Source organism: Peromyscus maniculatus, chromosome 5 (assembly GCF_049852395.1).
Source record: "Peromyscus maniculatus bairdii isolate BWxNUB_F1_BW_parent chromosome 5, HU_Pman_BW_mat_3.1, whole genome shotgun sequence".
NCBI lineage: Eukaryota > Metazoa > Chordata > Mammalia > Rodentia > Cricetidae > Peromyscus > Peromyscus maniculatus.
In genome coordinates, this window is record NC_134856.1 from 122,898,655 (window position 1) to 123,182,945 (window position 284,291).

The 284,291-nt window shown below is 42.5% G+C and overlaps 2 protein-coding genes across 7 annotated transcripts; one reads left to right on the forward strand and one right to left on the reverse strand.

Moving 5' to 3' along the window:
* Window positions 1-59,890: 59,890 nt before the first annotated feature.
* Window positions 59,891-98,820, reverse strand: LOC107400298 (uncharacterized). 2 transcript variants are annotated; one of them, XR_013051599.1, is made up of 4 exons: window positions 97,687-98,820; window positions 94,248-94,298; window positions 90,698-91,376; window positions 59,891-60,076 (listed from the first exon to the last, which is right to left on the reverse strand). XR_013051599.1 is itself a non-coding variant. In XM_076573228.1 (4 exons), the coding sequence occupies exons 1-4, from the start codon at window positions 98,555-98,557 to the stop codon at window positions 59,989-59,991; spliced, it is 1,101 nt and encodes a 366-aa protein (XP_076429343.1). In that variant the 5' UTR covers window positions 98,558-98,820; the 3' UTR covers window positions 59,891-59,988. The 2 variants fall into 2 exon arrangements, 1 of the variants encoding a protein (XP_076429343.1); XM_076573228.1 differs by lacking the exon at window positions 90,698-91,376 and adding an exon at window positions 75,607-75,697.
* On the forward strand, window positions 94,966-242,427 carry Hivep1 (HIVEP zinc finger 1). 5 transcript variants are annotated; one of them, XM_006972810.4, is made up of 9 exons: window positions 94,966-95,069; window positions 101,060-101,202; window positions 173,754-173,807; window positions 207,264-213,217; window positions 216,836-216,969; window positions 217,677-217,852; window positions 221,241-221,342; window positions 238,768-239,273; window positions 240,789-242,427. In XM_006972810.4, exons 2-9 carry the CDS (start codon window positions 101,163-101,165, stop codon window positions 241,911-241,913), a joined length of 8,091 nt encoding a protein of 2,696 aa, XP_006972872.1. In that variant the 5' UTR covers window positions 94,966-95,069; window positions 101,060-101,162; the 3' UTR covers window positions 241,914-242,427. The 5 variants fall into 5 exon arrangements, with proteins under 5 accessions (XP_006972872.1, XP_006972870.1, XP_015846486.1 ...); XM_006972808.4 differs by lacking the exon at window positions 94,966-95,069 and adding an exon at window positions 97,597-97,741; XM_015991000.3 differs by lacking the exon at window positions 94,966-95,069 and adding an exon at window positions 98,014-98,153.
* Window positions 242,428-284,291: the final 41,864 nt, after the last annotated feature.

A 284,291-nucleotide genomic window follows, 5' to 3' on the forward strand; every position in this document is an offset into this window, starting at 1 on the left:
CACACTCTTCTGAGGTGAGAATAAAGGTCCTCAGTGGGACCCAGTAGTACAGGCCTGTCATCCCCATTGCTTGACAGACTGAGGCAATAGACTTCAAGTTTAAGGCTACTCTGGGCTACAGTATGAGCTCAGAGTCAACCTGGGCAGCTTAATGAAACACTGTCTCAAAATAAAAAGTTTATGTTAGTAGTCAATAAAATAAGCACAGCAATTTCAAAATAAGCATAATTGATGAATTAGTTACTTTTTAAAAAGTGAAAAGTGGGCTCTGGTACAGCTCAGTGGTAGAGACAGGGAGAAGGCCCTGGTTTCAATCCTTTGAACCCCATTGCCCCCCAAAGAGCAAAGTCTCTCAAATCAGCACAGAAAGGTTACCTACTGCATAGACACAGGTGTGGTGGTATTGTGTATTCTAATAAATTTATCTGGGGTCAGAGAACAGACAGCCACTAGATACAAAGGCTAGAAAATGGTGGCACTCACACCTTTAATCCTAGCATTCCAGAGATAGAAATCCCTCTGGATCTCTGCGAGTTCAAGGCCACATTGGAAATAGCCAAGCATGGTGACACACGCCTTTAATCCCAGAAAGCCAGCCTTTAATCCCAGGGAGTGGTGGTAAATCCCAGAAAGATATATAAGGCGTGAGGACCAGAAACTAGAAGATTTTGGCTGGTTAAGCATTTGGCCTGGTTAAGCTTTCAGGCTATGGAGCAACACAGTTCAGCTGAGATTCATTCTGGATGAGGATTCAGAGGCTTCCAGTCTGAGGAAACAGGACCAGATGAGGATCCGGTGAGGTGAGATAGCTGTGGCTTATTCTGTCTCTCTGATCTACCAGCATGGACCCCAATAACTTGCCTCGGTTTTGATTTTATTAATAAGAACTTTTAAGATTCCTGCTACACACAGGGGCAGCTGTGCATAGAGAAGCTACTGCAGATGCTCCATGCAGCCTCATCCTAAGTCTACAAAAGGAGGGTGGTGGGCACCTCGGGAGTCAGAAAAGGAGAAGGGGGCTTTCTGCTTCCGGTGTTTGAGATTGCATGACCTCCTGCTGGCTTATCTAGATTCAGCCTGTACCGTAGTCTACGGTTTCATATACATTGTCCCTTGTTTCAAATGCAACTTGGAGCCTGCAGGAGTACCCTGACATCTCCCTCGTCTCTATGAGTATGGTATACTCAAAGATATATCTCTGGGGTTTCTCCCTTCAAGGTTACAGCAACGTGTGCACATGATGTTTGCTAGTATCTCAATCTTTTTAACCCGTGGGCCCAAATGGGGCATCAAGAGTTCTGTGGTCCCCATTTTGTGAAATTAAACTCAAATCTGTCTTGATGCATTTGAAGGTGTCAGGGGGGCAGAAATCCATAGATTGTATGTTGGAGTCCCGAGTGGAAAAACAGCCAGAGACTCTCATGGAGACAGCTCCTAGGCAGCTTCTTTGAAGGCAGCAGGTCTGCTGAAAGCTTGTATTTCTGCTTGGGAGGAGAGGAGGGGAGGGCAATGCTCTGACAATGGCAAGCAGATGACCCCAGTGGGCCCAGGTGTGAGAGTGAGAGCAGAAAGCAGGGCCAGACAGCCTGCTGACTCGGCTTCCCTGCTGGCCTGGAGGGGGCACGCACTTAGAGGTTCCAGCAGCAAGAGTGGGGGGCAAGTCTGTTGTCAGCAGCCAAGGATGGCCCAGGTGAAAGGGGAGCCACTGGATTCTCAGCCTGGCTGGGATCCTGGGCCTGGGCAAACTGAGTTCTAGATTCAGCTCTCAGTCAAGTATACGCCTGTCTCTCTGTCCATGATGCAAATTATATTAGTATGCTTAGAGTTTCCTCCCAGCTTTAGAATAACAATTCTCTCGAGTCCCTGAATTTATCAGAGTCTTTCTTGCACAAAGAAACAACTTGGAAGAGCTGGGCTTTCTAGAAACTACAGATTTTACAATTTGTCAGTAGTTATTGGGGAAAGTTACTGATATCTAATTGGAATTTCAGACAATAAACAATGAATAAATTTTAACGTAAGTTCCAAATATTATTCTGGAAATACTTATCTAGACAGTCCTTATTTTGCTATGATTTTACTTAACTTCTTCTTTTTTCTTTAGGATTATTGGAAGGTACTACCTTCAACCTTCAGTTCAGATGGTACTTCAAGTCTTATTTGGATCTTATCTTGGGGGAATGATATGTAGTTTGCCTAAAACTCACATTAAACTGAGTCTTCAAAAATGTATTAGCATATATTCATTGTATAAAGTGATGGGCATAGTGTTGCATGGCTATAATGGCAACATTTTGTAGGCTGAGGCAGGAGGATTGTCATGAATTTAAGACCAGCAAAGCCTACACAGAAAAACCCTGTTTGGAAAATTGATATACACAAAAAGCAAAACAAAAAAACAAAACAAAGCCAGGAACAGGGATGGGTTGCCCTGTGACATTCTAATTCAGACCTATCATGCGCTTCACCCACGTCCACCCCACGAGCCTCATCTACCCCTCTCCCCTCCCACTAGTCTCTTTATTCTTCACAGATAGTACTGATGTCTAGAACATATAAAGAACTCAAGATACTAAACAGACAAACAATCCAGTAAGTAAATGGGCAAATAAAGTGAACAGAAAGTCCCCAAAGGTGACCGCCAACAACAAATGGCCAGAAAATACATGAAAAGCTGTATCCATATCCATATCCTCAGCCATCAGTGGCACACAAATTAAAACGATGTTGAGATACTGTGCGTGCCAAACATTAAGAAAATAACAAAAATGCTGGCCAGGATATTTCAGGGGGAAAAAACTGTGATAATTTTACTTACTGAATCTGGTGACCATGTTTGCATATTGTGAATGAAAGAGGGGAAATGGGGGTACTGAACTCGGTACACATTTGACGTCTCATGTAGTGGCAGACTAGCGTTTACAGAGGCCATCTGAACTCTGCAGCTTCAGAAACCCCAGCACACGATGTGTCTCCAGCCTGTTCCTTGTAGGCATCGCTGCCAATTCTGGTCTGCTGGGATTTTGACGTCATCCGAAGATTTTTCTGCATATTTCCTGGGTTCTGTATGGTCTGGATGGCAGTCTTGCAAATGCCATTACTGGGGATTTGTGTAAGCCCATCTCTTCAGCTCTCATTTTTCAGGCTCTTTTCTTTCTTTGTAGGATTTTAGGTCTCTAATTTCATCTAAAAATAGATGTTTATAAGAATGTATAAACTTCTCAGATCAGACTGTTTTAGAGCCCCCGTGATACTATGTACATTACATAGGTTACTTTGCTTGTTTTCTGCATGTTATGATGTAGTTCTGAAAGGAGAATCAATTAATAATAAATGTTTCTTTCATATAAGAATCCCTTTTAATATTTCTATTTGTTCTTTGAAAAGTTGCAGATGTACACAGTGCATTATAATCATATCCATCCTCATTTTCCTCCTCCAACTCCCTGCTAGATACCCTCAAAACATCCCCCTCCCAACTTCACATACATGCATACTCAGAGCAGCTGTGAGTCCATGAGTGGCCACGACCCCAAAGGAAAATGACTCTTCCTTCCCCAGCCACTACCAAATGGTTAATGTCTCCTCAGCTGGGGGGGGGGTGGGGGGGTGGGTGGCTTTTGACCCTCCCCGACTCTACCCCACCCTCATCCATGCTGGAATTCTAACTGGCTTCATCTTGTGCACATCTTATGCAGGTAACCATAGTTGATGTGAGTTCATGGTTGTATCAGTCACGTCTTGTTCAAAAGATAGCATTTCACACAGCTCCCCATCATGGTTCAGCTCTTAGAATCTTCCTACCATCTCTCCCACAGTGTTCACTGAGCTTTGGTGAGAGGTTGATAAAGATGTCTCTTTAGGGCCGAGCACTCATTCACTTATTTCCAGCGTTGTTTCTAATTCTGAGTCTCTGTAGTACCCTCTGGCCCCTGCAAAAGGAAACCTCTCTGACCAAGATTGAGAGCAGCTCAGATCTAGGGAATAAACAAAAGTGTTTAGAAGGCAATGTGACATGATCATTTGTCAAAATAGCAACAGTATGTCTCCTCCCTCCCAGGGCCTATGATATCCCAAGGCTTCTGATCAGGTTTATGGTACCAGGCCCTTTCTGTGGAGCAGCCTCAAATTAAATCAGAAATTAATTGGTTACCTCATAACATTTATGCCACTACTGCACCAATGGGTACATCTTGACTGGCAGGTTGGTATTGAAGTATCCAGGGTCTAGCATTTAGTAAGACCACTGTTGCCCTTTCTCCCTTGTGGTCTGCATAGAACCTTCTAGAATTAGGAAAGCTAGCCAGCAGTAAGAAGAAGTTTTCTGGTAAGTTTGAGATTGAATATTTTATGTTCTGCAACTAACACGTTTGTAGTGTGTTTGGCAATAGGGTCCCATCATCTAGTTATGGTGTACAACCAAGAGCAACAGTAATAATTTATGCTGTTTTGGAGACCTCTGGGCCTTCCTGACCAGTAACTGGTAGAGAGTTATCCCATGGACAGCACCCATGGGATATCGTGAAAATCCCATGATTTTCATCAATAACTGCTGTCTTCTTGAAGAAGCATCCACACAGGAACCCCTAGGGAGCTATTTAATTTTGACTACAGCCTTAGGGTATACAAAATAATATATATGTACATATATATTTAGTATATTATTGAGTGTTATGTGCAATTACCCTAAAAACACAGCCAATTTCGTTAAACTTGGTGACTAGTAGAAAATCAGAAAAATTAGCCTTGGCATGGTGACACATGCTTATAACAAGGTCAGCCTCAGTTACATGAGCTCCCAACTTACAAGAAAGTATGTGAGAAAGAGTGAGCATAAAATCAGATAAATTAGTCAAAATTATTCTGTCTTAGCCACATATAAAATTTTGTGAATAAAATATGGGCATGATTTAAATATCTCATGAAGGATCTACTGAAAGCATTTGTTATTTCTGATTTGGAATTGAAAGCTGTAGTTTCATTTTCTTTTACTAAGCATTATCACATAGATTTTACATTATTATGGTGTATAGTGTTTTAGGCTTTGTGAATCTCTTCCTAACAGTGCTAGAAATTGACTTAAAATGTACTATGATAGAAAATAAAAATGATTATAAAGGTAATCTAAGATGGATAATGCCAGTAATAGAGGATGAGGAAAAATGTTGAACAGAATAAGCAGAAAGAAACAGAAATAAATGAATGCTATTTAGCAATTTTTGAGACATGAATGGAAATAAGTTATACAATACCTACTCATGTAAGGGATTTTTGTTCAGACTAGTTTTCTTTATTAAATTAATTTTTAAAGTAATATCTTGTCATTACTTTAAATATACACTGATTGATTGATGATTGTAACTGAATAAACTAGTTCACCATTCTGGATATACTGGTTTCTTAATAACATGAAGTATGCAGCCATTTGCTTGACTTTTTCCCTCTAAAATATTTGAGATGTCATATTGCACTATATGTGTGTACAAACAAGTGTTTAGAGGTAGTGTATCTATGTCCTGGAATATATATCTATTCAGGTGTATGTTAAGCAAGAATGGTAATTACTTTGTGTGTGTGTGTTAATAGTGGTGAGGCTGATAGTGAATACTATAACCATATTCATCATAGTTTGTATTATGCAAATTAATAACTATAGTTAAGGAATACAAAGAAAAAACTAGCTTGGTGTATACAGGGGCAAATAACAACAAAAGAGACCCTGTCTTAAACAGGTTGGAGGTGAGGACCAGCACTAGTGTCTGTCCTCTTAAAACACACACACACACACACACACACACACACACACACACACACACACACACACACACACCATACAGACCCTCATGTAAAAGAATATTTTTAAATTCCAAATTTTGAAAATAATACTTCTCTGTTAACATATGAGCTTGTGATTTGGTTTTATCATTGCTTTTCAGACCTTTGTGTGAAGATGCCAGCTGCCTGCTCCTAAGGGTGTTATTTCACCACAAACATAGGCAAATAAATACAAGGAGATGAAGACTCTCACTGCCCTTATCCTTCTCCAACATCTCCTTCTCTGATGCCCCATTCTGCCACATGAACACTCTACAGTGCTCCTATCTAAAATTCCCAGACCCTGGCCCACCCTGACACCTCCCCTGGGTGGCACACTTCAACTTTCTGTTTTTGCCTAGGTACCCTCCACTCCTCCTTCCTCTGCCACCCTCCTCATCCATCATCTGCACCAAATCACCTGTAGTCAAAGACCCCTTGGGTTTCCACACCATGAGACTCTATATCGGCAGTCCAGCAGTCTAGCCTCCTCCCCCCACTCCCACTCAAGGTGCATATTAATTACTTTTTATCATTGCTGCAACAAAATACCTCTCAAATACCAATCAAAGACTGAAGGGTTTATTTTGGCTTACAGCCTGACAGGATACATTCCATCACGATGGAGAAGGCATGACATCAGGGGCTTGATGACTTTCTACCCAATGGCCTGCTAACCCCCTCTAGCACTGTGAAAGCTAGACAGCAAGGAGGAAGCTCGCAGATCAGTTTCTGCTTGATTTCTTGGTGCTCTGCAATAAAAGTGTCTGGTGTGTTCAGTAATAGAGCCTTATCATCTAGCCCTGGTAGACAGCCAAGTACAGTGTGGTAGGTAGCCTACACTGTTTGGGGGACCCCCAAAGCCTTCATGATAACGACTCATAGGGTGCTATCCTGTACCTGCACTGGTATTTTCACTTAATAGCCTATGATTTCTGGGGGCAGCAATATCTACCCATATAAGGTATTTTTGTTCAGGCTCATTTTCTTTATTAAATTGATTTTTAGAATGAGATCTTGTCATTACTTGATTGATTGATGATTGATTGATTGATGAGTTGATTGATTTCTGTGGTGTTGTGTGGGTGTGGGCCATAGCATGAGTGTGGAGGGTGAAGGAGAGCCTGAAGGAGCCTACTTTCTCCTTCCACCATATGGGTCCCAGGGGAAACGAGGGTGATAGGCTTGACAAGTGACCTTATCCATTGAGTCATCTCACCAGCCCTTAAGTTATAATTTTATATTAGCCTACAAGGTAGTAGGCTTCTGTAGCATGTTTCATTCATCCTTAATATTGGCTAATCGTTCCATGCTTTAGTAGGAAACATACTATTTTTGCTAAATGGACACATTGTTGAAGTCTCTCAAATGTTTATATGTATGTCCATAGGTCAGTGCCCTTCTCAGTCTTGGTCAGACAAGTTTATTTTTGCAATAAAGAAGATTAATGCAAAGACCCAACAACTGGTCAAGAGTGCTGAGGATGGGTGACTATAAAGTTCTTAGTCCCAAATGGAACATCTCTGTCACCCCCTCCAGGGCTTGGGGAACATTATAAAGGAGGTGGCAGAAAGAGTGTAAGAGGTGGAAGATGAGGAGAGCTGTGAAGTGCTGCCTTCTTGACATGGCATGGCCACTGTATCCCAAACTCTCAGAACTGGTGTTTACCTACATAAGACCCATTCAATATTGAGCCCATCAAAATTCATTCTATCATAAATGGGAGAGGGACTCACAAGGCCCCACCCCTACCTGAAGAGCAAGTAATGGTTACTTTGGGATAGGGAGTTATATTATCAGTGTTGTAGCCATAGGAAAGTGACTGTTACTTGGATAAATACCCGCCCCTCATGATCATGAAAGCAACTCCAATGAAACATTGTGGGGACACACACATAATTAAGACATGAAAGTTGAGGGGGACTTGTTGGTGGTTATTTTTTTTTTTTTTACTCTTTGGGTTATTTGAGGGGGCCATCACCCAGCTCCCAAATAAATCACACACAGACTTAATTCTTACTTATAAATGCCCGACCTTAGCTTGGCTTGTTTCTAGTCAACTTTTCTTAAATTAGCCCATCTACCTTTTGCCTCTGGGCTTTTACCTCACTCTAATTCTGTATATTCTTTCCATCTTATTCCATGTCTGGCTGTGTGGCTGTGTGGCTGGCCCCTTCTTTTTTGGCTCCTTCCTTTTCTTGTTCCTTGATCTCCCTTCTCCAAGATTTTTCCTTCTATTTATTTTCTCTGCCTGCCAACCCTGCCTATCCTTTCTCCTGCCTAGCTACTGGCCATTCATCTCTTTATTAGACTATCAGGTATTTTAGACAGGCAAAGTGTCCCAGCTTCACAGAGTTAAACAAATGCACTATAAAAGAATGCAATGCATCTTTGCATCATTAAACAAATGTTCCACAGCATAAACAAATGGAACTCATCTTAAAATAATATTCTACAACAGGGAGTTGGAAAGAAGCATTCAGCAGGAATGTAAGAAGGATGAGGGGATATTGGTGAAAATATACTGTCCTATCCTATCCTATACTATATAGATATAGATACACAAACATACACACACACACACACACACACACACACACACACACACACACACACACACACACTGGGTTAACACTGGGTTAATTTAACAAACTAGGGTTAGGCTCTGGCTAGTGGTAAAATCAACAAAGGCATAAGTAGGATCTGTTGAGTGTGTGAGCAGATATTGGACAGTGTGAGGATGAGGGAGCACACAGGTTTTCCAGAACAAACTGGCACAGCCACTGAAGACACACTGTACAGTCCAAGGCCATGACTCATTGTTTTCAATAGAGAAGAACTGGCTGGGTGTGGTCAGGCACTAACCGAGGCTGGTGAGAACCTGATTCTATCTCTTTCAGAAAAGGAGCTTTTATTTAGCTAAGGTAGTCCTTTGAACAATTTTCAAGGTCAGTATTCTTTTTAGAGAGTGTTGGCATTCCATATTTTTATAGAGATGATCATTGTGAAATTTGGAACTGCTGTCAAAATAATGTGTGTGGTGGTTTGAATAAAAATGGCCCCTATAGACTCATAGGGAGTGGCACTCTTAGGAGGTGTCACCTTATTGGAAGAAGTGTGCCATTGGGGGAGGGCTTTGAGGTTTCAGATACTCAAGTCAGGACCAGTGTCATTCTCTCTTCCTGCTGCCTGAGGATCTGTATGTAGAGCTCTAAGCTCCTTCTCCAGCACTATATCTTCCTTCCTGCTGTAATGATAATGAACTGTAAGCCAGCCCCAATTAAATGGTTTCCGTTATAAGAGTTGCTGTGGTCATGGTGTCGCTTCACAACAATAGAAACCCTAACAAAGACAATGTGATAAAAAATAATATTTGAAAAGGTTTTATGTCTAGAAATAAAATTGCTTAGCTCCAAGGAGTTTATTTTCTACCTTAAGCTTTAAAATCAAAATGGAGAAATATGATCATTATCTATAAAGAGATGAATGACCAGAGTTACAAAAGCTAAAGAAAATATCTGCATGTTCACTTGATTACATATACACACTTTTACTGTTTTTCCTCTCAAGAAAATAAATTTATTTTCAATTTTATTATTACTTTTAATTTTATGTGTATAAGTGTTTTGTTTGCATGTATGTCTGTGTACTGTGTGAGTGTCTGGTGCCTGCAAGGCCAGAAAAAAACATTGGATACCCTGAGATTGGAGTTACAGATGATTGTGAGTTGCCATGTGAATGGTGGGAACCAAATCTGGGTCCTCCACAAGAGCAGTCAGTGCTTCTAACTCCTAAGTCACCTTTCCATCCCGATGAATTCATTTTCAGTGTTCACCCAGACACAACAAAAACACCAGCAGCACTACTAGAGCATGGTCATCGATTTGGTGCCTAGTTACTTTCACGTGGGCATTCATGACCAAGGTGCATTTGTTCTCCACCCTCCGTGCTGACCACAGCATGAACAAGCAAAATACCAAGTCCCGAGCCCTCAGAGCCCTTCACAAGAGGACATGCTGGCATGTTTTCATACTGCAAATCCTATTAATCCAGATGACAGAGCATAAGCCAACCTGACGCAAAGAACTGCAAAGATCATTACAATAGAGAGGTGTATACCTGAGAACCAGCCAGCTACCTCTTTAGAGAAAGCAGAATAAATGTTTGCCATGCGCATCTCAGTAATGTTGTGATTTTATAAAATAAGCAATATTTTCTTTAGAGTCAATGTGTTTACAGCATAAAAACATGTGTGTCATAACACACACACACACACACACACACACACACACACGTGTACGGAGAACCATTTATTTTCATACAGTCTTCCCATTACTCACATAATCAGTGACAGAAGTATTAGATCTCAAGCAGATCCCAAACGTGCAGTCCTCCCGATTCAGCTTTCTGGTGTCTGAGGTTTCAGGTGTGGTTGCAGGTTGCAACTGCCACCATTTTATGTATATGACTGTGTGAGTGTGGACTATGTGTATGGTGTAGGCCTGAGCAGGACATCGCGTGTCCTGGACTACCACTCTGTGCCTTAGTCTCTTGAGGCAGGGTCTCTCACTGAACCTGGAACCAGGCTTATGGCCCGAAAGCCTGCAATCCTCATGTCTCTGTTCCTCCCACAGTGCACAGGAGGTTGCCAGTTTTTCTAACATAGGTTCGGGGATTTGTCATCCTTCAGCAGCATACATTCTAACCCACTGAGCCATCTCTCCAGGCCCATCATTTTATTAATTCTTATCAGACCCTATGTAAGGAATATTCATCTTCATCTGACATTTATTTCACAAGAAAGGCCTAGCTGCTCTCCCACAGCCTCCAAACTCCAGCCGTTCATAAGAACTGTGTATTCCAGCAGTGATCGGTGTCCTTCGATAGTGTACCCACCATTTTTCTAATCTATACTAATCCCTAAATTCCTTATTGTTTTCCTAGGCAGTGAGCTAGTTTTTTGGTCTGTTTATTTGACTAAAAGGTTGCCCTTTTAAGAATAACTGAGATCAGATTCAGTTACTGAGCACTATTTAACACATGAATATTTGCAAATGAAGACTATTCTTATGCAGCTTTAACATATGTCTTCTAAAACCCTCAGAAAAATAGTATTGAGAAATTGTTGACCGGGTGGTGGTGGTGCACACCTTTAATCCCAGCACTCTGGAAGCAGAGCCAGGTGGATCTCCGTGAGTTAAGGCCAGCCTGGTTGACAACACGCGATCCAGGACAGGCACCAAAACTACACAGGGAAACCCTGTCTTGAAAAAAGAAAAGAAAGAAAGAAATTTTTGACAAGGTATGTTTATAAGAATAAATATTCCTCTCTATAACTCCCTGTCCTTATGAGACCCATAAATAAATCAATAAATAAAGTGACAGTGTAGGGCCTAGTACTTCCCTAAGCTTGGCATGTTTAGGACTCTATGACCTTTTCATGGTCAAAGCTGTTCAATAATAATGTCAAGATTTTATGTACCTTTGTAAATTGCATTGTTTCATGGTGTCTAATACTATCGTCCAAAGCATATTTGACCAACTGAACTACTGAATATAGAAACAGAAGAGAATCGAGCTCTCTTCTCTCCAGCAAGACACGAAAGGGATTTGTAGAATGTGAAATAATACTTTTCTTCTCCCTCACTGTTTTGGTTTTGGATATTAATTGTCTTTCATGAAAACACATTGCTGATATTAATCCAGTGGTTTATTATCGTTGTAAATGAATTCAATAGCTATTGAAAACATATCTCTGGTTTAATTTCTAGCATAGTAAATATTGATAGATGCAACCTACATTGTCTTTGGGCTGTTCATCTTTTTTAAGACCATAGATTTCCTGGGAGCAAAACCTTGGAAGATTGTTTAATGACACAAATGGCTGGGAATGTTCCTGTCAATCTGGAGATATTTTCAAATTCAGATACTTTTTTCTAAACAGTGTTGCAAAAAGACGTCCTAGATGACTCAGAGGGGGAATATTCCCTGTAGAGGCTTGTAGGTTAGTTATCAGTTTTCTGCACCTGGCCTTGCTTCCCCTGAGGTCATCTTCAGCTCCCCCTCTAGCTACCTTGGAGGCAGGAGAAGCTGCAGATGGGGAGCTCTTGGGGCTCTTGGAAAGGCTTACCTAAGGTCCTAAGCCTCTCAAAGCTTCTTCAGTGTTAGCAAGCCTTCCAAAGAAGTCCCACCATCACCATCTCCCTATCTAAAACTGATCGGATTTGATGAATGGAGTGAAAGCAGTCATTTCAACAGACATATCTGATTTCTATTGCATAAGAATTATCTGGGGTGCATTCTAAATGTAGAGAGATTCCCAGACCCCACCTTTGACCTAAAGAATCCATGACACAGAGATTAAAGCAAACAGGCTCCTCCCGGATTCTTTTTTTTTTTTTAATTTTATTTATTTTATTTTACAATACCATTCAGTTCTACATATCAGCCACGGGTTCCCCTATTCTCCCCCCTCCCACCCTTTCCCCTTACCCCCAGCTCACCCCTGATTCCCACCTCCTCCAGTGCAAATCCTCCCCCGAGGACTGCGATCAACCTGGTAGACTCAGTCCAGGCAGGTCTAGTCCCTTCCTCCCAGACTGAGCCAAGTGTCCCTGCATAAGCTCCAGGTTTCAAACAGCCAACTCATGCTCCACAGTATACAAAGAACTCAAGAAACTAGACATCAAAATACTGAACAGTCCTCCAGGATTCTTGATGAGCAGTGTCTCCAGGAGACCACAGTCAGTACACAGAATTACAGGGAGGGCTGTGGCCAAGACAGCCTCTCATACCTGCTTTGACCCCAGCTCTGGGGGAGAGCTCACCTAAGCAAAATCCAGAACAAAGGGACCTAGTCCAGGAGCTAGAGAGCCTTGGGAGAGTCTTTCACAGGGATAGTGACAGATGGAAGAAAAGAACATGAAACGGAGGTAAAGAAATGAAAGAAATCCCAAGCCAATAGGAAAGTTCCAGAAGTGAGGGGTCTGGAGCGCAAGACTACCAATACTTCTGACCCAAGATTTTACTGAGAGCCATTGCTAAGCTCACTATAGATTGGGTAAATATGCCAAAGTCCAGCATTAGTGAAGATTCCAGGGAATCTTCAGATAACAGAGGGAAAACCTGAAAGCCAGAGGAGAAACTAAATAAACACAACCTACAATGATATGTGAGTAAGCACAGATGGGGCCATGGGAGAACTCGGATCTAAGATCTGCAGTGAAGAACATCCTTACCTCAGACAATGCTCAGAGGCAGAACTCCTGTGTGGGTGTACCCTCCTCTCCTGACCTGGCAGTTTAGGAGGCAGAGAGCTGGAGGGAGACATCTCTGGGTCTGATCCTTCACCAAGTACCACCCATCACTGAGCAACTTACAAATCTAAACAACAACAAAAACCAACTCAGCCAGGAGCAATCTTTATAACTCTCTTCTTTGACAGGCCACAGATTAGTCAGTGGTGTTTGATGGAAAAGACCAAGGCATAGCCAGGGGCTAAGTGCAAAACCTCCCTCCTCTCTGGTTTATCTAACAGTAAGTTGCTTTCAAAGAAGAGTTTGAGGTGGTAGCTCTGTTCCTCGGTTCCCGAGCTCACTGCGAGTTATAGAGCATTCACATACCGGCAGATTTAAAGCTAACACTAATACATTTCAGCAAAGGCCTAATGAATTTGAGCGAGGTGGTAAACAGGGTAAAATTTAATTTACCTAGCTGACTTTTGGTCGCCAAAATATTTTCAACTTTCACTTATTTTTATTGCACAAACAGGATTAGGGTGTTCAAGCGAGTCTTACGCAGGTTTTGCAACACATTTACAAGTACAGATCTGCATGGCAAAGAGCACTTTCAGCACCATGGGTGTTTGATGAAGCAGAGGAAGGAGGGACTCTGCCAAGCCCTTATCGAGTCCCCACCCCAACTCACCCCACCCCCAACGTCGGGTTCTGAAGGTGAGAAGGAAAAGAAAGAAATACACCATGCAGTTTTCAGAAGCTAGACTCTGGTATCAAGCTGCAAGTCCTTTTTCACTGGTCATTAAAAGGGCTGCAGTTCATTTTTGGAAGCTTGTGAGACGCTTTCCACTAGGTCTAACCTGTTTAAGAAATGACCTTCCTGATGCTTTCAACGGTAGCTCTTCTGCAAGAATGACGGCACATCTTCTACACACTTTTTCTCTCTGCAAATCAATACTTACTGAACTTTATGTATTTGTAAAGGCATCTGCTATTTCATAAAATAATGCAGCATCAGCTAACTGGTTGGTTGGAACCATTAGCGTCTTACTTTATCCTTTGTATCTGTTACCTCAAAGGCCCATCATGGGTGGACACTGAGAAGCAGAGGTAGGGATGTGTGCCGGGGCTTTCCTTGAGAGCCTGCTTGAATCTGAAGGTGACTTTTGTGAATGAAGCGCTCTCCAGATCATGTGCTGAAGGTGAGGCCCCATAGTATAGTGGGACCACAGCCCGTGTAAGATGCGTGGGAGAGCACGGGTGCCTGGAACAACCCCCCCCCCCGCCCCGCCCACCCGCCACTGCTCTGCCCTGTGATCTGAGGATGAGGGAGAAATGGATTCTGTGACCTGTCACCAAGAATTAATCCTTGTTTGCTCTGAACTGAATTGCCTTTACTGTGTATTTGCATTTGATATATATTTTTACATAATGCATTTGTAAAGCGGGGAAATATCCCCTCTACCCACCTGTTCCTCTAAGTTCCTGGGTGGAATCTAGGAACCGAGTCACTAGAAGGCTGGTTATCAAGAGAAAGCACACAAGCTTTATTAAATTTGCATGTACATGAATATCTTCTCAGGAGAATGAAAGTTGAAAAGACATAAAGACTTGTCCCTTTTATACTTTGAAACAAAGACTGATAAATTTATGAAGGTTTGACAGGATAAATGGGTCTGTGGGTAGAGTTGTAAATTTTAGGGACTTCACGGAAGCTGGTGGGAGATAGGGGTTACTTCATCTGGCTGACTTATGACTTATGACTTCATGACAGTTCCAAGCTGTAGTCATTGGTAATAAAGGCCACTTTCCCATTTTGATACAGGGGGACATGCCTCCCAAAAGAATCTTGCTTGCTCCATGGAAATGGCCCTTTTAGACATTATAGTTGAAGTGACTTCACTCTAATTTAGTCACTTAAATATCTATGGAATACCGACCCTGCTACGTGATCTGTTAATTTTCTAACATGCACATTTGATTCATAGAGTGGTCTAGACCCATGGTTACAGCTACATCTACGCTGCCTGTGTGCATTTAATTTACTTATTTGCCTATTTGTGGTTTCATAATTGGCTAGAGGGTAAAAACTGTCATGCCAATTAACTTACCTTTGAATTCTTAGACCTCATAGGCAGAAGGAAATCAATATATGTTGAAAGAGTGTTAAATTGTAGCGACTTCCACATGGAATTGGAGCAAATTTTAAGTAAAGCATATATGCCATCAATCTAAAATTTAAAGTATCAGGGAAAACCTTTCAGAAGAAATAGAGAAGTTAAGACACAGCTGGTATAAACTGGTATGTAAATTAATTAGACATTGAATTCCTTGCAAGGCAGGGTAAGGAAAAATCTGCCTGCATATCCTGGGCTAGATCTGGTGATAATGGTTCTAGATTTTAATATATTTGGGTTACTAATAAATAGTTTATGACTGTGTAATTTCACTATATAACTTTTCTATTTATAATTATGTATCTTGGAATAACTAATACTGGTACCACAGACAAAATAATTTTTGTTTTTATATACACCAGGTACGTAAGATAAACATATCAAAGACTCAAGAAAATAAAAGTCTATCTTATTTTAAAGTGAAAATTTCACTTATATACAAAATCGATTGGGTTATTTACTTCCTTGTTTGAGATCTTAAACTTTACATCCCAAATGGACCTGAAGCAAAGCAAAAGCCTACCTCCACCTTCTACCAATGAAATCAACTTACAAACAAAATCACAGTACCTGGTGTGGTTGAGCAGGCTGATACCTTTAGGAAAGCGTGGGTCCTCTGCACAATCTCCCTCGAGCGGTGATGTAGAATAAGACCTGAGTGAATAGAACCCAAACTCAGCATTTCAGTGAACTAAAAGTTCCAGTTGCTGGTTAAGAACTGGTGGGTAGGTTCTGCTGTGGTTTCTTTTGGGGTTTGTTGGTGTTGCTGGGGATTAACCCCAGGGCTCAGGCATGCCAGACAAGGCTATCACTCTATCACTGAGCTACATCTCCTGCTCTGACACTCCACTTTTTAATCATCTGTCCTTGAACCTCTGAAATGTGTCTTGGTGGGCTCCAACCTCATTTAATCCCACAGAAGAACCAACCATATGAAACCTGTTTCTTAACCAGCCAAAAACGAAGACCATTATACCTCTCCCATAAAAATGGATGCAAACAAGTGAGATTCTCTATGTGGGTTATGCAGTAAGAGTACAAAGTTTGAATCCTCATCCTATAGATTTCAGTGTGAACATCACTGAAATCTGGGTTGGAAAGAGACGTTTTCTTATAATCACACCCAAGTGATTAGTTGAATCCATGCAGGTGTGACAAATGACATTAGCTGCTGAGATCCACTTAATTTTTTGTTTTTGCTTTGTAAATGTTTATAATTTTAAAAGTCTACTGAGTTCAGTGGCTGAAATAAATCTGTATTGTAAGACTTATCAATCAACTTGATATCATTTTTTAAAAGCTTTCTTTCAATAAGGAGCACAAACTCATGGGGACTATCTATGGATTCAATATCCAGCTATATGTAATCATCACAGAAGATAGGTCTATGTGTCCTACTTCGTTTTCCAGAATATTCTTTCATTGCCTTTGTTTGCATTTTGTCTGAGTAGGTTAATGGTTTACATGATTATGCCATGCTTTTGAGGTTTTCTGAAAATAAAAATGTAGGTATAGTTATACTTTTAAGCCGTCTGGTGGGACCATTCTCAAAAGCAAACCAAAGCCTTGCTTCCCACTAACTTTTTCGGTGGCTGCACCAGCATGTTTAAAAGCAATCAATCAGCAGCAACCAGGTTTCAGATTAGGCGTGAAGCTAAGACAAGTCAGTGAGGCAACTGGAAGAGAACAGTTGGCTTCAGATGACATGAACAAAAACTTTCTAAGTCAGTGCTTCTCAGCCTTCCTAATGCTGTGACCCTTTAATACAGTTCCTTATACTGTGGTGACCCCCAACCAGAAAATTATTTCATTGCTACTTCATAACTGTAATTGTGCTACTGTTATGAATCATAATGTAAATATCTGATGTGCAGGATATCTGGTATGAGAGCCTGGGGGTCGCGACCCACAGGTTGAGAACTGCTCTTTTAAGTGAAGGCAAACGCTATGAGTCATGCACCCATTCTGTCTATAATTCACACTTAAAGCAGTCCAGTGGCAGCTGGAGGGAGGCTCTAAGAGGAGCAAGCTCTCCACTCCTGGGGTGCCCTGGGGTGCCCTGATGACATGCTCAAAGCAGAGGAGCTGCTGGCGAGATGATGGAGCCATCAATGAGGAAGAAGGCTTCAAGAACTTGAGAGTTTGTAATACCAAGAGGGTGAAGGAATGAAAACTTACCCTGCTGTGATGAAATCTAAATGGACCCGACCTCTGTTGGAAGAGTAAGTCATGAGACCTGTGCACTTTGAGCTATGCATCCTGACCAGGGCTCTTTCCTTCCAGGGCTCCCACTGCCTCTTTCTTACTCATTCCTTCTACAAGACATGGAGAAATGGGCCAATATTCCACTGAGCTGGCAGTTTCTTCCAACTAGGGGGTAGCAACTAGGCTTGCCAAGGTTTCTGTTTTGTTTTGTTTTGTTTTTTTAACATTTGGTATTTTATTTTCCTTCATCTGTTTGCTGATGTCCGACAAAGAACCTACTTTCTTTCATAAAAAAAAAAATAAAATCTTACCCCAAATGTATTTCTTTCTGCATGTTTAAATAAAGTGAGTGCCCTCAGGAGTTGGTTCCCTTCACGTGCGTGTAAAGGAGAGATTAATACCAGTGCTTAAGCATGCTTACAGCCTATTGCCAGGGTGTGTGATGCAGATTTATATTTCTTAATTGGAGTTATTAATCTTGATACTCTGTAAGTCACAAAGGGTATTTCTTTGGCAATAGCAAAGGGAAAAAATCATTTACAGTGTTTACAAGTCTCAGCCTCATTCATAAAGATCACACGCTTATGGATGGCTAATAGTCCTAAAAAGCCATCTCATTACAAGTGGTACTCATCAGTTATCAACATATCAACTATGAGAATGCGTGTATGTGTGTGTGTGTGTGTGTGTGTGTGTGTGTGTGTCCACGTGTGTTTCTAGAAGTCACTGAAGTGCAAATCTTAAAGGATGAATACATTATCAAAGTATTCAATCATTAGTATGGTAGATTCAGAAATATTCAAATCATTCTGCTCTTTTTTCAGCCTCTATAAAAAATCATAAACATGGCTTGTGGCCAATGGATGTGAGAACAAATTAAACATGCCACTTGTCGTCAAAGGCAGAAAAGACTTTGAATGATTCTCTAGACATTCTGGATGTACAAAGATGACCAAAGTGTTCCAGGGTGCTGAGATGGATGCTGCCTCCATGGCAACCACATCGTCAAGCAGTATCTCCAAAGCATATAGTGAACAATACGAGTAAGAAACTAACCTTAACTATATGAAAAGCTTGAAATGTGGGAGATGTTTGTTACCACAGCAAAGCCTAGCCTGTGCTGACTAATACAGCCACAAGTTAACAGTGGCTTTCAAGTGTTGAAAGCTAACCAAAAATCTATAGTTAAACTCTTCCACCATTCCAGTCTTTAAAAGCCCTTAACAGGATATATTTAGGATCAGCAAACTTATTTTATAAAGGTCAGACAATGGCACTTTAGGGTCTGTGGGTCTGATACTTTGCCACAACTTCTCATCTCTGACTTAAGAGATTGCAAAGAGCCTTGGTAATTTGTAATTAGCTAACAGCATCTGATATTCTCATAGTACTATGCTGTGGGATGTTAATGTATGTCCTGTGGGAGCCCTTCTTGGGTTCCTTGTGGTGTTACCCAGCAGGTTTGCATAGAGGATGATTAGGACCATGGGCCTGAGTGCAGGTGTCTGAGATGGTCTGCACTTGGCTGTACTGGGGGATGGTCTGTATGTCAAGTTGCTCTGATTGGTCAATAAATAAAACCTGATTGGTCGTGGCTAGGCAGGAAGTATAGGCGGGACTAACAGAGAGGAGAAATAAAAGAACAGGAAGGCAGGGAGAGACGCTGCAGCCGCCGCCATGACCAGCAGCATGTGAAGACGCCGGTAAGCCACCAGCCACATGGCAAGGTATAGATGTATGGAAATGGATTAATTTAAGCTATAAGAACAGTTAGCAAGAAGTCTGCCACGGCCATACAGTTTGTAAGCAATATAAGTCTCTGTGTTTACTTGGTTGGGTCTGAGTGGCTGTGGGACTGGTGGGTGACAGAGATTTGTCCTGACTGTGGGCAAGGCCGGAAAACTCTAGCTACAGTACTATGTCTGAATAATATTTAAAAATTGTATTTAAATCAGGAAATGGACAGAATTTGTGCATGGATCATGGATCCCTGACCTCTGTCACATAGCACTTACTATTAAATGTAGTAACACAGTGATTTGTTTCTCGGGGCTCTGTTTTCAAAGTACTACTAGATAGTTTGCTATGGCATTTTATTTTTCTAATTCCCTCATCTGGAGGCCAGAAACCCACTTTCAAGTCCTTGGCAGAGGTGATTTCTTCCAAAGGCTCTAGAGGTCAGTCTGATCCATGCCCTGCTAAGCATCTCTTGGCATCCCTTGGCTGGTGGCAGTATCACTCCAATCTCTCCTTCTCACCACGCTGTAGACAGATGCTCTACTGCCAGCCCTCTGATTACCACTTATTTTCAGTCTCCAAAGTTATACAGGCTGGTCTTAAACTTACTCTGTATCCAAGGCAGGCCTTGAATTTGCCTTTCTCCTGCCTTAACTGAGTATGTTGGATTCAGACTTGTACCATGTTGACTGGCTTCCCTCCTCTTCTTAAAGAATCCAGACTACTGGATGAAAAGTCTACCTCACTCACTTCTGGCCTCAACTAACTACATCAGCAATGACACTATTTCCAAATGAGGTCCCATTTTGAGACACTGAAGGCTAGAATTTCTACAAGTCCTTTGGGGCATAAAATTTAATCTGTCGCCATTGACATCTTTCTTTCTTTCATGTTGGGAATGGGAACCATGGATTCATACATGCTAAGCAAGCATACTGAACCTCTAAGCCCACCCCCAACACTTAGCTTCTTAAACAGGAGATTTCATTTAGTAAATCTCTGATAGTATAAGTGATTTTCATATAAGTCCATAGGCCTTGTCTTTTCAAGACAAGGACAATTCATCAGTTTTCTTGATAAGATTAAAACTTCAGTGTCTAAAAGATCAGTTAAATGAAAAAACCATGCTCATAATTAAAATAAATAAACATCACTTTGCAAGGCACATTTACGATTCCATATTATTGTTCAGGATCCTACCTCCTCCAAATCATTGATTGATGCTTTAGATGAGAAAATGAGATTTGATTTACATATGTTATTTCTTGAGACTGTTATTAAAGCACAGCATTGATGAAATGATTATTCTCTAGCGTCTGCATGTAGACATCTATAAGAATTTGTTGAAAGGAAAAACCCACAATTTCCTTGACAGATTTTGCAATCTTAAATTCTGAAAAGGCAGGCAAGTAATAGAACTACCTAGTTTAGCCAAGGCCTATGGGGTGGTCAGAAGACAGGAACACCAAACCTCAGTGAGAAGGGGGAGGCACCTGAGCTGAGTTCACAAAGGGTGGCTGAGGACTGGAGGGAACACAGGGGACAAGTGACATAAGCCGAGGCAGGAAACCATGTAGATACATGAGGGGAAGCTGCAGCTATTTCATTTGAACTAAAACCATCTTCCCACAGGGAGGAGGCAGGCTCCTAAAGCTCAGGAAGCTAGGAGAACGTAAGGCTCGGGAAGCTCCCGTAGTTACATGATTCTCAAGGCTGACCCTCAAGATTAAAGGCAGGTCCTCAAGGTTATAGGATCAGTAAATAATTGCTAGGCAGGAGACTCTTCTGTAGAGCTGCCGACAAGGTGCTCAGGGAGCACCTGGAATGCTTTTATGACTCAGCTGCCTTAGAGCTAAAGAAACCCGTGAGTAACCTCTGCTCCTGTGAGTAATCCCATCACTGGTTTACAAAGCTAGACTTGGGCTTGTTTCTTTCATCTGTTATCAGTGCTTTATCTGAATGAACAGACATGTGTTCCCATCTCCCCAGGAAAAGTCTGGAGTCAGGGGATCAGCATGGCAGCAGGGGATCAGCATGACGCCAGGCATCAGGAAACACATGGGGCTAAACAGGAGCCTAACTGCAGAATGGTTGAAACAGCTAAAAAGGACTTTGAATGTCAGCCTGAGAAGAGTTCAGGGGTCAGTCGTGAGCTTCCTAGCAAACGGCAAAATCCAAATATGTGGCATGATATAGAAGATAAATAAGGCAGTGAACTGGTGAGAGGCATTACAGGAAAGGCGGTGGGAAGTGTGGCCAGGTGGTGGGTTCAAATGAAATAATCACAAAACAATCGAAAGGAAGTCAGGAGGTCCTGGCAATGGCATCCTAAGATACCTCAGTACACTTCTGTTGCTATAACAACACACTTGAGGCTCAGGTTTTGTGCAGAGAAGAGGCTTATGATTCGGAGGCTGTCCACCCAACACCAGGCAGCCCCATCTATGCGGCCTCCAGGGAGGTTTATGCAGCAGGAGCCTGTGTCCAAACTGCAAACAGAAAATGTGGAAGAGGGCAAAGGCATGGTGGCCTAGCTTTCTAAGAGCCCGCTTTCGGGAACCAATCCCCAACTCTAAGAAAGGCATAGGTCACTTGGGGGTGGGGCAGTATTCTCATCACCTAATTACTTCTCTTTTAAGGCCTCCCCGGCTTCAGTTCCCTTACAATAGGGTCAAAGACACCAGAACATGAACCTTTAGAAAACAGAGACAGAGAATCCCGAGGAAGAGAAAGGCAATCCGGGAGCAGACACAAGCACAAGAAAACAATTATGTATCCAGTTCTAGTTCCTTACAGTGACAGGGGATGCTGATTCCTCATTTGTCCCTGGATCAGTTGTGCTAGTGAGATTTCCACTGCTCTCACACACGCCTGAGAAAAATCAACTTACAAAGAGAAAGCACTTATTTTAGCTCTTAGCTTCAGAGGGCTCCACCTACAGTAGTTTGGGCTGTTGCTTTAGAGTCTGTGGTGAGGCAGGAGAGGGTGGCAGAGCAATGACTCTGTTCCCCTGGTGGCTGGGAGGTGAAGAGATAAGTAGGAGGAAGCCACAGTTGCAATACCCCTTTCAGAATGACCTTCGACCTCCCGTTTGTCCCGCTTGTGGGATGCACTAGGGTAAGGGTGGCATAGAGATGGCGAGAGTGGCCAACCAATGACTGGTTCAGCCTGAGACCCATGCCACAACAGTCAGCCCATTCCCGACACTGCCTGAAGCACCAGGACACAGAGGCTGCAAGACCCAGAGACCTAGGATAGAACCAAACACAACAGAAGAAGGAAGAAAAAGTCAATGTAATGATGCCTAATGATATTCTGCTATGCTCAGAGACTAGTGTCTAGCCCAATTGTCATCAGACAGGCTTCATCCAGCAACTGATGGAAGCAGATGCAGAGACTCAGAGCCAAATGTCAGGTGGAATGTAGCATGAATCTTAAAAGTTCTTATTGATAGAATCAAGCCTAAGCCAGGTATTGGGGTGAATGCTGGAAGGTCAGAGAACCAGAACAAGCCACAGCTACCTCACCTCTCCAGATCCTCAGCTGGTCTTGTTTCCTCAGATTGGAGTCCTCTGAGTCCTCATCTAGAATGGGTCTCAGCTGAACTGCTGCTAGAAGCCTGAAAGCTTAACCAGCCAAATGCTTAACCAGTCAAATGTTTCTAGTTTCTGGTTTCCATGCCTTATATATCTTTCCTTTCTACTATCACTCCCTGGGATTAAAGGCTTGCTTTCAGGGAAAAAAGGCGTGTGTCACTATGCCTGGCTGTTTCCAATGTGGCCTTGAACTCACGGAGATCCAGAGGGATTTCTACCTCTGAAATGCTAGGATTAAAGGTGTGAGTGCCACCATTTTCTAGCCTTTGTATCTAGTGGCTGTTCTGTCTCTGACCCCAGATAAGTTTATTAGGGTGCACAATATTTTGGGGAACACAATACCACCACGTTGGAGCTTGGAGAATCCTGTTGAAGAGAGTGAGGAAGGGTTGTAGGAGTCAGAGGAGTCAAGAACATCACAAGAAAATCCACAAAATCAACAAACCTGGGCTCATAGGGGCTCACAGAGACTGAACCGACAACCAGGGAGCCTCCGTGGGACTGACCTAGGCCCTTTGCATATATCTGACAGTTGTGTAGCTTAGTCATTTTGTGGGACTCCTAACAGTGGGAGCAGGGGCTGTCTCTGACTCTTTTACTGGTCTTTGGGACCCTACCCCTCATACTGGGTCTCCTTCCCCAGACTTAATACAAGGGGAGGTGCTTAGTCTCACTGCAACTTGATATGCTGTGATTTGTTGATATCCATGGGAGACCTGCCCCTTTCTGAACAGAAATGGAGATGGGGTGGATGGGAGGTTAGAGGGGAGTTGGGGGAAAGACTGAGAGGAGAGGAAGGAGGGGAAAATTGTGGTCAAGATGTAAAATAAATAAATTAATTAAAAACAAAAGAATAGCCTAACTTCTTGCCACAAGTTCCTACTAAGTACCTCACCACTTTCTGGTAATTCTAAAGACAGGTGGCCCTGCTTTTAAAGCATGTGAGCCATGGAAGGCCATTTAAGAGCCAGACCAAAATATTAATCAGAATCAAAATAAATGCCCATTTGTACATATCTATCAGGCATCCAACACAATGCAAGGATCCATTTCATATTCAGCTTGCATATCTAGTGCCCACCAGAAAAAAGCTCTAGTCCCCAGGTTTGCCCAGGGATCCAGCATAATGGCCATTTCACTGCCTGTGACATCACCATCTCACTGAAGAAGAAGAAGAAGAAGAAGAAGAAGAAGAAGAAGAAGAAGAAGAAGAAGAAGAAGAAGAAGAAGAAGAAGAAGAAGACGAAGAAGAAGAAGAAGAAAGGAAGAAAGAAAGAAAGAAAGAAAGAAAGGAAGGAAGGAAGGAAGGAAGGAAGGAAGGAAGGAAGGAAGAAAGAAAGAAAGAAAGAAAGAAAGAAAGAAAGAAAGAAAGAAAGAAAGAAAGAAAGAAAGAAAGAAAGAATAGAAGGCCTCTCATACATCCCCTCCAGCTTATTTGCCAAGACTAATCACACAGCTCTAAATCTCCCCACACTAGAGAAAAGAAAGGTAAGGTAAGGAAGCCTTCAGAATATTCTCAATTCAACCTGATCACAGGGAGAAAGGGAAGTTACACCCTGGCTGAGTAATCAGACCTCTGCTGGGGAAAGAGGAACATTTTTCCACTGATTGACAACTTGCCATTTTGATCTGGCTGGAATGTCTTCCACCCGAAAGACCCTCAGGCCACTTTTCTGAGTCATGTAAGTATTAGTGAAAGAAATACATAGTATTTGATGATTAAAAGAAGGCAGGTGGCAATATCGGAGACAGCAACGTGGTGTCTTACTTCTTTGGAAAGATCTAGATAGCTTCTCCAGAAGGTGTTTAATCTGATGTTTGACCTGTTAATTTAGCTAAAACAAGCTGGAAATGAGTGGAGCTCATTTTTGGAAACAGAACAATTTAATGCAAACGCATGCAGCAGGACTCACTGTGCACATACAAAAACACGTTTTTAGTTACCTACAATTTCACTATCCAGAGAGAATCATTGACTATATTCTATAGTACACACTCTTTCTTTTATTATTTGCATATTTACAATTTTTTAAACTTACTTCAATTTTGCTTTTTTAAGTTTTTCAGTATTTGACTTTTGAGGTAGGGTCTCATTACATAGCTCAGGCTGGCCTTGAACTCACTGTGTATCTCAAGTTGGCCTTAAATTCAGTGTTTAGCTCAAACCGGCCTTGAACTCACTGTGTAACCCATGCTGACCTTGAACTCCCAATTTCCCTGCCTCTGCTTCTTGAGTGTTGGGATTACAGGCATGTCCCACGCCATGCTGCTGTAGTCTACACTTTTTTCTTGTCTTATTCTGCATCTTATGGGGCCACCGAGGAATTTTAGATAATATAACTTCTAAATAGTGAGAAATATTACTACAAATGTCTCTGCCTATCTTAACTATATGCCTTTAGTGCCGAGAGAGAGAGAGAGAGAGAGAGAGAGAGAGAGAGAGAGAGAGAGAGAGAGAGAGAGAGAGAGAGAGAGAGAAGAAAAGGGATTATGTGGGGGAAGGAGGGGAATAGAGGAAGGGGGGACAAGAGAAGACAGTGAAGGGGAAAAGGAACAATAAATCTCACATCTCACAAATGGACACACACAACACTTGAGCCTATGTGGGGATGATTAGGGTAGAAGAGACCCAGTGGTGGCAGCATGATGGGGACAAATGTGAGCAGAGCACAGTGATGTTTATATACAGAAATGTCACAGAGAAACCGAGCATTTTGTACACTTACTAAAAATTTAATAAGAGCATAAACACCCCATTCATGGAAGAGAAGACATTCAGCTCTTATAAGTCACATCTTGAAGATCAATCAACTATCTCATGCAGCTTGCTTTGCAATATTGTATAAAAAAGAACTCTCTGCCACACATACAGCAAATTCTCAACTTTAGTGTGTGTGTGTGTGTGTGTGTGTGTGTGTGTGTGTGTGTGTGTGTGAAGGGGAGGGGAAGACAATTCAAAGCAAACACTGGAAGTGGTATGTGATGTGGTATGTGTGTGTGTGTGTGTTGTATATATAAGTGGGGGTGGTATTTGTAGGGTGTATGTGTGTTAGGTTGTATACATGTGAGTGGTGTGTGTGTGTGTGTGTGTGTGTGTGTTGTATATATGTAAGTGGGGGTATTTGTAGGGTATATGTATTTGTGGTAGTTGTATACATGTGAATGGTGTGGGTGTGTGGGTGTATGTTGTGTATATGTGAGTGTGTGTGTGTAAGTATGGTGTGTGTACTACATTACTTCATCCATTCATCTGTTGATGTGCATTAAGGTAGTTCTGTTACCTGTGAATAGTACTTCCCTGCACATGGATACCAAATCTGTGTTTCAGTTTTTTGCTTTTTGTTTTTTGTTGTTTTTTTTTTTGGAATCTCCATGCTGATTTTCTTAGTGTGCACCAGTTCTCATTTCTGCCTGGTATGCAGGTTCCTTCTCCCTCTCTGCCTCCAGAATTTTCTCTTTTGTTCTTGATAATAGCCATTCTGACTGAAGCAAGGTGGATTCTCAATGTGATTTTAATTTGCTTTTCCCTGACCAATGATGTTGAGCACCTTTTCATATACTTATTGGCTGCTTGTATCTCTCTCTTTTTCTTAGAACTGTTCAGTTCCTTTGCTCATTCATTAATTTTATGCCTTTTTGATACTTTTTTCTAGTTCTTTCTAAATTCCAGGTATTAATCCTCTGCTAAGTATAAGGCTGGCAATGTTCGTCTCCCATTCTGCAGGTTGTCTCCCCACTCTGGTGACTGTTTCTTTGTTATGCAGTACTTTTTTAATTTCATGCCACCCCTGAATGGCCATTTTCAGTAACTACTCACATTTGATACCTGAGTTTGGTTTTAATTTTTCATCTTTGCATTAACATCCTTGTACATATCTCTGCTTAACTCCTTCAGCTAGTTCCTATAATGGACAGTCGTATATAAAGATCTGAGGTTTTTTTACTTTGAATTATTTGCATTCAGTATTCTGTAAGTAGATTGGGAGAGAGGACTTGACTTTCTCTTTGACAGATAACACTATTTTTAATTCTAATTTGCCTTGCTTTGATTATTTACCATTGTGTCTTTGTGCATATCATTGTATGTCAAAAAGGCAATACTTTTGACAATTTGTTTCCATTCTTGTTGCTGTTCAAAATATTAGGTAAAACTATTTAATAATATATTATTATTATTAATAACTGTAAGGATTCTGTAAATGCGCAGCTTGGCACCTTATTACATCATCAGCTTGCGACTGCGCCCAGCCTAAAAGCGGATGTGTACCCACCATGCTCTCTCTCGGTTTCTCTCTCTCCACACTCTCCCTCCACGCGGTCTCTCTGTCTCTGTCTCCGTCTCTCTCTGTGTCTGTCTCTCTCCTCCTAATAAAGCTCTAAAAGGTATCACTGAGTTCTGTCGTGACTGTGACCTTTCCATGCAGTAACCAGTGCCAGCCACCAGTGCCAGCTACCAGCGTCGCTGTATACCCTTACAATAACTATTAACCACTATTCGATAATATATTTATTTGATTAATATACTGTTATATTTTCTTGTAATTTTATATAATAATAATTACCCACCATTATTATTATTACATTGAGCTCAGGGCCTCTTGTATGCTAGGCAAGTCCATTGGCTGGGCTTCCCCACCAGTCCACTGAAATGATTAAACCTTTATTTGAACTACTTATTCACACAGTACCATTTCATGTTTTCTCTGTGTGTGCTCCTGATCTACTGCTGCCTTCCTTGGCTACCATGCATATGTGAGCCAACTTTTGGAAAGCATAGAGACATTTTATGAGCCTGTCCATATGTAAGTATCCTATCACTTGTCACTATTACTTCTGAGTGCTATTTTATGGTTCACAGACTTCTCGGATGATAACCTCATCCCAACAGATCTGTCGCTCCTGTGTCCTGGTGTGCACAGTATTGATGAGACAGTCTGAGGCTGGCCTTTTTATGCGTGGTGATTAACTTTATGTGTCAACTTGACTGAGCCGCAGGGCACCCACATATTTGGTCAGCTGTTATTCTGAGTGTTGCTGGGAGAGTGTTAGGGGATGAGATTAACATTTTAATTGGTAGGCCAATTAAAGCAAATTCATCTTAACTAATGTAGATTGGCTCCAGTTAATCAGCTCAAAGGAGGAATGGGAACAAACCGTCCTGAGGAGGGAAAACTCCTCCTGCCTGGCAGTGCCTGAACTCGGGTTCGGGCTTTCTCCTCCTCTGGACTTCCTGAATCATCGGCTCTTCCTGGAGCTCACCTTTGCTTGCTTTAGGACTAGGATCCATAGCTTTGGCTAGCCTAGGCCTCTGCCTACCTGACTCTACTTATAATAAAGCAAAAATGCACACATACACACATACACACACACACACACACACACACACACACACACACACACACACACTTCCTATTGGTCCTCATACTCTGGGCCCTAGAGTCTAGAAAAAAAAATGGTCAATACATCACTGATTTTTTTTCTCCTTTTATGCTCATAGAATTTATTTTCTGTCTCTGTGAATTTCACTTTATTCCTCTTATATATTTGGGGTTAAATCCAAATGGAGCCGAGGGTATAAGTCAGTGGTAAAGTACTCACTTTGAACAGGGAAGGCCTGGGCTTCCATTCCCAACACTCACACTAAAAATGAGCAGGGCACTGAAGTACCTGCCACATGAGGGTTACTCCCCTGCAGAGTAAGGGATGGTCATCTATGAGGAGAAAGAAAAGTAGCTGAGATTTTGAATTGTGTGATTCAATGCTGCACCTTCAGAGTTTAAACCCAGGGCCAGCAAGATGGCTCAGCACTTACCACCAAACCTAACAACTTGAGTTCAGTTCCGCAGGCCCCACATGGTAGAAAGAGAAAACCAAAAAATGCCCTCTGATGCCAACACATATGTGTATGGATAACACAACAAATAAATACTCTAACTTACAATAAGTTTTGAGTTCAAGGCCAAACTCTGGGCTTATCTCTTCACTATGGTGGCTGCAGCTTTCTGACTCGCTGCATTTAGCACAGACCATGGCTGCAGTGTGTTGTGGGAATTCGATCCATTTAGCCAATGGTATTGGGGTGACTAGCCCTATGTATCCTCTGGGTACTATGACCAGATAAGAACTGAGGAGGGGGGTCGTGCGCTCTCTTGGGTGGTTGCAATGGCTTTGATTCAGATGCAACCTAGGTCTAAGTCTCTAATATGAACATGCTGCCCCTTGAATTTAGAAACTACATACTGTAGGGAGTGGAGAAAGCCTTGTGTGTGTGAGAAGTCCTGAGTGTGTGTTGCTGACTTGAGCACCGCCACGTGAAGGACCGCAGAGCCTTAGACCCATGGAGGAATGGCACTCCCCACCCGCGCTTCCAAGGGGGTGAGGCTCAAAGAGAAATGGCAAAGCCTTCCTCTGGTCCATGTGTGCGTGTTGATGGTGTTCACAAAGAGTGTCCATCATACCTTTCTCCTCCTCCAACCAAGATTAGCTAAACTTGTCTCCTTGACACAGCTGTATACTGGTGTTTGACCGTATGCAATAACCCTGCCTCCTTGTTCAGCTGTATGCAATAACTCCGCCTCCTTGTTCAGCTGTATGCAATAGCCCTGCCTCCCTGTTCAGCTGTGTGCAATAACTCTGTCTCCTTGCTCAATCCTGCCTCCCCATTCAACTCTATATGATAAACCCACTTTGTTTCCAGGGTGCGGAGGTGTCTTTAGCTGAGAGACTACCAGACCCCAGCTTTCTGTCCGTGTGTCTGACTGCCTGTCTTTTCTTCATTCCCTCACCACCCCAGTCAGGTATGTCTCTAGAGCCATGCTGGACATGACAATGTTCAAATGGCTTCTAAGTTGTGATGGCCTGACTTACACGCATTCACCAGAAACCATAATTTGAATTCTGAATTTGTATCTCTTCTGAGGCTAGTGATAGATTTTGCATTTCTTTCTCATGACATGGTGCAACAACGGATTCCATCCCTCCCAATCAGCCATGACCACAGAGAATGTAACCAGCAATCCACAGTATTATGTGTTGCTAAGTCATGATACTCTTTTTTATTTATTTATTTATTTATTTATTTATTCATTCATTCATTTATTTATTTTGGTTTTTCAAGACATGATTTCTCTCTGTGTACTTTTGGCTGTCCTGAAACTCACTCTGTAAAACAGGCTGGTCTCAAACTCACAGAGACCTGACTGCCTCTGCCTCCCAAGTGCAAGGATTAAAGGCATGTGCCACCACATATGTAAGTGAAGATATTTTAAAATTAGGTGTATTAAATGTGTTTTGAGTTGGAATATTTTCAACCTCTGAATTTATTGATATATAAATCCATTAAAAGGTGACATGTACCTGCATTCAGATCCTTTACATCCAGAAACTTGAGCATAAGAGTTACGTTTAGTGTGTATTTGTGTGTGTGTGTGTGTGTGTGTGTGTGTGTGCCTGTGACTTCCTGAGTATATTTATATGCACATGTATGTACATGCAAGTACCCATGGAGGCCTTAAAGGGCCTCTGGAGCTAGAGTTCCAGGCAGTTATGAGCTGCCCAATGTAAATCTTCTGTAAGAGCAGTGTTCTGGTTTGCTTTTCTGTTGCTGTGATAAAACAAAGACATATTGGAGGGGGACAGATTTATTTGGCTTACACTTTCAGGCCACACTCCATCACTGAGGGATGTCAGGGCAGGATGCCAAATGGGAATGAGAACAGAAACCCTAGAGAAAGCTGCCTACTGGCTTGCTCATTGGCCCATGCTCAGCTAACTTTCTTATACAGCCCAGGCCCACCTGACGATGACACCCACAATTGGCTGAGGCCTGCCAAATCAATCATCAATCAAGACAGTATCTCACAGACCAGCCAGCATAAGCAATAAGTGCTCTTACCTGCTGAGCCAGCTTTCCATCCCAAGATATGTACTTAAAATTTGCACAAAGTAATCGCACATACATGTGGGGTGCACTGAGGCATTTCAATACATTTGTACATTATGTGGTGGATAGATCAGCATATCCGGCATACCACAGGCATGTACCATTTCTCTGTATTATACTGATGCCTTCTGTGTAAGTTAGCTTTCCATTGCTATAACAGCATTCCTCATATAGTCATCTTAAAGTGGGGAAGGGTTTTGGGCTCACATTTTTGGGGGTGTCAAACTTGCCTTTGGACTTGGGGTACAGCACCACATCTTAGGGACACACATTGAAAAGAAAGCTGTTCTCCTCATAGCCAGGATCCCATCTCAGTCTCCACCACTTCCCAATAGCACCAAGAAAGAGGATGAGCTTTTAACACACAGGATTTTAGAACTAAACTAAAGTACCCTTTACTCTCTATTGTGAAATATTCAAATAATTGTGGTCAACTGTAGTTATCCTACTGTGCTAAAGAATAGTTGAAGTTAACCTTCCTATCCCTGCATCCTATAGCCACCCTCTCTCCTTCCTGCTGAAGAAATTCTTATACACTTTCACTTAGTAAGTTTTTTAATGATTTCCTCTGAATGAAGTTCCTAGAAAATATGATGTGGTCTGGTGATTTAACTCAGTGAAGAATGCTTACCTACCATGTACCAGGTACACACACACACACACACACACACACACACACACACAAACGAATATACACTTGTGTATACAAAATATACATATATACATGAGAAGATTACTCAGCCTTTTAGAAAAACATGAGTTTTTTTTAGAATAACATGAGTGAACACAGGGAGTATTATGCTGTGAAGAATTCATGAAGAGAAACACAAAAACTGATTGAGTATACTTATGTGTGGAACCCAAAGCCATCCAGCTCATAAAAGTAGATGATAGAGGAGGTGGAGAGGTGGTTTAGTGGTTAGGAGAAGGTATTGCCTTTGCAGATGACCCAAGTTTGGTTCTCAGCACAGACATTGGGTGGCTCATGACTGCCTGTAACTCCAGTTATGTCTCTGGCCTCCATGACTTCCTGCACTTACAGGCACATATTCATACCCACCCCAACACACACACACACACACACACACACACACACACACATACACATAATTTAAAATAAGAAAACTCAACTAACTAGTTAAAAAGTAGACAGCCAGGTGGTTGTTGGGAGTAGGGACTAGGGAATATGAGGTTCGTCAGTCTTGTAGGATAATCAAGTTCTGGAAATCTAATGTGCAGAATGATGACTGTGATTTTTAACATTTGATATGTAACAATGCACACACATACATAAAGCTGAGAGACTTCTTGTGCTTTCAGTACACAGAATAAAATCATAACAATCAGAAGTGATGAATGGGTTAACTAGCTTGCTCTAGTTAACCGCTTACAGTCTATAGCTCACAATGTATCTTGAAGACATACATAATTTTTATTTATTAAGCATATCTTCACTATGGAGCTGCGGAGATGGCTCAGTGGGTAAGAACACCTGCCGCACAAACAGAATGACCTGAGTTCAAACCACCAGCACCTGTGCAGAAGATGTCCTCTCATCTCCACGCACATATTTAAATGTCCTCTTCCCACCTGTGACTCACGTGTTGTAGGGGAAGAGATGGGGAGGGTTGCTGGATCTTGTGGCTACCTCTCTTGCTCCAAGTTTGGTGAGAGACCCTATTTCAAGGGAATGGGGCCAGAGAATGGTAGAGTTGGACAGCCAGTGTCTTCCTCTGGTCTCCATGCACATGGGCATGTTCACCCAAAGATACATGTGAGCACATAATTCACATGCACACACACACATGCACACATACACCTTCATCAAAACAGAAAAACTTAAAAAATGAACAAATACTCTGCACAGAGATACTTACATGGAATATTTTAACTCTCTTTGAGTTATCATTGACAATAACCAAATTGCTGCTTCAGGCTGACCATCAAGCATTTGTCCTTCCCAGGTAGTGTATGCTGACAAATCTCTGTATGATTTATTATACACAAGAAGGCTGCAAAAATAAAACTCACTGAATAATGTAACTCTTTTCCAAATGACTTAGCTAGGGTTACAAAAGAGCATACATTTGGTTAATTCTAACTAAAATCCCATTATTGAAGGCTTCAGCATGATGACCTATGACTTCACTCAGCAATAAATATTTAATAAGATCCACTTGCATCAGGCACTATGGTGTCCAAAATATATCAATATTCATATCCATATAGCTTTTCTGATTTATGGTATAAACCACACTACCTGCATAATATATACTAAAACCCACACATTTAATCTCCTATCAGTCTCAGTAAAATGCATTATGGAAATATTATGCTTCATATTGGATGTCTGCTGCAGAATAGTATTTGCTAGACATGACAGGGCCACTGTACACACGAACTCATGGTGGCTGGGAATACATGTACAAGATCAAGCCAATCAACATCCCGGCATTGATGGGGAGGGACTCACGAAGTCCCACCCTTGGATGAGAAGCTATTGACAACTGATGGCTGCTAGAAGAGGGAGAACGTCTTCTTCTGAGACGTGGCCCCTGAGACGATGCCCAGGTTCCAGTGGATGGTCCTACACCACACACATACAGGCAGGACTAAGTGTACTCGGTGGGTTTAAGAACAAAGACTACGTGACATTGGGAAGGAAAAGTGGCAGTGGGAGATGGAGAGAAGTTAGAGGGTAGGGAAAGGAAGGGTAGATTTGATGAAAATGCATAATATGCATGATGAAAATCTCAATACAAATATATTATGCTTCTTGATGACTAGCTATTTAACTGGCTAAAATGAATCCTACTCTTGTGTGCTCCCCCCCCCCCCACCGCCACTGAGCACTCAATAGCATCCCATCTTGTTAGGGTTGGCTTAATGTAGACTTAGCTATATAAATACAGTAAAAGAGGACAAAAGAAAGGTACCTCTGTGGGTGATTTTGCACAGTTTTTCTGTAAAACAACCGAAGGCCTTGTACAGTTTTGTGAAGAATTCTGGGCGCTTTGGCTCAGCCACAATGCTCTGGGTGGCAGAGATGCATTTCTCTTTGTTTCCTAAGTGTTCAGCTTAGCTCGGTCCATCTTTTCTCCAATTCACTCCCCGGGGCTCTTAGGCGGCTTCCAGCTCCCACTGGCTTACTTTCATTCTGCCCCTGGTTGTTTGATAAATCAGAAAAGAAATATTTCATATAAACCATGTCCCACAAAAGTGAAACTCGAGAGACTAACAAAGCAAAATCTTCCTGTCGGCATCATAGTTTGCTGCTGTGTGAAGGGGCTGACTTGGGGTCTTGGATGCTATGGACTGAATGCCTGCAACCCCCACAGCTCCTCTATGGAGACCTAACTCCAGCAACCTTAGGGATGTGGTAAAGTCATGAGACCTCTGTCCTCAGGGACAGGATTCATGACCTTCTAAAAGAAGCTTGAGGGTCAAGGCAGGGCAGCTGAGGCAGGAGCTTTGCCAGTTTGATTACATCTGTATCAGACAGCAAGACCCTGCCTCAAAAACTAAAGCAAACAGAAGCTGGGGAGATGGCTCAGTTGGTAAGTGTTTACTACACCATCATGAAGACCTGAGTTCATATCCTCAGCACCCGTGTAAACAACTGGGTATGGCCATGCATGCCAGTAATGTCAGCAGTGGGAAACTGAGACAGGAGGGGCCCTGGAACTCATTGACTAGCTAATCTAGCCAAAATAACAAGCTCCAGGTTTCATGAGAACCTTTGAAAAAATAAGATGGACAGAGTAGAAGATACCCAATAGAGATGACTGCCCCCCCACACCATGTGCATTTGCATGTACATATGCACATATAAATATATACAAATAAAAATACATAAAGAGAAGACAATTTTTATAAAGTGATTTGAGATAGCCCATTTCCTCCTTTAGCCATTTGAGGACATATATAGTGAGCTATTTGTGGAGTGTAGCCTCACTGAACATGGAGTCTGCCAGCACCTTGATTTTAGACTATCTCCTTCCCAAACAGTAGATAGTACATACCCTTCTGTTATTTATAAATGACCCAGGCCAGGCAATTTGTTACAGCCTCTCTCGTGGATTAAGACACTGGATATGCATGGGCTTGAGGCAATGGATGAAGGGTTGCGCAGGGGGTGGGGTGGGGGATGCATATGACATCTATAGTAACAATTCCAGCAAAAATGAGCTCGTAACTGCTGAGTCTTAGGTGGGAGAGGGAGAGGAAGTGTTAAAGGAGGTGTCTGGGCCAGTGCTTGGGAGGAGGGAGGGAAAAATCTGGCAAAGCAGGAAGGCTTCCACAAGGCAAGGCAGTCTCCGAATCCTGGGGCTGGAATGAGAAAATAAACAAACAGACTAAATATTGAGCAACATCTCTAGACTGTCGTCATTCCTGCTAGCAGGCTTATAATAAATCCAGCTGGGCTAGCCCCAGCGAGAGCGAGGGCGGGCAGAGTGACACATGGGAAGAAGCCCATTTCTTCTGACATCCTTCTTCACGTCACTCTACAGTAAACTCATGGAGAAAGCTTGAAGCCTTTCCTGTAAGTAGGAGTCATATGATTTCCCAGATAACAGATGAAAAACATACCAACTTTGTAAAAACAAAACAAAACAAAAAATATACATGCAGACAGTATTGTATTAACCTAATATTTTATTAAGACCAGTCACTCGTTGTAAATTTGAAAAGACCTAAAACAGGCAGAACATCTTGGGACACATTGTGATCCTAGCACTAGGGAGGCTAAGACAGAAGGACTGTGAGTTTGAGGCCAGCCTGGGCTACCTAGGCTACCCAGGAAGACCCTGTCTCAGGGGAGGAGGCAGAGAGCTAAGGCGAGAAGAACTGGAAACTGATGGTAACAGAACCTCCTTAAGTTCATAGAATTGGGACATAACGAAAGTGGAACTTGACATGTATCAGAGAATGTATGTGTTCTATACCATGAACTCCAGATTGCTTATAGGCATAGAAAAGCTGAATCAAAAATATGTTTACATCATCACCAGGGCTGGATGCCAACTGAAGATAATTGCTAAAGAAGGTGTATTGATCTACCTAGTCTGCCACAACCAAGAGCCATAGACTGGGTGCCTTAACAGAGGTCCACAGTGGAGATTCTGGTTGTGTGGTTTTCATAAGGATTTCTTCTTAACTTTCTAACCAAATCTCCCCATGGCCGAGAGAAGAGTTCCTTTCTCCCTTCCTTTTCTTATAAGACTACAGTCCTACCAGATCTGGGCCCCACCCTAAAATCCTCATTTAATCAGAACTGCCTGCTAAAAATCCTATCTCCAAATACAGTCATCTTGGGAATCACTGCTTCAGCATACACGTTGGAGAAAGCCACACCACAGTTCAATCTCTAAACAAGCTAGATAATTGTTCACCATTTTGATAGTTAAAATCCCCCTTAGTTTTTAAAAAGCAGTTTCAACTTTTCAGTAAAAACAACATATAGCTGTTTAAATAGTACCAAGATGTGGTGATATTTTATTTGTGCTCTAACAAATAAACTTATCGGGGGATCAGAGGACAGAGCCAGCCACTAAGTTAGACATAGAGGTCAGGCAGTGGTGGCACATGCCTTTAATCCCAGCACTTGAGATCTCATGTCTTTGCTTAGGAAGGACACATGCCTTTAATCCAGGAAGTAATATGACAGGACACAGAAAGATATCTAAGGCATGAGGAAACAGGAACTCACACTCTGGAGGCTGAGGAGTTGGCGAGGTGAGGTTTGCTGTGGCTTGTTCTGTTTATCTGATCTTTCAGCATTCACCCCAATATCTGCCTCTGAGTTTTTTTATTAATAAGACCATTTAGCAATTTGTCTTACACCAAGAAGTCAAAATAACTGGATGTACCTTAAACTCCCACAGACATAGGTAAATTTTTGGAGTGATGCCCTACTTCAGTAAAAACCTGAAACTAAAAATATATTTGCTATCCTGAGACTAAGATGCAACTTCCTGAGTAGGCTTTCATAAATCAGTTTTTAAAAGCTGTCCTTTGGTGAATATTCCATTGCCACAGTTGATGGAATAAAATAATGCCATGGCTATGGACAGTGCTTGTTCCATACCCTGCACAGCATTGCATATCCACTGAACCTCCTAGGGCCAGGTAATAATTTGGACAGTGCTAGGGGTGTGGTGCAATGATAGAGCATTTGCCTAGCATACAAGAGGCTTTGTTTTAATTCTTATGAGGGAAAAAATAGACAAGAAACCCCTATAATAGGAGACCGCTCCTTCTCCATTAATCTTCCATAAATACTTAGGACAAAATGTAGCTCAGTTTGAGCCGTCTGGTTTCCTAGTCTATTCAGGAACTCTAGGAAGCTGTTCTTAAAACTGAGCCCACACTTGGCACCTCCTGTTCAGAGTTAAACAGTTTCTTTGAGCCAGCGTATCCCATGGGACGTCAGTGCTCCTGAGCTGTCAAGTAGATTCAGATCACCTATGTGTGTGGCTGTCTCTGGAGTACCTCTCTGACTGATGGACTCACATCCTATAACAGAAACCAAGAACCGTTGAAGGTAACTTACTTTGTAGGGAAATGGACTAGGGTCTGTCCACTTAGCAATTGGTAAGTTCACTTGCAGATGACAAATGTGCTGTGGGTGCTGACATCCAGTTTATTATGGGCCAAAAAGGCTGGAAATCGCAATGAAATAAAATTCAGTGGACTCAAGTCATCAGGCCAACCGAAGAATGGATAAATAATAAATATATTAATGAAAATGAACATATGTATGAGCCTTCAAAAAATTCTCATACACTTCATTGTTTGCTGAAATTTTTTTCATTGTCTCATTTATTTAACTATTTATACATATGAGTGCATATATACACCTAACACTTCTATCTCAGCTCTATCACTATAAAAATAAGAACTGAATGTAAATAAAAATACACTGTCAATAAACTGAAAATTAAAACAGACCTGCCACATAGCTTGCTGTATGTTAACATGATTATACAAGGTAATACAGGCTTGCCTTTATTCTTCAATTATGAAAACCTTAATTCTTTCATGATTCAGAATGACATATTCATAAAGCACTCAATTATATTTGATATAATAAAAGTAGATGTTAAGTAACATTTTAGATAAGATTATATGCCTTTAAAATATACTTTGTCATATAAACTAAACTATGTTACAACTACCTTTTATGATTACTGGTTTCTTTAAAAATCATGAAATACAAAAAAAAATATAAATGCCGAAAGATAAATCTCAGGGATGAGTTTAGTATATTTTTCCTGTCTTATTTTTTAAGGGTCTTTCTATGAAGCCTAGGCTGGCCTGGCACTCACTGTGTAGGTCAGGCTGGAACTGAATTCTGAATTCTCCTGTCTCAGCCTCCAAGAGAAAACAGGTGCACACACCACCACATGAGGTTCTCTCTGTCTTTTATTTTGTTGGTTTTTAAAATTAATATTGTTACTTGACAATTTCATAAGGTATATAATGTATTCTGATTACTTCCCCCCTCTTATCCCCCTTTCTATCCTTATAAAGCCCCCTTCCTCTCCCCGGCCCCTCCTTTCCCAGCCTCATTTGGTGTTCTTTTGTTTTGTTTTTAACCAGGTTTCTAGTACTCGGCAGGCATGTATTTCCTCCTACAGAGTGGGTCTCAAACCAATCAGAGAGCAATTGGCCACCCCACAGCAATAGAGCCACGATTGTACAAGTGGGCCTGTAGTGTTTAATAGATTGTGCTCAAAGATTGAAGGATCCACAGAAGGGTACTATTGTTCTTCTTTGCCATCTGTTGCTCTGGTAAACTCTATGAACAAAAGCAAGTTGGGGAAGAATGGGTTCACTTGGCTTACAGTTCCAGGTTGCAACACATCATTGAGAGAAGTCGGGGCAAGAGCTTAAGTCGCAACTGAAGCAGAAGCCATGTAGGAATGCAGCTTACTGGCTTGCTCCCAGGCTCCCAGTCAGCTAGCTACCTTCCTTATACAGCCCAGACCCACCTGCCCAGAGATCAGCACCGCCCACAGTGGGCTGGGCTTTTGTGCATCAATTAGGCATCAAGAAAATGCTGAACAGACATGCCCACAGGCCAGTCTGATTGAGGCTATCCCCCAATTGAGACTCCCTTAGATGTCATGGGGCTGTGTCAGGTTGACAGCTGGCGCTAATTAGGAGACTCCCCTAGCAGCCTGCAGAGCACCTTCTGGGACTCTTTCTTTTCAAATGCACAATTCTGGAGGGATAAAATGAGAGCGGCAGGTTTGAGAGCTTATACTTGATACCCTAAGGTTTTCAATTGTCTAGACTTGCCTGGGGGTATGTGACTTTCAGCATTAAAATGAGGAAAGTTCCAAGCAAGCGAGGGAGTTCACTCACTTGCAGTTTTCTTCTACTCAAACATGTGTACATTTTAGGCAGAAGCTTCTCTTGTGTTCTTCACCCAATTTTTCAACTGTTGGTGAAACTACAATGCATGCCTTCTTATCCTCCGTAATGCTCTGGATGGAGAACTACATCTTACCGGAATACAGTCGTTTCCAGGGCTCTCAAGAGAGAGGTTACAAGGAGGTGCCGTCTGTTCATAGTCTTCAGCCAGAAGCTCCTCAGGGTTTCCCGTGTTAGTACTCCTGTGGACAATGAGGATTCTGTCCCAGTCCTTGCAAGAAGCTTGGATCCCACACACCCTTGATACCTTACATAGCAATTGCTCAGCTTTCATTAGCTTTACCGGTCACACTAGAACTTGTTGGGATCAAAGAGCTCTTGAATCATACAAAAACACTGGACTCAGTATTCAATTATTAAAAATAAGTCATCTAAATGATACCAAATAGTTACATTAGAATATCATTAAAATAAGCACATAAAATTTAATGCTCATTTAAAAAAATCTTCTTGAGTCCTTAAGCATATATATCTGCCAAGTTAAGAGTAATTTCTCATAGGTCGTTTTAGGCCTACATAGTTATTATTTGCAAAGAATTGTTTTAATATATGGGAAAAGTAATGGTCTTGAGTTAGATTTGACTTGAAATATGCTGGAATCTTAGTTGCTCCATTAAAAACAAAAAACATTAATGGTGTAGGAACTAGCCACTTAGGACGATTTTGGAGATCAGCTTTCTAGGAAATGTCCTAAGCAAGATCATATCATAACAAAGAATGATCACCTGCCCTCTCACACCCAGGAAGTCAACACCTGTTTTCATTTTACAACTTGAAATGCCCTCCATGTTCCCCTGAATATTTTCAATTAATTATCCTCCCAGGAGATAGTCAGATGTTCTTGCCATAACATAATTTTTTGTTTCACATATGAAATTTATCTGAAAGAGAGCTGATTGGTAATGCAGGGAAGTTTCCAGGACCCATTTCAGGGTGTTATTAGATGGATACACTGAGACTGCAGGGTTCCCATTCCCTGTGAAGGTAAAGAGAAAATTTCTCATCTTAATTAAAAGGTATGAAAAGAGAAAAACATGAATGACACAAATCTATTTGGAGGATAATTTTTCTCACTCTATTATTATTGCAAATTTTGTGTTTCAATCAGTTCTTTCCAATTCTTCACAGTCTTTTTGGTTGATTTTTCAAAAATAATAGGATCTGGGTTTATTTTTGTCTTAAGTTAGTTCATTTCTTTTATTAAAAACACTTTTACTTTCTTGGATTGAAGCAAAGAAAAACTATTTTTTTTTCTTTGACAAATAGAAAAGATGATTCAGTAACACAGCAACCATGGAGACTTAATACTTTTCCTGGAAAAAATTATTATTAATGTCTTCTGCAATCTGAATACCCGCTTCAAGAGGTGAATATTCAACAGTAAGAACTCATTTCTATATTACTTAAGCAATGACTTTTTCATGCTGTGAGAGATGGCACTGTAATGGGTCTTTTTTTTTTTCTTTCATTTTTTGAGGTAGAGTCTCACTATTTAACTCTGTCCTAGCACTCACTCTGTAGACCAGGCTGGCCTCAAACTCACAGAGATCCACCTGCCTCTGCCTCCCGAGGGCTGGGATTAAAGAATGGGGTGCGCCATACTTGGCATAGGTCTTCTTAATCAAGACACTCATGTATAATTTCAAGTCCCTTAAATCACACAAAGCAGGAACAGAATTCCTCTATCTCTAATTTTAATGCCTATAAATATCTCAAGTCAGGATAAAGATTTGGAACTAACTCATATCCCCAGAGAATAGTCTTGGTTATAATCACCCTTTATATTCATCTCTACTTAAATATTTTATTATAGCTGACAGGAAGTGAAAAATATATAGCAAATACAGATGGAAGTGATGAAAAACAGGATAGCTATGAAATCAGAAACTGAGAAACAGTAGTCTGTGTGAAGAGCAGGCAGATAATCCTTTACACTCGCTCTAGGTGTACAAAGTCTTTGGAACTTCCTGTGGGTGTACAAAGCTCCTGTCTCCTGCAGAAAAATCGGGCTCTATTTGCCAGCTTTGAAGTGCTCCTCAAAATCTAAGGCAATGGCCCAGGTCATCTTTTGCTAGGTCTTTATCCTGCCAGGGTGAAGAATACACAAATTCCAGGGAACATCCAGGTTAAGACTTAGGAATTAAACATATTATTATACATTGTGGGATAACTATCATATGATAGTTATTGAAATTCTGTAGACAAATGAATCCAATGGTTTTTCAGGAACCAATGAGTTCAGTTCCAAGTGATGGCCTGAAAACATTTTCCCACACAATTAGCAATACCTGTGAGATTTAGACTTTAGTTTGCAGCATATATGCATGATGTTAGCAACAGCTATTCATCTCTGAAGGTCACATTTAGTATCATTTTACAGAAAACCAAGGCCCATGTTTCAATTTCCAGAGACTTGTAGCTATCTCCCTCCATAGCCACAGTGACAGTGGGGACAAACAAGTTCCTCCTCTTCATCCCAGCTCTGGTCCTCTGAAAGAAAAGTGTATCCTAAACAGTTATTAGGATAAGACCCCAAACCTCTCCATAGCAAGGGGAGACAAGCCACAGAAGGAGGGGGTGCAAATCAGTGTTCGAGCGTGCTGCACAATTTCACTTTTCAGACTTAAAGATAAATTGCCTCGCAGGAGGCTGACTCTTCTGTCTGCTGTAACTGGAAGGTTCAGGTTCTGTGGCTGCATCAGAGCCACAAAAGACGCCGGTGACATTTATGGGAGAAGGTGGGGATGGAAACCACCTGTGGTGTCTCTAGCCTATAATCCTAGCACTTGGAAGAGTGAGCAGGAGGGCTGCCAAGAGTGGAAACAGCCTGAACCGTGAGTCTGTGGCCGGCTTCAGTTATAGAGCAAGACCGTGCCATGAAGAAGGTTTGGAAGAAGAAAAGGAGGGAAAAGGAGGAGGAGGGAAAAAAAGGAGGAGGGAGAAGAGAGAAGGGAGAAAGAGAGAGGAGGAGGAGATAAAATATTTCCTTTAAATATATTTCTTGTAACAAGTTTATAAATTGTAGAAATGAAGCATGGTAAGGTAACACAGTGTTCTTCCATCTTCCAGAGCTGTCCTGTATCACATCTTTGACTGGCATTGGGTCCTATGGTATACATGAATCATGGTGACTGGATGCTTGACTTTTTTTTAAACACAAATGACTTCATTTATATTGAAATAGGGCAGAACAATGAGTGGGTGCCTCTTCTCAGCAGGGACCTGACCACATTCTCTGTCCCTGCTAATATCACCTGTGAAATGCACAATATTAAAATTTTAATCCTGACAGCTATAGTTTTGTTTTTCCATCTAATAATTTGCTTCTTCCTTTTGGCAACTTAATCACATGGTCCTGGATTTTCTCATTTATAGAATATAAGAATCACAGAAAATAATATCTGAAGGTTTTTCTAACTGCAATAACTCCACAGAATTATTTATCACTCTATGGGGGTTGAAATATGTAAAAACATGTGGTTGGTGAGACTTGAGTTGTTCATCTTTGAGGAAAAGTAAAACACAAATAAGGGGGAAAGAAGACTAGAATGATCTCTGGGGTACTGAGTGGTTGCCAAAGGTAAAGAAATTAATAAGGATTAAGATTATATTATAAGAATATCTCCCTGTTAGTTGATTAAGTATGGAATTGTGGATACTTAGTTTGTTTAGAAAATCCATACAGGGTGATGAACAAAGCCTGCGGCATGTACATGTGCATAAACTAGCATCCAAGCCTCCAGTTCTAGCTATGGAGAAGTTCTAGAAATAATGACAATCCAGTAGCAACTAGCAAGGCAAGAGCAAGGTTGTTGGTTCTAAGTATCAGTTCCCGATAAAAAGACATCCAGGCTGTGGCAGAACACAGAAGGGGAGCCCAGAAATCCTGTGATGCCAAAAAGAGCAAAGATAATGATAGAAAAAGGAAACCCCTTGGAGGTGTGCCCATATTTGAAGTTCCTGAGTGCTGAAACGTGACGACTGTCAGATGACAAGCCATTGACTCAAACAAGTACCCACTAGTCCATGTTTAATCAACCAACAGGGAGTGGGAAATACTCTTCCTCATGATAGAATCTCAGTTAGTAATGTGAAAGAAATGGAAATTAGAAATGTCCTGAAGGCATATAGAAGAAAAATTTAAAGATGCTGATATTAGTGGGCAAAACCATAGGAGGGATAAAGATCTACACTTAACTAATTAAGAAGGAAAATCCCATATTTATAGTGGAAAAACAGTAAACACCAATTTAGCCAAGTCATTGACATTAACATCAACAAGAAGACACCCAACACTTAGCATCCCCTGACTTGATGCCTGAAGAGGACATAGTGTTGCTTCTGCTCTGACTCCAAAAGTGAATAACACCAGCTGATTACTGAGAAAATAGCAGATGGATATACACTGAGGGGCATTATACAAAATGACCAGCCCATGCTTTTAATGAAAAGTCTCAAACTTGGCCTGGGGATATAGATCAGGGGGTAGAATGCTTATAGAATATACATAAGAACTGAGCATCACTTTCCCAGAGCCATACCAAGAAAGTGTCAAGAATTTCAGTTGTCACAGATTGAGTAGAATTAAGACAGGACAGTTTGATGTCAGATGGCTCCATGACCGGGTCTCAAAAGAAAATCAGACAGTTGTGGAGGAAACTGGAAACTAGAGAAATAGGAATGAGGTTTGGTAGTAATTCTTTCTATTGTACCATTATTACTGTGTTCCTTTCAATCATCATACTGTAGATACGTGGGATGTTTATAGAAGAAGAGGTTGGTAAATGTGGACAGGAGTTCTCAGAAGTTTCTTACAATTTTTTTGCTAAGTACAAAATCATTCCAGTTTTAAAATTAGCGAAAATGACATAATTACAAAAATATACAGATTTTGAAATGATGATGACATTCATTTAACAAATAGTTATTGAATGAATTCCTTGTGCTGGTCAGCTTGCTGAAAGATATCTAATGCTTCCACACACATTTATATTTATTTTAAGTAGTCTTTATCACTGATGTTAAGGTAGGAGTTCTAATATTAAAAAAACAAAGAACAGATAGTTTTATTTGTAAGGGTGACATGATCACAATAACAGCATAGTAAAATACTCTTCTCATTGATCTAGTAATACTACATACCACAGAATCATATGGGGCATCATAAGTTAACTCTAAAACTTATATAGATGATTAAAGATCTAAGACTGTACAAAGATTAATAACAGGTATTAATAACGATATACTTTCAATGTATAGTATTTAAAATGGTGTGATAGAGAATAAAAAGAGATAATGGGAAGTGAGAGAGGACCAGACCATACTTCTCTTTCTCTGTGAGACTTTAGCATCACATTCTAAAGGTTAGCTATATAATAATTGGTATTGGGATAATTGAAATATTTTGGGAAATGGTAGGTTCATTTACTAACTAAGCAAATATTTAAATTTCTACATATTTTAAGAACAAGAATTGAATGTATAGCCAATTCCACCTGCATAAAATTGACTTCTAATAAAATAAAGACCTAAAAAAGCTTTAGGTTTATGAGAAGTATTAGGATAATACAAGAGAGAATTGCCTTTACAATTTTGGGTGAGGAAAGACCTTTCTTCCTAGCATAGAGGACCTGTATAAGAATGGCCCCCATAGGCTCAGTGATTTGAATGCTTGGTCACCAGGGAATTGTCACTATTAGGAGGTGTACCTTGTTGGAGGAAGTACCTCACTGAGAGTGGATTTGGTAGTTTCAGAAGCTCAAACCAGGGCTAGTGTGTCTCTCAATCTTCTTGCGGCCTGAAGATCTAGATGTTGAACTCTCAACTTCTCTAGCACCATATCTGCCTGCATGATGCCCCACTCCCCACCATGACTAATGAACTAAATCTCTGAACCTGTAAGCAAGCCCCAGTTAAATACTTTCCTTTATAAGAGTTGCCATGGTCATGGTATCTCTTCACAGCAATAGAACACTGACTAAGACAGGACTTATAATGTATTAGAAGAAAAATAAAGATTTAACAATACAACATTCTGAATTTTTACAGGATAAAAGATACCAAAAATAAATTTAAAATGTGGAGAAACAGCCGTAGATGGGATTTCTATGCCAATCTCCTTCCCCATCCCCCTTTCTCAAGAAACAGGGAGTATCATGGAACAGGGGTCAGAAAAAACACAAGAGCCAGAGCTGTGAAATTCAGTCTTTACACAGGAACTCACAGCAGCAGTGGTCAAATGCACACAATCCACACAGGATCAAGCCAGCCTAAATTCCAGCATGGATGGGGGAGGGTTCCAGAGATTCTGCAGCTAGCTGATGAGTTGTTGGTATCTGTTTTGAGATGGAAAGTCACTTTTTTGGGCATGGTTTGACCAGTAGCAAACTGCCTATCCCCCTGTAGGTTGCCACACACCAACGAGCATGTGGACAGCACTAAAAGGACTTGGTGGGTTATGTAAAAATCTGTGTAAATTGACAATTTATTTTAAAAGAACAATGATAAAATGTATAGTGAATAAATAAATAAAAATTAAATCGACATGAAGGTACTCTCACCAGATTGGCAAAAATAATCTGATTATTAACATCTGATGTTGATGGTTGTTTGTATGTAAAGCCAAGAATTCACATAGGTTGTGTAATACGGTTGATAATACAAATTAATTTCAGTGACTCTATCAAAAATATTCAAATGTATACAAAGAAAGTGTGATTTGAAAGATTATTTGAATTGTTTGCAGTAACAAAATATTAGAAGCAACCTCAATATTCCTTGAAATAGAAATGCTTAAATATTACAGGATATCCAGGTATGATTAAAATACTTACCAATAAATATAGCAATCTAATGGGAGATAGGGGAATAATGGGACAGGAAGGGTTAAATGGGGTGGGGATCAGAGGGCAGAGTAGAAGAGGCAATATGGGGAAGGCAAACTAACTCTAAAGGCTTTTTTTTAAAGTCATACATGGAAAGCTACTAAAGCATCCTAAAATATATGTGTAGGGGTTTTTGTTTGTTTGTTTGTTTGTTTGTTTGTTTGTTTGTTTTTACTCTTTGGGGGCCTGCCACACAGTTTCCAAATAAATTCAAAGAGAATTATTCTTACTTATGAATGCCTGGCCTTAGCTTGACTTGTTTCTAGCCAGTTTTTCTAACTTAAATTATCCTATTTCTTTTTAATTACATTTTGCCTCTGGGCTTTTTAACTTTCTTTATTCTGTATATCTTTCCTTCTTACTCCATGGCTGGCTGGGTGGCTGTGTGGCTGGCCCCTGGAGTCCTCCTCTTCTTTTCTCTCTCTTCCCACTTCTCTTCTCTAGATTTCTCCTCCTATTTATTCTTTCTGCATGCCAGCCCCACCTATTTCTCTCTCCTGCCTAGCTATTGGCCATTCAGCTCTCTTTATTGGACCAATCAGGTGTTTTAGGCAGGCAAAATAACACAGCTTTACAGAGTTAAACAAATGCAACATAAAAAAATGCAACATATCTTTGCATCATTAAACAAACATTCTACAACATAAACAAATGTTAACACATCTTTTTTTTTTTTTTTTTTTTTTTTTTTTTTTTTTTTTTTTTTTTTTTTTTTTTTTTGGTTTTTCGAGACAGGGTTTCTCTGTGTAGCTTTGCGCCTTTCCTGGAACTCACTTGGTAGCCCAGGCTGGCCTCGAACTCACAAAGATCCGCCTGCCTCTGCCTCCCGAGTGCTGGGATTAAAGGCGTGCGCCACCAACGCCCGGCATGTTAACACATCTTAAACTAATATTATACAACATATATACATATATAGAAAGTTTAAATGGGGTTATCTTATAGCAATACAACAAAACCCCTACTAGCTACCACCGACTGGCAAATGAAAAGCCAGTACCAAGAATGGATTACCTCTTTTAGAGTTGCTAGCCAAAGAAGTCCCATAGACCCCTCAATAGTGCATCTTATTACCATAGCTCTTGGTTACCTTCCAGAATTTGATGGTAAAACCCTACTGCTGAAGACACTTCAACTGAGTTATAAAACAGAGAGAAATCAAGCTGGTACTGACCTCAGACTTTCATCCCTGCTGGTTAACTTTCATAGTGCTAGGAGGTACCATGCATGCTACCAGGGAAGACAAGGCATCATCAGTCTTAAAACAGTCTTAAAATGCAGCTATAAAATAGCGAGCCTAGGAAGATATGCCTTCTTGTGCAATAGTGGTACAAATGTTATGAGTAACCAAACACTTTCTGATTGGATTTAGGGTCCATTCCACAAGATGGAACCAGTGACAGCATGCACATGACCTGTTCAATCTCAAGCCAGGCAAAACCTCAACATGGAGGAGGTAGGTGGGTATGAAATCTCCCTATCTCAGCAGCTATTGGAAATCAATAGATGCTGGAAGAAGAGTTCGTTTTCTTTAAGGATGTGAACCCCAGAGGGTCAACCACACACTAGGTGTTGGCCTTACACTCAAGAGTATTTGGGCAACATCAATTAGGCTTGATGAGCAAAAAAAAAAAAAGACAGGAAAATAAAAAGCCAGAACACGTGTGGGTAGAGAGGTGGGGGTAGATCTTAAAGGAGTTGTGGGGTAGATATGATCAAAATACATGGTATGAAATTCTCAAAGAGTTAATAAACATTTTTAAGAGAAAGAATGAAATAGTGTTACAAGTATAAACAGGGAATTTTCATCAAGGTATTCATATGTAAAATAAGTTGCATGCCAATCAACAGAGTATAACTGTATACATGTATATTTTCACTTTATACATACTTGTAGGGGAGGAGGGATGTACATTGTGATTGTATTTGTTAAACAATAATCATATAATCATTGGGTTGAATTTTTATTTTTATTTATTTGTGTGTGAGTAAGTGTGTGTGTGTGTGTGTGTGTGTGTGTGTGTGTATGTGTGTATGCCACATATGTGCAAGGACCCACATAGTCCAGAAGAGAATGTCAGATCATCTGGAGACTAGGATGTTGGAGATACATGTAGTTGTAAGCCACCTGAAATGGATGCTGGGAACTGAATTTGGGTCCTCTGAACCAACAGGAGCACTTTTAACCACTGAGCCATCTCTCCAGCCTCCTTGGTCTGCATGGCTACATTGAGCACACATGTGTGTGTGCCCTATGTAACTGAAAACATAAAGTGAAATAAATCAAAGCTTCCACATGGTCTAGGCAGTTCTATGTCACTGTCACTCTTCTCTCCAACTTTTAAGGTCAAATTTAGAAGGGGAAAAATGAGCTTAAAGTAGAATATGTAACACAAAGTACATATTCATTAGGTTAAATGAAACATTCGTGTCTTTTGTAAAGCTCTGAAATGTGAATGACCTCCTTTGAACACACTCATTAAGTACACATCAGGTGAAAAGCTGAAAGGATTATCTGTACAATAATTATCTGAGAGGATGAAACTGGATGCGAGGAGCCAAAGACCATCCAGCTTCTCCTGAAATCATGGCTGTTCATGTAGCACACATCCAGGATCCATAAACCTGACTCCTGGACTTCAGTAGCTGTCAACAGAATGATTTGAACAATTTCAGTGCATTCCTTGCACATTATAGAAATAAACTGTAGACAAGATCAAGGGGAAACAAGTGGAGGTTCTACCAAACAAGGTATAAAGAAACCCTGAGCAAAACAAAAGTTAAGAGGTAGGACTAGACATGAAAAAAACAGAAGAGTGGTCGAAGAGACGGCCCAGCAGCCAAAAGATATGCTTGTCTTGCAGAGGACCATGTTTCATTATTTTGGATAAGTAACAACTGCTTATAATTCCAGTTCCATGAATCCAACACCTTTCCCTGGCCTTTGCTGGCAGCTGCACTTATGTGCATGTACACACACACACACACACACACACACACACACACACACACACACACACACACACACAAATAGATAAGTAAGTAAGTAAGTAAATAAATAAATAAATAAATGGCAATAAAAGTACCTTTTTAAAAAATCTGGAGGAAATATTTGACAACCAGTGGTCAAATAATGGAGCCACTGGACACACTTTTTAAACATGCATTTGAACTCTTTAAGACCTATGGGGGGAACTGGGCAGTGGTGGCGCACACCTTTAATACCAGCACTCAGGAGGCAGAGGCAGGTGGATATCTGTGAGTTCAAGGCCAGCCTGCTCTATAGAGCACACTCCAGGACAGCCAGGGCAGTTACAGAGAAACCCTGTCTCAAAAAGAAACAACACAAAAGGACCTATGGGGGTGGGGCGTCTAGAAACATGCAGTTTTCCACCCATCTGCCAGTTGCTCAACTTAGAAAGCCACGAGCCATTTTTGCTATTTCTCTTCTTTCCATCACTTTGAGGAAAATTATGTCATCAATTCAACTTTCAAAATCTCTCTCAAGTCTTCTCCCTGCCTTTGACTGTCGGCGCCAATACTGACGTTCTGCAATGCACACATCTCACAGCGAAGTCACAGCAATCTGACTTCTCAGTGTCATCCCTGCTCTGAACACCCCACCACAGGGCAGCTCTGCGGTCTTCAAAGCTGCCCGTCCTGTATTCCGTGTGTGCCTTCTTCCCCATGCTGTGTAAGGAGTACTGCTCTACCATGACCTTCAGGACGGAAGTTCTTGCCAAGAAACACCTTCGCTTCTCCAGCTTCCACACAAGCCTCTTCTGCTTGCGAGGCTAGCTTTTCTTCCTTTCTCTCCATGCATCTGGACTCAATATTCATGTCTCACCCCCAATTTTGTCCTCACTGATTCTTCTCATCAGTCAGACCTGAGCTTAAGGAACAGTTGCCAATCAATGCTTCCTTGACCACTCTGTCAGCATCTTGATCTCAGGTAGCAATTACAGAACTGTGTAATTACCTACTCCTTTGAAGATATGCCTGTTTAATGTAGATTCCCCCTATTATGTAGATTCCAAGAAAGTAGAGAACATGTCTGCCTCATTCACCACTGCACTCCTAGGGCCCAGCCTTGACATAGAGTGGTTATTCAGTAAATGAATTGATGAACATGCTTGTATAATTGGGTCCAGAAATACTTCAAAAGGATGTAAATGCCTACTAAAGTGAATATTAATAGGAATAACTATTGTTTGTAATATTTAAAGACAGAAGCAGTGTTATGTGGTTAGCCCTCTAGGGAGATAGAACGGCTCCCCAAACCATACAGCAGGATTGCAATGCATCTTTCCACCATGTCTGTTTTACTATTCATGGATATTACAATAACTTGTAAATGCAGCCACTCAGAAGAGCAGCTGATCAATACTGAATAAACTCATGACAGATTTATGTGTTCATTATCAAATAAAACAATTAAGTCACTTTGATCTTTTGTTCTTCTTTTTCAGATGTACGTGACTTTGAATCTAGAGCTTCATGAATGTTGGGTAAATTCTCCAAGTTTTATCCATGGTCTCCCTTTGACTTTTTAGTTAAATATAGTCTCCCTAAGTTTCTTAGGATGAACGTATTTTCTAATGCAAGCAGACCTTTAATTTTATGATCTTCCTGCCTCAACCTCTCAAATAGATGAGATCTGTGGTGTAGACAACAGACCCAGCTTAATGTGACCTTTGATTTTTCTTCAGTTCAGTTGCTGCCTATGTGAGAAAGATAGATAACTAAATTCTATGACTAAATGATAAAATGGGCTCACAAAGGTCTCTGGTCACATATTACTTATGCAGCTGAGGTAGCACCATCTTAGACTAAGCAGCGGTAATATGGTGGATCACTCCATCCTCACAGATTTCCCTCATTTCCTCTTCAGCACTCAACACTCTTGGTTTTTCCCTCCAGCCTGTGGACCACATCACCACCACCTCCCTAACTGGCTCCTGTTCTTCTTCAGAACTGTCCCTCTTAGAGTCCCTCCCCTCCATCCATAACTCACTCCCTTGTTGATCTCTTCCCATCTTACAACCTCCCTGTCCATGATGGTGGTTCCTGCCAACCTGTTTTCAGAAACTGATGATAGAAAATGTCTACCTGGCTTCAGTATCTAGATGCTGAAATCATCTTATCCCAAACTAAACCCTTGATGTCACCACAAAGCTAGCTCTCCTCTAGTTTCCTATCTTAGTCGATAATCCCAATTAGGGCCAGGGCCCTCTGTGTGACTGGCTAGAGCGTATGTTTGGTCTCCATGGTATTTCCTGAAGCTGCTGTGCTAAGACACCAAGTGAAGTGAGCCCTGAGAAGTCACAAGTGTAATTAGCAATGTGGAGGCCCCTGTTGACCTCAGTAAGTTTAGGGTTATGAGTAGAAGCCTGATTGGACAGATAGAAGAAAAAGCAGGAGGAGAGGAATGGAAGAAGTGAGTACTCTATGGAACTTGTCCCCTCAAATGATCCATTGTTATGCAGTCAGCCATCTGGTCTGCACATGTCTTTGTCATGACTTTCTGAACAAGAGAAGGGCACACACATTTCTGCTTCAACTTCCCAGACAGATGCCTCAGTGACATTTCAGCACTCCCCTGAACCCTCTCCTATTGTTCTAACCTACTTTGTCCCATCCCCATGAAGCCAAGCTCCTATCCTCTGCCTTCATCTCAAACACTCATCATCCTCTCCACTTGGAACTGGCCCTCAGATTGTTTCCAGGTTGGATGTCCATTGTCCCTACTAACATGCACTAATATGGCCTCCCTTAGCTCCTGGAAGACCTGAGCTCCACAAAGTTCTTCACACTAGCCCTTTGGTATCCAAGTCTGACACTGGCTAGTTTGACTAATGCCATAGCTTGGATTCTCCATGACATCACACACAAAAAAGTTGATGTGCTCAGCTAAGATCTTGTGAGAAACATGAATTCAACACATTAATGAGAATTATCACAAATGATATTTATTCTTCTCAGTTTACAATAGTATCAGGTCTTCTTAAACTCCCCATACACTAAAAGTATTTTAATCTGATAGATATGGAGATAGGAATTAAAGTGACAGATAACAGGGAGGTGGTTAGATGTTCAGTGATGAGCTAGAGCTGGAGAAACAGGTAGTGATGATAGAGATATGGGGATATAGGAAATAGATATAAAGATATAGATATAGTATCCTAGTTAGGGTTACTATTGCTGTGATGAAACACCATGAACAAAGCATCTCGAGGAGGAAAGGGTTTATTTGGCTTACACTTCCACATCACAGTTCACCACCAAAGGAAGTCAAGACAGGAACTCAAGCAGGGCAGGAACCTGGAGGCAGGAACTGATGCAGAGGTCAGGGACAGACACTGCTTACTGGTTTACTCCTAATGGCTTGCTCAACGGAGCCCAAGACGACCAGTCCAGGGATGGCCCCACCCACAATGGGCTGGGCCCTCCCCCATCAATCACTAATTAAGAAAATGCCCTACAGCTGGATCTTATAGAGGGTCCTGAGGTGATGGATACAGCAATGCATGGTGTTGACCTATGGTGATGGTGCAGCAAGGTGCTTGTCAGCCCTGGACTCACTCAGAAACTGAGAAGAGCATGGGCAGGAAACATCAGAGTCCCGACGTGGGAAGTGTATAGATTTTTAAAGCCTTCCAGACCCGACATTCTAAGGGTGAGTAAGAGAAGTCAGAGTTGAATTAAGGCTGAAAAGGGTGAATGAGAGCAGCATGCCAAACCAGGTCCAGAGCTAAGTGCTGGTAAGTTAGGATCTATAATCAAGTCAGCAGAAGAGCTAAGAAGATTGGAGGAGTTGGGGCCGTTGAGAAAAACCACAAGAAATTACAGTGGAGAGCTCATATGTACCGAGTACTTACATTGTACCAAATGTCATTACATGGGTTTTCTTCTCCCAAATTAGGTGCAAATGTCTTCATCTTAAAAAATGAAGTAACCAAGACAGCTGAGAGTGGGCAAACAGCTCTTTCCTTTGCATACCTCATAAAGTGAAAATTAGGGTTAGACATCAAGCAACTTCAGTTCACATACTGCTTGCAGGTGTCTCCCTTCACTTAACTGGACTCCATTAACAATTCTTTTCGAGGAAAATGTCTTGAGGACCTATCCCATACCATATGCTGTTTATGCACAGTGCTAGAGCTCCCAGCCTCTGTCTGCTGTGTAGCCACAATCCAGTGGGAACTCATTATGGAGTGGCAATCTTGGAGCAGGGATTTCTGCAAGCATTAGGAGCATGGCAGGAGCATTCATGAAGTGCCAGGCTTCTGAATGCCTACTGAGCTTCATGCAGCATACTAAATGTTCACAAATGTCATAGATGACAAAACGGGACATTGATTTTATGCATGCTAACTTCTCAGCAGTTGTCAGCCCAGGAAAAAAAAACTGTGAAAACTTCAGGAGTAGCCCTAAGCAGTCTAACAATGCAATGGAGGTGTCCTAAAGCCTTGTTTGCATCTAAAGTGAAAGTAGACCAGTTGGCCCAGATGGGATCAGCAGGAAGAAGCCAAGAGATTTCCAGTAAGTACATGGCTTGAGAGTTTGGATGAAATCCAAGCCCCAAATGCTTACATCAGAGTCATCTAAAGAAAGCAGGGAAAGAATGAGATTGTAACTAAGAAAGGTCAAGCCTAATCAATGTAACCCCATCAGGACAAATATATTAAAAGAAAGAATGGTTTGGATAGAACTTTAAAAGGTCTTTAGCAGAGTAGAGCTCTAGACTTTACCAATGCTAATCCAATTTTGCCTGACAGAGCACCAGAGAGGACTTAGCTCCCTGTTTGTGGGAATCTCTCTTAATATTATATCAGGATATTTGCTTCAAATTCCATGTATATGTGTAGTCTTCCAACTACTAATAAGACTTTGGCATCAGAAATTAGTATCTAGATTCCAGACAAATGATTAAATTGGAAGTCTTAACAAAGGCATCAATCTTGTATAAATATGAATAACATTGATCTCTGAGAAGCTGAACTATCACTGAGGGAAAAATCCTGCAAGATGGTAATATCTAGGCTTAGTCATTTTCTGGGACCTGATACACAGACTTAGAAGGACAGAAAGCCAGGAACTGGGTTATGAGGAAATGGATACCATGCTCTTAGGGGACACTCTGAGGAGACTGTTCTGTGATGTCTTTGTAACTGTGCTAATTGTCAATCTTAAGACAGGAAAGGTGAAAGAGATGAGGGAAGGAAGAGTTAAGGGACAGCAGGACAGGGCACAGGAAGGATGGACAAGGTGAAAAAACGGCACGTCTGTGTGGAGAAATGTCACAGTGAAAGCCGCACATATGTACAATTACTCTGCACCTGTAACTAGTTTAAAATCCATGGGAGACACTGCTTAGAAAGTGGATTAGCAGTCAATAATGAGTCGCGACTGGATTTGTCTCCCTCTTGGCCACTGGAGGAAGATGGGGAGACTCTTTTTACCTCCTGGAATACACAAGTGAGAAACAACTCCTGGGACTTTGCTGCACAGCTCAGCTTTGGTACAAAGCCAACTCTACTGGACTTTGACTTTATATATCATCTTTTCTTAAATTTTTTACAATTTTTGTCTTTATTGCTAAAGAACCATTTTGTTTGTTTGTTTTTGCATCCTTGAATTTGCATTGAGAAAATGAACTCTACCTCCATGGAGTTGGCGGTTGAGGCACCTGTGTGGATCTGGGATGCCTTGAGATGTGCTTTTCTTTTGTTGGAGGCTTGATGCTGAAGATCATCTATGTCAGGTGCAGCTACATTGATTTCTGTGGCAGGGAGTGCCTCTCTCTCTCTCTCTCTCTCTCTCTCTCTCACACACACACACACACACACACACACACACACACACACACACACACACACACTGGTTGGAGGCTTGCCTTTGGTACCCAAAACAAATCATTCAAGTGTCACATAGGCTTCCACAATCCGATGTTTAGTAGATATCCATGAACCTAATGTGTAAATGATGGCCAATGGAACTTTGGAAACAACACAGTTTTCAAGAAAAATTGGACTTTTTTAGTGACTTAGTTTTAATTTCAAGTGAGTTTCTTTGTAGTCAGGCTACCTTCAAATTTACAATCTTCTTTCTTTTTAGTTTTTTTAAAAAATAAATTTATTTATTTATTTATTTATTTATTTATTTATTTATTTATTTATTTATTTTACATCCCGGCTATAGTTTTGCCTCTCTCCTCTCCTCCCAGTTCCTCTCCCTAACTCCTCTATTCCCACCCACCCCCCAATCCACTCCTTCTCCATTTCTGTTTAGGAGAGGGCAGGTCTCCCATGAGTATCAACAAAATGTGACATATCAAGTTGCAGTGAGACTAAGCACCTCCCATGTATTAAGGTTGAGCAAGGTGACCCAGTATGAGGAGTAGGGTCCCAAAAACCAGTAAAAGAGTCAGAGACAACCACTGTTCCCACTGTTAGGAGTCCTACAAGAGGACCAAGATACACAATTGTCACATATATGCACAGGGCCTACATCAGTCCCATGTAGGCTTTCTGGTTGTTGGTTCAGTCTCTGTGAGTCCCTATGAGCCCAGGTTAGTTGATTCTGTGAGTTTTCTTGTGGTGTCCTTGACCCTCTGGCTCCTACAATCCTTCCTTCCTGTCTTCTGCAGGATTCCCTAAACTCCACCTAATGTATGACTGTGGGTCTCTGCAACTGTTCCATCAGTTGATGGATGAAGCCTCTCTGATGACAATTGGGCTAGACACCAATCTGATCACAGGAGATTACCAGTTCAGACTACATATCCACTATAGTTAGGAGTCTTACCTGGGGTCAATCTTCCTGTCTTTACCTCCTGTTAGGAGTGTTGGGATTACAAATATATGTCACCATGTTCCATTTTGGTGTGTGTGTGTGTGTGTGTGTGTGTGTGTGTGTGTGTGTGTGTGTGTGACCACAATTTAAAGCAAAATGTTTTAGTCTAGTGTGATGACACACGTAATGTCATCCAAGTACTTGGGAGGCTGAAGCAAGAGGATTGTGAGTTTGAGACCAGCTTGGGCTACATCAGGAGTCTCTATCTCAAGACAAAAACAGAAATTATTTTCACATAACATAACTTTACTGCTCATTTTATACATTTAGTAGGGTTAAGTATACTCATACTGTTGTACAAGAGATCGCTAATCTATCTCTCCCATCTTGCAAAACAGAATTGTGGACCCATTAACCATAGCTCCCTATCCCCTATCTCCAGGCCCTCAGCAAGCACCCATTTCCCATTTCGTTCCCTTTGACTCCTTATGTACTTCATACAGTATTGGGATCATAGTGTTGGCCTTCTGCTGACTGGCTTACACCGTACTTTTCATGATAACCTCCTTCTCAGCTGTACCTTCCTGTGGGTGAGAAGGAGAAGCAACATCCTGATGGTAGTTAACTTGTGCTTTGATAAGCGAGTCAGCATGCTGAGCCTCCTTCCTGGGATCTCAGTATTCACAATGGCCTTATTCTTAGTGCTTTCCAAGTGAGGACCCAGGACTAGATAGGCCAAGCAACTAGCCCAGTGCCACACCAGGAGTGTTAACGCTTTGTTCACACTTAGGTAGTCAGACCTCTTCACCACTGGAGCACACTGCCTCTCGCCTACATTTGTAACTTGCCCTGTAGTGTAAAGGCATTCTCTCCCAAGGTGGCCAGATATTTCTCAGATGAGAACCCTGGTTTAGTAACTTTCTGTTTCACAATATCTCCCAAGCATTCATCCTCAGAATGTACACAGGCTGACATGCGTTTCTACAAGGAAATTCGATGTGGTTAGCATAGCAGATGCCCTTGGACCCTCCCTCAAACTAAGCCCACCGACATCTTCCAGGGATACTTTCTAGGTGCCTGATGGTTTTTCTCTCATGGGCCCTGAGTCGTCCAGTACACAATTGTGCCAGCATACCTAGCCAGCATGCCAGGCATCTGAGGATCCATGAGGGGGGTGTTATTATGTCTGGGATGGGGGTGGGAGGTAAATATCCCACCCGCCCTGGGCCTTGCTCCTCCTTTGCATTCTTCCACCCTTCCCTGTCCCGGTGTCCCCATCTGTACTTCCCAGGATGACACAATAAGCTCCTTTCTCAAGAAGTTTTTCCTTTGTCTCAAGTCCACCAGGGATCCCAAACTAAGTCAGTCAACAAACACGAAAATGGAATTGCAATGCCCATCACTCCTCACTTTATTATTTGGAGCAGAAGTGTATCCTCAGAACAGATGTGTGTTTGGAACATCCAGGGAGACACCATCTTGACAGGGGGTCTTGGGTAAACACGACTCTGAGTTAAACACCTCATCTGCCATAGCATGGAAACACTCAATTCCAAAGGAACTTTGCCAGCCTTATTCAACAGCCCCCTGGTAAATGCTGCAGACACTGAGTCATTTTAAACAACAAACAGCATAAATTAAATTTGAACTGCAGTGTACATGTCATTGTTGGCTCTTTACAAAATAAATGCAATGCAAGCTGAGCAGACCTAAAAGGCAAGTCATTTCCTCTGTTTCTGAGGAAGCCACCTGTGGGTCGCTGTTTACGGGTCCTAAGCGTCACCCTTGGAGCACCGTCAGGGGGTGCACAATGGGTCTGCATGCCTTTCTCATTTATACCACTATTGAGATAAATGAGGCATTCATGAGAAATAAAACAGTAAATGCATGTTACACATCGGTTTATAAAAGGCACAGAGCTATTCATCCAAAAGAGAAATACCCACATTGAACTCATTAGAAAATGATGAAAACACCATTTTGTCATAGTTCTAAGCAGCTGGTTCTAGTCGAGGTGAATGGAAGTTAATCAATCATAAACAATCAAGCAAATGCCCTGTTGGACATTTCCTCTTAGCAAGCAGCAGTCTACAGTGCACCTACAGAAACATGGCAGACACACCTCATGAACGCCAGAGTGGGAAAGGAGGAGCTTCGGTGGCCTAGGAGTCCTTAAGTACAAAGGATGCCCCCGTGTCCGTAAAGACTCACACAGGAAACTCAAGAGAGAAGCAGAGACAAGCCTAGTCCAGAACAAAGGATTCCACAGCAAATATTTGCACTTTCAGTTCCTTAAGGAAGTGCTTTTCTGGAGGAGCTGCGCACAGCATGAAGGAAGGAAAACAGAATTCGACTAGAGGACGCTTCTAAGTGGTAAGGAAGTTGCTTTTAAGTCAAAATTGCTTGGGAAATTACTATGCTATCATCTGCACTGGTAACAACCCCACAGTGCATCCTTCCACGGCAACTATGGAAGAATAAGTAATAGGGAAAAGGGGACAAACCATAGGATGAGATCACAGTGAATGATCACTTTCCATTTCACAGAAGGAAGGAAGGAAGGAAGGAAGGAAGGAAGGAAGGAAGGAAGGAAGGAAGGAAGGAAGGAAGGAAGGAAGGAAGGAAGGAAGGAAGCTTGAGAGAAGGCAAGTGGAGATTTTTTCTCATTTACTCTGGACTGTTTCCATCTTCAGAATGCCATCCCAACAATCCATTCTGCTTGTCTGCCTTATCTATCACTAGGTGTGTCTGTGGTGCCTATTTTTAGAATGGAAGATTCTGGAGGATGAGAGTATGATTTATTCATGGATAATGCAGTGGTATTTGTGGGACAGAACTAGAAACAAGCGTCTATGGGCTGCTATGAGAAGGGAGGCAGTCTGCCTCGTTGTGCATGGTGCTGTTACCACCATCGCAAGGAGCCTGCTAGAGAATAAGATGCTGAGTAGTCACAGGCAGACACAACACCCTCTGCAAGCATGGATGATATCTTGAGATATTTACCTGTTTGTGCCTGTCAGTGAAGTCCAGCAGAACTTTACAATCTTTGCAGTGAAGCCCAGAGCTATCATTAGAAGACATGAATATAAATAAATATAACAATATATGCCAGGTCTGTCATCTTTCAATACCAACATTTTAAAATTTTGACCTTTTTTTAAAAAATCAATTTGAAAATGGTCAAATATTATGTAGATTATATGGCATATGACTGAACCTTTCAGGATAAAAAGTATTGTTTCAGCTTAGGGCTTTGTGTTCAGGTAGCATATGAAGCTTGGATGAAAAAATACAGCAATCATGTTTTTTTTCAATGAGCTCATACTCTGTAGAAGGATATCAATTACTTTTACAGAAAGTTGTAACTAAACATATAAAACACACCTATGAATCAGCATATCTTTATATACAGGTATGTCTAATACAAAAAAATGTGTGCTCATCTTTACTCTGAAATAGCCCTAAACTTGTCTTTTTCAATAACAGCAGTGTGTGCAGATATGTAAGAGGTACACAACTCCTCTGACTTGTGGACTAATAATATATATGTATACAGTTCAACAGTCAGTTACTTTTCTTGATGCTCTGGCCAAAAACTTGACAAGCTGGCTCTCAGTTTGAGAGCACAGTCCTCACGGCAGCAGGAGCAGGAGCTGCTGGGCATGTTGGTACTGGAGTCAGGAAGCAGGGAGAGGGATGGATGATGGCCTGCACTCCTCTTGCTTTGTTTCTTTTTATTTGTCTGGAACTCCAGGCCATGGAAGGGTGCCCATACTCAGAGTGGGTGTTCCACCGTCCACCAGAGTGAGACCCTCCACTGGAAATGCCCTCACAGACTCACCCAGATGGTTGTCTCCTGGGAAATTCTAAATTCTATCAGGATTAACCATTGCAACCTGTGTCTTTTTATTTCTTACTTCCTGCAAAAATCATCAACACATCTACTCTCTCAGAGTATAAGTTTACTGAGTGAGAAGGAAGGGCCATGTTCTCATTTTGGGAGATCATGCATACGAATATTTGTGTGTATTCAGCTTTTGGTACCTACAATAAATACTTGACATAATCATTTTGTTAAAGAGGAGTTTATTTTTGCTCTTGGTGCTGAAGGTTTCAGCCCATGGCTGGTGAAATCCATTGCTTCTGTGCCTGATGCGAGGCAGTACATCATGATGTGAGCTCTTGGAAGTGAGCTTCTGGTTCAAGTGACTGTATGATTTGCTGAGACACTTGCTGAAGTGAGAATAGAAATGCCCTGCAGAAGTAAGGATTGAAATATGGTAATGAAGCCGGGCGGTGGTGGCGCACGCCTTTAATCCCAGCACTCGGGAGGCAGAGCCAGGCGGATCTCTGTGAGTTCGAGGCCAGCCTGGGCTACCAAGTGAGTTCCAGGACAGGCGCAAAGCTACACAGAGAAACCCTGTCTCGAAAAACCCAAAAAAAAAAAAAAAGAAATATGGTAATGAGCTCATTTTTCACAGATAATAATAAAGATAATGTTGTGTAAGCTGCTCCAAGAGTAGCCCTAAAGCTGGATTAACCCAAGTCAGCACTGTTAGAATATATCTTTGGCTACTGGCTTACTGTTTTAAACACAGAATGAAAGCTCACACCACACACACACACACACACACACACACACACAACACAACACAACACAACACAATCTTGCACTGCTCTTATCTCACAGAACAAGATTCTCTATGGTTCAGTGCAGGTGGCTGTGGCACGGTCAGAGTAGGAAGCAGCTGTGCTAAGCTCTGTGTCTTTGTCAAAGGTTGTAACCTCTTCTGTGGTTAGAACACTACCGTGCTTGTGACCTTAGTCAGCTTGCCGAAGTAATTGCCTATCATTTCAGCTCTCTACAGAGTTCTATTTCCTTGACCTGCTTCTAGAAAGGCAATAAAAGTTGGATCTTTCTTAACATGAGCCTCCACTAAATGTGCCTCCTCTGACAGGCCAAGAGGCTGGTTCCAGCACAGGTTCAGCTCTGCTCAGTAGGTTAAGGGTTCTGAGTCCTGAAGACCCAGTTGCTACTTTCTTGCCTCAAGAGATGGTTGGGCTGTGTGGTTAACGCTCTGGTCCTTTCTAACTTAGCCATTTGCCAAGACTGAAGTGTTCAAAGATGTCAACTTCTGAAAACCATATTTTAATTACATATTGATACTGAGGATGGTGTTTTTAGCAAAGACAAGTACATTCAAATATAAGTTATTTTGCAGCCCTAGTTTCTGCCAAGAAGTTCATAAAAATGATTACTTTCATGCCAAAATAACTCTAGCAAATGGCAAGTGGATAGTACACTGGGTTTATATCACAACGGAACTTGTATGTGGTATTTGGGATGCTGGACAGCATTTGGATAGCACACAAGCCCCAGAAAGACTTTAAACAAAGATCAATGGACATCTTCCCCTTTTCCTTGTTCCCTTCTGCCTGCCAACCCCAAGACAAAAGAAGCCAGTTAAGGCGATCACACTCAAAAAGGAAGCCTGGTGCTCTCTACTTTTTTGAACATGGTCTGAGTGTGCCTGAGGAAGCCAAGAGGTGACTGCTCAAGACAAGAGTAGCATTAGCCCTTTCATCTGGTCCCATCTGCACCATCTCTGACTGAACAGACTGAGGAGCTCCACTACTTTGTGTTTTCTGTCGTGACTAACTGTCACTTGCCCATCACCTCTTCTCGATGGCTATGTAACATCCTGCTCTTTCCACTGAGCTCACCCGTGGCCCTTGCTTTCCCTCAACGTCACTGTCACATAACTGACTGGCCATATCCTGCATAGTTCTCGTCATACACTATTGTAACTATTCCATGTGATTATTTCCCAACCAGCTCTGTGAATCCCAGGAAACTAGCAACAGACCAAACTCATGTTAGATTTTCAATAAACATCCATTGATTGGAACGGAATGAACTGAACTGAAGATATATCAGTTACTTTTCTCATTGCTGTTATCAAATTCATGACAGACACCACCTAAGGGGGGAGGGGTTTATTTCAACTCACGATTTCAAAGGGTTCTAGCCATCTACTGGGAAAGGCCTGGTGAAGCAACTCACATCATAGAAGACAGAATGCAAAGGGAAGTGGAATACATTTGGGACCAGAGCAAGGTACAGCCTGAGGGACCCTGCCCCCCCAGTGACCTGCTTCCTAGAGAGACCCCACCTCCTACATTTCAGCATAGTCAATAATATCATCATATTATGAATGCATCAAGGGTTAATCTATTGATTAGGCCAGAGTCTTCATGATCAGATTGTTTCTGGAAATGCTCCCACAGACACATTCAGAGGCACGCTTCCCAAATCTCCATGGTAATTAGATTCTTGATACGGTCAAATTGCTATCAATATTAACCATTACAGGAAGGTGACTTGAGTGCTACTTCTTTCTTCAGAGCATTTCAACAACTTGTGGGGAGAAGTGACAGTTTCATCTTCAGAAGTGAACACACTTGTGCCTCTTCTGCATAGAGAAACAGGTAAGGCCCAATAATGCAACACCAGGTAGCATGTAGAAGAAAGAAAAAGCAAAACAAAAACGAAACAGAGTTCAGGAGGCTGAGGCAAGAGGATCTCAACTTCAAGAACACCCTGGACTACACAGTGAGTTTGAGGAGAGCCTGGGCTACATAGTAGGACCCTGTCTGAACAAAAAAAAAAAAAGGAAGAAAGAAACAGGAAAGTATTGGGAAAAGCAATCATTTAAATATCAACAACAAAAGGCGAAAGACCATCTACTAACACCAGGTGAAGTCTGAGACCCGCCCCCATTTGCCTTTAGGTTTTGCAGGAGGCTCTTTCTCACAGGGATGATGGGAAAACCCTTGGGGCAGCTGACCCCTCCCTCTCAGGGCAGAAACAACAGCTAAGTCAGTCCAAGCTGGAACAGACCACAGATGAGACAGGCTGTTCATGTCTCCTCTCTCAGCTCCATGTTCACAACAGTCTTTTCCTGCATGTCCCTGAAATACATTTTCTATCACTCATTTTCTGTGATTTGTCAACTTCCTGTTCTTTCCTGCTACACTGTTGTCCATGTGATTGGCTTTACTTCACATCGACCAATTAAAACACACAATATCCTTTTTTTTTTTTTTTTGGTTTTTTGAGACAGGATTTCTCTGTGTAGCTTTGTATCTTTCCTGGATCTCACTCTGTAGACCAGGCTGGCCTCGAACTCACAGAGATTCGCCTACCTCTGCCTCCCAAGTGCTGGGATTAAAGGTGTGTGCCACCACCTGGCAATATCCTCTCTTTTTCAAAGATGTATTATATTATTTGTGCATGTGTATGTGTGTGCATGTGTATGTGTGTGCATGTGTATTGTGTGCATGTCTATGTGTGTGTATGTCTATGTGTGTGCATGTGTGTGTACATATGTATGTGTGTGCATATGTGTATGTACATGGGTATGTGTGTGCATGTGTGTGCAGGTGTATGTGTGTGTGCAGGTGTATGTGTGTGCAGGTGTATGTGTGTGTGCATGTGTGTGTGCATGTGTATGTGTGTGCAGGTGTGTGCAGGTGTATGTGTGTGTGCATGTGTGTGTGCACGTGTATGTGTGTGCATGTGTGTGCAGGTGTATGTGTGTGTGCATGTGTGTGTGCACATGTGTATGTGTGTGCATGTGTGTGTACATGTGTGTGTGCATGTGTGTGCACATGTGTATGTGTGTGCATGTGTGTGTACATGTGTGTGTGCATGTGTGTGTGCACATGTGTATGTGTGTGCATGTGTGTGCAGGTGTATGTGTGTGCATGTGTGTGCAGGTATATGTGTGTGTGCATGTGTGTGTACATGTGTATGTGTGTGCATGTGTGTGCAGGTGTGTGTGTGCATGTGTGTGCAGGTGTATGTGTGTATGCACTTGCAGCATGTTCTCTCCTTTCACATGGGTCTGAGGAGTTGAATTCAGGTCATCAAGCTTCACAGCAGGAGCCTCTACCTGCTGAGCCACCTCCACAGCCCTCAATATTTTCTATACGTCAGTGTGAACAGTGAGTTCAAACATGACAACAGGATTTATCAATCACTTTATATATGCTACTTGAGAAAAATTCAAATTAGTAGTAACTCAAGTAATTTTAGGCTTTAAACGCAACAGCACTTTTTGAAAATGAAAAATTGTAAGTAATTTTAAGCCTTTTTAGTACCAGAGGGCTTTATTCAAATGTTTGACACTGATAGGCGCACACACACGCACACACACACACACACACACACACACACACACACACGCATGCACACACAACATCTATACAATGGCATCAATACTAAAACTAATCAGTCATCTCTCTTGCCATCACACCATAGACAGTACGGTATAACAACTATTTACACAACTCTGCCTTGTATTGAATTGAAGTATCCCACAAATGACTTCAAGTCTAAAGCAGTGGCTCTCAACCTTCCTAATGCTGTGACCCTTTAATACAGTTCCTCATATTGACCCCCAATCATAAAATTATTTTCATTGTTACTTCATAACTGCAATTCTGCTACTGTTATGAATCATAATGTAAATATCTGATGTGCAGGACATCTGATATGTGACCCCTGTGGGGGTCATGACCCACAAGTTGAGAATTGCTGGTCTTGGAGTTTGGTATCGGATGGTGTTCTGAAACCAGTCCCTACAGATACTCGAAAACGATAATCAAACTGAAGAACAAAACCAAAATTACTTTTAAAATCCTGTATGATGTAACTATTTTCTTCATTAACGTTAGCATATTTTATTCAGAATTGATCAAACTCTTAAATAATTTACATTGTTCATTTAAAATATAAAGGAGGCACTTAAATTCTGTTCCTCTTTAAGTGTTTCATTTCAGATATTAAGCTTACTAAAATTGTACTGATTTTGCTATTTGACAATTTCACCCATGTGTATAATGCACTCTGGTTCTCAATACACACACACTCATCACTACAAGTCCCTTTTCTGGGTTCATGGCTTTCAGTCCTTTTTGTGACCCACTTGTAACCAGGGCTATCTGTGTGTCCACTGGACTGGAATCCTCCTTTGGAGTCTGATGAGATCATCAGTGGGCATGTGACTGAAGGCAATGACTCCACCTCCACGAATTTGTCAGTAGCAAGTAGTTGAGCAGCGAGGGCTGGGCCCCCATGAAGCCCTTCTCCACCTGCACATCTGATATGCTTTCTTGTGAGTACTTTACAATACTTCAGTATTTTTTAAAGGTTTTATGTAGTGAGTCTTTCTCTGCCCCACCAGCCAGCTCCCAAATAATGACATGGGGACTTCTTATTAATTATGAAAGCTCAGCCTTTAGCTTAGGCTTGTCCCACTAGCTCTTACAACTTAAATTAACCTGCTTTTATTCATCTACGTTTTACCATGTGACTTTTTACCTTTTTCCCATTCTGTATTTCCAACTCCCTCTATGTCTCCTTGGTGTCTCCTTTGTGCCTCGATTATCTCCTCCTACTTCCTCTCTCTGCCTGGAAGTCCCACCTATACCTCCTGCCTACCTATTGGTCGCTCAGCTCTTTATTAAACCAATCACAGCAATGTATCTTTACACAGTGTACAAATATCCCATAACTGTTTTATTTATTTATTTTACATGTATAGTGTTTTGCTTGCATGTATGTCCTTGCACCACTAGTATGCAGTGCCCACAGAAGCCGGAGAGATCATCAGATTCCCTGGAACTAGGGATATAGATGGTTGTGAGTTATAATGTGGGGCCTGGCAATCCAACCTTAGTCTTCTTACATGACTCCTCCAGAAGAGCAACCAGTGCTCTTAACCAATGAGTCATCTCTCCAGCCCCAGTTATGAACTTTTTGCTATTTAGGTAGCAAACATTTTCTTACATGTCCCATGCCCTTTGAAACCTTGAATGCACACTTGAATTACAGTTGTTGATGACATTCATGCTATTTACCTGGACAATGTTGTTCTTTATCGCCTTGCTTGCACGTCTAAGGAAAGAATTTACTGATGTTCTGAGGCCCAGGGATCCTCACTTACCTGGTCTCTTCTTAGAGTTCTGGAAGGATACTAGTCATGTGCTACCCAGGCCATAACACTTGCTGAAGTTGAATAGTTCAGCCACCCGCAGTCTTCTTTCATTGTACCCCCTTGTCCTCATGCCAGACTTCATGCTCAATGGTGTCAGAGGGCAGCTAAGGTTCTAACTAAAGTTGAGATCTAGATACAATGGGTTTGTTGGATAGATTTCTGTGATTTGCTCTCATTTCTGACTATAGATTAGGCACTGTGTCTCTGTAGGAATGCTTCCCAGGAGTAACCACTCTACTTGAAATACATTGTTTATGAATACACTGTGCTTGAAGTGTGATGAAGCTGACTGCAACATGATAAGTGCAGAGTGCGGGTCTCATCGCTGCCTGGTCATGAGAAAAAGCTCCTGATACTGAGTGTGTTAATCAGCTTTCTAAACTGTAAACAAACAACCGAGATGATAACTTTAAAAAAGGGAAGGTTGCTGGGATACCATTCAGTGGTTAGTATGGTCCAGTGTTTAACATGATCCAGGCCATGGGTTCAACCCCCAGCACTGCACTAGGAGGGGGAGGGGGAGGAGAAAGGAAAGAGAAGAAGAGTTCATGGTAGCAAGAGCGATCAGAGTCCAAGAATGCCAATCATTTCGGAAGGTAATTCTTCAGTGACTTAAATCTCCTACTGGGCCCTACCTCATCAAGGCCTGTACACCCATCTTTAATAGTACCACACTGAGGATCAAACCTCTATCACAGGGCCTGTGGCAACATTCCAGATCTAACCACAGCATTAAAAATAATAATAATAAACTTTGCTAAGTATACCATTACATGCTATTTTAAAACATTCACATCATAAAACCATTTGTTCTAAATTTTTATAGAATATAAAATATTTGGACATTAAGAAGCAAAATCTGGCCTGGCGGTGGTGGCACATGCCTTTAATCCTAGCACTCTGGAGGCAGAGGCAGGTGATCTCCACGAGTTCAATGATAGCCTGGTCTATAGAGTGAATTCCAGAACAGCCAGAGCTACACACAGAGAAACCCTGTCTCAAAAAGCAAACAAAAAACAAAAAAAAAAAAGCAAAATTTAATAAAAAATACTCACCTAATACTGAAACATAATTTATCAAAAGAAAGAGATAAATAAATGGCTGATAAGACACAGGATTGTTGGATTTTTCCAGCTAATAAAAGGAGTGATCATATTACCAATGTGAAAAAAAAATTTAAACTTTTTCTTGCTGCTTTGTCAGGAACTACAAATGTTGGGGCAGATATAGTACGTTCCAGGACCATCCAGGATGATTTATTGAAATAATGCAGCTGATTCAGAGTCTCCTAAGGCTAGGCTACAGAAGGCAGCCTGAAATGCCTGGGTCTTCTAAGTCATGAGGGAAAGAAATGTGAGAAATTTTTGCAGTTCGTGCACAGTACTGAAAAGTCATGAGACACTGTCCACAAGGAGTTGTGAAGTGATGGGGAACTCTTATCATTCACCTCAAAGAACCCACTTTGGGCAAATAGGAAGTCCAAAGCTGCTTTGTCTTTTTATGAAAATAACTTAAAAATTCGTTGTCATATAAGACAGCAGTCTCATGACAAATAATATAGAATAAAGCACCAGAGTGTGTTTGCATAAAAGTTTAATTTGGGGGAATTTCATGAAGTCGATGCTATTTACCAGCTCTGTGTTCTCCTTCCAAATAGGTATCCACTATGTCTCTAATCCTGCATTACTTTGTTAAATGCTAGCTCTAAAATTCATTGTATTTGGTTCCCAGAAAAATCTAAATAGAACCATGTTCTCCTCCCATTTAGGGAGTTTTTCTTCAATATAAAGATAATCGACTTTCATATTTGAAGTATTTTTGTTTGTGTGGTGTGTGCCTGTGTGTATCATATGTGTGTGCACATGCAGAGGCCAGAGGAAGACGTGGGGTGGCCAGATACATTTATGTTGAATGTCTTCCTCGATTGCTCTGCCTTGACACATGGTCTCTCACTGACCCTTCAGCCCACCACTTCTGGGCTAGGCTGGCAGCATCAAGCCCCAGTGGTCCTTGCATCTCTGCCATGACCCACTCCTCACCAGCACTGGCATGACAGGTGTGCTAGGCCTTTAAAGTGGGTGCTGGGATTTGAACTCTGGTCCTGATGCTTGTGCAGCACCTGGTCTTACTCACTGACCCATCTCCCCAGTCTTCTCATACTTGAAATTTTTATGTTTGTATTATAGGGCTGGGAAATTGCTCTTCTTTTGCAAAAAAAAAAAAAAGTATACCAATAATTTCAACATCATTATTAAACAATATAAATATCTCCTGTTGCTAATAAAGTTACTGTAGCATGTATGAAACTCTTGAGAATGGCTGATATCCTTCTAGGGCCTTGCCTCCTCTGCCGTACTTGTTTTAGTCATTGTATTTTGAAAGCTATTTTTAAAAAAATCCCTTTTCACTATTAGTTTTTTTGTGGGTTTTTTTTTCTAGATTATTGGAGTCTATTTTCCTAGGTCAGCTTTGAAATCACCTGTCCTACATAACATAATTAAATATTGTATTATATTAGAGCAGGCTGGAGAGATGGCTCACTGGTTGAGAGACCCAGGTTTGATGCCTAGCACCCTCAGGTCAGCTCACAACCATCTACAACTCTATAACTTCCTCTTCTGGCCTCCTTAGGTACTGCATGCAGGTGGTACACTGTCAGATATGCAGGTAAAACACCGATACACATAAAATTTAAAAAGAAAAATCTAGAAATTTCTACTGTATGTCCGTGAATTTGTAATGAATTAGCAAGAACTGTTACTTTAATAATGCTGGATCTTGTTACCGATGGAATCACTCTGTAGTTGTTAGCCTTGCTTGGAGATGTTCCAAATGTCTTCTCATGAAGCCTGGCATTTATGATTAAGAGGCTATCTATGTCATCTATTTTTGTTTTGAAGAAACTGTTTTAGAAGGAATGTGTCTATGTGTGTTTCATAAATGGCCATTTATTCAACACTCATGCTTAAAGAATTTTCAGATACAAATATCGATACATTCTTTGACTACTTTTTAAATTATTTTTTCATTATATTGACTAATATTTACCAGGCTGTAGTAACTATTTATATTAAGTATTTGGGAATTTGATAGTATTATCACTTAAGAAGGGAGGAAGAGAGGGAAGAAGAGAGAGAAAGGAATGTGGAGAGGAGGAAGGAAGGAGGGAAGCATGGATTTTTGTCTTGGCTATGTATTTATCTGCATATACGTGTATATATTCAATATGAAAGCACTTTCTCAAGCTTCCCTAATACTTAACCAACCCTGGATAATGAATAATGTGTGTTTGGGAGGGCACTTATTGAATGATGATATTTTAAAAATAATATGTATCTATTTCAGTAACAGACTTCTTACTAAACCATCATTGGTTCTGAGAATAAACCTTACTATGGTAGTGACTCGTTGTTCTCTTAATATATCTGGGCTGATGATTTTCTTTAGGGTTTTTCCTCCTCTATAATCACTAGTGAGATTTAGCTGAAGTTTTCTCCCATTGTGATAATTTTATCAGGTTTTGGTATGAGGTTAAAATAAACTGGGAAGGTTTCCATCTTTCTTTCTACTTGCATATTTTAAATTGCAAAAGAAATCTGTAATTTCAGAGTCGAAAATAACATCCATAAAATCATCTGGGTTTGGCAAATTTGGAGGGATAATTATCATCTTTTTCAATTTTATTCAGGGTGGATCATCTACATATTGAGCCAGTTAGGGTTATTTATATATTCCACACAGACCATCCACTTCATCAAGAGTGTCAGAGGGAAAAGGCTCCTATTGTTCGCCCTTGCAGCTCCACCAGCTACAAAATGTTTGAGTAAGAACATCCATTGCTTATTCTAACAGCATGGCTACAAAACTGGCTGGCCTGCACTGTAGCCTGTGATACACGGACTGCTCTTATTTTATTTTAAAAATTACATTCGTGTGTGTGTGTGTGTGTGTGTGTGTGTGTGTGTGTGTGTGTGTGACAGCATGTCTGTGGTAGGCAGAAAAACATCCTGCAGGAGTCGTTTCTCTTTCTCTACCATATGGGTTCTGGGGACCAAAGTCAGTTCATAAAGCTTGGCAGCAAGAGCCTTTACCTCCTGCACCAGCTCACTGGCCCCCAGTCTCATTTATTTGTAGTTTTATTTATTAAAAAAGATAAAAAAAAAAAACTCAATATATTCTGATGATTTGAAAAGACCAACTGGTTGGCATCAAGGAGGGTGAACATTCCTTGACATCTCCCAGCTTAACAATGGTACATGTGTGTGAGACATAGTGTGGTGGTATTCTAACATATGCACAGATTGTGTGAGGATCAGGGTCGTGGGGGCCATTAACACATGTGTCATCTAAAACATCAGTCATTTCTCTGAGGAGAAATACTCAACTCCTCCTTTCTAGTTATTTTGAAATGTACAATGCACTGTTAACTACAGTGGGGTATTATAGCTTTGTAGTCTCAAAGTCATTTCTCATCTTCCAACTTTCATTTACTCTCCTCTGATGGTTAGTGTCAACTGTCAACTTGACTGACTCTAGAATCATCTGATCAAGGTGGGCCCCTGCATGCCTGGAAGAGATTAATTGGATAGCCTTGAGGTGGGAAGACCCATGTACCATTCCCTGGCTTGTATAGATGGAGAGAGAGGGCTGGGCAGCAGCGGGCATACATCTCTCTGTTTTCTGATTGTGGATGGGTTGTGACCGGCTGCTTCACATGCATGCTGCCTTGATTTCCCCACTATGATGGACTGTACCCAGGAACAATGAGCCAAAATCAACCCTTTCTTCCAAGCTGCTCTTGTCAGAATATTTAAAACAGCAACAGGAAAAGAAACTAAGACAGCATACCAAAACCAAGCAACCTTAATTCTGTTCCCTACATCAATGGTATCAGCTTTTTGAGATTCTATTAAGTAAGTTCATGCAGTATTGGTCATTCTGTGCCTACCTCATTTTGTTTAACATGGAGCCTTTCAGGCCCATCTAAGTTGCCTCAAATGACAAGATAGTGTCCTTTCTAATGGCTGAATAATATTCTCTCTCTCTCTCTCTCTCTGTCTCTCTCTCTCTCTCTGTGTGTGTGTGTGTGTGTGTGTTTTTATCATATTCTACTTATATATTCATCTATCAGCATAGGTTGATTCCACATGTTGGCTGTTTTGAATGGTGATACAATGAATACAGGAGGGCAGACACCTCTGATGTGCTGACTTCATTACCTTCTGGTAATTACTTAGTAGCAGAATTGCTGGGGTCATATGGTAGTTAATTTTTGGAGAAATTTCCATACCAGCTACATTATTTTATGTCCCTATCTACCAATAAGGGTCCCCATTTCTTCATCAGGATTTGCAGCTCATCATTTCAATCAAAGCTTCTAGGTGCAGTGGCATATATGGGTAATCCCACACTGGAGGTAGGGGGTAGAAACAGGAAGCTCCCTGAAGCTCCCTGGCCAGTCAGTCTAGCCAAATGCATGAGCTCCAGGTTCAGTGAAGGATCCTAACTCACAAATTAAGGTAGAGAGCAGGTGATAAAGACACTTAACATCAATGTATATGTATATCTCTGCATATGTATACAAGTGCACATGTGTAAGAATACAAATACAGTGCTGCTATGAACATCACTGAGCATGTGCCCTTGTGGTATGACTGAGCATTCCTTGGGTATATGCCCAAGAGTGTTATAGCTGGGTCTTGGGGAGATTGATTCCCAGTTTTCTAAGAAAGCGCCATATTGATTTTCCAAAGTGGCTGTACAAGCTTGCATTCCCACCAACAGTGGAGGAGAGTTCCCCTTGCTCTACACCCTCTCCAGCATAAGCTGTCTTCAGTGTTTTTGATCTTAGCCATTCTGACGGGTGTAAGTTGGTATCTCAGAGTCATTTTGATTTGCATTTCCCTGATGACTAGGGGTGTTTAGCAATTCCTTAAATGTCTTTTAGCCATTTGAGCTTCCTCTGTTGAGAATTCTCTGTTTAGCTCTATAGTCCATTTCTTAATTGGACTGTTGGGCATTTTGATGTCTAATTCCTTGAGTTCTTTATATATTCAGCATTGTTTGTAATAGCCAGAACCTGGAAACAACCTAGATGCCCTTCAACTGAAGAATGGATAAATAAAATGTGGTACATATACACAATGGAGAACTACTCAGCAGAGAAAAACAATGACACCATGAGGTTTGCAGGCAAATGGATGGATCTAGAAAAAAAAATCACCCTGAGTGAGATAACCCAGACTCAGAAAGACAAACATAGTATGTACTCTCTCATAGGTAGATACTAGATGTAAAACAAAGGATGACTAGAATGCTACTCACAACTCCAGGGAGGCTACCTAGAAAACAGGACCCCAAGAAAGACACAGGGATTGCCCAATGACAGAGAAATGGATGAGATCTACATGAATAACCTGGATGTGAGTGGGGGAAATGAAAGGCAAGGGTCGAGGGAAAAAGAGCTTAGGGGAGTGGGAAATCCCAGCTGGATCAAGAACAGAGAGGGAGAACAAGGAAAGAGAGATGATGATAAATGAAGACCCCATGGGAATAGGAAGAAGCAAAGTGCTAGAGAAGTCCCCAAAAATCCACAAAGATACCTCCACAATAGACTACTGGCAATGGTCAAGAGAAAGCCCAAACTGACCTACTCTGGTGATCAGATAGCCAAACACCCTAACTGTCGTGGTAGAACTCTCATTCAATGACTGATGGAAGTGGATGCAGAGATCCACAGCCAAGCCCCAGGTGGAGTTCCAGGAGTCCAATCGGCGAGAAAGAGGAGGGACTGTATGAGTGAGAGATGTTGAGACCATGATTGGAAAAAGCACAGGGACAAATAGCCAAACTAGTGGAAACACATGAATTATGAACCAATAGCTAAGGAGCCCCCAATTGGATCAGGCCCTCTGGATAAGTGAGACGGTCGATTAGCTTGAACTGTTTGGGAGGCCCCCAGGCAGTGGGACTGGGACCTGTCCTTAGTGCATGAGCTGGCTTTTTGGAGCTTGGGGGCCTATGCAGGGACACTTTGCTCAGCCTGGGTAAAGGGAGGAGAGGACTGGACCTGCCTCGACTGAATCTACCAGGCTGAGCTGAATCCCCAGGGGAGTCCTTGCCCTGGAGGAGATGGGAATGGGGGGTGGATTGGGGGGGTTGGGGGGGGAGGGAGGACAGGGGAATTTATGGCTGATATGTAAAATTAAATTGAATTATAAAATTAGAAAAAAAAGTGCTCAAAGTAATACAAATTTCAAGATGCTTCTAAAAAAAACAAGAATACAAATACAAACCAATAAGTTTATAAAGATTGATTGTGTATTCAGTAATATACTAGTGATATTAAAAGTTATCTTTAGGTTTCACCAATGACATCACAATACCATAGTAATTTAATATCAGCCTCCAACTACTCTTGAAACTATGAGTCACTTTTTAAATAGTCAAAAATTATATTTTATCCCATTTTGTTTCTCAGTATCTACCCCCATTCTACTTCAAACAATCTTCCCTAATATTCTTTTTGATATTTACTATTTTTTTTACAAAACTATGGAAATAATTTTTCTATAACAAGATAAGCATATGAACTGAAAGCTATTTTTTTTAATTATCAGTGAACATAAGGCTTTATGTGTCAATTGCCTCTTGGATAGAACTATTATTGCTATTGCTAGTACATAATTAGTCAAAACAACATAACCATGTCACAAAATTTTATAAATAATTACTACACAAAACTCAGTGATTAGAAATGAAGCATGATGACGTGAATGGGGTCACATCACTTGGATGTGTATATAACCAAACACCATTTGAATAAGACAGAACTCATGCCTATTGTGCCCATCTACTCCACATTGATAAATGTAAGCCCTGAGAAGCCTTGTTCTTCTACAGAATGATGGAAGTTCTGCAGCAGCAATGTTGCTGATCTGATTAGACACTTCTAGATCACAAACTGAGGAGGTACCCAGGGAGGAGAGCAGTTTGAGCCTATCTTGATAATGCTAATTCATTTCTCAACTTTGTTAATGGCAAAGTATTGATGTGTTACCTGGCTATTAGAACTAACTTGCTCTGACTTCACTGGTACCTATGAAACGATTACTGTATCAGTCAAGCTTTGCTGTGTAACAACAAAATATCAGTAGCATATGACAAAAGCTCTTTTATCAAAAAGACATAATTTGCAAATATTAAGTATGGATCTTCTTGGTCTTCAGTGTTTGGGACATACTTAGTCTATATTATATTTAGCTAAATGTTATTCATACTCAACTACTTAAAATCACAATTCTGTGAAATGAGACGAGGTTGGGGAATTATCATGAATAGCTTTCATTTTCAATAAAGATTTGAAAGTTCTTTTCTTTTAGAAATGTATTTAAGAGTTTTCTAAACAAATACCCTTTAAATGGAGCTAAATGAGATGTTCTTTAAGCTATATAAAGTGTAAAGTTTTTGTTTTTTTAAGTTACACGCTATGGATAAAGTGCCTGCTGTGCACAACACAAGTCTGTAACATACGTGACAATGGGGGACACCCTGATAGACCCAGTGAGATTTTTTTTTCTCCCTAACAAATGCACAGATAATCTGAGGCATACTTGGTTTAGATGTCAGGACAATCCTGGGGTCTAAGGTAAAGCTGCTGTGGTTCCCTGGTGGCATGGCATCATGAAAAAGATAGCAAGCCATCCATTCCAAACCACACCCATTTATGCCCCCATTTATCTAGCCAAACAAAGTCAGAACACCAAGCCCAGTGTCCACAGGACAGGATGAATGAATATTCATATCACAAATAGGGGTGGCAGGGGTCAGAGTTGGGGTGTCTTTTCAACAGTTGAATGCACTGTACCTGTGGATTATTCTAACAAAAGGTAATTTAACATGAAGATACATATCCCAGCCAGGCTTTGACAAAGCCCTCCCTTCCAGAGTTCCCTTTCTTCCTGCCACGGAGACCAATGACCTTCCACTGAGAAAAACCTGAGTCACAGACTGAGGGCAATGTGATGCCAAGATGCAAACCTCCCTAGCATTCCATGAGAAAAACATCCATATTTCAGAGCCCTGAGGTGTTTTCGGAGCGCCCTGATCAATTCACTGCCTTCTGTTTGGTTCAGCTTTTCTAATGTAGGGTAAGGCTTTGGGATGTTTTTAAAGGTGGAGCCTAAGGTGGATCTCTGAGTTCTAGGCCAGCCTGGTCTACAGAGTGAGTTCCTGAACAGCCAGGAATACACGTAGAAACTCTGTCTTGAAAAATAACAAACAAAAAAGCGTCTAGACATTAGGGAGGAACGGGCAGACAGCCCCCATCATGCAATGGTTTGACTTACAAGTTTGACAATGGTGAGTTCAGTCCACTCTGAGTAGTAATTACACTTCCGTTTTTGATGTGTCCCTATTAGCAATGTGAGCTCTGGCCCTCTGTAATGTCTGTGTGATGCGCTTCCCACTTCCACTCAGCCTTGGTGTACACACAGAGCTGTGCGGCTAACACAGTCCAATTTCATGACAGTTCCACCATTTTTTTTTTTCTAGACAGGGTTTCTCTGTGTAGCTTTGCGCCTTTCTTGGAACTCAGTTTGGAGACCAGGCTGGCCTCGAACTCACAGAGATCCGCCTGCCTCTGCCTCCCGAGTGCTGGGATTAAAGGCGTGCGCCACCACTGCCGCCGCCGCCGCCGCCGCCGCCCCCGCGTCTCCAAGCTCACCTCAGCCTTTGGCAAACAGTATTGTTTTCACTTCCGGTTCCTGCCTTATGGCTCTTCCACCAGACAAGTTTGAAAACTTCTGTCTCATCACCTTTTATAGACAAACAATATTTCCAAAATTAAATTAATCTTTATCTTATTTTTATTTTTCCTTGAGACGTCTTGCAGCTAGCAAAACAAAGACTTAGGTTTAATCCAGTTTGGGAGTCATTCTTCTTTGGTTTTAGCATTGGATATAAAACACCCATTTTTTTTTTATTATTTATTCATTTGATTTACTGGGATCATTATATAGCCCAGGGTGGCACTCAACTCAGATTCCTCCTGCCTTAGCCCATGTGCTAGGGTTATAATCATATACCACATGCCTAGCTGTGTGTACTGGAATTCTGATATAACAAGATTTCACTTGTTGCTGTCATCCAGTGTAGCTGAAAGTTTTCCTGTGTCCCACCTGGCCCACGATCAGGACAAATCTCTCTCACCTGCCAGTCAGGCAACCGCTAGGACCCAAATAAACACATACAGGCTAATCTTAATTCTTAAACTATGCCCATGGCAGGCTTCTTGTTATCTAGTTCTTATATCTTAAATTAACCCACTTCTATAAATCAATACTTTGCTACGAGGCTCATGGCTTACTGGTACCTTTATATCTTGCTGCTTCTGGGAGCGGCTAGCAGTGTCTCCCCTGCTCTCTCTTCTTCCCTCTGTCTCTCTTTTGAATGTCCCGCCTAACCTTATTCTGTCTCACCATTGGCCAAACAGCTTTATTTATCAACCAATCAGAGCAACACATTTTCACAGCCTACAGAATAACATCACCCATCCATCCAGTTCTCTTTCTTCTTCATATATGATATTTACCACTTTTTTCTAGATGTTTCTTGTGCTGAACAGCTTTTCCTCCACCTCTCTCTAGAACTTCCCAATATGAACAGCTTTTAATATTTTTTTTGCTAAATATTTGGAATATACATGTTCCACACACACTTCAATTTCATGAAGGGTGAACATATATTCATCAGTGTGGATTAGGCTGGCTTATAATTTTATTTTCCTATTCTTTTTATTGTTCTCTCTTATGGTGGAGGGGATTGAGGTTCTTAGGGCCTCATTAAGTGAGAAATAGTCCCTTTTTCTGCTCTTTTTAAAAGTTTGATAAGACTAGTGTTATCTCTTTAAATAACCTGGGGTTTTATTTATGCAACAGATTTTAAACTATGGGTTCTGTTTCCTTTAAGACAAAAGACTGTACATGTCTATGTCTTCTTAAATTTATTTTTTTTTCTCTAGAAATTAGGACATTTTGCCAACACTTTCAAAAGCATTGAATTGTTTCCATTAATGTTATTACAATTGTCATTTTCAAGATAAGCTATGGTACGCTGTATGATTCTTGCCTTACTGATATTATTTCTACCTTTGATTTATTTTTAAAGGAATTATTTTTGGCTTTGTTAATATTCTTTATGCTGTTTCTATTAATCTACCTTTTATTTCACTTCCTCTTTATAAGATGTTTTTATTTAATTGATTGATATCTGTCTCTCTCATTTAATTAGAGTATTTGAAGACACACTGCACTATGTGCCAGGTTAACCATATGTATAAGTTGATATGTATCCTGGCTAGTTTTATGTCAATTTGACCAAAGTATAGTCATCTGAGAGAGAACTTTGATTGCAAAACTGCGTAAGAGCAGACTGTAGGCAAACCTGTAGAGCATTCTCAATTAGTGATTGATGGATGAGGGCCCTGCCCATTGTAAATAGTGCTATCCCTGGCTGATGGTCCTGGGTTCTGTAAGAAAGCAGGCTGAATAAGCAATTGGGAGCAAGCCAGTGAGCAGTACTCCTCCATGGGCTCTGTATCAGCTCCTGCTCCCAGTTCCTGTCCTGTTTGAATTTCTGTCCTACTTCCTTCAGTGATAGTCCTCCTTCCTTCATTCCTACTCTGGATGTAAAAGTGTAAGTCAAATAACCCTTTCCTCCCCAACTTGCTTTGATCTTGGTGTTTCATCACAGCAATACTAACCCTACCTAAGACAACATGTAACGCCTTATTTTTATTTTCTAACTAACTTCCTTTTTGGTGTTATCAGGATCAGTGTGCTATTATGGACTAATCTAGTAGATTTGTTTCTTAATTTCCTAGTTTGCAAACATATAAGGCTTTCTGTTTTTGTTTGTATATTTTGAGGGGTTTGTTAACATTTTTACATGGAGTCAGAGAAGATTCCATCCAAATGTGTCAAGTCTGACCTTGTGACCACTGCCATGTCCTGTGAGTGTTCCAGTGTGTTTGAAGGAGTCTTGCACTTACGTCATTGGTGTTTGCACATCCAATCCTGCTCTCTCATTACTGTTCAGCTTCCTACATGCTGCCTGGCTTTTAGTTGGCTGGTTCTATTATGAAGAGACAGGCTGAAAACAAAACAAAACAAACAAGCAAACAAACCCTTGTAGTATGGTTTAGTACGGCGGGAGATCAGCCTGTTTTTCAGAGGTCTGCTTAACTTTGCTTTACATATTGTGAGGCAATGTTGAATGGTGAGCTTAAATTGTAGTTTCTTCCTACTTAATTACAAGTTTATCATTGAAGTGTACCATTTCACATCTGGTATATAGAATAAATCTTTTCTTTAAAGACTAATTTGGCAGATAAGGGTCTAAGACTCCGGTTTGGGGGAGCTGACAGTTGTATGGCATATCTCTCTATTGCTTCATTTCATATGTCTGATTTAAGCTGCCCCACTTTATTCAGACTGGCGTCTTTATCTTTTAATTGGGCTATTCAGTCCATCCCTACTTCATGTAGCTATTAATATTTTGCTTCAAAACCTCCATCTCATTGAGTGATGTATTAACTGCTTGATCGGCTTCGGCTCCCTTTTTCCTGTCTTTGCCCTCCCTTCCTCTGGACTGAGTCAGAGAGTCACCTGGATTCCTCTCCATTAGCTTGACGGTGATGTTCTCATTTGATTACTTTTATGGTGGTTAGTCTGGAAAAAGAAGCAAGTATTCCTAACTTATCAAAGTCTTTATTCTCTTCAAGGGAAATGTAAGAAATCCGAATACTTTCATTCCACTTGTCTTATTTTAAGTCTTTGCTTGTGATTACTACATGTTTCTGTGATAGGTACAATGTGCTCGGAAATTACACTGGAGATGTAGGCTAGAGTTTTTTGTTTGTTTTTTTGGGGGGGCAGCATATTGTTTCAGTAAACAGAAGTGGGTGAGAAAAGGAGATTGCCTTTATTGCTTGCTCCGCCTTGGTTGCCTTTTTCTGAACCAACAACTCATTTCAGGAATTTGTTATTGTTTTCAATTGCCTCAGCCCTGTCATTCATACTCAGGATCGGTTGCTTAAAAACTGGACGATCTAAAGCTGAAAACCGGTATTTCTCTCATTGAATGCGTAGCCTTTTGCTTGTACTATTTTTCAATTCCTCCCATCAAGTTCTAGATCCTGTTTTTCCACTTGGCTGGTCTCGTGACTGGCTTTGACAAACAATATTATAATCAGGCTCCCTTTCTATTGGGGAGCCACCTTATGCCAGCCAGGCCCAGCCGGGTCCAGCCAAGCCCAGCCAGGCCCAGCCGGGCCCACAGCCAACTAGATACACAAATGAACCCAGTAGAAAGACCAGAAGGCTCCAGAGTAGTCCACTTACAGTACTGGCCGGCCTTGTTGTAGGCTAAGCAAACAATTATGATTTTAGGCTACTGTATTTTGATATTATTTGTCACACAGCAAAGGCTGACTGATAAGTCCTTCCTTACTCAAAACTTTTACTCTCAGGAGAAAGGAGAAAGGAAAAATTTAGATGGCTTTCAGACTTGGCCAATTAGAATTCTAGCAATCGGGTAGTGGGGGATGAGGGATGGGTGTGTAAGGAGGCAGTGACATGTGTGCAGAATGTCACCTACATGCTAAAGCTGCCCTGTGTTAGTGGGCATTTTTTTTTCTCAACCAGTAATTCTTGGAACAAAGTGCCACAACATTTTAAATCATCAGTGAATCACCATGGTGGTTTCATTTTGTGAGATATTGCTGGTCATTGTCTTGTTTTACTTAATGTCAAGTTCTTGTTTGGCAATGCAGTTGCCAATTTTAACACTAAAATTGCAGAAAAGTATGATTTATTTACAGCTCTCAGGGGGCTCTGGGGAAAAAGCAGAAGCTTTATGTATTAGTAACCTGTATAGTAGAAATCTGGACTGTGTGCTGGGAGGATCTAGGTTGTTATAATTATGAAGAGGGAGGAAAAGGCTCCAGGCAGGCGTGTTTAACAACTTCGGGGTGGAAAGGGTAGGAGGAGGGGGGGGTGAGGGTTGTAACAATGAAAGCTGATACCTTAAGTATAAAACTGAGATTCTAGAAAGAGGAATGAGAAAGGGATGAAAAAAAAAAAGCCATCTGTGTGATGTTTTGGTTATGCTGAAGACAGGAAGTTTCAGAGCTTGTTAGTCATCCTCAGTTTTCCCTGGATAGAATAAAATCAGAAGGAAGCGACACTCTGAAGGCACACTAAGTCAGGACTGCATTCAAGACCAGTCCATAATCTGCTCTCATTGCACTCATCTGCAAAATCATAGAATACATTCCATTAGCAACATCCAGTAGAGTAATGATAACTCTACCCATACTTTAATGATATTGCTGATATTTCCAAAGGTGTAATTTAAATCAACATTTACATTCAAAACACTTATGATTTAGCTAAAGGAAGACGCACTTAGCTAAAATAATGATCAACATGTCAGTTTTCCCCAGAGACTGTATCAAGGTATATAAAGTACCACTAAGTCTGCATAAATATTAGCAATAAAGTTTGATACAACTTTACATGTGACTCTGTCCTCAGCCTTGACCTATTTTTTTCTTTTGAATGGCAGATCTATTATTAAAGAATGTCAAGTTAAAATGTTGTCATTTCACATTAAAATGTAGATCACTGACCTTCCTTATTTCTCCCCTCACTACTATTGTCCCACAGCCTAAGAAAAGAAAGGAGTCTATTACCAGGCAGAAAAAAAAGGCCAGACAAAGACTGCATTTGCCAATTCTATGGTGAGGGAAAAAATGGCTTAACTAACACATAATTGGGCAAAGGCAAATTCTTAGTCTGGATAACCTAGACACAGGCAAAATATTACACAAAGCAAATTTACCCCTCCCCCTTTTAAAATTCATACAGATAGTTTCCCCATCCAAATTGTATGTGTGTCTGCTGGCAGGCAAGTACAGGTAATTGCCTCCAGGTGTTTGCCTGCAGGAAGTCATTGAAATTCAGCGCCAGCAACAGCAGCTTTCTCAGCAGCAAAATCTAACCTGCAGGAACCTCCCAGGCACAGGTACATTTCAGCATAGCAATGGCAGCTGGCTGGAAGGCCCTAGACCCACAATGCCAGGCTCAAGAGAGAGCAGACAAAAAGAAGGAAGTACTCATTAACCAAAATTTAAGGTTAAAAACAGATGTTCCCAGGCCTTTAGAGAAGTTTTAAAAATGTAACTCCTCTCCCAGAGAAGATATAAATTATGATTGTAATTACACTTCTCTTGAAGTTCTGCTTTCACACAAATCGCACTTTAAAATAATTTCTTGCTGAACAATGAACCACATCCTTTGGGCACTGTGACTAGATACTGCCGGACGTTCAATTAAAGGTGGCAGACCAGTAGCTTTTAGCTTAATTCTCCCACTCAGATGACAATACACGTTTCGAAAGGCACAAAGCTACAAATGCAAACTAAACATGACTATATAATGTGATAAAGATTTAGTAGTGAGAACCAGTTCTGAGACAGAATCTTCAGCTGACCGTAGGGAAAGCTAAGCCGCTTCCTTCTCTTGTCTTTTAAGAAAGAATTTCCAAACGGAGATTCAGGAATGGGCATCAGGGTTACCTCTGGAAGTTGCATTGCAGGTGAGATTAAAAACCAACTGGACCTCTGGATTCTACATACACACACACACACACACACACACACACACACACACACACACACACACACACCCCAAGCAGAAGTCTGAAATACTGACCATAAAGACTTCAAAAGAAGTGTAAACCAGGCCAGTTGGCAGGGAATTTCCAGTACAGACTAGCTAAACATGGCAAAGGCTCTGACTTAGCTTTTGGGGTGCCTGCCATTCCTAGTGAGATGGAGTTTACCAGGATCTCAGATAAGAGGAAAAAGAATTGGAGAAACAGCAACAAGAGAAAGCAGACAGTATGAGGAAGAATAAAAAGAAAAAACCGCCATCAACATTCCAGAGTAATATGTTTACAGGTAGAATAAAAAGGGTTTTAGAAAAATATAAGCGGTGTGTCCTTAGGTATTAAAACTTGAATTGTGAAAATGAGAAAAATCAAGGAAAATGTTAGCACATAATGTAGGGAGATTTTTCAAATGAGAAGTGAAAGTAGAAAAGGAGGCGATAAAAGGTGAGAGAAACAGCGGAGATGCCCGGGCAGTATAATGTCTGAATTGTTTCCTGAAAGGACTCAGAAAAGGTAGATAAGAAAATGAATGAGGTATAACTTGAAAATATTTTCCTCAAATGAAATGACACCATATTTCAAGCCAAAATTTGACCAAGAGAGCCCAAAATACAGTAATAAAAATTAGATATGTCATGATGAAATTTAAAAAATAAGGATGAAGAGAGCTAACTCTGAGCACTGAGAAAAATGACATCTCACACGAAGAATAGCCATACAGAGAGTCAGGGTACCAGGAAACTCCTCAACAAGCTGGAAGCCGGAGACCATGCGTTTAGTGCCTTCAAAATTTTGGGCAAAAAGTCTTTCTATTCTAGTATTCTCTCCCCAACTGAAGTTTAAGTTAAACCTGAGCATCAGGTGATCTCGAGTGTAAAGGCTCCAAGAGTTTTGCTTTCGATGAACCCTTTCCCAGGAAGCCACTGGAGTGTGGACACACCCAAAACGAGGGGATAAACTCAGAAAGAAGAAGGCATAGGATCTAGGAAATGGCTGTCCGGCAGGGGAAAAGAGAAGGCATCTGTCAGGAAGGCTGTGAAAGGGTACCACAAAAACTAGCAAGTCAAACCTCAAAAGCTTGGACAGAAAACTAGGCATGTTGGCTCACACATGTAACTCTAGCACCCTGGAGAGACGAGGCATGAGGAGGCAACCTCAAGACCAGCTTGGACCACAGAGTACAATCCCATCACAAACAAAACCAGAGATGTTCCATAAGGCCAGTTTAATTTTAATCAGTGAGTGTAAATGTATTGATATGCTTAGCTACCAGGATGAATTAATAAATGCATACATATCCAAGGAAATACATAAATCAAGAATTTTCTTTAGAGAGCTGAGATAAGAAGAAAAATTAACACAGTATGGTGTGCAGACTGGCTTTGAACCGTATCCACAGTGACATTCGTGGTCATGGGGATAACACTAAATACTGATTGATGACTCAATCAGATGATGCTCCACAGGGGCACATGGGATGTGCCCTGGGGATTGAGAGTGTGGATGAAAGCAAGATCAGAGCTATCTGTTTGGGAGTGAGACATAACTGACAATATCTAATATCCCAAAGTCAAAATTCAGAAGGATACTTGTGTTATTCAGACACATGCAAATACATGGCTTTAAAGAACTGAAGCCATTTGCTCCCCGGAATGAATGAGCATATGTGAGGAGACAGCATCTCATGTCACACTGTACTAACCATCTAAGCCTCTGGCCCAGTCTCCCTGATGCTGTGGCCCTTTAATCCAGCTCCTCATGGTGTGCTGACCCCCAACTGTAACATTACCTTGTTGCTACTTCCTAATTGTAATTTTGCTACTGTTATGAATCATAATGTAAATATCTATATGCAGGGTATCTGATATGTGACCCCCGTGAAAGGGTCACTTGACCCCCTATACAACCAACAGGTTGAGAACCACTGCTCTAAACCTTCAATCATATGAGGACAGGGACATGGAAGGCACAGGTGTAAAATGTTAACCTAATCATCTCTGACACATTGGAGTTGAACTTGAATAAAGGAATATATATTTACTGCAAAATGCTTAAGGATAGAAAGAGTTACAACAGAACAAAAAAACTCTCTGGGACAGCAGGAAGCCTTTCTGGGATAAAAAGTAAAAAGTACAAAAAAAAAAAAAAAAAAAAAAAAAGAGCTGGGCAGTGGTGGCTCATGCCTTTAATCCCAGCACTTGGGAGGCAGAGCCAGGCGGATCTCTGTGAGTTCAAGGCCAACCTGGTCTACAATGTAAGATCCATGACAACACAGAGAAACCCTGTCTCGAAAAAACCGAAAAAAAAAAAAAATTGAACAAGATAGAGAAAAGTCTTGTATTTGAAGACTTTACTGGGTCAAACTGCATTGAGAGGCAATGGTTTTATAAATACCTGTTTAAATGGGGATGGGGTTGGGGGTGGCTCATTCAGTAATGTGCTTGGGTGTAAAAAGCTTGAAGACCTGAGTTTAAATTCCCAGTACCCATGTAAAAATCCAAGCACAGTGGCACACATCTGTAACCCCAGTGCTGGGTGAGCAGAGACTGGCAGAGTCCAGCAGATCATTGGCCAGGCAGCTGAGCCATAAAAGTGGACTTCAAGTTCACTGAGAGCCTGTCTCAGTACAGAGGGTAGAGAGCAATTGAGGAACATACTCTGTGTGACCCCGACACACATGCACATGGGTATATATGCATTTGAAGGTACACACACACACACACACACACACACACACACACACACACACACACACACACAGGAAAAGAAAATAAATGAGGCTTCATTGTCTCGAGCAGTTGAGGTATCAAAACCCGAGAATCCATGTATAGCTAACAGTTTTGAACTGATATAATTGATGGAGCAGTATTGATCAATCATTACTGCTAGTCCCTGGTTTAGATTAGAGTTGACCTCTTGTGGTATACAGCTCTACCCAGCGCAGTCAATGTATCATGCCCCTGGTTCATCTAGAAAATGGTTGTGATTCATTGACTGGGTGATTGAGCAGCACATTAGGAAGATTAAACCAACAGGTGGGTTCCTGGGTTTGTGATACTGTTTCTATCCAAGATTCAAAGCAATCATTGAAAGGACAGAGCGCGCACGTGCGTGTGTGTGCGTGTGTGTGTGTGTGTGTGTGTGTGTGTGTGTGTGTGTGAGCGTTTGTGTGCTTGCGCATGTGCACATGTGTATACTACTTTTTGAAAAGTTTCCAATCTGTAGGTGCTAATCATGTCTCAATGTTTTCTCAAAAAAGCAATTCAAAATATTTTTTTTCCCTAATTTTTACTAAGATGTAATGCTCTGGAAATCATCAGACAATTCTTGAACAGATAAAGTAAAAAGGGACCAAAGGCACATACTGATTTTGTTCTCAAACTGATGGCTTACAGTGAGAGCCAGTACATCCTGCCTGTGCTCTAGGATGGAGACAGTCTAGAACAGAAAATCTAAATGCGGTGACTGAAGACTATCGATGCTTTCTCTAGATTGGGGATGTGTTGTGGTTTTCACCAAACCACCTTAAGTGGGCAAACTGTGAAATGATGAAGGAGGCCATAAGAAAATGGATTGAAGACTGCCTAAAATGTTGAGTTCTAGAATTAACTTTTTATTTTCACAAAGTGCATGATTAGAAAACTTGTCTATAAACCATATATTCTTGAGCCTGGATTGTACTCTACTGATCTGGTCCCAAATCATCTCTTTAGTAGGAGGTACTAAAGAGCAAAAGGGTTACAGGGTCAGCATAGGAGGTATAACTCACACATATTTCTCACCTGAGCAGACAAAATTAGACAGTCAATAGAATATGACCCATTTCCTTGGATGGAGAGTTCATAGTTGATATATAGAGTTGGCTGTTAACTAGGAAGGAAGACATAATGGGAGTGTATCTATCTATAATAGAGGCATGGATTGTTTATACCAGAACGTAGAAGCAGAAAATGCCAGTCATTGCAACGCTGAAGTGACAGGTATGGCTAGTTACTGCTACAGTCTGGACCAGCAATGTCTACTAAAGACCCCTGTGCTCAAGTGTAGTTTCCAGGGCGGCACTCCTGGAAATGGGGAGAACCATTATAGAGTGGGGCTTACTGTAACAAAGTTAGGTCACCGGGGGTGCTGCCTTGAAGGAAAGGTATTATGGGATCCAGCTCTCTCTCTCCTCACCTTTTTCTTGGTCACCATGAGGTGAGCAGCTTTGATCTGCCACACACGGTCCACCATGATGCCCTGTCTCACCAGGCCCTAAAGCAACAGGCCAACCAGAGAACACAGCCTCCAAAGCTTTGAGCTAGATTGAACCTTCTTTCTTTTTTAGTAGTTGAGTGTCATGTTAATCATGAACCATTCTTCCAGGGGGTGAGGTGGGGTGGGGAACAGATTCACAATCTGTTGGTTGTTTTCTTGAGGTGTGTGTGTGTGTGTGTGTGTGTGTGTGTGTGTGTGTGTGTGTGTGTAAAGTAGCAATCAGTGCCACTTTATACCATTAACATGCATATGTCACATGCCTTAGCTGCTTTGCATAAAGTGGCTGCAGGCCACTGCAGTCCATTTGAAGTGAAAGAATATGTGGTTTGGTGGTCTGCTTCAAAGATCAGCAACAAGAGTCACAAAATGGATGAATGCAACTTCCTATCTGAGAGGAGGCCAGCTTTCTGCATCGCCATAGAGAGCATGGAGGAAAAGCAAAAGGTGAAGGCAGGCATCGGGCGCGGGGGGTGGGGGTGGGGGTGGGGGTGGGGGGGTGGGGGGGTGGGGGGGTGGGGGGGTGGGGACGACGGACACGACGACGGTGGGAGGTTGGATGGGGGTAGGGGGGGTAGAGATGCAGTGAGTGGGTGAGAAGTTCGGGAAACACAACTGCAGGCAAGATGGCTGGAGCAAGCCCTGCAGGGGAACAAGGGCCTCGTTAGGGAAGCAGCTGAAGCGAAGGCTCACCATGATCTGCAGATCACTCAGAGGTTTGAAATCAAGCTACAGAGTACGGGCTTTGCAGGGAGAGGGGAGCCACCGCTTTCTTCGGGAAGGGAGGCACAGGATCAAAGCATTATTGTAGGAGATAATTAGGGTGGTGTGCCTGGTTAAAAGAAGCTAGGCATGTTTGGACTCTGGCCTTCTTTGCCAAGTTGATGTCATGGTGGACAACTGCGTTCTCCCCCCAGACACCCTTAGATGTTAATACTGGCAGCACCAGAGGGCCTTGGGAGCAACCTGCTACGGAGTCTTTTATGAAACGTAATGGAGATAGATGTGTTTGCTTTTCATCTCTAGCTATCTTTTGAAGAAGATTGAGAAAAAAATTTTTACAATGTGTCACATTAGGTCTGTACAAATTTTCTAAATGCCAGAACAAAGCCTGTTGAGAAGAGAGGGAAGAGGAGGGCTGGTTCTGGGAAAAAAACAGGCTTGGGAGGCACTGTTGGAGCTGAGGTCAGAACTGCAGGATGTAGGCGGCTGTAAAGAGATAATTCTGATTGCAATTAGTCAAGAAATCTAAATTCAAGAATCCAGGTGTTGGGGCAATAAGGTAAAAGAAAGTAGTATTTCTCATCTAAAGATGAGAGCACTCGTAAATATTAATAGAAATAATTAAAAGTGTTGAGGGCAGATGTCTCATCACGTTCATATAATCTAATGTATGTAATCATTCTTGGGGTTAGGAATAAGCCACCTACTTTAGATGAAGAATCCGAAAGAAAAAGGAAAGAGCTCAGAGGAATGGCAAGTAGTTACATGTGAGGAAATAAAGGCTTGCGTAGAAGGAGATCTGGGGGTGGAGAGATGATGTCGCAGCTAAGCAGTTCATGCTTACAAAGAACGTGAGTTCAGCGCCCAGTTCCCATGTCAGGGGGATTGTGATTACAGCTCTAAAGGATCCAACACACACACACACACACACACACACACACACACACACACACACCACAAAGGCTTAAGGGAAAGGTCTTTAATTAGATACTTATGGAAGCAGATACTTCCAGATCACTTAATGAGCACACATTGCTCTCCTGTAGAATGTCTCCAGGAAGCAGGTCATTATTACAACCTAGTTTACCCATGAGGATGCTGTAAAATGTTTCTTAACATATTTAAACTTAGGTTGCCAATCAGCAATGTATCTGGGTTGGAGTTTGGCCACAGAAGTAACATTAAGGTATCTTTCTCTTTTCTATAACCTCTAGATTAACGTAGCAGAATGCCCTTTTTTACTCAATAGCTGTAGTCAGAATTCTCTTCAGTCCTGCCTGGCCCAACGGTAGGGACAGATATCTCCCACTCGTGGGTCCCACATCTGCTTATAAAATAATCACTCAGAGGCTTAATATTATTTATAACTGCTCGGCCACAATTCTTATTTATATTTAGCCACATGGCTTGGTACCTTTTCTCAGTTCTGCCTTGTCATCTTGCTTCCTCTGTGTCTCTGGCTGGTGACTCCTGACTAATTGCTACCCAACTGGTCAGTTAATAGTGCATGCCAGAGTCTCAACATTGCCATATAGGCTGTCCCCCCAAAAAGCAGGGAAGCTTCAAGAAGCTGTCAATAGCAAGAAGTCCAATGTTCAATTCCATCCAGTATTTCTACAGCACCTCAGAATTGCTCAATCATTTTATAATTTTATTTTTAGTATTTATTCATATGGATGTATTTGTAGTACTGTGGATCAAACCTCTGGGTGTATACACATTAGGCAAGTACTCTACCCACTGAGCTACATCCCCAGCCTACAATATCTCAGTTAAACACTTCCCATTCTCACTCAGTCTCACCAAGAGTTAGAGGAGATGCAATTAAACCCTGAGTCAATGTATTGCAGATTGGCCTTTGAGAGTCATGAATCATGAACCACTATCATAACATTTATTATGGATAATTTTCCACATACGTGTTTGATTGAGAAATGTTGTGTTTTAAAAATTAAGACAATCAGATTTCTTGAGAAGAAATCTTAGAGGTTTTAATGAAAAAACTTGTGTGAATTTTTTTCTTTGTATCCAAGTGGATACAGGATTATCAGTTGCTCAGACTAGATATCCTTAAAGAATGCATGGTTATTGAGATAGTAGAAGAAATATTTTCGGAAGAACCATTCTCCTCCTGTACATCAAGCCTTGCTAAAACAGAAGTATGCTTTTAGAAGTATAAAAAATCAGGTGAGATATTGGTAGACAACTTTTGCCTTACTTTGCTGGAAGTCACTTTATTTTTGTTCCGTGTGGTAGACTATGGGACTTTCTGAGAGAACACTGTTACGAAACTGCTGTACTATCCCAGCCCAGGAAGGGAGGGGGACTGTTGTGATTCTCCTGTTACTATGTGAGGGATGGAATTTTACAACCAGAAGGTTCCACAGCAGTTGGGAACCACGGTTGTATGAGTAGCAAGTAGAACACAAATGTGTGTGTCTTGTTACTCTGGCTCTGAGCATTCCATCCTGAGACTGTGCCAAGATTGGCTGCTTGCATCAATATTTTTTATAATTACCAACCCTCGTGTGTGCAATCCATTAATAGCCAAAAAGAAAAAAACAACCTTTTTTAAATAAGATCTATACTGTCTTTAGGTTAGACAGCCATCTGGCTAGCTGACCCCGCCCCCTGCCCCAATCTTATTTAGATGTCTTATTTTAACTCTTGTTCCATTTATTTTTGTCATCTCCCATGAATAAAGTTCCACCTCCTCTTACAGAAATTAAAATAGCCGAACAATTTGAAAAGCATTAGAAACAGATAAAAACTGTCTACAAGCTATTACTGTCTTGTCCTGAGCGGCTAGCCTATGTCTTTCTCCTCCAGCTTATCTTTCCAATGGCGAGTTACTTTCATTTTGTGAGTTCTTTCCATAAAACTCCAGCTTTCTCCCAAGTTGGACTTTGATTTTCTTGGCTTTCTTTATACCAATATCCAAAGACATTTCAGCATAACAGGAATTACCACGGTGGAGGGATGGGGAAGGCAACACCAACTCAAAGACGCCAATGAACTCAAAATCACAAATTCATGACTGTGGGCCTCTATAAACAGAACACTGACAAACTAGTAAAGAATAATACGGTGGAGAATTAGGCAAAGGGAAAAACTGATGGCTGAATGGTTGGTTTGCCAGAAGCAATTCGTTGCAAAAATCTGATTCAATGAGCAGGCATGTGGGGAAGGTTGCAGAAGCCAGGATTGAGAGTTGGAAGCTGCTGGCCTGGGAGGTTTGGGAAAGAGCAATCTCAAAGAGGTCCAAAGACACCGGGAGTCTCACCTATGGATGTACACTCCAGTGGCAGTGCCAACTTTTCAGCGACTTGAGCAGATCTTGTCTGCTGGACCTGGGATCTGAGGATCTGAAAGAATGGGCAGACTACATTCTGATGCTATAGACCACCCTACTTCAGTTTTAGAGAAAGCATGATCTAAGGAAGCTTGCTTGAGTTCAGAAAGACATGATGAGAGATACATGATCAGAAAGACATGTAAATAAACGTCAGTAAGCACGTCCTAAATAATAACAGAGCAGCCCTTTCCCTGCATTTTCTTAGGACAGACTAATTTAAACACAATTGCCTGGCACGTACTATGTCATATCTGGGAAAGCATGGAGGCAAGGCCGAAGGCCACATCCAGGTTCGTGGCATACTGACCAGATTGGGTTCTACAGCTATGTTCTGACATCCAGCAAGAATAAAGATGCCTTATAAATGAAAATGAAAATGTAAATGTCTGTCACAGGAGGCGTGAAATCACATCCAAGAACAATCCAGGGATGAAAATGCACCTGAGGTGGAAAGTCCTCTGCCTTTTCCCCTGGAGCCTCTCACACAGTTCCTCAAGGCGGTGTTCACCATGGCTCATTCTTTTGACCCTGTTCCAACACGGCAGTACAAGCATTACTAAGTACTTGTGTTCTTTCCACTCCTCACTAAGAATGTGTTTGCTTTTTAAACCTCTTTAGTTCAACAATTATAGCAACCCAGAGAGAAAAGGTGAGGCATGTGGGTTGAATTAGGTGGGATTACTTGGACACATTTTTTTTTTTTTTTAAATAAATCACCTTTAAACTCTTACTCCACAGTATTTTTTCTTACTTTTGAATGGACAAATACTTCCTTCATTCCCTCTTTTGTCTTTCCTCCATTTCTCTTCCATTCACACAAAATGCCAAGCCTCTAAAAGTCCATCGAATCACAGGGGATGAGAACTGGAAGATTAGGAGCAAGCACAGGCCGTGGAGTGGCAGGTGGGGACAGGGAAGGAGTATGAAGGAAGGCATTGGGGACTAGGAGGGCAGTCTCAGAGCTCTCCAATCATACTCTTTCAGTGGTTGGCTCGTGACACTGAACAATCTTTGGGACCATTCTGAATTCCAGTGGCCTCCTCTGTAACCTGAGCAGATCTCTTTAAGCTCTGTTATAGAACTTGGAATCCAGAGAGGGGAGTTTAGAAAGATGTTTATAAAAAATGATGACGTAAGGGAAGCTCATTTGTATTGACTGGAAGATGAGCAGGATCCAGATTTCATTCTGCAAACATTTGTTCCCACATTGTTGTAGGTAGGAACAATAACAGTGGGAAACAAACCAGTCCACTCATTCCAAGACTGGTATTCTATTTTTGTTTGTTTGTTTGAGACAGGGTTTCTTGGTGTAGCCCTACCTTACCTGGAACTAGCTCTGTAGACCAGGCTGGCCTCCAACTCACAAAGATCTGTCTGCTTCTGCTTCCTCTGATTAAAGTCATACACTACCACACCCCACTTAGTGAATCCTGTATTCAAGGATTGAGAAATAATATACATGGAAACCAATTAGATAATTCTAGTATGTTAGATGTTATAAAAGAAATTAATAGAGTGACAAGACAGAGTTTACATATGGGAGGAGATAGCCAGACATTAGAGAGGATGTTTAATTTACATGTGTTCAGGAAAACGAGACCCTCTGATCATTCAGCAACCCATAAAACAGATTTATTTACCACCGTACCTGTGAACACAGATGGAATTCCATGGGAAGTTTGGTAACTCTTCCTAAAAATGTTAAGGTGTGGAGTACATAGCACTATTTTAAGAGGAAATGGAATGGTGGCATATGTCTTTAATCCCAGCACTCAAGAGGCAGAAACAGGAGGATCTCTGTGAGTTTGAGACCACCCTGGTCTACCTGTGGAGTTCCAGGGCAGCCAAAACTACATAGGGAGACCCTATCTCAAAACAAGTAACAAACAAACAAAAAGAGTTAATAGTAATTTTTCCTAGTAGTAAAAGTCTACAAAAAGAGTCCTGATCCTTTCTAAAGCAGGCAACAACCCCTTCCTAGGTTGGCACAAACTCCACTGTTCAGGATTTAAAAAAAAAAAAACAAAAAACCTCACTGTGGGCTGGGGTTAAAACTGTCTTTAATCACAGAACTGGGACAGAGGCAAGTGGATCTCTGTGAGTTCTAGGCCAGCCTGGGCTACATAGTGAGACACTGTCTCAAACAAAACAAAAGAACCCCCAAACGAAACTCTTGCAAGCCACAGGGCTGATTGTGTCTCCCCACCTCAGGCATGAAGGCTGCTGCCCAGGGAAACTGTATATGGAATTAGGGACTTAAATAGCAATTGGAGTTAAAATGATGTCATAAATTTGAGCACTGATCCCCATGGGATTAGTGTTATTTTAGCTCATAGTTTGAGAGTATGGTGGCCCACCTCAGAGGGAAAGACACCGAGGCTGTGGTAGTGGTGATGTGTAGCTCTGACACCTGGCCATCTTACTGCTTGCTCCCAGGGAAGAAGCCAAGAGAAGTCAGGTAGCAGAGGCTGCTATGAAACCCTCAGGCCTGTCCTTAGTCACTTCTGCCAGTAAGGCTTTACCTTCTAAGGGCTCCACAAGCCCCTCAAACAGAGCCACCAGCTGGAGACCAAGTATTTAAACTCCTGAGCCTATGGGGGACATTTCATCTGCCATCCACAGCAGTGTCGTTACTGGAGAGTAACCAGAGCATCCCTCTTTCTTCTTTCCTCTTCTATGCATACAAACCACACCCAGAGAGGCCACGGGAAGACTCACCAGGCAGGCAACCCTCTGCAGACCAGGAAGACAGACCTCAGGAGAAAGGAATCTGCTACAAACTTCATTTTGAACTTCCACCCTCCAGGACTTCGAGGGGATATATGCATACTGCCTAAGATCTCCGGTCCATGGTAGTTTGCTACATCAGCCACAGCAGACTGATAACCACGTCTTAGATTGTTGTGTTTATTTCTATATAATTAGATCACGGGTCAGTAGGGATTGGTTTTGTAGAATGCTGTTCAGCCTTTCCTCGTGTTTCTCAGTGTGCCACCTAGGACATGGTTTACAAGGAATTCTGAGAGCTGCATGTAGTACATCTGTCAATCACCACTACCCCTCTTCTAGACTGTTAAACAGGTTGTACATCAAATAATATTTATGAACCAGTCATACTTATCGTTGAACTAGACACTTTCCAAAAGAGCTAGCAGTATCAATTAAACAAATGCAGGGGCATTATCCTTCTCAAAATTAGATATGTTCAAACCCAAACACATTTTCCCTTCACTCTTCCAGCCTCAAATATCCCAACCAATACACTTTTATGACATCATGCACCGATTTCTCAAAACTTGAATAGATGTAGATTTCTAAACAATGACTTCTTTCCTTTCCTGCTCCACAGATGCAGAATGTTATCAAGTTATTATAGTCTATTTTCCATAAAATACAGCCTTTATGCTTTAACCATTCGAAAGTTCTCTGGATCCCAGTCATGAATGTATTGTGCGCTAACTCCATGGCTCCTGGCAGATTATTTAACATTTTAGAAATGGGACGAAGGAGAAATGGGAGACAGAAGCTGGCTACCATCACTCCCACCGCCATTCTACAGCTAGTGTGGCTTGCTGTAGTCTTTGTACCCAGCTCCCGTATCTATCCTAAATCCATCAGCCACAACAACTTTACTTAAAAAGACCATTCTCTGTCCAGATGTCTCCAAACGACTACCAACTGCTTGCAGTATCATGTCTTAATTCCTTCCAATCGATGAATGAATTGGCTCTTCTCTAACTGCCTGGTGCCAGTTCGTTCTGACTGTCTCACAGCCTCTATTAGAAAAGCCTACCAGGACGGCCCAGGTGCATGGCTCCTCTCCTGGGTCTGAATAGGAAGAGCTACCCTCCCACTCTCTAAAGCGTCCTAATTTGGGTGTCAGTCATTTCTCACTTGCCTGGACTTTCTACTGCAGGCAGGAAATAACTCCTCACGTAGCAGCTGCTTCTCTCTCTGGGCATGAGAACTGGGCTTATCTTACTGGCAAATCCTGAGCTTTCCCTTTCCCTCAAACTCTACTGAGGACTCACCCTCTTCTGGAACTTTCTTTTGGATAGACCTTTCCCTCCACCCAAAGATCGCTCAGCAGTAATATAAATAACTCGTGCACTTTAATTGGCTCTGTTTATAAGCTGTGGCTTGTATCTTTTCTCCCTCCAGGTATTTTTCCATGTGTTTGTGCTGCCTCCATTAATTTGTAAACTCCCAGAGGGCAAGGCCTAAACACAGCCTGGTGTTGTCATAAAGGGCATGTGCCAGGGAGGATGAATGAGAGACGGTGCCTTTCCTTTATTACTAACCTGTTCTGTTTCTGATTTCCAAAGCATCTCTCCTTAGTGATGATTCTGTGACTGGAAACAATACAAAATATATATCCAGGTTGAGCTAGTGTGCAGATAAATAAAATAAAATCAAGAGTTACAAGCTTTTCATAACAGACGCAGGAAGGGGTGCAGGTATTTTGACCCTTAGGGGAATCTGTAGTGTATTATTATAGTTGATCATCTTGGGAGTTGTATTCTTGCCTCTTTAAGGCTGCAGGAATATCTCAGAGAGAAAATAATATCTGCTTCCAAAGCTGAGGTCTAAAAACTGCACAGAGCCTGGAGAAACACCCAAACGATCTCATTACAAGTTTGTACTGTGAGGGGAAGGAAAAAGAATGTCATCTGGGAGACCTCCTTCTCTGATTCCAGCAGAGAAAGCAGTGCGGCTCCAAGACCAAGATCACTACTAGCTGGGAGAGCTCAGGTGAAGAAGGGAGTCCACAAAGGTCCTTTTCCGGCTTGGGTTGGAGCTGGGGATTCCGTCCTCTGGCCACCTGCTGCGCTGGCTGCTAGCAGCACCCACAGAGGAGAGTATCAGACTGTCACCAGGCGCTGAGCTCAAGGTAGAACCCACGTAGGCGGTTCACCAGATAACATCAAAGCTACGAGCAGGGGCCAGAAAGGGGTGGGGTGGGTGGGGGGGAGCAGCGCAGCGAGGGAACCAAGCGCCTCCCCCAGCGTTTCCTCTCACGCCCACTTCCAACCTAGGAGGCTTTTGGTTTCTGCTTTTGTTGTTTTTAAAATGAAAAGTTGAACCCAGGAAGCTTGGGAGCAGACTTTTTGCCTTGCAGTTCGGTAAGTTTTCTTCACTCGGCTCTTTTGTCTGCTTGGCTTGGGAAGAGCCTGGTCGTAGGGGGACAGTGGCTGCGGAGCTAGCGGGGAAGGGTTTGTAGTCCGGTCGCCCTGAGTGGGAGGTGGGGGGGGAGGGGACTCGTTGGTGGACGGGAAAGCCCAGCGTGCAGGGTGGAGGGGAGGGACTGGCGGCGTGACCCAGGGCCAGCGGGAGGAACCTCCGGGATCTCCGCGTGGCGGTGGCGCTGCTGGCCGCACGGGGCGGAGGGCTGGAGCCGCAGGGCCGCGCCAAGGGGGAGCCCGAGCCAGGCAGAGCCCGGCGGCGGCCGCGTGGGAACCCGGGTTGGGGAAGGAGCGGGCGCGGCCCCGGGTTGGACCCGTGCTCTCCCCAAACTGCTCAGCTGGAGAAATGCGGTCAGTCCCCACAGGACCCCACTTCTCCCAAGGGGCGCAACATAGACGTTTACTTACCCCGCTGGATAGGCAGAGAGGGGCCCCTTGGAACCTCTCTGCTTCTCCTAATCTAGAACCCGGATCCCAGATGTTCCAGGATTTTTGACAGTTCTAGCTGAAGTTTACCACTCACAGGCTAGTCCAGTTCACTCATCCAATTCCGTTTATTTGCTATATTCTGAGGACTTATTTACTGTGTCACAAAACAAGCCGAAACAAGCTATTTATATATAACATAGCTGCATTTTTCCTGCATTCTGGCACGAAATAAATCACATTTAGAAAATTCAGAAAACTTAACCAGGAAAGTGTTCTGTATAATGTGTCTCAGAGATACGGCTTAATACCTGTTTGCTGCTCAAGAAAATGACAATTCAAAATCAGATAGGCAGTTGGTTCACAAGTTCATAGCATTGCTATATCCTAAAGACACACTGGGTTAGTGGAGATATTTCTGTTGTGTTCAGCTACTATTGAATCAAAGAATGCGCCCTGGTACTTAGCTTTTTTTTCTTCCGTTCCAAGTAACACAAACTCGACATACGAAGAATGTGTCATTATCCTAACACATTAGCTATATGTTGACATTTGTCTGCATGTTTAGCGTTGGAGTCAAATAGCCCAACTGGGGGAGGGGCGCTACATTATGTTTTGTCAGTGCGACCCCCTGGGTGTTTCATTTAATAAAGTAGATGCTCTCCCACTGAAAAATTAAAATGGCACTATTTCATTGCAGGGCGAACAGAGCTTGTTGCCCACCATCTGAACTTTCTAGTTGCACGATCTTTGCCCCTATGACCAAATTTACTTTTTAGTAGGCATATTTTCCCCTTTGCAAAACATTATTTTTGGCTCTAAGCTTGCCATTACTGAGTATTCCATTTTTAATCATTTCCATTCTGGGGCTTTGAGCTTTTCTTAGCTCGAATGAGCTAGAGGTAGGACTTCCTCAGGGGATTTTAGGGGTCAACCGTTAGCAGGAACGGCCCGGACATCTTTATGAAAAGCCTTAGGGAACAAAACAAGTTTGCACAGATGGTCAGCTGTTGGTAGGCGTATGGTCGTTTAGCAAAGAATATTTTTGTTTTGCGTCTTTTTTTTTTTTACACGTTTTTCTTTCCAACTTTGAGGTGGCCCGTTAAATCAGTCACTTCTGCCGGCTTTTTAGCGGATGTGTGAAACTTTTAAAATTCAAACTACTAGCATTCTTTATATCTAACCTGGAAAACCTGCTTCCTTCCCCAGATTCAGTTCTCCTGATAGTTCTAGAAGTTTCCAGGCCCCTTTCTCTAACGCTTTCTAGCAGCCGGGGTCAAACTCTGGTTTGTAATAAATTAGTCTGCCTTCCCATTTCACTCCCCTCGAGTTCCAGAAGCCCGCCGGGTGGCTCCGCCCCGCACCCCCTCCTAGGCTCCCAAAGTTCCCTGGCGGGTGAGTCCCCAGCTGTCAGGCGGGCAAGGAGGGGTTAACTGCGCTCGCTGCTCGGGCTCTGGGAAGCACCGGCTCTCTCCGGAATAACCTTGGCTTTCCTCGGTCTTTTAATAGAACATCCGCCACCAAAAAAGTGGTTTCAGTTCAGAGCTTAATAGCGCGTCCCCTCCGACCCTCTAAACCAACACCCCGCCCCCTTTCTCTCTCTCATTTTTTTTTTAAAAGTTATTTTTCAAAGTTAATGAGTTTCAAGTTTCACAATGATTTCCCCTTCCCTCTCCGTGGAGCGGAGGAAACCCCCTTGGGGTCCCCCCCTCCCTCCCGGGTCCTCCTCCTCCCCACTAGGGCCAGGGCGAGGGGCGGGGCTGGGAGACACCATGACGTCACCGGCCCGGCCCACATCCTGCTCTAGAAAGTCAAAAGACGGTAAAGAGAATCGGGCGCCGCCCGGCCCCGCCCCTCCTCCCGGGCCAACCGCCCCCGACTGCGGCCCGGCCGGGCTTCCCCGGGCCGCGGAGCCCCGCCTCCTCCCCCGCCCCGCCCCGCCCCGCCCCTCGGGCCGCGCCTCCTCCCGCGTCCTGGGTCCCCGCGGCGGGGCCTGCGGCGGGCGGGCGGGCGGGGCGGCAGGGGGCCCCCGGGCCGGCTTCACGCGAGCCCGCCCTCCCGCCGCAGCCCCCGCCCCGCCGCCCCCGGGGATCCCCTGCCGCCCCGCCCACGCGCGGGGGAAGCCGCCGACCTTCGCCCTGGTCGCCCTCGCGCTGCCAGCCGTCCTCACGGACACCCGGGGAGAGGTAAAGGCCCCTCTCCCGCCGGGTCTCACCCGGTCCCTCCCGCGCCCCCTGCTCTCGCCTCGGTGCCCGTCGGCAGCTGGACCGGGCGCGGCGGGGACGGGGCCGCGGGAGGAGGTTTTTTGCTGGTGTCCGGGTTGTCAAGTGCAGCGCAGCTCCCGACGGGTGCGGGCGGGGTGCGGGCCGAGCGCGGCGGCGGTAGGGGCGCTGCACCCGGGAGAGCGCAGCGCGGGGGGCGGGGGCCGGGACCACCTCCCCCTGGCGGGCGGGCGCGCGGGTGTGCGTGTGAGTGTGTGTGTGCGCGTGTGCCGGCGCCGACCTTGCGGAGGGGATGCTGCGTGCGGGAGCCCGCTTGCCACTTCGGCGGGTCCTGGCCGCACGGGCGGCGGGAGCTGCGGTCCTGCGAGTCCAGCAGGTACGGAGGGCCGGCCTCCCGGTCGCCACCGCCGCTTCTCGCAGGAGGGCTCGGCGGGGCTGCGGGAGACCAGGCCGCGGCTTCCGCACCTCCCGGCTTTGTGGCTCGCTTTCCCTTTCGTTCTTTGCCCGGAGTGCCTGTTTACTCCGGGCCACCTGGGTAGTTTCTCTCCGGGTAGGGCGCGCGCCCGCCGCCGGTGGATCGGGGGAGGTGGGCAGGGGCGCGGGGCGGCTCGGGCTCGCCGCGGGGTCGGGCTCCAGCAGGAGTTGCGGCTGGAGAGGGGAGGGGGCGGTGGCGAGGCTGGCGCGAGGAGGAGTCTCAAGGCTGCCGCGCTTGCCTGCTCTGTCCTCCTCCTCTGGCTCTCCGCATCCACTCCAGGCTCCTTCCGGAGCTGGCACTTCCATTCCCCCCTCCTTCTGGCATGCGAAGCGCTTTGTTCAGTGCAGCGTTGCAGAGGGGTTTTCCCAGGCTCCGCCCTCCACATTCATTCATGTTTTTTCTCCTTGCGACTGTCTTTACGCTTTTTGATCGTGTCCTGTTTTTGCACCTTGTAGTATGTATTTCTTTCCTGAGAAAGAATGGTTGATCACTCCTCCTCGTCGCTACGGTGCTGTCGTCTTTGAAAATAACCCACTTCTCCACCTTGGATTTAAACGTGGGCTGGACAGCTAGGGACAGGGGGTGGAGGCTGCAAAACCGGGTCGCCCAAAGCTGTTACAGGTTGGGAATTTGCATATTCTACATTTATGCTTGGGAGCTGATGGGGGTCACGTGATCGGCTTACAATCAGAGTTTACGCTTTAAAAACTTCGTAATATTGTGACCGCTTAGAAGCTTTAGTTTTAATAAGGAACGGAGCATCGATACGCTTTATCTTTAAATTCTCTGTGCAGTCGGAACCTTCTTGAATTCGATAGCTGTGGTAAAGGGAGGTGAAGAGCACTATCTTTTGTAGGTCATTAGCTAGTGCTGCAAGAGACATCATCATCCATCGTTGACCGTCGTGTTTCATATTCTTCCTCCTGCATTAGGTTGTGAACAGTTTGCGCTATGCTTGTGCCGACTAACAGCGGTGTGAGAAATACAGCCGCAAGCACGTTAATTGTAGCCGCCTTTTCCTTATGCGTTTTAGCTAAAGTGAAAGCATACATTTCTAAAACCTTATTCTGGGATCTTAGACACATTCTTTCCTTTAGAGGCGATCTTCCCGGGAATTAATATTTAAGCATTTTCGTGTGGCAGGCAAAGCTTCTACGTTGTTTAGCTTGGTCCTTATAACAACCCTCCTGAGGTGGATAATGTTTCCTGGTTTTACAGCTTGGGAAATCTGATCTTTTCAGAGAGGTTAAGTACTTTGAACAAGGCCACACAGTATGGGGTAAAGCCTGGCCTTGAACCCGGTCTGGTTTGATTCCAAAGTATGTCCTCACAATTTGCTGTGTCATTCATCATTGGGAGGGGGGTGTCTAGGGTAGGTAAGTGTTATCTTCTCTGAGAAAATGCGCATGGAGTCATGTGAGGCCACATTCCATAGTTACTGATCTGAGGCTGGTTTCATAACCTCTCCCCAAACTTGCTTTTTTTTCCCTCCCCTCTGTAAAAATGAATGAATTAGAGCTGTTCTCTCAGTTGTTAGGATTAAGTTAGGTGATAAGTAGAAACTCTTCAGTAAAACAGGCACCCACTAAGTGTTCTCTTGTGCTGTGTGCAGTAATAGATATGAGAGGTTTTAAACAAAGCATTCTTATTCTATTCTTTATGTTTGCTTAGTGATTAAACTTTGTTTCACCTTTTGTGCCAACATAATGGGCTTTGCTTATCAGCGTTGTTGGAGGAAGTCAAGGCTAAAATTTTAACTGATTATTGAGAAAGAATCTAATGGAAGAGAGGAGACTAGGGTTGCTAATTTGGGCATTTGGGTGGTTAGGTTTCAGGCATATAACCTTTTTGTGCCTGACATTGCAACATAATGTCATGGCTCAAAAACCTTGCAACAGAGTTACCCCCCGCCCCCCCAAAAAAATGTAAAAGAAAACTTACAATGTTTTAAATAAGTTTACCTTTTGGTGTTGGGTGGCATTCTTAGAGATCCCTAGTTAAACTTGGCTACTGCCCATGGGCTGTGGGGTGGACCTGCCGGATGGATGATTACATATTGGTATGATGCATTTCAGATTGCTTTTGAAAAGGCACAGTCAGGACAGACTAGGTTATGCTGCAGTAACAAGTGATTTCCAGGCCTCAGAGACAAAACAACAAGAGGCTGCTTTTTGTTTAGGCAGCATAATCATATTGTGTTACTAGCATTACAACCCTTTAGTAACATACACAGACTAGAACAGTGCCTGGCCTGTGCCAGAGGGCACAGAATGATCTGGAAGATCTTTCTTTGATAACTAAGTGAGCCAGCTTGGTTGTGAGGCTTGTCTGTGTCTACTCAAAGGTCAACATGCAGCTGCTGATCACAGGCATGTGCAGTCCTGCTTTGAGCCTGGAATGGAGGTGTGCCCTCACTGGGGAACAGCCACCATAGCAACTGTGCATGTTAACTGAGCCAACTGAAATGACATGACCAGGACATTGGGCTTCCCTTAGGAATGGGCACATGTATACAGCGTGTGTCTATACCTCACACTAACTTTAACTCTAATTCCAGTAATGCTAGTCTAAAGCGAATATTTTCGCTCTTGTCTAATCTATGGCTAATGACTTTTTTCTCTTGTTTTCTCAACAAGAGGGCCTAGGGAGTGACGAGATGACCTGTCCTAGGCTTAGTTCAAAGGGAATGATGTTTGCAAAGGTTCCTTTGTCTTGTGGTGAGGTCAGCACTGCTCTTAGCTCTAACATTTGAAGTATCCTTTTCTTTTGAAGGTAGTGAGATTTACTGCTTTTATGTTCCTTTCCAGCATGTGGATTAACTGATGTCGGACAAATACATGGAGCCAGCCTTTTGTAACTTGCTCTTCCAGCAATTTCTAAGAAGAAAAAGGAGCTCTTAAATCTAAGAAAATGCCTCGAACGAAGCAGATTCATCCCAGAAATCTCCGAGGTAAGGCTCTGTTCAGTGAAGAAAGGCTTCCAGGGACCTCGTCATCCAGTGTGTCGCTGGGTGTGGGTCCCTTAGCCACTGAGTCTGCTTCATGGCCAGCTCCATTTTGTGTCACACCTTATGTAGTAGCTGTCCCTTACGTGTTGAATGAATGAATTCCACAGAATTAGTTTTCCAGTGACCTGTTCAAGGCTGGGATTTGTCATTTCTTAGCGGGAACTATGGAATCTGAAATGGATGGTTGATATTTTCTGATTATTGAATCACTGTGATTTTATCTTCATTTAAAAATAGAAAATCCCTCCTCTATCCTTTTTGTGTCTATGGGAGATTGAACCCTGCACTTCACGCATGCTAGGCAGGCGCTATCCAGTGAGCTTTCCCACTGCGTTCCCATACCTATCGGAGATTGACTTCTGTAAGTTGTGTGGAGATGAAGAAGTGAAGCGGGTTGGAATTGACGTTTACACAGTACGTTATTTGCAGAAGTCAGAGCAAACTGACTTATTTTCAACACAGAAGTATTGCATCAGTGTTTGTGTATAAGGCTGGAGGTCTAGCCTGGGGTAAGGATGTGGGCTTAACATGCTTGAGGCCCTAGGTTCTATTCCCAGCACCAAAAGAAAATTTGCGCACTAAAGTGATATGCTTGTTTATTTCTACACAAAAGAATTAGGTCTCAGATGACCATTGGATGCTGTGGGACATGGAGCATCTGTCAGGTTTTCAGTTCATCGGTGCTTTGAGGTGATGCTGAGAACGCTCTTTCACATAGTACATGGTATCAAATCGCAGAAGTATGATTGGGGCATTTCAGAAATTGTTGGAAATTCTTGTCTAACCCCTAGCCTTTTATTTATTTATTTTAACAAAACTCAAGTCAGAAACTGTAACAGTAATTTTTAAAATCAAATATTTTAACACTAGCAATGCAACACAAAGATCAAGACTTATTTGATACATACATGCAATTGTTGGAAACTTTTAAGTTGTTACATGTTTCTAGAGGAGCAGAACCCTTTGGACAGTTTAACAGGGCACTTTATGACATGTAATTGTTTAGAATCTGAGCCGAGGTATTTCAGGCAGGGTTCCTTGAGCGTGTGATGGCCAGTTTGGTACAAGTACACTTGTTCTGTGTCCAGAGCTAAGACCACAGTACAGTCCATGCTGTAACATCAGTGAGCACTGCCCCTCCCTCCCCCTCCCATTTTGCATTCACCATGCATTTGGTTTTTAATTAATTTTTGGTCTGTGCTTGTTTAGAAATCTTTTACTGTTGCCAAAGTTTTCTTTTTCAACGCCCACATTCAGTTTTTAAGAACTAAGCAAGTGACCCACAGTTTAAGAATCTGAGCTGAGGGAATTGTAACACAGGGGTATTTGTATATCTAAAAAGAGTAAAGAGTAGTACAGTGTAAGAGGTAAAAATGCTACCTTCGTCTAAGCTCCTTGCTATATGTGGAGGCTGCAGCCCTTGAAGCTGCCTTGGGTGATAGGAGTGTGTTGTGATGAGTGACCCTGGTGTCCTGGAGCATGGGTACCAAGGTAGACTTCGTGACTACTGTGTTGTCAGGCTATGCTTATAAAAGTTGTTTTTCATTCAGTAGTAAATGAACACTAGCATACCAAGGTTACCATTTAATCTTACAAATGAAAAGAAAACTTGACTTTTTGGCTCTTGTAATAACAATTAACATGAAATAGAAATACATTTTACAACTGTCAAAATATTTTGTCTTTATTCTATATCAGTTTTCTATGTTTCTTTGCTCTTTTTTTTGGTTTTTCGAGACAGGGTTTCTCTGTGTAGCTTTGCGCCTTTCCTGGAGCTCACTTGGTAGCCCAGGCTGGCCTCGAACTCACAGAGATCCGCCTGGCTCTGCCTCCCGAGTGCTGGGATTAAAGGCGTGCGCCACCATCGCCCGGCGTTTCTTTGCTCTTTATTTTATTTTATTATTTATTTATTTTTGTTTGTTAAAAACTGAAAGCACAACAAGCCTGATGGTGGCGCACGCCTTTAATCCCAGCACTCGGGAGGCAGAGGCAGGTGGATCTCTGTGAGTTTGAGGCCAGCCCGGTTTACAAAGTGAGTTCCAGGACAGCCAGAGCTGTTGCACAGAGAAACCTTGTATTGGAAACAACAACAACGATAACAACAACAAAAATAAATAAAAAAAAAAAAAAAACCAAACAGACAGAGAAAACAAACTGAAAGCACACTTTAGTGACTAGGGTTCGGAGCATCAGCGGTCCAGGTTTCTACCTTGTCCCCCTGGAAGGTCTTCAGGGATCTTTGCACAGATGACTTGCTTGGAGCTGTCACCTCCCGTGATGACAACACTTTCTTCAGGATCCCTTCTTAGGCCTGCCTGCGGCCACTCGACAGCCCTCTCTCTCCCTGTGTGTGTGTGTGTGTGTGTGTGTGTGTGTGTGTGTGTGTAAGTAGCAGTTGTAAACACAGCAGTAATGCTACGGCTAGCGTAGTACACACACAGGCCAGTAGCATTGTCTCTGTCAGCATTATTCCACACTGTCCTGCTCACTTCGGCATGCCTGCTGGGCGGCAGCTTCTCAGTACTGGTGTCCTCACAGGGAACGATGCTTTTTGCTGTGCGGTCGTTGGATGACTGAGTTTTCAGCCCTGTTGTACTAGGAGAACATACTTTAGGCACACACACTCAAAGTAGAGATAGATATCTTAACAATTAGATAGTTCATTGTAAGTGTTCTCAGCAGAAACGTATTTGGCCAGTCATAAGGTGACATTTGGACATATGATCAATTTTCTGAGCTACCTGAATCATGAAACAATGCTTGTTTCCTGCCTACACTCTGTGCTGGCAGAGGTGACTTCCCTGGCCTCCCGTTGTAACGGATGAGTATAGTGCAGAGTTTAATGAGGTGAGGATTTTTTTTATTTTTTTTTATTTTTTGAGACAGCGTTTCTCTGTGTAGCTTTGCACCTTTTCCTGGAACTCACTCTGTAGCCCAGGCTGGCCTTGGACTCAGGGATCTCTGCCTCCCGAGTGATGAGGTGAGGATTTTTTTGTTTTTGTTTTTGTTTTTGTTTTTTGAGACAGCGTTTCTCTGTGTAGCTTTGCACCTTTTCCTGGAACTCACTCTGTAGCCCAGGCTGGCCTTGGACTCAGGGATCCACCTGCCTCTGCCTCCCGAGTGATGAGGTGAGGATTTAACTGGAGTATGTTAAATGTAACATTTGGAAGCCACAGAGAAACCATGGAACTTGAATATGTGTGCTTCTCTCTCTCAGAGTCTGAGCTTTTTGAAGAGTGGACTTTATCTTGTTTACAGCTGCAGGCAAGGCACTCGGGTTAGGGATACTTGTGGAGCTGGGCATTTGGAGGCCTGCCTTTATGATTTAGAGGGAACCATGTTCCAGTTTGTATGAGGGCAGCAGGTGGCCTTCTAGCAGCCTTAGCTAGTTAATAGAGCCCAGAAATTTGTTAATGGATCCTAGACTGAGGGATTAATTTAGGATTTCTTAGCTTTACGATTGTGTAAAGTGATACATGATCAGTAGACACCCTCTCCAGCTGGGATTGGTGGCTGTGGCCTGTACCTGTACTTGCAGCTCACTCAGGAAGCTGAGGCCAAGAATTCAAAGTTAGCTTGGGCCACTTAGTGAGACACTGTCTCAACCGATGAACAAGAAAACGTTTATTGTCCGTAGTAGAGACTGTTGTCGGTAGTTGGCCATTTTCTTAGGATGTGCTCCTGTGATCTCTGGCTGCTGGGCAGTGGCGGTGAGTCTCAGCAGCTAGTCAGTTTGCAATTAGGAAGGAACAGCGGACCCTGGAGTGCACTGTGGCGCTGCCAGGGGAGAGTGGTCATTAGTCAAGTGTAGTCAGTGCGCTTTCTCAGTCTTTGCTTTCTTTTTTGTAAGGATTGAATGCAGAGCCTTGTACATGTTAGGTAGTGCTCTATATCACCGAGCTGTCTCCCTACCCTTTAAACTCACTTTTAAATTAAATTTGTTCCTTGGTGGTTTCACATTTCTATAATGTAATCTAATCACACACTTCCTGCTCATCTTCCCCCCTTCCACCATGTCAACCCTCCCTCCTCCTAACAAAATCCCTCCCACTCTTATATCTTTTGTTTTTTGTGTTTGTCAAACACATTTTCAGCTTAGGTTGTTTTCAGTCAAGGAATATCTGTATATGATCAATCTGAAGTATTCCTTGGCTTATAAATATTAAAAGCATGCCCTCTGTACTATTCAAATATAGAATAAATAAGAATAAGACACTTGCATCTTTTCTGAAATTAGGATATTTTTCACTTTTTGAAGAGGACTTGAAGTGTTAGATCCTGGCCCATCCCAGTAGACGATTGCTTACTTTGGGCTGTTTAGTAAAGGACAGACTGGAATTAGAGTCGCACGGGAGTTCAGGGACGAGGGCCTTCTGCAAGGCCCGCTGCTTCCTCTTGGACGGAGTGTGAGCCCCTCTGCTCACCGGGCAGGGCCTGCAGGAGCGTGGAGCTTGCGGTTCTGCTGGAAAAGCTGAGTACAGAGAGGCAGGTAGTAGAGAGTGCGGAGTTCTCACAGCTCTCTGCTGTAGGGGTGTGTGCGTGTGCGTGTGCGTGTGCGTGTGCGTGCGTGCGTGCGTGCGTGCGTGTGTGTGTGTGTGTGTGTGTGTGTTTTCTACCCCTGGGAAGTTTGAGATTGGAAATAAGCTGATGAAAAAGCTACCAAAATTAATTTTTTTTTTTTTTTTTTTTTTTTTTTTTTTTTTTTTTGGTTTTTCGAGACAGGGTTTCTCTGTGTAGCTTTGCGCCTTTCCTGGAACTCACTTGGTAGCCCAGGCTGGCCTCGAACTCACAAAGATCCGCCTGCCTCTGCCTCCCGAGTGCTGGGATTAAAGGCGTGCGCCACCACCGCCCGGCGTTACCAAAATTAATTTTAAGGCACACATGAGTCTCATAAGTGCCCGATTGTCCTGAAACAGTATGTATGCATTGTGTGGATCTTACTATTAGGCCTGTGTGGGCTCTGTTTCCAAAAGGGGCAGGTTTTTGTTTTCAGAAATGCTTTCATAGACAGACCTGAGAAGACTTGATTTGGGCAAAGGCAGAAAATAGGTTTGAAACACACGAGGCTGAGTTATACAGGTCTGGCGCTCTGTCTGCTTTGTAGGAATTAGGTTTCCCCATCCTTGTCCTATAATCCAGGCAGACTCTTGTCTGTGCCTTTTCCCGCTCCCACAGTCCAGGCGATCAGAGTCCCAGCACTGTGCTCTGGAGTGGATGGAGACCTGTGGAAGAGCATAGGGAAAGTACTGCTGAGAGGCGCCCTTCAGAGTGCCGCCCTCACCTCCCTGGAGAGGGTCTCCTCCAGCCTTGTGCTCTACCGACCTTGCTAGGCAGACCGTGGTGGCAGATGTGAAGGCCCAAGGTCCCATGTGATCCTAGTGAGAGGACAGGGAAGCAGGGCCATTTGGCCCACAGTCCATACTCTGAGGATGAAGGACCATCCTCATCACCTTCCTGGGGTTTTCCTTGACCTCTGAGGTGTCGAGGCTTGAGGAACTGATAACTCACACGATGATGATGCCAGTCATTTCAGATGCAGGGCTGTCTTGTGCTGGACTGGTTATTTTGTGTTTCAAAGCTGGAAAAGCGAAGCTCTGCTACCTGTTTTTGTTGTATTTGAATGTAAGGTTCAGAGCCTCACCTTCTTTAAGATTAAAAGTCAATGTGGAAAATACAAGGTACTAGTCTTTTTTGTTTTGGAAACCATATTTTGAGAATTTGGTATGACTGTTTTTCACTTTTATTGGTTGCATGCATTAGACTGTGAACACCTCAGAGAATGACCCGTTTTCACCCTCTGCAAGTTAACTTTATTAAAATATGCCAGGCAGCGTTTGGGGCTCATGCGACCATGGCCATCCTTGACTCTATGGCCCTCTACTACTGGGCATATGGGGCCTACCCTTAAGTGGGTTGTATGCCCAGTGACTCCATTGGAAGGAACTTGTGGGTTAGGGATGGGGGCTTGTGTCTGCTTCCCCTCATAGCACCAGGACCCCATCCGGCTTAGACCTGTGCAGGCCCTGTACATGCTACCAGAGTCTCTGAGTTCATATGTGCGTCCATCCTGTTGAATCTGGAAGACACTGTTTCTTGGTGTCCTCTAGCCCCACTATCTCTTACAATCTCTCTGCCTCCTCTTCTGAATACTTCCCTGAGCCCTGAGGGAGGGGTTTTTATGGAGACATCCCATTTAGGACTGAGTGTTCAAGGTCTTTCCCCCTTTCCACGTTGTCCAGTTGTGGGTCTCTGTGTGCGGGTTCTCATACACTGGAAGAGGAAGTTTCTGTGATGCTGGTTTGCTCTGTGCTTTTGATCGGTGGTGAAGACCGAGAGTTGGACTTCTTGATATGACCCCGAGCTGTGTGGTCTTGTGCAAGTTGTTTTCCTTGTTGGTAAAGTGCAGACAGTGGGTAAAGGCTAGACCTCAGGGCTGCAGCAGTGTTGGTCACATGCCTGGTACAGGGTAAGCACTTGCAACGCAGGTCACATCCCAGAACTGGCTGACGTCAAAGCTCTGGTTGCATGTATTTCACAAGCAGAGGACAGGAGTGCCCACAGAGAACCCTTTCTTTATTGATTGCACTTGGTGCGACACAGGCCACTTGTCTGCGCTCATGGAAGGTCATTCTTGTCTTGACTACTAGAGACTGGGGATCCTGGAGAGGGCAGCCAGGGCAGAAAGCCACCCGGGAAAGGAGGTCCATGCTTTCTACCACCCCTTCCGTTCTTCCCCCTGATCATTTAGTCCTTGCCTATTTGTTTTGTTTTGTTTTGTTTTTAACATGTTAAAAGAGGTTAAAACAATGTTAGTCTTTCTCCAATATTAGGAAAATGAAAGCTTATAAAATATTTCAGTGTGATTCACCACATGGGATTGGAGTGTTGCATTTAGGTTGGGAGATAAGTGCCATTTCAGTCCCCTGCTCCACTCCAGTGTAGGAAGAGAAACTCAAGCTGCTTTTCAGGGTTCTCTCACTAGTGAGAATATTTTTACTTGCTCTCAGTTCATGGGCCTGCTCTAGTGGTGGTTTTCATAAAAGCTTCTACCATGAATGCAAGCTTGCCTTGTTAATGTAAGCGTTATCGTATTGAGTTCATGAGTAGACTCTGTCTAATTCTAATGATTGCCATGAGGGAATTCTGTTTACACATTGCTTTTACACATTGTTTTTACACATTTGAATGTTAGGTCAGCCATTCCATGCTGACAGCGAGTGATTTGAGAGGTCAGGAATCCTGTAGGGAAAACAACTCCTTGGCTTATTTGAAATACTTTTCTGTATATGACTGAAGCTAGAAAGGAAGTAGGTAGTAATTTAAAAACCAGTTTTAGATGATATATATGAAAAAACCACTGGTGTTTCTAGGAGCTGTCACATAAATGGCTGATGTTATTTAATTTGACTGGAATAGTATGGGAATAGACTTAATATAGAAAACCTCTCATTTCGTTTTGAAGGTAATTATTTTTCAGTTCATGTTGAGAATACATTTGATGCTTTCTGAATGCTTTTCAACATTAGCCAATTTTTTTCTTTTTGAAAGAAAATATAAAATGTAATAATATAATCAACCACAATAATGATTTTATTTTAGAGCATCTTTGCACACAGTGTGTTCTGGTGAGGTATAATTTTTTTTCTTACTGTAGAATAGAAGAGTAAGTATTGGGAATAAAACCTCCTCTTGTACACCTCTTCCTAAGCCCCACAACTAGAACGCAATGGTTTGAGCGAGGCTGGGTAACGTTTGTTCTTGTGTTCAATATTTCATGAATAGATGAAGTGCTTCACTTTTCAATTTGTATTTAGAACATTTGGCAGTGTTTTTCTGCATATTAATTACGGGTGCTCTTCTGAAATGTTTTAATATGCCAATTGCAGTATATCACCTCGTTAGAGCGAGTACTAGAGATTCCTCACTCAGCATGAGAACATATATCCACATAGGGTCATTTCACAAGACTTCTCAGTTCTTCAAGGAGGTCCTTTTGACCGTTGGGTTTCTAGACTCATATATTATACAGTTGTATAGGATTGTGTTATTATTATTATTGAGACATAGTCTTAGTACGTATCCCTGGCTGGCCTGGAACTCAATATGAAGACCAGGTGGATTTTAACTCATGAAGATCCCTCTGCTTCTTTCTCCCAAGTGTTGGGATTAAAGGCAAGAGCCACCATGCCTAGAATATTACATTAGTTTTTGCTCTTTTCATTGTAAAAATTTAACCAAGTTTTGAGTTGGGTCTATGATATAGTCCATTCTAGAGAGTACTGTAAGACTGCTGCTGTGCAGCAGTATTTAAACATAGAACGCACTCACAGTACGATTGGTTACAATTAGAGTTACAGTGTAATTAACATAGGAGTTCCTAAGTATGAATGGAACCGTGGTGGTCTTGACATGTGCGTACCTATTGTATTGATATAAAGCCTGATTTGTTGAACTGGGCGGTGGTGGCACACACCTTTAATCCCAGCATTTTAATCCCAGCACAGAGGTGGTAGGTGGATCTCTGTGAGTTCAAGGCCAGCCTGGGCTACAGTGAGTTCCAGGAAAGGCACCAAAGCTACATAGAGAAACCCTGTCTAGAAAAACAAAAACAAAAACAAAAACAAAAAAACCAAAAAACAAACAAAAACCAAAAAGATTTGTCTGATACTAAATGATGAATATAAATTTAATGTCTGTGCTGTTTGGAAGTGTACTTCCACCTTCTTGTCTTACAACTTTGAGATTCATCACTGAAGAAAACTGTAAGACCAGCACTTAACTGTCTAATACCTACAATATTCAAATAAAAGTGGTCTAGATGTGCAGTTAGGGGAGTATGCTATATTGCAGAAGTAAGTGAAAAAGCATCCACACCCTGGAGCCTGGGTAGTTTCCCAGGCTCAGTGTTCCTCTGCTAGCACAAGTTGGAGTGGGGAAGACCTGGCTCATATTTGGTTCATTCAGCCTTCCATACAGATAAACAGAGTGATAAATGAGTCCACTTTGTGCTGCCTACTTCTTTCCTGTAGATGATATTTGTGGAGTGTTCTTTCCAATATTTTGGTTTCTTTTTACTTGTGTTGAGAAGGGATGCTTCCATGCTGCCCAGGATAGCCTCAAGTGATGACTCTTGAATGGGTAAGGTAAACCAGGCGCCTTGTGTCCAATTGTTTTTAAATTATATGGCTTCCCATAGTTATGGCTGTCCTGGGCTGGTGGCAAGGAAGAAGCTGTGCAGATGGTTTTCTGGTGTTCAACGTAGCTACCCTTTCCACAGGTCTATTACAGGGCTGTATGCAGAGTGCTTTTTTCGTGTGTACTTGTTTCAACTACATGAAGAAGGTGAATTATAACCATGTTTTATAGCTGAGGAAGGGAGAAATGGAGAAACTGTCACTTGCCCAGAGTGTCCCAGCTGGGATCTACATAGCCACCCCCTTGGCTTCCAACATGCACAGTCACGTCACACTGGCTGCTGTTGACAGCAGGCAGCTCTTTCCTGATGGGCGAGTTTGTCAATGCTCTCCATCTATGGAGTGAAGCGTCAAGAATAGCATACAGAACCAATGGGAGGGAGGCCAGAGTTAGAAGCATTATAAACTTTTTCCCTTTTAAGTCTTTGCTTTTGGAGAATCCATTTCAGAGTTGTTTGTATATATGACTTCAAGTTGAATTTGCCATCACAAACAATCCTGGCAATTTCCAAACTCTGCCTAAGAATAATTAGTTCTTAAAGATGTTTGTGTATGTGGTTTGCTTAGTCGTGCATGGTTGGAAGTAGAGATGTCTTGCCTAAAAGTAAGCAGGGCAATGTTTATAGGAAGGTTTCAGGAGATTATCTTAAATTTCAGAGGTGAACCTATTAAATATTTAAGCAAAATGACTGACATTTGAAGCTATTCCTTGTATGCTATGCATCGCAGAAATTAGAACAAGCAGATTTTTTTCATTGTTGGGGGTCTCCCATGTTGCAGGTGTAGGTAAGATGCCATGAAACACTGGTTTTAGCAGATCAGAGTGCGTGCGTGCGTGCGTGCGTGCGTGCGTGCGTGTGTGTGTGTGTGTGTGTGTGGCTTATATTCCTTTTCTATTTTGCTTCTTGTTATAGTGAAATAAATAGTTCCTGCCTTAGTTTCCAGTATAGCTGTCTCCCATGTCCGGAAAAAGGTTAGGAATGCTACCACACTCAGCTGCTGTAATGGACTATGTATATGCCATATGTATATGCCGTAGGGACTCCAGAGGAAAAAAGTCAGAAGTGACGTCAGTGCTGGAGCATGGGGCATCCTGCTCAGAGGCATCCACTTCAGGTTTTTCTGGTGAGAACTTGACGGAGGAAACAACTTTGACATAGATTTTTAAAGAAAGGAAACACAGACTGGCAGAGAAAATAATTCTCCGTCAAGCTTTGGTAGAAGAAAGAACAGGGTGGTGGGACCAGTCTGGGATCCTGGGATTGTTGGTTTTTTTAGTTAGAGTGTATTTCTTAGTGAAGTTGAATTTTAAGGACCCAAAGGGTAAAGACTTCTTACATTTGATGTGTGTAGTTTCTACTTTTTGGTAATGATAAAATGATTAAGTTAAGCCGGGCGTTGGTGGCGCACGCCTTTAATCCCCGCACTCGGGAGGCAGAGCCAGGCGGATCTCTGTGAGTTCGAGGCCAGCCTGGGCTACCAAGTGAGCTCCAGGAAAGGCGCAAAGCTACACAGAGAAACCCTGTCTCGAAAAACCAAAAAAAAAAAAAAAAAAAAAAAAAAAAAAAAAAAAAATGATTAAGTTAATATTTTTATGCTACTAGGGAAGGTGTATTCGATTTTCTGTAAGAAGTTAGAGACCAGGTGTTGTTATTCTACATTATGACATTAAAACAAAAACAAAGAGACTTGAACTTCTGTGTGGGGCCAAATGTTTGTTGATATCTAGGGAAGAGGATGGAAGGTTAAAAGAATGAGGCAGTCTTTTAAAAACTGTTAAACACCCTCAAACGAACCTGACAGCACAAGTGTTTTGCTTTGGTCTCCTGTTGATGAGCAAGGGAAGTAATGGCCACGGTTGAGTGCATAGATAGCAGGTCTCTGGTTCACTCTTGAGTAGCTGTCATTTTGGAGCAGGGGTCAGGAAACTACGGGCCAAATCCAGACTCTTGTCTGTTTCTGAAATTGTTTCTGTAAAACATACTTGCGTCTGTTGCCTCATGTTCCATCTAGGGCCGTTTTCATGGGGTGATAGCAGCGATGAGTAGCTCCATGTGGCTGACTAAGCGGAAGTATCTGCTTCTACATAGAGCCAGGGTCAACACACAGCTCAAAACCTGTGTGCGAATCAGTAACTGCTCGAGTGGCGTTTTCTTCTCTGACAGCAGGAGCCTTTGGTGGTCCTCAAGTACGGTGACAGCAAATGGCCACATTGACTTCCATCACACAGAAAGCTCTGTGTGGGCTTTGTGGCCCTGCTCTGCCCTGCATTAGTCAGGACATACAGACTGTGGTGTTCAAACACGGAAATCCAAACATCGGTGCCGCTATGTGACCAGCGGACCTAGCAGGCATTCAGCTGATAGCCAGGCAGTGTGCGCCTGCAGAGCAAGGGGTTTGGGTGCCTTGCCTAACCTTCTAGATGCCTCTGGCTTGAGCTGATCTTCCGTGCTTCCATAGGGTAGTGTCCAGTGTGTGATGATCCACATTCCAGTCATACAGGGTCTTGGAGGAGCGTGATTTCCCACTAAGGATGGATTTGATGAGAAGTTATTGCACAGGAAAGTCGCCTCTTCTAATCTCCAGGCAGTCGAGTTATTGCCTCAGCCACACTACAATGTAGTGTCTATTTGAGCTTTGTAAAGTGTGATATCTAGTCAGTAAAATCTAGGGTAAGTGCTCAGTTCAGAAATGCCCAGTAAGTTTAAAGAGTGGGGGCAGCCTTTGGTACAATCTAGTTATACATCATGTGTGTGATGTATCCTGAGGTGACCTCCAGCCACTGGGGGTCTGACCTCATCCCAGCTCCAGCCTAGATAATGGTTGCCCTGCTTTCCTGTTCTACATGGCCCTCTCTGGAAATCAGGTAAAGGGAATCATAAGAGAAATTGTCTTCTCAATACATTTAAATCGTATTTGGCATAATGTGCTTGAGATTCTTCCACCCAGTAGCGCACACCAGGATTTTATTACCTTTTGTTGTGAAGTGGTATTTTTTTATACACAGCCTGCTTGTCTATTCATGAGCTGATGGACATGTGGGCTTGCCCAGTGTGGTTAATGTTGCTATCAACAGTCTGGAATCCACAAGTCCAGTGGGATTTAACCTCCACTCTCCCTGACATTACTGTAGCTCATTATTTGGGCTACTGTTTGGTGTATGTTTTCTTATTCTTTAGCCTTTTGCTTAGGAGAGTCTAAATTAAAGCCTGGGTAGACAGCCCATTTCTGCAGCTGCTTCGTCATACATCCTAATGGTGGCTTCAGCTTCCCATTCATGAATTGTTGCATTTGTGCCTGCCATTTTTGCTCTTTCATTTCTCTTTCCTTCATACATTTATTCCTTTGTACTTGATTGGTGTCTGTTAGTGCTTGTCTTGATTTCCGTTTTTATGATCTTAGTGGTTATTCTCAAGCGCGTCTTCATGCATCGATGTCTGGGAACAATGCAAACCAAACTTGGGTAAAATCCAGAAACTTTACCCAAATCTCCTTTCTTCCTTTCTGTTCTGCCGTTGTCATCAGTGTTTGGCCGTGTGTTACAAAGCCAGCTAGACAGGGTGAAGTGACAGCTTTCTGCATCCTGATTTTAAAAACATCGGAAAAGAAGGAATGAAAAGAAATATGGAACAGCCTGTGTCTGTCTTCATAGTGGCCATTCTAGGCACTGTTCTGTGAACTCAGCCTGTTGTCTTGTGTCCCTTCAACTTAGAGGAGCAGGTCTTCCCAAAGCCAGGGTTCTTCCTGCACAGTCTCCGAATCTCATTATTCCCCTTCACCTCAGGAGAACTGGCTTCATGGGGTTCGGTGTTTCTTTCTGTGCTCCAGGCTTCCCATTGTCTGTGATGAGAAGGTAGCTGTTTGTGTTGTCATTTTTATTTTTCTTAATCTCTGTGAGCTGAGTTGAGCTTTCCACAAGATAGATAGATAGTTAGTTAGTCAGCTAGTTAGTTCCCATTGCCTTTCAGCAGTTGAGTGGGATGTGTTCAGATGCAGATCTCAGGATGCTGTCTTTAGATGTCTGGATTATTACTGCTATTTTAGTAAAGTTTGATCATTTTATCTATTTATTTATTTAGTGTGTGTGCATGTGTGCATGAGCATGCACATGCCAGTCATACACAGATAGTGACTTTTGGGAGTCAGTTTTCATCATCCATCATGTGGGTCCTAGGGATTGAACTCAAGCATTCAGGCTTGGTGGCAGGTTCTTTTATCTGCTGAGTCATCTCACGGCCCCCACTTCTGTTATTTTGAAATAACTTTAAAATTAGCATACAAGATACTATATATTGTTGCAGTATTTTCTTTCTTTCTTTTTTTTTCTTTCTGGTTTATAGAGACAGGTTTGTGTTGCCCTGGTTGTCCTAGAACTCACTCTGTAGACCAGGTTGGTCTTGAACTCACAGAGATCTGCCTGCCTCTACTTCCTGAATGCTGGGATTAAAGGTGTGCACCACCACCACCCAGCATGTTGTTGCGATATTTTCAAAGTGCTTTAGTAGATCTGCCCCCCAATCTGACTTACCTCCCCACCCCAATCCCTTTACCACTCTTTTCTTCATTTGTGTCCTTTGTGACCTTCTGTCCGTCTCCATCCTTCCTCACCCATCCCACCTCAGGCCCCATTTTCTCTCATCACTCATACAGTTGTCCCTTGGTATATGAAGGTGACTGTTTTCAGGACTCTGTCTGCAGATGGTCACGCCCATTGGTGGAAGTGGCATTCCTGCACGTTCCTGTTTTCCTCAATTATCTCCTGATTGCTTGCAGTTCCTAACACGATCGAAGTACTCTGGAAATCATTGTTATACTGTACTGTTTAGGGAGTAATGGTAAGAAAAAAGTTTGTGTGTTCCCATATGGTATAGCTGCTGATCTCTTGTGTGTGTACTTGCACACACGCATGCCATGGTACCTGTGTGGGGGTCATAGGACAACATTAGTGTTGGCCCTTGCCTTCCACCTTGCTTGAGGCAGGGTCTCTTTGCTGTTCACTCTGCACTGTGTTCAGCAGGCTAGCTTGACTGAGAGGTTCCAGGGCTCCTGTTTCTGCCTCCATGTTGCCTTAGGACCACTGGGATTATGTATCGACCTGTGCGATTGCTGTTGGCTTTAGGGTGTTTGGGGATTGAAAGGCAGATCTTTTTTGGGATTGAGAGGCAGACTTGGGAGGCAAGTGCTGTAGCCTGCTGAGCCATCTCCCTAGCTCTGTGTTCAGTGTTGGTTCATGTTTTGTTTTCTAATTTATTTTCCCTTTAAAGCTGGGGTTTTGAGGGGTCACACTGTGTATTTTTGTGTTGGCCAGAGATTGGTTCAGAAAGCTTTCCTTCTCCTCAGATGAATCCACGTGAAAGCCGGGCACGCCTTTGAATTGCACACAGTTCAGATACTTCCTTCCTTGGCTTTTACTTTTAACCAGACCCTCTGGCATCTTTGCACGTGACCACGGCAGCATCGTTATCCTGTCTGCTGTTGGTGCAGAGCTTCTGGGGGGCCTGGGGTTGGGGAGAGTTTATCCAGTGCACAGTGGTTGCCTCTCCTCCCAGAGCTTCCTGTGGATTCCTTGGAATCTTGTTCATGCTGGTCAGGAGCTCACCATCAGACACAGAGAGCCCCTGGCCTTCCAAGTTCACTTGTTTACGGGATTGCCATTCACCTGCTCCTGTGCCCTGTCTAGTGAGCTTGGCACTAGCAGTGGACTTGCTGGTTTTGCAGCCTGCCCTGGGTTGAACTGTGGCACTGACTGAGCTGATGCTAGGGGGCCTGGGAACAGCTTCAAGGAAGAAAGCTCCAGGTCCCTGCTGTGCTGATCGTACTTGCCGTGAGGACGTGAGTCTGAGTTTACAGAAGACTGTGGTAGATTTCCAAAGTGCAGGGAATGGTTGACTGTGACCACTTTGTCCGTCTGGTTGTGCTTCAGGGAGGGGATCTGTGACCTTACTTTATCTGTACTGGGTTAGCCATGTGTCTGGTCCAAACAGCCCTCTGCCAGACAGCATCCTGCACCTTAAAGGCATCGAGTTGTGTGCGGTGTGTGCTAATAAGCTTTGGTAATGGCTCCTTGCAGAATCCCGTTAAGTCAGCAGCGAATCTACATGCTGTTTGAAAGATGCAAATTATGAGGTGAATTGCTGTAAGATACTTGTAGGCATTACTGATACTTAAAATCCGAAATCACGATACCAGTATTAGCCCACCAAGAACTTTAAATACCAGTTGTTGTTACTGAAAGAATCGTTGAATTGGAGTAAAAGAAAAAAAGGAAGGACTTGGAGTTTGGGTTGTGGATTTGGAAGCAAATGCTAGCTCTTCAGTTTGTAAGCTTTGTGGGTAGCACAAGGCTACTTTCCCTCACTGAGCCTTAAGCTGGGTAATTTGGAGATCACCACTCAGCACACAGTCCACACAGTTTTTGGACTCCTCAGGAGATTGATTCTAGGACCACACAGATCAAAGTCTGAGTGCTCCAGTTTCTCATATGAACGTGGTATTTGTATGACCCATATCTAACCTCTAATAAACTTGAAGTCATCAGCAGATGGACAGATGTTACACACAATACAGCTGTAACTAGCTGTTATGCTCTATTGTTCAGGGGGTAGTGAGGGGCAAAAAGGACCATGAGTGTCCAGTAGTTTCTGGTTTTTTCCCCAAGTATTTTCTGTCTGCTTATGTTTGCATCTGTGGATGTAGAAACTATGGACATAGAGGGCCGACCATATATGATGAAGGCTAGCATAACCATGTTATCAGCTTATGGTTGGATGGATAGTTCTGGTGAAGTTTCACTACCAGATTTACCTCGTTTTTACCTGGCCTTGTTTCTCTCCCTTTATTTTTATTTTTAAACTTTTAAGTTTTTATTTAATTACTTTATCACTGTGTGTCTGTTGTGTATGTGTGTCTGTTGTGTATGTGTGTGTCTGTTGTGTATGTGTGTGTCTGTTGTGTATGTGTGTGTCTGTTGTGTATGTGTGTCTGTTGTGTATGTGTGTGTCTGTTGTGTATGTGTGTGTCTGTTGGTCAGGACTCATCACTTCCCTTCTACCCCAGGCATCAGGTGATCAGGATTGGCAGCAAGGGTCTTAACTTTCTGAGCCATCTTACTGCCCCACCCCACCCCCTCAATGCAGTTATTCTCTCTTTCATACAGTACACGGGGCACACAGTTTTTGTTAGAGTATGTTTTGCTTTAGTGCCCTTTCTACATGTTGAGGTACTCCTAGTATTCCTAGGGAATTCTCCTGACATCTTTCTGTCACGATCATATAAGTCCCGACGGATTTTTATGTGAATGAAATCTTGGTGATGATGAGTCCCCTCATGGAACGTGATTGTCCTGGGGAAGTGGAATTTGTAGTTGGACATTCGCAGGCCATCTGGGGAAGGAAGGAAACAAAGGCTCTGCAAGGCTTGTCAGGAGTTCACCACAGGCTCTGTCCTGTGATACAGTGGTTACAGTGGAAGAACTGTAACACGCTGATGTTGGCTGTTACGTCGTCTTTGCTGTTAGGACAGGATGGGCCTTGGCACATCCTGATCCTTCTCTTCACTATTGGATTCTTAGAACTGAGCAGAAAGTAGTTCCACTTAGTGTTGGGCAAACTCTGGCAGGACATACCATGTTCCAGGCTTTTGTATAGTGCTTTGGAATACATTTTTGCCATCAAGTTTCTAGGCACTACCTCTTCCTTGGAAGCCTTTAATTTACCCCAGAGAATGTGTTCGTTGTGTAGTGTGTCTATCAATGTTGTTCTTGGAAATCTAGTACTTGGGCAGGTACATGTTTTACAGTGTAGACAGAGGATGTCTAACTCTGAGAATCAGGCTTCAGAGCTCTTTGATCTTCAATGAAACCAGGAAGCCCTGGCTGCAGGAAGAGGATGGTACCGGCCACACTTGGACTTGTGTGCTGCCTAGATAGGGTCAGTTCAGCAGTACACATCTGCCAGTCAGGTTCAGGCTGTAGCGAGGTGCCGTAGTTAAGTATGAATCTCATAGGTGCCTAATGGTCCTTTGGCACTGCATGTTGTGTAGCAGTGTAGACTTGTATGTGTGTTGGTCTGGATCTCGTTAAACACTGATGGCAGTGTGGCATTTGAGATGGTTTATAGCAATGATTAACTTTTTTTCCTAAGGCTTTAAAAAACATTTTTCTGGTGATGTCATCTGTGAAGAAAATTAAGAGACTTTATTATATGAAGTGGAAGTTTCAACTTTGCATTCATAGTGATTGGATATTTTTCTTGTTTGTTCACAATGTTGGATAAATAGTCTCATAAGACTCTCCCTGTGCTTGCCAAGAGCTGTGGAGGGCACCAGAGTGTCTGACATGAGATGTGGCCTCCGTGACCCTCAGTTCAGTCAGAGGGCTAAGACAAGCTCCCAGTTATACAACCTGAACTGATTGCTAATTGCTCTAGACAGGCTGCTAGCAGAGCTGATGACAGACCGTGTGTTTGCATGAGGAAGCTGCTCTCCGACTCCAGGCACCCTTTAGTTTCTATGTCCATAGTAAACCAGTTCTCCGAGTCTCACCTTCGGGAAGCCCCAGCCTGTATGTGGAATTTCCCTTCCTTTGTGGATGTTCCCAAAAGCAGGAAAGCAGAGTTCAGGGGGTGAGCTATTTGGCTAAGGAGAGTAGCTTGGTTCAAGTGGATGACTTCTCAACTTGAGACCAAGCTACAGGATGCTTCTTGAGACATTCTGACCTGACATGCTGCTAGAACAGTCTGGAAGTGCAGAGCATGAGTGAAAATACCATGGAAAAGCTAACTTGGGTAGGCTGGAGCTGAGAACATATTACATATGAGAGAAGTACAATTTGTGGGGGTCACACACTTAGTAAGTGTATGGAGAGCTACTGACAGCCTCATGGATGTGGACATCATTATTCTTATTGTAGAAAATATGTATGTATATGTGCCAGGGCTTGTACATGGTTAAGGGGCATTTGAGCTTACTCTATGAACATGAATGCTGTGGGATGGTCTTTCTGTATGCTGTGAAAGTATGTTGCTACCATTGGTTAATCAAGAAGCTGCTTTGACCTATGGTAAGGCAGGATAAGAGCCAGGCAGGAAATCCAAGCAGAGAGACAGGGAGAAGGGTGGAGTCAGAGAAGACGCCATCCAGCTACCCAAGGAACAAGATGCCAGCACACCGATAATGCCACGGCCACATAACAAAGTGTAGATTAATAGAAATGGGTTGATTTAAGATGTAATAGCTAGCTAGCAATAAGCCTGAGCCATAGATCAAACAGTTTGTAATTAATATAAGCCTCTGTGTATTTATTTGGGACCAAACGGCTGTGGGACACAGAAAAACTTCCAGCTATACATGAAAGTTGTTCATTATATTCTTTTTATTTTTATTTATTTATTTTTGGAGACAAGACCTCACTGCATAGCCCTGGCTGATCTTGAACTCAACAGAGGTCTCCCTGCTTCTGTCCTGCCTCCCTGGTACTGGTATTAAAGGTATTTGGAGTAGATCTTTTCAGTGAAATAACAGGCTAATTGATAAAAAAAAAAAAAAATAGCCTAGTTTAGTCCATAAAACCTTAACAGTAGCACTTCTGTGGGTAAAAACCAGGTAGCCTTTAATAGTGACTTGCTTTTCATGTTTATGGGGATGACTGGTACAAGAAGTATCTGCCACCATACTTTTCCATTTTAATGAGACACAGAGAAGAGTTCAGAGAGGCCAGGTCTCATTAGCAGGTAAATCCAGGTACATCTCATTTCAGCAAACCATTGTCCATGGGCTCTTTTGCTTGGCATATGTCCCTCGGCATGTACAATACAGCTAGTTGGTAGTTTCCAGAATCTTCTAAAGTGACTCTTCACTTCTAACATTTACAATTTCAGAATGAGTCTTTTTTTCTTTTTTTTCTTTTTTGGTTTTTCAAGACAGGGTTTGCGCCTTTCCTGGAACTCACTCTGTAATCCAGGCTAGCCTTGAACTCACAGAAATCCGCCTGCCTCTGCCTCCCGAGTGCTGGGATTAAAGGTGTGCGCCACCACCGCCCAACCAGAATGAGTCTTAATCCTATATAAACACTCACACACAATGCAGGAGCTTTTGCAAATCATGCTGAGCTTGAACTGAGTGAGTGTTTGGAACAAGGAAGCTCAGCCCATCCTGTAAGTCGAGGACATACAGAAAAGCAAAACATAGAAAGTTGGGAAGTGTAGACCATCTTGGACCTCTGCAGACAGCACATCCTCAGGCTTGGCGACTCGGAACTTGGCAATAGAAAGCATGGCAGATATAAAAACAGAAGTTCTACATTTTCAATTGATAGATGAAGTTAATATTAAAATGTAGTTTATTTTATTACATCAGTTAATTGCAAACTAACCATAAAGTAACACAAATAATGAAAAATCATTCTCTGTAATAAAATGTAGAAATGAGAATAGTGTGAAGCTAATTTCTACTTTTCAAAACGTTTGCTATTTTCAAAGTGTATTCTTATTTTACATGTGTGTTGTTTGCCTGAATGTGTGTGCACCATACAGTGGCCATGAAGGCAGAAGAGGGTGTGGCATCCCCTGGAACTGGAGTTTATGGATGGTTGAGAGACACCATGTGAGTGCTGGAAACTGAATCTGGGTCTTCTGCCAGAACATCAAGTGCTCTTAACCACTGAGCCACCTCTCCAGCCCTGGCTTTTGGTATTTTTAAAGAATTAGAGTCTGGGCTGCTGAGGTTGTGTGGAGCAGGTATGCTCCTTTGTGGAGGTGTGAGTTAAAGGGTCTATATACAGGTTCTATCTCTTGAAATTTATCCTAAACTGAAGCTAAAACATGACTGCCCTGCCTGAGATTTCCATTTCAGTGTGCTCTGTAATGGCAAGTACTTGGGATGCTTTAGGCGCCCATTAATGTAGAAAAGCACATGCTCCTGTGTGCTAGCCAACATACACATGAGAACTTTTAAAAAACTATGGAGTCAGGAAAAATGTCTTCCAGGCTCCTACTAGGATGGCCCATTAAGCTCTGCTTACCACATTCAGCTGCTTTTCTAGTATCCAGAATCCCAAAGTCTTCCACAGTCCACCCAAAAACAACACGCTCAGGTCTGTCACAGCAACAGTCCACTCCTTGCTACCAACTTGTGCCTTAGTTACTTTTCTGTCCCTCCATAAAACACCACGATCAAGGCAACTTCAAAATGGGAAGTTTATTTGAACTTCTGGTTCCAGAGGGCTGAGAGTCTGTCACAGTCACTGCAGGGAAGCAGGGCAGCAGGGACAGCTGAGAGCCCGCATCTTGAAATGCAGACGGGAAATGGAGAGAGTAAATGTGAAAATGATGCCAGTCTTTACGCTTTAAAAACCCACCCCCAGTGACATACTTCCTCCAGCAAGGCCACACCTCCTAAGCTTCCCTAAATAGGGCCACCAACTGGGGACCAGAGACTGTGGGATACATTCCATTCAAACCACCACATTTGCCATATGTAAAAACAACTAGGTAATACAAATGACACACTTGTATGATCTTCATGGACATCCTTCTGTTAGTGTGGCAAGAGTATGACCCTTTTAGCTTATTTCAGAAACAAGTTAAACATTGGCCATCAACAAATGTGGGTTGGTCAGGCTGGGCCTCAGGCCACATTCAGAGCTCCGTAGGCAACCTCATGAGGGCATGTGGGTGAACACACGCACACAGCTGTACAGCTCGACGGACCGTCTTTCTCCAGCAGTTTGCCTGGGACCTGGGACTTGAAGGATGACTGCACATCTGGGTAGATGCAGCAGTGCAGACAGGTGGTTTTGTGTGAGTCACGGGATGGGGAGTTTCAGGGATGGTGAGGTACAAGTTGTGGGCAGGGGAGATTGCAGAGAGCTGGGGTGCATTTGGCAGTGAGGAGCAGTAGGGGGCACACAGTGGGTGACCAGGGCTGGTTGGATTATGTAGTATGATGGCAGGAAGCAACCTCTTTCATATGAAGCTCTTTCATCTTTCAGAATGCTACCTATACCATGTATCTTGTCAGAAATGCCCTGTTCTCCTGATTGTTGAGCATCCTCGGTTGCCTGGCCAGTTAACAACCAAGAGGTGCAGAGTCAGCTGGTATTTGTTTACATCTGTTTCTTTGTGTTCTCATTATTGTCGCCCATATTGATCAATGAAGGTTTTGCAGAGTGAACTAATGTCAAAAATTAAACTTTTCTAACTCTTAATCCATGAAACCATACTCCTTTGTACCGTTTATTGCTATGTGGAAGGTTATGCTCAATATAAACACATTTGAACCAAATACTGGTTGGTCGTATTGGTTGGTAAACAAATTTGACTGTTAGAGAAAGTTAGGAGCCTGGAATAGCTGCAAGAACTGTTGTTGCTCTTTTGTTTTTAAATATTCTTGATGTGAAGAATGAAATCTACATGACAAATTCTGTTTATTACTTTTCTTCTGAAAAGCATCCTGGGTAGGTGCTTAGGGAACATGATGGTGCTAGGGAGCATGACGGTGTCTGGTAGATAATTCCTGCCGTGAAAATGCAGTCCTCTTCCTCACTATGACTGTAACATGCTGGTCTGTTGATAGCTTTCCTGGTGACAGCGGTGGTGCTGGCAGCTTGGGTAGGTCTTATTGAAGCTTTCATAAGGAAACACATGTAGGCCCATTTCTCAAATGTGCTTTTTAATATCCGAGAACTATATTTTGGCATAATTGCTCTCCTTTTTTATCCTGTATGCTTTATGCATTTACAAACAGTCTGGAAAGGGCCCGTGGATTTTACTAGATTGCAAAGACATACAGCATGCAGAAACGGTGTAGCTTCTCCCTCATGGGTTTTCAGCACCAGCAAGGACAGAGATGAGCTGTGGGTGCTGACAAGTAACTTGACTGTCCCCTCTGCCTCCGTTGGGTTCTGTGGAAGTGACATTTCTGCTCTGAGACATTTCAAATAGTTGTTGATGCATTCACCTCAGACCCATGATGAAGAATGAACTAGACATCCTGTGAAGTACCCCCCCCCCCAAACAGGGTATCTGTCAAGAGAGATGGCTATGGCTACTGCCCCTCAGTCCTGACATACATCAGAAGCTGGCTGGAAGCTCTGGGAGAATTACTGACCATTTCTCATGCATTTATCTACACTAACAGTGCTTTCATTCCTCTGTTTTGATTTTCAGCTAAAAAAAAAAATCAGCTATAATTTCACAATGCAGGACTGCCCTTCTCTGGCTTGGCCAGCTAGGCTGCAGGAAGGAGCCTTGGGCTTTTGTCCATATTCATCTGGCACCCCTAGATGGTGGGAGGCACAGACCCCCATTTGGTTAAAGGCATACATGCACAGGTGGAGTAGCCTCATCCCAAATGCTTGGGACTAGCAGTGTTTCAGTTTCCCCTGGACTCAGGGACATGTGCCTAACCTTGACCAGTTATACATCCCAGTGCCAGTCTGTAACTACACATTGCCTTTTGTTCTGGACCACCTGTCTTTTCTTGACCAGTTTCTTTCATTAAATATTGGCCAGTCACCTTTGGTAGAAACTGTACCTTTTATAAACCAAAGGCCATGACCTAAAGTGAAAAAACAATGTATTTAATTGTCTTGGATCCCTGCCAGAGCCATGTGGAAACTGTCTTTGTACATAAGCCTCCCTTTGGGGTTGGGTTGTAGGAATCCTGCTTTAGTTTTGATAAAAGTGAAATTCTTTCATTTTGCCAGTCATCCTCTGACAGTCTTCATGTCCTATGGCTTCCTAGACCTCATACCAAATTGGCTGAACCACATAGGATGGGCTGGTTTGTAGTGTGGACAGGGCTATGCTTGCAGAGGTTTATAATAAAGAAGCTGGGTGACTTGGGGTTCTTTTAAAATGTTTATGGGTATCTTGATTGCATGTGTTTGTGTGCCTGGTACCCACTTTCATAACTCCCCTAGGACTGGAGTTAGAGATGGTTGTGAGCTGCTGTGGATCCGGGAATTGAACCCAGATCCTCTGGAAGAATAACCTGTATTCTTAACCAGTACTATTATCTACTGAGCTATATCTTCAATTCCTGACTCAATGTTCTTGATTGCAAAAACTCTGGAACTTCAAACTCAGGGAAAGAATTTGTGGAAAAATACCAATTTCTACCATAACGACCCCCACAGGTGGGTCTCTGTGTTTAAAGACAGTGAATAACCACAAGAAGCTTTGCAGCCCACACATGCAAGATCATTGCTAAGGAGTAGCTGGGATTCTGGGTGGTACATAGGTATGGAACACCAGAGCACTGAGCCTGGCACATGCCTGGCCTGGCACTGCTGGGTAGAGATGAAGGGAGAGAGTGTGACTTGGCTGTCTGTGAGACTCATCCAGCAGTGGATTCCATGGCTGTGAGGAGAGAATCTTATTGCTGAGCAGCCAAGGGGATCCAGCCTCAGGTCAAATGAATACTTTCTGTTCCTGGGCCTTGGGCATCTTGAGGCTATGCTGTGTGTGTGTGTGCATGTGTGCCTGCCTTTGGAGAGGAAGAGGTCCTTTCATCAGAGTCCTAGGAAGGGAAGAGGTCCTTTCATCAGAGTCCTAAAGGACCTTTGATCATAAGGAACTAGGCATCGCTATGTACTAAGAAACCTTGCTGTATTTGGGGTGTTGAATTTCTATCAGGAAGTACAGACCTGTCCGTGTTCACTGAAGCAAAACTTTCTTGAAGGAGAAGAACAAAATTAATTTGTATTCTCTCTTTAAGACAATTTGGCCACAAAACTGTTAAGAATTGTTGATCTGATTCTTGGTTTTGTTCTGACTTTAATAAAGAAACGGGGATTATATGTATATTAAAATATATTTACCTAAATATACCCAAGTCATTCATTGGTTTTGGGGCTCTTGAGACCGTCTACTTTCTTTGTAGGAATAAGCTGAGGAAAGCATAGTGGACAGGCTAAGGCTGCTGCTTTCCTACATGGCATAGCGACTTGACTCATAATGTATAGACTCTGAAAGCAACCCCCAGCATCCATCAGCAGGAGAATGGGTCAATACATTGATTTATGATTTATATACTGTATGATCATACAGAGGGTACAGTTTAGGGTGAAAAAGAGGCCAAGCTCTGCTGTACAGACCAGCTTGGAGGCATTGTGAGGGAATTCTGGTGTCCACAGGAAACTGGATGAACAGCAGGATGTGCTGAATCAAACTTGTTCATGGTGCTGAAAAACAGGCAAAACTTAAGCATTGCCGAGAATGCATTGTCAGAACCTGCTAAAGCTGAGCGTTCTCACCGGAGAGTGTGACTGAGCACTGCCAGGCCCAGGTCACACTTGACAAAGACATAGATGAGGAGGGTTTGATTGTTGCCCCAAGTTGAGTACAACTCAATCCTATACCAGTAGGAAAATCAAAATACATTTGGTATAATAATACAGTCTATCCATACAGACTACGGGGGCACAAAATGAGTAAGTGATAGCTGTATTCAACAAAATGGATCATCTTCACTAACGGAACTGACACAGAGGACTGTGCACTCTGATTCCATGCAGAAATAGATCAGAAAGAGTCTAGAACAATGATGATGATTAAGAATGAATGCTTGAGTAGCAAAACTGCTTAAGAAGCCAGGATGTGATTTCTGTAGAAGCAGGAAAGTGGTCAGCTGGGAGTATGGGTGTCAGCAACTACAGCAGGCGTAAGATGGGCTGAGGGCCTCCAGGTAAACCTGGGGCCATCGAGGCAGGGCTGCACGGACGGCTCTGTGTTTTCACATGTACATTCCTGTGTGTAGTGTTGCACAACAAAGGGCTTAATGGAATCCTGTGGTGTAGTTATTTTCCCTTGCCAAAAACTATGAAGTCTTTATAAACAAAGATCAGCTGGGAGACTGGCAGTCAAGTCTGCAGATGAACTTTGGACCCTTCAGCGGGAGTGGATTGTAGGGGTGGGAGGAAGTACATCCCTGCTTCGAAGAAGGCTAAGGTTCTTAGGTTATTTCTTTTTCATACACTTTTAAAAAGTTTCACACCTTCATACATGATACTCTGATTGCTGTTATCGCTGGTATCCTAATAATGCCTTAGTTTCTACCACACTTCCCTTTCCCAGATTCATGACTCATGCTTAATTTTTATTTTTATTTTTAATTTTTGTATTAGTTTTTCTTATTCTTGAGAATTTGATACCTCCCAACACTGCCCCCTCCTAACTGTATCTCCTCTTTTTTTTTTTTTTGGGGGGGGGGAGACAATCCACTAAGGGCTATTAGTGCTTTTCCGTGTGTGCGCGGTGGGGGTGGGGGCGGGGAGGTGTGGAGGTGTGGGGGAGCAGGACCTTGAGAAATCTACCAGTGGTGACACAAAAAATAATGGTTTCCCCTTCCCCAGCAGCTACTAGCTGCCGGTAGCTCTGCAGTAAGAAGTGGGGCCTGGAGAACAACTTCTCCATCTCTGCAGGAAGTTTGGCTGGCTTGACCCTGGTCTTATTCAGGTACTTACGGCTGGTGTGAGTTGTGACCCATTTAGTTTAACTAGGGCCATATGTGTGACCATTGGATCGAGAAATAGCCATTGGAACCTGATGCAGTCACTAGTGGGTACCTGACTGAAAATGGTGACTCTCCTTGTCTCTGAATCTTTCTAGTACCAAAGAGTTCATCATTGAGAGATGGGACCCCCTGAGCCCTGGCCTGTGCATGGCTTCTTTGCATACTGGGCATCAAACCCTGGGCCTCACACATTCTAGGCATGTGCTGTACCTTTGAGCTAACCCCAGCCTCCTTGCCTGGCTTTTGTGCCCCTGTTCCCCTACAGGCACCTGCAGCTGTTATGACTTTATGATTTCAACCCTTGTGCTTACCCAGAATGCATTTCACAGCCCTTCTCCTTGTCTTCCAGCTCTTATACTTCTTCAGCCCCTCTTCCTTGTGTTCTTTGAATCTTAGAGGAGATGGTATAAATGTCTTCTTAGGGATGCGTGAGCATTCATTTGTCTTTTATTCTCGGGATCTTATTCAGCCATGAGTCTTTGTATTCACATATATTCTCAGGAAGCAAGTCCAAATCCTTTTCCTTTTTAATAATTTTTTAAATCTGTATTTTATTTTCTATGTGGGTCTCTTGTCTACATGCATGTCTGTTGGTGTACCATGTGCATGCCTGATGCCCAAGGGTACCAGAAGAGAATGTCAGATCCCCTGGAACTAGAGTTACAGATGATTGTGACCTGCCATGTGGGTGCTGGGAATTGAACCTGGGTGCTATGGAAGAGCAATTGGTATTCTAAACCATGTCCTGCCTCTCTTTCCTGAGTGCTGGAATTATAGGCATGAGCGACTAGCTCAGAGTGTGTTGTGCTCTTACTGGAGCTAAAAACACCCGGCTTTACAACTTTCAATGCAGAAAACCTAAGTGGTTTTAAACTTTGGAAAAGTCATGTCATAACATTTTTACTGTCTTGGGATATGACTTCTGGAACAGGAGGATGGCTCTGATTAGCTAACAGGAGCGAATGCTGCTGAAGGAACAGGTTCCTGGCGGCGATTTCAGTCCCCGTTGTTTCCTATCCACGCAGTGTCAGGTCCTTGGGAGTGCAGTACATTTCATGGCCAAGATAAAGAATATTTTGAGTTCAGGCATCCTCAAGGATAGTCTTGGTAACTTGGACTTTTTTTTTTTTTTTCCAGTTTGGAAGTGCTTTGTAAGTATTGGAATGCAGTGGCCAAGTTTAGTTAACTATTAACCACTACCAGCAGGGTCACTTGGGGGATCTGTTACTTAATTCGTGTTTTGCCTGCATACTACACATGCCTGTGGAGACCACATGAGACCTTCAATAAGACACCCCTGCCTCCCCCCACCCGGAGTTACTAGATGTTTGTGAGGCTTTATGTGAGTGCTAGGAATTGAACCTGGGTCCTCTAGAAGAGCAGCTGGTGCCTTAACCATTGAGTTATCTCTCTATTTCCCGGTCTAGGGTTTTGAGGATGTACTGAGTAAGGTCTTTTGGGATTGTAGTTCTGTTCTTTAGTGGGTTCTAGGCTAATACTTTTGACCCTTTTTGTCATAATTGTGCTTTGTGGAGAAAAAGTAATTGTTTAAACTTCTGCTTTAATGAGAAAAATTAAATACTGAAGAAACCCCTTTTGTTGGGCAGGGTTATCTTTGGAAGGGCACAGACCACAAAAATAGGTAAAATGTGTTTCACCCTTGAAGAGGTCGTTTTTTGTAGGATGCCATTTTCCCTGTGGGAGAATCATGATGGAAGCTCTGTTGGGTTTGGACCGTTTCTCCACGTGCTGCTGGCCTGTAATAAAGTGAATGGCTGTGCCCTACTTCCAGATCATGGCAATCAGGCTGTCTAGGGAGATGCTGACAGGAGTGGATTTCCTGCCTTCCAGGCCCATGTGCTGCCCCAAACAATTTCTTTTGGAGAGAAGTTTTCTTAGTTATCATTAGACAGGGTGAGTGACTTCTTGTATTTCCTTGTTTCAATTGTACATTCTGTGGACTTGTCTGGAAGAAGAAAATACAGCAGAATTATGGTGGCATACATGTTGTTAATAAAGCTTGAATTGTGTTCAACAAAAGCATGCAAACAATAGCAAGGTTGCTTTTTCTTGCAGTTTTATGAAAACAGTGTAGAGGAGAATATGATATTAAAAGTAGTTTTTTGTCAGTTTCTTCATTTTATATTTAAGCAACTTGAACTCAGACCTTGGTGCTCTGATGGGGCAGGCTGAGGGGTAACTCCTTGAAGAGGTAGAAAAGGGATTCCCATTTCATTTACCTTGAAGAGGCATCCAATTGAGGGGCCATGGATCTGAGGTCAATTAGTCCCCGTGTGACAATTAGTCCCCCAAATGACATCTCCATCTTCTGTATGTTTGCTTTTAGAAAGCTAAGTATCTAGAGAGGATGCAGATTGCTAATTATTATTTTGTATTATTTGTATATAATGTATATGGCCTGCCATATACATTACCCTTTTCTTTGTCTCATGCTTTGGTGTGGACTTGCTACAGACCTATACATACACACATGTATAGATGTAGGTATGGGAATTTGTATTGCAAATATACCTAGTTTGTTCATCTATTTCCTTGGTAGAACAAAATAATTGCTTTTGTTTTCTTTAAAAATTGCCTGTGTAGTGATCATTTTTGTATATTATTCTATTAATTTTTTTATGTGTGCATGCATCTGATATGCATTCATAAATGTGTGCATGCATGGGAAGGCTAGAGGGCAACCTTGGGTTCTTGGGTGTCATTCCTCAGCATTGTCTATTGGATTTTGTTTGTCTCTTTTATTTGTTTTATGAGGGAGATTCTCTTGCTGGTCTAGAACTTGGCAGATAGACTAGTCTGGCTAACCATTGAGCCCCAGCAGTTTGACCGTCCTTTCTCGGAGCTGGGGCTGCAAATGTGCGCTTCCATGTCTGGCTTTTTTGTTATGTGGATTCTGGGAATAGAACTCAGGTCTTCATACTTGAAAGCACTTCACTTGAGTTGTCTCTCCAACTCTTATGTATTAATATTTTTATGCCTTTATTTTTGAAGAATCAACAGAATATACTTTATTCAAGTTACCATTGTACAGTTGCCAAGATTATATCTTGAGCCATAAAATCAAGTGCAGCAAATTTAATAGTATTTGAAATAAATGTCTGGAGCATTTAATTTGACCAGAAAACTGTTTCTCAAACTAAAATTCAATGAAAGAAAGACAATATAAAAGTTTCCAAAGATATGTGTATTAGCTACATTCTACTATGTAGTTCATTAAACATAGAATATTTCAAGTAAAATTTAAAAAGAAACATAGTAAAAGTACAGCGTGTTTTAACATGATACGTGACACAGCAGAGCTGGTGGGGAAACACTTACCTTTGACAGGAAGGAAAGCCCTTCCTCCTTGATGCAAGAGAGTGTGTAAAATTATTACTGCTTTTTCATATTTGATAGACTTCTCTAAAGAAACTTTCAGGACTTGGAAATTACTCTCAAGAGCACTTAACTTATGAGTTTAATTTCTTTAATGGTAATAAGAGCATATAAATTAGTTGATTTTAAAAATCAACATATGTGGATTGTACATAATGCCATACTTTATAAAGACAAATGCAAGCCCATCATGTACATGAACCATGGTCACACTGCATGCTTTCTTCTTTATCCTCCTAGTCTCCCTAGTGGCAGGCCTTCCCCCTCACCTTCCTACCTGCCTTCCTATGTGGGTACACTTATGCCTTTATTTTTTTACAGGACAGGGTCTTCACATTGTACTTACTGAGGAGAACTTGCCCACACTGTTAGTTTTAGGAAACATAACTCCTTCCCTCCCTCCTTCCTTCCTTCCCATTTTCCTGTATGTGTATTTATGTATTGCAGGCATGCCATGCATTTATGTATTGCAGGCATGCCATGACCTCCATGTGGAGGTCAAAGGACCTTGGGTGTCACCCCTCGCCTACCTTGCTTGACAGAGAGCCTCTTGGATACTCAATGCTGCATATGCCAGGCCAGCTTGGCCTGCAAACTTCAGGGATTCTTCTGTGTCTACCTCCCATCTCAGTATAGGACCACTGGGATTAAAGTGCACATTGACACATTGGCTTTTACATCAGCCCTGGGGATTTGCACTCAGGTCTTCAAACATGCTTGGCAAGTACTTTACTGAGCCATCTCCCTAGTCCACAACTATCTTTCTTTCTTTTTTTCTTCCCCCTGTTTTATATTCTTTGAGAACTTTGTACAATGTATTGATCATATTTTCATCCCCCATCTCCTCCCAGATCTACCGCTTTCCTCTACCCACCCAAAACTGTGTTCTTTAGTCCATGAGATGAGCCATTGCTAGTGGCACCTGTTTCCTTACCTGAGCCTCACAGTTTCATACTGGGTTAGGTCAAAGATGATGTCTTGCTTGTTTTTGCTTTTAGCGGGAATGGTCTGCTCACCCTTGACTCTGAGTGTTGCCTGTGCATAGCTTGTCTTACTGGTGGCTCTCACCTGTTTAAAGGGGTGCCTTCCCTTGGTGGTGCTTCACTACCTTCTCAGTCACATTTGCCCAGTGGCTCTCCCAGTCTGCATTCTGGTTTTGTTTATGGTACATTTTTATCACACAGAATATACATACATACATACATACATACATACATACAGTCTGTCAGTTTCTTATCCTGACAGTGCAATTACCTACATATCCTTTTAAAGTTGTAATTTTTTTGTTTCTTCTAGTACTTCTCTTATCATAGTTTCTGAACAACTTCTTGTCTCTGCAGTAGTTTCCTATAATACTGTATCATATCTTACCTCTTAGTATTTTCTCCTTCTTTCAGGGCTACCTCAAATTGTAGTTTGTATAGATGCCTTGAATTTAATGGTGAATTTTGTATTTCAAATTTCAAATCTTTTATACTTAATTTGTCTATTGTCAAGTGGATAGATAACAATCTATTTGCCAGGAACAGTCAGTAAACAGGAGCCAGTCCCAGACAGAGTTGCCATGTAGAAGCCTCTAGTGTATTCTTTCATTCCTAATTGATCTATTAATGTATTGCAGTACCAATATTACTAACAGGAGTTTCTTAGTGAGCATTAAAATTCTAAAAGGGATAGATTTGGCTTCATCATCTACTTAAAAATTTCTTAATCTTTTTTCCCCCTGCTTTTTGATTCTGAAGTTTCTAGTTTTATCAACTGTCTTTACCAGCTGATCAGCTGGGCAGATGTGTGTAGCATGTTTGTATGCATAGGAGTGCCATGTGGCAGTACTTCCCATTTCCTGGTAGATCTCAGCTCCACAGATGGCTTCTCGCCCAGCCATGCCCTTTGCTGGGTTGTGAATTGCACTTTGAATGTGTGTTGATTGTTTTAGGCTTCCTGGAATATCTGGTGACTCTGGTGTTTGTTCCCAAATGCCAGTGTCACTGCAGTGTTTATTTTAACCAGAAATTCCCAGAGCACTGCTTGTCACAGTAACCTGTGGCGCAGGTCTCAGAGCTGCAGGGAGAGTATGCTTAACTTAGAAGGGGAGTGAGGATATGAATGCAGGATAGGGCAGGTGTATTGATGGACATTTGGAGTATCCAATAGTAAAACAGTTGTTTTCAGTGTTCCACACATGTCAATCAGCACTGTCTATGCGCCTGCCTCCTAGGCACCATGCTAAAGTGAGTGGTGGCCATGGAAAATGGGGTTTGAGCTTTATGAATGAAAATACTTTATAATGAGTATTATCTTGAGTAAATCTATGATCTGACCAGTTGTGTATTTTTTCTAAGAAAATATTTCCAATTTGTAATTGTAATCAAAAAAATTAGTCGACTTTTACAACAGTAGTACTGTGCTTAGGGATGTGGTCCAGCATAGGAGGGTCTCCTGGGAAGCTTTGCCTGTATTCTCCCATCCCATTGTTCCGTTGGCTTCCCTGGAAGTCTGTAGTCAGGTACCCAAGGAAGTCCTTCCTCTGCCTGCCACTAAGTCCTCTACCATGGCTGGGATGGGGCCTCCACTGCCTTCCTTGCCTCTGATCATCTGCAAAGCCGTGTTTACTTTACCATCTCATGGGTCTTGCGTGTATGTCCTGTTTCACAGGCTTCTGTGGCTACTTAGAGAAGCTGCTGAGAGCAGATGTTGAGATCAGCAGCCTGGTGAGGCTCTGGGTGCATCTTGGGTCTGCCCTGAACTCCAGTCTTAGGCAGTTTTATTTTCATACACTACTTGATCAGAAACATGCTTCCCCAGTGAATATGTGGATCCACATAGATCTTGTTCTCTGAAGCTCAGGTGGCACCTGGGTCTTAGGAGGACCAAGAGTTTGCTGTGAGAATGGAGAGAGAGGATGCCATGTTCCACTCTAAGCAGTGGCTTTTGAAATGTCAGATTAAGCTAAGAGAAAATGGAAATTTGAGTTTTATGTTGACATATCAGAGCAAATGTTTGTGTTTGTATGTTTCCTTTAATAATTCATGGACTGAGTTACAGCGCTCAAGAAAGCAGGCCCCTTTCCTCTCCTGGGCAACACAGTAGAGCTGACCCTGTTGGCAGAGGTGTGGGTGAGATAGCCCTGAGGGTGTGAGAATGGAATAGCTGCTCCCCCACCCCCACCCCCCCGGACTCCCATCTGCCATGTGGTGGTGAGGGTGAGGGTGAGGGAAAGATGCCCTCCGCCCCTTACCCCTGCTGCCTGTGATAAGTGAGGGAGCTACAGGCTAGCATACAGAAGGGCTGCATGGTTTAAACAATGGGAGGCACTTTGCCAGGCCCTGGTTACAGGACTCCGGGGGTTGCACACTTTCCCAGCAGGTACAATAGAGTTTCTTGGAAGGCTTCCTTGGGGACATGGAAGAAACTGATGTAACTGAATGCTTTATGACAAGCTCCATGATGGGTGCTGTCACAGGTGCTGATCTGACAGTTCTCAGTGTGCCGGGAGATAGATTTAGAAGGGTCCTGGGTAGCCTGTTAATTTGTTCCAGTGCCCGCAGCCACGAGGACAGAACTGTTTCTCAGCAAACACCATCAGTTTCCCCATCAGTCTGGAGTGGGGCTCGTGGCATGTGTCCACTTCCAGCAGTGGCCTCTTCCTTTCACAGGTGAGCACTGAGCAGCATCTAGTTCTGGACCAACCCAGAGATCTTAAATAACGCTGTGCTTGACTCCGATCTCTCAGTGCTTAGCAGTTAGGCTGCATCTACACAGTTTGAAACAATTGCTCTAACATTGTTTTGTCCATTGACATTTCTAGACTTCCCTTTAGCTAGGCGTCTCCACTTTATCCGATTCTTCAGCCTTCTTTGAAGGTCCTGAGTTTTAGGAACTAGGGGATTCAGGGGATTCCAGGCTAGAGCAAATGGGCCATAGCAGAGTATGAGGATGACTATGGGAGGGCCCCTCAGTGGTGTTCATGAACACAGCATATTCTGGAAGTCTTCCAAGCTGACGTTTTAGATAAAGAGAGGAAACTGCTTAAATAAAGGACCTTGTCTTTTAGGGGTCACAGGATAGTTTAGGATTGAGAAGAGATGAATTTTGAGTGTTATGTAGTGAGCATGGTGGCTGCTCAGTACATTTTAATATGTGTTAGTAATGTAAAATGTAGAAACTGTTCATTGTGTTGTGTGGCTTTAGACTGTAGTCTTACCAGCTCCAGGTATCCAGAGGAGCAGGGTAGCCGTGAGTGAAGGTGTAGGTGTGTGTGTGGGAGGTGATGTATTCTCTCAGTCTAGTTATGGTCATCACGTCTATTTTAGTTTCAGGGTATTCAGTAACATGAGTACTACTGAATCAGGTGTTGAAATGTAGAGATCTTTTTAGAATGTAGAAATTTAATGAATTTATCATGGGAGTTCTTGCTTCTCCTTATGGTGAAGGTCATGGTAGTCCACAACCTCATGTTGGCATTCAGCCTTCTTCTCATTCTCTGAAATGGATCATCGTGTGCACCCCCACATCAGCTCTTTCTCTGTTTCAGCTTTGACTGCTGGGTCTTTCAGAGCTCGGGGTAAGAGTGTGGGATTTTGAGCTTTCTGTCATAGCTCATCCTGGTGGTAATTCTGCCACAATCCTTTGCTTGTTTGAATGAATGATTTCATTTTTGGAATCTAATGTCCTGAATGCTTCTGTCTCCCATTATTTATAACAGGTATCACAAGTAGCAAAGAAAGTGTTTCTCAGTCTGCTGCCTCTGATGACACATGCTTTTTATGGGTGGAGAAAAGGAAAGGTAAATGGATGATTTACAAGGAAGTTGAAGTTAGTTACAGATATTCACCTAGTGGATTCCTAACCAAGAAACTTATTTTTCCCTGGCAGAGTTGAGTTGTTTTAGTAAATAAGCTTTATTTTTCTAGAGTGCATTATTTGGGACTTCAATAATTTTTACTTTGCCGAAGGATTGTTTCTTTTGTGACATTTTGCTTCTTTTAGATGTCGCTTATAGAGTTGGAATTTGATGAATTGGTTTGTAACATTAAATGAGGGAGGAAAGTCAGAAGGTTTGTTTTTGCCACAGGAATGCTTGAACCTGAGTTTGCTGGGCTTAGTAGATGCTCTGTTGTAGGCTGGGTCAGTAGGCTCAGCCTGGGACTCAGCCTGTCCTTCCTTCCATGGACCACACTACCTGCTGAATGCTAAGGTGTTCTTCATCTACTACCCTAGAAAGAGCAAACCATGGTGAGGCTTCAGATTTCCCCTTTGCATCCACTGTCTGCATACTACATGCTAAGCACTGATGCTCTCATTTGTGAATAAGGAGGGCTTTGAAGTCTGCCGCTCGTGGGCATCAGGAAGATTAAAGCTGACCGTGGAGCTGGCAGGTGGAGCTGGCAGTCAGGCTGCTGGATGCATTGCTCTTGGTTGCCATTGTTTCTAAGCTTGTTTGGGTCCTGTCTACCTCTGCCACCCCTCTGCTCCCCCAATTCTGATCTTATAGCTGGATCTTTTCTCCAAAGAACAGTTTGTTCCTAATGAGACCTCGAATGATGCATTGACTCACTTACTAATGTATTTTAATATTCTCCTGTTACCTGCCCCTCCTTCTGTTTATGTTACAATTTAACACATAATGATGTTTTTCTTTCTTTCTTTTTAAGAAATCATTTTAAATTCGTATTTTATAATTCTTTAAGATACTTATGTGGTTCCAAAGTATAATCTAGAAAACAAAATACTGCTAAAGAAGCCAGTTTCTCCCCTCCAATAAGTTTCCACTTCAAATTTATGGCTTCTTCCTTCCTTCCTTCCTTCCTTCCTTCCTTCCTTCCTTCCTTCCTTCCTTCCTTCCTTCCTTCCTTCCTTCCTTTCGAAGTAAATAATAAATACATTTTGAGAAAGGTTAAACTCCGTAGCCTAGCCTAGCCTGGAACTGACTACATTTGTGATCCACCTGCCTCACCTTTAAAAGTGTTGGGATTGCCCATGTTGTAAATCCACATCTGGCTTATTTTTTTATTTTTGTCTTTACTTTGTGTATGTATGGTATGTATATACAAACAGATATGTTATGTTTATAGGTAAAATATAACTGGGGTGCCTGTATGTCTTTCTCCATGAATGTGCGTTTCCTATTTCTCTAGCTACTCTTGTGTACCAGTGTGCACACTCAAGCCGCTCTTTCTCTCTAGGCAGAGAGGAATTGTGGGAAAGGGTGGTACGTGACTGGATGTTGCTAAAATCGTGAAGAGGGATGGAAGCCTTTGTTGTTACCTGTTAACTTCTGTAAACCCTCGGTTAGCTGCTGCCCAGCCCCCTCCTCCCACACGTACTTACGCTTGCCTGCAACGATACTGCAGCTGTCCTAGGAGAGAGCCCCGTGGCTTTCTGAAAAACTCCTCTCTCATGTATGCTGGCCCCGATGAGTGATAGGAGGAAGTGCTGTCTCTGGTTTCAGAATGAGTTCAAGCCCTGTGTGGGGACTTTCCAGACGAGAAGGTGCTTTGCTGGGCGGTCACCTTGGAGAGCGAGAGCTCGGCAGCTGGGTGCAGCCAGCCCAAGCAGGCCTCTAGGCTGAGAGCAGGGTTTGGAAATTGCTGACTCTGGTTTGTGCAGAGCTTGGGGTGAATAAAGAAATGTCTTTCAGGTGGAACCAGACTGGGGTTTATCCATGGAGATTTAGTTTATGTTACTCACTGCAGACACACACTTAAGAAATGACATGCAGCTTCTGCAAAGTCTGGAAAGTGTGTGAAGAAAGACCTCAGGTGGCTTTGTGGAGTACATTGTCACCATTGAGGGTTTTAATCTTTAAAATATAAACATCTTTTTATAAGATGCCCATTGTATATGAAGTACAGTTATGTGATATCTGTGTGGGTGATATTATTTGATCAGTTTTTGAAAGTTAACATTTCTGAAGACACTGGCAGGTGCTAATAGTCATTGTGTGTCTCCCGTGACACATCAGTTATCTCAGGAATCAAAACCACCTTTTGAAACATACCTAAGATATGTTTGTTTGTCAAGAACCGGAAATGATCCCCAGATTATCCTGGTACACACCCTTGTCATGCCCACTGGACTGTGTCGCCTCAGTTTGCTCACCCCTCTTGTTCTGAAGCTCAGCACAGGGGATTCCTCAGTCACTCGGTGACCACTTCCGCCCGAGTAGCAGCCAGTGCTGTGCTGTAGCCTTTGGTGCTCAAATGGCTGGGAACATTGCCCCAGAAGACCTGGGCTCAGAAAACTTGACCTTGGAGGGTGAGGTAAAGATCTCATCACCACATTTTTTTTTTAAAAGTATAGTTTTCCTTATTAGAAAAGTTGTTCACTTCCTGTAGCTGGACTAAATGCCTTTGTATTTCACAGCTTTAGAGATTTATTTCATTTTTAACTCTCTCTCTCTCTCTCTGTGTGTGTGTGTGTGTGTGTGTGTGTGTGTGTGTGTGTGTGTGTGACGAGCATGACTGTCCACCCATGCACCCAAGGAGACCAGGGGTATCAGATGTCCCTGGAACTGGAGTGACAGGTGCTTGTGAGCCACTTGACATGGGTGCTAGGAACCAACCTTGGTCTTCGTAAGAACAGTCCATGGTCCTAACCACTGAGCCGTTCCTCCATCGCCCACTCTGCAGTTACTTGCCCCAGATGAGAGACTTTCTGTGCAGCTGCTTTAACCCATTCTCCTCTGAGGTGGAGAAGGCAGGCAGTGTCGACAGTGACCTAGCTCTCTAGTATCTGGTGTTTCAGAGCAAAGTGTGTGAGAGGCAAGGTAGACAGTTACTGCTCTCCTAATGTGCTGCATGCAGAGAGAGGTGTGTTTGTGCTCTGTCTTGCCAAACTGTGCTCATTCTTTAAAAATTGAATTCTAAGTGCCAGTTTCTAGTTGGGTTTCCAATCATCGGGTCTGTGAAAGGTCGGAGCAGTAGCAGCAGACGGATGCAAACAGTGAGGAAAGGAGGATCATGGGAAGGGAAGTCTAGCGAGTCCACCAAGTGCTGAATGCTGACCGAGCATAAAAAGTGCCACCTGTCTCCTGAGGCAGGAGATCAACAGAAGAATGAAAAGCCCAGAGCATGAGTTCATGGAGTGATGAGGTTCCATGGAGCTTAGAGAGGGCAGAACCAGGTTGTGACTGAAGGCAGGTGGCAGTAAGATGCTGTGGCTGCAGGTAACACTTCCTGCAGCTGGTGTATGTCCGGAGAGAAAAGGACAAGAAGTTTCCTTTTCCGGCCCCATGAGCTCTCCTGCAGTGAGGAAAGCCATGGGAATGTAGGAGGGAAACCATGCTGGTGGCTGTGGCTTTCAGCTTCAGCACAAATGTGATTCAGATGAAAATCTTGGTATCAGCACAGTGCCTGTTGCCTATTTAAAAGCAATATTATTTTCCCCCATCAAGAATATCACTAGAACAATAAGGCGGTGTATGTTTTCATTGGCCTCCATGCTGAAATGTGAGCTCCCAGTGGTTAGTACCAGAAAAATGGGTCATCTTGCCTTTCTCCGTTTCAAGTAGAGATAACTACACTTGGAAGCTAATGGCTTTCATGCTCTCATAGCTCATAGCTCTCAGCAGTGTATAAAAAGTGCCTACTCTGAATTCACTTACTTTAATCTATCAGTTTTGGTGACAATTTGAAGTATTGTCTGTAGTGTTACTCTTGGTTCAGTCATTTGCCTGAGGACCCTGTAATACGAGGGTCCATGCTTTAGGAAGAACAGTATGCTGTCCTTCCTTCCCCCCACGGGTGAAGGTAGAAGTTCATCAGTCTGTGCTCATTGGAGAATTGAAAGATCATATACTGAGAGAATTATAGTCATTCATAACTGTATCATATGGAAGTAACTGCTAGTGATTGTACTTCGTGTGTGTGTTCATGTAGCTACATGTACACTAAACATAAACATTTGCACATATTTGAGCGTAAATGTGTAAAATGTATGTCTGTTCATATAGCTACACATACATCTAGACATTTTCATGTATTTGTATGAGCATAAATGTGTAAAATGTATGTGTTCATATAGCTACACGTACATCTAGACACAAACATTTCCACGCATTTGTATGAGCGTAAATGTGTGAAATGTACAGCACAGCTGACTTGGGGCAGCAGCGAGTGTCTTTCTAGTGCTCCTCCCCTCGTGTGACTGGTGACTAGTGTTGTCAGTGCCACACAATGACTGCACTGTGCTGGCCCCTGACTATTGTAATTGGCTGTGTGACTAGATGGCTTCTGTTGTATCTGCTTGGTACTGTGGAAACATGGTCATTGTTTTTTTCTCTTTTCTAGTTAACTATTAAGAAAAATACCACACTTTTCTTCTTTATTAGAAGTTTGAGCATTTGGGGCTGGGATGTGATTCCATGGTAGAACATGCATACAAGATCCCAGGATCAGTCTCCACAGAGTCTGAACATTTCCTTTGAGGACCTAATTCAAGATCATTTCATTTTATTTTGATCTTTCAAGAGTTACAAGAAAAATTTATCATCTTAAATACCAAAATTGGGAACGTGTCTATTTTCCCTTTGCAGAGTTGGAGGTGGAACCCGGGGCCTGATGCCTTCTGGGTGGGTGCTGTGGTGCTGGCCGCAGCTCCAGCTGAACACCATCCTTATCAGCCTCAATCTTCACTTTTTGTTCACTTTTTCATGGTCTTGTCTCCGTGTTAGGGCTGCTGTTAGGGCAGGATGGGAATTTCTTCAGTGCTTGCTGCCTCCTGGGATGGTATAATATTTGATAATTATATAAATGATGATAGAATCATACGAAGAACACTGATAACCAATGTTACAGTGTGCTATGGGATATCTATTTGAAAAATCTGGAAAGAAAAGGGAAAAACTACAATTAGAGTAATTGCTTTTGGGCTAGAGAGATGGCTCAGTTGGTAATGTTCCTGTCTGGCAAGTATAAAGACCTAGCACCCACGCAAAAGAGCTAGGTATGGTGAGTAGGCAATCAGGCTGATCCTTAGAGCTCATTGGCTAGTCAGTCGGCCAATCGGTGAGCACCTGGTTCAGTGAGAGAAACCCTATCTCAGAAGATAAGATGGAGAGCTATAGAGGAAGATACGTCATCTCTGGGCTCAACGTGCGCAGACATACAATGTGTGTGTGTGTGTGTGTGTGTGTGTGTGTGTGTGTGTGTGTGTGTATATATATATATATATATATATATATATATATATATATATATATACCTCCACACAAAAATTCTTTGATAATAAAGTCTATTATTCCTTCATTTATGTATTTATAAATAGCACCATCTCTCTGTATAGCCCCAGGAGGTCTAGAACTCACTGCCCTACTGTCTTAGCCTTGAAGTACTAGGATTGTTGTTTCTAATTAAAGTAGAAAATCATAGTGTTGTATCCAATGAGTTGCCTCAAATCAAAAGACACAGCATGAAACATATATAAAAAAACAGGTAGTGTGGAGGGCTGGAGAGATGGCTCAGAGGTTAAAAACGCTGGTTGCTCATCCAGAGGACCTGAGTTCTATTCCCAGCACCCACATGGTGGCTCACAACCACCTGTAACTCTAGTCCTAGGAAATCTCACCCTCTTCTGGCCTCCACAGGCACTGCATGCATATGGTACATAGACATGCATCTAGGCAAAGCACCCATACACAAAATAAAAATAAAACGAAGAATAAATTAAACATGTAGTATGAGGAACACTAATTATTTTGTTTGAATGTTTGATTTCCAGACTGGACTATTTTATTTTAAAGCTATTAAATTTCAGAATATAAATTGAGTTACTTCTGTCAGTGTCCTAGATTTGAGGCAGGAGATTTTACTTATTTTACTTTACAGGAGATTTATTATAAGGCCTTTCTGTGCTTACAAAACAAGTTATCCAAAATAAGTTGAATGACCGAAATCAGTGTGTCTAGTTTATATCCCAGGACAAGACAAGCATCCTCTAAGTCACTCCTGTTTGTAAGTGGGCACAGTGAGATATGGATGGGAATCATGCATCCTTGTACTGCACTGTGGAGCAGTCATGGGTAAATGAGCCCTTACTTACACATCTGATTGCTGAAGCCATGTATAATGTTAAGAAGACTGGAGCTGTCGTCCTGGGAGATTAGATTAAACCATGGAGCAGTTTCAGGGATGTGTTGCCCATGCTACAGTGGAAAGCTCTACACCCATATTCCTGCAGACAACATTAATTTGACTCCATATATTTTACATGCACACACAAACATGCACATACACACACACACACACACACACACACACACAAGCATGCACACATGCACACACATATGCTTTTTAAAGAGGAATGAAGGTAGGAGAGGAAGGATCTAGGACTTGGAGAGTCGTAGTGAAGGGTGGATTTGATCAAAATAAAATGTATTCTTATTTGCAAGGGAAAAAAATAAAGAAGAAATTTGAATGCATATTGCTGGGTGGAAGATGCCAACTTGAAATGGCTACATACTGTGTGAATCCAGCTATGTGGCATTTTGGAACGGATAACCTGTGGAGACAGTAAACACATGAGGTTGTGGAGAGGGGGAGATACATGGGTGGGGCTCAGAGGATGTTAGGTAGTGAAACTGTTCTGTATGATGGGTACCAATGCTGCATAAGTGCTGGTGTATAGAACTTTTGTCATAATACATGGAATGGACACCAGGAAATAATGGAGTGTTAATTCTGGCTTTGGTGATGTGACACTTCAGTTTAGGTTCTTTGGCAGGTGATCCTCTGTGGTGTGGTGCTGGATGTCTAGATGCTGATAGTTGAGGAAGTTATGCTTGTAGTATGGGGAAATATAAGAACTGTACTTTCCAAATGAATTTTGCTGTCAATCAGAGACTCCATGAATGTACATCCATGTCCATGAATGTACCTATTTTTATAACGAATGCAATACAAATAGATTTAAAATATTAATTTTATGTAATTTTAATTATATGTTTCCCACATCAGCAGAGCTACTGTCACTTGGAAGACAGGTTCTTTGCTAAAGAGAGAGCCTTATGCTTGAGCCAGTTGGCAGTCCACTGCATGAAAATCAAGTCTCACCCTTGTCCTCCTCCATAGTCTGGTCAGACGATGGCCTTGCTGCTCATCTGCATGACCCACAATCCAATTGCTCATCTTCATGTCCCACCATCCAATGTGAAAGGTCTTGAGGGTATCTCAAGTTTCCTCCCCTTTCTGTGATCGAAGACTTGCAGGCAGGAGGTCCCCAGGACAGCTAGTGTGCTGCTTCACTGTCAGCAGTAGGCCTCCTGTCCTGGAGACTCGGTACTATGTGACTAGTAGTGAAGCTAGAGTTTTCTCTCTGGGTCCCGCCAAGCCCTGGCAGTCCCATAGCCCACTTATAAAATAAACATACAGATGATTATATTATTTAAACTGCTCGACCATTAGCTCAAGCCTACCATTGTCTAGCTCTTACTCTTATACTCAGCCCATTTCTGTTAATCTATATGTTGCCATGTGTTCCGTGCCTTTACCTGCTTCCTTTATGTGATGCTCCCTGGATAGCTGCAGGCTGGCATCTCTCCTCTCTGCCTTCCTGTTCTCTCAGTTCTCTCTGCTAGTCCCGCCTATACTTCCTGCCTGGCTACTGACCAGTCAGTGTTTTATTTGTCAATCAATCATCCACAGCATAATAGCATTTCCTGATGTGCTCAAGGTTGTTTGGGGTGCTTCTCTATTGAGTATTTGGTAATACAACTCTTTCTGAGTGGATTTGAATGATGGGTAGAAATGTTAGTTTGGAGGAAAGGAGGAACAGGAAGAGGATCTCTATTTCTTTAGGACCCTTCATGACAATCAGTAGTAAGATGTGATAAGAGCTGAATTTAAAGTTTATAAGTCCCTGAAGCCAGCATGTTGAATTGTCCTGTTTCTGTCATATGTGCAAGTGGGAAGACATCTAGGAAGTCAGGCAACTTACATTTGTTTGAAACTTTACCTTGGTGCTTGGAGGACCATGTGCAGAGATTCAAAATAGGTCATTGTCAATCAAAAATGGCACTGTAATGGCAGGGCTCTGACTTGAGAGCACAGGCCAGTGTCAGTACTGCTGGAGACTTGGAAAATGTGTACAATTTATCTGTATTAGCATTTCAATGCAATACTTAGTGGGAATACTAACGATGTAGTTTTCTTAAAATAGCGTTCATCCAGCTAGTGAATTCACCCAGCTGGAGCTTAGAGAAATTGGTAAAGTTAAAAGCAGATGATGTGTTTGTTGCAGGGCCACTTCTAAGTTACTTGTTTCTTTTGAAGTTGACTCATAAATAAAATCCTAGAATTATTGACCTTATAATTAAAAGAAAGGCCACAAAACATTCATTTAGAAAGGATTTTTTTGTTGTTGCATTTCTGAGGGTAGGGTTATGAAAATGAATATAACCTAGCTTTTGTCTTTCAAATCTAGCCTGTAAGATCGTATATGAACAAATACCTTGTTTGGGGGTATTGAGTTCTGGAAATAGAGCTATTGGGTGGGAACTGGATAATCCATATACTTTAGGCCTGTGGCTACAGGCTGGGCATGCAGGGCAGTTTCCTCCCGCTCCCTGAAGTGGCTGCTGCTGGGACTAGTGAGTAGCACAGGCCACATTGAGTGGCCTTGTTAGCTTGAAAAGGAAGAGCTTCCCAGTGTGCATGCAGGTATGTGTGCATTTAATAGCTCACACTCACTATGAAGCTAGCAGCTGTTTAAATTACACAAACATTCTGAGTTTCAGTCTTACTTCGGGGGTGGGGATGTGGTGGGAGTGGGGATATTAGAAGCAAAGCAGGCAGTAATTTCCATGGGTTTTGATCAGATTGTGTCCCTGTGTCATCTGAACTCATATACACTTGCTCTGAACTCAGGGTAAAGGTCTCGATCCTCACATCATGCTGATCGATCCCTTTGCCACTTCCCTCACGTGTCCTGCTTTGAACTTGAACTTTAGAAGCGCTGGCCTCCTTCCCTTTGCTTTCCCTCACATCCTGTTCCATTTCCAGCAGCCACACTGCTCTGGGTCTCTTGAGTCTGTGTGGTCTGACACCTCTGGTCACTCCAGGTATCTTTTGGAATGCTGGTAGGCTAGGCTGGCCTTAGCTGTTTGAGAGACAGCTTCCATGGCTCCAAGTGACCCTCCTGTCTGTTTCCAAGCATCAGAGTGCCCAGCACATTGATAGGATTTATTAAATGCTTGTGGAATAATTAAATGAAAGTTTTGCTTCCTATTTCATTTTTGTAATTTTTTTGTGCATACATATGTATGTAGGTGCATGTGTGCATGCTCGTGTGTGTGTATATATTTAAATTAACTATTCTGTTGTCTTTGAGACAACCCAGTATTTAATAACAGTGTACAGGAAATGTATATTTTGTTATAATATGTATATTAAAACATTCTTTTTATTATATATTTATTATTTGAAATCATTTTTAACTTAAATATATTTTGAACATGTTCTTCTCCTCCCCCAAGTCCTCCCAGATCCTTCCCTAAGACCTTAATTTTTGCTGTATCCATTGCTCTAAAGCAATTTTAAAACATATTCTGGTGTGACCATTAATACCCGCCAGTTATTAATATGATATTGTAGATGAGGACCCCATCACTGTGATCTCTGTAGCCATACAAAGTGGGCACCAGTGTTGCCTCTTTAACTATGTATTCAGGAAATAAACTTGAAACAGTTTAAATACAAAGTGTTAACAGCTAAAGGGATTTCTGACCAGTCTGTGACTCCTGGGGGATTCTGCCTAGATAATTGACTGGTTGTTTCAAAAAGCAATTAAAAATAACTTGATTTTTCTAAATAAATGTCAGTCTCCAAAGGAGGCAGAGTATATTGGATATGGTTGGTTTGGGATCATTATAATGGTTGGGCAAGGTCTCTTGTCTCCATCTCTGTAGCCAAATTGCAGGCTAGCTAAACTCTTAAAGGACTCTTATCTAGAAACCCAGATACAAAGGGTCTTGCTGAGACACTGGATTGGGAATTGGGACTCAGCAAATTGCAGTTGTCTTTGGATCTTCTGTCAGGTTATGTAAGTGGTCAAACAAATGGATTTTTAACTCTGATTTTCCTAAGTTCAGAAGGATGTTTTGGAGCACAGGACGAGGAATGCACAGCTGTTACTTTAAGAAGGAAATTAAGTCTGGAGGGAAAGCAGGCTGTTAGGACTGCTGACATTTGTGGCCTCCTTTCATTTGCGTAAGAGGTGGACTGGCTTCTCTGTGGCTGCCGTTGCCATGGAGAGGTAGTGGGGGAGGACTCCCAGGACTGCAGCCTGCCAGCCAGTGAGCAGCAGAGCTGCCTCTGAGTGTGACGTGCAGGGGCTGGGAGCTCAGGTGTGCCAGCACACAGATAATGAGGATGGCTGACCTGCCATGGCTGGTAATGTGACTGTGCACATACTCCTGGGTGTGATGTGTGTGTGTGTATGTGTGTGCGCGCGAGTGTGTGACTGCCTGAGGTTTGCTATGTGAATGGAAAAGAAGCTTGTGTTGTTGTGTGTTTCCACCCTTTGATGTGATTTCCTTCACTTGATTCGAGTTGATGAAGAGTTTAAACAGTTAAACCAAATGTGAACACTGTTTATACTAAGAAACTAGTTAACTTCACCTGGCTTGTTTGCATCTAGATATCGTCTTTTAGCAAGGCATATAAATAATACCTACACTCAGGAAAATCTAATATGGTAGGCTGAACGGTAACCAGAAAGGAGTGCGTTACTAGCTGCAAATATTAACACATGGCTGTCTAGAGCAGTGCAGCTCGCTAATGCAGGAGCGACAGTGAGGTGGAAGATGATCTGCAGAGCATGCAGAGCGAAAGGAGCAGGGGTTCTGAAGATGAATGTGCTGCATCTTGAGATGAATTTTGATCTTTGCTATTAATATTTTTTGAGGGAATCATTTAATGTCAAATAGAAAATCATTAATAGTATGAGTTTCTAGTAGGTACTCATTATGGCTTCTGTTGCTCTGATGTAAGATGCCTGTTGGACAGGAAGCTGCATGAATTTTAATTTCTGTTTTCTTGTGGATTGGTAATTTCTTAATGACTTTATTTTATTTTTAACTATGTGTATATGGAAGTCCCTGTGGAGGTATGTACATGTGATTGCAGGTGTCCAAGGAGGTTAGAAGTGTCAGATCTCCTGGAGCTGGAGTTCTGGGTAGTTGTCAGACACCCAGTCTGAATGCTAGGGACTATGGAGGGTCCTCTGGAAGAGCGGTCTGTGTCTGAACTGTGGGACCAGCTCTCCAGTCCCATGACTGGAAATTATAACCCAAACTCTGAAGTACTATTTAAGAAAATATTTCTAAGTAAAAATATGCTTCTTTTGAGGAAACACGTCATGTATTAAGTTTATCAAAGACAGTGAAGTTCATTTGACTTTTAGTTATCTGAAGAAATCTAAATAAGGGCTGATTATTAATTCTGTTTTATAATAAAGAATTGAAAATGTTATAGGTGGGAAAATAAACTGAGTAGTTAACACACACTACAGTTTAGTTTAAGAGTGATAACAACTGCCAAAAATAGAAAGGTCGGGGGAGGGAAAAGGAAAGGAGTGAGGGAAAGATGTGTGCATCTCTGTAGTCCTCAGTAGAAGCAGGACAGTCATGAGTTCAGGGACAGCCAGTGTTGTTTAGTCACAGTTGATTGCACACTCTGTCTTAAAAACCAAAAGTTGGAGATGTGACTTGGCGGTGTAGTACTTGCCAAGCATGTGAAAGGCTCTTTGATGCCCATTCTCACCCAAAGAAATATATTATAACAGAAGATTTGCAGAATGTAAAAGTGTATTGTATCATTTATTTGGAAAGTATCATTTCAACTTAAAGTATCTCAGACACTTTAGTAAATATTGAAGACTTTATATATATATATAAAACCCTTCTTTAGATGACAGCCTTTCTTGGCATCTTGGAAAGTTCTGTGGTTTTTATGTGCTGAGATATTCCTTATATTTAAATTATACTATCTAAAGTTGTAAGCATTTGTAAATTATATGCAGATGTTGATGGGAGTCAGTTTTAATTTTCTTAATTTTAATCCCATGATACACCTTTGTAATTAAAATGGAAATAAAATTAATTTTCTCAATTGAGAAGTATGAAAATTACATATTAGAATTTTTATGGAGGTCATCATTGATGGTACCCAACTACTTGCTAAGTACTGTTCTGAATGTGCTGATGCTTTTGGAGCCTCTTGCAATATTGGGAGGTAGATGCGTCTTCTCTCCCATTTTACCAAAGAGGAAACTGGAGTTTGTTCCAGTGTCGCAAAGACAAAGAAAGGTGGAAGAAAATTTGCAGCTCCAAGTCCTTACTGGCAGCGGGGCAAGCGTTCTACTCAGGTGTCCCTTCTCCTTCGGTGCCTCCATTGTCTGCTGAGTGAGGGAAGGAGTTTCCTCCTCATGGTTTAGTTTTCTCAAACCTGGATCAGTGAACATACATGAGCACGTTAGTGTTGACCGGGAAACCTCCATGGGATTAGCTGTTGTTAGCACATACTGTTTCACATGATAAAACTTAAGAGACTAATCCCCACAATTTTTATTGCCTTATTTGAAAGCAATTAAAAGTAGGAATAAGGAGAGTGTGGTAATGTCACATTGAACCTTTTCAGCTCATTCACTTCCTGATTTTCAACAAGATTTCTGTCCTTTGCAGTCAGCCACTGGAACTGAGCTGTCTGGAGGCTGTCCTGTATCTGGTACGATATTGAGCAAAAACACTGGCCTCTTCTCGTCAGATACCAGTTACAGCCTCTGTCCCTCAGTTGTAACAAATACAAATGTCTCTAGATATTGCCAAATGCCTTTTAGGGGACAAACTCATTCCTGGCTACAACCACACGTTGAGTTATGTAGGCAGCATAGATCAGTAGCATCACAGGATAGTGAGTTGGGACAAGGACTTAACAAAGATGAGAAAGATGAAGCTTTCACAAGAATGGCATGAGAGAAGAGGCTGGCTTGTACGGCTGCTGTGGCCACACACAGTGTGGAAAGGAGGGCAGCTCAGAGCATGCCTGTGGCAGAGTGACCCAGAGAATAGACTCAGGAAGTGGGGGCAGACTGGGGTACATAAGATGCCTGGCTTGAAGAGGTATTTTAGAGGTAGAACCAGAAGACTTGGGGTTTTCATAGTGTTGTCCTCCTGACAAGGAATAGAGGATATTGAGCATTCTGCAGGACTGACTGGCCACTGAGGGAAGACTCTGGCAAAGTCTGCCTGGAACTCACAAGTATTTTGTTGGAATATTAGAAACTGCTGAATATCTCAGACCTTAATGAATCTTGCAGCCTTGGTCTTCAGTCACTGACTGCCATGTTTAAAATTAAGTATTGATTTGCCAGGTGGCAGATTAACTGTGATCTTGAGAAATGAAATAGACATGGCCTCTTCTTATATATCTACTTACAGTAAATAACTTGTTGGACACCAAATAAGTATTTTGTTCTCAAGTCATCACTGTGAGGTTTATAGATTCATTTTAAAAAAAAATCCTTTCCCCCTGGGCTTCCACATTTCTTCTTTCTTAACATACAGAGGCAGGGGGATAGGTGTTTTGAGACACTACCTTAAAACAGAGAGAAAAACAACATTGAAAACATATCCAGACAAATAACATGAAAGATAGAAAGGATCCACCCCAAAATAGAGAACTTAAGGTTTGCCTAAGACCACAAGTCATAATGGACAAATGAGATAAAATTAAATATCACATCACATTATATGGAGTAGATGAAGTTCTGTGTGAGGTGTGGGAAGGGAAGGAATTGATACCTTTCTGGAATGATCAACAGGTATTTCTGCGAGTTGGGATGCAAAACCAGGATATATCCCCACCACGGAGCTGAAGACTTCATTGAAGGGTAAACACCTAAGGCAGGAGGAGATGGGTACTGTTGGTGCATATTACAGTGGCCCCAGTGAGGGTCAGGACAGGGCTCCACAAGCACAGAATATTGAACATCACATACGGAAGATAAGAAATTGCCCACTTAGGCAGGGTGCCTTTCTGGTGTACCTGAAGAATCCAGACATTGGTGTGTATAGTACAGTGTCTGCAAGTTCACACGAGAGTTACTGTGCCTGGATTAACCTGGCACTTCCCTTGTTAGTGCTGCGAGACTGTTCCTGTAGGCTGCAGCCTGCCTTTAGAAAGACCAAGGGCACATAGCTGTCCTCTGCCCTGTTGGCTCTCTCCTCCTCTACCCGCTACCCTCCCCCTCCTCCCATTGTGCCCTCCCTCCCGTCTCCTCCACCACCTCCTTCTGCTCTTCCATCTCCCCTATTCTCCTTTCTCATTCATTCCCTGGTGCTGTGATAGACAACCACTGAGTCATGGCTCCAGCTCCTAAGAAGAAATGTTCTCAGTGGCAGGAAAACAGCATGTGCTATCTCCTTTCCTTTATCTATTTAAGAGCAGTGCATGTACATTGATTTTGTTTTGCTGGGTTATTTATAGTCCAGGGACTTAGGAAATAGTGAACCTTATCAGCTATACTATTATCAAAGTAATAACATCTCATCTCTCCTGCCTGTGCCGCCCAACACTAAGTTCCATGATTTCCCATGTCTGGGCATTTGCTAACGCATTTTCCTCATGCTTTGCTTCATATGGCTTCTGTGATGCACTTAGACTCCCAGGCCAGTGAGAATGGCTGATAAATGGCTGGCAAGCTATCTTGGGTTTGGTTAGATAAGATAGGCCCATGCATAAGAAGTTCCAAGTCTAATTACTGTCACTTGTGGCTCTGAGGTGGCCAAGTGTGGCCTTTTGTGAGCCACATGAAAGCTCCTTTTCTTGACTGCAATGGCTCTTGAAGCACATGAATCCTTGGAGTTCCTTGGCTTAGGGAGATTAGATTGAAATTTTCATGCATTGCAAATTTGATCATAAATATTTGTGTAGAGGCACTTAAATGCACTAAGAACTTTCAACACTCATAATTTTCCGTGAGCTGTTATGTCAAGGTAACTGTGAAGATATACAAAGATTGTACATACAACAGCAATTGGGATGGTGGCTTCCTTTCAAACAAGGGCGCGTTCATATTATGTATAGCACAAATCTGTATATAATACATATGCACATGCAAAATATATGAACTGTTACTAATTATTTAGGCTAGTGGCTTGTAAAGATGATGTAAGTAGATGGAGAACAATTTTTTCCCTTAAAATGTGACTTCATGTATTTTAATAGGCAGATCTGGTGATAATGTTTCATAACTATTAGTTATTTGAAAACCAGTTTAGGGGCTTTGTCAGAGGCTGGCCAGTAATAAAGAGCTGGCTCTTTATTTAATGATTGGCCATTAGTAGTAAGAACACATGGTTGAAGCCTCCAAGTTTCTAAAGCTTTAAAAATAATTTTCTGTTTTTAGTAAAGCATATCACTCAGTAGCTAATATTGTTTGCATTTGAAGTTACGGCAATTGTAGAAAATTGGTGATCCGAAATAAACATTTAATCTATTTATAGTCATCAAACAAAACAATGAAACCCTGTGACCTTTTCCCTGTACCTCCCATTGAAGTCCAGCTGTTTGCTCACTTATACTGAAAGGGTGGCAAGGACCAGTTGTAGTTCAGTTGAAACTTTTTCAGCTTGGATTTGTTGTTGTTGTTGTTGGTGGTGTGTGTGTGTGTGTGTGTGTGTGTGTGTGTGTGTGTGTGTGTGTTGTTGTTGTTGTTGTTATAAAATGTAAATTCTTCCCTGCTTTTGCAGGGCCATATACTGTGGAGAACAATAAGAGATCACTGCATTTGTCTGAATCCAGTGTCTGGATTATTGGGCATGCCGAGGGCCCTATGTCCAGTGGGGTGCTAGAGACTGGTGAGGAACACTGCCCGGCCTCTTCCCTTGGGAACTCCGGGTCTGGTGGGGGTCCTTGCAGTGAAATGAAATGATCACTGTGGAAAAGAGACACCAGATCTCAGGAGCTGTGGGACTGAGTACCTGAGCACGGCTGTCGGCTCTGTCTCAGAGAGCTCTGCAATGGTATTGTTTTGGCTGATTGTGATCGCAGGTCCCCACATAAAAGTAACATCAGTAATTGATGACTGCAGCTGTTATACCCAGGCTGTTGTTTTTGGGTTTTTCCCACTTGTACCACCTACATGCACTGTTTCACATCCTCTTCTAGTTCTCATGGTTGTGGGGGTTATCATTTGGAAAATATGCCAGTTGGGTAATGTTGAAGTCAATGAACATAGTTCTTAATTGACTTTGGAATGTTGACTGACATTTTGACTAAATTAAATGAATATCGTAGAATATTTATAATAGAATTACGATGGTTAATCTTGTTAACTTGGTGGGGGTTAGAATCACCATGAAGACAAACATGGGTGTTTCTATGTGGGATTTGCTAGATGAGGCTAATTGAGGTGGGCCTACCCACCATAATGTAGGTGGCATCAATCTGGGGTCTGTGGTCCAAGGCTGGATAAGAAAGAAAAAGAGAGCTGAGCATCCTCATTTGTCTCTCTGTTTCCTCACTTCAGCTACAAGGTGACCAACTACCCCCACTTCTGCCACCAGGCCTCCTACCAGGATCCCCCCTAGGATCCCACCTGGCTTCCACCAGACTCCCACCAGGCTTCCCACTAGGCTCCCACCAGACTCCCCACCAAGCTCCCACCAGGCTTCCCACCAGACTCCTACCAGGCTCCCCACCAGACTCCCCACCAGGCTCCCCACCAGGCTCCTACCAGGATCCCACCAGGCTCCCACCAGACTCCTACCAGGCTCCCCACCAGGCTCCTACCAGGCTCCCACCAGGCTCCCACCAGACTCCCCACCAGGTTCCCACCAGTCTTCCCACCAGGTTCCCACCAGACTCCCCACCAGACTCCCCACCAGACTCCCCACCAGGTTCCCACCAGACTCCCCACCAGGCTCCCACCAGACTCCCCACCAGACTCCCCACCAGACTCCCCACCAGACTCCCCACCAGACTCCCCACCAGGTTCCCACCAGACTCCCCACCAGGCTCCCACCAGACTCCCCACCAGACTCCCCACCAGACTCCCCACCAGACTCCCCACCAGGCTCCCACCAGACTCCCCACCAGACTCCCCACCAGGTTCCCCACCAGGTTCCCCACCAGACTCCCCACCAGACTCCCCACCAGACTCCCCACCAGGCTCCCCACCAGGCTCCCACCAGACTCCCCACCAGACTCCCCACCAGGATTCCCACCAGGTTCCCACCAGACTCCCCACCAGGCTCCCACCAGACTCCCCACCAGACTCCCCACCAGACTCCCCACCAGGCTCCCACCAGACTCCCCACCAGGCTCCCACCAGACTCCCCACCAGACTCCCCACCAGGCTTCCCACCAGGTTCCCACCAGACTCCCCACCAGGCTCCCCTCCAGGCCCCCCACCAGGCTCCCCACCATGGTACACTGTACCCTTGAGCTGTGAGCCAAAATAAAGCCTTCTTCCCATCAGTTGCTTTTCTTCATGTGTTTGTCTTAGCGACAAGGAAAGTGACTAATGTAGGTGTCTTTGCTGTTGGAAATTAAAATACCACTAACTGGGAGGAAGAAACAGACATCAAATACACAGTAAAAAAAAAAAAAAAAAAAAAAACAAAAACAAAAACGTTGCTTCTCTGAGGTTAAAGAAATGTAAAGGCCACACCCAGGAGTCACCCAACTACTTACGAAATTTGACTTTATGAAAACCTACTTGGTTTTAGATGATTGTTGAGTCCCACCATCTAGTTAGTTCCTTTTGAGTTTCTTGATGATTTTTTAAAATTTTCTTGTAAGAATATTAAAACATTAATAAATAAATAAACTATAAATGCAAGCTTATACAACATAAGTAATACTATTTCAAATAGAATACATGTTCGAGATAAAACTTTTAACTTCTGTAGTAACAAAATATGACAAAGTACAAACTAAAATCCATTAAAATAAAAGAGAAATCTAACTCTCAATTCCCAGTCAGAATCCAAATGCTCAACTGTGAGCTGTGCTTGGCCTTCTCTGTCAGTTTTCATTCTGACATCTTTCTCTGGAAAAAGACCCATCCCCTTGGCCTACATTCCAGGTTCATTATCATGTGTGAGCTTGACTTTACATACATAACAGATCCTTTCTGATTTTAAATTCATTTTCCAGTTAGTCACTGATCTGTTGATTCCAAATGTTTACAGTTGACCACCATCCTCTCTTCCCATTATCTATAGTTCATGGCATCCCCATTGAGTGCCTAAAAGGTAGTTTCAAACCTTCTATATCCTATGTTGGTTCCTTATACATACACTTACCTAAAGAAAGTTTTAAATTGTAAATTAGGGACAGTGGGAAATTATAATTACTACTAAAGTAGAATAATCTTCACAATATACTGTAATAAAGTTCTTTACAACTTAGGAATTAGTTCTGGAATATTCCATCTAATATTGGGTAACTGGAACCAGACGAGAAAGTAGAACCACAGTTAAGGGAGGACTGCTGTTCTCTCTTGTGTGTAAATGGTGGGAGGTGCTGAATGCAGTGCTGGGCACAGGCCATCTGCCTGCAGAGCTTGTAGATGGGGCATTCCCGGTCCTCAGCCTCTGGCATGAGTCCTACATGCTGTAGTTCCTGTCTGCTTAGTTCCCAAGACCCTCTCCTCGTCCCTCGGCACCTGCTTGCAGCTTCTTGCTTCTCAAATGCTGTTCCTGTCCCTGCTGCACACCTTCCCCTCCTCTCTGCACTTTGAAGGAGCCTCTGCACACTCTGCTGTGTCCAACAGGAAGACAGAAGAAACCAAGAAGTGCTTATAGCAAAGAAGATGTTTTCGGGTTTTCTAGAGAGTTCCATGGCAAATAATTGACTTGCTCTTTGTAATGTGTAGTAGAAATCAGAGGCAGTTGTTTCATATCAGGTAGTATTGGTCAGTAAACAATTTTGAGACTTCTGTGAAGTAGCATGAAATAAGTCAGTGGCACTAAGATTCAGGATTGTAAAGTTTGCTATTTATAGATTGGCCTTGGGCTTGGGGGCACTTTAGAAGAGTTAATGTTCTGTCTTGTATTTTATTTATAAATGCATTGTTAATTTTGCTTGAGGCTGTCAGTTAACCCTTGAATCGAAGACAAGTATAAGGCTGGGGAGATAGTTGAGGCAACAGAGGACCTGAATTCAGTCCTTTGAATACGAACAAAATAAAGCTAGAGGGGATGACACGAGGTTGCAGTCCCAGTGCCAGGGAGGTGGAGATGTGTTCCTGGGAGTGCCAGGACAGGGAAGGGCCCTCTCAAAACAGGAGGGAAATAAAGGTGGACAGCACCCGAGGAATGACATGGCCCCTCTCTCCAGGCTGTCCTCCAGTCTACACACACATGCATGAATAACACACACACACACACACACACACACACACACACAATTATACATATTAGCAAAAAGCAGATGGTAAATACTTTAGTCTTTGTGAGGCTCATATAATTTATGATGTTTCATGTTATTTTTTCCCTTTGCCTGTTTGTATTTAAAACGTAAGAAGTAAACTGTAGTGAACAGCCGTAGGCTATATTCTATCTATGGACCATAGCTATTGTCCTCTGCCACAGGTCCGTCTGCCTGTCTGCTGGTCTTTGTTTTCAGCAAAGCTTTTAACATTGATAGGCAGTTTTCTCAACTTGTGTTCATGTGAAGTTATCTTTCCTTTTTCTTTTTTTCTGGCTGAAAAGGTGTAGAATTTGACCTCTTAAAAATACTTCGGCTGGGCGTTGGTGACACACGCCTTTAATCCCAGCACTCGGCAGGCAGAGCCAGGTGGATCTCCGTGAATTCAAGGCCAGCCTGGTCTACAGAGTGAGATCCAGGACAGGCAGCAAAACTACACAAAGAAACCCTGTCTCAAACAAACAAACAAACAAACAAACAAAATAAACAAAAAACCCAACCAAACAAACAAACAAAAACACCCTTTAGTCCATGGTTCTCAACCTGTGGGTCACAAACCCTGGGGTTTTAAGTGACCCTTTCACAGGGATTGCCTAAGACCATCTAGAACACAAATATTTATTTACATTATGATTGATAACAGTAGCAAAATTACAGATATGAAGTAGCAATGAAAATAATTTTATGGCTGGGGGTCACCATAACATGAGGAACTGTATTAAAGAGTCGCAGCATTACAAGGTTAGGAACCACTGCTTTAGTCGTTGGAAATTCCGTGGGACCCCTCCCCATACACACCCATTTGTGTGTGCATGTGTGTCTTTGTCTGTTGGCTGGCCAGTGACCCTCTGGGCCTGTCTGTCTCTGACCCACAATGCAGGGTTAATAGGGAGCTGCAGCCAGTCAGTTTTATGTGGTGATCAGGACCCAAATTCCTGCTAGAATAGCAGACACTGCCCAGCTGCCAGCTTCCCACCCCCTCCCTTATAATCTGTTTCATTTGATATGACCGTGTGTGGTGTTCTTTGCAGTCATTTTTGGGACTCACCAAAGATGTTTTCAATCAAAATTGGGGAGAATTTCGCCAGTATTTTCTTCTCCCCGGTTCTTCTTGGGCGTTTTGATCACCCCCAGGTCTCTCCCTGTTTTCTCCCTTCATGTGCAGCACTGTCACGGTTCTCATGACACCTTGTTTCTAGGGGCTAGAGAGCTGTGTGCACAGTATTTCAGTCTCTGGACTGTCGCTCTAGAGCAGTGCTTCTCAAGCATCTGTGTTTTCTGGTGGTCTTAGGTGACCCCCAAAGGGTTCCCGACCCATAGGTTGAGAACCACTGCTCTAGAGTCACCCCCTGTGGACCTGGCATGGGCTGCTCTGGGTGTTGTCTTGGAGTTGCCCTGGTTTGTGCTGTCAGCCCTGAGATGCACTGTTTGCCTGGCTCCTTGGAGTTAACCTAACCCCGTGAAAGTAAGTCAGCTGACAGCCAGGGCTCCAAGGTGTGTTATGGATCCTGGGTCTCCTCTGCCTTCTTCTCACCTCTGGTCTCTCTCACCATGGTGACCAGGCTCCAGCTCTTGCTGAGCCCATAAAGACTTGCTCTTTGTTTCAATGGCATTCTCTGCTGCTGGTAATCTCCCTTAGGAAAGAGGACATTTCCATGTGACCTTTCTTGCTTTTCCTCTCATCATTAAGTGTCAGCTCATCTGTTTTTTTTTTTTTCCCCTGACCTTGGTCATTTCCACTTTAAGAAACTTTTGCCGCGAATTTTATCAATAATATAAAGGTTTGATTTATCCATTTGCATCACTGTATCATGGTCCAAGTCCTAAACGAGTAGATACTAAGCTCTGCAGAGCCAGTACCGTTCTGATTTTATGCCGGTGAGAACTAATCGTTGACACTGGCAAGGCCCCTGCACTAGCAGGTGGAGAACTCAGCCAGGGCTCTGGTCCTTTGGGTCCTGGAGCTGATGGGAGATCTCTGCTGGTGTGAACTGAAGGAGGGAGTTAGAAGTCGGCAGTGCACCCTGAGAGCTTCACTTCATCAACATTTTCCTTGCCATTCTAGAGACTGTCACTGAACATGGTATGCTACATGCTAGTTAACTCCAGGTCTCCAAACAAAATGACAAAAGCTATGTAAAGAGCACAGACTTATTTTAACTCTTGGTTTTGTCAGCTGCAGTTCACAGTCCTTAGCTCCTTTCCTTCAGGTTCTGTGGGGAGACAGAGTGTCCTGGCCAGAGGCATGGATGGATGGAGCAAATCAGCTCTGCATGTCCTTCTGCTTCTGTGGGGAGATAGAGCATCCTGGCCAAGGGCATGGATGGAGTGAATCAGCTCTGCGTGGTGGAAAGGAGGCAGAGTTGCCTGGGCTGACACACTTCCTCCTCTTTTCATTTTTATTCCACGTGTGACTCCAGCCTAGTGAATGACGCCATCTCATTCAGGGATAGTCTTCCCTCAGTTGTCCCACATTCTAGTCAACTCTGGAAACACCCTAACAGACAGACCTGGAATTATGAAGTATGCCCAACTGACCGATCTGAGTGCCTCTTCCATGAAGATTACCCTCATGCTGTAGATTGTAAGTCTGTTTTAGTTAGTGAATGTTGTTTCTTGAGTATTGTAGCGTAGGTTCTGAAGGGAAGTCTCTGCCTTGCTCAAGCTTTGTGTACCATACATAGGCCCTGAGGGTGAAGTGAGACCTATGCAAGGGTAGCTGTAGTGTCCTGAGATGACTGATGCCTTTTGTTCTGTCTGTTCTCTCCCACTCTGTCCCACTCTGTATGGGGCTACAGTATGGGTGGGATGGTGCGCCACAAAGGAACAGGTTATGTATTTCACACTCTGCTTCTTACATATAGCCAAAAAATAGTTTGTGTTAATAAGAGTTATACTTGGGAAGGAATTTTACAACCAAGAAAGATGAAAACAAGCAAAAACCCTAATATTTTGTTGAACTGGGAAAATGTGTCTTTAAAACCTCACTCAAGCAGGGGGTATGGTGGTGCACACCTTTAATCCCAGCACTTGGGAGGCAGATGCAGGTGGATCTCTGAGTTCAAGGCCAACTTGGTCTACATATCAAGTTCTAAGATAGCCAGGGCTACATAGTGAGCAACTGCCTTTAAAAACAAACAAACAAACAAACAAACAAACAAACCCATAACTAAATAAAATCTCATTGGAAAGAATGATTGTAGTGGGTAGCCATTCCAGCTTGGATCTGGAAGTTCCAACCCCCATTGAGACTCTGGCAACTGTCACGCCTACGAGGCGGGGCCAGGGGAGGCGCCTGGAGACCCGAGAGCTGGATGGGCCAGCGCTCTCTCTGTGCTGGGACGCTGAACGGTGGAGGTTGACTGAGCAGAGCTCCAGAGTACACCGCTGGACTGCGATACACCTTCCCCAGACCCTGCGACCTACCTATCCCTTAATTTGTGAGTTACGCCATTAAATAAATATCCTTTTAACTACGTGGAGTGGCCAAAATAATTTCACCAATGATGAAGTGTAGCTTAGGTCTGTATTGGAAAATCTCAGCCTTGATTGAGTCTTCGTAGGTTTCTGCTGCAGTCGTTGAAGTTGTATACAATAATGCATGTTTGTGTCTTTGTATGTGGTGCAACATGTGACTTCTTGGGAAAGGCTTTACACTGATTAGGATTTTTTTATTAAGGGGTGTTCCTAATTCCATCTTGTTTTTTAAATTAGCACTTACTTTAGTTGGAATGGTAATAAACAGAGGTGTTCTTCTTTACAACTCAAAAGGAACAGTGTATCTGTGTGATTCCATATTTTTTTTTTTTAGGTATTATACTGTAAATGTTTAAGTAAGAAAAATAAGTGGGAACGGATGTGGTAACACTTGACAGTGGCTAACTTGGGTTGGCATATATTTTCATCTTGTAGCATATACTGTTCAAATTTAAGAAGCAAGTTAAATTTCATAGTTAAATAATTCAAACTCAGTGACAGAAAAAAAAAAAGTACAACAAAGAATGCGTCTTTTCTCTAGGTCCCTTCCCAGGCAAGATTGTAAATGCCACAGTAGTGGCCTGTATATCCTTTTGTGTACACACACAAACACACTCAGCACACACATCCATTTTGATATTCTTACACAAGAAGTGTATAACATACTGACCTACTCCTTGGATTTTTTTTCTTTAACTTAGTAGCTTGGAAAGTTTTCTAGTCTTCAGGTTCTTAAGTAGAGTCTGTGACCCTGCCACCATTTCTATTCATCCCAGAGGAATTAAGAACATTGGCCAGTATAGTTCTAGAAAATAGCTTCTATTCTTTTTACTGCTGTTCTTGCCTTGTTGTGTGCAAACCTGCCTCCTAGTGGCAGTTCAGAGGTTATTTCCATGCCTGTTGACCCAGAGTGTTGGGGGGGGGGGCGTGTGTGCAGGGGTCATGTTAGATCCTGATGCCATATGCTGGCCTCTGGACACTGACTCCTCAAATCGTTTGTATGTCATTTCCTGCTTAATGTTTTTAACATAACGACTGTGAATAATACCTTGCTAAGAGTTTCTGAAATCTCAGAACAGGTCCTTCTGGTTCTTTTTTAAGTTTGGCATTATGGAAGTTTCTAAGTGGCCACAAAATGGACAGTTACAGTAAATCTGCCCTGACCTGTTGTCCAGCCATGGTGGCCCCTAGCCAGCCCACTCCCACTCACTCACTCTCCTGGCTCCTTCTGCCCTCCATTGGCTTAAAGCTGACCTCAGCTGTGGCATTTCCTTCCCATTCTTACATAAGCACCAAACATTAAGACTTCACCAAGAATTCCACCACAGGAGTCCCTTCCTCTGCGCAGACGCCCTGGCACTCTTTTGTTTCCATTTGTCTCCAAGTAGTTTTTCAACCCTTGTGGGGATAATCAGGTTGCATATATTTGGTTATCCTTTTGAGCCACAAGCTCGTCTTCCAGTTCCCTCGTTTCTATGCAGATTATTTGTCAGGGAATTGGGCTGTCTGTCCTGTCACTTCCACTGTTGGGGGGTTTGAAAAGTCAGATACCCCCCTGTGTGCCATTAAAGCTGCTGCAGCCACCAGCTTCCAAGCTGAAGCCGTTCTCTAGCTGTCTTCAGGCTGTGTTGGGCTCTGTCTCCAGGCCGTGGCTCAGCATAGCTCTGCTTATGGCTGTGACTTGCATGGGTCACTGGTAAATGACCATAGGTTCAAAATAGAGGATGCCCTTTGAAGAAAACTTCACAAGAATAAAATAACTCAGCACCAGGCAATGTTAATCAGATACAGAGAGCATCAGTCAGATACAGAGAGCATCATCATTTCTGCTCCTGTCATAGAATACCAGGAAGTGCTTGATTCATGAAGACAAAGGGTGTGAGTTTGACGGCTCTGGAGTCTGGGAGGATGAGGACAGGTGTTGGCACCTGTGGAGGCCATCTTACTGCACTGTAGCCCACAGGGGCCCTGTCTGCGTGTCTCGGAGGAGTGGGAAAGAGCAAACCTGCCCTTGCAAGCCATTTTGTGGTGGCTTGCATGACATGAATAACTTACCATTAGCCCTCACTCCCCACTGCTCGTCATTGAAGACTGTTTCAAGAGGGGTAAAGATATTGGAGTCATAGCAGATAGCAGCCCTTAACCGTGATCTAGGTCATGTGTGCACTGGCTCAGTCATTTGTGGAAGCGGTTTTTAATGAGAATGTAATCAGCTGCTCTGTGTCCTGTGGAGACGGGCCTATTGAGAGTCTCTGACATGCACACGGAAAACTGGAACTGTAAATTTTCCATAGATATGGTTCTTGCTGAAGGGATCACAGGTATCAGTGAGGAGGCCAGAGCCTAGGAGGAGCCAGCTGCTCTCACTGGCAGCTGCTTTTCTTCCCAGGTGAGGTGTCTGAAGCATTGGGAACCACTCATGTTCTTGGCCCCACTACAAACACATCATGAGATAAAACAACTTTCCCATCACTGATTTGCCTCTCTGATTACGTTTCCCTTGACTGTAGCGCCTTCAGACAGATCAGGGGTCCAGGCTAGCCCACAGAGGTACCGTGGTTTACTGTAACAGGTAACATGGAGCCCATTCTGTTCATGTGCTCACAACAGGCCATGCATGAGATTGGAAGAGAAAGCATGTTTATCATCATAGCTCAGGATATACAGGAACCTGAGCAGATGCTTCAAGATACCTGCTCATGTCTTCTCTCCTAATGTGTGATGGGGGCAGAGCTTCCTGAAAGAAAGTGTGCCCTCATCACTGTTCCAGAGTTGGAGGAAGGGGCCACCACAGGGAATAAACCCTGTGGCTGGGAGCTAAGAATGCTCATTGCTGAAAAAGAAAACAAGTAGAGTATTACTTGAGACCCACATTTCACTCAGCTCGTCCTCGAAGGAGCATGGCATCCTTCTTCCCGACAGAGTCCTCCATGCATGGGATATGGCTGTGAAAAGCCCAGGGAATGACCACCATCATTTTTCTTCTCGCACACTCTACCTCTCCTTCCCCACTTAGAGATGCAGGCTCGCTTGTGTCTGTGGTGACCCGAGGTCCAGTTGTGATCAAAGGCTGCTTGCTGCTTGCTGATGGCTCCCCTGCTGCTGGGGAGGAGTGACAGAGAGGAGGGTACTGTCCGGTGAGGAGATGAGGAAGTGGCACACGGGTCACGTTTACAGGATCGTGGTGATTGCTACCTGAAGGCTCAGTACCTGACGAGTGGTGCTGTGTGTCTACCCTAGAGGAGGGATGTGAACAGATGTTGATGAAGCATTGACTCTGCTGGGGAGCAGTTGGCAAATTATGATACAAAGATTAAGAAATGTGAAAGAATTGCCGTGTTTTCATGTCACTCTTCGATGTTATCAGACTCGTTCTCCCCATTTTCCATTGTCTCCTCCTGTAAGAGCCTCTGTTCTCCGCTCCACCCCAGCAGATCTGCCTTGTCTTAGACTGTCTTGTTCTAACAGAAAGAACCAAAACCCCGAGATACCCAAATGTGGCTTACACAGCTTGTAGGACAGCTAATCAGCATGGCGCGAGGGTCTGCTCCTGATGATGAGTTTGTGGTGAAGGCCCTGGGCATGGCAGAAGGCTGGGGCAGGGAGAGCAGGAGTGTTGTGTTAGAGAATTTTCTGGGGAGATGCAACACACTTGTCTACTCATTCCAGATAGGAAGCCCATGACAGACCAAAGTATAGGCACCACCAAAGTCCAGCTTGGTGAGCCAATGACTTTATTAGGGTTACTTACAGGAATATGGGTGAGGGGTCACTTAGAGGAGCAGAAATGACTCAGAGAACCAGAACCTACAGCAGCACAGGTGACAGTCACAAAGCTGGGAACCTGGCGCACACTGCACAGCCCGCAAGCAGCTCAACATGTTGGAGAAGGACCTTCTAGGTGCTTCGGTTGGTCTAAATCTCTTCCAGGCTGCTCAGCTGGTTTCTGCTGTTCCAGGAAGCTGGTCTGGTCTGAGAGTCCTCTTTGCAGCTTGGCTTGGCTGAAAGTTTTCTTTGCAGCTCAGCTTTCCCTTTTCTGAGGGAGACTCACTTTTATTGCTCACTCTGACAGGGAGGTGCCTAGAGAATCTGGTCAGTTTTAGGGAGCGGTGTTTACCTTCCGGCTTAAGGAGCTTCCTCCTGGATGGAATGTTTTAATCTTGGAGGAAGATGTTACACAACAGCCAGGAACTTTGATCACAGGCAGTCTGTTGGCCAGTCAACCAGGTACACAATACTTAGTTTTCTATATTTTCCCCTAAGCAAACAGATCTTTATCTTAGTCTTTTGTCTTTGATTCTGGGAATTTTTCATATTTATCATAGGGGACACAGATGTATTATTGCTGACAAGAAATAAAGCATACAACCAGCTATCCAGAAAAGCCAGAGCAGCATATTAGCAGCTTTGTTTAGTGTTTGGGGTTCCTACTTCTTGAGTCTCTGCATCCTTAGAGAGGTGTGTGTGTGTGTGTGTGTGTGTGTGTGTGTGTGTGTGTGTGTACATACATGTAGGCACATATGAGTGTGCAGGGACTCACATACATGGCCACACATTTGCTGGACTCCATCCCTGATGAGGTTAGTGACCCATGTGCAGTGGAGCCTAGCATTGGTGGTCAGAGTAAGGATGGTCTGGCTTCGTATTCCTTTGCTGTCCACCGTAGTTACCATGACTACTCCCTTCATTTGCTGTGTCAGAGACCCTCACCGGGGAAAGCAGCATTGAGTGTTGTCATTCTCTAACCCTGTCCAGTGTGCGGGGGCAAAGTGCTTGTGACCACGGAGAGACCGGGGGAAGGACAGGTGACTGAATAACTTCTGCGTTTTTCAGACATTGTGTTTTCAGCTACAGAAGGACTAGTATAGGGCTGGCACTAGTGAGAATTTCTGAGTCTGTGTTTCGGTATACATTATTGAGAATGTATAGCTTTGTGTTTTAATTTAATTCAATATCTGTTGTTCAAATCTTAGATGGTCTCTTAATAAAAAAACCCAGAGCCAGGTATCAGGGTGAAAGCTGAAAGATCAGAGAAGCAGAGCAAGCCAGCCACTGGTTCTTAGCCTAAAAAGAAAGAGTTACTGTTTGCTCATGTCTTATATACCTTTCTCTGTCCAGACATCACTTCCTGAGATTAAAGGCGTGTGTGCTTCCCAGTACTGGGATTAAAGGTGTGTGTCACTGCTCTGTTTCCAGTGTGGCCTTGAACTCACAGAGATCCAGACGGATCTCTGCCTCCCCAGTGATAGGATTAAGGGTGTGTGCCACCACTGCCTGACCCATATGTCTAATCTAGTGGCTGGCTCTGTCCTCTGATCTGCAGGCAAGTTTATTAGGGTACACAATATATCATCACAGAGATCCTTAGCTTTTAGATGCATATGGAGCTTTCCTTCTTCCATCTCCCTGATCATCCTCTGGCCTCAGTGTCAGCATTGATAAGGCAGATGGCTGATGCAGCGACCCTGCACCTGATAAGGAGCTGCTCACGAGAGCCAGCTGATAAGACTTTTTCCTCCAATACCTGTAATTTAGAGACTATTACTTTTCACGATTGGCTGTGTGTTGAAATCACCTGAGGAACATTTTTAAAATGCTGATTTAATTGGTACAGGCTGCAGCCTTAGCATCAAGATATTTTATAGGACAGTAATATTAAGTGGCTCAAATGTACAGTATTGGGATCATGTTTCAGGGGCTTTATAAAGAGTTATCAAACCAGGACCTGGAATAGTGGCAGGAAGGCTCAGCCTTGGTCTAAGTTGCTTTGGCATGTCTTAAGAAATAGCCTGTTTAAAAAAAGAAAGAAAGAAAGAAAAGAAAGAAAGAAAGAGAAAAAAAGGAAATAGCCTGTTAGCATAGTCCCTGGCTGGGCTCCAGTGAGCACCTAGACAGCTGGTCCTGGGGGAAGCTGGCTGGACTTCTATGTGTTAGGAAATGCATGCTTAGTCCTAGAAAGCCTCTGGTCTGGTCGTCTTTGTATCCTCTGTGGGGTAAAAGATACTAGAATTCCTTGCCAGTGTGATGACACAAGTCTGTTGGAGACCACCGAACAGTGGGGGCTCCCTCCCAGACCCGGGATTAGGCACAAACCACATCCAGTCATCTGTTTTCACAGAGATCCTTTATTAAGCAGGAAAGAAAAGTTAAAGTGGCTGCTTTCTGACTCAGGCAGAAAACAGCAGCAAACGACCTTGCAGGTGTCATTTTAAGAGGGGAAGAAGGGAGGTCTGTGTTAGGTGGGCTAGGATTGCCCTGGTGAAGGAGATGGGGATGAGGGGGAAGGGGAAGGGACAAGAGAAAGAGGGGATTTGTCCTGCAGGGACAAAGGACTCCTCTGAACAGAGGGGAGACAGAGTTATCTCTATGTGGCACATAGGCAAATGGCGGTTTATAAAGGTAAAGGGGAACCCCCGTGTTAGGATGAGGTGTTTAACTGGACATGTTAATTAGGTGAGCCAAAGGGGGCTTTTGATTGCTGGACCTTGGCAGGCAGCCTCAAGAGGAGGAAGTGGCCAAATAAGGGACTAGACCTTGGTGGCTGGCTTTAGGAATGTAATCTAACTGTTTTTATCAAGGCAGAGAGGATGGGGAGAAGGGCAAAGCCTGCCAGAGCCAAATGATTGAGTGAACTATGTTCCTTCGTCTGTAATCTCAGTTCTTGAGGACCTGAGGCAGGACTGTGGAGAGCTCCAGACCAGCCTGGTCTACATAGTGAGATCTTGTCTCAGATAATAATGGTAATGGTAATACTAATAAAATAAAGAAATAATGAAAAAAATTAAAGAATGCCCCCACACACACACACACACCGTTAATAGGACAGTTTAAGCACAATGGCCTCCACAGTTCCTACTCTGCCGATCAAGGCCACCAAGTGGAGAGAGTGACTGCAGTCTCCATAGGAATAGGCGCCTGTGGCAAAGCTTTGCCTGGTGGCTCAGCAGAGTGTGCTTTGGGTGTCTGTGTGCATTTTTGCCTGTCCATGCCCGAATCTCATAGCAAGGTGGCCAGGCTCTGCTTTCGGTTTGAAGCATGGTGGAGCCGCATCTGCTTTTGTCTTGGAGTTATTTCAGGATTTCCTCAGCACCAGCTCCAAGGCTGATTTGGCGAAAGATGTGGTAGACAGAGTCTGAGGTAGGGTTTCTGATAAGATTTCAGTGCAATCTGTTTCACAAAGAATATTCTTTTCTGTTCTATGGCTCTTTGTTTTTGATGTAGAAAAGGCACTCAGCCTGTCTATTTCACTCATTGTCATTGTCCGCGTTCATAAAGCCTTTGAGCCCTTTACTAGAAATTAATAGCCCTTCCGTCCCCAGATCTCTGGGCTCCTCCTACAGCTGCTCTACTACCTCCTGAACTTCCTGCCCCAGAGGTCCACATCTCCTCCTTCATTTCCTTCCCAGATACTGCCCATCACATGCAAGTGGTAGTCACGGGAACCCAGTAACTTCAGGTCACTGACTTCTTTGTTCTTTATGTTGGACAAGACACCCTCCTCATTTATTCTCCAGTGCTCTTGGGGTACTAAGCTGTGTCAGACCTAAATGTCATTACCCCAGACCGGAGCCAGCAAACATTCCGGAACTTCCTAGTTGCAGAGCCCTGGGTCTGAGACCCAGTGCATTTATGTCCTTAGAATCTCTCAGCTCTTCATTCTCATTAGCAGTTGGCCTTGTATTCATTGCCTCTAAGCCCTTGCACCACACACTAGGCTCTTTTCTCTTTGTAGATGTGAGGCATTTGAACTCCTTCCTGCAGTGGACTTTCCCCTCCAACACCTGCCAGCCCTCCATCCTTCAAGTGGTTTCAGGGAGAAGCGCTGGTGTTTTCTGTTGACGCACACTCACTGCCTGGGCTCTTACCTTCTCTCTCTTCAACTTCACCCTCCATTTCTCAGGTCCTTTCTCCCACCATCACTCTGCCTGGCTCCTCCCCGTGAACAGAAGGAGTTAAGCAACCTCCCTTTGAGCCTATGTTTCTCTCCACCCTCAGCCCCTCTCCTCCCTCCTGCTCTGTGCTTTAGACATTTCTGCCTTCCAGCTTTTGTTAGCTGTCTTGTGCCTCACCCCCCCCCCACCTTCCATATTGTCACCTTCCATGCTCCTCTGTATCCCATGTTCTTTGGGAAGTACCCTTAGTGGCCTCCTCAACTGTGTCATCTGTTGGGAGCATCTCTACAAGATTGACATTGAGCCGCTCTCCTGTTGACTTCTGTGGACAAAATCCCTTCAGATTCTCCTCATTTTCTGGCCATTCCCTTTTTGTTTCTATCTTGAGTTTTTCTTTTATTTGTTCTTTGAAAGCTCAGGCCACTTTTCTCTTTCCAGTGGTTCTTAGCTGAAGTGTAGGTTACCCATCAAAATCATTTTCCAAAGTTTTTAAAATGTGTGCCCCTGGAGTGTTTAATTCAGTAGGTCTTCTAGAAGCCTTCTGCAGTATTGCGACATTGGGAGGTAACATTTAACCATTGATTAACTAGTTATGCATTCAGTAGGTACTCACCGGGTACTTACTCTATCGCAGTGGCACTGCTAGTTATTCAGTTTTTTTCTGTCATAAAATGCATTCTTTGAATAAATAGCCCGTTTCTCTCCTTCCCTAGTCTTGATCAGTTATTTTCTAAAGGAGTCATTACTAAAGGATAGTGATGGTCTCTAAGATCTTGTGGTCAGGTTGTCTTAAAGCATTCTGTCTCTGCATGCAGGAACTCTGTATCGTGTTACTTTCTTGATGTATGTGTCCAAACTGCTCTGCATACACCTCCCCAACTCCCGCCCCCATGGAATATTTGCTTCCTGCCTCTTTGCATTTCCAAGCCCCTGATAATCCCCGGTCTGAATGCCCTTCCCCTGTGGACATTTGTCACTTCCCACAGTCTGGGACTTGTGTATTTATGTCTCTCAGTTCTTGAATGCAGCACTTTATGCTGGTACACAGGAACAAATAAATATATTCTGGATATATTGAACCATGGATATTAGCTAAATTTCCTTTATCTAAAATGAGGACCCAAAGTGTTTCAGACATCTGAGGTTGGGGGTATTTGGAAATTTGCATCAACTTCATAAGTTGAGCAGTCTGAAATCCGAATAAAGAAATTTAAAATGCTCCTAAAACTTGAAACTTTTAAGCACTGAAGTTTCAAGTTTTGTATCATTTTGGATTTTGAGATTAGGGCTGCCCAACATGTAGGATCGCTACATTTTAGAAATTATCCTGCAACTTTTCATATGATCTGTAAATTTGTAATTTAGGATCTATGACCATTGTAATTTAGCACATTGTTAGGAATCATTTCTATTGAATTTAAGTTTTTATTTTTATATTCCTACTCATTACACGTAATTTAATAGTTGAAGAAAATGTAAATGGTAAGATGAAAATATTAATGTACTACTCTCAGATCTTGGTGTTTATGTGTGGTGGGCCTGCCTCCCCATTGATGCCTAAGTTCACATTTGTCTTTGTGGCACAGTGTCTTCCTTTACATAACACATGTTGAGTATCTTCCATGAGTAAGTATTTTTAAGGACCAATTTTAGAAGCTAAATGATGGCATATGCTATGGAAGCTTTCTGTAACTAGTTTCCTCTTCACATGCCAGCCCTCCCCCATGCCATTGTTGATACATATGCTGCAGTAGCACTGTAGCAGTCCTTCATGTGTTACAGTTGTAACTGGAGGGTCTAGTGACCCAGGGTGGCACTGCATTCTGCTGAGTAGGTGAGGTTTAGTGAGGAAAACAGAAAGGCAGACCTGGCTAGAATGAGGGAGGTTGCCCCGGGGTAAGAAGAGAGTTAGGGTGAGTGTGGGCTGTGAACCTCCAGGCAGATTCCTTAAGGGCTTTGGGTTGAATGGACATCATGTATGGACTCATTTCTTTGGATCTATTTGTTAATAGTGTTTGGTTACTATGACGTCAGATACTTGTTTCTATTCAGTTATTGAGGCTTTGGTTAAGAATAAAGACAGATGTGATTTAATCAAGAACACATTGGATATTATGCAAGTCACTTTTTATCCTCTTTATCCTGCTGCTGTTATAAAGCTATATAGCGATTGAGTGTGTCTAGTGGGTCAGAGCACCTGTGAATCTTCTTTTTTTGGAATTCTTTAGAAAATATTGTTTTCTTTACATTTTGAAAGAATCTGGTATCAAAAGTCCCTAGGCCTAGAGCCTTAAGAAAAGTCAGTTTTCTGTCTGTTGCTCTAGTTGTCTCTGTGATGTCATTCCGGTCAGGCTTTCTTCTTCTTCCTGTGTCAGTTTGGATAACTGCAGGGTGTTCTCTGGCTTTTCCCAGTTTGTCACATTTGTTAGGTTCATCCACACGGAGTTGGATTTGTGATTTTTCTTGTTTATTTCACTGTTCTGTGATTTGAAACATGAGTAGTCTAGAATTCCATTTTGGGATTGCCACAGTTGGTTCTCCTCCCTGCAGACAGGTCTGTCCTGAGGTCATGGAGATACGGAGCTGGTAAGTTAAGAGGGGCTGCTTGTAGTGGCAGGTGTGCCTGCTTAGGGGGTTGGCAAAGACTAACTCCTCATGGTTGCTCCTCATGTTGAAGAGTCTGTGCACATGGTGAAGACGCCTTGTCATTTGGTGCTATCCCATGGTCTGTCTGGGTCACTGAAGTCACTGTGGCGGTCCGCAGATGGTGTTGGGGCGTGTCTTCAGAGATGACGAGAGGAAGTAGAAGCTGTGCTGCATCCAATAGTGAAAACAGAGTGCTCACGCTGCTCTTTCCTTCCTTTCTTTTTCTTTTTTCAGTCAGATGACAGAAAACAGGTGCCAGTCTACAGCTTATTAGGTTTTACTTTTTAACATTTTATTAATTTGTGAGAGAGGACATTAGGGTTTAGGGCCAACCTGAGTAGCAAGAGGCTCAGCATTAGAACCGATGGGGACAAAATTGAACCCTTCCTGCAGCAACCCTGAATGTGCCACTCTATGAGGTTTAAGTCCTGGGTCACCTCGTGGTGGTGAGGTCAGGTGGGGGCTATCTCAGAATACCCCATCTTCTCAACCCTTCACTACTCTCTTTTCCCAGTGTAAGGACTACAGTAAGATGTTATTGCAGGGGCATTGTGTGTTTTGTTTTGTTTTGTTTTGTTCCTCTATGCTGTGACCCAAACCTGACAATAGTAGCCAAAGGGGAGAAACGTTTGTTTTGTCTCAGGGTTGAGGAGGGCCACAGGCCATCATGGCTGGGAGCGGCAGGACCGTTGATGGCACTCTCTGTGGTCAGGAAGCAGAGAGGGATACTTTCTCCTTTTGTAAGATTAAGTCTGTGACTCTAGTCCATGTGGCAATGCTGCCCACCTTCAGGCTGGGTCTTCCCATCCTAGGAAAGCCCATCACAGACTTGCACAGAGGTTTGTCTCCTTCATGGAGAGTCAAATTCCATCCAATTGACTTAGCAAGAATGTGATGAAGATGCATTGGCAGATGCTCCTTTTCATCGCGGTGTCAAGCTATAGCTTGACTTCCAGCAGTGAGTCCTGAAGTGAATGTCCTGGGAACATGACTTCGGCTTTAGTAGTAAAGGATGCAAAGGGGAGAGATGGGGCAACATGTGTTGCTGACTTGTTACTGCTCTCTCTCTCTCTCTGGATAGAATTACAAAACTGTTTCTTGCTCTGAATCAGAGTGAACAGGACATATTTCATTAAATATTGGCAAATTATCTTGTGTAAATTACAAACACAGAATACATGGCCACAATCTGAAATTTCAGAGGTTGTTTTGAAAATACATCGTGTTGATAAGGAGAATTGTAAAGCACAGGTTAAATACAAAGAGGATATTCTGTGAAAATGGACAGAAGCAGAAGCTTCCTAGGTCCCCAATTCAAGATTTTGTTCACCTGTTGAACTGGGGCTGCAGGTAGAAGCTTCCTGGACAGGATGCAGTTGTAAGTCATGCCCCACCACATTTGTGTAGCCTTATTATCAAGATAAAAGACAACTGAAAATGGAAGAATGAAGACTAGTATTTTATGATCAGATGCCAAGGTCATTTTTATAAGGAATTGTTTGAAATGCACACAGAGGTGGCCAGCCTTCGTAGCCTAAATAACCACACAGAGGTGGCCAGCTTTGGTAGCCTAAATAACCACATAGATGTGGCCAGCCTCAGTAGCCTAAATTACTATTCTTTAAGTATTTGTTAAATCTTAAATTTTTGCTGCTTTGAGCTACAGTTTAGTCTATTAATAAAAAGTTCCCTTTCTTAAATAATGTCAAATTATGTGTGCATAAACTCTAGAAACCCCAGCCATTACTACAGTGAATACATATAATATACACATTATTATTTATTACTAAGGTTTAGATGAACTGCTGGCATAGTAATAATAGTTCTTTGGTTAGAAAACCAGGTTTTTGTATTTTGTATTTTAAGTCACATGATTTATTTATTTATCATTTGAATATCAACAATGTGCTTAATGCTTTATTTTGTTCAAAATAGCCTATATTCTTTTGTCACTTGTATTTTGTGCAAATTTCAACCTTGCCTTCATTTTTTTGCTTGTTTTTTTTTTGTTTGTTTATTTTTAAGGAAAAGCTAATACTTAATTCTAGGTCTACTTTTTCACACCATTTAATTTTATTTTCAGTTTTCAAAACCATATAAATTACATGTTTGTGGGGCAGCATGATATTTCTAGATGTGTGACCATTGTGTAATGTTCAAAATAGGCTAAAAATACCCATTTTACCAAATATTTATCATTTCTTTGTGGAAAGTTCTCAAAGTCCTTTCTTCTTCTGCTTGTGGTATGTGTAGGGTGTACATGCATTAAATGGGTTCCATCCTCTGGCTCCCATGTTCTATATTTTGTGTGCGTGCGTGCATGCATGTGTGCATGTGTGGCCTGCTTTCAATTGCAAGTCATTTCATGACAAATAGCTCTGATCTGTAAATGTCAGTTTCACAGGTTTCCAAAGCTCCCTTCAGTTACAGTCTGGGTCTGATAACTAGCAGGAAGCAAACAGGACAAGGCTTTAGGGGATGCATTTGTTCCTGAGTTCCTCAGGATGGAAAAGGAGGGCAATGCTAAAGCTCGCACTGGCTTTCCTCCTTCTTTCCGTGGCCCCCACTGTGCCGGGATGACCAGCAGTTGCAAAAAGTTTGATCAGTGAACTGAAGGTGATTTGAGTTCTGCCTTTCTGGTAGGAGAGGGGGAGGAGAAGTTGCAATAGAGGTGAAGGGGCCCTGTTGGGGTATGCTTCTTTGATTTATGTAGAGTATGGTCCTGTGCCAGAGGCCATGTATTCCCTGGCTAGTAGTGATATTGGACGCAGTTCTGGGGCTAGTGGTGTGTGGCAGCAGGCAGAGGCTATCATCCCCTTGGCACAACAGTGTAGAACATTTATCTGAATTATATACTTTGATGACATATCTAAAGTATTACATAGTTGTTGGCACCATGCTCAATTGAGTATAGAGGAGTACCCTGGGAATTGTGTGCCTTTTATAATAAGCACTGGAACTGAGATTGTACTTGAACAAATTACCACCACCATCAAATTTGTATAGCCTTAAAAAATTCAAATTAATTGCTACCAAAGCTGAATATGGATGTATTCATAAAACCTAGTTTGCCTAGAGCCACAGACTGGTGAACAGCAGACCCTGGGGACGCACTTCACTTCCTTCCCTGTCTGAAACAACATCCAAGTCTGTTTTTGTAGTGCTGGAGATTGAACCCAGGAGCTTTGTGCATGCAAGGCAAGCACTCTTCCACTGAGCCCCTTCTCCAGTCCTACCTACCCCAGGGCTTTTTACTTCCGGGTCCTGTTCTGCCTGGCCCAGGTGTTTTTGCTTCAGGGCTATCCCTGCCTTTCTGAGCTTTGTGCTTATTCAGTAGTTCCATGGTCTTTCTTATATACCATCTCTTTGGCACATCTCTTACTTCTTAGACATGCTGTGGTATTATCAAGGGACAGACAGTATTTATTTTTCAGTTCATCATTGCCTTCAGTTTTTCATTAGCTTTGTCTCTCCTCTTTCTCTTAAGCCTTGGTGTTAGTTCATTTCCTGATACTATAATGAAATACTTCTGGCTGATACTTCCTAAGTGAAAAAGGGGTATTCAGTTCACTATTTTGGAGATTAAAATGCTAACTAGTATAATGCTGGCTCTGCAAGAGCCAGTTTGGCCTCAGCCAAATCAGCACATGGTAGAGCACCTCATGGAGGATCACATCTTGGTGGGAACACATACAAAAGGCAGAAATCCCATGCAAGATGAGTCAGAGAGGATAGGGAGTAGCCAGGCTTTTCTTGACAGCATTTCTTTCAAGAACTGACTCAGTTCCCATGAGAACTACCTCCGTCCCTCTGAGAGCAATTCTTTGTGTCCAAAAGACCACCACCACCACTAAGTAGTCCCACTTTTTAACTTTCTGGGATCTTTTAACACAGTCCCACTAAAGACCAACCTTATAAGACATGAACCTTGGGGCACACTCAGACCATATGTAATCCATGACACCATCTGGCATACTCATACTGATCCTAATCTAGTAAGCATTTGTTTTTTAATAAATCCTAGGTGAGTATACCTCATATGTAAGGAAACTATTATTTTTAGATAAACTTTTTAGCCCACAAAAACACTTACTAGTTTTATAGTTGAGTATCTAGAATGCAGTAAGAGGCTGGGTCTATCTCACTTGATAGAGTACTACCCATCATGTATAAAACCCTAGGTTTAATCTCCACCAAGTAAAATGGGTGAGTGCTAGAAATCACAGCTCTTTGGAGGTGGAAGCAGGAGGATCATAAGTTCAAGACTATCTTGTAAATAGAGGCAGAGCTTTCTGTCCCATATGCCCAATTATACCCAGCAATCGCTTACCAAATTACCACTCAGAGGCTTATATAAATTATAAAAGTTTGGCCGATGGCTCAGGCTTGCTCTTACATTTAAATTAACCCGTATTTCTTATCTATGCTTTGCCATGTGGTTTGTGGCTTGTTACCTCATTTTCTACACATCTTGCTTCCTCAGTGGCTGGCAGACATCTGCCTCTCCACCCTTCTTCATCTCCATCATCAGTTTGATTGTACTGCCTAACCTTATCTTGCCTCGCCATTGGCCAAAATTGCTTTATTATCAACCAATAAGAGCAACACACATTTACAGCATATAGAAGAACATCCCACAGCAGTATCTTCCACTGTTTGAGGCCAGCCTGGGCTATGTGAGACCTTGTCTATTGAATGAATGAATGAATAAAAATGAAATAATTTATATTGTGGAGCCATTAATTAAAAGAAGCTCTTGTAATTACAAATTGACTAAAGTTGCAGATTTAAAGGGAAGTATCTTTACTTTAAGAGTAAATTTTTTTCACAAATAAATTGATTTGATGTATTTTCTATCTTTCAGTGCTTATAAGTAATGTGTTTGTTTTACTATATTCTTTATTTGTTATCATTGATGTATGCTTTTTCTTTTTTATTTCCTTCAGACAAAATTGAAGAAGCACAAAAAGAGCTTAATGGGGCAGAAGTTTCCAAAAAAGGTAGGTAAAAACTCAGCCCTGTGTCAACTCCATCCTTGCAGAGATGCCCATCTGGACCTCTCAGACTCGAAGCCTTTCCTGCTGGAAGTTGGGCTGATGTTCTGTGTACTTGGTGGTCATTCTCAGCACCTCTCCCAGTACTGTGTCTCTCCTCCCAGTGTCCTGATGCTGGGGACATGAACAGCAGATGCAGCTCCTCTGAGAGCTCTGCTGGACCCTGTCGTGTAGTAGCATAGACCATGTGGGCATGACCCATGTGTGTTCTGGTGTAATGGCTGAAATCAATGACATTTCAGACAGTCTGAAGTTGAAGAGCAGTCGGACATTTGTAAGAGGGGTGTTTGATTAGAGAAGATTGTGCGTCTTTTTAACAAAGTGTTAATTGTTTCAAAGGATAGTGATGACATCGTTAAGAACAAAACAAACCTGTAATATAGCATATAAACTCCTATCTTCTGTGAAAACAATCAAATCAGGACTATGGCCTTATATTTGTGGGTATGTATATGTATAAACACACTTATGGGATTGGAAAACATTTGGAAGGATTTATTTATGCAGATGTGCTTATGAAGTGGGAGTAAGAGCAATCACTGTATTGTGTTTATGTTGCTCTGGGTTATACAGTGGCCATAATTTGTGTTAAAAATCAAAACAGTATGCAGATATTGGTCTCATGGCAGAAAGTATCTTGTCTTTCAAGTACTAGAACCTGCGAGAGATGAGAGCTGTGTGGGCCATGGTGGGATGTGTCCATCCCAGCACTGTTAGTGAGATGGTGGTGAACCTGCAGGACATGGGAGCTGCGTGGGCCATGGTGGGATGTGGCCATCCCAGCACTGTCTCCTGGAGAGATGGTGCTGCTTCTCTGATGTTGGGGAGAGTGCGATAAGGTTCTCTTAGTATTCATTTCCATGATTTAGTGTTTACATTTCCTTATTATATTTTCTAATTTGAGTAGACTAGTTGACAGAATAATTTAGCTAAATAGGACCCCAGTGGAAGGCCTTTATCTTCCTTCCTTCCTTTCTTCCCTTTTCCTTTTTCCTTTTTCCTTTCCGCTCATTTCTTCTTTCACCTTTAGGCTGACTACTGACTGGGCAATTCCAGAGAAGAGTTTCTTCATCTCCCAGTCTCCTTTCCTTGGAGCAGCTTTGTGGGTCCCTGTGTGGCCTTGCAGCACTGTTGGTGTCCTCCTTACCCCGCTCCCCGTTCCTGTGTCTGTCCCTGTGTGGCGCTGCAGCAGTGTGGCGGTGTGGCGCTGCAGCAGTGTGGCGGTGTGGCGCTGCAGCAGTGTGGCGGTGTGGCGCTGCAGCAGTGTGGCAGTGTGGCACTACAGCACTGTTGGTGTCTCTCTTAACCCCGCCCCCCATTCCTGCTTCGTGATAACTCCCACGTGAACCTGACCATTGGTGATTCTTGCAGAAAAGCCAGACTGGAAAGGGTACAGCCATGCTGTCCCCGGGAAAGGTGCCTGTGCACCTTTGCCCACGTTGCTACTCTGTGGCATCCAGTCCCCTCTGCTCACAGCCAGGGGTGGGCAGGAAGAGCAGCTCCGGGCAGAAGAACGAAGGTCACGTGTGTTCGCTGCTTTTCTCCAGAGCAGAAAGTTCTCACAAACGTGAACTAAATGCCGAGAGGAGGGCGGAAGGACAACAAAGGCCGAGGAAAGAAGCTGGGTAATGAGCTCAGCGGATTGTGCAGCTCTAGCTGGCAGGTGGCTCCGGGGCCAGACCCAGTGTGAGTAACAAGCGAAGGCAGCGCCTTCTCTTCGCTGCTGTCGTTCCGTTTTTTCACGCACAAGTTCTGAGCAAGTGAAGGAAACCCGCTTCCCTTCCCCATGGAAGTAAGGACACCAGTTCCTCTCCTTCAGCATGAGGAGAAGCCTTGTGTAAGAGCAGTGCTGAGGTCTCTTTTTGGTGGCTTATCGACTTTTCATAAAAGAAGCCTACTTCTTCCATGAAAGGAGGCTCTACGAGCATGGACTTGCTTGGTTTTAGATGATTCTGACCTATCAGGATGCCACTTTGTCTCTGAGCTTCGGACATAAAAACCTTTTTTGTTTTGTTGATAGTTTTGTTTGTTTTGCTCTACAGGGCAAATGGTCCTCAAATGCTTGGTGCCCATTGAAGAGCCTGTGGTGGGTCTTACCTGATCATGGGTTCTCCCTGCTGCTCCCACCACTTTGGTTCTAGTTGGGATGAGTCACTAACTGATACTCAGAGGGAACCAGTATAGACTCAACTCTTCCAAAACGAAACCCAACAAAAACGTGCTCATTGATCAAATTACAGTATTTTTTCTATTTTTTAATATATTAAGCAAGGGCAAGTATGTTCAATATAGACCCAGCTTTGCTAGTCATAAGTCAATAGGATAAAGAAGTAACTTAAACTGGGCTGGAGGGATGGTTCAGGGGTTAAAAGCACTGGCTGCTTTTCCAGAGAACCCGGGTTCAATTCCCAGCACCCACACGGCAGCTCACAGCTGTCTGTAACTCCAGTTCTAAGGGATCTGACGTCCTCACATAGACATACCTGTAGACAAAACACCAATGCACATGAAAATAAATAAATCTTTAAAAAAAATGGGTAAATATGTATGTTCAGTGTAGACCCTGACTTTGTCCGTCATAAACCAGGAGAATAAAGAAGTGACCTGAGTTATGTTAATGTATTTGTTTTGTTCTTTGTATCTGCTTAATGGAGAAAAACTAAGCAACTTCTATTTATTTTGATTTTAATCAGTTTGGTGGGGTAGGTGTGTGAGTGTGACAGTCACGCCATCCCCATGATGTCCTTGTGCCCCTCCCCAGGTGCTGTCTGCTCTTTCCTTTTTTAATCATTTGGAGGAGAACATAATTGGATCCTTATTTCCCACCTGACAGGGAAGCAGATTCCAGAGAGATTGTATTTAATATGTGCCTACCACGGAACAACAGAGATATTCACGTGACCAAATGAGAAGGGAATTATTTCTAAGCATAACATTTAAATTAGCTATAAATTAAGTCTGCTTGTTCTTAACATGCACTCTGCCTCTCAGTGTCTATCAGATAGAATGTGAATAAAATGTTCTCACCAAAATGCTAATGGAACATAGGAAACAGATCAGTTCAGAGGGGTGTGTCCTGTTTCTTCACTTAGATGTTTTGTGCTAGTGGTGGATTCTGTTCTGGAGATAGTTTTTGATGTGGCCAGTTCGGCCTAGAAGTTGTGTCCCTCCTGCTCGTCTCCTTGTGGGGTATTGTAGATGAATTTCTAAATGGTCTTACTAAATAAAAAACAGAGCCAAATATAGGGGTGAAAGCCTTAGAGAATTCAGGGAAATAGGGAAAGCTACCAGCCAACCTTATCTCACCAACTCTGCAGTTCCCAAATGCTGTGACTTCCTGTCTACCCATGCTTTTATGCCTTGCTGTTCTGCCATCTGATTTGCTCTCTTTGCCCAGCTACATTACTTCCTCTTCTTGCCCAGCTCTGTCAATTCCTGACTGTCTGTACAGACCTCCAGACCTCCATAGTTAACTAGTTTTGGAATTTAAGGCGTGTGCCACCACACCTGGCTCTGTTTCCAGTGTGTCCTTGAACTCACAGAGATCATCCTACCTGCCAAGTGATAGGATTAAGGGCTTGTGCTACCATTACCTGACTTCTTTGTTTACTTACAATGGCTTGTTTGTTTCCTCTGATCTCCAGGCAAGCTTTATTTATTAAAATATCACCACAGGGTTTCAGGCATGGATCAGCACACCTGTTTGGTTGTTTGTAAGCTGTTTCTTCAATCAGCTTTAATACTTGTTATAAAACAGTGTTCTATGGTATTTGTCCCACATGTGTAAAACATGGAATCATTGGTTATAAAGTGTAAGAACAGTGTGGTAACCCCCCCCCCCCCCCCGCCCCCAGAAGTTCTCTTCTCAGCCCTTCCCACTTTCTAATATGAAGGGAAGTAAAACACTGTTTCAGGTTTTTTCTTTTTTTAATTTTTATTTCTTTGATGACTAAGCTTAAGAGAATAACCTGAACATTCAGTTTATTTGAGAAAAGACCTATCTCTGCCCTGCACCCAGAACCCTGTGGTGTAAGCACAGAGCCCCACTCTGAGAACTAGTGGTCTGATCTGCCGGTGATGGGCTGAGGTTCAGGTACAGCAGCAACAGAGTTCTGTTTGGGGTCTTTACTTACTAAACTAGATTATAAAAGTTAGATAGGAGCTCAAAGTCGGGAAGTAATGCTGGCCACACTGGCTGTCCCAGGAAGTCTAGTGCTGATATTAGGCATGTCTTCCTTCATGTGTGTTCTGCCTACTGAAATGCTGTCCTGTGCTGTCTGTACACTTTTCAGAATACCAAGCTCCTTCTCTTTATCAAAACATATTGGGTGATAACTCCTTCACTGTTATTCCATTATGCGTGGTTTTTGTTTGGAGTTTGATTCCCCTCTCCATCCCCCGTCTCTCTGTCCCTCCATTTTTTTCTATCTCACTCAAGCTAAATCCAGCTTCAGATTCACCAGGAAGTCTTGCTGTCTCAGCCTCTCAGGTGCCGGAATTACAGACATGAGCTTTTGCCTTTGAATAATACACATAAGTTCTTGACTCAGTTCCCCTTCCTCAGCCCCTGCCCCCAAAACTCTGGGACAATAGGCCTGTACCCATGCCCAGGTTTGCCATTTGGGTGTTTTTTTTCTAGTCAGATATGTTTTCCCTACCACAATATCTTACCTCCCCCCGCCATATTTTTTTCTAAGAGACTTCCATATTTCAGATTAAAAATACTATCGAGAGTTGATTTTTAAAATACATTTAAGCAACTCTGATTTGGCTGAGCAGGTAACGGCACTTATTGCCAAGCCTGATGCCCTGAGTTCAGTCCTCACAATCCATATGGTGGAAGGAGAGAACTTATTCCCACAAATTGTCCATACCTCCCTCCACAGATGCACTGTGGTGCACCCCCCATTAAATAAATGTAAAAATGTTTTAAATTATGTTTAATTACTTTTAATATAGTTTTCCAATTTTTGTCCAGTAAGCATTACTGGTATTTTTTTTCATTATTTTAAAGATTTTTTTCATCAGTTGAATTAATTCCCTAGGTGGCACATTGTTGGGGTAGCTTGTGTTTCGATAATATCTGTAATCTTTAAATCAGTTGGACAGAGCCACATTGTTCCCTGTTTACTCTGTTCCCTGCTTACTCTGGAGGCAGTAGCACACCAGTGCGTTCTGCTACTCTCCTGCCGCTTTATAGGCTGGGAACCACGTTCATTTCTCAGTGTTCATGACATCTAAAATTTCACATTTGAGTGATGATTTACAGTAATTACCTTTCTGGGCCTGGCTTATTTCACTTAGCACAATGTTCCCCCTATTCTGTTGAGGTTATTACAAATGGAGGATTTTGTTCTTTTTATTGTTGAATAGTATTTCACTATGTATATACTACATTTCCTTTTTCACATTTTCTTTTATCCATTTACCAGTTGCTCAAAACTCCTGCCACTTCCTTAGCTGTTTTGAAAAGTGATGTAATAAACAAGGAAGTGCAGATATCTGTGTTATAGTCTGGGAAACATTTATTGAATTCTCTCTCTCTCTTTGTGGCTCTTAAATTTTGATGTCTAACTGGCTTTATTAGATTTTCTGTTCCTTTGGTCTGGTTGTGTGGATACTGAGGTGTGTGTGCATGGGCTGGGAACAGTGGTGGGACTCTCAAGTTTTGCTTTCAGAGTGCTTAGACACTAGAAAGAAGTTTTTCACACAACTATTTAAATTTTAGTATTATGTAGAAGTAAATCATTTGGAATTTTGGGGGGTTAGGAGAGACAAACTAGCTATCTTTGTGGACTGGCTCCTACCCACTAAAATGGGGACAGTTTGGGGTGGTGATGTTGTTGATGGTTTTTAATGTCTTACACTTTCTTCATAAAGATCTCATATGTACATTGTTGGGTTGGGGGGGGTTTATGTACTTAGTGTTGCCCCCATCACTGATTTATTGTATGTATTACTGAGCTATATCCCTGGCCCCAAATTTAACTGTTTTTTTTTTAAATTGAGGGTATTTATTTAGTTATATTTACTAAAAATTAATTTTTGGTTCTTGTTGGAAAATAAAATGCCAGGTAATTTTATAGATAGATTTCTATCTAATCATATACTTTAATTCCTTCTTATTCTGATAATTTATATATTAGTATGTTTTTGTCATACTAATTGGGAATAATCAAAGTTTTATTTGTGCTTTTTATATCATTGCTACTTTTTTTTTTTCTTTTTTGCCTTATTCACTTGGGCTAAAGAAGGTGATGACAAAATAGTCGTGTTTAGCCCCATGAAATGGCTCAGCAAGTAACATTGGTTGCTGACCCACGATGTAAGCCTGGTGACCTGTATTGAGTCCCCTGAACCCACATAAGAGTGATGGGAAATGACTGGCTTCCACAGAGCTCTCCTCTGGCGGCTACACGCATGCCATGGCACGCCCACCCACACAATTGTCATAAATCAAATAAATTTCAAACAGTGATGTAGGTCCCTCATTCTTTAAAGAAAATGCTACCATATCTCACTGTTGGATTACTTGCTTTCTAAAAGCAGCCCTTCATAAAACAGAAACTGTGATGATAATCTATGGATCTTATTCTTTTGTTGTAATATTTAAATCTGACTTGCATTTATTAGATGTTTAGTCTTTTAAAACATGTTGCCAGATTCAATTTTTTAAAGTATCTTACTGAAGATTTCTATCCTTTTTTAAAATTTTTATTTTATAATTTAATTTAATTTTACATATCACCACGGATTCCCCTGTCCTCCTTCCTCCCGCCCCCCCCTCCTCCCAACCCACCCCCCATTCCCATTTCCTCCAGGGCAAGGACTCCCTTGGGGATTCAGCCCAGCCTGGTAGATTCAGTCGAGGCAGGTCCAGTCCCCTCCTCCCTTCACCCAGGCTGAGCAAAGTGTCCCTGCATAGGCCCCAGGCTCCATAGTGCTAGAGAGGTCCCCAGAAATCCACAAAGATACCTCCACAATAGACTACTGGCAATGGTCAAGAGAAAGCCCGAACTGACCTACTCTGGTGATCGGATGGCCAAACACCCTAACTGTTGTGCTAGAACTCTCATCCAATGACTGGTGGAAGTGGATGCAGAGATCCACGGCCAGGCCCCAGTTGGAGCTCCAGCAGTCCAATGTCGAGAAAGAGGAAGGACTGTATGAGTGAGAGATGTTGATTGGAGAAAGCACAGGGACAAATAGCCAAACTAGTGGAAACACATGAACTATGAACCAATAGCTGAGGAGCCCCCAACTGTATCAGGCCCTCTGGATAAGTTGATTAGTTTGAACTGTTTGGGAGGTTCCCAGGCAGTGGGACTGGGACCTGTCCTTAATGCATGAAGATTTCTATCCTTAATCAAGGCATATTGGTCTATACCTTTTACAGTTTGTTTTCCCTGCAAGATTGTCTTGGAGTTGGTCCCAGTTCAGGAAGTGATCTGAAGGCTGTACATTTCTCTCTCTCTCTCTCTCTCTCTCTCTCTCTCTCTCTCTCTCTCTCTCTCTCTCTCTCTCTCTCTCTCTCTGTGTGTGTGTGTGAGTGAGTGAGAGAGAGAGAGGGGGGAGGTAATGTTTAATACTTAGGTGACTTTGTTGGAGATTCTGGAAACATTCTGACTTCTTAGAGCAGTGGGGACTGAGTATTTTTCTACCATGTTAGCCCTAAGAAGCTGTATTTTCTTAGGATTTATTGCTGCTCTCTAACTTTTACATTTGTTGGCAAAAATTAATGCACGACATCACTTGTGTTGCTGCTGGTTCTGTAGTGATGGCTCCAGTTTTCCAGGACTGCAAAATCATTTCCTAACCCTTTCCTAGTTACCTATGCAGTGCACATGGGAAGTATCTGGGCAGTGCACATGAGAAGTATCTATGTGTTTTATTCTTATTAATGTGTTGCTGGAGGGCTTCTTTCCAGGTTCCCCAAGCCCCGCAGTCCCACAATCCACTTATAAAATAATCACTCAGACGCTTATATCACTTATAAACTGTATGGCCGTGGCAGGCTTCTTGCTAACTGTTCTTTTATCTTAAATTAACCCATTTTTATAAATCTATACCTTGCCACGTGGCTGGTGGCTTACCAGAGTCTCTACATGCTGCTTGTCCTGGCGGTGGCTGCAGTGTCTCTCCCCCAGCCTTCCGCTTCCCAGAATTCTCCTCTCTCCTTGTCCCACCTACTTCCTGCCTGGTCACTGGCCATCAGTGTTTTATTTATATAGAATGATATCCACAGCATTAATGTTTGAATTTCCAGGTTTTTTAATGTGTTCTTTCATCTTCATGTTTAATTATGCTTTACTTTTATTATCTTTCCTCATTGTCTCCCATTGTGAAATTTTTTCTTCAGGTTTTTGATAGTGTAAACTGAGTCCATTCACTTTCATGCCTTTGTTCTTTTCTGTTGAAAGCACCAAAGCTCATTACTTCAAACTGTTGTTTATGATGATTATAAAGAATTTGATGTTTATGAGTTTTATAAATTTTATGTTTTTGTGTGTGTTGTGTGTTTTTGGTTTTTCAAGACAGGGTTTCTCTGTGTAGCTTTGTGCCTTTCCTGGAACTCACTTTATAGCCCAGGCTGACCTAGAACTCACAGAGATCAGCCTGCCTCTTTTATGTTGTTCTTATCTTTGACTCTTTGCTGATTTTCTCTTTCCCACATAGATTGAAATTTTATTCACTTTTCGTGACTTCTCACTTAAACACGTTGTAATATTATTTGTTCTTTTTAAAACTCTGCAGGATATTTAAAGTTACTTTTTATGTTTCTTAGTTCTGTTATAACCAAAATGTTCTAGTATTCTACAAAAGTATTTCCATATTCCTATACTAGAAATGTAAAGTTAAATTCACCATTTTGCAAAAATGGAAAGCCTTAGGTTAAAGACATCAAACCACCCCCCTTAGCTGTGCAGTGAGGAAAGAACGTGGGATGTGTGAAGTCGGTCTTGGGTTGTGTGGTCCCAACAGGCATGTTTGAATCACTAGAACTCCTAAGTCACTCCTGAGGACCTTTCAAGGGATGAAACTGTGACAGTATCCACCTTCAAAAGTAACTGAGGAACTAGTGTTCACTTACTAGTGAGATGGGCCCATGGGTTAAGATGCTTGCTGCCAAATATGAAAGCTTAAGTTCAGAGCCCACTGGGAGGAAGGAGAGAACAACTCCCACAAGTCAGCCCTGACTTCCACACTTCCACACATGCGTGGACTCTCACAGCATACATGCAAACAAAACAAAGAAACAAAAACTAGTTAACAGACATGGCTAGAGGGAAGGTGGGTTTCTTGGGTCAGTTTCTGTCTTGTGTTTTTTTCTTCACGTTATTCTTTCTCAGCAGATTCCCACAGTGGCCACCCTGTGTCTGGAAATCCTTAGAGCAGAGCGGCTTCCTTTCTGACACTTTAGATTCTAGCCACCAGAAGGTTTTATTTTAAAATAACGTCCATAAACCATCTTTGTGTATGTGAGGAAAAAATAGGGCTGGCAGGGTAAGTGGTTTGTGTGAGTGAACAAAGATAGGAATGGGGGAAGTAACGGAATAGCTTGCAGAGTGCTCACCTAGGGTTGCTTGACAAGTAGGATTATTTTTTAGCATGGTCAGAATTGACACACTGGAATAGTCTTCAGTTATTAGGGAACTGGAGGCAACGTCACATATCTCAGAAGTAAGAATGACAGCCAAGCAGAGAACAGGAGACTCAGCCCTGGACTCCAATTAGTGTAAACAAGAAAACTAGTGTTTTCTTACCCACATCCCAGGTGTTTTGTTCTGTTTTAAGACCTTTATAGTATGAATGCATTTCCAGGTGGTAAAAGATTGGTGACTTAATTGTCAAGTTGTTTTCTAAACACATGATGTGTTTTTAAGGGTGACGGCCAATCTGGACCAAGAGTGCACTTTAATGCCAGGGCTGATGTTAATACGGACAAGCTTTCATGGTGTTCTCATTAATAAGTATGCTGAGTATAATAATTAAGATAATTGAGCATATTTTATCAGCAAGAATGACAGTTTCCTCATGTAGGACAGACATTTGGGTGGCATAATGGAAAAGTTGAACAGATACCATTAAATTAAAACATAATTTTAATATAATTCATGGCAGGATGAAAATGTTTTAATCATTCTAGGAAAAGGACACACAGTAAAAACACTTGAAAAACTCAGTTTGGGTGTTGTAAATTGGAAGGACATTAACAGTTTACGTAGTGAATACTCTTATTTGTAATAGAAGGACTAGAGTACTATCTTAGACAAATATCTAGAATCTGGAGTATTTCAAAAGATGGGCCTGCTTTTATATTTTAGTATCATATTGAAGCTAACATATGTCTATATATTGCTGAAAAGCGGTGGTCTTTCAGTTTACCAATAATTATTAGGAAAAATGAATTTTAGTGAGCATGTAATGAGAATTTACTTTAAATAACAGTGTTTGTAAATCCTACTCTCTTAATGTTAAACACCCCCAAATCAGCCATGTTTCTTATAAAGTTGTTAGCTCCTTCATTTCAATAAATGTGTATTTTGTATCAGCATTCTTCTGTCTAAGTCTCGGAAACTTTAGGGGAAGGGAACAAGTCTGAACCCTAAGGGAGCCCTTGGGTTTGTCTGTGAACCTGCTGCCAGACACACTGCCCAGGAGAAAACAGCAGCAGATGGTGACATTTTTATGGGAAAGAGAGTCTATCCAACTTCTCATGTGCACTGCCCAGATACTTCTCATGTGTGCTGCCCAGATACTTCTCATGTGCACTGCCCAGATACTTCTCATGTGTGCTGCCCAGATACTTCTCATGTGCACTGCCCAGATACTTCTCATGTGCACTGCCCAGATACTTCTCATGTGCACTGCCCAGATACTTCTCATGTGCACTGCCCAGATACTTCTCATGTGCACTGCCCAGATACTTCCCATGTGCACTGCACAGATACTTCCCATGTGCACTGCATAGGTACTTCTCATGTGCACTGCATAGGTACTTCTCATGTGCGCTGCACATGTACTTCCCATGTGCACTGCACATGTACTTCCCATGTGCACTGCACAGATACTTCTCATGTGCACTGCACAGGCACTTCTCATGTGTACTGCAGTGATCTCAACATGGACAGGTTCATGATCTGTTCTCCTATATAAAACATAATGCACTAATCTTGGGTTATAGGGAAATTACTATTGGTTTAATTATCTGTGCTATATTTGTAAAGGTATGTTATGTCAAGCCTGTCAGTCATAGTGGATTTAAAAATGACAAATTTCACCAGTCAGTACAGGTGAGGTGCATGATAGGAATGCCGTGTTCTTGGCACTTCTGTTTAAAATAAATGTCTTTAACTGTCCTGCCCTCACTACCTTAGAGTACAAAACCTTGAGCTTTGTGTGAAACACAGGAGGCAAAAACTCCTTAAGGCTTTTCTTTTTTTAATTTTTAATTCTGTGTGTATGTTTTGCCAGCATGTATGTTTGTGCATGCCATGCGTGTGTAGTGCCTGCAGAGACCAGGAGAGGATGATGTGTTCCCTGGAACTGGAGTTACAAGCAGGTGTGAGTTGCCATGTAGGTTCTGGGAATCCAACTCAGGTCCTCAGAAAGAGCAGCCAGTGCTCACAGCTGCTGAATCCTCTCTGCAGCCCTCCTCCTCATCTCTGAGGGTGCCACTGAGCATCTGTCAAGCTGGTGATTAAATTAGAGATTTAGGTAGCTAGCATGATGTTATAATTTCATGAAATAGTTCATTAAAAGATGCAGTTTGTGCGTTTTGCAGCATGTCATTCAGCAAAGTGCTGCTGACTATAAATTGCACAGTAACTTTGTTTAGCACGAGACAAGTCACTGCCAATTACATTATGACACAGTGCTCTTGGGTTTGCTTAGCAGATGTATTCTGATTATATAGAAATGAAAATGAAAATCTCATTTGCCTTAGATTCTATTACATAACGTGTGTATTACTATGGCTTCATTTTTTGAGAAGAGTAATTAAGATAAGGATATGTGTGTGGCCTGAGTTGTACTAGCAGATCTTACACACTCACTGAATTCCTGCCAGTGATGGGGAGCCACAGTTTGTTATTAGATGGTTAACTTCATGCTGCACACCTCAGTATTTTTTAAATAAACATTATAGATAGACTCAAAGAGATTGTGTGCTGTGCTTTCTCTACTTAAGCTTTTCCCTAGCTTTGCGAATGTAGCCTCTGTAAAAACAGAGAAAAGGAAAAGCAAGCTCAGACCCTGGTTCCTTCCCTAGAGTCTCACTCTTGTGTTTCCTCAAGAAAACAAAACAACAAGAAAAAAACTGCAGATGTATGAGGAGTACAATTCAAGGGGAGAGAATGGAAAATAGGAATGAAGGAGATGGACTGAAGTCAGATAAACAACTAGAGATACAGAAAGTAAACTTGAAAAATGCAAATAGCAAAATTCATTGGAAGTGAAGTGCCATTTCAACAGAGCCCCAGCGCTTTTTCTCTGTTCCGCCACCCAGAGCATCCCACGGGCTCTGCTGTTGTCTAGGAAGGTAGCATATTGGGAGCATAACTTGGAATTTGGGACTGACCACCAAAGCTCTGATATGAAAATATTTCATTCGAGGAAAGATTGGGAAGCAGCAGACGCAATTGGGTAGCTGACCAGGATAGGCAAGAGGGGGCTGAGGATGCTGGGAAGCTGGTGTGTGTTATAGCATCTAGACAGTGGTCGTCCCCCAGACCCAGTACACAGTGCTGAGTCCCTTATTTGCTGTGGTTTTCCATGTCTACATTTCTGTGCTGAAGGTCGGTGGAAGAAATTAATATCAACCAACAACAAAATAGAGTCCTTATAACAAGGCACTGTCACAAAAGTCATTTGAACTTATGAATTGTTTATTTCTGGAGTTTTCTATGTAAAGTTTTCAAGTGTGGTTACTCACAAATAACTGAAACTGGGGAGAGCAAAGCTGTGAATAAGCACTGTGCTCTGTGGGGAAAGAGACTGCAGGAGTACGTACACACACACACACACACACACACACACACACACACACACACACCCCGCACCATCCCCCACTCGGACTTAAGAGGCTATGTGGCTGTTTCAGTGTGTGGGGTATGGCTTATCAGGCCCTCCACCGAGCATGCCCTTAGCCTCTTTGGGACTGCTTAGCAGACCCTTCTCATGTCATGGTAAAACTCCCTAGGGTGACCTTGAGGTCTTCATCTCAGCCCCTCCCCTGTGTGCCCCACCCCCCACCCCTGCCATGGGTACTTTCCTGTAATCCCACCAGCTGGAGTTAGCCCATAGTCGTATCCCAGTGCCCATAGGTGCTTGTGCATTGGGAAGGTCTTTAGCAGTTGCTGAATCAACAAAGCTGGATGGGGAGTGGGAGAAGATGGATTCCTTTACCTAACAGGCAGGGCTTGTAAACAGTGCACACTATTGCTTTTATTTCTCAAGTGTAGTTAAATAGCTATTTATTTCTCCTGGTACATGTAACCTAGATTGCTTATCTAAAGCAAATTGTTTCTTTTAGTATCTTCAATTATCTGGCACAACGATGCATACAAACGGTTGATGTTTGTCTCAGTAACAAAAAGCTTCATTCTGTAACCTCTAATGGAGTCTGTGGACAGCTACAAATTGCTCTTTCCTCAGGATTATGTTTAATCGTGAAGAATTAGACTCTCCTTCTGTGCTTGTATTGTAATATCAACGTCTTTTCAGCCTGGTGGGTGTGAAGCCCTGAAGTGAGGGTTCCAGATTTCTGACAGTTTAACATTGTAACCATGCAGGAAATTCCACTTTTTCCTTCCTTGTAATACAGTGTCGTATACAATTTATAACTTTCCTTTTGACTAGGGGGGGTCAGTGTTATGCTGGTAAGCCACTGAAAGTTGAGGAGCGAACGGTTTGTGGCATTTGTCCAATTGGTAGACATGTGTCCTGCTGTAATACATGCCAAGCTACCATGGTTCTGACTCGAGGCTTCCTGAGTGTCATCTGATAGTGGTCCTGAGCACAGGCTGCTTGGAAAAATGATCATCTCAGGTTGCTGTTGTAGACACAGCCATAGTGGGACAGACTCCTGGAACTGGATGAAAGCAACCCTGAAGTGTAGAGACCTTTGAGCTTTCTTAAAGAAATCACTAAGGATTTTGAATCTTTCTCATGAAAGTGAAACAACCACAAAACAACTGCAGAAGACTTTCAGGACAGGGAAATGCAACTTTTTCTTCCAGTTCATGTTTTCATCAAAGGCAGAGTTGGCCTCCTGTTAGTGTATTTGTGAACCCACAAGAATACACGAGGATATTTTGGCTTAGACTTCTTTTTGATTCATTTTAAGTTGTGTATCTGTGTGTATGTATGCTGTGTGTGTCAGTACTCATGGGTTCCAGAAGAAGGCATTGGTTGGAACTTCTAGAGCTGGAGACACAGGCACTTGGGAACTACCTGAAAAAATGAAGTCGGCTCCTCTGAAAGAGCAGGGTATGTTCTTAACTGCTGATTCATCTCGTCAGCCCCCCTTCTTCTTCTTTTTTCTTTTTCTTTCTTTCTTTTTTTTTTCTTTTTTTTTTTTTTTTTTTTGGTTTTTCGAGACAGGGTTTCTCTGTGTAGCTTTGTGCCTTTCCTGGAACTCACTTGGTAGCCCAGGCTGGCCTTGAACTCACAGAGATCCACCTGGCTCTGCCTCCCGAGTGCTGGGATTAAAGGCGTGCGCCATCACCGCCCGGCTTCTTCTTTTTTCTTAAGGAAGGCTCTCACTATATAGTCCTGACTGGACTACAACTTGCTATGTAGCCCAGGCTGGCCTCAAACTCACAGAGAGATTTCACCTGCCTCTGCCTCCAAAGTGCTAGGATTAAAGGTGTGGGCCACTACATCATTTCTAATTTGCCTGATTCATTATTCAAAATTAGAGCTCGTTAGAAAACTAGAAGATGGAGTTATTTCATACCTAGCATCTGGTACGAGTCGCTGATCTTCTGTGACGCCCTTTGCCAGCCTTGCTGTAGCACAGTGGAAGAGCCTGTCTCAAGGGACACAGCTGTGTAACTCTCTTCGCTGCTTATGGGAAGGGTGAGATGGTTAGAACCAGCACTAGGTGTTGCCTTCTCTCCTCTTTGTGACATCTTTAAAAGGTAGGTGGATAAAGTAGTAACCATGGCAAGGTATTGTTAGGATGCCACATTTAGAGACATGGTGAGTAACAGGAATTCCACCACCAGGGACAAAAGAGAATGCAGAGCTACTGAGCTAGTCAGCACTTCTCTCTTTTTGGGGCTGATCCATTCACCTGCTTTTGACTCACCCATTGTTATCCTGTCTTTGGATTCTCTGTGCTTGTTTATGTTTCGTGCAGTTTGTATTGAGTTGGCAATCTGCATGTTGACAGAATGTCATAGATAATATAAACACAAAGGAAAGGTTTCTTGTAGCTCAGAGTTGTGGAAGATGCAGTCCGTGGTTGATTGGCTGGAATGGTTTGGGGCCTTGGCGAGGCACATCATGGTGGTAGAGCAGAGGAGGTGCTGTCTTAGTGACGCTAGCTGAGGAGCTGTGTCCACGGTCTCCTTTCGAGGGCATGTCTCCAAAGACATAAGACTATGCCCTTGGAGTTTATACACCACCTAGTACCAAGCTGGGAACAGCCTTAAAGCGTGAGCCTTTGGAGGACTTGGAGATGCAGTCTGCAGCAGTTTTGGCATCTGGGCTGGTCCACCCATGAGTCACATTTTTGCTCTTGGTTTTGCCTTATGTGAGTTTTCACTCTCTGAAACTTTGCTTTTGCTTAGTTTAACTTCTGTTAGTGTCTGCTGTTCTAAATTTCTCTGTGTTGTCTGTGTGTTGAATTTCTCTATTAATATGTCTGCTGTGTTGACTTTCTCATTAGTGACTGTCGTGTAGAGTTTCTCTATTAATATGTGTCTGTTGTATTGAATTTCTCTATTAGTGTCTGTTGTGTTGATTTTTTCTATCAGTATGTGTCTACTGGGTTGAATTTCTCTATCAGTGTGTGTCTATTATATTGAGTTAATATGTGCCTGTTGTGACAAATTCTGTCAAGTGTCATCCTTTAGGCAGGATCTACTTTACCTTCAGTCTAGAGAAGTCTTGCTGGGTCGGCAAGGTAGAAATCTGGCATGGAAGTTCATTTCCTCTAGGGCACTTTGTAATATTACATGTCAAAACTGTTGGTCCTTGAAAGCAATCTGCATTTTTACAGTTACTATCAATACACTTTCCTCACTAAGAATGTTGTCTTTGACTTTTACACTTCCCCACTGTGGAGCGCACAGGGAACTGTTTATCTTGCTTGTGTTTCATAGAGTGCTTTTAAAACTGGAAATTCATGTGTTTAGTGTCCCAAAGGTTTTCTTTCTTACCTCCACAAAGAATGCCCACTCTTTACCATTGAAGCTCCCCAAAGGCCTTTCATAACTGACTAGGGCTCTGACATCCTTTGTCCTCTGACATGTCCTTCAGCATGTTATCTTTGCCAGTTCTAATAAGAACTTCAATCTGTCCAGTAGGTTCTAAGCCTTACTGTATTATATTTGGCTTTTCCCATCTACAGGGTCTCTGTTATACCCTCTGGTTCTCCTCTAGACTTTCAGTATTCTTCCTCAACAAAATCAACACAAAGTCTTTCCTTGTGATGGATTATTGGCTCTCTGTTACAACATTTATGGTAATGGTTCTTTGATGCTGAGTCCTTTTCTCGGGTGGTTCGTTATCTTTGAACATGTACTGGACATTTTATTTGAAAAATATGCAAGTGTTTTGAAGGCTAAATTGTAATCTTTCTTGAGAGAAGATCAATTTTCTTCTTCCAAGCTTCTGGGAGAATAGCAGTCTCAGATGATCCTAATAGTTTTAGGTTTGTGACTTTGGGAGCCATGAAAAGTGAACTGCAGGATACGCAAAACTTGATTTTCATCCAGTTCATTCTCACTCCTAGACCAAGGACCTTGAAGCTCCCAGATAGGAGACTATTCAAGACTTACCATGCACACCATTCATAGTGTGCGCTAGAGTCTGCCTTTCTACTGTTGTTTAGATGGCCAGAACTGCACAGCCTTCAGCTCCCCTTTTGAAGATGCCAGCCTGTCCTGGGGGAAAGGACACTAATGTTCTGAGTTGAGGGGCTTTAATTCTTCATAGATCATGACTTGGTAACTTCTGTATCTTTCTAGTGCTTCATTACCTCCAAGCTGATAATGCTTGTGCTTTGTTTAACTAACCAGTTATCAGAGAAGGCTTAATTATTTAATTTCAATTTACCAGAAATCCCACATAAAAACAGTTTATACATTACAATATCAACCTTTCATCTACTGCAGGTACATTTCTCATTTTTTTTAACTTTGTATATTTACATAGATTTACATACCTAGAGACTGTAGTTTTAATGTATTTAAATCACTTTTCTTTTGTTTGCTTTTTAAAAACTTAATATGTTTCTAGCATAAGATATGCCAAGAACTTACCTGTACTTTTCCAGCTGTCTCTCTGGTTTTATGTTTTTATATTGAATCTTTGGGTTTATTTTTTTACACGATGTTTGCTTATAAGCTCCATTTATTTTATCATCTCATATATGAGATCAGAATCTTATATTGAAAATGGTGCCACCTTTTTTCTAAGGTTTTGAACTCTGGCTTTATAACATATTAAGCCTTTATAAGTTTCCATTTCGCCACTGATTTGATCTTAGGAGAAGAGCTGTGTTATAGCTGTGATTTGTCCTTACAGTCCTTCCCAGAATGCTGTTGTCTAATTTAGGTTTATTTTTTCTGAATAAACATGTAGCTTGTCATATTAGAAACTGAAGGGGTTTTTTATTCTTGAAATTTTATAAAATATAGAAATTTGAAAATAATTGATTTGGCACCTTCACAGTATTGATTCTTGCCAGAGGCATGATGTGCCAGCCCCGCTCCCGACTTTTTTGAGACTGGTGTCTCTGACCTTGAACATCCCCACTCCTTACTCCTGTGCCCCCTTTCATGTGCCAGATGCATCGTAACTCAAGACTGTCGTATTTTCTGCCTGTTTTTAATACTTGATGTAAAATTTACTTCTATGAGTTTTCAGGTTTCTGTTATAAATAAAGCATTTCCATTATATTTTGTAACAGCTTTGGTGTTAGTAAAATGATTGATATTTGTAAGTTTGGTAAGGAGGGACCACTCAAGACTTTTGGTCAATTATTTGGGGCTCATCCTTATCATCACTTTTGGCTTATTGTATAAGCTGGTTGCTCTCAAGAAATGATTAAGAACAGCAGAGGTTCTGGAAGAGTTCTCTCATCCCAGTCATGCAGTGAGAGGTCACTGGGCTTTGCTTCTGAGCGGGGATGAATGGCATTGTGGTGGTGTGTGGCATTGCGGTGGTGTGTGGCATTGTGGTGGTGTGTGGCAGTGTGGTGTGTGGCAGTGTGGTGGTGTGTGGCATTGTGGTGTGTGGCATTGTGGTGGTGTGTGGGAGTGTGGTGTGTGGCAGTGTGGCAGTGCATGGCATTGCAGTGGTGTGTGGCATTGCGGTGGTGTGTGGCAGTGCATGGCATCATGTGGTGTGTGGCAAATATTCATCATGGCTTCCTAGTTTGCAAGTTTTGTGTCGATTTTTCTCATTTCCCTGGTGACTTCTTTTTCCTCTCTAGCTAGTTAATTGCATTGCTTAATTTCCATACAGCCGGGGATTTTCCAGATCTCTCCCGCTGTTTATTTCTGGTTGAACTTGGTTATGGTTAAAAGACATGCTGTGCTCAGTCAACTTTCAGCAGTCGCATTTGGCCTTAGCAGAGACAGTCTGCTTCTGTCGCTCTAGACAGTTAATTTTTATTTTCATTTGCTAAGATGATGATTATTAATGTGTGTGGTGCAGGGCATCAAACCCAGTGCCCTGATTCTTGTGAGGCATTCACCCCTGAACAAACTAAGCAGTTTAAGTATTCACGGTCCTGCCGTTCTGTCGATAGAGTGGGCTCCGTCAAGGTGTTGGAGGGCTGTTTCTTCCTCAAGGTGGTAAGGACAATCTGTTTTCTTGCTCATTTAGCCTATTGGCAAGAGTCTGTATTGCGCCTCTACTCCTTTGTCCTTAGATTGACTTGTTGGCTTTCAGCTCAGGACCACTCTCAGTTCTTCAGACCACTGCACTCATTGATCAATGTTCTTTTCTCCATTCACTCATTCATTTATTCTTTTGTGTTCAGTTATTTCTTCTTTATGTTGGAAGAGTTTGCATATGCTAAGCACATGTGGTTTGAGTCATACCCAAGACATAATGTACAGGCCAGAAAGATTGCTTTGGTTCACAGTTTCTGGGTGGTCCAGCTCCACTTTTTTGGGCAGAGGTAAAGCAGAGAATCTTGGAGACTATTTATCTCATGACCACCTGGCACCAAATCCCACTTTCTGAAGCCTTGCTCTGCAGTAATGCATCTGATTATGAACCATTGATGGATCAATCCCCAATGAAGTCTGAGGCCCCATAATCTAGTTCATTCTCCAAAGTTCCACCTCTGAGTACAGTTGCCTTGGGCCCAGGCCTTCGACACAAGAGTCTGAGGACACTCCAGGTCCAGGTTGACCATACGCTCTCGCTCTGAGGAATACCCAAGCCCCTCTGCAGATGTGTAGACAGCAGGGCCAGGTCAGGTCTCACGGTCCAGTGTGCTGCTGGACCTGGCTGCTGTTTAACCAGAGATCCTGCTGTGAAATTTGAAAGGATCCCATTACAGTTCAGGATAATTTCCTCATTCCAAAGTCCACAATCTCATCGGGCTTGCACAGCCTCTCCAGACTAAAGGAAAGCTGCTCTCGTGTTCCAGGGATTGGGCTGTCCTCATTTTTTCTGGCCATTATTTTGCTTTCCACGTGGCCATGTGGAAACTACAGCTTCATGATAACATCTTTAGCGTGGTGGACTTCAAAGCAGTGACAGCTTTGCCAATCTTTTGAGAATTCCTTCCCGTTGCACTCCCGAGCTCATTTGTATGCATAGATTCAGATTGAAGGCCTGCTGGCAGGGAAGTCGGTTTCCGTTTTTCTGATTAAGTCTTTGTATGGGAGGGTTATAGGTGTGTGCACGTGTTCATGTGTGTGTGCTGCATGTGTGTATTGAGGACAGGGGCTGACATTGGTTTTCTTCCTCTGTCATTCTTATTGTTTTCTGAGACAATATTTTCACTCACCAAAGATGGAGCTTATGATTCTGCGAGACTAGCTGGCCAGTCCAGAAATCCTCCTGTCTCCACCTTCCCTGTGCTAGGGTCACAGACGTGCACTGCCACACCCAGCTTTATTTTCTCTTTTCTTTTCTTTTCTTTTCTTTTCTTTTCTTTTCTTTTCTTTTCTTTTCTTTTCTTTTCTTTTCTTTTCTTTTCTTTTCTTTTCCCTTCTTCCCCTTCTCCTTCCTCCTCTCTCCCTCTCCCTTCCCTCCTTCCTTCTCTCTCTCTCTCTCTCTCTCTCTCTCTCTCTCTCTCTCTCTCTCTCGTGGATTCTGGGGATCCAGGCTCAAGTCTCTTTGCTTGACTGCTGAACACCTTATTGACTGAACCGTAGTCTCCCTATTCCATGTTTAACCTTCACTGATGAAAGCTGAAATGCTTCTCAACACAAAGGTTTGGGCTGATCGGTTAGTTTTCTTTAAGTACTATAAAAACAGAGTAGGTAGAGGTTGGGGCGATGGGTGAGATTTAAGAAGCCGCTATATTAGTATTTCTCTATCATATTCCTGGAGGAAGGAAGAGCTTAGCAGTGAACCGCTATAGCTTCCTGTCTCCTCCCGTGCAAATCCCCACCTCTCCTCCTTGTACCCAGGCCGGAGCCCAACCTGCTGACAGCATCCTTTCCCACTGTGGCCCCCCGTCTGCTGGGGATGTGCAGCAGGGCTTACTTGCAGTTTCTGTGTGTGTCTTAAACACTTTTCTGCACACCATGTCCACGAAATTCCCTTGACTTGAAAGTGCTTCCCTCTGCCCCCCCTCCCCCACCTCAGGCCAGGAGTGAGCCAGAGATGTGCCACCTCTGAGACCGCTTCTGCCATTTATTTCTTCATCTCCAGCACAGTCCGTCATCCTCGCTGCTCCATGGCTTCCTGATTACACCTCTTCGCCATGAATTTGATGGTCTAGTTCTCTGTCTTGTGTCTTTGTCTCCTCTCTACTGAGAGAAGCTTTCCACCTACAGCACACTCAGCCCTCTTACCCTGAGACGTTTCTTCTCTGCCCTGACAGTAACATGGGCGGTTTTTCCTTCATAACTGTGTTCCCTAGAAGCAGGCTCCTTTCGATGGCCCCAGTGCTCTCCGCTCCTCCACACACTTCCCCCACGAATGACATGGGTTTGACCTCTGGAATCTTCTTACCCTTCTCTCAGACAGGAGGATAGCCTCCCGTTCCCATGACCAACAAGCCTGGTGACCTCTCCTTAGTACCCTCTTGTGTGTTTAACACTATTGGCCACAGCAGCTGCTGTGTGAAAATTGTCTAAACTCTGGTCCCCAGGCACTTCACTATCACAGGTTTAGTTTATCTTTTGAATTCCTACCTTCTTCTTATTCCTAGCTCACCCTTAAATGTAGCAATTACCCAGGCCTCTGATGTTAGACCTCTTTTTCTCTCCACAACATGTTCTCCTTGGCTGGTCATTTATTTACTTTTGCAAAAACAGCTCTCACTATGTATTCCCAGATCTCTGCCTCTAGCCCAGACCTCTCTCTAGGGAAAGAAAAGAATGTGCATGTATACTTCATGTATCATAATTTTCAGATTGCTGTATAATCTTAGTAATTATTTTAAATGGCCCTGTAATGTTATGTTAACTGGCTCTGCCATAATTAGCCTAAACATTTTTTACTGAAAATGACTTGCCCTGAATTTCCAGCTACAGTTCACAGTCCATACATGCATATTGAATTGAGGTTCTTTGGAATGCAAAGTGAAATGATCCCCCTCCCCCAAAACTAGCTCACTGCTCCCATATAAAGACAGGAAACCTGGGAACCTTTGGCAGACTGTCCCTAGGCTTTGTGTTCTGTCTCTGTGAAAAGTCCTGCTGTCACTACCTGAGTTCAGGCAGCTTTTCACTCTTGACACAGCCCTGACAAAACCCTCTGTGAGCTCCTCTGTGCATCACCATTCCCTTCTCCCCTCCCAATACCTGTGATAGAAATCTAGCAAAAGCAAGAAGGAAGAGTGAAGCTTGAAAAAGACCTAGAATGTGTCCTTGAGTGACAGCCAGAAAAAGGCTATGAGAACATGAAAGACAGACCAAAAATAGCTTTCAAGAAAACAATGTGACAGAAACAGAAGTAACTTTGAATTCATGACATCATAAATATTATAACAAGAGAGAACTTGAGAGAATGAAATGAGATGAAATTGGGAGTAAAAAACTAAGGGAATAAATTAACAACAGCATTCCAAAGCTAATAGATGAAATCAAAACAGTTAGGAGCTTAATGGCTTGAAAATGAAATTGTTGGCATAAAGGAAAAGCATTAGGGAATTACAGAGAAAGCCGAACAGAAGAAACCAAAAAAAAAGAAAAGAAAAGTAGAAGAAACAAAAGAAAGTAAATCATTGCAAGGGTGGTCACAATAAATAGTTGACATTAAAGAAAAGAACCTTACCCCAAAGGAAAATGTACTATCAAGTATATTGGGAGATATACTAGAAGAAAAGTTTCTTTAAGTAAGCTAGAAGGCAAAGGAGAATTTGAGGGGAAGAAGTGTTTATTAGATGCTAAGATAGATGCAAATGGAGCCAGGATTACACACCTATAATCCCAGCACTCAAAAGGCTGAGGCAGGAGGATCACTGAGAGTTCAGGCCTGAACTACTAGGACCATATATCAAAAACAGAAATGGGCCAGCCTGATGGCTCAGCATGTAAAAGTGTTTGTTTCCAAGCCTGAAGAATTTTATCTCTGGTACACACATAATAGAAAGGGAGAACCAGTTCCATAAGTTGTCCTCTGAACTCTACTGTGGGAGCCCGTTCTGGGGTTCCTCGTGGCTTTACCCAGCAGGTCCAAATAGAGGATGATCAGGACCACGGGCCTGAGTGCAGGTGTCTGAGATGGTCTGTACTTGGCTGTGCTGGGGGAGGAGGTCTTTTGCTCCACCCCTTGGCGTCTCTATAAAAACCCTGGACCAGAGACAGTCCGGGCCCGTTGGAATAGGTTCCAGGCCCTCTCGAGGCTATCCTTTATTTTCTATCTGTTTATCTCCGCAACATTCTCTGCTATAAATCCTTCTATCTAATATTTCCTGCTGCTCGCACTCAAGAAAACTCTGGGAAGCTGTGGGGGTGGTGGGTAAACGCCCCGCAGAATGGTGCCGCGAACAGGGACTAAAGAAAAAAAGGGACTGAAGAAAAAAAGGGACTGAAGAAAAAAAGGGGGAACAAAAAAGGGGGGACTAAAGACAAATGAACAGGGACTAAAGACAAAGTAATAGGGACTAAAGATAAAGGAAAATAATAGTTTTATTACAGAGTTTTTGGTGAAAGTGCTGAGTCAGCCCTGCCAGTGGAAAGGCATGCCGGTGTTATGGAATATATATATTTTTATATATATTTTTTGGTGAGGCAGGGGTTTTATCCTCGAGAGAAAAGGAAAGCGGACTGGAAGGATGTCCGATGCTGCAGCGAAATTCTCTTCTGTCAAAATTTTCTATCTTCTATCCCTTTCTCAATTTCTATCTGAAAAATAAGTAAGGTATAGGGTAGTAATATAGTTTAGGAAAAACTTAGAAGTGTAAGATTGTGTAGGAAAAAATAAGTAAGGCAACTAGACAGAAAAACTCAATTTTCTAACTTTGGGGGCTTTGAAAGCAAACTGGGGAAAAAATCTTTCTTTGGGCTTTTCGGGTAGTAAAAAAGCTCTTCTTTGAGCTTATGGGGAAGAAAAAGTTTCCTATGGAAGCTTTTGACCTGGGGACAGCTGAAAAGCTAAATCCAAGCAGCAGGAGAAAGTAATTTCTCCCTGAAGCAAAAATGGGAGTGTAAGAAGTCAAAGTTTAAAGTTGGGAAGTTTTGGGAAAAGTTGGTCTTTCTCCTGGGGGGAAAAATCTTTCTCTTAAACTATAAAGCTTTTCTTGAAAAATTTTGGGGGAAAAATCTCTCTAAAAAACCTTAATGTTTCTCAAAAGCTCTTAAACTTAAAAACTAAATTTGTCCTGAGAGAGGACAAAAATTAGAATCACCTGAAGATATTAGTATGGGGACCACCTGTGATTAGCTCTAAGGGAAAACAACAAACTTAAGACAGCAAAACCTCTCTAAGTTCTCTTTCAAGCTTTAACAATCCTCCCTGCAATGCAGGAGGCAGGGACAAGTTCCTAAAAACCTCTTCTAAGCTATGTCTCTTCAAGCTAGTAAAAGACAGTGGTTCAGAGTACCCTGAGGGAAACGCTTGGGAGAGTGTGGGTAAAGAGCTACAGAGAGCCCAAAAGGGCAGGAAACTTTACCTGAGAAAAGCAAAAAAGCCAAGCTTTTCAGTTACAGCAGAGCTGAGGCATCAAGTGCTTTGTTTCTGAGTGAGCATTTCAGAATGAAAAGGTGCTCCTAATCTTCCTAATGCAAAGATCCTCTGAAGCAATGCAAACTGTTAGCATTGAATCCTCGCTTCTGACCAAAAACCCAGAGGTGACTGGCCAGCATCTCTGAGTTGGAGTGCATTTCGGGGATTCTAGGGTTCCTGCAGTTGTAAACTTCCTGGAGCACAGAGCTGAGGCAGGAAGGTGCAGCACCCAGGGGAAGATTGCTAATGAACAAACAAAGCTAAAGCCGGTGGGAATGGCACAGTTATCTGCTTTTCTACAAGTCCCGGGTTGATAGGTCCACATATGCAAAAAGGAATCTGAGAAAAGCTTTCCTATCAAAAGGACCTTTCTGGGAAAACAGTAAAGCTGAACTGTGTCTGAAGCAGTTGTGCTGCTGGGTCAGAACGCTGTCTGGGGAAAGAGCCCAGCCAGGGCAGAACAGAACTGTCCAGGAGTAAAGCTTTCTTTTCTGTCAGAGAAAGCACCTCTTTGAGAAAGCTTTGTTTCAACTGACTCCCTGAGATGAGGGAGTGTAGCCCTGAGCGGTGATTGCCTCTGGCATAAGCTCTGTCCTTGAGCACCCAGACAAGCAAACACAACCCACTGGGGGACTGGGCCAGGTGAAGGCCTGATGAGGCAAAACACCTGTCCTAATGGGAGTTTAGAAATAGCAAAGACCTCCCTTGTTAAATTTTTCAGTCTGTACGCAAACCACACAGACCCTGAAAACAGAAACGGACAAAAAAACCCCCTACCTTCAGTAGCAGGGAAAGCCGCCGCTCTAGTGTCGGAAACCATTTCTGGGGTAGAGGGGATAAACTGAGACCAAACTGGGAACTGTCTGGGAGAAAGACTCGGAAGAAACAGAGAAGGGACATAATCCTCCCCAGAAAATGCATGACCTGACAAAGCTGCTAGAATTTGAGGCAGATTCGGGGGGGAGAAAAAAAAGCCCCTACCTCCAAAGGCAGCTAGCAGAGATACAGAGCCGCAGACAGATACCTGAAGCTCTGCATCTGGCGGGGAAGGAACAAGCAAAATGAGAATAAGATCAGTGGGAGAAAATCTCTGAAGGAGCTACGGAAAAGCTGTTGTAAATGATCTTGTTTTTCACTGACTGGCTAAAACCAACACAAGCCCCGAGGAAAGTTGCTATCAGAAATGCCAGCCTCAATGCGCGCTAACGAGGCAGGTGCAGTTCTGATTCGGGGGCCAGTGTCTGATGAAGTTGAAACACCTGTTAAAGCCAGCTAAGAGACCAGAAACCTCCCAATGCCCCATAGCTGAAAATGTAAATTGCTTGTTCAAATCTCCCGTTGCAAAAGCAGGAGACTTTGTTCAAACCTCCCGGGCAAGAATTTGTAAGCAAGTCTGGTAAAAGAGAACCAGTTGACTCTCAAACCTGAAAAGAAATATGGGAAATGATATAAGGGACTGATATTAATATGGACTGATATAAGGGAAATGCATTCTGGGAAGGTAGTTTTTCCACTAAAGATGGCGACATTGCCCTGAAACACTTTTGTCAGCTCAAAAATACGTTCATGGTAAACTTAAAATACAGCCTTTAAAAAGAATAAGGAGGAAAACCATCTAAGGGTTTAAATGTCAGTTCCAATAACAAATTGAAAGGATACGGAACTAGGTGCTTCGTGGTTTGGGGCTCCGTTGGTAAAATGCCTTATTTACCCTAATAGCTGTGCAAAGTTTTTACGGTAGTTGGATGACAAAAAGCTACCTATAAGAGCAAACAAGCCACTTTAAAATCCTTAAAACAAGGGAAAGCAGTTTATACACTGAACGTTGTCTTAGATATGAAGAAACTTATGTTGAAATTAAAGTTCTTTGCCTTTTGAACAAACTGCCTGCAATGAGCAATTCCTTTGCAAATCTAATAAGGATACAAGGAAACAGGCATTCAAAAAGAAATGACTGCTTTATAGATAAGAAACAAACTTCAGAAAATCTAGCTGTCTTACAAAAGAGTTGCTTTACTTGAAAGTTCCTTATAAGAAATCAATGCTAAATATCACCGCTGCTAATAACATCAGGAGTTAAAGCTAATGAAGTGAAAACACTAAATCCCAGTGCTTTATAACAAAGCTGACTATAAACTCTAAACTTTAGAAATGATGTACGCACTTCCTGTCTAGTTAAGAGAATCTTTATAATAGAGATAGTGATAATAATTAAGAGTAAGAAGTAGAAAGACGAATATAAGATATGTGAGTTTGTAAAATTCTGTCTTGTTAGATCTGTGTTAAGAAATCTTTAGGTGTTTGCTAAGTTAGATATATGCTAATGGTAGCCTATATAAGTTTGTAAAATAGATCTATAGAGTTCCTTTAAGAATATAAGCTTGTAAGAAGTATCTAAGGTAGTCTTAAGACATGTAGTAATAAGCTTGTAAGATGCTAGTTGTAAATGTAAGTTTAAATAAGAAATAAGATGGAATGAATATAAGTATATAAGAATTAATAGGAAATATATTTGCTAAAGTAGTTCTATAAAGTATAAATAAGTAGATGTTAATATGTTGTATGTGAGTTGTAAAAACATGTAAATGTTGAATATGAGTCTAAATGCTTTGCAAGGCAAAAAACGTTATATGTGAGTTTGTGAAAAAGTGTAAATGTTAAGTGTGAGTCTAATGTATATGGTGAAAACACCTGAGACACAGGAGATAGTGTCCTAGTAGACTGCAAAGTAGGCAGTCTGAATGGTTTCAAACGCTCCAGAAGCCGCTAAGAAGCTAAGAATGGCGGACGCCAGAACCAGCACAAGGCATCCGCACTGAGATCCGTGGAATATCAACGCAGCACAGAAAAACCTGAGCTAACAGCAAAAACGGTGCGGTTTAAAATCTTACTATAACTAAAAAGGTCTGTCTGTGAGAACAAAAGTTGCAGAGACGCTTGTTTGAACAAAAATTATTAACTGCAAAAAGTTTTGGTTGAAAAACGTCTCTTCATATTTGGAAGTGAAAGCCTGATACCAGAGTTTATTTCTTGTTTGAACTTTTTGAACTTAAAATGAGATAAAATTACAAAAACATTTTGGTTATGGATTTCTTCAAATTTGGAAGGCTAGTACCAATATTTATCATTTGAATTTTGGTACTTAAATGAAATGAACAATAGAGATTTCATTGCAGTGGGACAATTTTGAGCTTACTTATAGTAATGACCTAGGAGCAGTTTTCTGGAATTGGGTTAAAAATGGAACTGTTTAAATGAAGAAATGTATTTCTACTTAGAATCAAGATGCAGTTTTGTGTATGCATATATGCTTTATTAACTGGTGATTTATGAATTGTTTTGTGGAACTGTTTATGTAAAAATGGAATTACTTATGGAACTGGTTTTGTGTTACAAATGAAACTGTTTAAACATATGTTTGGGTTCCTCTAACTAGGTTTGAGTTTTTGTTTAAAAATTATAAAGAAAAGGAGGAACTATGAGATTGAATTATGTTCGCAGAAACCTATTGATATTAATGCACCCTGGTTTTGTGGAGTTAAGGAAATGTTTAAGTTTGATGTGAATACATCAAAGTTTTTCCTATGTTCTGTTAACAAGAAAATTCAAATGACTGAGTTAAAGTTGTAAGACGGAGAAAATTGTTAACTATTATATAGCACCATATATGCTAATTCTAATGGTTCTGTTAAGAGTTTGTTTTGAGTTGTAAGATTGAGAGAATTGTGACTATGTATAGCAATATTTATGTTAACCTGTTAATGGTAATGATGAAGCTAAGGGATTCTTTAAGTTTGTAGTCGCCTTAAGAGTTTTGGTTTAGAAAGGACTTAAGGTAGCTAAGACTGCTGTGGTCACCTTGGACCTAATTCAAAAGAGAATAGCCATCTGTATCATCCTCTACTCCCATACTGGGAGGTGTAACAGCTATGGAGATTGCTGTAAGCCATTAATAGTTATTTTTTTATATATTAAGAAGGGGGGACCTGTGGGAGCCCGTTCTGGGGTTCCTCGTGGCTTTACCCAGCAGGTCCAAATAGAGGATGATCAGGACCACGGGCCTGAGTGCAGGTGTCTGAGATGGTCTGCACTTGGCTGTGCTGGGGGAAGAGGTCTTTTGCTCCACCCCTTGGCGTCTCTATAAAAACCCTGGACCAGAGACAGTCCGGGCCCGTTGGAATAGGTTCCAGGCCCTCTCGAGGCTATCCTTTATTTTCTATCTGTTTATCTCCGCAACATTCTCTGCTATAAATCCTTCTATCTAACATTTCCTGCTGCTCGCACTCAAGAAAACTCTGGGAAGCTGTGGGGGTGGTGGGTAAACGCCCCACACTCTACATGCTTCGTGGCACATAGATGTTCACAGACAGACAGATGGATATAGATACATACATACATAAATGCATGAGTAAATGTAATAAATAAATAAATACAATAAATTTAAAAAGCGGGTTTGGAGAGGTGGCCCAGTGGGTAAGTGCCTGCTCCACAAGCATGAGGAACTGACTTCAGTCCCCGCCCCACAGAAAAGCTGGCCATGGTGGCACATGCCTGTAATACCAATCCTAGGGATCCTAGAGACTTGCCAGCTAGCCAGTGAGGCTCAAATGACAAGCTCTGGGTTCAGTGAGAAATCCTACCTCAGAAATTCTGGTGGAGAGGTGGAAAGAAGACCCAATAATGCAAGCTCTGGTCTCCACATTGTACCTGTGGGTGTACCCACACATATAGGCATACAACACAGGTGCATCCACACACACCCATAGGCATAGGACACAGGTGCACACACACACACACACACACACACACATAGGCATAGGACACAGGTGCACACACACACAGACACACACACACACATAGGCATAGGACACAGGCACGCACACACACATACACCCATAGGCATAGGACACAGGTGCACACACACACACACATAGGCGTAGGACACAGGTGCACACACACATACCCATAGGCATAGGACACAGGTGCACACACACACACAGGCATAGGACACAGGTACACATACACACACACAAACACACACACACACACACACACACACACACACACAGAGGACACAGATGCACATACCCAGTACACCGTATACTAAAGTTAAAGATACAAAGGAAGAATTGAAGATAAGCAACTTTACAAACTGGATAAAAATTGAATGACAATTGATAGAGGAGTCCGGTTGTATCTGAAATAGGAACATGTAGCCCAAAAATATTTTTCAGATTCTTAACTACAGGAGATTTTTTTTCCAGAAATAATAAGGAAATGTAGATATTTAGAAATTCTGTTATTTTCTCTTTCTCTTGAGACAACCTCAGTGCGTGGCCCAAGATGCCCTCAAGCACACAGCTCACTCGCCTCAACCTCCTGGGTGCTAAGATTGCAGGGCACCTGCACTTTACAGCCAGCTTTCATTTTCTGTACAAAGCCCACATTTTATTACTTTTATTTAAACAACATAATTTTGACTATTTGACCTACAGGTTGATTTCTTTGCAATGTCAGGCACCGTTTAATTAAAACAACAACAACAACCAAACAGTCTGACATGGCGATATAAATAAATAATCCCAGCACTCAGGAGGCAGAGGCAGTAGGGATCCCAAGTTCAGGACAGGCTGAGCTACAGAGTAAGATCTGATTTTTAAAATATGAACACTTGAAAACAGCTTCTTCCAAAAAGTATGTGAAATAATAAAATTATCATATGTACCCAGGCAGGACTTGGATGAGACTCAGTGTAGGCAGGGTTTCAGGTCCACGGGCCACCCCTCCTGAGTGACGTCTCATCCTTGCCTGTAGAGTTATTTTTAGAGCCTAATGGCTTTCACTTTTGTGACAGCTCATCTCCTGGCTTTTGGGAAATGGGTGAGGAAACTACTTCCCCTTCGGGTGATCATCATTTCTCAGTTTGTCACCCTTGTCTGGTAGCTCAAAGAGTGCCACAAGCAAGTCATGATTTGTTATGTGTATCTGGAGGGGAAGCCAGTGAGGAAAATGTCACTTCATAAAAGGTTGCCTAGAAGAATACAAAAGTCTTGCTCAGCACAGCTCTGTAGAAAACAGCCGGTTCTTCATGCTGCTTCACTACAGTGCGGGGGCAGTGCCCCTGCCTTCCCATCATGCCCCTGGGGAGGAAAGGGGTCTGCAGTGGAGTCGGCATCTTCTCTTCACTCAGTATATCTGTGAGAGCACATACATGCATGTCACAGCAAGAATAGAACATATATGTAAACTGCAGTCATCATAAAAGACAGAGTGAGTATTATAGTGTGATGGGTTTTTTTTGTTGTTGTTTTATTTTATTTTTTTGAACATAAAAACATTTTATATACAACTGCAGGAGAAATAATACTCAGATAGTTTGAACATAAAAACAGGTTATAATTTAAAAGTCCAGGGTTATTTTAAACAGTAAAATATTTTCTCTGTAGAAAATAGTATAAATGATAACATTTCCCAATAAGCTCTTTTAAGACAAATGATAGCTGAATTATATATATAAATATTGATTAGATTCTGGGATACAGAAGAAACCTATCTTCATCTGTTCAGAGTTATGTTTTACTTAAGTTGTATAAATGAGATTCCTATTCATCTTCCCCTTCACTGTTTGATTTATGGTAGACATTTTTCTATAGGCTAATCCATAATCTAAAAAGACTTTAGCCCCCCCCCCCCACCTTCGAAAGTACAGCCACCATTTTCTTTCATCAGCTTGATACGGTACAAATTCTTATCCTAATAGTGAAGTGTTTCACTAAAGCTTTTCCACTGATTGAGTAAAACCAAAACTTATTACAAGCCACAGTCATCCTAGGGTCCTCCCCCGCTAGGTAGCCTCTCTGGATCTGTGAGTTGCAGTCTGATTCTCCTTTGCTTTATATCTAGTATCCACTTATGAGTGAGTACATACTATGTTTGTCCTTCTGAGTCTGGGTTACCTCACTCAGGATGATATTTTCTAGTTCCATCCATTTGCCTGCAAATTTCATGCTGTCATTGTTTTTCTCTGCTGAGTAGTACTCCATTGTGTATATGTACCACATTTTCTTAATCCATTCTTCAGCTGACAGGCATCTAGGTTGTTTCCAGGTTCTGGCTATTACAAATAGTGCTGCTATGAACATAGTTGAGCATGCACCTTTGTGGTATGATTGAGCATTCCTTGGGTATATGCCCAAGAGTGGTATGGCTGGTTCTTGAGGTAGATTGATTCCCAGTTTTCTGAGAAACTGCCATACTGATTTCCATAGTGGTTGTACAAGTTTGCACTCCCATCAACAGTGGAGGAGTGTTCCCCTTGCTCCGCATTTTCTCCAACATAGACTGTCATTAATATTTTTGATCATAGCCATTCTGACAGGTGTAAGGTGGTATCTCATAGTCATTTTGATTTGCTTTTCTCTGATGACTAGAAATGTAATGTTTTGGTCCAGCATGAATTTCAAATATGTACATTGTGACAGTTACGTGAAAATAATGAATTAAAATATTTGGCTTTTCTAAAATAGGTAATAATTAGAGAAATAACTTCTGTTTATATGCCCAGGGATCTGACAAATTGAAAACAGATTAAATCATGGTGAATAATCATTGTAGTGACTAAATGCGTAAGAGTTTAGAGAAATTTTGGACAGTTCATGACATTTAAACTGATTTGCTTCCAAAGCAGTTTAAAATGAGATCAGTGTCTTCTTTTCTTTACTGTAGTGGGTTTTACTTGTCTATCTGTCTCTGTATGTCCATTTGACTTTTATTCCTCATACATTCAAAGAAACATATGGAGTGAATATTTTGCTCAGTTATGTTGATGATTTTTATTAAACCAAGAGCCATCACAATCTCAGGAGTTTCTCATGTCCTTGGCAAGAAACCACAAATGAGTGTTTCTTTAATTTTTTAACTTTCTGTCCATTGATGAAATCTCTGTGGTTACAAAACTTCCTGATCCCACTGACCACTATATCATGACCATCAGAGGTGTGGGAGTCTGCCAGAGTCCAGCTCTGACTTGTCGAACAGTTCTTGCTTGCGGGAAGGAGAGAGGAATGAGGAATTATTAGAAATATGGACAGAGACAGAGAGAAAGACAGAGACACAGGATAGCTTCAGGAAGGCCCTGGGTCAATACCCAGCTGTCTCAAGGTTTATCCCAAAGGGCTTTTTATACAATGCCAAGGGCAAAAGACTTCCTTCTTTCAGGATCAAAGCACAGTGTACAGCTAAGTGTAGACCTTTCAAAACACCTGGTAACCACACCCTTGGCCAAATCACCCCAGTATGCAGCCCTGCTGGGTAAAGCAAACTCAGATTCTCTGACCTTGAGTAAGGTCTTACTAGGGAGCCTCGGTGGGCCCTCTCTCACTCACTTACAGAGGTGTATTTACTAATTCATTACTGCACAGTTGCCTTTGTGCTCATGCACATATCAGTATCCCTTGTCCAGAGCTTGTAGAGCTTGCAGTTAATGGTTGGGAGTGTGGTAAGTCAGATACCCCTATAGGAAGGTTGGATATTCTTCTTTGCTTGGCCAGCCTACTCAGAATGTAGTGTCAGTAGTCCGCAGATATGTGAGCAATGGGGAAGGATTATCCACTTGTGAAAGATCTAGCTCCATGATGTGGGTTCCTCCAGAAAGGGGCAGAGTGTTCCAGAAACACCCAGCATGATCTCTGTATTAGTGTTTCTGTAGGTTTTGACTGGGTACCTTCTTAAAATGTCCAGAGTGTGGGCCTGGCTCTGGCTCTGTTAAAGGAGGCTTTGGCTCTCTTGATAGTAACCACATTTGTTAAACAATTATGGCAGGTATACAATTTTACCAACCTGTTTTATTTTTTTTTTTTGTCTTAACAGAAATCCTAGAGGCTGGTGTTAAAGGAGCCTCTGAGTCTCTCAAAGGTGTGAAACGAAAAAAGATTGTTGCTGAGAATCACCTGAAAAAAATACCAAAATCCCCCTTGAGGAATCCTCTTCAGACAAAACACAAGCAAAACACAGAAGAGTCATCGCTCAGTGGTGTCCAGAATGCATCAGAGGCTCATAAGAAACACAACTGTGTCCCTGCTAAAAATGGGAAGCACTGTACCAAGCAAAATGGAGAAACACTTGGGATGACTGCCGAGGCCTCAAAATCTGAAGACTCGGTCTCCCCAAAGAAGGCCTCATTTCCTCACCATCGGTCAGAGCTTCGGAGATGGAGGTCGGAAGGCTCAGACCCAGCCAGGCTCAGTGGTCCTGATGGACAGCGGGACTCCAGCTCCTCCCCTAGTAACTCCAGGACTGACAATAGTGAATGTAGCTCCCCTTGCTGTAGCACCACGCCCCTCTCCTATCCCAGTACTGCCTTCGACGTCTTACTGAAAGCAATGGAGCCAGAATTGAGCACCTTGTCACAAAAGGGCTCGTCTTGTGCAATTCAGACAGAAAAACTGAGACCAAATAAAACCGTACGATCCCCTTCTAAATTAAAGAACAGTTCCCTGGACGCCCCAAATCCTACTTCCCAAGAAATGGTTGGCGAATCACAGTGTTCTCCGTGTCCCTCATACCCGGTCCATGTGGCCTCAGCTGAGAAGAGCGAGCCAGTGGCAGCCCAGTCTGTTCCTCACCTGTATAACCCACACGACCACCTTGGTCCCAAACCTAGCCACCAGAATCAGCAGCTTTCGGGACGTCCGGGCTTAACAGGCTCGCTGACAGATCTGCACGCCCCTGAGAACACTAAACTTGAACCCGTCTATACTATAGCAGTGACATCAGCTGTAGGCCTCACCACTCCCTCCAGTAGAACTCAGGTTACTCCTCCACACCAGCACATGGATGCCGTGTCTCCTTCGTCAGTGAGCCCCACCAGCTCCACACAGTCACCCCCAGGGCCAGTTTACAGCTCACCCCACGTCACTTCGGCCGCCAGTCAGAGTGTGGAGCAAATGTGCAATCTTCTTCTGCGAGATCAGAAGCCCAAAAAGCAAGGCAAATACATCTGTGAGTACTGCAACAGGGCATGCGCCAAGCCCAGCGTGCTTTTAAAGCATATCCGCTCTCACACTGGAGAGCGGCCCTACCCCTGTGTGACTTGTGGGTTTTCATTCAAGACTAAAAGTAATCTATATAAGCACAAAAAATCCCATGCACACACTATCAAACTGGGTCTCGTCTTACAGCCAGAGGCTGGTGGATTGTTCCTGTCCCAGGAGTGCCCCAAAGCACTTAGTGTCCATTCAGATGCTGAAGACAGTGGCGAGAGTGAGGAGGAGGGGCCTGGAGGCGGGAGGCAGAATGACCCCGGGGTCATGGACCTACAACCTGTGCAAATAATGAAGACGATATCAAATCCTGAAGCTTTACCCAAATCTATTTCAAGCAATTCAGATCATGTGGTCAGTGGCTTCTCTTCACAGGACAGACCTTCGGAGTCACAAGCCCTGACAGAGTTACCCAAAGTTGTGGTCCACCCCGTAAGTGTTTCCACACTCAGAACTGACGGTCCGCAGGGGGCCAGTCCCAAGCCTGAACTTCCTAGCACACAGAGGCAGAAGGACCTTCCTGTTGCAAACGTACTGTCACAGCCAGCCGGTGCATCTTCCCTAGAGACAGATGAGAAGTTCCACCAGAAAGGGGATGTGACTCAGTCAGAAGGGAAGCAGGAGTCCCACGGTGGGACAGCACATGCGCAGCTGCAGAGGCAGCAGGCCACGGACGACCCCCAGGAGCAGCAAGGAAAGATGCTCCTGAGTCCACGGAGCTTAGGAAGCACAGACTCTGGCTACTTCTCACGTTCTGAAAGTGCTGATCAAGCCGGGAGTCCACCGACGCCATTTGCCAGAACTTTTCCCGTCGTGGATCCAGACCCAGCTAAGAACAGTGGACCTCCAGGGCCTCGAATCAGCGCTCCAGCACCTACGGCTTTGGCCACGGGCGAGAAGTCATCAGTTTTAGCAGGCCAGATGCGCCCACCCTTGGCAAGCAAAACTCTGGAGGAAAGGATTTCAAAGCTGATCTCCGACAATGAAGCCCTAGTCGATGATAAGCAACTGGATAGTGTGAAGCCCCGGAGAACCTCACTTTCCAGACGGGGAAGCATTGACTCCCCCAAATCATACATATTTAAAGATTCCTTTCAGTTTGACCTAAAACCGATGGGTCGGAGAACAAGTTCCAGCTCTGATATACCAAAGTCCCCGTTCACCCCGACGGAGAAGTCAAAGCAGGTGTTCCTCCTGTCCGTTCCTTCCTTGGACTGCCTGCCTATTACGAGGAGTAACTCCATGCCAACCACAGGCTATTCAGCAGTCCCTGCAAATATAATCCCTCCCCCTCCTCCTCTAAGAGGAAGCCAGTCATTTGATGATAAAATTGGCACCTTTTATGATGATGTCTTTGTGTCAGGACCCAACCCGTCCATGCCCCCGAGCGGACATCACCGTCCCCTGGTCAGACAGGCTGCAGTGGAAGACTCTTCAGCCAGTGAGAATCATCTGCTGGGCTCTGGACAGTCTGTGGATGAGAACTGTCAAGGATGCCCAGCCACCAGTGAGCCCGGGCCAGTGCAGAGCAAAGCAGCCCAAGCCCCTCACCTGGAAAAGAAGAAGTCCCATCAGGGACGAGGGACCATGTTTGAGTGCGAAACCTGTCGAAACAGGTACCGGAAACTGGAGAATTTCGAGAATCATAAGAAATTTTACTGCTCAGAGTTACATGGGCCCAAAACAAAGGTAGCCGTGAGAGAGCCCGAGCACGGCCCTGCACCTGGTGGGACACAACCCCAGGTTCTCCACTACAGAGTTGCTGCTACCACAGGTGTGTGGGAGCAGACACCCCAGATAAGGAAGAGGAGGAAAATGAAAAGCGTAGGCGATGATGAGGACCTGCAGCCCCGTGAAAGCAGGACATCTCCAGAAAGCGCTGAAGTCCTTCAGCTAAGGCCTGCCCCGGGCTCTGCTCCCAGCCCACCCAAACACACCACTGCCACAGCAGGTGACCAGGCACACAGAGGCGTCCAGCTGCAGGGCTCTCCTGTTCAGCTTGTGGCCAGAGTCCCCGAGCAGGCCCTGCACCTAAAGCAGTGCCCTGTGGTTGAACAGCAGCTAAATTCTGCAGCTCAGGACAAGATGGAGGTGAAGAGACAAGGGGGTGGCATCTCTGTCATCCAGCACACCAACTCCCTGAGCAGGCCTGGTTCATTCGACAAGCTGGATCCCTTGGAAGGAGGCACCACCTTTTCCTTACAGGAGCTAGGCAGAACCGGGATGCCTGGGGCTCTGAAAGTGATAGGGATTTCCCCAGAGGAAGGTCACCCATCTCGGGATGTCACACATCACACAGCACTGTCACATGCTCTTAGAGGAGAGCCACGGGAAAGTTCTAGAAAGATTCTAAGTGAACGGTATGTGTTAGGGCAGCCTTTGAGACTGGTCCGGCAGCACAACATCCAGGTCCCAGAAATTCTGGTCACCGAAGAGCCAGACCGGGACCTGGAAGCCCAGGGCCATGACGAAGAAAAGTCAGAGAAGTTCAATTGGCCTCAGCGCAGTGAAACCTTATCAAAGCTGCCAACAGAGAAACTGCCACCCAAAAAGAAAAGGCTCCGGCTGGCTGAGATAGAGCATTCTTCAACTGAGTCAAGCTTCGATTCCACTCTCTCCCGGAGTCTGAGCAGAGAAAGCAGCTTATCCCACGCATCCAGCTTCTCAGCCTCCTTAGACATAGAAGACGTTTCTAAAGCAGAGACACCCCCCAAAATCGATTTTCCAAATAAAGCAGAGTTCCTTTTGATTCCACTGGGCTCGAACACACTGAATGTCCCTGGAAGTCACCGGGAGATGAGGCGTGCGGCATCAGAGCAGATCAGTTGCATGCCCACATTGATGGAGGTCTCTGATTTCAGAAGTAAGTCATTTGACTGTGGGAGCATTACTTCTTCTCTGGCATCGGCGGCGGCAGCAGCATTTGTTGAATCACAGCCCTCCAACTCCCCGTCTGGTGTGGGAGGCACCGGACATGTGCCCCTTTTGGAAAGGAGGCGGGGTCCCCTGATCCGGCAGATATCTTTAAACATAGCTTCCGATAGTCACCTGTCTCCTGTTAGTGCATCATCTTTCCAAAATACTGCTCTTCCTAGTGCGAATGCAGTGCCATTTCAGGGTCCGAGGCTTCCTGATGTGTCTTCCGCTGAGTTTCCTGCACATTCTGTGCCCTCCCAGGCCCTGGTTAAGGATCTTCAGCCAGAAATGTCAAGTTCTAGCTCAACCAACACCTTTCCTCCTCAACAGCTTTTTGGTGTCCATTTATTAAATAAAACTCACGCACCCCTTAGTCACCCAAACACAGCACACTCTCTGCCAGCATCTGCACAGGGCGGCAAACCAGGTGCGCATCCTAACGCTACAAGCGAGGGTAGCTTTGCTCCTAAGTACCAGCTTCAGTGTCAAGCATTCACTTCTGGCCAGGGTTGCTCCTCTCTCTCTCCTTTGCATTCTAATCAAGTTCTTCCAGATCAAACCAGAGCAGATCCGGGAGTCGTAGCTTCAGTAGCACTGTCAGCCAAACTAGCCGATCCTGTATCTAAACCCTGTCCGCTGCCATCACTGGAGCTCAGGCCACCAAACGATCCGGTGCAGAAGGGACTGCCATCCTTCATGCTGCCAGTGCCCCAACAGAGTAATGTTCCCATGTACTGTTTTGCCACTGTCACATCTCTGCCACAAATCTTAGTAACCCATGATCTGTCCAACATGCCAATTTGCCAAACTAATGAAAGTATAGTGCCAGTCAACGAAGAACAAAATTCCATGCCAAAATCACAGAACCATCTCCAAAATGCATTGCCAACAACAGAGAAAGATCTCGCATGCAAAAATGTTCTTCCAGAGATGGGCCAAAACACATCCGTTTCAGAATCCTTGACCACGGTTCAGAAGACGTCTGTTGGTAGACTCTCCCCACAACAAGAATCCTCAGCCTCAAGTAAAAGGATGCTTTCCCCAGCAAACAGTTTAGACATTGCCATGGAAAAGCATCAGAAGCGGGCCAAAGATGAGAATGGAGCAGTTTGCAGCACCAACATTAGACCCTTGGAGCTGCCGATTTCAGGAGCTGGTGAGGGCAGTAAGCAGAAGAAGCCGATGCTGGTCAGGCAGCTGTGTACCATGGAGCCCCTTGAAGGAGGGCCACTAGAGCAGGACGCAATTTCTGCTCCTGAAGGGAGCTGCGAGACTGCCCGTTTGACACAGGTTTCACCAACTGAGGATGTGTCCTCAGGACCCCCTACCTTTGTAGTCACAGACCGTGTCAATGAACTGCAGGAGGTTAAAAATACCAAGTCATCCACATCGCTGACTCCTACAGTGCAAAATTCACCTGTTCCTTCGGAAAGTGCCTGTGTTTTGCCTTTGAAATCTACGGACAACAACCAGGAAAAGGAGTCAGCAGGGGTTAAACATCAAGAGAACAAAGCTGACACCCAAGGGCAGAGTCAGCTTTCAATCCCTGGTCTTTCATTGTTAAGCAGTTCAGACACTCAGCCATCATTCCCCAGCCTCAAGACTGCAACCAGCTTTACATGGTGTTACCTGTTAAGACAGAAGTCATTGCCCTTGTCTCAGAGTAGCCAGAAAACTTCAGCCTACACTGGATGGACAGTGAGCTCCAGTAACCCCAATCCACTTGGTTTGCCTACAAAAGTTGCTCTTTCTCTTCTTAATTCTAAACAGAAGACTGGAAAGTCACTGTATTGCCAAGCAATAACCACCCATTCAAAATCAGATTTAGTGGTCTATTCAAGCAAGTGGAAAAACAACTTAAGCAAGGTACTTGAGATATAATTTATCTTCAGATGTGGTTTGTGCAAATTAGTTGCAGTAAGTCTTGGTACCTTTAAGTGTCTTACTTACAATAAGTATTTTAATTTTGAATGACAAGTCGTACTATGTGATTATTAGAGGGGAGGTGACATTGTCCCCAGGAGTCACACTGGGAAGAATCGCCTACAGTTCTGGCATTGATTCTGTCTGTAAATATTTTGCAAGCACTGACTTCCTCCGGCATTGGTTGTTGGTTTGTTTTTGGTTTTCCCTTCAGCTGACTCTACTCAATGGGAGTTAGGATTTTGATTTTTTTTTCCTCATTGAGGAGTTGTTAGCTGAGAGAAGATCATGGCTCATTTGGAAACACTAGCCTGTAGGTTACCAGAGGTGGCTGTATTCTGTTGTGAACTTTACAGAGCACCAGTAACACTTGTCCTTTGCCTCCTGTAGACTGTACTGCTCTCATCATGCCCACTGCGGTGTTCTAAGTAAACTGAGAGCCACTAATTACTGCCAAAAAGACGCATAAAAGAACTCATGCCTGGATTATTTGATTTGGTCAAGATTTATAGAATAGTCATGACATTATAATTTGGAGCAATGTGTTGAATTCTCATAAGAATTGTTGGCTTTATAAAATGTGGAAGTCATTTAAGCAATTAAATAAATAAGTATTACATTAGGCTCTGGTCATTCAGAATTATGGATGAACTCTTTGACTTCAGCAGGCTCACAAGCACATAGTACTGCTCTGCAAGCATTTACGAATCTATCCACATGAAATATTAGTGGTATTAGCATTTCAGTAGAAGTTTGCATAGTTCTAACATGGCTGTTCTGTGGAGTCATGGATACAGGAAGGCATCCAAGGTGGTGTTACTTCAGTGGGGTCGATGGTGATGATAATAGCGATAGATACTGTAGACAAATGAGTTATTTTTTAATTAGTAGATATTTAAATCATGTGAAAATGAGAAGAAATTTGGTTGAGTTAAAGACAGCAGGGACTCTGGCATGGCCTGGAGGTTTTTGTAAGAAGTTCGGAGTTGACAACACAGGTAAAAACAAGGGCTGTACACGGTGATGCATAACCATCCATGCCAGGGAAGGAAGCTGCAGCCACAGACTCGGAGATTTTGTTGTTGGAACTTCTTAGACCCCAGGTTCCCTAAATTAGAGCCTTAGTTGGGCCACACCTCCCCATGAGAATGTAAGCAGGTCTTGGTTCATATTCCTAATGTCCCAGTGAACATGATTCTCCCAGGCTGGAGCTGTAACTCAGTCTTGAGCATGTGTAAGGTACTCCTTTCCAGGCTGGGCAGTGGTGGCTCACACCTTTAATCTCAGCACTGGGAGGCAGAGCCAAGGTGGATCTCTATGAGTTCGAGACCAGCCTGGTCTACAGAGAGAGATCTAGGACAGGCACCCCCCCAAAAAAGATACTTCTTTCCATCTCTAGAACCCAAGGGGAGAGTTAAAAAGCCTTGGAGGAAGTCCTGGTACTATGTACTTAGATTTCAAATCTCTCAGGGGAAACAGCAGGTGGAAGATCTGTCCAGAGGTCTGTCAGCTTGCAGGAATGATTGTGATTGCTCAGAGGGAGGAGAATGGAGGGATGATGAAGAAAGTCTGCTCAGGAAACAGAGAGAAATTGTTCCTAGGAGGAGAGCCCCAGAGGGAAATGGTAACGAGCACAACTCAAAAGACTGTGTTTCAAGAGCTGTTAAGAGTAGTGACGTCCGAGAAAGATGAGGCGAGAGCCTGTGCTCTGCACGTTTTGTCTCTGGAGACTTGAATCCATGAACAAGTGGCTGGGGAGGCTTGGGCACCTGACTGTGGTGTAGAACCCATGTGGTGGCACACTGAGGATTCCAGGTGGAAAGGAGCAGATGTTAGAAAGTGAAATAAAAACACTTTCCACAGTATACAGGTGATGCCCTGGAGCGCACAGGCACACCAGAACTGTTGAAATGGCTGTTTGAACCATCTAAGTCCCTGCTGTCTTTAGCAAGTAGAAGCTGGGTTTGATGGTAGGAAAGTGAGCAAAAGGTACAGGGAGTTGGGGCTTGAAGCATGCTCTTGGAGAACAGAGCTTGCCTAACACATGTAGGTTCCAGTTCCTATCGCTTAAATGCCTGTCCTCCCCTACCCCCCAAAAGGGGAATTTCATATTGGAAAGAAGGTAAGAAAGACTCGCCAAAGGGGTAAGGTCAGCACCAGGACTGTGTGTGTTCTGCTTTGTGGAGAAGCTGGTCTGCTTGCCTCCTGGCGGGTGGAAGGAAACAGGGGAGCATGTTAGTAATCACCGTTCTCCCCTTCTGTGGAGTGGCCAGCAGCCTTTGCTTGCAGCTGCCATAATCAGGCCTGGGCTCCCAGACACTCTTCCAGTGGACACAGCCACTCCCCCACGATGCACATTCTCTGTGGAAGGAAGTCACTCCAGTCTTGCTGAGTCCCACAGCAGGAACGGAACTCTTCCTGACGGCAGTTGTGCCTCTTGTGAAGGCAAAGACAGGGCCCGTAGCTTTTGCTGTTAGCATTTGGCTTTGACCAGGTGGCACAGCCCTATGAAGTCTTGTGTACAGCTTAAGGCGGGGGTACCTCTAGGGTAGCTGTACATGCTTTGTCATTTGATGTCTGTTTACCTTTTCCAAAGATCTTATTGTCAGCCCTCACTCTGACTTTGGCTTGACCTGACTTTCACGCTAACCATTGGTTGGTTTTCGTGAGCTATTCTAGAGCGGGAAGCCATGTTCCTCTTCAAAGGAATGGGAGAGAGGCAGGCTGGAGATAAGGAAGTGGGGCTTCTGCTCCACCTTGGTGGCTCTCCCACGTTGAAGGGTTTTAGTGGTGTCCTGAAGGGACCCGAGACTGTGTGTTATCCAGAGGTGCTTCCATCTCCAAAGAAATAACTCTTTAAGAAATAGACTTAACTGGGCAGTAGTGGTGCACACCTTTAATCCCAACAATCATGAGCAGAGGCAGACAGATGTTTCTGAGTCTGAGGCCAGCCTGGTCTACAGAGCGAGTTCCAGGACAGCCAGGGCTACACAGAGAAACCCTGTCTTGAAGGGAAGAAAAAGAAAGAAAGAAAGAAAGAAAGAAAGAAAGAAAGAAAGAAAGAAAGAAAGAAAGAAAGAAAGAAAGAAAGAAAGAAAGAAAGAAAGAAAGAAAGAAAGAAAGAAAGAAAGAAAGAAAGAAGAAAGAAAGAAATAGACTTAAACTGCATTTCCAAGAAAGAAAGAAAGAAAGAAAGAAAGAAAGAAAGAAAGAAAGAAAGAAAGAAAGAAAGAAAGAAAGAAAGAAAGAAAGAAATAGACTTAAACTGCATTTCAGGTGGCCAGTAAAGCATAAAGACAGTTTAGTCTGTTAAAGAAGGCTTTCTGTGAAGTTCCTGAACCCCCAGGGAAGGCAGTTGTTTCACTTGAGGTATCATGGACTGTGGTGGGAGACTGGAGGAAAGGGAACAGACGGCCTTGACTTCTGCTGCCCCTTTGGAGTCCACGTTATTGAGCTGACCATTTGTCTGTACTCTGTTATGTTAATTGCTAGTGAAACATTATGGTGTTTGTGTTTCCAGTTTAATGAAATTAGTTTCTCTTTTTGTTTTTTCCCTTTCAGAGAGCAATAGGTAATCACAAGTCCTCAGTAGTTGAATTCAGCAATAAAGATGACTCTGAAATTAACAGTGAGCAAGATAAAGAAAATTCCTTAATCAAAAGTGAACCAAGAAGAATTAAAATATTTGATGGAGGGCAAGTACATATTTTATTCTTAAATGTACATTTAAACTCGCCTTTTAAATGTACATTTGCTGTCATGTGAATGCAGACCTGGCAGTGATGATTTTATTTAAAGGTTTCTTAACTAACAGAATCTTCCTGACAGCACGTTAGTATTCTCTTAAGTAATTCCATTTTTATAGAAGAAATGATGACTAGGAAAAAATGTAGATCCGGAAGTCCTGTGAGAATAGCTTCAGAGTGAACCTGACTTCCACATGGACTTGCAGAATGGAATGGCTTGGGAAGTTTCTCAGAGATGGGTATCATCTTTTGCTGTCTTCCTGTTTTAGTTCAAGAATAATAAATAAGCTGTGAGAACTGGTGTCAGTTATGATGAGAAAAACAAGCTAAAAGAGCCAGTGTCAGGCAAAGCTTGATAATAGTTCAGAGTTTACAGTCGCTGTGTGGAATTTAACAGTGGAAAAAACCCTTTCAAACTGTATCTTAAAATTGTGGAAATATTTAAGAATTAAACGTCACATTGAATGACTAAAGTAGAATTAGCTGTCAGAACTTGAGGTGTGATGCAGAACTGGGAATCTTCTTTCTTAAATGTACATAAAATCGTTGTAGATTGTGTATAAAAGTTGTGCTTTATTTTTTAGGTTGAGGTTTCATCAATATTTTCTCAAAGACACAGTGTCCAATTTCCCTGCTCATTTCTCCCTTTAAATTAGATACAAGTCAAATGAGGATTATGTGTACGTCCGAGGCAGGGGACGAGGAAAGTACATTTGTGAAGAATGTGGAATCCGTTGTAAGAAACCTAGCATGTTAAAGAAACACATACGAACCCACACAGATGTCCGCCCCTACCATTGCTCATACTGTAACTTCTCCTTCAAGACGAAAGGTATGCCATGCTTATTGCTGTGGGCCTCCTGTGTCTTTATACAGGAGGCCAAGGTCCAGCTATATGTTGTCTCTGTCAAGGATAAATGGCTTCCATGGGCTAAGTTACAGCTCGTCAGCTCTGTAGTGTGTGTTCTTTATGTTTCTAGACCCTTTGAGGAAAATACTTCTAATTACAGGGTTTTAGAATATCCATAAGTAAAAGTAATTGGCTGTTTCTTTTTATATTTTACTCCCTGAAATATAATTCCTTAACAATTACTAGCATATTTTCAGAATACTAATTTTGGGGCTGAAGAAGGGAAATAAGTTTTTGCAATCACAAGTAAATTAATTTGGGTTCCAAAAGATTCAAGAAGAGTTTTAAATAATAATCAGAAAAAAATTTTGTAATCACTCATTTTATTAGCCATAAATAGCCATCATTTATGATAAACTTTAATCCAAATTATATTAAATTTCAGATTTAAAGTTTTTAAACATTTCTACTATTAAATGTTTTATTGACTCTCAGAAATAGTCATTAAAACTATACTTAGCGTGCTTCTGTTTTATGTTTATTTAAAGCATAAGCCTTCATGACGAAGTAATTTTACTCCGCACAGGTTTCCTGTTATGTGTAATGAATATACTATTATAAAATGTTTACTCCTTGTTCACAGATCATTATGTAGCAGTCATTAAAGGTGACAATGTCATGCACTGTCCTTTACAAAATAGGGCTTTCTTCAGCAAAGCAGTCTAACCATGGGGATGCCTGACTTAGATAGCAGTGTCCATAAAAAATGATCATCTTCTTGAAACTTCCTTTTGAGTTCACATCTACTTTATTGTTTTTGCGCTGTTGTACTGGCTGTCGTTATAGTTCTTTGATAAAGATTAATCATCTCTTTAGCCTGTTGGGTGCATTTCTGGCTCAGATTTATTGGCATTTAAAGAAAGTTACAACTGTAGCAACTGGGTGTGTTTACATTAGCTCAGACAACAGACAAATCTTAAGGAGGATCATAGAGAAAGAAAGTACTCTTCAGAAAGTTTGGAACAGTTCTGCAGAGTTCCAAGTGAGTGGGGGTGAGAGGAGTCCTCAGTCATGGGCTAGTGATTTTGCCTGGAGGCAGCAGTCAGGGTGAGTCCTCAGTAGTGCCGGAAAAGGAGGATGTTTTAACCAATTTTCTGCTCTTTCATTGGTGGTCACTGTGACTTAAGTATCTGTTAATTTGTGATGTGAGAACCGGAACATGTATCAAAGCTAACCTTTATAATAAAACAATTCCACATATGTAACAGTGTTGGTGAGATGATCAAGGTATGACCTGAAATGAATACATCCTACACATATAAATGCATAGGTTTTGTTTTTTAAACTATTTAGGGAGGTGATCAGTAAAGTAATAGATCAAACTGTGAGAGAATATATATATATATTAAAAACTTAAATTCCCTAATCCGCCCAAGCATAGCTCTATATTAGTTTCTTAGCGCAGACCTTGCTCTGTCTGTCTGTCTGTCTGTCTTGGGAACCAAAGCTCTTTGAAAGAGAACGACTAGTGAACCTGCTAATTTGTTTTAGATATTGTTACTACTATGGAAGCATTTTGACTTGCATAGGGAGATCTCAGCCACAGCAAGGGGGCATTTAGCCACTCATTTATTTGTTTACTTTTTAATGACACTCTTACAGAAAAGTAGAGATTTATATAATAAATACCAGTTTGCCCTGTGTGTCTTAATGACTCTTCACATTCTGCCATATTTTTCAGTGTAATGTAAATGTCAGCCATGGGAAGAGCGTTTAAGCCCAGTCTTATCTGTGGGATACACCTGGCAGCAGCTAATACCTCTTAGCAATCACACGCTTCAGAAGCATCTTCGACTTGGACTTCTTAAGCACTTGGCTTTGGGATGCTGTGTGGTTGTTTGACAAGAATATACCTGATAGTGCCAGAATTGGCATGTACAGCTGTGGCCAATTTCACAAACTCTGCATTTATCAAGAAATTGAAGCTGTATAAATCCAACAGATTTGCATGGGCTTCTAATGCAAGCCCAACTTTTGGAACAAGGATTCCAACATTTTAAACATTTCTAATTTTTTCCTGCCCCCAAAATTCAGTATTTAAATTTTGTCCTGTGTTTTCTCAAAAGAGATAGTGTGCCGTTGGTTGGCAGTGTTTTTAGGTATCATACTATCCACTTAGGATGGCTGGGCATCTCGGGAGACCCTGAGTTGCTCTCTGTCATCCTTGGTCAGTCCAGGCAGGTGTGCCCTGTGGACCTGAGACACTCACACAGGTGGCCGGTCAGCTGCCAGAGCAGATAGCCTAGAGCTGCTCTGGACACATTTGCTCAGCACAGGAGGTCACAGTGCTGAGTGGGTTCTCCCTTCTGTGCCCTAAGGAATGCTGTTAATGATGCTCAAAAGCAACCCAGAATAGTCATCAATAATCAATAATCCAAACTTTAAGACTGAATGTCCAAGTACCAGAATAAAGGAGAAACTAAAAACCAGAATGGTAGGGAGATTATTAAAACATCATAGGGCGGTCAAGGTTAAAACATCATAGGGGAGACAAAGTTAAAACATCATGGGAGGGTCAAGGTTAAAACATCATAAGAAGCCAAGGTTAGAATATCATAGAGGATCCAAGGATAAAACATCATGGGCGGGTCAAGGTTGAAACATAAGGAGCCAAGGTTAAAACATTATAGGGAGATAAGGTTAAAACATCATAGGGGAGATGAGGTTAAAACATCATAGGGACGTCAAGGCAATATTCATGCCAGTAGATCTGGGGTTTAATGCCTGTCAGCGCCCCTGAAGTACACTTGACTCTCCTTCCCATTGACTTTGGTCCATATGGGAAATAAGCAATTGAAAGTGTCCTGAAGTGAATGACATTGATAAGGTCCCAGGTAGAAAACTCTTGTAGAGATCCTTCTACACCTTGGGATCCTTAGGATTCTATGGAAGGCCATATTACTGAAGATGGACTGAAAGTGAAAACACATGCAGGGAAGGGAGCTACTGTGAGAGCAAGGCAGCAAACACAGCTAGTGAATAAGTTACACACCAGTAACTGCCGGCCAGAGTGCACTCTGAAAGAGACATGGAGTGTGTGCACTCTCGAGAAATAAGAACTGGAGAGGAGGTCCCAACAGGCAAAAGTAGCTACCAGATTTGAAAACAAAATGCTGTCTATCACTAGTAAATACAAAAGTCATTGCAAGTAACTAGAAATACCAGTGATTTCTTTTATACAGTTATAGTTGTTGGAATTGTTTAAACAGTGTATATGTTTGTTTGAAGTAAGAATAGAATTTTCCAGAATTGACAAATGCAGTAGCAGAATAACACTGCATACATTTAATAAACATTCTTTTCCCTTAAGGAAATCTGACAAAACACATGAAGTCCAAGGCACATAGCAAGAAGTGTGTGGATTTAGGCATCTCGGTGGGTTTAATAGATGAGCAAGACACAGAAGAATCAGGTAAGCTGTCACCGGTGCTTTTCAGAATACTATTGCACTTACACACCCCCTTTCAGCCCCACTTGATACGACTCAATTCCCCTTGCAGTGGTTTGTTTTAATTATTATTTACCTGTGCGATAGGCTCCTGATCAGTGTTTTCATAGACTGTTTTCTACCTACTTCTCCTGTCCTACTGTGGAAGAGTTAGCATACGAAACTATAAGCTTACCCTTAAATGTTTGATTAACCTTCCCAAAGCATGTGTCTGGTCATGTTGGACCTTCACCAGCATTTTGAGTTGGCTCCCATTTGCCTATATAAAGCGTGAATCTCCTGAGAATCCTCAAAATACTGTCTGCTTTCCCACTCTCCCTTTCCTCGTTGTCGCCCAGGCTCACACTGGAATGTTCTCCCTGTCTAGAGGACCCTTTCCCTGGTTCATCCCTGCCCCAGCACCCTGCTCTCCTCACCCCTGCCCCAGCCTGCCCTGGCCACATGGCTGCTTTCTTTAAGATGTAACAGGACCCACTGCTGTTTGGAAACCCTGTCTGATTTCCCCCTTCGTGTTCTCCTGCCGGAAACATTTTCCTTCTCTGACCCGTCTTAGGCGTTTCCTCTGAAAGTCTCTGACACATCTTCTGTGTGTGATTATTCCCTGTTTCCCTCTCTCCCCGCTAGCTGCTGGAGTGGAGCATGAATGGAGCCTGCTGCCTAGCTCTCAGCTTCTCTGACACACTCAGCATTTAGCTCAGTGCCTGGAGGTCACCGCTGCTCCTGGTGATGGCAGAGGCTAGGAGTGTGGCTGGCTTAGTGGTCCAGTGCCTACCTACCATGCTGGAAGCCTGGGTTCAGTCTCTTAAGCCCCACGTCTCCCTAGTAAAAAGAACAAGAAGTGGGTACTATAAACGTTTGAGGATAAAACATTTTATTTGTTGAAAACACTGTTTTGAAAAGGTATTTTCCCCTTAATACTGTTAACAAATGTAGATAATTGTTTCTGACCAGTTTAGAGGGAAAAACAATCCTTTTAGTCCATTCTGACCAGTCAGAGTAGAGAAGTATATTTTTGTAGAGTTTCTGTTTTTATCTCAAGAATTTATCAACTCACTGAATCCAACTTTTCAACCAGTAACAGACTGAGTGAATCACCCTGAATCAATTTCTGAATGTGCACGAGCAGTGACCTGGTCTGGGTAGTAAGAGCAATTCCAATTTAAAAAGCTGGGCAGATGTATAAGGATTTGAGTGAGGGTGTTTCCCAGCCGTTGACTAGAAAAGGTACAAAGAAAAGGTGTAACAAGCCACGCTGCCACTGCGTACACTGCTGTTTTACTTCAAGATGAGCCTCCAGAGAATGAGCTAACATGGGCCGGCTCCTCTGAATTCTTAAGGGAAGCTGGTTCTTACATCCTGAACCTGTGAGGAAGTATAGTTCTGGGAATTGCACATGATTAGGTGGACTGACTTTGCCCCATGTACACATCTGCCCATTCACTTTCATAGTTTTCTCTCATTCCAAAGCTGCCCTTAGGTTCTAACTCAAAGTTTATAGCATGATTCCCAGAAAAGCAAGCTGCTTGACTTTTCTTCAGTTTCCCTTTTTCCAGATTACCGTATTTATGGGAAGTGTACTGAGGTTTGTCTGCTTTTTACAAATAGTAAAGCATAGTGTACAAGTGATAAATCCTAAGTGCTGTGTCATGTGGGAGGCTGACAATTCTCCATTGCTGTGCCAACAAAACACAGTCTTCCCTTTGGCTTTATTATAGGCTTACAGTGTTTAGTTGTTTTAAACAATTGATCTTGCTTTTTCTATTATTCTACTTTTTCCATTTAAAAATATTTTAAATACATGTGAGTTCATGCTCGATGGTGATTACAAACATTTTAAATACACATGTGCTCATGCTCATGATTATAAGGATTTTCTCACATCTACTTCATCCTTCTCATACATTGAGTAAATGTTCTTGGAAGCACCACATGCTCCCTTGATCCATTCCAGCTGCTTTCCTCTCCCATCACAGACAGGATTTCTCTTCAACTCATATACCATATATCTATATTCATGAGCAGTATATGGTTTTCTTCATGCTGGTGTTTTTAATTTGCAGAAAAAAATAGTACTTTGTATGTAGATTAATAGCATAGTATCTGTTCTTTCAATATTATTTTCTAGAAGGAGCCTGCCATTTCTCCTACCTCTTTAGTATATCATTGTCTGGATTGGACAAATTAGACTGTCTTCAATTGGACCATCAGCCCAAATGGCTAATAATTGATAATAGTTGTGTGTTTTCTTAATGGCTGATGCTAGGCCTCATACTCTTCCTACAGAACTTGCACTCCATTAAGATGGTTATAGTTACAGGTGGGATCTGTATGTGTGGAGGTACACGTTGGGTGTGGTGAAGAGGCATATGTGTGTGCTCGTGGGAAGATGAGGAGGATGTAAATGTGCTGGTCTGTCACTCCCTGCCTTACTCCCTGGAATCGGGGTCTCATTGAACCTGGAGCTGCATTGGTATCCAGCAAGCCCCAGCCATCCTGTGTCTCTGCCCCTCACCCTCAGTGGCAGAAAGGTTACAGGTATGTGCATGTCTGGGGTCCTAGTTAGGTTTCTGCTGCTGTGATAAAACCCTGACCAAAAGCAGCCTGGGTAGGAAGTGGTTTATTTCAGATTTACGGCTTACAGCCCATCATAAAGCTTAAGGCAGGAACTGAAGAGAGAGACCTGGATGGTTGGAACTGAAGCAGAGGCTGGAGAGGAACGCTCCTAGCTTGCTCCCTGTGCCTTGCTCAGCCTGTTCTTTTACCCAGCATTGAACCACTTGCCCAGGGGTGGCATCACCCAATGTAGCTGTCCCACATCAACCACTAATCAAGAAAATGCCCCCAGGCTTGCCTACAACCCAATCTGATGGAGGCATTTTCTCAGTTGAGGTTCCTTCTTCCCAGACAACCCTAGCTTGTGTCAAGTTGACGGGAAAACTAAGCATGCCTGGTTTTTGTGTTGTTCTGGGACCCGAACATAGGCCCTCATGCTTGTACTGGAAGCTCTCCGACAGCCTGAGAAATCTCTCTATAGATTGAGATTTTTCTCATTAGCTTTCTAAATGTTTGGTGAGCAGGACTTAGAAACTTCCAGTGTAGGGCTGTTTGTTCAGAGGCTGTGCAAATTTTTAGCCCCCCAGTAGCCTGGAATATGCTAGATATACATTTTCCATTTCCTTGGCTGGTTCCTCCATCTCTCCAGCCTCTGCAGATGTTTCCCAGGGCTGAGGCCGCTGACTTTCTCTTTCCTCTGCTCCCTCCTACAGGCCATCTCCTCCAATCTTTTGTCCATTCTCTAAACTTGCCTGTTCACCATCTCCGCTTGTTCCTCTTCCAAAGGACCGAAGTTCAGTTCCCAGCACCCACATCTGGTAGCTCACAACCACCTGTCACTCCAGCTCCAAGGGATCTGACCGCTGTCCTGGCCACTGTGGGCATCTACACACATATAGTACATGCTGGGGGGCGAGAGCGGGAGACACAAATATCTTCAAAATCCTAGATCTTTAGTCTGCACCCTAGCCTGTCTGCCAGCGCTCCTGTGGGTTCTCGTAGCTCCTGAGTGGTGTGTGGTTCAGCCTTATCCCAACTGTTTTCCTAAGGCAAGATGCCATCTCTACTTTTCCTGCTGCCCTATCTCTGAGGCTTGGCTCCTGGCCCTCCTTCCTTCACTCACTCAGCCTCAACCATGTAGGCCAGGCCTGGCTGTTGACTGAACCCAGCCAGCAGTTCCTGTCCCAAGGCCTGGGCACTCCTTTCCATGACACTGGACGCTGAGGCTTAGCACCCTGGTCTTTCAGTTCCTTACTTAAGAGGGCCCCTTATCAGTAAGGCCTTCCGGAGCCTCCTCGTCTAGTTAGAAAGCAGAGCTCTCCTGCTGCGGTCATAGCTCATGCCCCTTCTCTTTTGTTGGAGTGTGCCCCCTCTTTACACATGCTGCTGTGGGGGGTATGGGGTGTGTGTGGGGGGATTGGGTGGGGGGAGGGGAATGGGGTAGGGGGATGGGGTGGTGGTGTGAGGTGTGTGTGTGCGTGCGTGCATGCGTGTGTGTGTGTGTGTGTGTGTGTGTGTGTGTGTGTGTGTTTTACACATTGCTAACAAGTAGAAGATCTATTACATGAGGATGGGTTTTTGTTTTTGTTCGCTGCCTAGTGGCAGTAGGTAGTATGCAGTTGTTGAGTGAATTAATGGTGAGGGGGAAATGCCATATGATCTAATAGGAAATACTTGATTATTAGTGCTTGTACAGGTTGTAATCCAATGGGAACTGTAATATACTATTACTACCTTTCAACTGTCTGTAATGTTTCTGTTACAAGTCCAGATTAATACTAGGTATTACAAAGGTAATGGTATGTTTATTAATTTGTTGGGTTTTGACCATTGGATCAAAATACCAGAAGTTTTAATTCTCTGACATTGTGGATTTTCATCTATGATAATGATCTCTCCAGAATAGTAAAGATAAGCTCCATTTTTTTTTTCAGTAACTCCTACAAAGAACATTTGTTCCTTTGGATGTTCACAACATGGAAACATTCAAGGCTGATCAAGTCAGGGCTGGGCCTTTCCTCTAGTCCATTCTGTAGGAAACAATGCTCCCTAACTTATAAAGAACAAGATTCCAAATTAGTCTTTATGCATTTATACATGCACACAGAAAATTAGAGTCACCAAAAGACACCAGATCTGCTCTCCACCCAAAGGGGAAATTCCACCTGGCAGAGAATAAGGGATCTGATCCCTGAGCTAGCTGTTTTGTTAAGAAAAGCATCCACCTACTCCAGATTTCCTCTGTCACATCAGTCACTACTGCACACGAGTGTTACTCCGGGTTTCTCTGTCACGTCAGTCACTACTGCACACGAGTGTTACTCCGGGTTTCTCTGTCACGTCAGTCACTACTGCACACGAGTGTTACTCCGGGTTTCCTCAGTCACGTCAGTCACTACTGCACACGAGTGTTACTCCAGATTTCCTCTGTCACGTCAGTCACTACTGCACACGAGTGTTACTCCGGGTTTCCTCTGTCACGTCAGTCACTACTGCACACGAGTGTTACTCCGGGTTTCTCTGTCATGTCAGTCACTACTGCACACGAGTGTTACTCCGGGTTTCTCTGTCATGTCAGTCACTACTGCACACGGCAGTGCTAAACTAAAACAGCAGCACCGGCCATCAGCATCACCACCCCCTCAATAATGCAAACCCCAGGGTCACAGGTGAAGATCTGTGCTCCACATTTCTAGAGCATTTGAGAAAGTAAAATTGTGCAAGATTTAAGCAGATAAGCAGGATATATGAGTTTAAGGAGACTGCAAGCACTTCGTTGACATAAAACAAAAGCCAATCAAAACAACTTTCTTAAAGAAACAGCATACGTAATGTTAGCTATTTAGAATAAAAGTACTGACAAAGGATGTCTCGCCAACAGTGATCTGCAGGTAGGAAAGCATAAAGCAGTTGATTTTCATGGCCCCCAGCGGAAACCCTGAGGCTCACACCAATGAGAAGTCAAATTTAAATCTCAGATGGTTGCTTCCCACTCTGAATTCCCTCGCACAGCATTCCAGGTCTGCCACCCCTTCCCTGGGTGTAGTTCAGTCTGCCTGTTATATCCTCTGTCATTCCGAAGCCTTCTTTTTTTTTTCTTTAATTTGGGCACCTTTGCCCCAAAAGCCCTTTGTCCAGAAGGCCTAACTTAGCCCCACACCAAGACATTTTCCAATAAAGCTGTGGAAGGAGAAGTCTACCCTGCCTTCCTCCTGGGACACCCTAGGCATCCTTGCCATTGAGCCACATCTGGATTCACCCCCAGTAGCTAAGCCATGGGACCAAGGCTCCTGGAGGACAGATGTGTTCATACTTGTCCTTGTCCATGCAGCGCGGAGATAATGAATAGGTCGAAAGGCCCGAGTATATTCCATGACAGTCAGCACTGTGCCACCCCTCACTGTCCCCAGTGGTCATGGTGTCTTCATCGCCCCAATACTGGAGGTGGAACTCGGGGCTTCATGAAGGCTAGGCACATGACGTATCCTCAGTCTACCCATCAGCCCTTAGAGGCCTCTGTCCTGGCTGAGACCTCTTCCTACTGTGGGACATCAGGCTGTGCTCAGTGAAAACCAGAAATCTGAAGTGACCAAGTGAGTTCCTTCATCCTCTGGGTTTGTGCCTCACCCCCGGGGAAATCTTTTATTTAATCCTGACAACAGATTGTAGCTATCCACTGTGTGATGCAGCAGTTAAAGAAGCAGCCAGATTGAGCCACATGTCCTTTCAGAAACCAGTACCAGGAAACCCAGGTCTGGGGTAACTGGAAAATTGTGACATCATCATCCTGAGTATGGTGGCGCACTACAGTCCTAGCTATGTGGCAGGCTCAAGGCAGGAAAATCTCCTGAACCCTAAAGTTTTCAGGCCAGCCTAGGCAGTTAGGGATAGCCTGCCTCAATAAAATAAAATACAATTAAAATCCCTAAACAAAAGGTTTTCTCTAGATTTCACGAGGAGGTGCCAACAGGCTGGTGGTTATGTCAGTCCCAGGGGCCTGCAGTTCTTAAAGAAGGACTGTTAGGCCACTGTGGAACCGGCTCAGTAGGGAAAGTGCTTGCTGTATACCAAGACAGCCTGAGTTCAAATCCCCAGAACTAACCTAAATGCTCTGCATGGCAGTGCATTCCTGTCCTCCCAGAGTCTTGCTGGCTGGCCAGTGTAGCTGACAGAGCACTCAGTGATAAACGTTGTCTCCAACTATAGACAGTCCAGGAAGAGAACAGACACTGACCTTTGTCAGGTGAGCACAACCACACAAACATGTGCACACATGTATACACCACATACACACAGAACTAAGAGAATTAAGAAGAACTGTTATGTTTTGTACACACCCATGGAAATCGCCGACCTTAACACACAAGGGCCAGGAGGATACATGAAAGTGACCCTCCACTTTTAGGTCTTGATTATTACAGACTTGGGAAATGGGACAAGTCTTTGAAAACAAACAGAAGGACATAATTCAGGAGAGTGGACTCTTCCAGAAGCCTCAGAACAGTGCTTTTACATTTAAAAGGCAACATTTAGGGTCCTGGTTATCACATTGGTCTTTTCTCTAGGACTTAAATAATCATTACCAAGAGATGTCTGAGCTTTTCTTCATTAAATGAAGACACATTACACTCACATGCACCTGCACAGTTTCTGTTCTTCATTGTTTAAACACCATCACTGCTTGGTAATATCTTGGTCAACTGCACAGCTCTCTGGGAAAACTTCAAGTTTATAAATATGCTTTCAGCGAGTTATTCCTTTACAGTTGCTTTGTTTTGTCTGTTGTTGAGTTTTGTTGTTGTTGTGTGTGTGCATGTTTGTCTGACTGTGGGTTTGTACGTGTGTGTGCGGTGCTCTTGAGGCCAGAAAAGACGCTGGGTCCCTCAGAGCTAGAGTTAGAGGAGAACTACTTGACGTGGGTGCTGCAGCTTGAACTCAGGTCCTCCGGAAGAGCAGCACGTGCTCTCTGGCCTCTGTGTGGTTTTCACTGAAGGTTTTTCTCTACATTTCTTCCAGCTTCGCTCCACTATCTCCAGGGCATTCTCTTTAGTCTCTGATTAGTCTGTGGACCCACAGCTGTTTCTGTTGTGACGGCATCACTCCCGAGGGGTCAGTCAGTTGAGAGTTTTTCCTGGGCACGTTCTCCATTGACAGTGTTCATTGAAGGTCAAGGTGAACATGGGGTGAGACAGGGCAGGAGACCCCTGCGCTTTGTGATTTTTACCTGTCTTAGCCAAATAGGCTTCCTCTTTAATGTGTGGTGCATGAATCCGTGATGGCGTTCTCAGTGGAGCAAACTCAGGGAGGTGAGTCAGGCAGAGCTAAATAGACATTTTTGTACACCAGCCATTTTAATTTGGACATTTGAAACTTAGAAATTGTTTCCACTTAGCTTCAAATTAGCAATGTAAGCTATTATTACAATATATGCTTATGGAAAGTTGGTCCTTTCCAGCCCTCATACTGCACATTCCTATATTCTTACCATATAAAATGATAGAGCCTCGGGAATTTTTGCCCTAGTGTTTTGAGGGTACTAAGGGATATGTCTTAGTTTGCACCTTTGTGTCCGAAGTGGTGCCACCAGCAATTTGCTTTTCAGCCTTTGATCCAAAGAATGTTTTCATCAACAGAGCGCTAGACTTCAGCACAAGGAATGTTAATGTGTGCCCTCAGCTGCCACCACAGGGCCAGCAGCCTCAAAGGGCAAGTGCAGGGAGAACCATGCTGTTCAGTGGAATTTTAAGTACTGACCTATATGCATGAGATAATGATTCAGACCGCAGGTTTGAAAGCCTGTATTATGTTTACCCGTAGAAACAATTAGTGCGTTTTATAAAAGTACTAGCAATATTTTCCTTCTAAATGAGGCCTATAGACTCCCGCATCAGAATTCTTACCCAAACATCCATTGCTTTTAAGAAAAGTTTCTTTGTAGAATATGAAACCATAATGGCCCTTAAGATGTATACTTAATACAGTGTTGATAGCAATTATTTATGAACAACACATCAAGGGTGGTCTTTCGGTTTATTGCCTAACACTAACAGATCTGCAGTTCTGACCCGCTGGGTTCATATAGGTTGTTTCCATAATTTAAATAGAACTATTATTCACAGGCTTTACAAAAATGTGCCCCCTGGTTGCTGTTGTTTGGCTCTCAACCTTGGATTTCCTGACCCAGGAGGAAAACAAAACCAGACTAGCTATCATAAGGAAAGAGTTGGGGAGGGGGCCCTGTCTTCTGGGCTGCTGCCGGCTCTGGCTTCAGCTCAGCCAGCAGGTGTCACTGTCTGGCAGCGATGGGGGGCAGATTATGGCTCATCCTGGCAGGCTTGGGAGGAAGGTTGTTTCCCAAATAAACTTCAGGAAAGTCTTGTTGCAAGCTTATGTAAGCATTCCTTTTGCTATGTTAAAAGATTCCTTCCCCCCTCTCCCCCTTAAGTTAAATTGCATATGCATAAAAGGAATAGTTCTTGTGATCTAAAAATTGAGTTGTGTGTTAGAAACATTTACAATGAGTGAAGAATGTCTCTAGATGAACAAATGGTGTGGAGCTTTTAAGAGCTGTTTATTTATGAATTTATTAAGCAAATGTGGATGTCTTCTGTCTTTTCTACAGCCTCTAATGGCAACAGAAGGGAAAGCCTTAGCATTTATCTTCCTGTTATATACACCAAAATGGTAATAGCTGCAGTATGGTAGGAAGAAGGCAGGCTATCGTGTTGGAATCGTGACGGGGACTGGGGTTCACATGCTGACTTGGATGCTATCCAGTCCTATGAGCTTCCTAACTTCCTGTGTAAGGTGGGGTATCTGTTAACTGTCATAGAAGGGTGGTTTGATTTCGACTTGGTAATATGATACAAACAACTGGACCCCAGCAACCTTTTTCTGTGAGGGGCTGCATAGTAAATATTTCACACATGCCAGGCCATATAGTCTCTGCTATGTGTCACCATTAGCAAACTCCGGTTGTACTGCCGCATACAAACAAGCCTGACAGTGTCCCCACAAAACCTTCTCTACAGGCATAGGCAGTGAGCCAGATGTGCTGGTGACCAGAGTTGCCAGGCCCTGGTGATCCAAGGTACTGAGATTGCTGTCATAGTTACTCTGTTAAATAGCCTGAGCAATTTCATAAATTCCTACTTGGTGAGTTTTTGGAGAAGTGGTCAAATCTTCACCATGTCATCTTCTCTGGCATAGTGATAAAAGCCACAAACAGGGCTAGAAAGATGGCTCAGCAGTTAAGGACATGTACTGCTCCTGCAAGGGATCCAGGTTTGATTCCCAGCAACTACGTGATGGCTCACAGCCCTCTGTAAATCCACTTTCAGGGAAATACTGAAGCCTCTTCTGGCCTCCATCAGCTTGGCACACCCATAGCATACATGCATAATGCAGGCAGAACACTCATGCACATAAGATAAATATTTCAAAACATTTTAAATAAAATAATAAAAACCAACCAGGCACTTCTGTGGACACCACCTCTGATTCAGTGCCAGCAGGCTTCTCTGGAAGCTTACCAGGGCTGTTTAAGAGTCGGTCCTGCTGTGAAACCCTGTTGTCAGGATGTGACATGGCCATTGTCTCCTTGAAATCAGAGCAGCTGTGGTTACCTGTATGAGACAAGATGGGGCCCACTTACATTCCTGGTTGAAGTGTGGAGAGTTTATAAGGTTCAGCCACAATGTACAAGGCCCTTCTCCCACCCTAGGATATCTGAGAGGGTAACAGTTGTTGGGGTTGAGTTGACTCTTTTTAATGTTTTAGCTGCCCATGTCCTGGAAATAACCCCAATGCCAAGCAACCTGGCCTCAGGTGGGATGATTCCTATGGCCTGGCTAGCTAAGGTTCTTAGAGCTTTGTTCATATGTCTCCAGGAGCCTGTATCTTCTGCTCAGATATGTTACCTACCTTATCATTTTATTTCATTCCAAAATATTGGCCTTGTTTGACAAATAGGTGATGATTTGTAGATTTCCAAAAAATTGACAAGGGTCTTTCCCTCTGGGAAATTCCAGACACTGATTCTGAGAAAGAAGCACCCTTCTCTCCAAACTCTGGGAAGAAAGCTGTAAGAAGAAGACCAGCCTCTCCTTAGGTGCTCTCTACATTTCAGGCATATGGCTCTGTCTAAGAAGACGGTCCAGAGCAGCCAGCCTGTAGTTACAACTAACCCTGACAACTCATTCTTAAATTTTGATAGTTAGGAAGGTGTAGCATTATTATGAAATTAAGTTCAATTATTAGTTTGTGTTCTCCTTGGAGACTGTGTTTCATACAGTCCGCTATATATAATCAAATAATTATATGAAGCTTTTAGTGTCTCTGCCTATAAACAAGGAGCTCATGTGTATCTTTAATAAGCTAGCTTAATGACTATAATCTATTGTTGACCTTTCTGCTCATCCTGCAGTCAATTTTATATGTGGCTGAATGGAAGTGTTGAGCATAGACGGCGAGGACTGAATCTCAAGTCTGACACTTGTGAGCTGTAGTGCAACAATAAAGCTCATTAACTGCATTTTCCACTTGCTCTAACCTTTAATTAGTGCTTTAATTATGATCAGGTGGTGTTGCTTGTATTTCGTGCTAAAAGCTAGGTTCTCTACTGGTATAGATGGCCGGATCGAGAGTGGAGCCATGTTGCTTTCATGTGTACAATTGGATAAGAAATGCATGAAGCAGAACACTACTCTTGGATGGTTAAAAAAAATGTAAAGCATAAATCCAGATTAGGGCAGATACCATAATTTTCAGTGCCTCGAAATTAATCAGTAGAGGAGTTAGAATTCATTTTAAGAATTGACTCCTATTAAACAGTGGGAAGATGCTTCCCACAGAGGTCTTCCTGTAACCACAGGATCTAGAGGACCTAGTCACGTTTATGAGACAAAACCAAGACTCAGAAGCACTGACAGTTTTTCTTTCTTTTTTTTTAACTTTTTAAAAATATATTTTCTATCATATGAAAATTGTAAAACTATCATGGAGAGCTCCTAAACTCTCTTTACCCAGATTCCCTTGTGTGGTAGTCTCACGTGACCATAGCACACTTACAGAGACTGGAGTTGACCTCAGCTCATTATTATTGACTCACATTGTCCAGGTCTAAGGTGGCATCTGTTAGTACCCTGTACTGGAAGTTTAACTGTCTTCCTTTTATAAGTACTGGATACCTGTGGAGGACTTTGAAACCCTGCATACCCTGTTTATCCAATGCTGATCTTGTCAGTGGCATCACTGTGGCTTTATTAACTGAGCTGTTCTATGGAGTTACTTTCTTCATCATCCACTTGTATCTGTGGGCTCATTAGCAGGCCCTGTGGCTAAACCAGTGTCTCACTCAGGTTCCAGTATTGGCTGTAGACAGTTAAGAGCCTTTCGGGTCTGATCCAAACTGATCGTCTTTTCTAAGCAGTTCCTTTCTTTAGGACCCACCCCAAGAAGTTGTAGCCCCAGAGTCATGCATTTCCCTAAGAATCCTTAGTCCTTTTTGCTGGAGGAACCAACACCTAGCTGCTGGCTGATGTACTCATTACTACCGACTGCCACCTCTTTGTACAGCAATCATTGGGTTTAATTAGGCAATACATGTGTGCATGTTGGTGTACACAGGCACACACCCTATTTGTATTCATACTGAAACTTCCTGTTTCGTTCTGTCCCATATTTATCCTTGCTTTTGCTGTTTCCCTCATTTTGACTTCCTTTATGCACAGTGAGATACCAGGGCTGCTTCTATAATTGGTCTCCTCTACAGTTGGCCACATTGGCTCAGCTCTAGCATAAGTAGACTGGTTTTGGAGGTCCTCACCTGCACCCCAGTGAGACAGAATTGCAATCACAGTTCAGTGTGTGCATAGTTCTCAGTAATCAGGCTTCGCAATCTGGGGTTTAGTGATCAGGACCCTCCCTCCCATCTCCATTATGTGGTTACTGAATTGTCTATTTGCATTATATTTTTGGCTCACCCAGGTCCTGCTTGATTTAATTTATGTATAATCCAGTTTATTCACTGTGTATAGTACTATAGGTTTTGACAAATGTATAGGATTATGTGCTCATATGCCCAGTTCCATGTAGGATAGTTCTGTTACCTACAGATCCCATGGCCACTTCATATAACCCATTGCAACTACCCACCTAGCTTCCCTTTCCAGAATGTCATGGAAAAGGCAGTAAAAAACATGAGCTTTTGGGGTCTAGAGGGATGGCATAGAGTCCTTGCTGCCCTGCCAAAGGACCCAAGTTCAGTTTCCATCACTCATGTCCAGGGTGGAGGGGCTCAAAACTACCTGTAACTCCAGCCCCAGGGAGACCCAAAATTCCCGGCCTGCAGGTATGTACTTCCCTATGTATATAACTAAAAATAATAATAATAAATCTTAGATTATGTAGTTTTGTGGGTCTAACCTCTTTGCTGTAATGAAACATGAAGAGTTACAAACTGAGTCAGCATTTCCCTCTTTGTACTGAGTAGTAGTCCATCAAAGCTGCATGCTGCATCCCATTAACCATCAGCCCATTAAAAGATAGCCCAGTTGCTTCTGGTCTGTGGAGATTATACTATAGAGACTTTCATGTGACTCAAAGTTTGAGACCTAGAAGTAAGGTAATACAGTAAGTCCAATTATGTCTTGAAGAAACAGCCACTCTTTGCCATCACCCATCATTCTCCAGCAGTGGTAGAATTTTTGCATTTCTGCTATCTTTAAAGTCATTTTCAGTCTGCATAGAATTAGTCAATCTTCTTTCCCCTGTTATTACATTATTTTTCATGTGTAGCATTTTATTTTTTAGTTTTCTTTTTCAGTTTTCTCAATGATACTGAGGATGGAGCCCAGGTCCTCTCAATGCTTGCTTACTAGGCAAGCGCTCCACCACTGAGCTACATCCATAATTTTTTGGTTTTGTTTTTGAGATAGTCTTCTTCTTTCCTCAGGCTGGTTTCAACTTTGGTGATTGGTGGGGATTGGTGGTATATCCTACCACCCCTAGTGTTACAACATTGGTTACTCATGCTATAGTTTCTATTTCTAAACTGACACTCCCATTGGGCACTGCATGTTATTCATCTTTTCCCACTAAAGATTTGGATGCTTTTGTCATCGTTATTTCAAATTCTTTATCAGTTATAAATCAGTGTCATATCTTTATGAGTAGATCTAAAGGCTGCCTCGTCTCTTTAGAGTGTTTGTGTGGCATTTGCTTTGTAATTTTATGTTCAAAGTTGGACATGGTATGTTACATGCTGAAGTTGTGTAAGTCGTTGTCATGCTTGGAATGGACATATCCTCCTGGCTGTGTCTGCCCGGGAGTAACTCGGGCTGTTGTTTGTCGTCACTGCACGGAGGTTTCATGTTTTTCTGTAGATACCTTGCGCTTTGGATGGGGGCTGGTTTACAAGATGGTGTCTGTTCAGTATTTCAGTCGATGGTCTTCCTTTGGGGCTGTGATTCAGATTCAGTCTCTGCTCTGGTCCATCCTGCCTTCCCTGTCCTGAGAGCTATCTTTCAAAGCTCCTTAGCTTGGCATTAGGTATAAAAGCAGAAAGTAGTGCCCACTTCTGTTCTCACTGGGTTCCATACGTGCACTGTGTTCTTGGCTTCCTGGACTCCAGTTGCTTAGGTCCCCTCCCCCTCCTAAGGCCCAGCAGTAGTAGTCTTCTTGTTCTTCGCACAAGGATGGAAGTTCTGTTTCCTCCTGTTCTTTTTCCCATTGCAGTGAATGTCACCAGCACCTGAGGTCATTAGTGCTCATTGTCCTTTACCTCACTAGATCAGACTTTGGTTTCCACGGTGGAGAGGGCAGAAGGGCCCAAGTGAAGTTCTTTGCCTCTGCTGAGGCTGCTGCTCCTTTCCCAGATCAGGGCCAAATAGAGCCCCAAAGCTGTTCCAAGTCTTAACAATAGACACCTGGCTGGAAACAACTTTGATTCTGTTGACCATTTTGATGAACTCCTCTGGCCAGTATTGTGTTTCTGCTATCCTTAGTGACACACTCTTGTCTGTTGCCTTGCAGACACTGTCTTGCCTGAGATTTGGGCTATTGATAGTCTCAAATTTCAGTTCTTTGCTGAGTGGGGGAAAAGTCATGCATGTAAAGTTAGGTCTACTCATGTTTTTACAAAGCAATAGTTTTCAGTGTAAGCAGGATCCAGCCGAGCTAGACTTGGCAGGAAGTTAGCATTTGAGACTTTCCTCTTCAGTGCCTCTTCTGGCCAACCAGTTCCCTGTTGTCCTTTGTTTCCCCATTTTCGAGGCACCCAGAGCTCCCAGGTACTGATCCAGAAATCCCTCATTCCAGCATGGGCTCTGAGTGGGACTCAACTAATTAACGTTGTTCTGTTTATTTTACAACATAATAGTAGAACCTTGAAAACAAAACAACAACAACAAAAATTCTAGTCTTTTTCATCCCCTAGAAATCACCCTCCAGTGTTTTTGTGCATAGTTGCTGTAAGACTTTTCTGTAAGAATTTATCTTTGTAAGAATTTATTTCTGCCATGCAGAAAAAATAATATTAAAATAAATGAATACTTGAGAAGTCCAGTAAAAATATTTATTGCCTATTTCTCTGTTTGAATTTTTTCTGTTTTTCAAAACTTAAGAGTGGGCTCCCTTTCCAGGTGGAACACTTCCCACGAATCCAGTGAATACCTGCACCTTCAGCTAGTACTTCATGCTGGTTTTCATGGGCACAGTAAAGAATTAGCAACAATAACGCATAGACTAAAGCAGTTATACCAATATAATAATGAAAATTATGTAGCGTACCTCTCAGGTATTTTCTGCACTGTGTTCACACTTCTTCCTATGGCAAAGTGATGCATGCAAAGCCCCGGAGCCGAGATGAAGTGAGATGAAGGATGTGGGTGTTGTTTATGTAGTGTTAGACATTTCAGTGACACAGCAGCCCACCTGACAGTACTTGACACTCTGTACATCTTATTACCAAGACAGTCCACTAAGTGAGTAGCAGGCAGATCTTTGTTCACCACTGGACAAAGGGCTGATCCATGTTCCAGGCAAGACAGAGCAAACTGAACAATCTTACCCCACTATTCAGAACCGTACATAGGATAAAACCTAGTATTTCTGGCATCCTCTGCTTAATTTTTATTTTATTTTTTTTTTTACCACAATCCAAAATTGAAACCAGTATCATAGTTTAATAAAAAATTAGAATGTATCACACACAACTAAACCATATATGGTCTGACGTCCCTGTGGGCTAGGGACAAAGAAATAGTGCAGATATTTTCACATCTCTTCCTTAAATGTTAGCTTCCCACTTCGCATGATTTTAAATACTGCGGTTTTTTTTAACCTAGCTCCACGTGACGGCATGAAAATTTTGACACCGTCACTTGAGTCATCTAGACTATTTCTTGAAAAGTGATGTTAGTGTTAATGATAGTATTTTTAGATACTATTTTATTTTTCTGTAAGAAATGGGTCAAGTCATATAGACACATGAAGAAATGTCAGTAACTTCTGGAAGGAGAAGAAGGGCTGTGGTGGTGGCTCTGTGGGTAAAGGTCTGCTTCACAAGCATGAGGACTTGAGTTCAGATCCCCAGGACCCGTGTCAACAGCTGAGCACAGCAGCGGATGCCTCTGACCCCAGTGCTGGGAAGGAGACAGAGGCAGATCTTCCAGAGGTTCACTAGCAAGCCAGTCTAGCTGAAGCAAGTCTCAGGTTCAGTGAGAGACTCAAAAAACAACCAGGAGAAATGATTGAGGAACTATGTCAACCTTTGGCTTCCATGTGCAGCTGCATGGGTGATATATTCCCCCCCCACACACACACACACCAGGACTGGGGGATAAGGCTTTAAGCATCAAATGAGCATTATTACTAAGAAATCAATTAAAACATGCTTTGAATACAGTTCAAATTTAAATTATTTTACTAACAAGTCAAATACCATCAAAATGTTAGTATGTTAATTTCTTTAATAAAAGGAAGAGATAGGTGTATAAACTCATGACATGACTACTCCATGGTTAAGAGGCAGGTTTTTACTGTAGATCCAAGAGAACAGCCAGAGACATCTGGAAGAGTCTAGAGCCGAGAGAAAGTGGTAGACTGAACATAGCCAGCTGCTTGGACCTAGCCAGGGGAGAAGCAGGGGCAGAGCAGAGTGGTGGGGGTGAGGGAGAAGAGAGAGCAAGAAGGGGGAGGAGAGAAGGAGGCCAAGAGGAAGAGAGTGAGAACATTGAAAATAGCAGAATTACCCAGAGAATGAGTAACTGGGGGAGGGAAGCCCAGGAGCTAGGTAAGTTATGGTAAAGGAGGAGGTAAGAAGAGCTGGGATGGACTTTGAACTGTGTAACAACTACATGTAATACTGAGGGAGCCTAGAGGCCAGCTTGCTATGGTATGCTAATGGGTACCACAGATAGCCATTTGTCCCTTCTGCCCTTGGGAATTTGGAGAGATGGGGTTTCCTTTGGACCTGACAATAGGAAAATAGAAAAAAGCTTAGGAGAAGTTGATCTTTTTTTTTATTTTTGTCATACTTAAGAGTTTTTCCAATATAATATTTGAGGCTTTATTTCCTTTCATAACATCCCACACTTGGCTTGCCCATTTCTCTTTGAAGGCTCATTTCATGTACCTCCCTGCTACCCTGACCCTCATGTCCTTCTCCGAGTCCCTGCTACTGGACTGGCTGCCACTTGTCATTTTTCTGGTGTGTGCTCTGTGTAGCCTCATCTTCAATATGCTTCACAGTGTTGCCGAGCTTCTAAAAGTGAAAACATTGTGTTTGTGTAATTGTAGAACATTCTATAACAAATCTTCTTGTTTGTCACATCAGATGAAAAGCAAAGATTTGGTTATGAGCGGTGTGGATATGATCTTGAAGAATCAGATGGCCCCGATGAAGATGATAATGACAATGAAGAGGATGATGAGGACAGCCAGGCAGAGTCTGGCCTCTCAGCAGCACCCTCAGTCACAGCCAGCCCACAGCATCTTCCATCCAGAAGTGGCCTTCAGGATCCTGGGAGTGTAGAAGAGGACCTTAGGGTTCCCAGTTGCTTCTCAGGGGCACACACAGACCCCATGGACATTCTGCCTAGAGCGTTACTCACCAAGATGACTGTCCTCAGCACAGTACAGATTGATCCCAACAGGACAGATTTACCAGCAAAGGCCACACAGCATACTGCAAAAGTTGAGCATGAAATAGTTCCTCATGTAGACACTTCCAGGTCCCCAGAGGTTACCCCCAGGTCTCCTGGCCATCAGATGTCTGTGGATTACCCTGAATCTGATGTTCTGAGAAGTCCTACAGCTGCAAAGACTGTTGCTTCAATACAGGTAGATGAGCGGTGGTTGGGTTTTGTTTTATTTTTCTTTTTTCCTCTTATTCCATTAGGAAAACCTAATAGATTAAACCTAATAGATTTAAAAAGTCATTCATGACCGTATGAGTATGTACCTTTTAGTTGTTATAGCCAATGACAGAATTCATTTATGTCTGTTAAAGCACTGTTAATTATATTGACAAAAATCCACATATTGTATTATAGCCTGTGGTGCCTCTTTTAAAAATATTCCTTTATTATTTGCTGTTTGTAAAAATCACAATAAAATCTGTATGTACCAATTGTAAACTCACATCCTGAGACTTAAGGGTCCAGTGGCTGACTTGTTTTTCACTAGTGTGGATATGGTGGGTCTGCAGCATGTTATCCATATCTTGTGCTTGGTCTGCTCCTGTGGACAGTAGCTAGTAGGCTTCATGACAAAATTAACCTGACACAAACATGACTCAAGAAATTCATGTTGTTTGTATGAGCAAACTGCTGGGAGAGCTTGGAAAAGTTTCCTTCCAGGAAGCAGCTCAGGGCCAGACACCAGCTCCAGAGAAGTTCAGGAAGTGTGGTGCATGCTTTTCCATGGCTGCCTCCTAATCAACACATAATTCTCTTTTCTTGACAGTTTTCTTCCCTCTCCTATGTGTTAAATAAGGCAGTAGGATGTATTTCTTATTGGGAAAAGATGTTTTCTACTAGAGAAAAACAAAAATCACTGATTTTACATACTAGCCTAAACTAACTTCATCTGTCAGTTTAATACAGAAATTGAATTATAATGTGAACTAATGTAGCTCCTTAACACACACACACACACACACACACACACACACACACACACACACACACACATATATACGCAAATTCATGTATATATTATCAAGAAAAAAGGTTGTATTTAGATAACATTCATGGGTGGAAGCGGGGTGGATAGGCAAGATTCATCCCTCCCTAACACTGTGTTCTTACTGCTGTATCTCAGCATCTCACATCTCACCAGAGCCTGAAAATGCAGTCTTCAGGATACATGTTATTAGCTTATGAATCAGTGAGCAAATAAATGAACAACTGCAGACCTTTGTCTTAGTAATAGCTCTTCACTTCATGAGTGAATAATTTTTCGGTTAATTTTCTCCCTGTTGAGTTGATGCTCACAGCCAACTAATATGGCAATTTTTCAACATTTCCTAGTCTTTAAAATAAATTGGTGCTGGTGATGGCAGAAAAATAGCATCAACATAAAAATACAGCCATGCTCATCTATCGGTATCAAATGGTAATACCCAGGAAACTGGTTTGCAAATTGCAAACTACAAAATGTTTTTCTGGCATTGTAGTAGGAAAGAAATTAAAATGAAGATTTTTGTTGTTGTTGTTGAAAATACAAGCCAACAACTGTACAATACAAACATATACTCTTAACTCATTAAGAGTTAAGAAAAGAACAGACCGAACACTAGTACTTTAGCCGTGAAGGAAGCTCTCCTAGCAAGGCTCATTGTCTCTTGTCTTGTAGGATTCACCATCTGTAAGACTGCCGCCTGCTGTAGCCCAGCTCAACCCTCAGCCAGCAGCCAGGATTCCTTCCTCAGTCTCACCTCACCCCGACAGTCAAGAACCGAAGCAACAAATAACCTTGCATCCGCCTGCAGGCTTGCCTTCCTCTCAGACGCATTTGTTCAGCCACCTCCCCTTGCATTCCCAGCAGCAATCAAGGACCCCATACAACATGGTTCCCGTTGGCGGTATCCATGTGGTGCCTGCCGGCCTCACATACTCCACTTTTGTACCCATTCAGGCCGGACCAATGCAACTTACCATCCCTGCTGTGAGTGTTATTCACAGAACCATGGGTACCCCTGGGGATACCATCACCCAAGTTTCTGGCACTACTAATCGCCCCACCGGAGTGGCTGAATTGAGCAATGTTGTGCCATGTATTCCCATCGGCCAAATCCATGTGCCAGGCCTGCAGAACCTAAGTCCCCCAGCCTTGCAGTCACTCACGTCCCTGGGTATGGAAACGGTCAATATCGTGGGCCTGGCCAATGCCACCGTGGGCCCGCAGGTGCACCCCCCAGGCCTGGCCCTCAATGCAGTGGGGCTCCAGGTTCTGGCTAATGCGCCTGCCCAGAGCAGCCCCGCCCCACAGGTGCACATTCCAGGTCTCCAGATCCTCAACATCGCCTTGCCCACCCTGATCCCCTCCGTCGGCCCAGTGGCTGTGGGCACCGCGGGGACCCCCGAGACTGCGGCTTCCAACAGCAAAGCGCCGGAGCTGCAGATGCCCGCAGGCCAGGGACACAGCGCCGAGCCGCCTCAGGGGTCACCCGAAGGCCCTCAGGAAACCCCCAAAACAGTGCCCGGCCCCTCGGCAGACAACGCAAAGTCTGAAGGCCCAAACAAGGTGGACACCAAGAAGGCGGCCTCCGCGAGTCACGTGTTGCCCGGGCGCTCCTCTGCGCAGGCGCAGCCGGCACCCACGCCGGAAGCTCTACAGAAGGCCCCAGCTTCAGGCTCTCCATCGCTGCCCTCAGACAGACCAGCTCTCAGACCCCCAGGACCCCACAGGCAACCCATCGTGCACTTCAGCGACGTGAGCAGTGATGATGACGAGGACAGGCTTGTCATAGCAACCTAGTGGTTTATTTTTTATTGATTTTTTTAATAACAGGTTTTTTTTGAAAACCCTTTCCTTAAAGCACATTTTTTCTGACATAAACTCATGACTAATCTTTGTGCAATCATGAACTTTTGACCAATAATTGTTGTTTTGTGTCAACTCCAGCCATTTTTGTACATGTTGTATAGACAATTGTGCCTTTTAGAAGTTTTATGTTTAGAATCTGTACAGATGGTTGAATGTCTATATACATACAAATATGTTATATATGTATATGAAAACCAGGTAGTTGTGTTTAGTAGAAACCTGTCAAATAAATCAGATGATTAAATTATATGTTGCACTGTTAAATATAAATTTTTATGGCTGTGGGGCAGTTTCTGTGTATAAATTAGTATGTAAACCCCATATTTATTGTATTCATATTAGTCTTTGCAAATGGATCTGTCATTGTGTAAGACAGTAACTGTACACTTCAGGCAGATTTTCTGTGTTACGAACTGTTTCAGTAAAATACTGTTTACCGACTTCAGTGGTGCTTAAGTCGTGCTGTCTTTCAACCTCTTTGGGAAAGTGGCTCCCAGGTCTGTGCCTTCCGCAGCTGGTCCTTAGTTCTGACAGACAAGCCTTTAGTGGTCTCTTTCCCCGCGCAACGTGCTGGAGCCCAACAATTGGGAGCTAATTGTGTCCTAATTGTCAGGTATAGTTTTGTAGTTCTTTGCTTGTTAGAGGATTGACTTCTTAATATTTCCCATAAATGCATAAAACTGACATCCTGAAAAGAGTGAAGACCTTAAATGTGGCTATGGAAAATGTAAATTAAGTGAAAAACAGTCATGAGACCTACAATGCTCCCTCCCACTCTTCAACCTTGTATTCGTTAGTCAAGGGCTCCTGTTCCTTTCAGATATGCTTTTATGTAGAGTTCTGTCCACTACCAAACCCTAAAGGACCCAAGAGTTATCGGTGAGAAAAACCTAAATCTCTAATTTAAGTGACTCTAGAAATGATTGCTCCTATCCTGAGAACTCCAGCTCGGTCTTTTAGGAAGATGGCAAGTGGTGGGATGCCACAATTCTCACTGCTGCTGTGCCTTATTATCTACAGATTACAGGTGCCAGGCTTGTGTGGAAACTATTTGATGTTGGGACTGGAATATTTAGCACAACTTTAGGGCAGTATATCATAGGTTTAAATGTTCTCTTCATGAAGCCACTGAGACTAGGTCAGAGGGGAGAGTCTGTGAGGACTTTGGAGATACCTTGATAGCCATCCTGAAGATCATTTCTGGCTTTGGGAAAGGCACTTGGAGCCCCACCAATCTGTCTTGCAATTGGGATTACCAACCTGTACTTCAATAACAAGCAGGCTCTGGATCTAGTGCTGTGGGCACGTGTTTTTTCTTATGAAGGTCCAGTTTTGCAGCTTAGGTCATTAAATTCCCACAAATAGGGCAGACTTCATTTTGAAAAGAATCCTAGAAACCTCAACTATAGAAGTTCCATTGCTCTAACAGTGTAGTTGAAAACAAGTTCTATTACCCAATTTTTCAGTCATTGTTTTAACTTCTTACCGTGACCTGCATCTACTTTTGCCCAAAATTTTAAAGCACTGCATAAGCAACACTATCCCCAATAAGGACACTGTAGATGGGTCTGAGTTCTCTGAACTCAAAAGTCATGCTTGCTAGCTTCAGCACTTAGGTTTTCAAATGGTTTGAATAGAATATTATTAATTTGGAGGATTCCTACATTTAACCATGGATTAAATGTTGTTTTATACTTGATGTCTTTGGGAAATTTAATAATGATCTAGGATAACTTAATCTCGTTTTTGTACTTTAGCTCTTTCAAGATTCATCCCATTATGCACATAGCATTAATACTAATGACTTTCTTGTTTTAATGTGGCTTTTCAAGTATTTTCCTAATGCAGTTAGTCATCATGCTTCAAATTAAGGTTTTCAAACTACAATAAGGCAAAAAACAGATCCATTCTCAAACTACTTGGAATTTAGGTTTTTCCTGCTAGTGATAAACTGGGTGCTGGGCAGCAGCAGTGACTCCAGTTTCCAGTCAGCCTTGCATTCCCAAAGGGGGACAACAGTAATAGAGTTTGCTATGCTGCCCTCGATTGCCCAGAAGGATGGGTGTGTGCAATCACTGCATTTTTTTTTTTTTGATTCAACAATGTTTCCAACTTGTGGCAGTATATCATGATATAATTCCATCATAGCTGAGGATCATCTTGGCCAGATATAAAATATTTCCAAAACCTGAGTCATTGTATTTGAAGTAAATAATTACATGCACAGAATATGTAAGTGAATGGTTTGCTGAGCAGTTTCTGCAGTTATCTTCCCGAGGAAGCTCTGTCCACTTAATATTCCCAGATATGAATGATTTGCAAATAATGTCATTCACAGAACTGGTGACATTGCATTAGACTTCTGACCCTTTGTGCTTCCTGCAAGATCCAGATTAGTAGAAAACTAGGATGCAATGACATCAAATCTCTGTTAAACTATTGGTAAAACTGTGAGTGAAAAACGGAATGTGGGACTTGAGCTGTAACTCAGTGGTAGACTGCTTGCCTAGCATATATTAAGTCTTGGTCAGTGATTCTCAACCTGTGGATCACAACTCTTTCGGCAAACTTCTATCTCCAAAAATATTTACATTATAATAATAGTAGCAAAATCAGTTATGAAGCAGCAGTGAAAATAATTTTATGGTTGGAAGTCACTACAACATGAGGAACTGTATTAAAAAGTTGCATTATTAGGAAGGTTGAGAACCCCTGCCCTGGGTGAGTCTGCAAAAATAAATTTAAAAACAGTATGAATGCTAATACCTTTTTGCATGAATCTACCATCATGCCACTACCAGCAGTGTTGGGAAAAACACCTGAACTGAAGGTCATGTTTCTCATTTCCACAGACAAATTTACCTGTTGGAAAACTTTATTGTAAGTTAACATAAATCAAGGGCATTCAAGTAACCTGTTTTCATGCTCAAAACTTAAGCCACAGCGATAATTATTCCTTTCAGAACGATAATTAACTGACATTTAATGTAGAGATTTTTGCTTCTCATTTCTTGTTTTTATAACAGCTATGATTTTCCTTTCACAGAAGTGGTATAAATAACACTTTTGTCATTAATCTCTGACCTCAATTTTAAATGATGTCATTTAACATGATGTTGCTTAACAGGGATTAGGAAATATGGTAGGTATTTTTGTTTGAAGATTGTCAAGTACGTTTTCTTTCTTGATAAATGCTCAGATCAAACTGCACCACGATCTTGGCATTTCTTCTGTTGACCTTCAGTCTTTCCCCGGTTACTTCATTTTCCTGAGCAGATTTACCAATTCTCTGAGAGCTTCATACAGTGTATTTTGATCATCTTCCTGGCCTCCTTCCCTTATCTCCTGGATCCACTCTCACTTCCCTAATCCTACCCCAAGTTTGAGTCTTTTTTTTTTAATTTAATAACCCATTTACTCCAATTTATGCTGTCTATACTTAATCTTTTATTTTTGATGTCAAGATTAAGCATCACCAAAATAGTGATTTTCATTTAAAAACTATATGAATTTTTAGGGTAATAAATCTTAAAACAGGAATCTTCCTTCAAAGCAACTTCCTATGAATATTGCCTTATTTAATCTTCAAGGATAATCATTAGATATGTGTTTATAATATTTTAATGACAATAACTTCCTACTGTCATAAAAATGGAGAGATGTAGCACAAATCTTAAAAGGTCTTATTAATAAAAACAAACCTGGAGCAAGGTATTGTGGTGAACGCTGAAAGATCAGAGAAACAGAACAAGCTGTTTTCCTCAGACTGGAAGCCTCTGAGTCCTTACCCGAATGGATCTCAGCTGAACTGCTGCTAAAAGCTTGACAGCCAAGTTCCTGGTCCTCACACCTTATATACCTTTCTGCTTCCTGCCATCACTTCCTGGGATTAAAGGTGTGTGTCACCATTCCTGGCGGTTTCCAGTGTGGCCTTGAACTCACAGAGACCCGGATGGATCTCTGCCTCCCAAATGATAGGATTAAAGGTGTGTATGCCACCATTTTCTGGCCTCTATGTCTGTCTAGTGGCTGTTCTGTTTTCTGACCCCAGATAAGTTTATTAGGGTACACAGTATATTGGGGGACACAATACCACCACAGAGAGAAAGCATTTAAAGTAAGGATAATAAATGGTTTTTCTCTATAAATTACATAATCTGAAAATCACAAGGCCTTATTACCCATAAGTATTGAGTTTCATATCTTTTCATACAAAGGTCAATCTACAGCCTTGCACATTCTGTGTGAAGCATTGTGGGAACACCTGCATGCATAGCTACTCAGATGTTTTCTTGTTTTCTGAGTCAGGCTTTAAAAACAGTGATGACCTAATTACCAACCAATTCCAAAACTATGCAAGTTACACTAGAAGATGTAGTTTCTAACCCAACGGAGCACCTACTTGAGTCCATATAAACTAGAGAATCATATTAAGCTGTATACATCATAGGAACCATAGACTATAACCGTATGAAAGTTGAGAGCTAAAGTTATAAAGTAATTAATAAATTATTTAAGTGTGATGAGAACTGCTGTAGTTCAAAGGAGAGGTAGGATTTGAGACTTTAAAATAATCATGATGCCAAACGGTAGAGCAAGAGTAGTCGTAGAGACTAAGAAAAATGGAATAGAGAAGAATCACTTAGACATTCAATAAATATTCAGCACCAGCAACATAGAAAGTACTCTGAGAATGCAATTGTAATACAAATTAAATGGCATCTGCCCTTCAGGAGCTTGAGCTCTATAGAAAAGTAAGGAATCGAAAGAATAGACTCTTGAGTGGTCTAAAGTGGTCCATGGTGCAACTGAGTAGAATGCAAATGAGGGAAATTCTGGCTGGGCTGATGAGCAAATGCTTCAAGGAAGTGACATTAAACCTTGGCCCTACAGGGACCCTGATAAGCAGAGAAAATAAATGGGTGGGAAGAACAGCACAGATAGGAGGGACACCCAGGGGAGCCAGCCATCAGCCATAACCAGACACACACCATTTGTGATCTCACTTGTTCCTTTTCAACGGGCTGGATCTTCTCAGGGAGAAGCAAGGGAGCTGTAGCGTCTCACAGACATGAAACCCTGCCTTGCTGGACTGAGCAGTGCAGCAGCATTCTTTACATGGAAAGCCACTTCCTTGGGATTCAGCAAGGCATCTCACAAGGCTGTGAGGGCATTCTGGAGAACAAAGGCTAGATCTAAGCTAAGAACACAGGGTGCTCAGCAGGTCATTTTAGTGGAGAGAACAAGGCACAGGCTTAAGATCCAGAAGAGCTTTCTCTCTCCTCCTCCTGACAGGACAGCAGGTAGGGAGGAGAAGGAGGTGATGCAGAGGAGGGTGGGAAACAAGCTACCTTTTGCCAAGCTGGCCACCATATCATTTCTTTTTTTTCAGTAGACTTGATGAAATTACAGAAGACATTTGTTGATGACACAAATAAATAAGTATGCATCAGCAGGCAAAGCGGTTCCATCCCCGGCAGAGAAGGGCTGAATGTCAGACAGAATTGGGCAGGAAAACAAAACTTTGGCACTTGGATTGAAATTATTACCATTTACCATTTCAGTATCTGCTCTGCCTTCCATAGCCCACCAGGAAAAGTATACTCTTGGGGATATTGCGAATATCCTATTTAGCGGGGCTGAAGAGACAGTTCAGTGGAGAAACCACTTGGTGCACAAGAATGAAGAGGAACACAGTTTAGATCCCAGGACCCACCGAAAAGCTAGGCTAGCATAGTGCCTACCTGCAATCCCAGAACTTCAGAGGCAGAGATGAGGATTTGGTTCCTGGTGAGAGTTGGTTAACTGGACTAGCAAGATTAGTGAGTGCCAGGTTCATGAAGAAACTCTGCCTCATCAGTAGAGATCAACTGTGGAAGACATCAGACATCAACCTCTGGCCTCCACACACAAGCACATGCATGTGCAGGTCTGCCCCAACATGTATGCCCACACACATGCAAACAAACACACAAGTATACACAGCTACACAAGAAGAATTTAATTTTAAAAATCAAGTAACAAGATAATTCGTAGTAGATTTTTGTTTGGAGATTATATGTAAACTGTTCCATTTATAGGCTAGTACAGGATGAAGCTAGTCACACAATATGGATGGCAATATTTTAAATGATTGCAACAAATACAATATGATATTATCCCCACTTTATGGCTGAGAAAGTTGTTCAGCGTTACAAAGCTAGCTGAACAGTGGAGCTGTCTGGCATTTTCCCAGTGACCTCCGCTGCTTTTCCGGTCATGATTTACAGTGGTTGGGTTCTATTGTGTTCATTTCTAAGTGAAAGTCTGTTAGTATTCAGAAAACAAGCCATTTTCTTCAGAAACGAATATGTCCAGTACTATGTGTATTTGTGTAGATAATAGATTTTTATAACCTTTTTCTATGCCCTTTCTCATACTTCATATAATAGGAGCCATAAAAATATTTAGTGATGAAGCATTTCATTGAAATAACAAGGAATAAAAGGGTATTTGAAAGTGACAATTCTAATCAAGCTTAAGACACGTAAGTTCCTGAGTTCATTAGGTTTCAATTATGAATATATATATATATATATATATATATATATATATATATATATATCAAAATGTCTCTGTTGCATATCTTATGATGATAAAACTTAGGTAGAAAGGAAGAAAGATGAACGTGGATTCATACTGTTTTGGTTCTAGATGTGGCTGAAAAATAGCCTGGCCTGTTATAATAATATTATAATGTCCCTGAGTTTGATCCTTTCAGAAATATTTTTAAAAAGGAATGGAGCAAATTCCCAGTACTTATGATGAAGATGATTACTAAAACACATATTCCTATGAGACAAGGCATCAAATTGTGCTTTTTTTGATGCACTAATTTAAGTACAATGAAAAGAAAGTCATCAGAAAATGTACAGGGAACAAAGATATTCATCGTTACTCTTTAGAAAAGCAGTAAGAGAGGGAAAGAGATAGCCCATGGCAAATGCTCCTTGATATGAGCCAGTAGGGAGAAACAGCACTTAGCTGTTTCCTTTTCTCTTTCTTTGGGTTTGAAGAATGTAAAGGTGAATAAATTACCTTGCTTTGGTTGTCCATATATTTGTGGTTTTAAAATATATCTTGAAGACCAATAGACAGTAGCTCCTCTTTAGTCTTGCTGGAGACAAACCATCTTTTGTCCACTTGTTTTTAGTGACTTGAAAGACAGAATGTTTAGTTGTTTCCCTGTGGGTGTTGCCAAATGGGATCTAAAGAAGCCAGGCTAGATGGAAGACACTGGTCTTTACATTCCTGCAGCTCAGCCATGGAAGGAAAAGCCAGCTTTGAGATCATTCAATTAGCCCAGCATGCTTAGTTTTCTTTGCTAATAGCATGGCTTATTTTTGCCCAGTAGGGTCAAATGTTAAGACTACTCTTGCTTTGCCATTTGTATTCTTTGACATATTTGGATTTAGGTATTTTGAAACATCTTTATCCATTAGACAGCAAGGTATGTTCGGTACCTTTCGCATTCATATTCACTGGGAGAATTTTACAATTTCATGCAAAGAGTCTAGTTATTAATAACCACTCATGCCATCATAATTATTGATTCAAAAATCCAATCTTCATTAAAAGTATATTAACTATTCTGATGAATAGTTAATATAAACTCACATCATTTCACGGTCTACAAAGGTTGAGACATTTTGCATTCATGATGCTGATTACAAAAAACAAAAAATATTCTATAGTAAGTATGAGGAAAGTTATTTTTTTTTTAAAATTTTGCTACATAATGGCTCAGTCCCAAACAAGAAAGAAAGAAAGAAAGAAAGAAAGAAAGAAAGAAAGAAAGAAAGAAAGAAAGAAAGAAAGAAAGAAAGAAAGGAAGGAAGAAAGAAAGGAAGAAAGAAAGAGAGAAAGAGAGCATGTGCATTAAAGGCTGTGAAGTTAAATGTTTAAATGCAGTCTTTTTCTTGGCCTCATCCTGTGTTGGAAAAAGTGGAAAGCATTCAGTGTATGGCACAGCAGCCTCCTTTGATGCTCCTGCAACCCAGAGTGCCTCAGGTCAGAGCTCTGAAGTCCCTTAAGTAGAGATAATGATCAGACCCCGACACCAGGACCCCAGGGACCTATCCTAGAAAGAAATGTTCTGTTTGTTTTGTTTTGTAACTAAACAAATTCCTTGAACCCCTTGTTATCCTTTTTCTAAATCCTTCAAAAAAAGGAAAGGTGCTGGGGGAGGGAGGGGGATTTGAAAGACACAACAGATTCAGGCGTCAAAACATGTAAAGTTTCTGCTCTGGGTCCAGTTGTGTGTTCTTTAGAGTCTCAGTTGAAACAGATATGTCCATGGCAGGCGCTCATTATTGTCTCCTAAGGTACTGAAAGCTTTTGTTGCTATTATGTTGTCTTAGCTATTTAAACAACCACCACTTCAGCAAGAAAATTACATGCTGAATGCATTTATAGATGATTTTCAGTGTAGTAGAGCATTCATGGTTTACAGATGAACAACTTAGAAATCCTGTGCATTTCATTAATTCAGTCCGAGTATAGAGTACAATCAACTTTGGTTCAATCACTGTTCAAGGTTTAAGTGAGCATAGACTGTATTCCTGTTATTTGCCATCTCACAAATGCATGTGTTAGTGGAGTGTGAATGAGAAGGAATGTACTAAAAAACAAAACAAAAAAACCCTCATGGCAGCAACATCATTGGTTATGGATAGTCTGCAGTTTATCTGTTCATCCAACAAAAAACAAGCATATTTCCTGACTCATTTAAGTATTCAACAATAGAAACCCAGTGCTGAAGAATAGACTACATAAATTCAGACACCAAGTGGATGACCAACCAGCTAGTTGTCCAAATATATGTTTTCTGTGCCTCCATTTTCATATCTACCAGTCGGCAAAAGTAAGTCCTTACTTGAGAGGACTTTAGGGTAAATTAAAGCATTAGTACTGTGATGGTACTAAACAAATCTTGGGGCATTGTAATATGCAAATAAACATTAGCACTGTATTGATGTTTTATAATAGAACAGATATTAACAAATACTCCGGAGCAACTTATCACCTGAAAGATGGCAGCCGTATCACATTTGAAGCTGTGTTAAAACACACACACACACACACACACACACACACACACACACACACACACACACTTTAATATACTGTGTCAAATTATTCAAATTGTCCCCTGTCTATGTTCGACAGAAGAACCAGACAATCAGATTGTATTAGTTACTTTGCTGTTGCTGTGATAAAACACCAGGAAGAGTTTGGGGTGGCTTACCATTCCAGAGGGACAAAAGTCCATCATGGCAGAGAGGTACAGCAGCCATCAGGAGGTGCAGAGGTGGAACCAGTACAGTGAGAGCTCACATCCTCAAATGGCAGCAGGAAGCAAAGACCAAACAGGAAGTGGGGAGAGACTATAAATCCTCAAAGCCAGCCTCCAGTGAGGTCCTTCTTCCTGCTTCAAGGCTCCACAACCTCCCTCACTGGCAATGCCACCAACCGGGGACTAAGTGTTTCAATATGGGAGTCTATGGGCGACATTTCTCACACAACACCACATAGACATTAAATGATAAAATCGGGTAGGTGGTCCAGAGAAGTTACGTGGACTCCTCTTCATAAAAGTTTGAAAGAATGAAATGTTCTGATGTACCCTCAGAAAGAAGGGCTTCACCAGCAAAAGAGTGTGGGGGACCTATGGAGATGGTGACATCAGAGGCAGGATCAGGGACCCAGTTCTGGGCTTTCTTGTGGTGGACTTTGTTTGGGGCTCAAGCTAGGCCCCTTGCAGAGCCCCCTAAACTGCCCAAAGCTCATGGAGCCCCACTCAGCCCGTTGGCCTCTGCAGTTTGGTTTTTGATGGACTCCTAACCCCCCATCACCTCCTGGCAGTTCCGAGGTTGTTCCCACCTGGAGAAGGAAGAATTTGATTGCTCAGCAATATTGGAAAATGATGAGTCAGAGATGTACTGTTTGACTCTAGGGAATATTATTTTGTTAAGTCCTGGTGTATGTCAAGATCAGAATTCTATGTATAAAAGGAAGCTTGAACTAATGCCTTTAACCTCTTATTTAATAAAAAAAAAATGAAAGAAAGTAAGGATCCAAAGAGAGTAGAGAACCCCCCACCTTTAAAAAAGATGCAAAGGGGATGATAGAATTATAGCACTTGCTTACCATACACAAGGCTCTACATTCAAGCCCCACTACCACAAAAAGAAAGAAGGAAGAGAGGGAGGGGGAGGAGGACGGAATAGAGGAGAGAAGAAACAAAAGAAACAGAAGAAGCAGGAACAGAAGCAGAAGGAAAAGGAGAAGAAGAGAAAAAGAAATCTGGCCTCAGCTACAAAGCAGTGAGCTCAAGGCCACTTAGGGTACATAAGACAGTCTCCAAAAATAGAAAGGGCACCATTCATTTGAGCCTAGGTTTTAGATGCAGGGTGTGGGGTAACATCCTTCCTTCTTGACTGATGGACTTTCTAAACTGGGGGGTCATTACCATATCTTTATAATGTGGATAATAATAGCAACTTTAGAAATTGGTGGAGATTAAAAGTCATATGCCATATGTCCAAAAGCTGCCGAGCCTCTTACAAGTGTTCAATTAAACTTAGCTCTGATTATTGTTGCTATTTTGGGGGAAACCAAAGCTAGAAATTTGAGAGCAATGCCAATAGATAACAAGCACCTGTTCCCACTGCTCTGAGACTTTTGACTCTGAAATTACTGTATCCTTTTCTAGCAAGGTAGCTCAATGATTAATATTTTTATATTGTACTGCAATAAAAATTTTTGCTTTTAATTAACATGTCTGTCAGGGCAGATTTGAAAATTGGGGGAAAGTGATATATAAAACTTGTATCTGCAATGTTAAATATTTTAAATAACTGTGATTACATCTGTAAACAATGCTTAAGAGAGCTTAATTTGCTAGGTCTTTTCTCCCTTTTCTTTTGATACTGTCTCATTATGTACCCTAAGTTTGTCTGAATCTAAACATTTACCATGTAGTCCAGTTTTGCCTCTAACTCTCAGCAACCTCTTGTCTCAGTCTCTCCAGAGTGTTGGGATTATCAGTATATAGAACCTTATCATACAACCTAGGTGTATATTTCTTGTGACTTTAATTCAAAATGCTCAAATGACAGTTCAAAATGCAACTGTAAAGTGGGAGGCTGTGTATTTATCAGAAAAATGTAGGATAATTTCTCTCGTTTAGATCTTAAGTGTTTTTCCAAAGGATCAAGGGCTAAAAGCTTGGTTCCTAGCCTGTGGTGCTATTGGGAGGTAGTAGAACCCTAAGACAGTCGGGCTGAGTAAAGTGATGGTACAAGGTTCTCCTCTAAGTTTATGACCCCACTAGCCCCTGGATGTTGGATAGGTTTTCAGTACCAGACATGATTTCCCACCAGTTTCCCAAGTACATGATTACTAACTATTTATTCTAAATACTTAGACCCACAGACAAGTGCAGCTCTTACCCTTCATCAAAGAAGCTTCTCTTTGTAGAAGATGGAAACAATTACAAAACACTATAGCTGGTCAAACTACATAGAGCAGCAGAGCACGTGGTGCCCAGACCCAGTGGATACATCTCCAACACAACTCAAAACTCCTGCATCTAAGGTTCAGGGAACATTGCAGAAGTGGGAGCAAAAAGGCTGTAAGAGCCAGAGGTCTCTTACAAATGACCAAGAAGCTACATCCATGATATGTTAACGAATGGCTGCCTAAATAGGACCTAGCAATGAAACACCAAGACATGTGTTGTGGAAGGGGAAAATCTCACAGACCCCCACTCCTAGACAAAGAACTACACTTGGCTCAAACACAGACTCCCACCTTGACATTACACCTTGTCACAAGCCCAAATAATGGTACCATGTGACTATGGACGGAAACTTCTGAAACCATGAACCAACAGAAGCCTTTCTTCTTATGAGTTCTTGTCGTAGTTAGGGCTTCTGTTGCTGTGATCAACACCAGGACCAAAAGCAACTTGGAAAGGAAGGGTTATTTCAAATCTTACAGTCCGTCATCCAGGGAAGTCAGGTCATGAACTCCAGGTATGTTCCCGGAGACAGGAGCTGATGCAGAGCCTATGAAGGAGCACTGCTTTACTGGCTTGCTCCTTGTGGCTTGCTCAGCCTGCTTTCTTTTATCATCCAAGACCACCTGGTAAGTAAGTTGAGTTCTCACTCTATGTCAATAAATCATCAATTGAAAAGTAATACCCTACAGATTTGCCTATATGCCAATCCTACAGAGACATTTTCTCCATTAAGAGTCCCTCTTTCCACAAAACTCTAGCATGTGGGAAGGTGACATAAAAACTATCCAGCACAGTTATTATCTCAGATATTTGCCATGGTGATAGGAAGCTAACTAGCTTGATACCATAGGACATGGGGTTAACCAAAGAGCTTTCAGGTGAAAATTAAAATCATGAAGGCTAATGAGTTCAAGTTTATCAATGTACAAAACTTTGGTACTATACAAAATCATTATAATATATAGAAGATGACTTGGACTAGGAAAAGTTGTTATCTCAGATATATAACAGGATTCTTTTGGGGGGTGGGGTTCGAGACAGGTGTTCTCTATGTAATAGCCCTAGCTATCTTGGAACTAGCTCTGTAGACCAGGCTGGCCTTGAACTCACAGAGATCTGTCTGCCTCTGCTTTCCAAGTGCTGAGATTAAAGGCATGCACCACTACCACCCAGCTCTGACAGGATTTTTATCCTAAATATAATTTAAAATATTTTATAAGTCAGTGTGGTTGTTTCAAAGAGAATGGCCCCTGAGGGGAGTGGCACTATTAGGAGGCATGGCCTTGTTGAAGTAAGTGTGGCCTTGTTGGAGGAAGTGTGTCACTGTGGGGGGCAGGCTTTGAGGTCTCATATATGTTCAAGCTATGCTCAGCGTGGCACACAGTTCACTTCCTGTTGCCTGTGGATCAAGATATAGGACTCTCAGCTCCTTCTCCAGCACCCTGTCTACCTTCATATGGTGATGTCCTGCTGTGATGATAATGAACTAAACCTCGGAACTGTAAAATAACCCCAATCAAATGTTTTCTTTATAAGAGTTGCCATGGTCATGATGTCTGTTAGCAGCAATAGAGACTAAGACAGTAAGAAGTCAGATGCTCCAACAGGAAAATGTTTAAAAAATTGAGACTATGCGATTCATAGCCCCCCAAAAAAGTACAAAGGGTCAACAAATAGTTGAAAATAACATGAATTTTTAATGCAAATGAGAGAGGGGAATGAACATTGAAATGAGATTTAAAAGCCTACATATATATATATATATATGTATATATATATTTAAAAGCCTATATATATATATATATATATATATATATATATATATATATATATATATATCTGGTGTAGATGTGAGATGAATGGAGGGAGCAGTATCTTCAGGTACACTGGACAGAGGGAGGTCTTAGTTGATAGAATCACTTGGGAAGATAATTTTGCAGCATTCGATAAGGTAAGATTGCAACGTTGATGTTCCTGTGACTCCACTTCCCTATATTAACCTTAGAGTAATACTCGCCAGCAGGACTGGAAAGCCTGGAAATGACACATACAACGCTCATAGTTCTATGTGTGTCCTGGTAGAGGCACTAAGGATGACACTGAGAAAATGATTGTCTTTTATGAAGCACATGAATAATATGGTTGTTTCTTCTCCAAGTTGAGAACAAACTAGCAGGGACACAGAGACTAAAATGCCAGCCTTGGTAAAGACTATCTTGGAGGAAGTCTTTCAGGTGCATGTCCCACTGGGTTTGCTCTGGTCTCCATCCCAAACTGCCCATCATTCTTTCCTTCTTTGCAACCCTCACCCCTGTTCTTGGCCTAAGCCATAGACAATCTGCAGTAAAGGAGTCTGGTTCTGCACAGACTCACAGTGGTCAAAACCAAAAAATAGGGAGACAGATCCCTCAACTTCAACTTTTCATGGATTGGCTCTCCCTTACTTGGAAACATGGCCCAATGACCTCTGCTGACGAGAGGTAATCTATTTCCCCTTCTCATCCCTGGGAGAATGGATGATGTTGAACACACAAACTCAAGTCCATGCTTGTTCTTGTTATTGCTATATTTGCTGTTATTATTACTATTGTTCCATGAACATGTTGCATGTTTTTCCTCAAACAGTATTACTGACAAGTCATGTCTTAAACATGTCTTAATTTATTTTAAGGAATTTTAATTGGATCAAGACTTAAATAGAAATCTATGATGATGTTGGACATTTTTCCTGACTATAGTTTTATATAAATAACAGATTATTGCTTCCAAAACAGAATATATCCTCATGTTACATCTGTGTAATAAAATAAAAAGTAATATGGGAAACAACATGAGATAATAAATAGTCATGATGTAAACTTGCCTTTTAAAAACTATGAAGTTTAACATGAAGGATTTTAAGAAGCTTTCTATTGTTATTAATACTCACTCAAAATATGAACTAGTATTTGTGATATAATGAAAAATAATAAGTATTAAGATGTATGCTTGCTTAAGATGCACCAAACGTTCCGCCACCCATGGTGTTTCTTTCATTTAATCCTCTTAGTAACTGTCTTGGCACAGATGGTTCCTACTGTGACTACTGTAACAGAATATATGACACTCACAGTATAAAGAGAGGGAAGTCTGAGACCCAGTGACTCCCATCCGATGAGGGACTTTATGATGCATCACCTCACAATGGAAGGTGGATGCTCAAGAGAAGAAGAGCAAGACTGAAAATTCACAAAGTCATATACTTTCATAACCAGTTGTAATTAATTTATGAGAGGTGGAGCCTTCATTACCTAAGTACCCCAAACATTGTTGCCTTTGGGGATTAGTTGTTCACTATGTGCTCTGAGAAGAATGTGTTTAAACCACAGCTTTAGTACCATGGAACTTATGTTTGTTTTCTGTTAATGGTAGTGAAGCTTAGAATGCACAAACATTTGGCCAAGGTCCTAGGAAATCTGAGCCCTCTTCTAGAGTGTATTTATATACTATAATTTGTTTTCACCCATGTTTAGCTCTAGCCACCAGGCTCATCTTTGGATGAGGTGAGCATATGCATTGAAATTGAAATTCAGCTGTTTTCTTGGCAATATGTGTTTGCAGTGATTCACAAACTTCAATTTTCCTCTACCTAAAATTAAGAGTCCTTCATTTTATAAACTATAATTATAAACATTCAATATTTTGAAAGGGGAAAAATGTGTCCATTCATACCAGGTATTTAGTAATCACCTACAGATTCCTTCTAATTGTAAGCTTGTGTGAGATTACTATTGTTTCTAAAATTCTTAACAAGTAATTATAAATAGATGTAATAGTATAAAAAATGAAAATGAGAGCCGGGCGGTGGTGGCGCACGCCTTTAATCCCAGCACTCGGGAGGCAGACGCAGGCGGATCTCTGTGAGTTCGAGGCCAGCCTGGGCTACCAAGTGAGCTCCAGGAAAGGCGCAAAGCTACACAGAGAAACCCTGTCTCGAAAAACCAAAAAAAAAAAAAAAAAAAAAAAAAAAAAAAAAAAAATGAAAATGAGATCCCTTATTTTTTGTATTTCATAAACACCATACAGTTTCCTTTTGTCAAAGTTTTACTCAAATACTGAAATAATTTTAAATCCTTCCAAAGCCTTTTTCTTTTATAGTATCTTAGATCTTGACCTAAAATATTAGAAATTTACATGAAAGATGAATATTCAAATAAGCGAACATGTTCGCTTTCACGTACAGCAGAGTCTTTTATCATGAATAATATCCAATACTGAATAAGCTGGAAAGTTGTTCATGTGATGCACAGATAAGTAAACATCATGTGTTTTTACTGTGGCAGGCAGAACCAGCACAATGATGCAGCTTAATTGGGTCCCTGAGCCAACAAAGGTAACCCAAGGCGGTGGCAGCTGCTTTAAATATGCAGATAACTTTATCATTCTGATTATAAATATGCTTAGCTTGGCTCGTGAACTTCATCCAATCTGATATTGTGGGGAAGAGCTAAGGTAATACAAAAGTCTAACCCCTGGGGACTTCCAATAGATTCTCAAGCCAGCAAAAATACATTCAAATGCCAAACCGACAGCTCTTTCCCTAAAGTGGGGTCATTAAAATGGGATTCTTCCATATATTGGATGCTGGTAGACTAATATGAGTAGGAAAGGTGAGAGCTCACCTTGTCATAATGAAGACTGATTGTCACATTAGCACAAGGCTTTATATCTGATGAGCCACCATAAGTATGTTTGTTTATTTTTTCTTTTTCTCTTTTGTCAGTGCCAATAGTGAGACAAGGTGGAAGCTTCCTTTTTATCTGCATAAGTGGGCTGGGATTGTCATCAGAGCCAAGAAATACAAACAATGGAAGACCTTATGTTTTGTCTTTCCAGACCAGATTCCCTGATACCCAAGCGCAATTCATCTGTAGTCAATTTTCAGCCTCTAAAACTAAGAAGTTAGACAGCCCATACTTTGGACCCAAACTGCAAGAACTCCCTGCAGTTAATGGTAAGGAACAATGACATGATGAAAAGAACAAACACAGTTTAAGATGCTGGTTAATAAGATATCTAGAAATCAACTTCGGGGATTTGACACATGAAACAAACAAACAAACACCACAATTCCTGTGCATCGTTACCTTCTCTGTTGTACAGGAGCATTTTCCTTTTATGGAAAGGAAAAGAAAACGTAAGAGCAAATGTAAAAGTTACATGATGAAACTCACTCTGAGATTGCTTCTTCATGCCATGCTTGAGGAGCACAAAGTTGAAAGATAATGCCCGTCAATGTCTAGATCAGAAGGCTAGCAAGGCGACTATCGGCTTTAATGCACATTGCCCTCTGCTAACTAGTAGCAAAAATTCTAATTATGTGATCTATTGATGGGAAAGTGAATTCCATAGTGATTTCAAATAGTCTTCTTTTTAGGTTAGAAATAAAGAAAATAGCTGTCTCTTCAGAGAGGAAAGATAGCATGACATGGTGATCGCGTCCTGGCCAAGAAGGCAGGCAGATCATGTGCGTTGTCACTGAAAGTCCATTTGGGACTTTCTCTCTCTGATCTTCCTTTTCTTCTTAAAGAACAGTATTTGCCTTCCTGTCTCATGAGAGTCTTGTGAGGAAAAGCTAATGAAGAAACATCCTGGACTCATCTAGTGACAAAAACACCACTGAGCAAAGGGACCGTGTCTTTATGCGTATCAGCATTTCTTAGTGATTCCTGACGGGGGTGACTGTGTGAGGGCCGACCCTGGGGTGTGCTGCCAGCTCAAGAGGGCGCCCTCCACAGTGACTCGGAAAGTATGCACATCTTAGTGCTGAAGAAGTTCTATTTGCTTTCGTTTTTTTTTTTTTTTTTTTTTTTTAATGAAGATGCAAAAAAGACCCAACAGCAGCATGATGTTGTTTCTGGGAGAGCCCCTGACCCCAAGTGTTTGAAGAATAATGCCTAAGCAACGAAATGTACTCTCTACTAGAATAGCTAAGATGGATTTTTATAAAAATTCCAGGAAAAAAATAATCCAAAATGAAATGAGAAACTAGAGAGGCTGATCAGTCCTAATTTCCATGCTTTTGAAAACCAGGAAAATTTAAGAACAAATGAATGCATCAGTATATTCAAACAAGACTGCTGTTTTCTCATCTTTAGCATTGTTTACAGGATTGGAGACAGTGTGTACTCAGACGGGAAGGAGATGAGGAGGGTACAGAGGGGCAGAGGGGGAGAGAAACTTCAAGGACCCGATACTTTTTTCTCTTCCTTTTCTGTAGAGCTAATTGCTTCAGCACCCCCTTGTGTTTGTTAAATATCCTGTGCAAATGTCTGCACTGCAAACCACACGTGGAGTTCTTCAGAAATGTGTTCTGCAGCGATCTGTCAGACGAAAGCCCCCATTTCATGATGAAAAGGTGAACTGATAACTAAACTTTCATCACTGAATTTAATCCTGTTCTGTTTCTACCCCAGCTAAGACTCTCTGGCTCCCAATAATACTGTCACCTTTTAGCCAGTCCAACATTTATAAGATGTGATCATCTAAGTATAGGACACTTATTTCAGCTCATTTTCAAATCCTGCCTAGTCACCATCACTCCAAATCATAACGTAGCAGTACTTTCTGGAGATGGGAATTAAAATTCAATGTATATCAGTAATGTTGTATCTCTTGATATTAGAGAGTCTGTGCTTATATTTATCTGTGCAAAGACAATATAGTGTTTGAAATACAGTTAACAAAATTAAAATGAAAGCTTCCAAATTATTAAAGATAATGTTATTTTTAGGGAGCACAGTGGCAGGGCTTCTAGACAAAATCATATTACAAATACAGATACAGTTATAGGTAGATAAACAGGCAACAGACAGATGAACTTCAATCTTAAGGAAGTGGGAGTTATTTGTCAGAATTTAAAACGAAGCTTATTACAGTCCTCTGTCAGGTCATGCTACTTGGAAATACAAATGATAAGAGGCTGCCTTTTTATATGGCCTCAAGGAACTAGAGGCAGATCATTTAAGGCCAAGACTCTCATTCTGGATTTCTCAGATTGTTTGTATTAAAAATGTTGTCAAGGGTTTAGGAGATGGTCAGTAGGTAAAGTGTGCGCTATACAAGCATGAGGACCTGACTCTGGATCTCCAGCATCCTCATTAGAAACCAGGTATGACAGGGCACACCTGTCACTCCAATGCTGGGAAGCAGAGACAGAAAGAGCCCTGTTTAGCCATTGTAGCCAATCAGTGAGCTCCAACCTCAGGGACGAGCCCTGTCACAAACAGTAGCATGAACATCAATAGAAGCATATGGCAGAGTTGACCTTTGGCCTCTACACACACACACACACACACACACACACACACACACACACACACACATACACACACACACACACACCACACCCTACACACAGAAACAAAGAACAAACTTGACATACTTCTCTTTACCTCATACACTGACCTAGAATTTTCTAGAATGTTAACTACTAAAGGTTTACATATGTTGTTAAGAACACTTAACACAAATGTCAATATTTTGTCACCTACTTCAATTATACAATCATTACAGTAAATATAGATTCAAACAAACTTCCTGTTCTTCCAGAACTGCACACAAAACAGTATATTTTGATCTGTATTCATTGCCATCTATTAATGTAGCATTCACAAACAATTGCATTTTGGCAGACTATATTTGCATTTTAATTTCATTATGATCAGGATAATGAGGCTGTTGATGGCTTCTTCTATTTCCCTTTTATTAGCCTCTTAAATTTGAACTGCAGCTCTTTTGTATATCAATCTGTTGTCACAGATGGGATTTTCTAGAATTCACTTTCTATTCTATGAAGCAGTTAGAACAGTAAAAAAAAAATTACTTTATATCCATATGCTTAAAATTCCAGTAATAAAATAGAAAGTTTTATATGGTCTTATTTAATTGTCCTACACAGTAATGGGTTCAAATGGAAAGTAATAGGTATTATAATTTTATTGCAATACCAAAAATCTTCCTAGGAGTCATTATCTATTTAAAAAATGAAAATCAGTAAGAGAACTTTGGAATATATCTCAAAGTTTCAAGCTAAAACTTAGACACAAACATATTTATTTTGCCTAGATATACATATTTAGAAGTAATATTTCCGAGATAAACATTTTACTATTAAAATATACAAGATTTTTGGTTATAGGCACTGTCAGGTAAGAGGTATTGGATCTAGCCATTCAATGTGATCAAGTACCACACAGGACAGAATATTTGCGTCTAATATTTGTAGGCATCTCACAGTGTACCACACTTTCTGTCATGCTCATGATAGGCATGGAGAACCATTCTACCTTCATTTCAGCCCCTGCCTGGCGCGCTTTCCCACCATTCTATAAGCAGGTTAATCCAGTTTGAGAGCAGGAGTCGGGATGGGTAGAGGAAAGAGGTAGAGTTGGGGCTGTTGAGGTTACTATGTGTGCAGAGTGCACCCAGATCCAGGGTCACTGCATTTTTAACATAATCCTGAAGAGTATGGATGTTTAATCAGTGTGATGGTTATTCCTTGTTGTCAACTTGACTACATCTGGAATTAACTAAGACCCAAGCAACTGGATACACCTGTGAGGGATTTTTTTTTTCTTAATTAAATCATTGGAAGTAGGAAGAGCATCCTTTAATCAGGATCATTTGAGGAAGGAAGATCCACCTTTAATCGGGATCTTTTGAAGTAGGAAGATCCACCTTTAATGTGAGCCACTCCTTTTGGTGGCTACCCATATTAAAAAAAAAAAAAAAAAAAAAAAAAACAGAAGAAGGGGGCTGGACAGATGGCTCAGCGGTTAAGAACACCGACTGTTCTTCCAGAGGTCCTGAGTTCAATTCCCAGCAACCACATGGTGGCTCACAACCACCTGTAATGAGACCTCGTGCCCTCTTCTGGTGTGCCTACATACATGCGGGCAGAACACAGTATACATAATAAATAAATAAATCTTAAAAATAGGGAGACGTAATTTGCCGGGCGGTGGTGGCGCACGCCTTTAATCCCAGCACTCGGGAGGCAGAGCCAGGCGGATCTCTGTGAGTTCGAGGCCAGCCTGGGCTACCAAGTGAGTTCCAGGAAAGGCGCAAAGCTACACAGAGAAACCCTGTCTCGAAAAACCAAAAAAAAAAAAAAAAAAAAAAAAAAACAGAAGAAGGATGCTCTTCTGCTTGCTCACTGTCCTTCACTGGCATTGGAGCCTATTTCTTCAGGATTGAGGTGTATACTGAAGAGCAGCTGAGACATCCAGCCATGTGGAATGAACAACTACTAGATTCTTGGGCTCCCTATTGGTAGACAGCCATTGTTAGACTAGTTGAACCACAGCCTGTAAGCCACTCTTCTGGAGAACCCTGACTAGCACAATCAGGAAAAACAAATGATGATTAAAAATTAAGAAGGAAATGACTATTGATGTTTGTAAATTTTGTTGTATATCTAAAAGCAGAAAAAAATTAATGAATTAATAAAACATGAATTTAATATTATAAATAAATTAATTGCATACATAACAATAAGAAATATGAAGGAAAATATTTCAATTACAATGGTAATGCCATAACAAGAAATTAATATAAGAAATATAGTTTGTTTTCAGTTTCTGTGATAAAACATTCTGAAAAAAAATTGTTTCAGGGAAGGATCAAATTTATTTGGCCTTGACTTCTAGGTCACAAGCCTTTATTGAGAGAAGTCAGGAGAGAAACTCAAGGCAGGAACTTGAAGCAGAAACCGTGGAGGGATGTTGTTTCCTGGATTTTACGGACTCATGCTTAGCTAGCTTTGTTAATAGTCTAGAACCATTTTCCCCGGGAATGGTGCCACCCATAGTGGGATGGGCCCTCCTACATCAATTAAAAGTCAAGATGGTCTTGTTTCAGGTTTCTACTGTAGTGATTTGTGTAGTTACTTTTGTTTATGGTGTCTTATCACTACAGTAGAAACCCGAAACAAGACCGTTTTGATTGTTAATTGATGTAGGAGGGCACAGCCCACTGTGGGTGGCACCATTCCCTGGGCAAATGGTTCTAGGCTATTAAAAAAGCAACATGAAGATGAAAGGGTTTTTCAGGCATTTGCTTCCACGTCACAGTCCATCATGGAAGGAACTCAGCACAGAAACTCAAGGCAGTATCCTGGAGGCAGAGCTAAGGCAGAAGCTACAGAGAAATGCTGCTTCCTGACTTACTTCCCATGGCTTGCTCTACCTGCTTTCTTATACCACCCAGAAGCACCTGCCCAGTGGAGGCACCAACCCCAGTGGGCTGAGCCCTGGTACATCAATCATTAACTAAGAAAATGCCCTAAAATTGCCAAAAAGCTATCTGATGGAAGGATTTCCTCAGTTGAAGTTTCTCCTCCCAAGTAACTCTAGCGTCTGTCAAGTGGACAAAACAAAACTGGTAGGTGAAAGAGATTTGTCCTGACTGTGGGCCAGGCAAAAACAAACAAACAAACAAAAAAAAAACCTCTAGCTACAAGCAGGAACATGGAGGCAGGATCTAAAGCAGAAGATGTGGAAGAATGCTGCCTATTATCTTTCTCCTCTTGGCTTGCTCAGTCTGCATTCTTTTACACCCCAGGAATATCTGCCTGGGGACGGTACCACCTACAGTGGACTTGGTCCTTCCCTATGGATCATCAATCAAGAAAATGCCTCCAGGGCTTCATTCTGATGAAGACTCTTTCTCAATTGAGGGTCCCTCTTCTCAGATGACTCCAGCTTGTGTCACTTTGACAAGAAACTAACCAACATACAACAAGCACCTTGAACAACATGATTCTGTATACTCACTGCCATTCACAGGAAAGAAGGACTTCTTTGATTGAGGCCAATTGTAGTATTTGTCTGTGAAGATAGAAATAAATATTTAGTAGATAGTTGTATACTATATTAATTTAGCTTGTTTTATTTTACTAAGTTCTGTGAACTCTTCAGTCATAGATGTTTGGCCATATTTACAATACCAGGTACATATTCGATCCTGTAAAACATGCTTCGAATCCAATCAGAGAGCTGTTGGCTATACCATGTCACTATTACATGAGTGTGCATATCCTGTCTGCCTGTTTCTTTATAGGGTTCAGCTCTTGGTAAGACCAATGATGCCATTTCCCCCAGCAGCCTTCCTAGTACCTCTGGTACTATGAAAACCAGCCAGCAAGGAGGAAGATTCAAGTTCATTTATAACTTGACTTCTTTATATCTTGCAATCAAGGTACATAATGACTTCAGCAGTAGAGTCTTTTGTGTTCAGTTCTTGGTGGGTAACCGGGAGAGGTGACAGGAGCCTGTATTATTTTGGGGTCTCTGAAACTTCCCTGGCTTACAACACCTGGTGTTGGGCTTTTAAATAAAAAAAAAAGAAGACATGGATCTAGAAAAGAGACTTATAAGGAGTAGGGTTTCTGGGGGCTGGAGAGAGATTAAAGAGAATAGAGTGAGGGGGAAATCAGAATGCATATATTCATGCATGACATTGTAAAAGAATAAGCCTAATTAACAAAAAATACATTTGTGCTAGCTGATCATTGAACATGATCTTGATCATATAATTATAATCATGGAGATTACTTTCTTTTATTTCATAGAGACACTCTTACCCCACATCACACTTAATTCTGTTGCATGTATTTTTTCAGTTATTTAAGTATAATTAAGTGGGATATTCCTTTACATTGTGTGAAGATGTGTCACTGTGATTGGTTTAATAAAAAGCTAAGTGGCCAATAGCTAGGCAGGAGGTATAGGCAGGACTGGTGGACAGAGAGAGCTCTGGGAAGAAGAAAGGGAGAGTCATCAGACAGACATGGAATATCCAGGATGGGCATAATAAAAATGAGATAATGAGTGCATTGAAGAAAGTAGATTAAAAAATATGGGTTCATTTAAATGATAAGAGCTAGTGGGACAAGCCTAAGCTATAGGCTGAGCTTTCATAATTAATAATAAGTCTCTGTGTTATTTTTTGTGCTGGTGGCCCAAAGAAAAATCCATCTACATAATTCATATGAATAACAAAATAAATTTGGAAAAACAAAATTAAAAGGAAAACAAAATATAGAACAAGGTCTATATTACACATAGAATGCTAGCATTTGAGAAAAAATATGAACATAAATATGCATATTTCTCATATATATACATACACACACACACACACACACACTCACATATATATATATATATATATATATATATATATATATCTGATAGAAAAAGAACTTGGGATAAAAAGCAGGGAGAAAAGAGAGGGGCTGACTCTTCATTCTTTAACCTTTTGTTCTTGCTGAATTGCATACTGTTTATATATATTAAATATTTTAAAAATGCAAGCCCTTTCAAAGACAAATAAACAGGAGTTAGGCAATGACTATCTTGTGACTTTCCACTGCATCCAAAATAAAAGTTAGTATTTTCATAGGTACAAGACCTCCTTGCCCTGCTTCTTTCTGATTTCTTCAGTCATATCTGTTCCTTTGATGTGCACACACTCCAGTTTGTGCTCATGAGAGCTGCTTTGGGTCTCCTTAGACAAAATCAGCTTTGCCTTAGTCTGTGTGCTGATGCTGTTACATATCACCATGGACTGTGTAATTGGTCAACAACAGAAACCTACTTCTCATGGTTCTGGTGCCCAAATCTACAACCTGAGTGGTGACATTGGGTGAGGACCTTCTAGCTGTATCAGACCATAGTGGAAGACAGAGAGAGGGTAAAGGAATGAAGCTAGACACAAAGGACCATTTGTAAAGCTGTGTCTAGCTCTTCTAAAAGGACCCGTCAATGCTGTATTGGAGATTAATTTTCCAGCACATGAATTCTGGGAGACACAGTAAACAAGAGCATGCCCCTTTTCTCCCTCCTGTGAGTTTCTCCATCCTACTCTCTTGCCTCTGATGGTCACCCTGGTCAGATACTGTGGATAATGCTCATTGTTAATAAAACACTGGCCGATAGCAGGGAAGGAAGGGATTGGGTGAGACAGTCTAACAGAGAGAATGATGGGAGGAGGAAGGGTGGAGTCAGGGGAGTCACAAGAGATGCCAGCCAGTCACCAAACAAGCAGGAAGTCTAAAATATGAGGTAACAAGCCATAGGTCACATGGCAAAACATAAATATAAATATGGGTTAATTTAAGTGTAAGAGTGAGCTAGTAACAAGCCTGAGTTATTGGCTGATTATTTATAATTCATATTCAGCTTCTGAGTCAGTTATTTGGGACCGGGTGGTCAGGACAGGAAATGTCTGTTTACAGTCAGAGGCCTTTCTTTGTCATCTACTCAAAAAAGTAAGATGATTTGCTTTATCTAAATTAAATTTTGTGACATTTAATCTATTCTGTTCTTATTTATCACACTGTCTTATATTATATTTTTATCTATTGGCCTGTTTAGTGTCTGGCCTCACTGTTTTCTGAGACTGTAGATGCCCTGTGTTACTATTTCTATTATTCCCTAGTTAGCATCTATTATATTTCCTGACACATTCCAACTGGTTTGGAATGCAAATATCCCTTAAATGAATTAATGTACCTATCAAAATGCAAACATTTATAGCAAACTATCAGAATAAATGTCTCACTGACTGGAATATAAGAACAAAAATGTGGCTTCCAATATCCTCTTTGAAGATATTCCCCCATTCACCTACATTCCTGCCAGGTCCCAATAGCTCTAAGTTGAGGGCTAAGCTTGTTACACATGGACTTTTGGGGCCACTGAATATCCAACTTGTCTGTGCTTTTCCCTAACATATCATTCTTGTGTTCTTATTATTGCTAAAATTTCTCATAATAACAGTTGAAAATACATCTCTAATATGCTGCTCACTGATGCTAGATAATTTATTTGCTCTATTTCCCATTTTGAATATGGAGGTTATTTTCACTTTTTGTTTTTGTGAATAGGTCTGAGGTAAGCATTCTGTGTGAATATCATAGTCAAATCTCTTGTGATCTCTGTGGGATGAGTTCTCTGTAGAATGATTATAGGATCAATTGGAATAAATACTATTAACATCATTGATTCATATTGTCAAAGCATTTTTCTCAAAAGGATGTAATGCCGTCACCAACAGAGTGTGAAAACAGCTCTGGGGACTTTATTTCTTTTGAGTATTGTCATTTGCAAGAAGCTTGATATCTAACAGTCTGAAATCACACCCAATTGTTCTTTCCTTTTGCATTTATTTGCTTACTAATGTGATCAAGCATCTTGCTATTTGTTTGTTTGCTGGATATCTGTTAAGGCTAGATTAATCTGCTGTGAGCTTTAATGAGCAGCTCAGACACTAAAGATGAAAAGCTGTGGAGAAGGTAGGTGTTTAGTGACCCCTACTGAGGCTTTGAGCATCTCAGGGGGTTTCTGGGCATATTAGTTAGCAAACTTATGAGAAAGAAGAAGCATAAGGCTTAAAGCATGAGCTCATGCCGTGGTAAACCCTGCTTAAAACTGGCTCACGTTCAGAACCTCCGAACTTCTGTCTGTTGTCATACATTTTACAAACCTAATGCTCTGATGAGAAATCGCCAGTTTCATATAAATGGAGATAACAGACAGCATGTCTGCCATCTGCATGCTGCATGTTGGGTCTTAAGATACGCTCTGCAGTCTGGGAGCAGTAGGTATGTAGGGCTGTTGAGTGTTTGAAATGGGACAGATTGGAACTGGAATGCCTTGTCAGTGCAGAAATACAGGCTTGATTCTAGACTCAGGACCAAAGCAGAAAAAGAATGCAAGATATACCAATAATTTGTATTGATTACATGTTCACATTTTAACATTTATTTACTGGGTTAGATAAAACCTATTACTGAAATGAATTTTCCTTATTTCATTTTCCATTTCCTAACAAAAATCCCGCTTCTAGAAAATTACCATTGTATATGTGGCTACTTCTACTGAGTTAGTAGGCTAGTGCTAGCCAAGAGATAGAGATAGAGATTTAGTACAAGCCTATGTTTTAGGCAGGCATGAAAAAATTTAGTACATTGGGAAGATTAAAAAGTTGAGACACATATACACAGAGAGACAGACAGACAGACAGACAGACAGAGGCAGAGAGAGACTATATCATGTAATTAAAACAAGAAAAAGGTGATACTCCAGCATTCAGCATCAGCCAGGCAAGTAGGCAAGTGGAGTTTATTCACATTCTAAAGGACACACTACAAAAGACAGGAGAGAACTCAAGTAGCTTTATTGACAGGATTCTAATACCACGGCCAAGTAGAAGTCAAAGGGTTCTTATACATATACATATTTATATTATATATTTATATTAATATATGATATAGAATATATGAATATGTCATTATGTAATATATAATTTTATATATATTATACAATAATATACATTATATAATATATAAAAAAAGAATACATTATATTCAGAGCACACACACACAAACTGAGGACAGGCACTGCCTAAGAAATCTGCGAAAACACTAATGTATATGAAAGAGAAGTCAGAGTCAATCAAGTGATATTTTTGTTTCTGTTTTTGTTTAGGGAAAAATGATCTTCAAGCAGGAATTGAGAGGAACAAATCTTCAGGAAAACAGATTCAAACAGAAGAGGGCATTTAAAAGAATGTTCAGCCTGGGCATGGTGGTGCTTGCCTGTAATCCCAGGGCTCAGTGGTAGATACAGAAGAATCAGCAGTTGAAAGCTAACCTGGTGTCTTAGTTACTTTTCAGTTGCTGTCATAAGAAGCCCTGATCAAGGCAACTTACAGGAGAAAGAGTTTGCTGGGGCTTACAGTTTCAGAGGGTGAGTCCACGACAGGCAGGTGACATGGCAGCAGGCAGCCAGGCATGACACTGGAGCAGTAGCTGAGAGCTTATATCCTGATCCATAGGGGGGGGGGAGAGAGAGAGAGAGAGAGAGAGAGAGAGAGAGAGAGAGAGAGAGAGAGAGAGAGAGAGAGAGAGAGAGCTCATTGGGAAAAGGTGGTCTTAAAATTTCAATGAACCTAAGGGACCATTCTCATTCCAATCACTACACCAGAGCTATGTGAGATCCTGTCAGTAAATAACTAAATACAAGAATATGCAGATGTTATGAATAAACTTTCATTTGGGCTGCAGTTGAATTTTTTCATATTAAATCATTGATTCTCTCTCTCTCTCTCTCTCTCTCTCTCTCTCTCTCTCTCTCTCTCTCTCTTCAAAATCAAATGGAGCTTGCCACTAAGTTTTGGGAGCTATGAGCACTTGGATGGATTTCTTTTAGGTGTTGCGTTCTAGTAGCTACAACACTGCCTGGCATCTGGTAATGTGTAGCATAAGGGAACAGAAAGAGGAAAATTCCTGAAATATTGGAAGGAGAGAAATGTGTATTCTAGTGAATATAGAAACCCATGTCATTTAAACAAAGGATCAATAGTTAAAAATATGTGAAGTGGATTCATTAAAAACTGCACAGTCTTCCAGATTCTTCCCGAATTTTATGTCTAGTACAATTGGGAGAACAACACAGTTCGTTGGTGGTCTACACAATGTGCAGGGAAGAAAGTGTTCTCCCAGAGAAGTTGAGTGGTGTGCCTTGAGATCCTCCATCTGGATCCAGAAAGCCTGCCACCTGAGTACAGCCACCTGACCCAGACCTGCCCTGTTTATTCTAGTGGCTGTTCTCTGAGGGCATCATGCTTACTGTGAACCAACTTGTTTATAGAAGGACCAAAAATGCTGAACTCTACTAGTTTCCTTTTGAAAAAAAAAAAAAAAAAAAAAAAAAAAAACAAACTTCTAAAGGTTTGATGCCATCGATGAGTGGTTTTCACATGAGTACTTAAAGAAGTTCCCATCTCAATATGCACCCATTCACCTTGTAGAGAAACACTTGCCACCATAAAATAGGATGAGAGAAACAAGCTAGGCATTGCTCTGTTTTGTTCTTTGCTTTCTTTCTCTCTTGTAGTTGTTGTTACTATTGCTATCGTTTGGTTGGTTTGGCTTCTTGAGATAGGGTTTCATGTAGCCAAGGCTGACCTTGAACTTGCTATACTGTCAAAGCTGGCTTTTGACTGCCTATCTGGCAGCCTCTGCTATGATTTACTACACTGGGGGCCCCCCTAAGGGTATCCTGTGTATGTAGGGGAAACATGCTGGCCAGATGCATGCCATGTGGGCATGGCAACAGTGGTGGCCAGTAATATACAACCCAGATGCTGCATCCATGTGGAGAGTTTATTATAATAGAGAGATAAAGAGACAGAGAGGCAGAAAGAGGGAGACATGGGGGGGGGCAGAGTTTTTTCTTAAGAGGCTTCTATGTCAGGACACAGGGCAGTCCCAAGGGGTGGGTCAGAATTTTTGTTTCTTTGTTTTTGTTTTTTGTTTTTCGAGACAGGGTTTCTCTGTTTAGCTTTGCGCCTTTCCTGGAACTCACAGAGATCTGCCTGCCTCTGCCTCTCGAGTGCTGGGATTAAAGGTGTGCGCCACCACTGCCCTGCATAAGTCAGAATATTAACAACCTCTCCGCCTCATAAGTTCTGGCATCATAGGATTGTGCCACGGCCCCTGGCTCTGGGTTTTGCTGTTTGTTTGTGTGTCCTTATTGCCATAGCAACTCCTAAAGAGAGCTTGGGTATGTGCAGACCAGGCGTCTCCTTGGTTACCAACCGTCCTACTGTCTGTGCCCCCAGACTTTGGGGTACCTCACTCATCTCATCCATCCTCCCAGCAGGAACGTGCATCATGGGAGCTGGAGCTCACTTTGAACATGACCCTCCTCTGCCTCACCCCCTCTTCAAATCACCGCCTCTTAATTCTCTCACTTGTTCCTCCCTCCTCCTTCCTCAGGTTTGCTAGGCTCCACCTCTGACACATGCTTCTAGTTCCTGCTCTTTTCTTTCCTGTCACATGACCCTGGTAGAGACAGACATTGTGAGAGCCACAGTTTCATTTTAAGTTTTAATCACTATGCCAAAGAGTAAATGCCTCTGATCTGCAAGCCCCTTGCCCAAGGACAGATAGTTCCTGAAATGCTAGAAGCTATTGTTTACGGGAGATAACAAGGACACGTTTTTTCACTCCCCTAAACAAGTTTGCTTGATCCTGTTGCACTGGATGTTCTTGATCACATGTGGGTAGGAGGTTCACAGGTGTACTTTTGTCCCTGATTGGTTGTAGGCTAGAGGTACATTAGGGTTTATGCTTGCCCCTGATTGGACCTGATGGCAAATGCAATGAATTATGGGTTTACCTTCTTAAGCCTCTGCAAACTGATCCTCGGCCATTTTCCAGGAACCTGGGTGTGTAGCTCTGGCTAGAGCCCATCCACCTGGCCAATATTTAATTAAAGCTTGCTTCAAATTTGGCTTTAAACTGTGGTGGTGGTCTTCTTCTCAGTTGGTGGGATTAGCTACCTTTCTCCCCACATAGGAGTCCTTTTCTTTGGGAAAAAAAGCCTCCTGCTTCTAGTTAATCTGAAGCTTCCCTGAGTATCACATTCCATTTATTTAATTTAATTAAGATTTATTTTGGGTTGTGCTGTGCTAGGAGCTGACAGGGAAGTTGCCATTGCATTTCAGATTTATTGAGCACTTACTCTGTGCCAGAAACTGAGCTGAGGGTGGGAGATTTTAAAGGCTGTGTGAAGACATGTCATTTGTCCTCAATAATGCAAAGTTTAGAAAGATGGAGACAACAAATCTGCCTCAACTTGAGCTAATTTGTGCCAATAAGAAGTATGCATGTGATACTTCAAAAGTACCAAGACAGCAGTTAAATCATCGTGAAGGAGTCTTCAATTAATCTGAATTAGTCCTGTAAATCAAATTAGGATCTAGTTTACATCTCAGAGGGACTGATGCTGGTAGCCCTGGAAGGCAAAGTTAAGAGAAGGACCACTAAAGGGACAGAAAGTAATCAAAAGGGGACAAGAGTCTGAAGAGAGCCTCTAAAAGAAATTTAGGAGGTGGCATTGAAAAGTATTTTTCTGAAAGTTTAGATGCAGTTTAGAGGAAGAACGAGGGAGCATAAGGAACCTGGGTCTCTAGCCTGGACAAGTTGGTGGGTACTACATACAGGTGACACTCAAGAAAGGCTATCACCTAGACAGACAGGTTATTAGAGATGCTATTGGCTTATCACCTAGACAGACAGGTTATTAGGGATGCTATTGGCTTCAGCACTGGGATGCTGAGTCTGCAATGCTTGGGAAACCCACAGGGACAGAAAGGTGTCTGAAAGGAACTATAGGTCCAGAACAGAAGGTTGGGCCAGGGTCATGACGTCTGTAGAAGTTACCAGTGTAATCACCTGGCCAAACTCTTGGAGTCTTACATAATCCTCCTTATGTGACTTTAATAAGAGCACATTAACCATATGGAGAGACATGAACCTGGAAACCAATACACATCTACTCATTAAATTAGGGATATTTTATACACACACACACACACACACACACACACAATACACACAGTCTTCATTTTGGTCAATGTTCTATTGCTGTGGAGATACACCATGACCACAGCAATTCTTATTAAGTAAGACTATAGCCAGAAGTTTCCCTGGTCCCACCTGGCTCTGCAGTCCTGTGTTTCTCTGGTCCTGCCTAACCCACAGTACTGCAACTGCTTATAAAATAATTACTCAGAGGCTTATATTAATTACCAATTGCATGGCCTATGGCAGGCTTCTTGGTAGCTAGCTCTTATAACTTAGCCCATTTCTATAAATCTATAAGTTGTCACATGGCCATGGCTTACTGGTAATTTCATGTCTTGCTTCTCCTGGTGGTGCTGGTGTCTCTCCAGACTCCGCCTTTCTCTTCCCTTTTTTTCTCCTTGGATTTCCTGCCTGCCTCTAAGCTGCCTTGCCATAGGCCTAGAAGCTTATTTATCAACCAGTCAGAGTAACACACATTCACAGCATACAGAAAGATATCCCACAGCACTTCCTCTTTTCTGTCTAATCAAAAAGGAAGGTTTTAACTTAAGCATATTAAAATTACATATAACAAAACAGTTATTATCCAGATTATAGTGACAATATCTGGTCTATTTATATTTAGCAAAATTAAAGAAATAGTCTATCATCTATCCTACATTTGTGAGTCTAAAGTTTAATGTCTAATTTATCTTTTATCATAACCAAGGAATATTATAACTATCTACTTTTCAAATACATCAAAGACCCCAGAAGGATATAATATTTCCTAAGTAAGCAGGGAGAACATTGTAAGCAACTTCCAAAAATCTAGAATGACAAAGACAGCTGGTTGCCTGGACAGTCACCCAAAGTTCCTCTGCAATGTTGGGGCATCCATCTTCTGCCTATAGGCCTAGAGTTTCTCAATTGCTTCTCCTTGTGTCTTGCAGAATGTCTGGCAGTCTTCTCTGTGAAACAGGAACCTGAAGGATTATCTCGCCTTTTTTGGCAAAGTTCATCAGTCACTTTCTTCTGTGTCCTATGTCCAGTCTGCATAGCACATTGTCAGCAGTCAAAGACAAGAATAGTTTCTTTGCCTAGTGGTCAACCTTGCCACTACAAAAGCAAACTCCATAAGGAGCTTCTTCAATGCCCATCATCTTCTCTGAAGTAAATTGGTGCTGCCAGGAGCAGATGTGTCTCATTGTCCAGGAAAGTCTAAGTGTTTAAAACATTTTAAATGCCATATTCTGTAGGTCTTTGAAGTGTTTGAAGATTACCTACCTAATTGAAATATATCTATGTATACCTAGAAAAGTTAACTAACATGACGATATGTTTGATTATCATGAGTGACTAATAATTAATCTGTAATTGAAATACATTACAATTTCAAATGAGCTGCATAAACATAATACCTTAAACAAGAGTAGAAATATACATTCAGTATAACAAAATTAACTTTAAATTTGTATAAATAAACTAAAATCCATAGCAATGTAAAAACATTTTAAACAAGCTGTTGCTCTTTAAAAGTAGATTCAATAATCTACTCTTTTATCCTAATCATATCTACACTATCCTCTTTTCTTTTTTAGAAAGAGATTGCATTTATAATCAACCCTCTTTAAATAAAAATAAACATTTATAAACAATATTTTGGGAATTTGGACATAGCTCCTCATAGTATTTCCTGCTGGTTGGGGGTGCTGTTAATCTTATGGGGATCCTGAGTAAATTAAGAATTATAGTTAAATCTTGACTGTAGTCTGTGAGGATGGATCGTCTCAGCCAGTTACTTTGAAGCTGATTTTGGATGTTGGATCATCTGGGCCATGGTGTCATCAGAGACCTTTCAGGGGGCCTTGGCTGATCAAACCATATTAGCCTGGAAGCAATCCATGGGTTCTCATCTTTTGTAGAAACAAAAGCAAAACCTCTTGTAGCTAGAGTTTTCCTGCCTTGCCCACAGTCAGGACAAATCTTTGTCACCCACCAGTCCTACAGCTGCTCAGACCCAACCAAGTAAACACAGAGACTTATATTGCTTACAAACTGTATGGCCGTGGCAGGCTTCTTGCTAACTGTTCTTATATCTTAAATTAACCCATTTCTACAAATCTATACTTTGCCACATGGCTTGTTGCTTACCGGCATCTTTTCATGCTGCTTGTCAGGGTGGCAGCTGTCAGTGTCTCTCTTACTCTGCCTTCCTGTTCTCTCAATTTTCCTCTCTGTTAGTCCCACCTATACTTCCTGCCTAGTCACTGGCCAATCAGTGTTTTATTTATTGACCAATCAGAGCAACTTGACATACAGACCATCCCACAGCACAGCCAAGTGCAGACCATCTCAGACACCTGCACTCAGGCCCGTGGTCCTAATCATCCTCTATGCAGACCTGCTGGGTAAAGCCACGAGGAACCTGAGAACGGGCTCCCACAGGACATACAGAACATCCCACAGCAACCTCTTTTTCAAAGCAACATATCCTTAGACACAAATTTTGAAGTCAAGATACCTTTTATACATATATATATATGTTGTTTTACACACACACACACACACATATATATATATATACATATATATATATATATATATGTATATATATATATGTGTGTGTGTGTTGGTTTAACTTAGTAGCCTTTACAATCAAATGTCTTTTTGCACTTAAAAATCCCAAAGATAATACAATCCAGACTGTGTATGATTTCCATCTTTATGTGGCTTATTTCTTATATTACTTTTACTGTCTATTTAAAGACTTTATTTTTTAAAACTATTTCTTTATATAATTGCACATATTCCTTTTTCTCTCTCTTTCAAGTCTAGGTATATTTTTACATATAATATAAACCATTTAGAGGTTTATTCCATTTGAATCTGTCTTATTGTGAATTTATAATCCTTCTCCGACCAGGAAAGATTTTAAACTGTTAGACTGTGCGGCTAGGATGAAAAGGAACAGCTTTGGCTGCTGACTCCACCAACCTCAGCTTCCCAACACAGTGGAGGGACCCAGAAGAGTCACACCTACCCTGCCAACTCTGGGGTCCATGCTGCCTTCAGGTAGTGTGCAGCTGGCCCATAAACCCTTTTTATCTGTATGAGTAAAGGCTAAGTCCACCATGCAGTGTGCTGTGCAACTTGGAGACACCTCTGTGTACCGAAGTGGGAATCCAACATGCTGCCCTCAAGCCCAAATGCTGTGGCGTCTCTGTACTGGCCTTCAGATTTAGAAGTCAGATCTAGTCTAGGGACAGTTTGATGAGAAGGAAGGAGTCTTCTGGAACAAACACTTCCTCAATATGTGCTGAGATCTTTCTTAGGGGAAGTCTTCCATGTCATCTGGTGCCAGAGTGCATCCACTGCACAGCCTGGCTCCATCTGTGCCCATGGCCAGCCACTGTTTCCCACATGGGGACAGTGGCCCATTGCTCACAAAGGCCAGTCACTCCTCCCTGTTTGTGGAGAGCAAGCCCTCCCTTACCATGGTGCAGCTGATGAGCTGACCCATGCTCTCCCCGAAATGGAGCCCAAGGTTCAGCACATAGGACAGTTTCTGACTTCCACAGAAGAGGACCTGAGCCAGAGCTCATTGCTCCTGAAAAGATACAAAGAAGAGATTCTATTAATTATTTAGGATACAAAAGTATTAGACCCAAAAGGTGCAAATTAGGAGAGATCGATTACAGACTCTTAATGACTTTCAAAGATTATTCGGAGACATTTCCTATCTATGGACTGCTGTTGGGGTAAAAAATGATGAATGGAGTAATTTGTTCAAAATCTTAAAGGGTGACAAGGACTTAAATAGTCCAAGAGAATTATTAGCTGAAGCTGAGAGAGAACTGGCTTTGGTGGAAAAGAATATAAGCCTCTGAGTAATTATTTTACAAGCGGCTGCAGGACTGTGGGCCAGTTAGGACCAGAGAAACTTTTGGCTACATAAAACATTTAATTGCGGCTGGCTTACAGTTTCAGAAGTTCAGTCCATTATCAGCACGGTGGCCAGCAAGGCAGCAAGCACACAGGCAGATACGGTGCTGGAGAGATGGCTGAGAGTTCTAATCTGAAACAGCAGGCAGCAGGAAGAGAGAACTACTGGGCCAGGCCTGGGCTTCGGACACCTCAAAGCCACGCCCAGTGACACACTTCCTCCAACAAGGCCACACCTGTTAATAGTGCCACTCCCAGGTGACCAAGCATTCAAATCTATGAGCCTGTGGGGGTCATTCTTATTCAATCCACTACAACCTTTTTGTTGGGCATGTGCCTGCCATGGCACATACTTGGAAGTCAAAGGAGAACTTTGTGGAGTTGGTTCCAGGTATGGATGCTGGGGATCAAACTCAGGTTGGTTGTTGGGCTTGGTGGCAAGCATCTTTAGCTGCTGAGCCATCTTTTCAGCCCTAGAGACAACCTTCTGAGGCTTGTAGTTCATATACTTGATAAGAAGTGGGAACAAAGGATGTGATCAATAAATCATGGTTAGCTGGCGTAGTCTTCTCATGCTGTTTCATTAATCTATGGGTTTTCGAATACACATTTTTCTTTCTTGAAAAGCTTCTTGCCATTTAAAAGAGCAGTTTTGTTGAGCATTGTAAGATGTGGTGTATCGCATTAAAGAATCTTAAAATGTATTAATCTGGGCTTCATGCATATGATTTCCGTTTTCACTGGTGACTCGGGGGAGAGCCTGCTAAGCGTCTCTGAGAATCTATTTCTTCTTTTCTGATTCTAATTCTGCTACTGGGGTTGCTTTCATTTTGTTTTGGTTTCTTGAAGAGATACTTGCAAAAGCTCAGCTGGGAGGCCAAAAATGACCTCTTATGGCACCTAATGCAGGAAATTACTTGTGTGTGAGTGTATGTGTATGTGTACATATGTGTGTGATTGTATGTGTATGTGTCTGTATGTGTGTGATTGTATGTGTATGTGTCTGTATGTGTGTGAGTGTATGTGTTCTCACCTGCATGTGTGTTCAGCTATGTGTACACATGTGCGTGCATGCATGTGGAGGTTTATGTCCTGTGTCTTCCTTAAATACTCTTCATCTTATTTTTTGAGACAGTGTCTCTCACTAAATCTGGAGCTCACAGACTGACTAGATCAGCTAGCTGACAAGTCCCAGGAATTCTCCTGTCTCCACCTTACAGGGACTGGGATTACAGACTGGCACCAGTAATGTGGCTTTTTACATAGGTGCTGGAGATCTGAACTCAGGCCATTACGATTTTGTGGCAATCAGTTTACTCTCTGATCCATCTCCCAGCCCAGCAAATCACTTTTAAAAGGGTTTTTCCTAGTTTCTGCCCAGTACAGTTTAGGTAAGGCCTTTATAGGTCGGTTGTTTTTATGACTGGCTCTTGAAAATGCCACTAAAATAAATGTTTGCAGACTCATAAGATGACAGGAAGTGGGAGTACCTGGAACTGGAATTGTAGATGGTTGTGAGCTGCCATATGGGTGCTGGGAATCGAACCTAGGTCCTCTGCGAGAACAAGAAGTGCTTTGAACTGCTGAGCCATTTTTCCAGTCCCCTCAGGCAACTTTCTTATACAACACAGGACCAGCTGCCCCGGGTGGCCTTGCTCACAGTGGGCTGGGCCCTTCTGTATGAAATTAGCAATCCAGGAGATGCCCCACAGACATTCCCACAGGCCAATCTGATCAAGGCAGTTTCCAAACTGGTTACGACTCCCTCAGCTCTGGGTCATGTCAAATTGACAGCTGAGGCCAACTGGGAAATGCTCCCCAACGCAAATTCATTTTAACTTTTTAATGTATTTTTCTTCGTTTTTTTTTGTTTGTTTGAGAATTTCACACATGCATAGATCGTGCTTTGAGCCAGTTCATGCCCATTCCCCCCTTCAATTCCTCCCTTATCCTCTCCACAATTACTGCCTCCTAATTTTTGGTGTTCTTTTTGTTTTTAAACCCACCGAGTCTACTTATTGCTACAATGTGTGCATGGGTGTAGGTCTATCTACTGGATCATAGGCAGCCTCCCAGGAGCGGCATCTTTGAAGAAACCTGCCCCCCCCCCCCCCCCCCGACTCCTAGCAGCCATTGCTTGCCTGTAGCTCCTCAGGCAGAGGTGGGACTTCACCACCACTGCCTTCCTCCATGCTGGGATTCTGTCTGGCTTGAGCTTGGGCAGGCCTGTGCCTGCTGTCACAACTGCTGTGAGTTCATTTGCACAACTGTCCTTTTGTGTTCAGAAACACTGCTTTGCTGTAGCCCCCTACTGCCTCTACCTCTTTATTTTGAGACAGTCTCAGTGTGTCACTGAAGATGGCTTTGGACTTGCAGTCTCCTACCTCAGCCAACGGAGTGCTGAGATTACAGCTATGCAGCAGCACCCCTGGTTCTTTTCAATATTAAAATGAGAAGCACATCTCAAGGATGAGAAATGTGCTCTGCCACCACCCCCAACTAACCATGTAGACACTGGCTCCCTTTCTGTCTTTCTGTGACCCAACCTATGATATGAGCTTTCGTCAAAGGTCACTGGAGGGCTCCCTAGAATTAATAACTCCTTCTTCAAATTTGCTCAAAATTAAGTAATCAAAGGGTATACTATTTCAAATGTGTATAATGAACCCCAATACATCTATTTTGAACTCGACAAGTTGGCTTTCTGTAGATTCCAAACGTGGGGCATCCTCTTAGACACGTGTTGCAGACAGGCGTCAGGAATGCTGTGATGGCAGAACATTTACCCATTTATGATCTGACTCTTAAGTAACATCATTCATGAAATCTTCTTCTCCTGAAGTCAGTGGGAGAATGTTCTAGCCCCTGAGGCTTTGTCCCTGAGAACTGCATGGGAGCAGCTGGAAATAACCTTATATAGCAGCATTGGGTCATGTTTCCTGAGTCAAAAAGCTCTGTGAGAAATGTGGCGGTTTCAGACGCTGATAAGGAAAGAATTCCAGCAGCAGAATGTGGTGGTCCCATTGAAGAGGGATAGCAGTGACGTCAGAGCACTAGCTCTGCTTTCAGATCTGGGAAGAGTAGTGTGTCACGGTCATTGATGCAACACATTCCCACCTGGCCACCTGGGCTTGGTCTGGTTCTCTCTCTCTCTTCCTCCCTCCCTCTCTCTCTCTCTGTTTTTTTTTTTTTTTTTTTTTTTTTTTTTTTTTTTTTTTTTTTTTTTTTTTGAGACAGGGTTTCTCTGTGAAATAGTCCTGGCTATCCTGTAACTCACTCTATAGACCAGGCTGGCCTCGAACTCAACAGAAATCTGCCTGCCTCTGCCTCCTGAGTGCTAGGATTAAAGGCATGTGCCACCACCGCCCAGCTCTGGTTTTCCTTTAAACATTTGGAATGGTCTAGCCAATATGTACCTCCCACAGTGTGACTTTGCCCTGGGGCCTTTCAGTGAGATCATTTATGGCTATAGAGGTGACACTGACACCCAGAGTCACTGGCAAGCTATTCTTTGCTGAGGAAGAGGCAAAAAGCTCATCAGAACACATTTGACCTGGACTTTTGAGATGTAATAGGAGGGTGAATGAAGCCAGGAGGACACTGTTGCTCTTGTCCCTGAGGAGAGGAAATGCCTCTGAAGGTGTCACCCTGGTCTAAGATGTTCCAGGCTGGGCCTGATATAATTGAGGCTTACAACATGGAGTTTGGGGGTTCTGAGAAGATTCCTTCCCCCCCGCTTAAGTGAAGAATAGAGAATGGAAGCATGCAGAGACCACCTTTGTGGTATGTATGCAGCTGTCATGTTTCTTCACTCTGAGTGGGACACACGAGCCACAGACGCCAAAGCTCCGTAAAGTCCCACTTACATTTTCATCTTGGTTTTCTAGCACATTCTTATGTTGCGCAGCACACACCAGGTTTTCAGATTTCTTTCCTCCCCTTCTCCTGCTATCCCTCACCTTCCCTCTCTGTCCACGTTTTGCTGTCTGAATAATCCAGGTTGGGTACGTCATAAGAAGTAAAACTCTTTTGTTACCTCAGCTTTGCAGGCTGAGGATGACACGGTTGAATCTGCCCAGCCCCTGGAGAGGCATCTAGCTGCTTTGTAGCCTGGTAGGCTGGGGGAAAACAAAATAACTGTGAAGACAAGATCGTGCACAGCATGCTGGGTGGTCTTGCTTTATAACTGTCAGTTCTCTCAGCCAGGAAGTCTAACTGAGGTGGCCTAACCCACCCTTGGGAGGTGGGCTTTGATCCCTTCTGAGATCGATGTCTTCAAGTCTCCTTTCTTAAAGTTCCCCCTCCTCAATACCTACGTACACAAGCAGTGGGCGATGAACCCCCACTAAAATAGACATTTTGAGATCTGTGCTCTATTTTGTAGTTTCAAATGTGTGACTCGGTTTCTTGTTATGTTTCTGGTAAGGCCGTCATGGACTTCATCCAGAGGGCAACAGCACCCCACCACCACCACCACCATCTTCTTCCTCTTTCCCTCTCTTCACAGGTTCCCGAGCTCTTCTGTGCAATTCAGGAAGCCCCCCACCATGCACAGTGAATTTTAGCACTGTGAGTCCTTTTATATATTGAGGCGTCAGGGGATGCCCTAGAGGAGATCATTTTATTCTTAACCTGTTTCTGTGCTACCTTCAATAAATCCTGGTTTCTGGGTTGAAATACTTCATTCACTACTGATGGAACTTAGAGAGCAGATCTCGTGGGAGCCAGCCCATTCTTGAATTCATTTGTTCAATTGCAAATACTTCTTGAGTCCCTGCGGTTTGCCAAATACTGGTTTTACAGTGGTGAATGAACGTGGGAAGGCTCACAAGCCAGTATCTCCTGTCAGGATTCCCATCCTCCTCGGACCACATGCAATTTCTGGCGAGGGCTGGGGAAAGAGGGCAGTGTGCAAATGAATAGTAAATATACCTCGGGTGGAACCGATCCACGTCATGGAAACTGAGATAGTTAGTACATTCAGAGAGACTGGCCAGACGGAACGTGGCTTTTGGGGGAGTGAAGGGAGTAAGCTCTGTGACAGTTGGTAAAGACCAGCATTACAGACAGAGAAGTGCAGACGTGAAGGTCCCGAGTCACAGACAGCCTGCGGGTTCAAAAACAGAAACAGCTCTCTGGCTGGAGCAGTTGTAATGATGGGACAAGCACAGGGGATATGCTACAGAGGTGACAGTTTTACAGACTCATAAGCTGATAAGTCCTCATGAGCTAAGGATTCAAGTTTTGAAAAACAACATACAGGCCAAGATCCATTGCATTGCACCATGGGTGCGTCTGTAAGTCGCTCTGCTAGACTGGAACCCTGCCTTTGCTTCCTGCTGGCTGTATGACTAGCAAATGACGTATCTTGTGTGTGACTATAGTACCTATTCCCCTAGGCTTGTTAGAAGGATTAGGTAAGTTAATATTTATAAGAAGAATGCTTGCTAAACATATGAAATAAATATACTTTAAAACACCTCTGAGAAATTTCTAAGATAATTCAGGCCAATCTTCCAGTAATTAATAAAGTGTGCCTCAAAGGCCATACACCGTACGTGACCAGGTCAGAATTCATACTCAGATCAGTGTGACACAGGAGGCCATTTTATTGTCATGCAATATGGTACTTTCTTCCTTTCCTCTTCAGCTTTGGGTGTATTAATCCAACTAATGATAAAGCCATCATTCACCAGATAGTGACACTGAGGTATGGATTAAAGAATGCCTCCTGTCCAGGGATGTACCTGTTGGCATTCTAATCCCCGTAGTTTATAACATGACTCAACTTGGGAACAGACTTCTACAGAAATAATAAGTTTGCATGAACTGAGGAGGGTAAGCTTGAATGAAGATACAGACAGAAACCGCCAGAAACCAAGTAATCACCCCAGGCTGGAAGAGAGGTCAAGGGCCCTTTCCTTGGACCTCTCAGACTCATGGCTCTGCCAACACCTTGACTTGGGACTAGACACGTCTGGAACTACTGGAGATGAACTGTTTGATACCTAAGCCCCGCGGCCTATTGTCCTTCGCTATGGCAGCCCTAGGAGAAGAAGAATTTGTGTTTCAGTTATTTGAGGCATTCTGTCCACCCAGATCAGTTCCTGCCAAGTTTCCAGCGATGACACAGCACTGGGAACTGCTGACTGCAGGGTTATGGACTCCACAGCTTCTGTGTGGCCTGAACCCTTGACCCAGGGGGTGAACAGGAAGCTGTGATAAGTCATTTACAATCAGAGGCAATTGCAAGCAGGAGTGATCACCTATGTCTCTGATGCGTGCTAATTTTCTCCTGTAATTAACCTGCCAACACCACCTGTTAATAAACCTAGGAGGTTGCCAACATTGATCAAGTAAAGCTGCGAGGAAATTGGATCTTGTGGGGAAAAATGTCACATCAAAGTACCAGACGCATTTTTAAAACTCTGTTCAGATTTTGCTGACTTTTTAAGGATGACAAGTTATCTCTGATGAGTCGAGATTGCCGGCACCTGGAGAGCCTGGCAGTGCACCTTGTCCTGATTGTCTGTTGGGTGGCTTCATTGCAGTCTGGGATCTTGGTTCCCGCAGTGACTACTTGCAGCATCCCCAGGGAAAGGTGATGTGCACGTAGAAGCTGGATTTTGCCTCTTTAGGCTATTCCCCATACCTGGTCAGAAACCAGCACTTTAACGTCTTAAACATGTGTCTTTAACATCTGTGCTACGCATGCAAATGCTCAACAAACGGTTCTCCTGATCACACTAATATTGTGTCTCCCCCCAGTTCTTTACATTCCTATGTGATTGGTGGACCCATGACCCAGACATAACGAAGTAGTTTCTCCTTGGAAAATGTCCCCATCACGGCTGTGACAGTCTCAGAAGCAGGTGGGACCACCAGCTCCAAGTCTGAGAGGTGGTTGGACAACCTCATAACTGCTTTGAGAACAAGAATCATGAATTTAAGGGCCATGCTGTCACTGCTGTGACAAAATCCCGACACCAGCAACTTACAAGACCACACGGTATCAGGGAAGTAAAAAACAGCAAGGGAGTAGGGTTGGAATCTGTTTCCCAAGGGCACACCCGAGTGATGTAACATCCTTCTGTACACTAATCGTCTACTCACTCTACCATCTTCAATAGCTCCAGAAGGTCGTGGGCCTGGGGGAGATCTAAGACCCACGCTCTAACAGTGTAGAGGATTATTGGCCTTATTTGAGTTCAACCTTGATGACCGTTTTAGAAGTTTCTTCAAAACTGTTTTAAAATCAATGGAGTTTCTCCCTTAAGAAGCCTTGCTGGTTACCCAAGGGAAGGAAAACTCCATAATGACTGAAGGCAGCGTTTCCTTGACGGCGATTTCTCAATAGGAGTGTCGTGATGATGGCGGCTGCTTTTTTATATCTCTTGATCTT

Bases quoted from the DNA above. Each gene is read 5' to 3' on its own strand.
- LOC107400298 (XM_076573228.1), bottom strand. From the start codon at position 98,557: ATGGAAGTGCCAGCTCCGGAAGGAGCCTGGAGTGGATGCGGAGAGCCA. The intron at 75,698-94,247 runs GTTAGTAATAAA...TGTCTATAAAAG, and splicing joins GGAAATCAGAAACAGAACAG to GTGATGAGACAGAAGTTTTC. The intron at 60,077-75,606 runs GTGAGCTTGGAG...TTACTTCTGCAG, and splicing joins ACTGTTTGCCAAAGGCTGAG to GGCATTTCTATTCTCACTTC.
- Hivep1 (XM_006972810.4), top strand. From the start codon at position 101,163: ATGCCTCGAACGAAGCAGATTCATCCCAGAAATCTCCGAG. The intron at 217,853-221,240 runs GTATGCCATGCT...TTTTCCCTTAAG, and splicing joins CTTCTCCTTCAAGACGAAAG to GAAATCTGACAAAACACATG. The intron at 239,274-240,788 runs GTAGATGAGCGG...CTTGTCTTGTAG, and splicing joins AGACTGTTGCTTCAATACAG to GATTCACCATCTGTAAGACT.